Source organism: Brassica rapa, chromosome A03 (assembly GCF_000309985.2).
Source record: "Brassica rapa cultivar Chiifu-401-42 chromosome A03, CAAS_Brap_v3.01, whole genome shotgun sequence".
NCBI classification, from domain to species: domain Eukaryota; kingdom Viridiplantae; phylum Streptophyta; class Magnoliopsida; order Brassicales; family Brassicaceae; genus Brassica; species Brassica rapa.
Window position 1 is genome coordinate 15442981 of NC_024797.2, and position 205326 is coordinate 15648306.

At 36.8% G+C, this 205326-nt stretch overlaps 53 protein-coding genes, 1 long non-coding RNA gene and 4 pseudogenes across 95 annotated transcripts; 28 read left to right on the forward strand and 30 right to left on the reverse strand.

Moving 5' to 3' along the window:
• Nucleotides 1–1001: 1001 nt before the first annotated feature.
• LOC103858951 (NADPH-dependent diflavin oxidoreductase 1) lies at nt 1002–4704 on the forward strand. Of its 2 annotated transcripts, none has more exons than XM_009136410.3 (12): nt 1002–1288; nt 1514–1591; nt 1693–1797; nt 1939–2030; nt 2224–2408; nt 2623–2705; nt 2901–2975; nt 3084–3194; nt 3274–3405; nt 3510–3629; nt 3704–3917; nt 4002–4704. In XM_009136410.3, the coding sequence occupies exons 1-12, from the start codon at nt 1148–1150 to the stop codon at nt 4529–4531; spliced, it is 1866 nt and encodes a 621-aa protein (XP_009134658.1). In that variant the 5' UTR covers nt 1002–1147; the 3' UTR covers nt 4532–4704. The 2 variants fall into 2 exon arrangements, with proteins under 2 accessions (XP_009134658.1, XP_009134659.1); XM_009136411.3 differs by having other exon boundaries at nt 1004–1288; nt 2626–2705.
• Nucleotides 4705–8844: 4140 nt separating this feature from the next.
• LOC103858952 (probable galacturonosyltransferase 9) lies at nt 8845–16680 on the forward strand. Of its 3 annotated transcripts, none has more exons than XM_033286286.1 (4): nt 8845–9089; nt 9162–10346; nt 10434–10729; nt 16512–16680. In XM_033286286.1, the coding sequence occupies exons 1-3, from the start codon at nt 8931–8933 to the stop codon at nt 10707–10709; spliced, it is 1620 nt and encodes a 539-aa protein (XP_033142177.1). In that variant the 5' UTR covers nt 8845–8930; the 3' UTR covers nt 10710–10729; nt 16512–16680. The 3 variants fall into 3 exon arrangements, with proteins under 3 accessions (XP_033142177.1, XP_009134661.1, XP_009134660.1); XM_009136413.3 differs by lacking the exon at nt 16512–16680 and adding an exon at nt 11086–11282; XM_009136412.3 differs by lacking the exon at nt 16512–16680 and adding an exon at nt 11082–11260.
• On the reverse strand, nt 11930–15167 carry LOC117132396. Of its 2 annotated transcripts, XR_004455972.1 has the most exons (3): nt 14946–15167; nt 14131–14862; nt 11930–13909 (listed from the first exon to the last, which is right to left on the reverse strand). It is a non-coding gene; the product is annotated as an uncharacterized LOC117132396 (long non-coding RNA). The 2 variants fall into 2 exon arrangements; XR_004455971.1 differs by having other exon boundaries at nt 12113–14862.
• LOC103858953 (probable galacturonosyltransferase 9) lies at nt 14628–16708 on the forward strand. The gene is made up of 3 exons (XM_009136415.3): nt 14628–14871; nt 14944–16128; nt 16216–16708. The coding sequence occupies exons 1-3, from the start codon at nt 14713–14715 to the stop codon at nt 16489–16491; spliced, it is 1620 nt and encodes a 539-aa protein (XP_009134663.1). The 5' UTR covers nt 14628–14712; the 3' UTR covers nt 16492–16708.
• Nucleotides 16477–18354, reverse strand: LOC103858955 (UPF0496 protein At3g57100-like). The gene has a single exon (XM_009136417.3). The coding sequence runs from the start codon at nt 17928–17930 to the stop codon at nt 16899–16901; it is 1032 nt and encodes a 343-aa protein (XP_009134665.1). The 5' UTR covers nt 17931–18354; the 3' UTR covers nt 16477–16898.
• Nucleotides 18355–18796: 442 nt separating this feature from the next.
• LOC103858956 (zinc finger protein CONSTANS-LIKE 2) lies at nt 18797–20075 on the reverse strand. Its single transcript, XM_009136418.3, has 2 exons — nt 19397–20075; nt 18797–19300 (listed from the first exon to the last, which is right to left on the reverse strand). Exons 1-2 carry the CDS (start codon nt 19829–19831, stop codon nt 18956–18958), a joined length of 780 nt encoding a protein of 259 aa, XP_009134666.2. The 5' UTR covers nt 19832–20075; the 3' UTR covers nt 18797–18955.
• A 508-nt stretch (nt 20076–20583) lies between these two features.
• Nucleotides 20584–22528, forward strand: LOC103858957 (FHA domain-containing protein At4g14490). Of its 3 annotated transcripts, none has more exons than XM_033286288.1 (2): nt 20584–21784; nt 21848–22528. In XM_033286288.1, the coding sequence occupies exons 1-2, from the start codon at nt 20805–20807 to the stop codon at nt 22281–22283; spliced, it is 1416 nt and encodes a 471-aa protein (XP_033142179.1). In that variant the 5' UTR covers nt 20584–20804; the 3' UTR covers nt 22284–22528. The 3 variants fall into 3 exon arrangements, with proteins under 3 accessions (XP_033142179.1, XP_033142180.1, XP_009134668.1); XM_033286289.1 differs by having other exon boundaries at nt 20584–21758; nt 21822–22528; XM_009136420.3 differs by having other exon boundaries at nt 20584–22528.
• Nucleotides 22529–22645: 117 nt separating this feature from the next.
• LOC103858958 (ecotropic viral integration site 5 protein homolog) lies at nt 22646–25462 on the forward strand. 2 transcript variants are annotated; one of them, XM_009136422.3, is made up of 10 exons: nt 22646–22844; nt 22945–22992; nt 23151–23315; nt 23394–23589; nt 23665–23835; nt 23919–24035; nt 24303–24500; nt 24584–24643; nt 24729–24827; nt 25046–25462. In XM_009136422.3, exons 3-10 carry the CDS (start codon nt 23176–23178, stop codon nt 25112–25114), a joined length of 1050 nt encoding a protein of 349 aa, XP_009134670.1. In that variant the 5' UTR covers nt 22646–22844; nt 22945–22992; nt 23151–23175; the 3' UTR covers nt 25115–25462. The 2 variants fall into 2 exon arrangements, with proteins under 2 accessions (XP_009134670.1, XP_033142182.1); XM_033286291.1 differs by having other exon boundaries at nt 22804–22992; nt 23166–23315.
• Nucleotides 25463–25924: 462 nt separating this feature from the next.
• On the forward strand, nt 25925–28409 carry LOC103858959 (S-adenosylmethionine decarboxylase proenzyme 3). The gene is made up of 4 exons (XM_009136423.3): nt 25925–26176; nt 26274–26349; nt 26746–26900; nt 26984–28409. The coding sequence occupies exon 4, from the start codon at nt 27139–27141 to the stop codon at nt 28243–28245; it is 1107 nt and encodes a 368-aa protein (XP_009134671.1). The 5' UTR covers nt 25925–26176; nt 26274–26349; nt 26746–26900; nt 26984–27138; the 3' UTR covers nt 28246–28409.
• A 573-nt stretch (nt 28410–28982) lies between these two features.
• On the forward strand, nt 28983–29768 carry LOC103858961 (stress-induced protein KIN2). Its single transcript, XM_009136425.3, has 3 exons — nt 28983–29242; nt 29337–29405; nt 29518–29768. The coding sequence occupies exons 1-3, from the start codon at nt 29183–29185 to the stop codon at nt 29596–29598; spliced, it is 210 nt and encodes a 69-aa protein (XP_009134673.1). The 5' UTR covers nt 28983–29182; the 3' UTR covers nt 29599–29768.
• Nucleotides 29769–29974: 206 nt separating this feature from the next.
• LOC103858962 (pentatricopeptide repeat-containing protein At3g02490, mitochondrial) lies at nt 29975–32373 on the forward strand. The gene has a single exon (XM_009136426.3). The coding sequence runs from the start codon at nt 30207–30209 to the stop codon at nt 32163–32165; it is 1959 nt and encodes a 652-aa protein (XP_009134674.1). The 5' UTR covers nt 29975–30206; the 3' UTR covers nt 32166–32373.
• A 630-nt stretch (nt 32374–33003) lies between these two features.
• LOC103858964 lies at nt 33004–37871 on the reverse strand. Its single transcript, XM_033286309.1, has one exon. It carries the CDS (start codon nt 34864–34866, stop codon nt 34726–34728), a length of 141 nt encoding a protein of 46 aa, XP_033142200.1. The 5' UTR covers nt 34867–37871; the 3' UTR covers nt 33004–34725.
• A 1664-nt stretch (nt 37872–39535) lies between these two features.
• Nucleotides 39536–42572, forward strand: LOC103858965. Of its 2 annotated transcripts, none has more exons than XM_009136430.3 (5): nt 39536–39984; nt 40080–40127; nt 40233–40535; nt 40626–40762; nt 42254–42572. In XM_009136430.3, exons 1-5 carry the CDS (start codon nt 39804–39806, stop codon nt 42278–42280), a joined length of 696 nt encoding a protein of 231 aa, XP_009134678.1. In that variant the 5' UTR covers nt 39536–39803; the 3' UTR covers nt 42281–42572. The 2 variants fall into 2 exon arrangements, with proteins under 2 accessions (XP_009134678.1, XP_009134677.1); XM_009136429.3 differs by having other exon boundaries at nt 42283–42572.
• Nucleotides 42573–42652: 80 nt separating this feature from the next.
• LOC103858966 (14-3-3-like protein GF14 nu) lies at nt 42653–44536 on the reverse strand. 2 transcript variants are annotated; one of them, XM_033286307.1, is made up of 5 exons: nt 44374–44474; nt 43435–43928; nt 43223–43345; nt 43036–43152; nt 42653–42927 (listed from the first exon to the last, which is right to left on the reverse strand). In XM_033286307.1, the coding sequence occupies exons 2-5, from the start codon at nt 43909–43911 to the stop codon at nt 42859–42861; spliced, it is 786 nt and encodes a 261-aa protein (XP_033142198.1). In that variant the 5' UTR covers nt 43912–43928; nt 44374–44474; the 3' UTR covers nt 42653–42858. The 2 variants fall into 2 exon arrangements, with proteins under 2 accessions (XP_033142198.1, XP_009134679.1); XM_009136431.3 differs by having other exon boundaries at nt 42657–42927; nt 43435–43940; nt 44374–44536.
• A 313-nt stretch (nt 44537–44849) lies between these two features.
• LOC103858967 (ubiquitin receptor RAD23c) lies at nt 44850–47872 on the reverse strand. The gene is made up of 12 exons (XM_009136433.3): nt 47613–47872; nt 47096–47257; nt 46952–47005; nt 46827–46876; nt 46596–46721; nt 46324–46501; nt 46003–46149; nt 45840–45905; nt 45697–45744; nt 45488–45600; nt 45276–45354; nt 44850–45199 (listed from the first exon to the last, which is right to left on the reverse strand). Exons 1-12 carry the CDS (start codon nt 47676–47678, stop codon nt 45083–45085), a joined length of 1206 nt encoding a protein of 401 aa, XP_009134681.1. The 5' UTR covers nt 47679–47872; the 3' UTR covers nt 44850–45082.
• Nucleotides 47873–48116: 244 nt separating this feature from the next.
• Nucleotides 48117–49404, reverse strand: LOC103858968 (LOB domain-containing protein 41). The gene is made up of 2 exons (XM_009136434.3): nt 49014–49404; nt 48117–48924 (listed from the first exon to the last, which is right to left on the reverse strand). Exons 1-2 carry the CDS (start codon nt 49201–49203, stop codon nt 48335–48337), a joined length of 780 nt encoding a protein of 259 aa, XP_009134682.1. The 5' UTR covers nt 49204–49404; the 3' UTR covers nt 48117–48334.
• An 820-nt stretch (nt 49405–50224) lies between these two features.
• LOC103858969 lies at nt 50225–52294 on the reverse strand. 2 transcript variants are annotated; one of them, XM_009136436.3, is made up of 4 exons: nt 51803–52294; nt 51297–51458; nt 51109–51181; nt 50225–50789 (listed from the first exon to the last, which is right to left on the reverse strand). In XM_009136436.3, the coding sequence occupies exons 2-4, from the start codon at nt 51446–51448 to the stop codon at nt 50523–50525; spliced, it is 492 nt and encodes a 163-aa protein (XP_009134684.1). In that variant the 5' UTR covers nt 51449–51458; nt 51803–52294; the 3' UTR covers nt 50225–50522. The 2 variants fall into 2 exon arrangements, with proteins under 2 accessions (XP_009134684.1, XP_009134683.1); XM_009136435.3 differs by having other exon boundaries at nt 51297–51499.
• Nucleotides 52295–52546: 252 nt separating this feature from the next.
• Nucleotides 52547–53946, forward strand: LOC103858970 (40S ribosomal protein S7). Its single transcript, XM_009136437.3, has 5 exons — nt 52547–52692; nt 52933–53018; nt 53091–53164; nt 53242–53548; nt 53624–53946. Exons 2-5 carry the CDS (start codon nt 52944–52946, stop codon nt 53741–53743), a joined length of 576 nt encoding a protein of 191 aa, XP_009134685.2. The 5' UTR covers nt 52547–52692; nt 52933–52943; the 3' UTR covers nt 53744–53946.
• A 247-nt stretch (nt 53947–54193) lies between these two features.
• On the forward strand, nt 54194–56445 carry LOC103858971 (delta(7)-sterol-C5(6)-desaturase 1). Its single transcript, XM_009136438.3, has 3 exons — nt 54194–55371; nt 55467–55772; nt 55846–56445. The coding sequence occupies exons 1-3, from the start codon at nt 55143–55145 to the stop codon at nt 56157–56159; spliced, it is 849 nt and encodes a 282-aa protein (XP_009134686.1). The 5' UTR covers nt 54194–55142; the 3' UTR covers nt 56160–56445.
• A 212-nt stretch (nt 56446–56657) lies between these two features.
• Nucleotides 56658–57940, forward strand: LOC103858972 (annotated as a pseudogene).
• A 246-nt stretch (nt 57941–58186) lies between these two features.
• LOC103858974 (putative Delta(7)-sterol-C5(6)-desaturase 2) lies at nt 58187–60008 on the forward strand. The gene is made up of 3 exons (XM_009136439.3): nt 58187–58679; nt 59169–59474; nt 59551–60008. The coding sequence occupies exons 1-3, from the start codon at nt 58454–58456 to the stop codon at nt 59847–59849; spliced, it is 831 nt and encodes a 276-aa protein (XP_009134687.1). The 5' UTR covers nt 58187–58453; the 3' UTR covers nt 59850–60008.
• A 579-nt stretch (nt 60009–60587) lies between these two features.
• Nucleotides 60588–63686, forward strand: LOC103858975 (putative lipid phosphate phosphatase 3, chloroplastic). 14 transcript variants are annotated; one of them, XM_033286304.1, is made up of 8 exons: nt 60588–60819; nt 61751–61847; nt 61930–62154; nt 62244–62441; nt 62711–62801; nt 62888–63076; nt 63158–63217; nt 63298–63685. In XM_033286304.1, the coding sequence occupies exons 3-8, from the start codon at nt 61936–61938 to the stop codon at nt 63504–63506; spliced, it is 966 nt and encodes a 321-aa protein (XP_033142195.1). In that variant the 5' UTR covers nt 60588–60819; nt 61751–61847; nt 61930–61935; the 3' UTR covers nt 63507–63685. The 14 variants fall into 14 exon arrangements, with proteins under 14 accessions (XP_033142195.1, XP_033142192.1, XP_018513321.1 ...); XM_033286301.1 differs by having other exon boundaries at nt 61933–62154; XM_018657805.2 differs by having other exon boundaries at nt 61751–61839; nt 61933–62154.
• Nucleotides 63687–63878: 192 nt separating this feature from the next.
• On the forward strand, nt 63879–65941 carry LOC103858976 (stearoyl-[acyl-carrier-protein] 9-desaturase 5, chloroplastic). 2 transcript variants are annotated; one of them, XM_009136449.3, is made up of 4 exons: nt 63879–64125; nt 64392–64896; nt 64961–65401; nt 65502–65677. In XM_009136449.3, exons 1-4 carry the CDS (start codon nt 64004–64006, stop codon nt 65622–65624), a joined length of 1191 nt encoding a protein of 396 aa, XP_009134697.1. In that variant the 5' UTR covers nt 63879–64003; the 3' UTR covers nt 65625–65677. The 2 variants fall into 2 exon arrangements, with proteins under 2 accessions (XP_009134697.1, XP_018513314.1); XM_018657798.2 differs by having other exon boundaries at nt 63898–64125; nt 64386–64896; nt 65502–65941.
• A 234-nt stretch (nt 65942–66175) lies between these two features.
• LOC103858982 (pentatricopeptide repeat-containing protein At3g02650, mitochondrial) lies at nt 66176–68396 on the forward strand. Its single transcript, XM_009136460.3, has one exon. It carries the CDS (start codon nt 66568–66570, stop codon nt 68257–68259), a length of 1692 nt encoding a protein of 563 aa, XP_009134708.1. The 5' UTR covers nt 66176–66567; the 3' UTR covers nt 68260–68396.
• Nucleotides 68302–71258, reverse strand: LOC103858981 (tyrosine--tRNA ligase, chloroplastic/mitochondrial). 3 transcript variants are annotated; one of them, XM_009136457.3, is made up of 2 exons: nt 70270–71258; nt 68302–69955 (listed from the first exon to the last, which is right to left on the reverse strand). In XM_009136457.3, the coding sequence occupies exon 2, from the start codon at nt 69904–69906 to the stop codon at nt 68404–68406; it is 1503 nt and encodes a 500-aa protein (XP_009134705.2). In that variant the 5' UTR covers nt 69907–69955; nt 70270–71258; the 3' UTR covers nt 68302–68403. The 3 variants fall into 3 exon arrangements, with proteins under 3 accessions (XP_009134705.2, XP_009134706.2, XP_009134703.2); XM_009136458.3 differs by lacking the exon at nt 70270–71258 and adding an exon at nt 70171–70263; XM_009136455.3 differs by lacking the exon at nt 70270–71258 and adding an exon at nt 70083–70263.
• Nucleotides 71259–71503: 245 nt separating this feature from the next.
• On the reverse strand, nt 71504–74554 carry LOC103858980 (probable protein phosphatase 2C 33). The gene is made up of 6 exons (XM_009136454.3): nt 74207–74554; nt 73422–74110; nt 72771–73166; nt 72583–72700; nt 72279–72502; nt 71504–72197 (listed from the first exon to the last, which is right to left on the reverse strand). Exons 2-6 carry the CDS (start codon nt 73683–73685, stop codon nt 71739–71741), a joined length of 1461 nt encoding a protein of 486 aa, XP_009134702.1. The 5' UTR covers nt 73686–74110; nt 74207–74554; the 3' UTR covers nt 71504–71738.
• A 434-nt stretch (nt 74555–74988) lies between these two features.
• On the reverse strand, nt 74989–78130 carry LOC103858979 (histidine--tRNA ligase, cytoplasmic). Its single transcript, XM_009136453.3, has 4 exons — nt 76787–78130; nt 76526–76705; nt 75636–76439; nt 74989–75541 (listed from the first exon to the last, which is right to left on the reverse strand). The coding sequence occupies exons 1-4, from the start codon at nt 78071–78073 to the stop codon at nt 75236–75238; spliced, it is 2577 nt and encodes an 858-aa protein (XP_009134701.1). The 5' UTR covers nt 78074–78130; the 3' UTR covers nt 74989–75235.
• A 537-nt stretch (nt 78131–78667) lies between these two features.
• Nucleotides 78668–80509, reverse strand: LOC103858977 (putative 4-hydroxy-4-methyl-2-oxoglutarate aldolase 2). Of its 3 annotated transcripts, none has more exons than XM_009136452.3 (3): nt 80261–80509; nt 79903–80107; nt 78668–79096 (listed from the first exon to the last, which is right to left on the reverse strand). In XM_009136452.3, the coding sequence occupies exons 2-3, from the start codon at nt 80084–80086 to the stop codon at nt 78780–78782; spliced, it is 501 nt and encodes a 166-aa protein (XP_009134700.1). In that variant the 5' UTR covers nt 80087–80107; nt 80261–80509; the 3' UTR covers nt 78668–78779. The 3 variants fall into 3 exon arrangements, with proteins under 3 accessions (XP_009134700.1, XP_009134698.1, XP_009134699.1); XM_009136450.3 differs by having other exon boundaries at nt 79903–80119; nt 80261–80496; XM_009136451.3 differs by having other exon boundaries at nt 79903–80151; nt 80261–80484.
• Nucleotides 80510–80534: 25 nt separating this feature from the next.
• Nucleotides 80535–82826, reverse strand: LOC103858983 (isopentenyl-diphosphate Delta-isomerase II, chloroplastic). The gene is made up of 6 exons (XM_009136461.3): nt 82555–82826; nt 82052–82107; nt 81572–81663; nt 81238–81340; nt 81010–81147; nt 80535–80933 (listed from the first exon to the last, which is right to left on the reverse strand). Exons 1-6 carry the CDS (start codon nt 82758–82760, stop codon nt 80683–80685), a joined length of 846 nt encoding a protein of 281 aa, XP_009134709.1. The 5' UTR covers nt 82761–82826; the 3' UTR covers nt 80535–80682.
• An 894-nt stretch (nt 82827–83720) lies between these two features.
• LOC103858984 (tyrosine-protein phosphatase DSP3) lies at nt 83721–85137 on the reverse strand. Of its 2 annotated transcripts, XM_009136462.2 has the most exons (5): nt 84777–85117; nt 84573–84666; nt 84434–84491; nt 84304–84347; nt 83721–84197 (listed from the first exon to the last, which is right to left on the reverse strand). In XM_009136462.2, the coding sequence occupies exons 1-5, from the start codon at nt 84932–84934 to the stop codon at nt 83934–83936; spliced, it is 618 nt and encodes a 205-aa protein (XP_009134710.1). In that variant the 5' UTR covers nt 84935–85117; the 3' UTR covers nt 83721–83933. The 2 variants fall into 2 exon arrangements, with proteins under 2 accessions (XP_009134710.1, XP_033142199.1); XM_033286308.1 differs by having other exon boundaries at nt 84434–84666; nt 84777–85137.
• Nucleotides 85138–85884: 747 nt separating this feature from the next.
• On the reverse strand, nt 85885–88840 carry LOC103858985 (receptor-like kinase LIP2). Its single transcript, XM_009136463.3, has 5 exons — nt 88509–88840; nt 88257–88420; nt 87811–88000; nt 87323–87720; nt 85885–87242 (listed from the first exon to the last, which is right to left on the reverse strand). Exons 1-5 carry the CDS (start codon nt 88594–88596, stop codon nt 86376–86378), a joined length of 1707 nt encoding a protein of 568 aa, XP_009134711.1. The 5' UTR covers nt 88597–88840; the 3' UTR covers nt 85885–86375.
• A 1085-nt stretch (nt 88841–89925) lies between these two features.
• Nucleotides 89926–92087, forward strand: LOC103858986 (zinc finger CCCH domain-containing protein 33). 2 transcript variants are annotated; one of them, XM_009136464.3, is made up of 7 exons: nt 89926–90236; nt 90334–90491; nt 90605–90664; nt 90750–90869; nt 90954–91187; nt 91259–91540; nt 91626–92087. In XM_009136464.3, the coding sequence occupies exons 1-7, from the start codon at nt 90179–90181 to the stop codon at nt 91851–91853; spliced, it is 1140 nt and encodes a 379-aa protein (XP_009134712.2). In that variant the 5' UTR covers nt 89926–90178; the 3' UTR covers nt 91854–92087. The 2 variants fall into 2 exon arrangements, with proteins under 2 accessions (XP_009134712.2, XP_009134713.2); XM_009136465.3 differs by having other exon boundaries at nt 91265–91540.
• Nucleotides 92088–92368: 281 nt separating this feature from the next.
• On the forward strand, nt 92369–94563 carry LOC103858989 (U-box domain-containing protein 21). The gene has a single exon (XM_009136467.3). It carries the CDS (start codon nt 93339–93341, stop codon nt 94443–94445), a length of 1107 nt encoding a protein of 368 aa, XP_009134715.1. The 5' UTR covers nt 92369–93338; the 3' UTR covers nt 94446–94563.
• On the reverse strand, nt 94496–100011 carry LOC103858988 (potassium channel SKOR). The gene is made up of 11 exons (XM_009136466.2): nt 98447–100011; nt 97680–97904; nt 97537–97600; nt 97116–97455; nt 96480–96775; nt 96309–96389; nt 96131–96229; nt 95642–96052; nt 95202–95572; nt 94985–95106; nt 94496–94734 (listed from the first exon to the last, which is right to left on the reverse strand). The coding sequence occupies exons 1-11, from the start codon at nt 98686–98688 to the stop codon at nt 94496–94498; spliced, it is 2490 nt and encodes an 829-aa protein (XP_009134714.1). The 5' UTR covers nt 98689–100011.
• Nucleotides 100012–100245: 234 nt separating this feature from the next.
• On the reverse strand, nt 100246–102337 carry LOC103858990 (annotated as a pseudogene).
• On the reverse strand, nt 100250–105033 carry LOC103860117 (annotated as a pseudogene).
• LOC103858991 (protein EXORDIUM-like 6) lies at nt 100250–107905 on the reverse strand. The gene is made up of 12 exons (XM_033286298.1): nt 107018–107905; nt 102186–106900; nt 102049–102104; nt 101895–101945; nt 101578–101824; nt 101407–101491; nt 101248–101302; nt 100993–101060; nt 100814–100914; nt 100660–100716; nt 100454–100575; nt 100250–100349 (listed from the first exon to the last, which is right to left on the reverse strand). Exons 1-2 carry the CDS (start codon nt 107658–107660, stop codon nt 106449–106451), a joined length of 1095 nt encoding a protein of 364 aa, XP_033142189.1. The 5' UTR covers nt 107661–107905; the 3' UTR covers nt 100250–100349; nt 100454–100575; nt 100660–100716; nt 100814–100914; nt 100993–101060; nt 101248–101302; nt 101407–101491; nt 101578–101824; nt 101895–101945; nt 102049–102104; nt 102186–106448.
• A 2016-nt stretch (nt 107906–109921) lies between these two features.
• On the forward strand, nt 109922–112439 carry LOC103858992 (heat stress transcription factor A-1e). Of its 2 annotated transcripts, none has more exons than XM_009136470.2 (3): nt 109922–110428; nt 110999–112144; nt 112230–112439. In XM_009136470.2, the coding sequence occupies exons 1-2, from the start codon at nt 110174–110176 to the stop codon at nt 112103–112105; spliced, it is 1362 nt and encodes a 453-aa protein (XP_009134718.1). In that variant the 5' UTR covers nt 109922–110173; the 3' UTR covers nt 112106–112144; nt 112230–112439. The 2 variants fall into 2 exon arrangements, with proteins under 2 accessions (XP_009134718.1, XP_018513311.1); XM_018657795.2 differs by having other exon boundaries at nt 110207–110428; nt 110798–112144.
• Nucleotides 112440–116514: 4075 nt separating this feature from the next.
• LOC103858994 (D-xylose-proton symporter-like 1) lies at nt 116515–121631 on the reverse strand. Its single transcript, XM_009136471.3, has 14 exons — nt 120024–121631; nt 119527–119627; nt 119254–119332; nt 119044–119103; nt 118841–118907; nt 118625–118749; nt 118400–118501; nt 117921–118289; nt 117790–117837; nt 117625–117687; nt 117473–117553; nt 117281–117379; nt 117063–117200; nt 116515–116991 (listed from the first exon to the last, which is right to left on the reverse strand). The coding sequence occupies exons 1-14, from the start codon at nt 120066–120068 to the stop codon at nt 116860–116862; spliced, it is 1509 nt and encodes a 502-aa protein (XP_009134719.1). The 5' UTR covers nt 120069–121631; the 3' UTR covers nt 116515–116859.
• A 294-nt stretch (nt 121632–121925) lies between these two features.
• LOC103858995 (late embryogenesis abundant protein At5g17165) lies at nt 121926–124054 on the reverse strand. Its single transcript, XM_009136472.3, has 2 exons — nt 123833–124054; nt 121926–122324 (listed from the first exon to the last, which is right to left on the reverse strand). The coding sequence occupies exons 1-2, from the start codon at nt 123934–123936 to the stop codon at nt 122072–122074; spliced, it is 357 nt and encodes a 118-aa protein (XP_009134720.1). The 5' UTR covers nt 123937–124054; the 3' UTR covers nt 121926–122071.
• A 196-nt stretch (nt 124055–124250) lies between these two features.
• Nucleotides 124251–124879, forward strand: LOC103858996. Its single transcript, XM_009136474.3, has one exon. The coding sequence runs from the start codon at nt 124301–124303 to the stop codon at nt 124691–124693; it is 393 nt and encodes a 130-aa protein (XP_009134722.1). The 5' UTR covers nt 124251–124300; the 3' UTR covers nt 124694–124879.
• An 863-nt stretch (nt 124880–125742) lies between these two features.
• Nucleotides 125743–127937, forward strand: LOC103858997. Of its 2 annotated transcripts, none has more exons than XM_009136476.3 (3): nt 125743–125880; nt 125961–126173; nt 126395–127937. In XM_009136476.3, exons 2-3 carry the CDS (start codon nt 126016–126018, stop codon nt 126693–126695), a joined length of 459 nt encoding a protein of 152 aa, XP_009134724.1. In that variant the 5' UTR covers nt 125743–125880; nt 125961–126015; the 3' UTR covers nt 126696–127937. The 2 variants fall into 2 exon arrangements, with proteins under 2 accessions (XP_009134724.1, XP_009134725.1); XM_009136477.3 differs by having other exon boundaries at nt 125749–125880; nt 125981–126173.
• Nucleotides 127553–128193, reverse strand: LOC103858998. Its single transcript, XM_009136478.3, has one exon. The coding sequence runs from the start codon at nt 128128–128130 to the stop codon at nt 127753–127755; it is 378 nt and encodes a 125-aa protein (XP_009134726.1). The 5' UTR covers nt 128131–128193; the 3' UTR covers nt 127553–127752.
• A 1641-nt stretch (nt 128194–129834) lies between these two features.
• On the forward strand, nt 129835–130282 carry LOC103858999 (polcalcin Bra n 2). The gene has a single exon (XM_009136479.3). It carries the CDS (start codon nt 129883–129885, stop codon nt 130132–130134), a length of 252 nt encoding a protein of 83 aa, XP_009134727.1. The 5' UTR covers nt 129835–129882; the 3' UTR covers nt 130135–130282.
• Nucleotides 130283–130757: 475 nt separating this feature from the next.
• On the reverse strand, nt 130758–133118 carry LOC103859000 (cytochrome P450 89A9). The gene is made up of 2 exons (XM_009136480.3): nt 131814–133118; nt 130758–131208 (listed from the first exon to the last, which is right to left on the reverse strand). The coding sequence occupies exons 1-2, from the start codon at nt 132979–132981 to the stop codon at nt 130865–130867; spliced, it is 1512 nt and encodes a 503-aa protein (XP_009134728.1). The 5' UTR covers nt 132982–133118; the 3' UTR covers nt 130758–130864.
• A 1140-nt stretch (nt 133119–134258) lies between these two features.
• On the reverse strand, nt 134259–135917 carry LOC103859001 (peroxisome biogenesis protein 19-1). Its single transcript, XM_009136481.3, has 5 exons — nt 135688–135917; nt 135512–135551; nt 135049–135337; nt 134566–134882; nt 134259–134477 (listed from the first exon to the last, which is right to left on the reverse strand). Exons 1-5 carry the CDS (start codon nt 135728–135730, stop codon nt 134432–134434), a joined length of 735 nt encoding a protein of 244 aa, XP_009134729.1. The 5' UTR covers nt 135731–135917; the 3' UTR covers nt 134259–134431.
• A 711-nt stretch (nt 135918–136628) lies between these two features.
• Nucleotides 136629–138054, reverse strand: LOC103859002 (RING-H2 finger protein ATL51-like). Its single transcript, XM_009136482.3, has one exon. The coding sequence runs from the start codon at nt 137794–137796 to the stop codon at nt 136825–136827; it is 972 nt and encodes a 323-aa protein (XP_009134730.1). The 5' UTR covers nt 137797–138054; the 3' UTR covers nt 136629–136824.
• Nucleotides 138055–140717: 2663 nt separating this feature from the next.
• On the forward strand, nt 140718–141349 carry LOC117132596. The gene is made up of 2 exons (XM_033287323.1): nt 140718–141245; nt 141335–141349. The coding sequence occupies exons 1-2, from the start codon at nt 140718–140720 to the stop codon at nt 141347–141349; spliced, it is 543 nt and encodes a 180-aa protein (XP_033143214.1).
• Nucleotides 141350–144605: 3256 nt separating this feature from the next.
• On the reverse strand, nt 144606–148554 carry LOC103859004. Of its 4 annotated transcripts, none has more exons than XM_009136484.3 (20): nt 148446–148554; nt 147874–147955; nt 147697–147778; nt 147544–147621; nt 147417–147476; nt 147220–147324; nt 147040–147150; nt 146922–146963; nt 146723–146824; nt 146464–146600; nt 146251–146384; nt 146069–146175; nt 145950–145992; nt 145790–145881; nt 145665–145713; nt 145517–145587; nt 145322–145441; nt 145149–145234; nt 144983–145028; nt 144606–144864 (listed from the first exon to the last, which is right to left on the reverse strand). In XM_009136484.3, exons 1-20 carry the CDS (start codon nt 148537–148539, stop codon nt 144832–144834), a joined length of 1674 nt encoding a protein of 557 aa, XP_009134732.2. In that variant the 5' UTR covers nt 148540–148554; the 3' UTR covers nt 144606–144831. The 4 variants fall into 4 exon arrangements, with proteins under 4 accessions (XP_009134732.2, XP_033142186.1, XP_009134733.1 ...); XM_033286295.1 differs by lacking the exon at nt 148446–148554 and adding an exon at nt 148126–148345; XM_009136485.3 differs by lacking the exon at nt 148446–148554 and adding an exon at nt 148126–148345 and having other exon boundaries at nt 147544–147624.
• Nucleotides 148555–149128: 574 nt separating this feature from the next.
• Nucleotides 149129–153146, forward strand: LOC103859005 (protein SCAI). The gene is made up of 10 exons (XM_009136486.3): nt 149129–149430; nt 149713–150100; nt 150711–150905; nt 150998–151216; nt 151299–151365; nt 151442–151660; nt 151939–152030; nt 152129–152311; nt 152399–152535; nt 152739–153146. The coding sequence occupies exons 1-10, from the start codon at nt 149312–149314 to the stop codon at nt 152935–152937; spliced, it is 1818 nt and encodes a 605-aa protein (XP_009134734.1). The 5' UTR covers nt 149129–149311; the 3' UTR covers nt 152938–153146.
• A 262-nt stretch (nt 153147–153408) lies between these two features.
• On the reverse strand, nt 153409–154318 carry LOC103859006 (ribosomal protein S2, mitochondrial). The gene has a single exon (XM_009136488.3). It carries the CDS (start codon nt 154247–154249, stop codon nt 153587–153589), a length of 663 nt encoding a protein of 220 aa, XP_009134736.1. The 5' UTR covers nt 154250–154318; the 3' UTR covers nt 153409–153586.
• Nucleotides 154319–154565: 247 nt separating this feature from the next.
• Nucleotides 154566–159320, reverse strand: LOC103859007 (peroxidase 28). The gene is made up of 3 exons (XM_009136489.3): nt 157591–159320; nt 156666–157132; nt 154566–155904 (listed from the first exon to the last, which is right to left on the reverse strand). Exons 1-3 carry the CDS (start codon nt 157792–157794, stop codon nt 155604–155606), a joined length of 972 nt encoding a protein of 323 aa, XP_009134737.1. The 5' UTR covers nt 157795–159320; the 3' UTR covers nt 154566–155603.
• A 242-nt stretch (nt 159321–159562) lies between these two features.
• Nucleotides 159563–174627, forward strand: LOC103859008 (polyribonucleotide nucleotidyltransferase 1, chloroplastic). 2 transcript variants are annotated; one of them, XM_033286292.1, is made up of 24 exons: nt 159563–159922; nt 160080–160148; nt 160242–160348; nt 160434–160476; nt 160550–160633; nt 160758–160822; nt 160912–161068; nt 161168–161224; nt 161312–161425; nt 161507–161770; nt 161868–161942; nt 162022–162135; nt 162214–162306; nt 162483–162661; nt 162749–162932; nt 163015–163062; nt 163176–163248; nt 163314–163387; nt 163477–163584; nt 163690–163784; nt 163862–163979; nt 164057–164098; nt 164178–164446; nt 174441–174627. In XM_033286292.1, the coding sequence occupies exons 1-24, from the start codon at nt 159662–159664 to the stop codon at nt 174463–174465; spliced, it is 2718 nt and encodes a 905-aa protein (XP_033142183.1). In that variant the 5' UTR covers nt 159563–159661; the 3' UTR covers nt 174466–174627. The 2 variants fall into 2 exon arrangements, with proteins under 2 accessions (XP_033142183.1, XP_009134738.1); XM_009136490.3 differs by lacking the exon at nt 174441–174627 and having other exon boundaries at nt 159564–159922; nt 164178–164667.
• LOC103859009 lies at nt 171432–172665 on the forward strand. The gene is made up of 2 exons (XM_009136491.3): nt 171432–171717; nt 172079–172665. Exons 1-2 carry the CDS (start codon nt 171582–171584, stop codon nt 172441–172443), a joined length of 501 nt encoding a protein of 166 aa, XP_009134739.1. The 5' UTR covers nt 171432–171581; the 3' UTR covers nt 172444–172665.
• A 5575-nt stretch (nt 174628–180202) lies between the features above and the next one.
• On the forward strand, nt 180203–184818 carry LOC103860118 (annotated as a pseudogene).
• LOC103859010 (probable inactive leucine-rich repeat receptor-like protein kinase At3g03770) lies at nt 184349–188848 on the reverse strand. 5 transcript variants are annotated; one of them, XR_004455973.1, is made up of 9 exons: nt 188451–188847; nt 186735–188145; nt 186510–186643; nt 186192–186432; nt 185909–186114; nt 185673–185831; nt 185131–185443; nt 184960–185043; nt 184349–184909 (listed from the first exon to the last, which is right to left on the reverse strand). XR_004455973.1 is itself a non-coding variant. In XM_033286294.1 (8 exons), exons 2-8 carry the CDS (start codon nt 188086–188088, stop codon nt 185021–185023), a joined length of 2430 nt encoding a protein of 809 aa, XP_033142185.1. In that variant the 5' UTR covers nt 188089–188145; nt 188575–188848; the 3' UTR covers nt 184908–185020. The 5 variants fall into 5 exon arrangements, 4 of the variants coding, with proteins under 4 accessions (XP_033142185.1, XP_018513295.2, XP_009134740.2 ...); XM_033286294.1 differs by having other exon boundaries at nt 184908–185043; nt 188575–188848; XM_018657779.2 differs by having other exon boundaries at nt 184908–185043; nt 188523–188848.
• A 3606-nt stretch (nt 188849–192454) lies between these two features.
• Nucleotides 192455–197303, forward strand: LOC103859011 (5-methyltetrahydropteroyltriglutamate--homocysteine methyltransferase 2). Its single transcript, XM_009136493.3, has 11 exons — nt 192455–192679; nt 193127–193499; nt 193735–193822; nt 193912–194039; nt 194251–194642; nt 194715–194878; nt 194956–195036; nt 195421–195587; nt 195659–195764; nt 195845–196297; nt 196741–197303. Exons 2-11 carry the CDS (start codon nt 193150–193152, stop codon nt 197107–197109), a joined length of 2298 nt encoding a protein of 765 aa, XP_009134741.1. The 5' UTR covers nt 192455–192679; nt 193127–193149; the 3' UTR covers nt 197110–197303.
• A 340-nt stretch (nt 197304–197643) lies between these two features.
• On the reverse strand, nt 197644–201936 carry LOC103859012 (protein EMBRYO SAC DEVELOPMENT ARREST 30). Of its 2 annotated transcripts, none has more exons than XM_009136496.3 (10): nt 201404–201936; nt 201234–201318; nt 200872–200942; nt 200701–200763; nt 200364–200607; nt 200069–200181; nt 199716–199806; nt 199437–199565; nt 198573–199126; nt 197644–198499 (listed from the first exon to the last, which is right to left on the reverse strand). In XM_009136496.3, exons 2-10 carry the CDS (start codon nt 201258–201260, stop codon nt 198070–198072), a joined length of 1722 nt encoding a protein of 573 aa, XP_009134744.1. In that variant the 5' UTR covers nt 201261–201318; nt 201404–201936; the 3' UTR covers nt 197644–198069. The 2 variants fall into 2 exon arrangements, with proteins under 2 accessions (XP_009134744.1, XP_009134743.1); XM_009136495.3 differs by having other exon boundaries at nt 200701–200789.
• Nucleotides 201937–205326: the final 3390 nt, after the last annotated feature.

Consider the following 205326-nt stretch of genomic DNA (forward strand, 5'->3'; position numbering starts at 1 on the left):
ATGTTTCAGAAAAAAAAAAGGGGGGTGATAATGTCACAAGAAGATTCCACCACCCTGTCCTTTGTTCCAGTGCATCGACCAATCACTAGGTCAGTAACTTCATTGCCTCTTCTCGACTCTTCTTTTGCTTTGGAGATTTTAATTCTTGATTTACCTGAATGATCGGATATTTGGAACCAAGGAGTTCTTTGAGCTTGTGGAGGGTAAAATCCCTGTGAAATGTCAATCTGAAGACTCCTTTTTAGAGATTCAATGTTTCCCACCTCTTGGGAGATCAATTTACATATAGTTGTCAGACAACCCCACACAGTTAAAGTATAGAAGTGCATCTTTTGTTTGTGTCTCGATCATTTTAAAAGAGCAGTTCAAAATATTCTTCGCTGCTTTCACCAGCTGCAAGCCTATCAGCAAATTGATCAGCATGTAGCGCCTAGGCTTCGTAATAGATTGAGAACATGCACTCCTATCTCTGGGTTACTTTTGGCTAACACCTCTAACTGACTGAGAGGCTTTGTATTTTTTTCATTATTTACTTTCAAAAAATCAGGAAAATATTCACGAGGTGTTATTGGTTTATATATTTTTATCGATTTAGAAATTCATATAGTATTTATAAATCCAACTATAATATACAAATTTTTAAATTTTTTCGAATTAGTATTTATAAATCCGGAGGTTTTCCTTCGGATTTGGGCCTTTGTATTTTTCACAAAGAAATCCATGCAAATCCATTCAAATACATTATAAAATCAAATCTATTAGTAAATCCGTATGATTGAATAACACTTGATTTGAATTAGAATTTATGAATCATTAAACGAATAACACTTGATTTGAATTAAAATTTATAAATCATTCAACGAATAACACATGATTTCGATACATATTTTAAAATCATAAAACTAATAACACTAGATTTAGTTTGGATTTTCGAATCCATCAAAATACGCCAACCAATAACCCAAAAAAAACTCGCATTAGATATTTGATTCCAGATTAATACTAAAACCTTACAAAATTACAAAGCATTACCTATAACCCTAAAAGCAAGCTTTGTTCGTGTCTTCTCTTTTCATCGTCTCATCTCATCTCAGCTCCCTTTTGCAATCGTGTTCCGGTGATTGAAGAATATTCGCTTGCGGCGGCGATGGGAGAAAAGCAGAGAAAGCTGCTCGTGCTGTACGCTTCTCAGACCGGAAACGCTCTCGATGCGGCAGAGCGTATTGGCCGCGAAGCTGAACGCCGAGGCTGCCCTGCCTCTATCGCCTCCACCGACGAATTCGACCCTGTATGTGAGAGATGTTGTTGTGAATTGAATATAGCTTCTTACTCTGTTCTGAAGATTGTTTGCTTACTATGAAGAGGAAACCGTTACAATTCCTCTGTTTGATTGTAATCAGCTCTTAGATTTGAGTGGTTCTGTTGATTAAATTTCGAGTAAATATAGAAAAGTGTGTTCCTTTATAACTTAAAATTCTTATTTAAAGTTGCCTCTTTTTTTTATTTGCTGCAGAGTTGCTTACCTCATGAGGAGTCTGTTGTTTTTGTTGTATCCACTACAGGGCAAGGAGACTCTCCTGATTCTTTTAAGGTTCGTTGTCAAGTTTTCACTACCAATAATGCAGTTTTTAGTTTATTGTCTACCTTATTGTTTGTTCCTTGTATTGTCTTTTTTCTTTTAAATCACTGAAGGAGTTTTGGAGGTTTCTTCTTCAAAGAAACTTGGGAAACTCTTGGTTGCAACGACTTCGCTTTGCAGTGTTTGGGCTAGGTGATTCTGGTTACCAGAAGTATAATGTAAGTGCATCTGCCACTTTATATAAATCCGTTTCACATTCTTCTCAGCATACATTTTATTTCTGGTTCTGTTTTGTTGTATTATTTTTCCCCTGCCACAAATTTTCATGACACGACATTATTTTCCTCTGATGGCTTTAGTTTGTAGCAAAGAAGCTAGACAAAAGGTTACTAGATCTTGGGGCCACAACCATCGTTGAGAAAGGTCTGGGAGATGATCAACACCCATCAGGGTATGGAACTGTATATTATTTAGGAAAATAATTATATCTTCTCTTTTATTATTCTTGATAGCAAATGAACCATTTTTGATCAGTCGAAAATATAATCTCCACGTTCTTGATGTTGCTTGTTTAGTACTATAATGTCAACTGTCAAGTGATTGAATACTAAATTTTCACTTTTTGTGTTCTCTTTAATTTTCAGGTATGAAGCAACTCTTGATCCGTGGATGCTGTCTTTGTGGAGTATGTTATATAAGATCAATCCCAAATACTTTCCTAAAGGTCCAGATGTGATGATTCCTCATGATGAATTAACTGATCAGCCCAAATATAGGATTTTATATCATAAGCAGGAGACACTGGAGTCTGAATTGATGGCAGAGTCAGGTAGGTATACCAAAGTTTTACCCCCATCATGTTTTTAAGAAAATAGTGTGGATACTTTGCTCCATCATGTTAGCTTAGGACTATGTTATGCTACTTAACAGTGAACTTTCTGTCTAGTTAATAATGGTAATTGCTAGAAATGACTTTTAATGTTCTGGTTCAGTTGGCTCGTGAAAAGAAATTTCTCTTGCATAATATGCCTCTTATGTTTTAGCAGACATGATAGAAAGAGCCCGTGGAATGTCACCCGGAAAATTATCCAAGGACAAAACTAAACCAGACTGCTTTCTCAAGATGGTACTATGCACATCCATTATAATTTCTTTTGATTTATGTTATATATGCTATGCAACCTCGCTAGTTATGCTATTTCTATGCTGTGTTACCTTGAATCTGGTGGATTTGATGTTGCTTCTTGGTCAATATGTTTTCTTTAAATATCTTATTTTCTGGTAAGCCTGGATGATATGAATTATATTCCCAATCATGCAGACTAAAAATGAAGTCTTGACGAAAGCTGGAAGTACAAAGGATGTCCGCCACTTCGAGTTCCAATTTGTTTCTTCTGTAAGTAACTTTGCTATCACTTACTAAGTAGTTTCAATCCATTTCTCCTCTTTTATGAAGTGGTTGTTCAATTAATTTCTCCTCTTTATTTTTTTTAATTCATTTAAGAGTATCAAATATGAAGTGGGCGATGTTGTTGAGCTTCTTCCAAGCCAAGATTCTTCAGCAATAGATGCGTTTATAAAACGCTGTCATTTGGACCCGGAATCATTCATCACAGTAAGTAGCTCCACTCTGTTGACATAATGATCCCAGATTGTCTAACTGAAGTAAATTTTGAGAACTAATTTACTTTCAGGTTTGTCCGAGAGAGACAGAGAATAATGGTTCATGTGGAGAAGTAATTACACATGTCCCTATTAAGCTTAAGACTTTTGTTGAATTAACAATGGACGTTACATCTGCTTCACCTCGACGATACTTCTTCGAGGTAAGAGCCCTTGAATATCAAAAATTTTAATGTCATTTTCATTGAGTTTATGTGTCAAACAAATGTTTGCTGGAAGTCGTTACAATGTATCATCTCTGTGTCAGGTTATGAGCTTCTATACAACAGATGAACGTGAGAAGGAAAGACTGCAATACTTTGCCTCAGCCGAGGGACGTGATGACCTCTACAATTACAATCAGAAGGAAAGAAAAAGCGTCCTTGAGGTAACCAATTAGGGACGTCTTGAACATGCATCGACTCTTTAACCAAATAGATCTTATTGCTACTGCCTATGTAGGTGCTAGTGGATTTCCCTTCCGTGCAGATGCCTTTTGAGTGGCTGGTTCAGTTAGTACCATCGCTAAAACCAAGAGCTTTTTCGATATCTTCATCTCCTTTGGCCCATCCTGCTCAAGTACATTTGACCGTAAGCGTAGTATCATGGACCCGTTATAAGAGAACTCTAAAAGGTCTATGCTCCACTTGGCTTGCAAGCCTCACACCTGAACAAGGTTAGAACTTTGCTTCTTTTTTACCATTAAGTTCTTTGTATCTATGTTATTATCTCTTTACATTTTGTGTTCCGTCGTGTTTAGAGATAAACATACCGGTTTGGTTTGGCAAAGGCTCTCTTCCTGCTCCACCACAGTCGCTTCCACTCATCTTAGTGGGACCCGGAACCGGGTGTGCCCCTTTCCGTGGGTTCATAGCTGAGAGGGCCGTGCAAGCTGAGACTAGCCCCATCGCACCAGTCATGTTCTTCTTTGGTTGCAGAAACAAAGACACAGACTTTCTATACCGAGACTTCTGGGAGTCTCACGCAAGAGAAGGAGGCATGCTCTCTGAAGTGAAAGGCGGAGGGTTTTACACAGCATTCTCTAGAGACCAGCCAAAGAAGGTTTACGTGCAACACAAGATCCGAGAGATGAGGAAGAAAGTTTGGGATTTGCTATGTGATGGAGCCGCCCTTTACGTGGCGGGCTCGTCCACGAAAATGCCTTGTGATGTAATGTCGGCCTTGGAGGAGATTGTGATGGAGGAGACCGGAGGATCAAAGGAAATGGCTTCACGGTGGCTCAAGGCTTTGGAGAAAGCTGGGAGATACAATGTTGAAGCTTGGTCTTAAACCCAACTTCCTCCATATCATGTAATGTTTGATTACTAGCTACACGAATCATTGGGTTATTATTTATTTAAATTGGTTTAAATATTCACATTGAATGGTTCAAAATGAAGATGATTTGTTTGATTTTATACATTTAGAACTCTATGAATAATTTAATTTTAATTTTTTTTATATAGTGAGGGTTCTTACCTTTTTCATTTTAAAACTAGAGTTTGTTTGAATAAATCATTCACTTCACTGAATAATACAAGATTTCAGTATTTATATTAAAAACATTAATTAAATAACATTAGATTTTAAACACAATTGAAAATCAATGTAAAATGTCAATTACTCAAATTTTGTATTTATTGATTTATTGTATAAGAGCACACTTTAGTTATTTCTCAAATACTCGAATATTATGCGAGTATATTCATTCTTCAATTAATTATTGAGTGGCAAAATTAAAAATGAAATAATCAATTGTTACAAAATGGACAGAAACTAGGGGTGTCAAAATGGGTCAAATGGGTCAACCCAACCCATAATCCAAATGGGTTGACTGTTAATGGATCATGGGTCAACCCAACCCATTTAAAATGGGTTATATGGGTTAATGGTTGACCCATCAACCCATAATGAATCACTTTTAAGTTAAAATCACGTTTGCTATAACTCAATAAGTAAGCAGAGATCAAGTACTAAGAACTTCTTTTATCAGAACCAGTCACAAAATATACTACCGAGAATCTGAAAGCATCAACGAAATCATCTAAACAAGTACCATAAAACAACAAGAAAGCAGTTTCTGGAACATATTTTTCCATACACAAGGGAATATAAGTTTGGTTCTGCGCCATTAGACGTTCCTAGTTTGTACCTGAAAGAACAACACACAACACCATTAGACGTTCCTACTTTTCGAACATAACTAATACACACAACACGATTTTAGTTATGGATATGATTTGTAACTTAGTAATTTTCTTGGAAATGATAATAACTACAGGCTACATCAAGCTGCACCATAACTACAACACAATACACATAACTAAAACGAGTTATAGCTACATCAAGCTGCACCATAACTAACAGATCTGCAAGGAAGAAAAATAACATGGCCTTGCAGAGTTATACAACTAGACCAGATAAAAGCAAATCACAGACCAAACTGACACCAAATCACAGACCAAACTGACACTTAAAAGACTCTCAAAACACTTAAGAAACAGAGAAGCAAAGTTGTTATTATTATGTTGATGTGAGGGATGAGACCACTACCAGCTATAGTTCCATGGTCTTGGTTTGGAATTGTTAGTGCTTTACTTGGAGCCTCTCGGATAATGACTATCTCATCTTCATCTACAATTCATAAGAAACAGAATATTAATAGATATATGAACTTAATTGAGCAAAGATTATAAAGTTTATATAAGATTGTACCTTCACCATCAACTTTATAGCCATGAATCCAAGACCGAGTACACAATAAAGCTTGCACATTTTTAGGGATAAGGCGAGTTCTGTACTTGCTTATTACGTGAGCTCCAATGCTGAAAGAAGATTCAGAAGCCACAGTGGTAATAGGAATACTGAGAATGTCCATTGCCATGTATGCTAGTGCGCCAAAACAGTGTCTGTTCTCTTTCCAATATCGCAACACATTCAAATCAGGATGAGCTCTCATTTCTAGTTTTGGTTCCTCTAAATATATATCCAACGCTGACGTTCCTGGTTCCGCAGTCTCTGGAATATCATCTAACTCAAACAAATCCTATTCGCAGTAAACACAATAAAAAGTTTAGAATGAATATTAGAAAAAGTTTCAAATGAGTTAGATAGATAAACATCAAAAACTTACATCCAACACACCAAAGTTCTCGGTCTCTGTTCCTTGCTCATAAGCACGAGAATATGGTCTTGTAAAGCTCACAACAGGAGTCAAAGAGAGTTGTCTTCTATAATCATCAAAGATCTTCCTAAGCTGATCCTCAAGATGATCAACTTTTTCTTGGGAGGTGAATGGATCAAGCTCACCATAACAACGCTACAAATTTGAAGTAGAGTAACTTCTGCCAGACATTAGAGTCGTAATGCTATAAAAGGGCTTCAAGAGCTCAAAGATAATGCTAGCTCTTCTCCATTCTTCATTGGAAGGGCAATGCTTGTAGTGTTTATCACCTAATTTATACCTCTTTAAAGCACGTTGATACTTCAAAGCCTTCTTCAGCATTAGATAGGTCGAATTCCACCTATTCTTGACATCTATTGACAGCGCGACATCCTCAACACCATCTATACAGTCTGCAAGTGCAATCCTTCTAGATAATGAACCTTTAAAATACTTCGCTGTTTCTCTGATCTTACACAAAGCAGGACTAATAACTTCCAAACCAGCTTGTACAATCAGGTTCAAGATGTGTGCAGAACACCGGACATGAAAAAAATCTCCTTTGCACACCAAATTATCATCTAGATTAAGCCGATCCCTCAATACGTCTTGCATGTTGTCATTAGCCGTGGCATTATCCAGAGTCAAAGTGAACACCTTTCTCTCTATTCCCCACTCTATCAAACATTCGTGGACTTTACTAGCTAAGACTTCACCACTATGGGGAGGAAAAACTTCACAAAACGATAAGATCTTGCTATGTAGCACCCACTTTGCATCAACATAATGTGCCGTGACAGCTATGTATCCATCTCCAGCTAGTGAAGTCCAACAATCTGAGGTCAAGCATATCCTACTAGGAATTTTTTCCAACTCAGACTTCAAAATCTGTTTTTCTTTCTCCCAAGTTTTCATAACATCACTAGCAGCAGTGTTCCTAGAGTAACACTTGTAATCTGGATTTAAATAGCTAAAATAGTCCCTCACCTCTTCATATTCAACCGAAATGAAAGGAAGATTATGTCTAATAATGACTCGACTGTACTTCTCCCTAGCAACTCTCTCATCAAAATTCACTACCCTTCTTTCAGCCTCCAAAATTCCTAAGCATTTATGTCTATGACGCTTCAGATTTGAGGTTCCACTAGTTGATGTATACGCATAGCTCTTTGAGCATTTCAGACAATATGCTCTCTCTTCCTCATTCTCATCCTTTTCTACTTTAAAATATTGCCACATATTCGATGTTTTTCTTCTCTTAGCAGTATTAGAAGATGTACCTGTTGATTCGCGATATTCTTCTTCATTTGCCATATCCAAGATCACTGCCAACAGAACGTGCCTCCTGAAAAGAAAGACAAATCGTTTAAGTGACAATTAAACAAAAGAGAATCACTGATCAAGCAAACACCAAGCAAGAGAAAAAACTCTGCTTAGTTTTCTACATTCCCAAAATCAGACATACAGACGAAACCAAAATTGGATTGGGATGTGATGTAGTAATTGTGGAGGAGATAAAGAACCATTAACAAGGAAATCCAACAGAAACCCAAGTGAATCTATAGATCAAACCCAAGCAAAAGCGAACACATACAAGCTCGAGCGAGAGAGACGGCGTGAGAGAGACGGCAAGAGAGAGACGGCAAGAGAGAGAGACGGCGTGAGAGAGACGGCGTGAGAGAGACGGCAAGAGAGAGAGACGACGAGAGAGAGAGACGGCGGGAGATAGAGACAGCGAGATGAGAGACGGCGAGAGAGAGAGAGAGACGGCGAGAGAGAGAGACTGCGGGAGATAGAGACAGCGAGATGAGAGACGGCGAGAGAGAGAGAGACGGCGAGATGAGAGCTTCAAGCTCCTTTCATGGTGAGATGAGAGATCGCGAAAGAGAGAGATGGCGAGAGAGAGAGATACGTGAGTTTTTTTTTTTTTGGGTTTTCTTAATTAAAAATTAAATGGGTCAGAATTGACCCAATCCAATAAACCTATTTAACCTGTTAACCCATTAATTTGTTAACCCATTAACTTATTAACCCATTAACCTATTAATCCATTAACCCAGTGGATCAAAAATAAACAGTTCATTTGGGTTAATGGGTCAATTTATGTTGGGTCAATCTATGGGTCATGACCCATTTTGACACCCCTAACAGAAACTACCATTTTTATGTTTGTTTAATTTTGTGCAGTTAAGTGTTAGTTGATAATAATTTTACGCAAACAATACTTTAAGTATTAAAGCTGCTGGTTTCAAATACATTGGTAATAAAATGTTAATGTCTTAAAGTAAAAGGGTGTGACTGGGGTTTTAATAATATTGAGAGTTTATATCTACACTATAAATTAGTAATTGTTTATTAAACCAATGATTAATGACATTAACGTGTCTTCTTCACAAAAATGTCTTGAGATCTCTATCCATCACATCACTCTCCAGAGGCTAATTCACACTCTATCGTGGGAAAGCAAGAACCTCATCCCCATCTGAATTATTTTTTTTTAAACTGACTTGTAAAAGGTGAAGCTAAATGGCGGTGGCCTTCCGTGGAGGCCGGAACGGCGTCGGATCAGGACTCCGCAGTTTCTTCTCGTACAGGATCTTCATCTCCGCCTTGTTCTCTTTTCTCTTCCTCGCCACCTTCTCCGTCGTCCTCAACTCCTCTCGTCACCAACCTCACCTGGATCACGTAAGTTTTTCCCAATCCGAATCAAAATTTAGAAATGAATTTAGAATCTGAGCTTCGATTTTTGGTGTTTAGACATTGCCGAGGACGTTTCAATCGGATCCGTTGAAAACGAGGTTAGATCTGATCCACAAGCAAGCCACCGATCACCTCACGCTTGTGAACGCCTACGCTGCTTACGCTAGGAAGCTCAAGCTCGACGCGTCGAAGCAGCTGAAGCTCTTCGAAGATCTGGCGGTTAACTTCTCCGATCTGCAGGCCAAACCTGGATTGAAGCTCGAAAACGGGAACGCGATCGAGGAGGATGCGTTTCGGCAGATCGAGAAAGAGGTTAAAGATAAGGTGAAGACGGCGAGGATGATGATCGTTGAGTCTAAAGAGAGTTACGATACACAGCTCAAGATCCAGAAGCTCAAGGATACGATCTTCGCTGTTCAAGAACAGTTGACGAAAGCTAAGAAAAACGGCGCCGTTGCGAGCTTGATCTCGGCTAAGTCGGTTCCCAAGAGTCTTAACTGTTTGGCTATGAGGCTTGTTGGTGAGAGGATCTCTAACCCTGAGAAGTATAAGGATGCTCCGTTTGATTCGGCTGTTGAGGATCCGAGTCTTTATCACTACGCGGTTTTCTCTGATAATGTGATTGCTGTTTCCGTTGTGGTGAGGTCGGTTGTGGTGAACGCTGAGGAGCCGTGGAAGCATGTGTTTCATGTGGTGACTGATAGGATGAATCTCGCGGCTATGAAGGTTTGGTTTAAGATGCGTCCTTTGGACCGTGGTGCTCGTGTTGAGATTAAGTCGGTGGAGGAGTTTAAGTTCTTGAACTCTTCGTATGCGCCGGTCTTGAGGCAGTTAGAGTCTGCTAAGTTGCAGAAGTTTTACTTTGAGAACCAGGCGGAGAACGCGACTAACATCAAGTTCAAGAACCCGAAGTATCTCTCGGTGTTGAACCATCTGAGATTCTACTTACCGGAGATGTATCCGAAGCTGAATAAGATCTTGTTCTTGGACGATGATGTTGTGGTGCAGAAGGACGTGACTGGCTTGTGGAAGATTAATTTAGATGGGAAGGTGAATGGAGCTGTTGAGACGTGCTTTGGCTCTTTTCATCGATATGGTCAATACTTAAACTTCACTCATCCTCTGATTAAAGAGAGCTTTAACCCCAATGCTTGTGCTTGGGCCTTTGGGATGAATATATTTGATCTCAATGCTTGGAGGCGTGAGAAATGCACTGATCAATACCATTACTGGCAGAACTTGGTAAGTCCGTATCTTTTCTTTGTAACTTATGCATATCAAATAATCTCTTTATCTTGTGTTGATTGTGTGTTAATCTCTCTTGAGCAGAATGAAGACAGAAGTCTCTGGAAATTAGGCACTCTGCCTCCGGGACTGATGACATTCTATTCAAAGACGAAATCACTGGACAAGTCATGGCATGTGCTTGGGTTAGGCTACAACCCAGGAGTGAGCATGGACGAGATTAAAAAAGCAGCAGTGATACATTACAATGGAAACATGAAACCATGGCTCGACATTGCTATGAACCAATACAAGTCTCTCTGGACTAAATACGTCGACAACGAAATGGAGTTTGTGCAGATGTGCAATTTTGGTCTTTAAAGAAAGATATCGATGAAGAGGTAACCTCAGAATCGATATGTGTTCAGTCATTCAGGGCATTCTTTAGCTTATATACGTTTATCTTTTACTAGGGGTTGGGCGGGTAAGTTTACAATATAATTCTTTATATTAAAATATATTTTAATTTTATAAAACATTTAAAAATTATTTTAAGTATAATTTGTTTTCTAAGATCATATTGTAAATTTCATTTGTTAAACGTTAAACAATTGTTATAAATTTTTTTCTAATATCATACCTTATTTGTTATTTGAGTTTCTAAGAAAATGTAAATTGGTAGTGCATTAGGTTTGCATTTGGAATTGATATGTGTGATACTGATTTTAGTTTTTTTAAAATGTTGTGTGTCAGGAAGTGTGATTGCATGAGGTCATTTGGATGAGGAATTAAATGTGATGTGAGTGAGTTTGTATGCTTCTGAAACTGATTTATAGTATACAATACCAGTAAATTTGATTTGTATGAACAATTTGAATTGGAGAAGAAGTGTTCGGTTAATATATTTCAAAACTTTATGGGCTTTCAAGGATTTTTGTGTTGTTGGTCGTTTAAGTTTGGAATCCACACTCCATTGAGTAACTGTTTTTTTTTGCGCTTGGGAGCTCGTCATCGTCTTGCTTGGAGTATTTATTTTTGCAAAACAGTTGAGATTTATACTTATATCAAGTGATTCGTAATAAATTTATGGTTAAACATTTGGCCTCACAATGTCTATTTTAGTTATTTCAATCTCATAGGAATGAGTTTATTTGTTTTATACAACCAATTCTCATAGTTTAATGTGAGTGATATTCATCCTACATAAAAGTTGAATAGGAGTAGTGTGTACTTTGTTTAATCATTTATAATCAGTTGGTATATTTTCTCTTTTTCATAGTGGGATGATTGGTTTAAAGAACTTTAATGGCAAAAAAGGAACCTTAATGGCAATCTGAATTACGTTGGTTGAATGATGATCTAAGGCATAGCAAAGTCGGATTTAGAAAGGTGGTAAAATCAAGATTTAGCCATAGGTCAATGAAAATGTTAAACCGATGGAGGCATTAGTAGGAAAGCAATGGTTTGTCAGCTCGATCAGTTGGTCTAAATGTTAAATTAGTAACGCCAATTAAAACCAAAGATTCCAATAGGAAAACTTGAAAAAACTTGTGAAATGGAAGGTTTTGAACACGAATGGGTTCATTTAGTATATTGATATGTTTGTGATTTTAATGTTTTTATTTGTGTGTTCCTCAGTTAATTTATTCTCAAATGTTTTTATATGCTTATTTGATGATAAGTGATTTTTTTTATAACATGATTACGATTAATTTTGTGATAAGTTAACTATCACATTATGTGTCATGTTTTACAATTATATTTATTCATATTTTGGTTTCCTAATATTATAATTATTATTTTTATAGGTATTTTAACGGCTAATGACTAATTTTTTAGTTGTTGATTTATATTTTTAATAGTAATTAAAATTCTAAATTCTTGTTCTGCTTTATTTTACTTAACTTTGCTTTCAATTAATATTTATTTTATTAATTGTGTTTTTACAGTCTTAATATTGTTTTTTTTTTGGAATTACCATTTTCATTATAAATTAAAAGGTTTTGGTTCAGTATATTTATGTATTAGTATAGCTTTTTCCGTTTTTAGATTGAAGAGAAAAAAAAAATGAAAATATTTGAAGTTTAATAGAATTTCAAATTAAATGTTATATAAATTATATAAATATTTGATACACGTCATTTTATATTTATTATTTTAGTTTTTATTTAGATTTGTAACAATTTATGTAACTGGAATTTTTATCACAAATATACAATTTAATTGTCCCAGCATATCTTTACATTTTAATCAATATGTTTAATTAATGTTATTTCATATTCGTTTGATTGTAATTTCGATATTGGTCATCATGTTTGTTACGGTTAGTATAGCACATCAAAATTGTGAGAATCTGAGAACCTGTTTTTTCCCCAAGTTTCATCTCCCAATGAAATTTGTAAGCTTCCACTCTTTGGCTCAACAGCCCCATAGTATGGAATCGAAACCTGTTTGGGCACTTATACAACCAATTTGAGCATGGAAGAGTGTGATTCTTGTCGTGTCTAAAACTTGTGAGCAGAAGTTGGGTTACGGAACTAAAGACGATAAGTGATAATCGTAGGAATTTTCTTTATTGTTAGGATAATTTCAAGACAGAGGAGATGATTTCAGGGTGCCCAAATACAAAGTAAAGATAATCTTATTCAAGAGTTGTGTTATAAAGTCTTGTGTGCCTTCTTTGATGGGACCCTTTGGCACAGGAAACAGAGCTTCTCCAGCAGTGTTTCCGCTCAATACATTAGGTACTCCAGGTGATGTGTCCGTATCACTTCGTTCGTCCGCCGGTCGGTTATGCTTCTGGAGGTGTTCTCGGACCCATGGAGTCAGAGCCATTGCAGAAGATACACGTAGATACTCTATTTTTATGCACCTCCACAATTATCAGAACTGGATGATCAGTTGACGTCACTCCCACGCAACCTGCAGTTGAGAACGTGTAAGATTCTTGAGAAAGTGTGTAGGAGGGAAGTGATACAAACATCCTGTTGTTCAAGATTCTTACTCTTGGAAGAAGCTCTAGCCAGAGCCGCTTTCATTGTTAAAGTAGAAATGAGTGTCAGATGTTGTATTAAGGAATAGTCGACCTGCAAGCAGAACTAAGTAAGCTCCATAAGATGTTCTGAATCAGAACTTCTGATGCACAAAGTGAATGCACAGACTCTGTGATCTTGACGATCTGGGTAAGTTAGGTGTAGCGAATCACAACTGTTGAGTCTGGAAATCTGAAGTGATTGTTGATTCTGTAAGACTATGTAGCAAATTTTGAATAAGCTCGTTGTGGAGTTCATTCACAGAGTGCTCTCGCTCCTTAGTTGTGGCAGCTTTAGTTTTTGCTTCCTCGATATTCGTAGAAGTTTAAAAAAAAAATGAAAGAATACAAAAATAAATAGTTGATAAGCTGTATAGCAGTGATTTTCAAAATAGTGTGGGCATAAAAATGAAAATTTGGATATATTAGTCGACACATACTCTAGTGAAAGACATTACCTTGTTACAATATGCAATCTCCAACTGTTTAATGTTTCTGGCCTCTAAGCACACACCAGTTATCTCCATTCCAGTACACGGGGAAACAATGCCTCCTCACCAAGTTCAACATGTCAGAAACATAGATTGGATATAAGCACTCTAAAGGTTTAAACATGTTAACATTTTAAAACACTGCAGAGAACAATGGTACCTTATATAGACGACTCTAAACAGGTGCACCAGCTATCTCCTCTTGTAGAAGACGCAAAATCTTCTGAAAGAGTTTTAATTGATTGCTTATTCGAGTTACTTTTAAGGAATGGAAGTAAACCTGGTGATCGGCGGTGGGACTGTCTAGTGGAGATGATGCGAACGCCGATGTTGTCCTATCGAATCCGCTGCGCTGAACCAGTTCCTGTTGTTTTAAATCACATTAATCAGACCAAATATTATGCGAGTATATTCATTCTTCAATTAATTATTGAGTGGCAAAATTAAAAATGAAATAATCAATTGTTACAAAATGGACAGAAACTTTATGTTTGTTTAATTTTTTTAAAAATTTTGTGCAGTTAAGTGTTAGTTGATAATAATTTTACGCAAACAATACTTTTAAGTATTTAAGCTGCTGGTTTCAAATACTTTGGTAATAAAATGTTAATGTCCTAAAGTATAAGGGTGAGACTGGGGTTTTAATAATATTGAGAGTTTATATCTACACTATAAATTAGTAATTGTTTATTAAACCAATGATTAATGACATTAACGTGTCTTCTTCACAAAAATGTCTTGAGATCTCTATCCATCACATCACTCTCCAGAGGCTAATTCACACTCTATCGTGGGAAAGCAAGAACCTCATCCCCATCTGAATTATTTTTTTTTTAAACTGACTTGTAAAAGGTGAAGCTAAATGGCGGTGGCCTTCCGTGGAGGCCGGAACGGCGTCGGATCAGGACTCCGCAGTTTCTTCTCGTACAGGATCTTCATCTCCGCCTTGTTCTCTTTTCTCTTCCTCGCCACCTTCTCCGTCGTCCTCAACTCCTCTCGTCACCAACCTCACCTGGATCACGTAAGTTTTTCCCAATCCGAATCAAAATTTAGAAATGAATTTAGAATCTGAGCTTCGATTTTTGGTGTTTAGACATTGCCGAGGACGTTTCAATCGGATCCGTTGAAAACGAGGTTAGATCTGATCCACAAGCAAGCCACCGATCACCTCACGCTTGTGAACGCCTACGCTGCTTACGCTAGGAAGCTCAAGCTCGACGCGTCGAAGCAGCTGAAGCTCTTCGAAGATCTGGCGGTTAACTTCTCCGATCTGCAGGCCAAACCTGGATTGAAGCTCGAAAACGGGAACGCGATCGAGGAGGATGCGTTTCGGCAGATCGAGAAAGAGGTTAAAGATAAGGTGAAGACGGCGAGGATGATGATCGTTGAGTCTAAAGAGAGTTACGATACACAGCTCAAGATCCAGAAGCTCAAGGATACGATCTTCGCTGTTCAAGAACAGTTGACGAAAGCTAAGAAAAACGGCGCCGTTGCGAGCTTGATCTCGGCTAAGTCGGTTCCCAAGAGTCTTAACTGTTTGGCTATGAGGCTTGTTGGTGAGAGGATCTCTAACCCTGAGAAGTATAAGGATGCTCCGTTTGATTCGGCTGTTGAGGATCCGAGTCTTTATCACTACGCGGTTTTCTCTGATAATGTGATTGCTGTTTCCGTTGTGGTGAGGTCGGTTGTGGTGAACGCTGAGGAGCCGTGGAAGCATGTGTTTCATGTGGTGACTGATAGGATGAATCTCGCGGCTATGAAGGTTTGGTTTAAGATGCGTCCTTTGGACCGTGGTGCTCGTGTTGAGATTAAGTCGGTGGAGGAGTTTAAGTTCTTGAACTCTTCGTATGCGCCGGTCTTGAGGCAGTTAGAGTCTGCTAAGTTGCAGAAGTTTTACTTTGAGAACCAGGCGGAGAACGCGACTAACATCAAGTTCAAGAACCCGAAGTATCTCTCGGTGTTGAACCATCTGAGATTCTACTTACCGGAGATGTATCCGAAGCTGAATAAGATCTTGTTCTTGGACGATGATGTTGTGGTGCAGAAGGACGTGACTGGCTTGTGGAAGATTAATTTAGATGGGAAGGTGAATGGAGCTGTTGAGACGTGCTTTGGCTCTTTTCATCGATATGGTCAATACTTAAACTTCACTCATCCTCTGATTAAAGAGAGCTTTAACCCCAATGCTTGTGCTTGGGCCTTTGGGATGAATATATTTGATCTCAATGCTTGGAGGCGTGAGAAATGCACTGATCAATACCATTACTGGCAGAACTTGGTAAGTCCGTATCTTTTCTTTGTAACTTATGCATATCAAATAATCTCTTTATCTTGTGTTGATTGTGTGTTAATCTCTCTTGAGCAGAATGAAGACAGAAGTCTCTGGAAATTAGGCACTCTGCCTCCGGGACTGATGACATTCTATTCAAAGACGAAATCACTGGACAAGTCATGGCATGTGCTTGGGTTAGGCTACAACCCAGGAGTGAGCATGGACGAGATTAAAAAAGCAGCAGTGATACATTACAATGGAAACATGAAACCATGGCTCGACATTGCTATGAACCAATACAAGTCTCTCTGGACTAAATACGTCGACAACGAAATGGAGTTTGTGCAGATGTGCAATTTTGGTCTTTAAAGAAAGATATCGATGAAGAGGTAACCTCAAATCGATATGTGTTCAGTCATTCAGGGCATTCTTTAGCTTATATACGTTTATCTTTTATATTATATAGGGTTACAAAAGTGTTTTGCTTTGTTCTTTCTGTCATAGTTATGTTCTTTATTTATATTTTGTGTAACTCTTTCACATCAAAAGCTTTATCCATAACTACAATGTGTTAATGTTTGTTTCATGCAAAGTTATGACTTAGGATTGAAACATTAAAGAGAAATGGATTAGGAAGATAAAATAATTTTTATCATATGTTGATTTAGTTACATTTTATTACTAAAATCATGATGAGCTAACTACTTTACAAAACGCAATAAGGATTTTATCATATGTTTGTATATCTACAAAAAAGTTAGAATTCAACAAAGGTGTTATGACCGTTTCTGACCGCAAGACAGAAACTCAAAGATCCTGTCTCTAGTCAATGTACGTCCAAACTGCACAAACCCATCGCACCTTCCGGTCTCTCTGTCTAGGTCAACGAGCGTTGACTTCAACTTCTTCAGTTCCTCCTCCATCCCTCCCATAGCAAACGCCACCGACGACCGTTTATTAACGGCGATGTCCACCGTTTGTCTAATGGATCTCTCCACCGCCTCCAACCTACTCACAAGTCTGCTCATCTTCTCAACCTCCTTGAGAGCCACCATCGTTTCTCTCTCCATCGACGTCACTGCTGTCTTCTCCCGTTTCAGAGTTTCCGACGACTCTCTCCACCTCGAAGCAGCAAAGTTAGTCACTGCTTCAACCGGAACAGGTACAAAGATACCCGCCACGATTTTTCCCACGGCCACTAGAGCAATCATCGCCGCCGCAACAACCGCTCTTCCTCCACGTAAACGTCTCAGCTTCTTGTCGATGTCCTTCATCGTAGACTCTAGTTTAACAATCATCGTACCTAAGTCTCGATGACAGATCTCAAGCTTCTTGAGAAACTCCCCGGAGAAAACATCGTCACCGTGGTTGCTGAACTTACTGAGATCTTGGAATGTTTTTCTGAAGCTAGCTTCTATCAAATCGCCGTAACCGTTCTTCTCCTCGTGGAAATCACGCAACGTCTCGTCGATCAAGAAGCACTCGTCGCGTTCGGCTCTCTCCAAGCACTTACGCAGAGACTCGCAGAGCTCGGTGACTGATTTGCTAGTGGTGAAATAATCGCTGAGAAGACGAAGCATCTCGGGGTCTTTGCGGAAGTCGGTTTGATGGCACTCCATGAACATCTTCGAGACGTCGTCGTCCATGTTGTCCATACAGTCGCTTAGTTTGCTTAGGTTTTCTTCTGATTGAGATTTGATCATCATCGAAGAGGAGGAGGGTCGTGGTAGGAACGTCGTCATCGCAGGGTAAACCGTTGAGATTCCTTGACGGAGACGTTTACTCGAAAATATGGCGCGAAATTTCATCTTATTAGAACACACAAAGATCACTTAGAAATTTATAGAGATGAACAGAAGTAACAATAGCAATTCACAGAGATGATTACAGAAAGTATTATGAGATAAGCGCGTACTGTTAGGTTGTGTTATATAGATAAAAGTTAAGAGCTAAATTTCCTTTTTTTTAATTTTCGTAAAAGTTTCCATATTTCCTTTTTTTCGTAGGTATTTCCATTTTTAATTAAATATTTAATTTGTCATTTTTATAAACATTTATCGTGTTCATTGTTTTCTTTTTCGTTTCAGAATTTCCTTTTTTGCGTTAAGTACAGCTGTAAAATGATAAAACGGTAATTTTTCGTATTATTATTACATGATCTAGAATAAAATTATTACACGAATAAACTAAGGAAGGTTGGTGTAATAATTGTCTTTCTTATTATTGTTACAGATCGTAATTTCGGTTAAGTACAGCACTAGGTTTGTATTGCATGTATCGATTACGTATTGGCCAAGTTTGACTCTTTATCTCATCACTTGCCCTGTTTTGATATGACTTCTTTGTTCTGTCTTTCTTAGATCTGAGGTTTGTGAGATGTTTTCTTTTTCTTTTTTCAACTGAGAGAAGACCAAGAAGAAGAAGAAAAGAGGAAGACAATGGCTGTTGAGAAAGGCTTCCCAACCTCTGTTTACAACGTAACAACTACTAAAGTTGACGAGACCGTTGAAATCAATTTTTTTTTTTTTTATTCTTATTACAGCTCTACCCCATATCTCTTTCTTGTGGTAACAATCCAGTTAGGCACTGTTCCAGAGGATAACATTTCACATATGATAGGATTTTAATTTTGTAGAGAGGTGTTTCATGTTTGCTTAAAACCACTCAAGGTATATATGTGAACACGTCTGATTAACTCGTAATAATATTACAAAAGTCACAAAACCAAAGGATCCACACGTGAAACAGTGGTAATATAACTACTTGTAATAAAATCCAAACTAGAATTAATTTACAGCATGCAATCTAGTTCATCTACCTCTGCCGTAAGAGTTCAAAATGAAGGAACAATTCCATATCCGGCCATTAGAGATGTTGAAAAGAGTTGTTCTGCATCAGCTTCAGTTTCTGTCCTCTTTGCAAAACGTCCCTTGATCCGTGGTCTTATTTCTGCATATGCCTTTCTTGAAGCATACCTTATTGTCTTCTCGAACTTCCTCCTCTTCTTCTTCTCTCTGTATCTCTGGACCCTAGCCTCCCTGTCCGCTGGAGTTAGCTGCTGCACCATCTGAGTAGGTGGGCCAAATAGTTGGTCTATCGTCTCTTTATAGTATTGGACTGTTGTGTCACTCTCTGTTGACTCTGGCACAACAGTGATGTCCATTGATGAAACAGATACCTATAATGACAGAAAACAAAAGACATTTTCAATCCTCCATGGTAAAGAGGACTAAAGAGTTGATGAGTGGGAAGCACGCTATCTAAGAAGGCTTACAGTATGGTTTAGGTCCTTTAAGGAACCATTGTAGTTGTAGTGACCATAGTTGTGATGGCTTTGTTTTTGGTAACTTTTTGGTTCTTCAACTTGAAGTGGTACAACTCCATCTTCTCCCCCAAAGCTCCTCTGGTAGTGACTGTACTGATCTTCGAACTGGTTGTCTACGCTGCTGCTGTAGTCCACAAGGTCAAGATACTCAACACCAAACAAGAACCCATTGTTGTGATTATCACTGTCTTTCTCTGCATTCAGCATCAACCATGAAGCCACCTCTCTATCAGCCTCATCGTCTTCTTTACCCGCCACAAAGCCACTCTCGTTGGTCTCTTCTTTCAACATAATAAAGACTAAACACTCTGTTAGTGTAATCACAAAGGAGGGAAGGCTAATGAGACTGTTATATAGAATACTGGAAGTGAACACTTGGCGCATAGTTAGTGGTTGGTAAAAGTAGTTGGATCATCTTGTGGCTGTCCGAAGTTTGAAGTAAGGATATGTATTAATGATGAGAAAGTCTTGTCTTATATCATTGGCAAAGGAGAAGAAATCTACACCAAGTATATATATCTTCTCTTCCTTTGTATAGCTTTCCTTCTTCATGGGATTGGGACCACCCTCATGAGTTGACGTGGATGATCATGTTTACCAATTTGCTACCGTTTACTTATTTCATTACTCATAAGTGATTAGATTACACACTGTTACACCTCTTTTGGTTAAAAGGTAGAGTAAAGAATTTAGACATTATTTTTTTCAAAAAAAAAAAAACTTTGGCATTATCCCTTCTTGAAACTCTATAAATGTGAATACTGTGCTATAACATTTTTTAAAGATTACAATATTACGGACTTTTACTCTATCTGTTTAGAAATTTATATATGTTGAAAACACTATGTTATATTTTTATATATCTATATCAACTTCAGCTCACTTCCTGTTTGAATTTATTGGTAAATCATGCATAAACTATATATTATTTGCAAGTGAAGTTTCTTTGGTCAGTTATTTTGGTTAAATTTTCATTAATATATCTATACTATAAGTTTTAAAAATAAAATAAAAACGATTTATTATCAATTATACAATATTCATAGAATTTTTTTTACGTAAAATCTTCAATAATGTGTAAGTAGAACAATCAGACATAAATGTTTTAATAAAATCACTCAGTTTAATATAAATAGAACCATCATATATATAAACCTTCATAATAAGAAAATGAGAAAATGTAACTTGAACATTTGAAATGATTCATTACGAAGAGGAAAAGCCCATGGGCCTGCAAAGTTTATTGCATTTCAGGTTCAGCGTCGTTTCTTCGTTCGTTCGATTTTGCCAAATCCGAAACGATTCAAATTCCCTCCGACTCTGAACCTTCTCAGAGACGCTCTTACTCTCAAACACGATGACTCCGCCACTGCTGAAGCTCGCGCTCGTCAAGGGCCCAAGAGAAGGCGAATCTTTCGAATACAAGCCCGGATCCACTATCCGGATCGGCCGATTCGTTCGTGGCAACGAAATCGCTATCAAAGACGCCGGAATCTCCACCAAACACCTCCGAATCGTCTCCGATTCCGAGAACTGGATAATCCACGACCTCGGATCTTCCAACGGCACCACGCTCAACTCTGAATCTCTCGACGCAGACGCTCCCGCTACTCTCCGCCACGGAGACGAAATCAAGCTCGGTGAGTATACTTCCATCGTAGTGAGCTTCGAGACTGATGTTGAGGCGGCCGAGGAGGAGAAGGAGGAGGAGCCTAAGCTTCCTCCGAGGCCGAGAAGGAATACGAGACGACGCATTCCTGATCCAGAACCGGATCCGGTTCAGGAGAAACCAACGCAGCCTGAACCGGCGAAGAGAGGTAGGGCTACGAGAAGTAAAGTAGCGGTTACGAAGGAGGAAGAAGAAGCGGCTGTTGCGGTGGAGAAGAAGGGAAACTCTAGGGCTCGGGGAGGTAAGAAGAAGAACACTGAGGCGGTTTTGGATTCAATCAAATTGGAGATTGAGGATACACCGAAGGGAGTGGAGATCTCAGCGAAGAAGAGAGGGACAAGGAGCAGCAGGCAGGTTGGGGATGTAAAGAGTGAGGATACTGGTTTAGAGGAGATGAGAAGAACTACGAGAAGCAAGAGGAAAGAGATTGGTGGAGATGATTCTTTTCTGGATTTGGATATGGTCCTGAGCCAAGCCCGTGCTAACAAGAAGAAAGTGGAGAAGAAGAGCGTTGTAGGAGAGATGGAAGCTAGAGATGAGGATGTTGAAGATGATAAGGAAAATGAAAAGGATGTTGAAGCTCAGAAAGGTCGCAGTGAACCTAGTGATGAAGAAGATGATGCACCTAAGAGGGTAGAGCAGGTGGAGACTGAGTCAAGAAAGACCACATTAGGAGAAGATGATGCATGTAAGAGGGAGGAGCAGGTGGAGATTGAGTCAAGGAAGACCACATTAGGAGAAGAGGATGTTGTAGAAGATAAGGAAAATGAAAAGGAGGATGATACAAGTGATAAAGATGATGAGACGTCTAAGAAGGTCGAGATTGAGTTAGGGAAGAGCGCATTAGGAGAAGATGGAGAGGCAGAGAACTTACAAGATGCAGTTGAAGAGAGCGTTGAGGCTGGAGTTGAGACATCAGATGGAGAGTGTGATGAAGAAGAAGAAGAAAAGGCTGAGCAGGAATCAAGGAATGAAAAGAATGTAGAGAAGGTGGATCTAGAGAAGATGACACTAGGAGATTGGTTTGAATACATGAAGGTGTACATGCGGAAAAAAATAGTGGATGAGACAGAGGAGATGATAGAGGGAATGAGAGCTAAATCTCGGAGAGTTCACCAGTATATTGCAGAGCAGAAGCAAGCACAGGGCAAAGAAATGGATGTGTAGAGTTTAATTTAGACCATCCCCTGAGAGAGAACTATGACGCTAGTCCTTATGAAGTTAGGTAGCTAACATCTTTTTTTAATCGGCTAAACGTTTTTCTTCTGGTATGTAGTATGAAGCACAGGGAAAATAAAAGCCTGTATCTAATATATATAACTCGCTTTGGTGGTGCTAATCTGGATGATGATTTTGTTTGTGCTAGTACTAGTAACCGCAACTAATAATGTTGCACCTTCTTTGACAAGCTATGCCGTAACGCTATTCAACTTCAAAGCTAAGCTTTGCTTCTTGTTTACTAATGGCACACCTTTATTAGCTAACAATCGTGCTTGATTCTCTACTCGTTTTAGAAATGGGATGTTTACATTAGTTGTCACGAAGCTTTAGCAAGTTGGCGCCAGATCATCAAAAATAATATATCAATAATCAAATAAAATTAAATAAATAAAGAGGATTAATTTATGATTCTCAACGGCGTCGTTTCATGCTTGTTGCACTGTTCTTTTCTCTTCCTTTTGGCTCACAACATTTTCTCTCCGACCGGATGAAAACTTCAACGGATTGGTATGAGCTCCTGAACGTTGTAGTTTATCTTCGCTTTTCGTTATCTTCTTCGATTCCGTCTCGAATTTTGAATTGATGATTCTCCTTATTTCATCGGAAGCATCGAGGATTTGGAGATTACGAATTTTTTTGATCCGATCAAACGTTGGTGAGTGTTAATCGTGTTTCCTCTTTCACTGTAGTTTTTTGGTCTTCTTCTTCGTTTAGTAAGTTAGGAGCTGATATGTCCTTGGAATATTAATTTTAGTGAATGTCTTGGATTTGAGTTTTTTTGGAATGTTCTATAACCATAACAATCTTTGTTAGGAGCCTCTTCAGAAGATAAAGTAGAATGAGTAGAAAAAGAACAGAAAATGACACTGAGTCAGGATCAGGAACAGCCACTCCGGTGGATAGATTCGGGTTCCTCAAGCAAGAACATGCCAGCAAGGCTAGAACAACAACGACAGCATCATCCACTAACCACGACAGGTATATATATGTCCTGAGGATGAAATTGAGTTAAAGAGTTTCAGAGAGAGAATGATAGTGTTGTTGTTCGTTATATAGAGAGGAGAGAAAAGTGAGGAAATGGAGGAAGATGATTGGGGTTGGAGGCAGTGACTGGAAGCATTACGTTAGAAGGAAACCTAACGTTGTCAAGAGGCGTATACGCAAAGGCATCCCTGATTGCTTAAGAGGTCTTGTTTGGCAGTTGATCTCTGGAAGCCGCGACCTTTTGCTTATGAATCCTGGTGTTTATGAGGTGACTTTCTCTGTTTTATATATCGCTACATTGTTTGCTCTTATGAGGAAATCTTAACTAAATTTTACTATGCAGCAATTGGTGATTTATGAGACATCGGCATCAGAACTTGATATCATTCGAGACATATCACGTACTTTCCCGTCCCATGTTTTCTTTCAGAAGCGACATGGGCCTGGACAAAGATCGTTGTACAATGTTCTTAAGGCATACTCAGTTTATGACAGAGATGTTGGATATGTTCAGGTCTATCCTCCTCCTATATATATCACTTGTTACTTGTTTTCTTATAGTATGGTATTAAGATTCATGGTTTTGATAACTTGCAGGGGATGGGTTTTATAGCCGGTCTGTTGCTTCTTTATATGAGCGAAGAAGATGCCTTCTGGTTATTAGTTGCGTTGCTCAAAGGAGCTGTTCATGCTCCTATGGAAGGATTGTACCATGTAAGTCTTGTAGTGGTTTAGAGGGAAAAAACTTAAGAATGCCTGAATTAGAAGTTTGTGATTCTTTATGAAAATTATCATTTTTTATTATGAATGGACTATCCAATAATAAAGGATGTTGTACTGATCTTACTTCGTTCCTATCGTGATTTTGAAAATAGTTGATGTCTTAGTGCCAACATTTCATCTATTTTTTATTAACAGAAAAAAATTACATAGGTTATGGTATTCGATAGTCTAAGAGCCATTGCTTGTGGTGTAATGTAGGCAGGGCTTCCTCTTGTACAACAATACCTGTTTCAGTTAGAAAGCTTGGTAAAGGAGCTAATCCCAAAGCTGGGAGAACATTTTACTCAAGAGATGATCAATCCGAGTATGTATGCAAGTCAGTGGTTCATCACCGTCTTCTCTTATTCATTTCCGTTCCCTTTGGCTCTTCGGATATGGGATGTGTTTCTCTCTGAGGTAAATTTAAAAAATTCTCTTTCAGTGATTTGCTGTAATCAAAGTCTTATTCTTTTTATTTTCTTTGGTCATTGTTTCTTTAGGGAGTTAAAATAGTGTTCAAAGTGGGCTTAGCATTGTTGAAGTATTGCCAAGATGAGCTGGTGAGTGAAGTTTTCCTTATAAGCTGCAAGTTAACAGAGCCTCTCTTTTTTTTCTCTCTAATTGGATCTTATATTAACTTTGTAGGTAAAATTACCGTTTGAGAAACTCATACATGCTCTGAAAACATTCCCTGAAGATGCAATGAATCCGGATACCTTGCTTCCATTGGCCTACCCCATTAAGGTTCTCTCCCTCCTTCGAAGAATGAAAGCTTACTCTATTATCTCTGGTTTAAAGAACTCTAGAACTGTTGACAGACAGTGAATGAATCAGATTCGCAACCTGGACATGATTAACTTGATGAACAATTTATCTATATGTTGTTAATTATGTGTGTTAAATCTCAGAGCTTTCCTGAGTTGATTAACAACTGTGGTGTTAAATGATTTTCTCATCCTCAGGTATCAAGACGTTTGGAAGAACTGAAAGTGGAATATGAGAAGACTATTGCCAAACCTGTTCAACCATAAGAAAACCGGTTTGGCTAATAATCTGTTCACATATGCTTGGATTCAAAATTCTTTACTCCTCCCTTATCTATATCTTATTGGAATGTATTCTTTCTATCATCATATTGGTCAAGTTGGGTGGGGAATCTCTTTATCAGACACCCTCTGATTCTTCGTAGCAACTTCTGGGAAAGAAGGCAATATGTCCCACCTTTGTGTTAGGAGGTATAGTGACTTGTGCTTGTAAAATATTCTCATTATTAGTAATGTGAAAAAGGTAAATCATGCTGTTTAAAATCTTTTGTTAATAAACAGCATATGCTTTGTACAATTTTTTAAAAAAGAATTAATTCTTACTTTTTGATTAGAATAATTACTTGTTGATCGGACCAACTTTTACATTACAAATGAGGACATGGAGTGAGTCACGGGAGGGTCCTCCTTTATTGTCGTTTAGCGGAAAGGGCTTCGAGAATAGAAAATAGAATTTGATTCGCTGGGCCTACGTTACGTGACGGCTCACCTCGAGTTATCCGCTCAAACGGTGCACGTATCTCAACACGTGTCGTTAATTGATTGGTTGATATTTCTCTGGCTTTAGCGTAATCTAGTAATATTGTTATTCTAAGGCCGAAGATAATGTCAAAAATAGATGTTCAAAACAAATCTAGAATTAAATAATTTAGCTAGTGGCAGCTGGAAAAGATAATTAAATACTATAAAAGTTTATTTTATAAAGATTTGTTGCTTAATTTATCTGTGGTCAAGATTCAAGAACACCGTTTCCACATATTAAAAAGGGTTTATAGGTCATTTTTGGTAAAAAAACAGCAAATTGTTAAGAAAAAACAAAACAAAAATCAACGGTTCAGGAGAGAGCGTTACACATTTGTAACGCGGAAACCTTTAATATAAAGGGTAAAAGCGTAAAAGCAAGTATTTAGGGCTGGATGTTACTATATAAAAGAGTGTCTCTACGTTGCTTTTCTCTTCACGAACGCTTCTCATTGGCTCATCATTACCAAATTATAATCATCGTTGTTCTCAAAATTAGGGTTTTCTCTTCCGATTATCTTCTATCTGGTGAGCTTTCGTAGATCTCTTACTTGTCAATTCGTTTTTCGTAGATCGGATCGTTGTTATCTTAACGAAGAATCCTTCGTTTTGTTTTGACTTTCAGGTTTTGAAGGTTTCGTTTCGTATCTGGGAAGAAAGGATTCGTTAATTCGTGGTCTAGATCTAAAATTCATATATATGTAAGCATCTCTAACGTCTGACCTTCGATTTACACATATATGTTTTGTTTTTGTGTGAGAGATTCATTCTTGAGCTATTTGATATTCAATTATATGTTATGATCGATCGAATAACTTTGGTTTTGATTGTTATATACTTAACAATTCGGTTTAAGCTCCAGCTGTAATCTTATTGTTCTAGATCCAATGAAACAATTTAATCATGTGTCTCATCTGATTAACTGATGTGCTAGAATTGAGTTTTAAACGTTTATTTGAGATCTGTTGTTGAATTTTAAAACTTTGAACATTGGGACTTTGTTGAATTTAGTACCGTATGGTTTGAACATTGAATAATCTTCTCTTGGTTTCCTCTTTAGCTAACCGTATGGTTTGTTTGTTTCTTGTGAATTGCAGAAGGCGTGAATGAGATTATGATGGAATCGAAAGGTGGTAATAAAAAGTCGTCGTCTAGTAGTTCCTTATTTTACGAAGCTCCCCTCGGTTACAGCATTGAAGACGTTCGCCCCAACGGTGGAATCAAGAAATTCAAATCTTCTGTCTACTCCAACGTATGCTTCCAACCATATGAGTCATGTTTCCTTCGTGACAGTATCATGTTTCTTAACAATGTTTTTCTTCCTTTCTTTTGCAGTGCGCTAAGAGGCCATCCTGAGTTGTAGCGTGCACCGAGTCCTCCTGCTATAGTTATAGCTTTTTTTTATAATTTCCAGTTTATAATTTACTTTTTTCTTCTAAGCTCTGTTTCTGCTTGGTTCCCCACTCCCATCGTTCTCTCCTCCTACTACAATGGCCTTATCTGCAATCGGTTTCGAAGGCTACGAGAAGCGCCTCGAGGTCTCTTTCTTCGAGCCTAGCTTCTTCCAAGACTCCAAGGGCCTTGGTCTCCGTGCTCTGACCAGGTCCCAGCTTGACGAGATTCTCACTCCTGCTGCTTGCGAGATCGTTTCCTCTCTCTCCAACGATCACTTGGACTCTTACGTCCTCTCTGAGTCCAGCTTCTTTGTCTACCCTTACAAAGTCATCATCAAGACCTGTGGCACCACCAAGCTCCTCCTCTCCATCCCGCCGCTTCTTAAGCTGGCCGGTGAGCTTTCCCTGAGTGTTAAGTCTGTTAAATACACTCGCGGCTCCTTCCTCTGCCCTGGAGGCCAGCCTTTTCCTCACAGGAGCTTCTCTGAGGAAGTCTCTGTTCTTGATGGTCACTTTACTAAGCTGGGTTTGAGCAGCGTTGCCTACTTGATGGGTAATGATGATGAAAATAAGAAATGGCATGTCTATGCTGCCTCCTCTGCCCAGACCTCCAGCGACTGCAACAACAATGTCTACACGCTCGAGATGTGCATGACTGGTCTTGACAAGGAGAAAGCCTCTGTCTTCTACAAGAATGAAACTGGTGGGGAGAATGGATCGATGACCGACAACTCTGGAATCAGAAAGATCCTCCCTAAGTCCCAAATCTGCGACTTTGAGTTCGAGCCCTGTGGCTACTCTATGAACTCCGTTGAAGGAGATGCAATCTCCACTATCCATGTGACCCCTGAGGATGGGTTTAGCTACGCTAGCTTCGAAGCCGTGGGTTATGACTTCAGCACTCTCGACCTGAGCCAGCTTGTGACAAGGGTTCTGTCTTGCTTTGAGCCAAAGCAATTCTCTGTGGCCGTGCACTCGAGCGTTGGATCGAACGCGTACAAGCCGGAGATCAGTGTGGACTTGGAAGACTATGGGTGCAGAGAGAGGACATTTGAGTCTCTTGGGGAAGAGAGTGGGACGGTTATGTATCAGACGTTTGAGAAGCTTGGCAAGTACTGTGGATCGCCTAGATCTACCTTGAAGTGTGAGTGGAGCAGCAACAATAGCTGCAGCAGCGAGGACGAGAAGGACGAGGGAATCTAGCAGAACTATTTATGAGCTTTCTGTTTTTATGCATCTTTCTTTTGTTTCGTAATGAATAATGGGCTTGTGAAGTTGAGGTCTCCTTCACAAGCATGTGTGCTGTGTGTTTCGTACTGTTATGTTTGGATCTTTAATATATGAAAGACTATTATGATTTACGCTTTCTTACTTTACTCTCGTGTTTCCTAGTGTTGTCACGACTGAATGAAAAAAAAAACTAGAGGACCTTTAGTTTGAATCACACTGCAATGATTTTGATCTCGAGGACCATTAGAACATTGCTCATATCAATACAGTACAATCGTGTGTGTTCCTTATAAGACTTGCCCATGTTCCTATTCTTGATCGTTCAGAGTGTAACATTGAACAAGTGCCCACTGGCTCTTAGAGAAGCTGATAGAGATGAGAGATAGCGTTGATGAACCTGATGTTTATGAGTTTATCTCACGAATCTTGTTGTACATCTCAGGTTCCTCGAACGCCATCTTTAATCGCACTCCCATTTCAATAACTTATGAGTCATTGGCCACATAAATATTCTAAGCTTGCATGTAAAGTTTAACGATGTTATTTATCAAACTTTCAAATCATATTTTCTAGCAACAAAAGTATTATTCGTTCCTCGAATACAATAAGTGAAAAAACCATGTGTTTTGGGATGAGAGATCGAGAAAACCACGTACTAGTTTACTACTACTACGTAAGAAGCCTTTATGTCCTGGTCAAACGGTTAACTAACACGTGGATACACCACCTACCGACGGAGGCAGCGTTCTCGAACCCATCCTCGTGTCCTCAACACGTGGAGGCATACAAGCACGTCTCTTCTAATTATAAATAACAACCCGAAACTAACACTTTTGCATCATCAACATACAAACAACCAAACAATCAAAGTACCAAATTAAGTTTTAGCAAAAACGAGAGAGAGAAAGAAATGGCAGACAACAAGCAAAACATGAGCTACCAAGCCGGTCAAGCCACTGGCCAGACTAAGGTCTCTCTCTCTCTCTCTTTCTTTTAGATCTTGCACTAAACAAGTTTTGTTAAACTAAACAAATTTGGCAAAAATGTTGCTATGTGTTACACAGGAGAAGACAAGTGGTATGATGGACAAGGCCAAAGATGCTGCTGCTTCAGCTCAAGACTCCATGCAGCAGGTTCACTTTGATTTCTCAATCTCTCATATGTTATATATTCGCTTTTTTACAGAATAGTATTAAACATACACACATATATATACGGTCCTAACCATATAAATGCAATTCATAGGCTGGGCAACAGATGAAGCAAAAGGCACAAGGAGCTACTGATGCGGTGAAGGACAAAACCGGCATGAACAAGAACACCTGAACAACTTTCATTTTCCTTTCTAATCTAATTCCACTCTTGGAGTTGTTTAATAAATTTGGGAAGGGCGGTGATTCTCATTCCTGTGTTCTTCTGATGTTATAATTTCCCTTTTTATATGTTTATGTAATCTTCTCAAATAATCAATAAAATCTCAGTTTTCTAATGTGAAATCATTATAAGAACACACAGAGAGGAATCAAGAAATATACAACTCAAATAATAAGTTAAACAAGTGAAAAACATAATGTGAAATCATGGTTGAATCACAGTATATAACTCATAAAAATTCAAAGGCATTATATATACTATATAGTGGTAAGTGGAAAAGAGTGAGATACTGTAGTGATTATGTTGGCAATTATCAATCCAATTGATAAACTGAATTTAGAATCACATATTTAAAGCCCGAAAGATCTTTAGTAGAACCTTCGGACTCAACCAGAGGTTTCTAGTTTTAAAAGCGAAATTATAAAATAAAAGAAAAAATCTCTCTTAAACCCTAACATTTTGCACCAGCTTCACAATTGCTCTGCTCATCTCCTTCCGTTCGAAAGATCCGAACTTTCGATTCAGATCGAGCTAGTAAGCGAAACCCATTTGGTAGAAGGATGAGATATCAATGGCGATTGATTCTCTTACGGAGTTACCGTTCTTCATTTTGCTCCCGTTTCCAGGTAATCTCCAATTCGACCCGATCTCTCACTTCTCTCCTCCACGAACGTTCTACGTTTCAACCTCCGCAACAAAGTCAGTGTCTTTACTCTGTTAACCGAAGCTTCTCATCTAAACCCGTGATCGAAGAGAAACCTTCTCCTCAAGCCATTGTGATTGATGTTTTCACCAGATTGAACACTAAAGATGAAATTAACAAAGAGCTTGATTCCAACGGTATAGTGATAAGCCACGACTTAGCTTTAAAAGCTCTGAGATCGCTAGAATCAACCCCTGATGTCGCACAAAGGCTTTTCCTTTGGGTCTCAGAAGCTTCCCCCAAGAAACTCTCCTCCAAAAGCTACAACACGATGCTGCGTATCCTCGGCGTTAACGGACTCGTTGATGAGTTTTGGAGCTTGGTTGATGACATGAAGAAGAGAGGACACGGTGTGTCAGCTAACGTGAGAGACAAAGTGGGGGTTAAGTTTCAGGAAGATGGTTTGGAAAGTGATTTGAATAGGCTCAAGGAGCTTTTCGCTTCGGGCTCTATGGATAACTCTGTGGATAAGGTTTGCAATAGAGTTTGTAAGATTGTGATGAAGGATCAGTGGAACGCTGAGCTGGAGAAACAGCTGAGGGATTTGAAGCTTGAGTTTAAGAGTGATCTTGTGAAGATGGTAGTGGAGAAGCTTGATGTTGAGCCGAGGAAGGCGTTATTGTTCTTTAGGTGGATTGATGAGTGTGGCGGTTTTAAGCATGATGAGAAGACGTATAACGCTATGGCGAGGGTTTTGGGGAAAGAGAAGTTTCTCGATAGGTTTCGGAACGTTATTGAGGAGATTAGAAGTGGTGGTTACGAGATGGAGATGGAGACTTATGTCAGGGTTTCAGCGAGGTTCTGTCAGAGTAGAATGGTTAGAGAAGCTGTGGAGCTCTTCGAGTTTGCGATGGCGGGGAGGAACACGCCCACGGCGCACTGCTGTTGTTTACTTCTCAAGAAGATTGTCACTACTAAGAAACTGGATATGGATTTGTTTTCAAGAACTGTGAAGGCTTATACATGTAACGGCAACGTTATGACGGATCAGATGCTGCAGAGTGTCATCAAGTCTTTGAGAAGCGTTGATAGGTTTGAACAGAGCAATGAGGTGTTGAAGGCCATGAAAGAAGGCGGTTATATCCCTAGCGGTGATCTGCAGAGCGTGATTGCTTCGGGACTTAGTCGCAAGGGAAAGAAAGATGAAGCCAATGAGCTTGTGGACTTCATGGAAGCCTCTGGGGATCATCTGGATGACAAAGCAATGGCGTCTTTAGTCGAAGGGCATTGCGATGCCAACAATCTTGAGGAAGCTTCAGAGTGTTTCAAGAAGATGATTGGCAAAGAAGGAGTCTCTTACGCGGGTTACGCATTTGAGAAGCTGGTGCTTGCTTATTGCAATAGTTTTCAGGCAAGAGATGCGTACAAACTCTTCACCGAGCTGGTGAAACAGAACCAGTTGAAGCCTTGGCACAGTACTTACAAAATCATGGTGAGGAATCTACTGATGAAGAAGGTAGCGAGAGATGGTGGGTTTGAAGAAGCTTTGAGTCTTCTACCTATGATGAGAGATCACGGTTTCCCTCCTTTCGTGGACCCGTTCTTAGATTACTTAGCTAACAGTGGAACAGGAGCAGAAGCTTTTGCCTTTCTGAAGGCTTTGACTTCTAAGAAGTTTCCATCTAACTTAATGGTTATGCGTCTGTTTGAAGCTATGTTGAAGTCTGCAAGGCATAGTGAAGCTCAGGATCTGCTGTCTCTATGCCCCAGTTATATCCGTCGAAATGCTGATGTTCTGCAACTTTTCAGTTCCATGAAACCTGATCAATGTTCTTTAGAGAAACCTTTGCCTGCACCCGCTCAAATCGAAGCCTAGTCCATTAGTGATGTTTGGCATGGTGAATTAGAAAGCTTAAAGCATCTCCAAAAGCACCTGATTGATTTCAAATATAAAGTTTTGTGCACTTTAAAAGTAGTCTTAAAACCTTAAATTTTAAGGTTTATATTTAATATATTTTTATTTTTATTTTTTAGTCTTTATATTTGTGTAGCTTTAAAATAAAATTAATAACTTTCTTGTTTAATCATTTTTTAATACAAAATATTTAATTAACACTATAAAAAATATTATACAAAGATAACATTACATCAAGCAAATACAAAATACAAGAAACTGAAAATACAAAAAAAACAATAATAAACATATGAAAAATATACAAAATAAAATGTTACACAATTTTAAACATTACGTAAATAAATATGACAATAATATTAATATTCAAGTAAATTTGATGATGGACTTCCAGTATCACCAAAATATTTTTCATAAAACCCTGAAACAATTGAAGGTTGTTATTGTTCTCGAGTTTTTTTAATGATATGTTTTTTGTTCATATCAAATAAACTCACGGGTACTAGAATCAACAATAGAGTCTAAATTTGTTAACAACATTTTTTTTCTTCGTGTATTTATTTTAGTGTTAAATTTTTCTGCTTCATTTTAAATATGTAATTGAGTTTTATTGATCATATATTGGATCATTATGAAAGTAGCGAAGTAATTATAATCGAGGTAGTTATTTATATGGGGTCATTATGTAAGTATATATAAGTAAATAATTATATAATTTATTTAATCTAATGATTTAATTTGTATGTTTTTACTTTTTATTTATGTACAATGTTTTACTATAATATAATATTTTCTTTATTAGTTTTGTTGGATATTTTATAGATATTGTAAAAGATTTATGCTTTTAGTTAAGTTTTGTTAAAGTCTTATAATGTAAAATATAAAAGTTCGAAAGTTGAATATAAAATTTTATTTTTGGTGAGAAACACTCTTAGGCTGCAACTGGATTGTCAATTTTTGGAATGGAATGATGTGGAATGCCTTATTCCATTAATTCCAAAAAAAAATTCACCTTTTGACATGAATGGAATGAAATACTCATTCCATCAATTCCACAAAAAAAATAGATAAATACAAAGAGGAATGATTCCAAAACAATTTTGGTTATGAATGAATGGAATGAATTTCATTCCATTTTTTGGTGTATTCCATTCCTATCATTCTAATTTTTTTCATTCCATCAATTCCTTATTGTTTTACCAGTTACACTCTTAAATTTTATTTTTGAAGTTTTGTCAAACTTTAAATAGAGGTCTCTTTAGAAATGCTCTTAGACAGAGAATTGTACAACAATTAGATTTGGTGAACTTCAATGCATTAGAAGATCAGTCAAGGTACTCTTGGTTTTTTTTATTTTTGAGAAAGTCTTAGAAGCTTCATCTTTGGCTGTTAGAAAGCTAAACTCTTTGTGTTGTCACTTCTGTGACTCATGAGTTTGAGCAGAATTAGTCTTTGATATATTATTTTCATATATTGTTTAAGAGTATTATATTTGACCTACTTACTAAGTCAAATTCAAGTCAATTAGTTACCAAAAAAAGATGAGTAATAGCACGTCCAATATCCAATATCTAAAGTTTGCCAAGATTATAAACTTAGATATATATATATATATATATATATATATATATAATTCAAATAGTGGAGAAAACCACTCAAAAATATTTCATATAAAATAAATTTAGATATTTTAAGTGGATTTCTCTACTATTTTAGAAAACCAATTAATTAAGTATTGTTATTTTTTATCGGGACCCTTTGTTTTTCCCATATTAATCCTTAGTTTTGCTGCATTTTTACTTATGCTTTTATCACAGGATTAAAAGAAAATAACAATAAGAAACTCTAACGTATTAGATGGAACAAAACGAAAAAATAGTCAATGGAGTGATAATAACACAAGTGAGTGAAGAAATGTAAGGAAATGTAGAATGATTTCGAGGAAGCTACATACATATTTATACATGTGAATCCCAATCTCTTCTTCCAACTTGCGAATTGATTAATGAACTATACTTTGTGACACTGTTCCCAGCATATGAAGCATACTATATTACTACTATCTTATTCCCCATACCTCGAAAAAATCATATAGTATTATGAAATGCAATGGCCGCTCTTTTGTCAATATATTTCATGTATTGTGAGATACATGTAGCCATCTTCTTTATCCTTTGAAACGTATAAATTAAATACGCATCTACATTGTTTCTATATGAGTGAATTATGAAAAATTCATATAGCCCGTATTTTCAAGTTTCTATTTTACTATACGCACTTAGAATCAGAATAGCTAAATCTTTGTTTTATGTTTCAAAGATTCGATAAATGATGAACAATCAATATGTTGTAGTAACAAGTAACTTTTTCATTTACAAAATTTTGCATTAGGGCACAAACATTTATACGTGTGTTTACATGCTTTACCCTGATTTCTGAACACTCACACACACATATATACACGTACATGTATATATGTTTAAATTTGTACATGTTACATTGTATCGTAACGAATAAATGAATATCAATCACGTGAACAAAGGAGCATCATCACACATCTTCTAATGATGTAAATCCTCCCTTTCTGTTCTTTAAGATACTTCCCAAGTCTTCTACTTTGTGATTTCTTCTCCTTTCTCTTCAAATTCATGATGCTGCTTTCCATTTCCGCTTTGTTTTTTACCTTGAATAACCGGTTGATGAACGAATCTTCTAGAAGCTTTAAGTAGGGATAGAAAGACTGTGATTTTTGTTAAGAGAGACTTGAGCTTTAGAAGGTTAAGTGATTTGATGAGGAAGATACTCGTTCGAATGAGTTTTTATAGCTATAAGTTTTTGTCTGCATTGTACGTTTTAGTTTAAAACTTTAAAATAAACGAGTAGATATCCATAAGAAAATTATTCTTAATTTTTTATGGTTGAGTCACGTCACCAAACTTTACATAACAATGTGAAAATACACCAACCAAGATACATTGGTCGGCCATTTGGTTGCATACCTTATTCTTTTATGCACTACAATAATAAGTGACGATAAAATATATTTTTTTGATTAATAGTAGTATTTTTTTTCTTTTGAAACACCGATTAATAGTATGAAGTGTATTCTTATAATGCCGTAAGCTAAATATAGCTAATTACATAGCTCATGTAAGTGTTAATCTTTTGATTAGACTATCCATTTGGGGGCGTATATGGTACATCAAAGATAGTATACTTGTAACTGCTTTGTCATTTGTTTTGTTTATCATCATATTGACTGATTCAATGTGACTAGAGCCATTTTGCCTCAAATGAGATAAACAGATCCCACAAAAATGGGGATGCTTTGAGTCGTTTTTACTCGCAAAACAATATACAACCACTTTCATATATAACTTTAGTTTTTTTTTTTTTTGCTGAATCACAGATTATAATTTTAGTTAGTTTATCTATATACTAATATATTAGTTTGATATATACTGAGTTGTAATATACGTGTGTGAATATACATGTAATTAGTATGTATATTTTCAGTGTCTAGCTTCTTAGACTAACAACACATATATAATGGAAAACCAAACTTATGAGATATTGTATAGTTTCATATGGATATCATAGTGAGAAAGATGTATGAATGCACCAGTGGTATTGTTTTCCTCACCGTTCAACACGTATTATACATTGAAATACTTGTGTTTTGTAACGAGTGTGTCACGTTTATTGCTTTACAAAATTGGTTAAATTTCCCAAGCATATTTTAAAACTTATTTCCAATTAATTTTCTTTTTAGTAGTGTAGCTTAAGATAAACATCTCTACGAAACTTCCTAAGCTCAATTACTATTTTTTTCTACTGGAACAAGTTACTTGAAATTTGTGACCTGTTAGCTTAGACAAACGTTTAAATTAATCTCAAGGCCAAAACACAATCCCACATGTCTTTTCTCGTGTTCCACCACCAAATCAGCCGTAACTTGAACGGTTGAACCTGGCCTGCTTCATTCAGCTCCCACTGAACCCATTCACATAATTTCACTCAACCTCTCTTATTGTATTAATCAATACAGCTGTTTTTTAATTAACTTCACTTAATTACTGTTAATACCAGAACCATATTGTATTAGTGCCTTAATTCTTGGAAGTTGTTTTGTGTGTCCCCTCTTACATATTATAACTCGATATTCCGTATGCCATGTTCCAAAACAGAACATTTTGATCTTCCAAATGTTGTTACATATACATGCGTACTTCAGTACATGTCTTACCACAGCTCAGTCCGTACTATATGTTGCGACGGGACAAGCAATATATTTATAACCAAGATACCATTCATTGTATATTTTTCAAGTAAAATAAAGAAACTAACCACTAAAAGTTTAAATATTCGTCCATTACTGATATATCCCACGTAATTATTACATTTTCTTACCAAATATATAAAGCATGCGTTTACTGTAAACATAGATTCACGTTTGTTGTCAATGGTACTCTCATTTTGAAAGGAATGATATTCGTATAATAAGATAAGGTTGATTATTTTAAATAACAAGTTAAATAAGTGTTGAACTTGTGTTGTCTTGGTAGTTGTTTGCATCCAATTATTTATAATTTCAGAACAAGATAACAAAGCTAAAGATAAAATAAAAGAAGCATGTAGAGCATGCCGCACGTGAAATCCGCATGGCTAAGGGTTAATGTTTGGCATAACCTAGACAATCTTCGTTATTCTGTCTCCTAACTTAATATATTACTCCATTCATGACAAGTTTACCACATTAAAATATACGATTAATTAACAAATAACTTAAACACAATTAAGAATCACTAACCCGTATCTTGGTCTTGGATGATTCAAAAGATAGTGTCCGTAATTAAACACTTGTCCAATGCCACGCATCAAGAACCAGTTTCGACTTTGTATTATCTATTTTACTAATCATTTCAATTAAGGTTGATTAGTTTCGCACTCATGAAGCATCCAATATCTTGGAACTAGTAATCTAATAAAGATCACTCGCATACAAACAATAGTGTATCCAGTATATACATTAATTCCTGTGTTGACCCCTATATAATGTCTTTAGTTTATTTCTCTGTGTGTTTGATCAAATGTATTTTTAATTAAAGCCTCATTCCAATAATTGTAGTGTTAGATTGATTATGGGCGATATATGCCCTGCTAATTACTCTAAATGAAAAAATATAGTCCTTTCTAACTATTGTTTAATTCAAAATCTGTTGACTATAGTGATGGATAATACAGCTTATATGGGATTTGAATTTATGTATTAGATGTAAAAATTGAAAAAGAAAACATATTATATACGCTCTACGAGCTTGTGTTCCAGGGGGTGGTAGCTCCTCTAGTATCGTCTTCTTCGGTCTTGTTTCTTTGGCTCCCAATTTATATTCCTTTTCTTTTCGATTTATAAGTCGGTACTTCAAAGCCTCTCTGCCTCTTGATCTATCATCTGAAACTGCTGCATGGATGTCGGAGGTGATGGATTGATTGTAGGCGGTTATTTGTTCGAGTGATATCATAGATCCATGTTGGTATGCGGTGAACCGTTTGGCTTGGGTTTCGGACGAGATCTCGATGTGTTAGATCGATGGATGTTCTCCGAGGAAGGTTCTCAACGGTGAAGGTCGCACATTCTCGATCTGGTGGTGTGCGACGCCGTTGACGGCGGTTAGTTTGGGAAGACTAGAGTTTCCAGAAGTTGGGCTGTGAGATTTAGATTTTAGGCCCGTTTTTTTGTTTTTTTTAGTTGGGCTGGATGTTTGAGCTCTTATTGTAATGTTTTTGGATGGGCTTTGACCCTTAATATTAAAAATTCAGAGGGAAAAAAAAAAAAAAGCTCTACGAGCTTTTTAAATAGATTTATTGGACCTAAGTATTTCATAAGTTAACATGGGCTTACAAAACCTTTTTAACGATGTTCAACCCGGGCTTTGACAAACTTTGAGTGCTAATGAACTTTGAGTGCTAATGAACAATTACATGGATTCCATGTGAAGTCCATGTACTTCACATTATGAAAACTTGTCCAGTGCTAGTAATAATCGTTGTTTAGTTACAGTTACTTTAGCAAAAATAAATAAAAAAGGTTACAGTAATCAAACTAGCCCGATCAGTTTACATTTATATCACATTTCTATTTATTAATTAACACCATAAATAAGTGAATACACACTTATATCAACCTCACACATACAACCCTGAACAAGTGAATAGACTCTGCCATAACTTTCAACTCATTAATATAGCTCATAATCGTACATAGTCAAGAATATTCACAGATCCATGTATATATAATTAAATTACAACGGCAATAACATCCTCCATGCTTTTATGATATTTAAAATTTGGGATACAAGTCAGTATAGGCGTTTGTGCGATCAATCGGTCATCTACTAAACAAAATTTTAAAATGATATTTAAAGAGTTAGCTTAGCCGCAGAGCCAGATTTGAAAATTTTGGAACCCTATTTAAAACAAAAATATTTATTATTATTTAATATTAAGTTTGCAATTTTAATAAAAAATATAGTTTTCATGTAGTATAAAATTTATTCAAATCTCAATCTACTATTATAAAATTCTTCCAATAGTTATAATATTTTCTTATAAACTAATTTTTATCTACGTTTGTTGCATTTAATATTTTATGTTATTATATCAAAACTATATACATATATATATATATATATATATTTTAAATGGAAGCTTCATAAATTTGGATGCCAAATTGAAATGTTTGAAAACTTCTTTAGTGTAAGTCTAGACCTTCGTTTAAGCACTTAAATATTACCTCTCTAATTTGAAAGAATGATGTTTAAGGTTATTCATACATATTTTTTAAAAAAAAAAATATTTACCATTATATTTACTATTATTTAATTTCCAATAAGTTTAACCATTTGTATATGTATATTTTAGGTTTAAAGTAAAATACATTAGTTAACGTTAGAACATCAATTTTTTATATTAGAAAAAGCTTGGTAGATCATTTTTTTTGTATATAGAACCGTAGTTTCCTATAAAGCGTCTAATTATGTCTAGTGATTTATTAAATCATTGTTATATATTTATATTATATTTCTTTAGAAAGAATATAAGACTTTCGATCTTTCACACAAGTTAATTGTTAATGTTCTTATACGCAACTCATATGTTTCAGTCAGTTTTGATATGCAGAGAGAGAAGGATAGCCAGACATGTTAAATCAATCAATCTTTTCTTACTAATCAATTCCACTATTTTGAACTGTCACTATACAAATTAAGACAAGAAAAGGAAAAAATAACTAAAAAGATTAGAAAACTAAGAAGAAAAAGTGGAACATGCCAAGAGAATCTGTTTCCCATATATAGATTACCCCCAAAAACAATAGACAAAAAGAAAATAAACTATTCTATAAAATGTTTTCAATATATGTTAGGTGTCCAATTATAATTCAACATATAATATATTCCAAAACTTGATGAGAAATTATATTAAAGATTCATATTTTATGTGAAGATCTGTAATCCCTTTAAATTTCAAGGTACATATTACCTCCCATCATCCTCCTACGTGGCTGACCTTTGCTCTTTCATAATAAACATTGTTCTTTTTTCAATGGCTTTGCGTGGCAAAGAGCTTGAGTTTAACCTACAAGAATGGAGTCGAAAAGGTCGCTTTACTCGTGAAATCCCTAGTTCTAGAAGGTTTTCTGCTTCCTCACGAGAAGACCGCAAGTCTTCTAGAGCAACCTGCACCATCTCTAGTACTCTCTCTTCTCCTGGCTACTCTCTCACAGGCAAAATAAACAACTCATCTTTCTAAATCTTTCTAAATGTTCATGAAAATGTTCTCTTAGAGGAATGTTCTGAATTTTTGAAGTTTTTATAGCAGATCAGGAGATTGACCCATCAAATTATTCATTCACTAGTGCACTCAAGGGTAAGCCTTTTCATGGCGCTCAACTTAACGCGTTGTAAAGGAAAAGAACAGAGAACATGCATAGAGTGACCTTTTGTTTGTTCTGTTTTGTTCTTTTCCTTATAGCATTGCAAGCCAAAACAATGTACAAGAAGAATCAAGATTGGTTAAAACCAGAAGGTGTTGAGTTAAACTCGAAATGGAACGAAGCAGAGAAGTACATTTGCAATCCTTTGTCTGGTGAAGTTCCTATGGAGTGTTTGTCTTCTAAAACCCTAAACTCAAGATCCTTCAGAGACGTATCCAACAAGTCTACTCCACTCATGAATTTTCCATATAATCACAATCTCAACAATTCAAGAACGAGTAATCCTAACGTCAGAATCATTCAGGAGGATCATGTATCCACCGATCCTGTTCTTATTCAAGGTCACTTGTTATCATCTTTGTTAAATAATAATATCATAAAGGCGGTTTTGTGTTGTGGGTTTAAGATCAATTTGGGGTGTTTTGGAGCAGAAAAGAAAGTTGTGGGGTTGAAACGAGATGTGGGTGTGCAAAGTGCACCGGTAAGTGTTAGCCTGGTGAAGACGCCACCGACGAAAGCTGATGATTCGCAGCACGAGTTTGCACTTGAGTTGAAAGCTCAACAAGAGGTATGCATACAAACTTTTCTCTAATTCTTGATTTTACATTATGTTTCTTTCACAACTTGATGTTTACACATTCAGTATTAATTTTAAACGTATAATAAAATATGGAAAATGCATTTGATTGGAGCCATGTAAAAGGCACATAAGTAAATAATTGCATAAAATTTTTGAACTCGTTTGTGCAACAAATGAATTTAGATTCTTTCACACTGTAAGGAAAGACACCAATACATGTATGCAGTGTATACTTATTCTCAGAGTGTTATAAAAGATAATGATAAGATTGCAAGTTTTGAATGTTTCTATATATACAATATTCTTTCATGATATAGTAGTATTCATACAATATTGTATTCTTGTTACGATTTAGATTCTTTCATGATATATTTTGGAAATGAAGCACTTTATGTGAGAGTATCAATAATAGAAAAGTATCATCCAACTTTATTTCATTTGGACCCCTTTGTTATGATTAGTATATTCCATATTGAAAAGGCTAATGATGTATGTCATATGTTTGCATCTATAATAAAAGTCACAAGCGATGTATTGAGCATATTCTGGTTGAACCATTCATTCAATTTTTTTTCTTAATTATATAAACTTGGAATTTCTTGCCCATACATAGAAATAATAATTTTAAATATAACATTCTTTTATTTTTTTAAAAAAATTTACATTTGCATATTATTATTTTCTATTTTAACTTTATAGGTTTGGAAAAAACAAACCATATGATCTCATTTCTTTTGATTTGGTTTAACTATTTCAGTTTAATTTTACTTAAATTTCAATAGAGTTAAAACTACATTTTTAAAAGCAAAAAAAAAGTTACTTCTATTATTTTCATTTAATGATAATTTATTTTACATATATCTATTATCACATATTTTAAATAGTCTATATTTAAATAAATATTAATAATAAATATAGATTTGTTTTTATTTTTAGTTAAGATATATTAAACTTGTAAAAATCAATCTGTTAACTAACCTAATGAACCATAAATTTAAATAGATTTTTTATCATTTAACTATGAACAATAATTTTATTTGATTAGTGTTGCTTTAATTTTGTATTTGTTGATGTACACTTACAATTAATTTTGATAACATGTATATATTTAAGCAAAATATGATATAAGTTGATGTAAAAAAAATTATTGTAACTAAATTAAGTTTTTTTTTGTTAATATGATATACATAATAGTGATATATGAATTATTAATATTTAATATATTTTAATAGTCTTTCTAAAATAAATATTTGTATATAAAATTTACATTAATGGTGATATATGAGTTACTAGTCATTGTTATATTTGAAAAATCTTGCCCAAAACTATACTTTTTCATAAAATTTTAGTATGTCACAAATTTATTAAAGTTATGTCACATTTTTTCAAAAGTCATATCATTTTTTACTGTTGAGATGAATGTTGTGACGATACATTCACAAATTAAAGTTACCCACTTGATTACTTGCTTATGTTAAGGGGTGTTTCACTGCTCTGTGGTTGTAAAGGATGTGAAGGTAGATGAAGACAAGAAACATATGATGACAAAAGAAAATCAAGAGGAGAAGAAGACAACAGGAAGAAGGTTGTTTTCATGGATGAGAAAAAGGCAAAGGCAACCAACAAAATCCAAATGCTTCTTTCTCATTTGTCTTATCAAAGCTTTTTGAGCTTCAAAACCAATAATATTATAGTAAACAAATAAAATAAAAGGTTAATGGCGTGTAAACTAAACTTATTCGAACTCTGTTTTTATTGTCTGTGGTCTCTGCATAATTTTAAAGTTTTACTTGTTTCCCTTGGGGGTGTTTGATTTTGTTCCCAAGATTCCTTAAAGATGGGGGTTTCGCTTCCTAAATAAATAGTACTAACAAACAATAAAGTAAAATCAACGAAAGACTCAACAGCTTGAAAACCCCATAAAAAACAGAGTTTAGAGTTTCCAAAGAAGAAAACCAAATCATGGTCTTCTCTTTGCTTCTACAAACCTCAAATCATAATGTTTTATGAAACTAAAGCCAAATCCAATACCATACATACTTAGAAATGTCTTGCTCGCTTCCTTCCTCTGATCACTTCAACGTCTACGCTTGTTTCCCTTCTTCAGGCTCGTCTTTTGACGCCTCCTTGATCTCGTCACCACCCACCTCATCCTGTAAAATGAGCAATTAGTCAAAATTTCACCCAGTACATGTAAAGATGCTTTAGATTGTGTAGAATGTAGATAGGCGTTAAAGTAAAGGAGGGAGATAGAAGTGTACATTGAGGTCAGAAGTCCAGAGAGTCAGATTGTCGCGGAGAAGTTGCATTATCAGTGTACTGTCTTTGTATGATTCTTCTCCTAATGTGTCCAGCTCAGAGATTGCTTCATCAAAAGCCTGCGAAAACATCTGAGTGAATAACATCATTCAGGAAGTAAAAGATAAACCCACAAGGCAAAACACAAACCTGCTTGGCGAGACTGCAAGCGCGATCAGGTGAGTTGAGAATCTCATAGTAGAAGACAGAGAAGTTAAGAGCAAGCCCCAATCTAATCGGATGAGTTGGAGGTAAATCAGCAAGTGCAATATCCTACATCAGAAGAAGGAAAAAAACAACCATTAGCAATTCATCAAGATACCTCCTTTTAACTACTCTCAAGCAGCAAAACCAGAATGTACCTGAGCTGACTTGTAAGCCAAGAGAGTGCTCTCAGCAGCATCCTTCCTCTCAGCACCAGTCTTGAACTCAGCAAGGTACCTATGGTAATCTCCCTTCATCTTGAGGTAAAACACTTTAGACTCAGCCAAAGACGCAGCGGGAACAAGATGAGAATCCAAAAGGTTCAAAATCCCATCACAGATCTTCCCGAGCTCGGTTTCAATCTTCACTCTGTAGTCCTTGATAAGAGCAACGTGATCTTCGTTTCCCCTGCTTTCTTCCTTCTGTTCAATGGAAGAAATGATCCTCCACGAAGCTCTCCTTGCACCAATCACGTTCTTGTAAGCAACGGACAAGAGGTTCCTCTCTTCGACAGTAAGCTCCTCGGAGTCAACAGTCTTGGCGACTTTCTCCATGAACTCAACCATCTCCTCGTAACGTTCAGCTTGTTCGGCTAACTTGGCCAAGTACACATTCTCTTCCCGAGTAGACGACATCGTTTCGTATTACACTCTTGTTAGAGATCCTGCTTTCAAAAAATACGTTACATGAATTTTACTGTAACTATGCTAAAAATAATATATATTAGATATGAGAATGTGGTTTAGACATTAGACTTTGGTTTAGTTCGAACCGGTTTGTACCGGATAGATTAGAATTATTTATAATCACTATTTTCTAAATCCTCTCGAGCAAACATAATCTACTAAAAGCATATTCGTACAGATCTACCGTCAATACAAAGCAATCGAAGATGAAACGAACAGTAGAGGTCAACACAGACAAAATCTAGGGAGATAAACACGAAAATCGATGGGAATCATTCGTGAACATGGCCAGATCTCGAAATAAGAGCGAGCACAGACAAGAAAACCAACGACAGAGTAAACGAAACGATAACAACAAGGAGCAGCAGAGAAAGCTATGAGCGACGCAAGGTCAGATCTGGAGGAGCTTACCGAGGGGGGGGGGGTTTGGAATTAGGGTTTGTGGAATTGGAAGCACGAGACGCGAAATGAGGGTAGTGAGAAGAAATAAGGGGGAAAAAGGGCAGAAGATGGGCTTTTTTGAGTTTTTGGAGAAAAGGCCCAATCAGAGTACGACAAGTGTCTAACGCTGTTGACCCGTCGAAGACTTTAATTTCGTGATAAAATTGAATTTTATGGGCCCTGATTTCCCGTGATTTGTCGGTATCCTTGATTGATTTATTTTTATTTTTTTGAAAATATTTTTTTGCGTCATTTCCATTAGAGACCACAATCAAAACATTAATTATATATTGCAAGAGATTGACATTGATAAAACAACTTACGTATGAACGAGAGTACACGAGGGAAGTTTTAGGAGATCATTACAGTGAATCAACTTTGGGTTTTCATGTTTTGTTTTTACGTTTACTATTAATACATTCATATACAATACATATTGTCTCCAGTTCGACAAAATAAAAAAACAGGAACATGAGATTTTGCAACGACTAGATACGATCAACGACAATACAAAGAGCAGAATGAGAAACTCCATTTTAAACTGACAACTGAGAGTATCCATGACCACGGACGAGTAACGAAGTTCGAACTTGGCAATCCCCACAATTTTTTAAGTAAAACATATGAACCAATGAGAAGAGACAGAGAGAAGAACAAGGGTATTTTTATAATAAAAAGCTTATTCCTCAAACTCATGCATGTGATCCAGAAGATAGTTTGCAGCCAACTCTTCGTTCTTGTTGCACGCAAAGAACACTTCCAACACCAATGCTCTCTCAAATCCCATCGCTTCCAGCTGCAGTTTTTTTTTTGTTTTATAATGGAATCAGTAAAGAGAGTGAAGAAAGCGAGGGGAAAGAAACGAAACATACCCTTTCAATTGCATCCCGTTCCTCAGGTGTGACCTGAATCGCCTGTGGCTGTGGCATTCCTTCGCCGAAGAGGTTGGCGCTGAATAATACAGTGCACAAATTAACTAAGAAAAGAATCATTGTTTAAGTAGGTGAAAACCTCCCAGGGTTTCGTTTTTTATATGTATGTTACATATGAATCACAACCGTAAGAGAACAAGGATTATACATACCCTTCTGCCCCTCCTTCAACGGGTTCATTGATTAAACGTAAGAAATCAGCTTGATGTTCTTGAATCAACCGCATCAAGTTTGGGTTTTGCTTTCCCAGTTCCTGAAGCATAGGCTGCAGATAACACATGGACAACATTATTATTCATTTGTAAAGCTATCAAATGACTCAACAATTATTGCAGTTCTTCTGTGAATTGGATAGACATACCTGCAGAACTTGAGGGTTTGCTTGCACCATTGCACGCAGAGCTTGGAACTGATACACACCAGAATAAACAACAATAAACAAGTCGCACATTGATAGTCTTATATGCTCTTCTTGTAAGCAAGTAGAAAAAAAACAGCTTGTACCTGTTGGCTGTTGCGCAGGAAGTCAAGTGTTCCACCACCAGGGTTTGCTCCAACATTTGGCAACCCCTGCCAAAGATAAACGTAGATTTAGTACAACATACCCAATGATGATCAAAAGTTTTTAAAAGAAACAAAGTATGCTTTTGATCTCCAAATTTATTACCTGTGGGAAGAGATCTAACGGATTTGCATTAGGACCAGTAGCAGGTGCCGCTGCAGGTTGCTGAGCCTGTGCTGGAGGATTTGCTGGCTGCCCACCACTAGCTGGAGCACGAGCAACTGGTGGAACTTCAGCTTGCTCGGGGATCCCCTAATGCATAAACATAAGTGTTTAAAATATATAAATTATCATCTAGCTTTAGTGTCACTAAAAACAATAGCCTATAACAGTGACAAAGAAGAAGATTAAAAGCCTAGTGACTAAGATCATAGGACTCAGCATCTACAGCAAACTCAGAAAAAGAAAAAACAAAATAGGACTCACAGAGTAAAGATATTCCACAGCTCTTTCAGGGTTGTTAAATGCAGCACGGAGTGCACGGACAACAGTGTCCCGATCCCAGGCTCCTCCACCCATGTCCAGAATCTGCAGAATGGTACTCTCTAAATTACTTCCAGCGGCCAAGTTCGATGCTGCTTGTCCGTACACATCACCCTGAGACCTATATTAACCAAAAGAAACAAATATAAGAGTAGGCCAATACCTGAACTAAGCAGACATTCCAAGGACTACATATATATAGTAAATATACTAACCCTGCAGGAATTGATTCGGGTGGAGGAGTGCTTGCTGGTGGAGTAGTAGAAACAGATTCAGGTGCAGGTACAGGTGCAGCCACAGTTTCAGTGGCAGCTACAGGCGCTGGTGCAGTTGCAGCTGGTCTGCACAGATTTAGGAAGATTGGGGGGAGAAAATCGCAATTAGTATTAGAATAGACACATATTTTCAGATATATTTTAGAATATTTCCGAGTACAGAATACTCACATTGCTACAGAAGCTGGAGGCTGTGTTGATGAGGTAGGCATCGACTTAGCCTAAACCAATTGTAAAGTTTAGATCATCCAACAAACAAGTTGCATGAAGATGCTATAACAGCATAACCAACTAACCTGCACTGTAGGACCAGAAGATGCACTAGACGCTCCAGCCGAGGCAGTTTTACTCTGCACGTTTAGCCCCCAGAGAGCATAAGTAAAAATTAGGTAATAAAAGAGCTAAAATAGCACAACTTGTTTCCTAAGATCGAAGCTCACCTTGGCCATCATAATGACAATAAAACTGTTCTCAGCAACCTTGTTCTCCTCAATGGTGGTCTCATCTTTAAGCACTTTCCCTTGGTGAATAAGCATCAGTTTCGCAGCAGGATACACGTCTGCTCCCTGCACAGTCTCTATGTTCTTCTTCACATCAGCAACCTGATTGTAAAATAGTCAAAAACATGGACCTTGACCACAAAACTTTATTCAATTACATATGATAATCAAACATGCATCCAATACAACCAGATAAAATTAGAAACAGCAATTATAGTGACGATGCCTAACAAGTTCCAATTAAACAAGCTATAATCAGCTCAGCAAGTAACTATATAGTATACACCAAAACCGTCGAGCTTCATATACATGAAGGGATCCAAATTATATTAATTATCTCTAGCAGTCTCTAAATCAAAGAGTCAAATACTAAACCGGATCAAAAACGGCATCGGATTACGAAACTAAACCGTCTCAATTAAGGATTACGAAAACTATCTAACAGACTTTCTCATACCGAATCCTCAGGTTTTACTTCGATCTCGAAGTGAGTCCCCTTGAGAGTTTTCACAAATATCTTCATCTTCGGAAAAAAAAAATCCCTCCTCAGGCGAAACTGAGCTCAGATCGATCGCAGCTGGCAATCGCAATAACTTGGGGAGAAGGCGAGTAGGTAAAAGATGATGCACACGAAATGTAGCCCCTACCTTGGTGGTTCCCTCGATATCTCCACTACTGGATTGTGGCCCAAGAAGCACATGTCTTGGTACTTTCCACTCTGCCACGTCATACGTCATTAGGCCACTTAAAATATGCCACGTCATGTTGACAGCTTCCGGATTACAGCTGTTAATAGATAGGCCCAACAACTTCTAATGTTTAGAAGATAGGCCCATAGTGCTTTTACTGTTTAGAATATAGGCCTAAGCCCACAATATTTTCTAAATGGGTAGGCCGTTTTCGTCTTTTCTATTGTTTTTGCTATTGATAATGGTAAAAAAAATAAAATAAGACAGAACAGTAATAATCACTTTATCCAAATTTAAATTTATCTCTGTAAATAAGTTTGTACATGCACTATCTTTTATCACACCAGAGGAAGTACAAACTCAAAAAGGAAACATAGAGAGAAATACAAAAAAAGAGTTATCGGCCCAGTTTGATGCTGCAGCTTGGCCCAATGGTATCACAGCCGAGCCGAACGAAGCCGACGCGAGGCAAAACTACAAAGGAAAAAAGTTAGAGCTTAAGCTCAGTCTTACACGGGATGTCCTCCTGACACGTGGCGAACGCGCCGATCTTTCTCTTCTTAAGAGGCACCACGTTACACGCATGCGACACCGGCTCGAGCCCTAATGTTAGGTCAAGCTTGATCTCGCCGGAACTCTGCACAGCCGGCGGAGAGAACGTCATGACCTCCGAGATATTGCTCTCTCCTTCCTGAGCAGCCACGACTTCAGACTGGTGGCTCAACGACGACACGTGGCTAGCCTCTTTTTCCTCCGATTCCGACGGTTTAGCAACACCGGCGACACGTTTAGCGCGGCGAGGTTTCGGCCGTTTGAGATCGGTTGAGCCAGTAGCCGCCGCAGCTGCGGCGGCGGAGCTCTCATCCTTGGAAATATGTCGGATGTCGTACATTTTCAGCGGCGGGCCTTGGCCGTTGGTCGCCGCATCAGTGGCCATCTCTGTGATCGGTTCACCTTTCATCACCGCCTCCACGGCGGCTTGGCAAAGCTGCCAGTTTCCCGACCATAACAAACCAACCGAACCGTAGATCGGATTCACAATCCTCCCACAAGCTTCATGCAACAACGATCGGAAAATCCCTGCAAATTATCACGCAAAGTTCGTTAACCTTAAATGACCTTTCGTCTCTCCACTAAAGATGACTTTAATGGAAAAAAAAACAACTCACCAGGACGAAGGTGATCGGGACCGGCGTTGATGAGGTTCATGAGTCCAGCACGGCCATAGAACTTGGCGAGAAACACCGTTGCGTTTGCTTGCGCTTCAGGCGATTTGATCCAAGACAAGCACGGTCGTATACTACAATCATCACTACACCCTTTTCGAAGAACTCTGCATCCATTACAGCTCATCCGCATCTTGTTTTGTCTTCTAGACTCTGTTTCGTAAGATTTCTTGGGAGATTTTTGTAATAAGGACGGATTGAGATTCACTAATTATATAAGAAAGATGTTGATTGAGTTTGTTAGATAATAAGCCCCCGGGTTTTTGGAAGCTGAGAGATGAAACCAAGGTTAATAAGAAGAGAGAAGACAAATAAAAAGAAGCTGTTTTGCTAAACACGCCGCGGTTTTTTTTTTCCGGATTCAACGTTTTAATCCTTGTCTTTCTTCCCCAAATTTTGTTTCTTGTCCACTCTCAACCCCCACGCGTGTGCCGTACACGTGTTAGTACATTTAATTATGAATTTAAATCAATTATTCAAAATCTGGTATTTAGTTACTTTCATCCAAAATATTTAATATGCAGCGTGGATATTAGATCATGGAGTACTTTATTTGAGAGAGCATCTGACAAGTTTATAATGCTAAAAAAAAAAAAAAACATAATTTCACAAATTATTATAAACAATCTATCATCAATCAATTAGTATTATCCTTTTGAGTTCGTGCCTTTAACGCTCGCGCGTCAGAAAATTTGGTCGAATCGCCACGTTTGAGCCAGATAGGATTTGAGGAAGATGGGACCCACAATGAACTCCTGGTTTTCTGGAAATGAACCCGTTTTCGAATACTGCTTTATTATTGTCCGAAAACTAGCGCCTGGTTTCTGGTTTTCGGTTTTCCGGGTTTTGATATTTTCTTCTTTGTGACTGTGGGCGGATCTCTGTGTCGCCGACGGTTTTGTTCAGAAAAAAGAAAAGTAAATCTTATTTACCTTTGGCTTAATTAAGACTACCAAAATTCAGCTTTAATATGATTTCATTAGTTTGAAACTTTGCACATTTGAGATAGTTGAGAAGTGGATTCTGTAATGTGATTTTTTGAAAATTATTGACAGATCATTATGTATATAATAAATGAAAATAATCGTTTTGTCATCTGAAATTTGCATAAGAAAATAGTTTGAGATCTTGTAGTTATTGTGGTTAGGTCACCATTGCATACATACATATTACATCGTCATGTGTTACAGTTCATATACATGTCGAGCTTTACAAAATTACATTTTTACAAAGATTGAGAACCTCTCTGAAAGAAGAACAAACACTCCAAAGTGGTTTGATATGTTACAGTGAGAATAAGGATAACACATCTTAATTTACGGTATATATACACAATATTGATCTCAAAGCCTTAACTAAGGATGTTGACTGATCTTTTTAACTCTTCTTAATATTCAAAAAACATATAATCGAAAAAGGGATTATGGATTTTATGAATCTCTGCTCCTTCTTCTAAGCCATGGCAGGTATGCTTGAGTTTTGGCAGTCCCTGTTTAAGCAATCGAATCCCTTTACTCTAACAGAAGCAGGCTTAATCCCAAACTTCACTCGACCACAGCTTCCTCCTTTGACACGAGATGGAGATGGGAGGAATGGTGAGATAGGGTTGAGTTTGTTATCTCCAAATCGTGCATCTTGAGCTAAAGGGTTTGATACTCTGCTCGGGGGAGACCCGAGGAAAAATGGAGGTGATGAAGCTACACCAGATAATGTTTCTTCCTACAGAGAAAGAACAAGACAAGAGAATCAAAGTTTAGATACTGAATCCTTTCCGTATCTGACTAAAGATTCAATCTACATAGGCAAACCATTCTGTAGAGAAGAAGCAGAACAAAAACAATAATTCAAGCAGGTGAAATCTGATGAATCCATTATAAATATGGATTAAACAACTTGAAGCAACTATATAGTCTAGTGTTTTGATACAATACAAAGAAACACAAATCGACGAAGAATGGTGCAAAGTCTAATAGTTCAAACAAAGGAAGACAAGGGATTGTTTGATTTCAATACACCAAGTTCAAAGAAGGAGACAAACCTTTCTACGAATGATGATGTCCAAAAGATCAGCCCCAGCTTTACAATCACTTACATCAGCTGCTCTGGATTGACTGTTAAAATCCCAAACAAAGCATATAGTAAAATCAGCATTTAGTATTGCAAAAAACAAAAACAATATGATCTCTGTGGATAAAAAGACAAAAGGAAGAGGCTTTATGATGATACCTTGAATGTAATAATCTAAACGGATGAATAACGTTATTAGAGAGAATGACACGGCGAGGCTTAGGACAAACAAGAGAGATAGGATCAGAGGAGACAGGAACAACAAATCCTCTAGATTCGAAGGCGTTCTGCTGGAGGCTATAATGATTCATCTTCGAACCACTTTTGTCTCAAGCGAAACACAATGGAGATATCAGAACAATCTGAGGGACGGGTAATAATAAAAAAAAAAAAAGGATCATTTCGAAATACAGAGAGAGATTGGGTATAAAACAGAATGTTCAGAAACAGAATACGTTGACCAGAATAAACCAGTTTCATTGAGACGTATTGAGTGGACTATATAAACAGCAAACTTTCGTACGAACAAGATAAGGATTTTGAACGTTTTAAAATTTACAACAAACCCGTTTACGAGAAGAAACAAAAAACTAACTTTGATCTGTCATTTACGCTATTATTAAAGGAACTTGGAGAAGAAAAACGAAAGAGGGAAGTACTACTACCTTACGAACTTTTTGACGAAAACGCGGCGATAAGGGTGAGCGAAAAGTAGAGAAACAGAGTGGCTGTGAATAATAAGCACTTTATTATATTAAGACGACGATGAGATAAAGGTTTTGTGTCACGAAACTATGTCGTTTCCGCCAGAAAATTATTACAACTTCGTTTGTTCTCGCAGTCGTTATTCCGTAATTTATGACTCCGAATGGTAACTGCGGTTTGAGCGGTGCGGAACAAGTGGTTTAACTGCGGTGCATGTTTAACAGTTATAAAAACGTATAGATATATGATATATGTAGAAATTTTTGTTACTGTTTAACTGCGGTGCAGAGCGGGCCGGTTCGTAACATTCAAAGCCATATAAACTAAAATCATTGGCAAGTTGTTAATTGTGTAAAGAAACCATCAAACATTTTTTTTTAAATTTTATTTGTTGGGTTTAGAATGTTCAATTACGTCTATTTCGTAAGACTTGTGAGAATATATTGTAATTGTTTATTATGATATACTGTGGGTCTCTAGTTCTTAATGCTTTTCACGTTTTAAATGTTTACAGTCCCCTTTAAGTAATCTCCATTATCTTCTAAACAGGGTTATCGTCATCATCCCAACTCCAAAAGACTTTGACCAATTACTTTGGCCTATTGGGTTAAGCTCGAAATATGTCTATTTGGCCCATTAGCTATAGTAACCTATCAGCGGCCCAGTTAAGGTAATAGCATCAGCCCTGAGAAGATCCAGACCGTCCAAAATAGGGATCTCAAAAGAAACCCTTACTATTTAAACCTCTGCTTCACCAGATTCGCGTCGCCTCTCGAACACGAAGCTCTTTAAGCAGGAAGCCGTAAACCTCTTTTCACCACCTTCCAGTGTTCTTCGTCGTTGCTAACTGGTACGCTTCACTATACTATTCTGGAGGCTAATCGTCGTTTTTCTTAATCTAATTGCATACTCTGTTATTAGCTTTAGTGAGAGCTGTAATTCATGGGTTTTATTAGGGTCACAATTTAATTGATCTGCTTAATGATGTTAGCTTTTGTAACCAATTGAGAAATGTAGCTCATTCTTTTGCGTTGAAGCTATCAAAATGTTGATTGGGTTATTTGTTTCTGTGTTTATTAAATTGTTTTAGAATCTGCAAAGATGTTCTCTGCTCAGAACAAGATCCACAAGGACAAGGGTGTCGCACCAACTGACTTCGAACAGGAAGTTGCTCAGGTTCTCTCTTCTTTCTTAAACCTTGTGAATGTGTTTTTTATTGGTTTCCTTATTGATTTATTTTAACTGCAGGCTTTCTTTGACTTGGAGAACACCAACCAGGAGTTGAAAAGCGACTTGAAAGATCTCTACATAAACCAAGCTGTGTAAGTTTTCATTTATAGAGTCTGTAAAGATCTTAACTTCGTCTGAAATATCTCTTTTTTTTTTCTATTTTGTGCAGTCAGATGGATATCTCTGGAGGCCGCAAGGCAATTGTGATCTATGTCCCATTCAGACTGAGGAAAGCCTTCCGCAAGATCCATCCTCGTCTCGTCAGAGAGCTCGAGAAGAAGTTCAGTGGAAAAGACGTTGTCTTTGTTGCCACCAGAAGAATCATGCGCCCACCTAAGAAAGGCTCAGCTGTTCAGAGACCACGCAACAGGACTCTCACTTCCGTCCATGAAGCCATGCTTGAGGACGTTGCTTACCCTGCTGAGATTGTTGGAAAGCGTACCAGATACCGTGTTGATGGCACCAAGATCATGAAGGTAAAGAAAAATCTAACGTTTATTGATCTTTTCATAGCTTTAGCCTCTTAGCTAACATGTTTCAATTTTTGGCAGGTCTTCTTGGAGCCTAAGGAGAGGAACAACACTGAGTACAAGCTTGAGACAATGGTTGGTGTCTACAGGAAGCTTACAGGGAGAGATGTTGTTTTCGAGTACCCTACCATAGAAGGTTGAAGAGATGAATGTTTGATTCTTTTTTTTTGTCGGATAGAGAGCTTTTTTATTCTGTTTTTGAGTAAAAACTCTTTGCAAAAGATTTTCTTGTTTAAGTTGTTGCATCTCAGTCTTCCTCAAAACTTGTGTTTAAACAATAGCTTTCTTCTGTTTCTCCAAATGATTCACTGTTTAAAATATATATATCTCAAAAAAAATTCTCATTGAATATAATTTCTTGGCACAAGGTTGACATAGTTTGATTTAACCATACATTAACAGAGAAAGAGCGTGTGTGTTGTTCAGCTGAAAAGGATACAAAAATCTATTATTCACTCCTGCTCTGTACAGCTTTAACTCAGATGAAGGAAGACATTAAATAGATCTCAGTATCTACAGGCACAAAACATGACATCTCAGACATTAGGATGTCTGACTGAAGTATGCATGAGGCTTATACCTTGGTGCAAACGAGCCCCATGGATACTTAGAAATGATCTCTCCATTTGCTGGTAAGAATGACAAATGTTTAGAAGAGATCGCGTGCTTTGCCGACGGATTTAACAATGACTCGCTGCTCTCCAGGTCTCGAATGCTTTTGCACTAGACTAGTTTGGGCTTTATATTATTAGCCCATTTAAGTATCATGGGTCCTAGTCTTTTTGAGTGGTCCTGACAGCGCGTGACTTTTTTGTTCCACGTGCGGGGGGACTTCGTGTGTCTGGACTCCGTCGGGAATTAAATGAACTCCTACTTTTGTCTTTACACCAAATATCCTCGTACTTCTTTTGCATTTATAATCCCATGTCTTTTGATATTTTCCAGTTTTCACCCAAATATTATACTAATCACCAACTCATACCCATTTTTCTTTTTAAACCTTAAAACAAAGTGCATACACCCATCCACTACATCTTCAAAAATAAAATATACTAATTTTGGATTCAAAATTTTGACTCGGATTAGTTTTTTCTACAAAAAATGACTATATTTGAACACTAATTTGATATATAAGTTAAAATCTTGAATGATTCTAATACAAAAAAATTCGAGACCAGTTTTTGAAAATCCAATAACAGCCATTTCCTTTTCTCAAAACGTGTTTTAGACTTTTAGTACAAAATCTTGAATATTTCATATATTTCGTTAAACCAATATACCTAGTGTTGTGGGTTAATAGTCGCTCTATACAAAATACAAGGTCCAAATTGTAAATATAAGGAAGAACTACAGTTATTTCGATAAAAAACAGTGTGCCACTGCCAACGAAACAGTGTGCGCGAGATTTGGGATGACTTGTTCTCTGTGTGCGGGCATGCACGAGCACAGTTGACTCGATCTCGTTCAGGAAAAGGTTAAACTATAAAAAATCAATCCGGCGGTGGATCGCCAATTTCTCAGACGGCGAATTGATACTAAAATGGCGGTGGATAATGCGTCGTATCTGATGCAGTTTGTGGACGAAACCTCGTTTTACAATCGCATTGTTCTCAGTCACCTCTTGCCGTCGAGCCTGTGGGAGCATTTACCGCATTTCCTCCAGACATGGCTCAGGAACTACCTCGCCGGAAACTTGCTTTACTTCATCTCAGGCTTTCTCTGGTGCTTCTACATTTATTACCTCAAACTCAACGTTTATCTCCCTCAAGGTAACTTTACTTTTATTACCTAACTTAATTGTCTGATTGGTTCTTGTCTTTTTTTTTCAAATTTAAGTTGTTCTCTTTTTTTTTTTTGTCTTTAGATGCGATTCCGACAAGAAAGGCTATGCTTTTGCAAATCCACGTGGCAGTGAAGGCGATGCCTTGTTACACTCTGCTTCCAACCGTCTCTGAGTATATGATCGAAAGTGGTTGGACCAGATGTTACTCTAGTATAGGCGAACTCAGCTGGTTCCTCTACTTTGTTTCTATCGCGACCTATCTTGTTTTAGTTGAGTTTGGTATTTATTGGATGCACAGAGAGCTTCATGACATTAAGCTTCTTTATAAGCATCTCCATGCCACCCATCATATCTACAACAAGCAGAACACTCTTTCTCCCTTTGCCGGTAAGTATATTTTAATTTCTAGTCATGTAAAAGATTGGTTGCATTCAGCACGTTTTGTTTTTTTTTTGTTCAGGGCTTGCGTTTCACCCACTAGATGGGATACTTCAGGCTTTACCGCATGTGATAGCTCTGTTTATAGTGCCAATTCATTTCACAACCCATCTAGGTCTTTTGTTTATGGAAGCGATATGGACAGCGAACATCCATGACTGCATCCACGGTAACATTTGGCCTGTAATGGGTGCAGGGTACCATACCATACACCACACTACTTACAAGCACAACTATGGTCACTATACCATATGGATGGATTGGATGTTTGGCTCTCTTAAAGACCCTCTTTTAGAAGATGTTGACAACAAAGACATCTCCAAGAAAGCAGAGTGAGAATGCCCTTTTGTTTTGTCTTTCTCTTACAACCCTTTTTTTACTTTCTTCTTCATGTGTCTCAATCTTTCCAATTATTTTCTGTCGAACCATTTACTACACATGTGCTGTCTAAACGTTCTTCTTTCTTGATTAACTAGTCACCAGCATTATTGACCATCAGAGAAAAGACTATGCAATGTAGTCACTGAACTTCATACGTATTTAGAAAAAAGACCCTAGAGAACCAATTCTATATTTGCTGCAAGCCACTTTAAAATAACGTTAGTTGCAAATCCTTTCAACAGAAGTTCTGTTTATTACAGAACATTTAACCAAACAATGGCTTTTAACGCTGATAGTAATAAAAACATGAGGCTGAATATAAGTTGGGGGTGTTGTCTTGTAAATAGTCTAAATACCATGGCATATAGTATAAAACAAGTACACGTGTTTCAAAAAATAAAGATAAACAATTACACAAAGCGTTGAAGACTTGACATCTAGCGATTTAGACGCAGAATATTTATCTCTCTCATAAAACGCATTATCAGAGGTTGACTTTCCCACGGCGGATACATGGCGGCAGAGAATGGGTTTCTTACTCAGTTCGTCGACGAGACAACGTTTTACAACCGGATCGTCCTGAGTCACCTCTTGCCGGCGAATCTATGGGAGCCTTTACCACGTTTCCTTCAAACATGGCTCCGGAGCTACCTCACCGGAAACTTATTTTACTTCATCTCCGCCTTCCTCTGGTGCTTCTACATCTATTATCTTAAACGCAATGTTTACATCCCCGAAGGTGACTATTTTAGTTTCATGTAAATTGTAATGTATTTGGTTCGGTTTCGGTTCTGTATTTGGATAGTTCAGTTATTTTATAATGAGATTTTGGTTAATTTGGTTAGTTCGATTCGAAATTTGGTTAGTTTGGTTTGAAGTATTAATAATTTGTCTTAGTTCTGGTTTTGTTTTTAATGAATCTACAATTTACTTCAGATTCTATTCCTACAAGAAAGGCAATGATTCAGCAAATACATGTGGCAGTGAAGGGTATGCCTTGGTTGGACCAAATGTTACTCTACACTTGACCAATTCAACTGGTTCCTCTGTTTTGTTTACATCGTGCTCTACCTCGTTATAGTTGAGTTTGGGATGTATTGGGTTCACAAAGGCCTTCATGACATTAAATTTCTCTATAAGCATCTCCATGCCACCCACCACATGTACAACAAACAAAACACACTCTCTCCATTTGCTGGTAAGTCACACTCTCTAATTTCAAAACACACTCTTTTCCATCCATTTACTTAAAAACGTTTTTGATTTTTTTTCTCAGGGTTCGCGTCCCATCCATTGGACGGGATACTTCAGGCTGCACCACACGTGATAGCTCTGTTCATAGTGCCGGTTCATCTCATAACGCATATGAGTCTTTTGTTTTTGGGAGGGATGTGGACAACGTGCATCCATGATTGCATCCATGGTAATATCTGGCCTATAATGGGTGCAGGGTACCATACAATACACCATACTACATACAAGCATAACTGTGGTCAATATACCATTTGTATGGATTGGATGTTCGGCACCCTTGAGGTTCCTTCTGTAGCCGAAGATAACGGCTTATATCAGAAAGCTAAGTGTGATTACTGATTAATGTTCAAAGTTCACTTGTGGGTGTCAGTCTCGTTTTCTTTTTTGTAGAAAATAGTAAACTATATATACTTTATGGTGAGGTTGCTAAAGATATAATGTAAGATGCATAGTTTGTCTTTTTCAGTTAAGGTAAGAAATCTGAAAAAAAGATGATGCAGTGTAGTATAGCCCCTAAAGTCTAAATCAGGTAAACGTTCTTCTTTCTTGTTTAACAAGTCACCAGCATTATTGACAATCAGAGAAAAGATGATGCAGTGTAGCCCCTAAAGTTTATACATATTTAGAAGAAGACCCTAGAAAACCAATTCTATACTTGCTGCAAGCCACTTTTACTAACGTTAGTTGCAAATCCTTTCAACAGAAGTTCTGTTACAGAACTACCAGCAGAACTTCCAGCCAACATAATGGCTTTAATTCCAATAATAAAAACATGGGGCTGAATATAGGTTTGGGATGTTGTCTTGTAAATACTTCTTAATAAATGTTTGAAAGTAACGTATAAAGCAAGGAACATGAGCAGAGATAAACAATTCACAAAGCGTTAAAGGCCCTCCATCTAGCGATTTATACGCAGAGATTCTCTCTCTCTCTCTTTCACACACACCCACACATAATACGCATTATCAGAGTTTTAACTTTCCCACGGTGGATACATGGCGGTGGACAATGGGTTTCTTAGTCAGTTCGTCGAGGAGACTACGTTTTACAACCGTATCATCCTGAGTCACCTTTTGCCGGCGAGCCTGTGGGAGCCTTTACCACATTTTCTCCAAACATGGCTCAGGAACTACCTCGCCGGAAACTTACTTTACTTCATCTCCGGCTTCCTCTGGTGCTTCTACATCTATTACCTTAAGCTCAACGTTTACATCCCCAAAGGTAACTTTACTCTTAATTTTCTGTTTTTCTTGTTTTCATTTATGTGGTCAAATTTTGTAGTTCTTGATGATTTTTGAGCTAAAATGTAGTATATTATAATCACCTTGAAAATGAAAAAAAAAATCCCAACTGGACTGCACTTTTATGTAGTGAAAATTTTCATAAATGCTTAATTCTATTACATTCCTCAAATTATTCACCAGTTACTATGAAAAAATATAATTGATATTCAATTTCATTCTATAACATTCCATGCCATTTCAGAAAGAAAAAAACATTTCTTTGAGAAATCATTCCAAGTAGAAAATACTGAAATAGATGAAATACTAATTCCATTCCATTATATTCAATTAATAATTATTTAGTTCATCCTATCTTTTTTTTCTTTTTACTAGTTACCAGTTATTAGAGGGATCATAGTTTTTTATTTCCTTTAATTTGTCTCAGTATTGATTATTTATTTATTTAATAATCTACCATTTGCTTCAGATTCAATTCCTACAAGAAAGGCGATGATTCTGCAAATACATGTGGCAATGAAGGCTATGCCTTGGTACACACTTCTTCCAACTGTCTCCGAGTATATGATCGAGCGTGGTTGGACCAAATGTTACTCTACACTTGACCAATTCAACTGGTTCCTCTCTTTGGTGTACATCACACTCTATCTTCTTTTGGTTGAGTTTATGATTTATTGGGTTCATAAAGAGCTTCATGACATTAAATTTCTCTATAAGCATCTCCATGCCACTCATCATATGTACAACAAGCAAAACACACTCTCTCCATTTGCTGGCAAGTCACACTCTCAAGAACTCTCTTTCAAAACACTCTCTCTCTATTTGCTTAAAATGTTTTTGTTTTGTTTTAGGGCTCGCGTTCCATCCTTTGGACGGGATACTTCAGGCAGTACCGCACGTGATAGCTCTGTTCATAGTGCCAATTCATCTCATAACGCATCTGAGTCTTTTGTTTTTGGAAGGGATATGGACAGCGAGCATCCATGATTGCATTCATGGTAACATATGGCCTATAATGGGTGCTGGATATCATACCATACACCATACTACATACAAGCATAACTATGGTCATTATACCATTTGGATGGATTGGATGTTTGGCACCCTCAAGGTTCCTTTAGCCGAAGATGACAACGAGAAAGCAATGTGAGATTAATGTTTCAAAATTCACATTCTTTTCCCTTGCATGCATGTGTTGTTCTTCTCGTGAGTCTTAAAAGCTTTGTAATCACTTTGTTGGAATAAGAAACATGACTTGCACTATTTGCTGCGAAGTTTCTGACTTTTCTTTTAATTTTCAATTCTAAAATGTTGTGTATTTAGACTTATATGGTAGGTGAGGCTGCTAAAGATATAATCTTATGTAAGAGGCATAGTTTATCTTTTTTTCAGCCGTTAACAAATCTCCTTGAAAACTATCATATAGTACCATGTTTATATGAAGTTAAGACTACTTCATTCTATACATCTATCTATTAAATAAAAGTTAAATATCAGCTTCCTTAGGAAAACCAAGTATTGGTGTCAAATGGTTAAACGTGCATTGATAAACAAAAAAACTAAATTTAATCATGGTTTGGATCATTGGATGTGAGCTGATTTCGAATTTTGAACTTAGAGGGACAAATAAATTCAAACTTTGATCTAAAAGGAGAAACAAATATTTTACTTTTATTTGATGGGTATACAAAATGTAGTATTAATTCAGCGTGAACATTGTGTTATATCATAGTACTGAAAGAAATAAATTATTTAAATTTAAGTTAAGGTAAAAGATTTGAAGTTAAGGTAAAAAATCTGTAAGGTAGAAAATTAGAAAACAAATCAAATTTTTTTTTAATTTAAGCTCTAATTGCAACACAAATACAGTATAAAGCTTCTATCTGTATAAAAATGTGTTTCATCATGAGTTGCAACAAGACGCGTGCTGCTCTCTCTCAATCTCTCTGTTTCATCCGCCGTGAAAATAGAAATACACCCCTTTTCTTTTTTAACTAACCCACGTTTTCTTCCTTACCATCAAAAACAACTCATACGGCGAATCGACCAAACTGAGTTTTGTTTTAAAAACTCCTCCTTTTCTGCTTTTTCAGACACGAGATAATCGAACAGAGAGTCAGGTAATTTTCACTCTCTAATTCTGTTTTTTTTTTAAATCTATTTTTGTATAAAGTTCGCTCCTTTGACATGGGTTTTAGTATTTGTGTCGACATACAAAACATTTAAGATTGCACACTGCTCCCCACTTGTGTAGATTAGATTAGGTTGTCCCACAGAGTCACTATTACTTTGATTACTCTGATGTTGAATTGGGGTTTCATCTACTCATCACGATGGCTTTTACCTGTCTACTTCCCTCTTTCTTCAATCTTAATTCTTGTCCACCAGCTTTAGCCTTTTTTTTCTCTTTATTGCTACTCTTCAACTAACTTTTTTTTTGTTTGGGGACTTTTTTTAACTGCTACGTTAATACACGGAGTCTGTTCCTCGTTTTGGTGGTTTTTTCCAGGTTTGTCGGTTCTTCTTGCCAATGGTTTTGGACAAAAAAAAAAGGTATTAAATTGGTGGTTTTATAATTTTTTCTGTGTGTGTTTGGTGAATCTAATTGCCGAGTGTTAATTAAACCTTGTAATTTGCAAAGTAAGTGACTCTTGGTTCCGGATTTGGTGAGATCACAATCTACTTAATCATGCTTTTGTTCAGTGCAAGTTTTGGCCTGAAGTTATAAAGGATTCATCTCTCATCTTTTCTCTTGTGGTTGGTTCTGTGTATGGAGTTCTTTGTAGATATAGGTTTCTTATAAACTTTAGTTTCTAGCTTGAACATGGGAATGGTTATTGTATTAGAACAAAAACAATTAGTTATGGCAATGCCAGATTTAGCTTTTACCAAAAGAATGAGCTGTGAATTATAGAATTAGTAAGTCGTTAGAAACGTTGTCCGTGGACAGAATATAGTAAGTGGTTAGGAATGTTTCTTCATTATTTTATTGTGGTAGTTCTCTGTAAAAAACTTTTTGCCCGGACCAGTTTGTGATTATTGAGATTTTAGGCTGTAACAATCCGGGGGACCTGAGATTTCAAGAAACTGCTGATAATTGAGTCTCACCATCTGACATTCAACTCATAGTAACCTTATAGGTAAAGAGGTACCTACCCCTAACTGTATTTGTCTTTGGTTGTTCTTGAGTTCATGTTATTTGATTAATATCATATTTAAATGTCTCCAAGCAGGACATGATGAGAGAGGCGCACCAAAGCACTCACACCGTGAGGTCCCATGGAATGACACTCGCAAGAACTCACATGCATGACTGGATCATACTCGTACTACTTGTTATCCTCGAGTGCATCCTCCTCATAATCCACCCGTTCTACCGCTTTGTCGGTAAAGACATGATGACTGATCTAAGCTACCCTCTAAAGAGCAACACCGTACCAATCTGGTCTGTCCCGGTAAGCAAGCTTCCTCACTAACTCAAAGCTATTAACATTGACTCCATACATTTTTTTCACAACCATAACATATCATTCCTTTCCTTCAGGTCTATGCGATGCTGCTGCCACTGGCGATCTTCATCTTCATCTACTTCCGTAGAAGAGACGTATACGATCTTCACCACGCGGTGCTAGGTCTGTTGTACTCTGTTCTGGTGACGGCTGTGCTTACTGATTCGATAAAGAACGCAGTTGGTAGACCGCGTCCTGACTTCTTCTGGCGTTGTTTTCCTGATGGCAAAGCTGTAAGTATTACTCCTTCCGTTTCAATATAGATGATGTTTGCACAAATATATAGATAATTTAATTTTATCAAAAAACTGTGTAGCTAATTGTATTTTTTGTTATATCTATTTATAATTAAATAAACTATTTAATTATAATTTAGTGAAACTTTTGAATAAAAAATAGTTTTCGTAATATATGTGCATTAAGGTAAAACATCATGAGAGTACTACTACTGTGTGTTTTAGTTCATGTTCTGTCTCTTGAGTTTTGTTTTTTTGCTTCTCAGGTTTATGATGCTCTCGGAGATGTGATATGTCATGGTGATAAAAGTGTTATAAGGGAAGGGCACAAGAGCTTCCCAAGCGGACACACTTCATGTAATAAGACCAAACCTTTCTTGAGCATTATTAATACAGAACACTAGAAAGAAGCAAAAGAGAGTGAATAGTTTTGGCTATTGTAGGGTCTTTCGCGGGACTAGGGTTCTTGTCGCTGTACTTATCAGGGAAGATTCGAGCGTTTGATGGTAAAGGACACGTTGCGAAGCTGTGCATTGTCATACTCCCTTTGCTAGTTGCAGCTCTTGTTGGTATCTCCCGTGTGGATGATTATTGGCATCACTGGCAAGACGTCTTTGCTGGAGGCTTGCTAGGTTTGCTTGTTTTCACTCTCTACTCAAAAAGTTCAAAACTTGTTTCCCCTTAAAACATCACACCATTGTCTACAATGGCAGGTATTGTGGTTTCTACGTTCTGTTATCTTCAATTCTTCCCGCCACCATATCGCACTGAAGGTAAAAAGAGAATTATTGATTCCTTTTGAGAAGATAGTGTTGTGAATTGAACGATAAATATATGGTTTTTTTTGTTGTAGCTTGGGGACCATATGCTTACTTCCTTGTGTTGGAGGCAGCACGAGCTCAAGCTCAAGCAGCAGAGAATGAAATGGCGCAACGACCGCCTCAGGGAGATAACGGTGAAGAGGAAGACGGTGGGTTTATGGGACTACATTTGGTGGATAATCCGAGTATGAGAAGAGAAGAAGCAGATGTAGAAGCTGGTAGAGTGCCGTCTAGAGGCTGAGATTATACAGAATCACTGAAGCTGGTTTGGTTGAAGCTTAGGACACTTTTGTCTTGTTCTATACATTCTTTTGTTTGCTTTTGGTGTTTGGTTTACTGGTTATACCCCGGTTTTTGTTAAAGTTTACTGCTTTTAATTTGTTCAGTTCAGTTTAATCGAACCAAATGTTAAAGCCAAAACGCTTCTATATCCTCTATGTTCTAGATAAACGAAATTAATGAAGAAAACGCGATTAAAAGATCATGCGTTTTAGTGAATGGGCCTGTGAAATAAGCAACGAAAATGAATGGCATGGATGAAATAAGAGTATTAAATGGGTCAAATATCATTAGGCCCATGGGCCTGTTAATGTCCATAGTTCGATCATCACGCCCTCTTACTCTCGTTTAAACCTTTCACATTTGTCACAGTATCGTAGCTTCGCAGCAGCATAGAAATAATCGAAGAAACCTCCTTCATTCCATCTTCCATTGATTTGAGTTTCTTCCAGCAGAAAAATGGCTATGTCTATGGATCGGATCGTCGTTTCTCCTTCTTCTTACGTTTGCCGTCCCTCTCAAGCTCGGGGATCTAGATCTTCCGTAGTTTCCATGGCTTCCACGATTCGCTCCGCTTCTACGTGAGTTTTTTTTCTCCCTCGCTTCATTGCCTGATCTGGTGATTTAGATTTGAGTGTCGATCGATGATAAATCTCTAGATTCGGTTGATCATCATTGATTATTGAATGAAATGAAAATAAAACTTCTTGATCACTATATATGGTTTAGTAAAAGGAAGCTAAACCAACTAATAACCGAACCGTTAATCTAAACCGGAGTATACTATCAGCTAATAATGATTGTTTTGTAGTGTATTCATCTGAAACTCTATTTGGCTTAATTACAGAGAGGTTACTAATGGAAAGAAACTCTACATCCCTCCACGAGAGGTGCACGTCCAAGTGAAACACTCTATGCCACCACAGAAGCTGGAGATCTTCAAATCCCTAGAAGGATGGGCTGATGAGACCCTCTTGACTTACTTAAAGCCCGTTGAGAAGTCCTGGCAGCCGACAGACTTTCTCCCTGAAGCTGAGTCAGAAGGGTTCTACGACCAAGTCAAGGAGCTAAGAGAAAGGTGCAAGGAGCTTCCAGATGAGTATTTCGTTGTGCTTGTTGGTGATATGATCACTGAAGAAGCGCTTCCGACTTACCAGACCATGTTGAACACGTTGGACGGTGTTAGGGATGAGACGGGAGCGAGTCCTACTCCTTGGGCGGTGTGGACTCGGGCTTGGACTGCTGAAGAGAATAGGCATGGGGATTTGCTTAACAAGTATCTTTATTTGTCTGGGAGAGTTGACATGAGGCAGATTGAGAAGACTATTCAGTACCTTATTGGCTCTGGAATGGTAAGTTCTGAGGATAGAGTTATGTTTCAAGTTCTGAATTGATTGATTGTGTTATCTTTTGTAGGATCCGAAAACTGAGAACAACCCTTACTTGGGTTTCATCTACACTTCCTTCCAAGAGAGAGCCACCTTCATCTCCCATGGAAACACTGCCAGGCTGGCGAAAGATCGTGGAGACTTGAAACTTGCGCAGATATGCGGGACCATTGCTGCTGATGAGAAGCGCCACGAGACTGCTTACACCAAGATTGTGGAGAAGCTCTTTGAAATTGACGCTGATGGCACGATCTTGGGATTGGCTGATATGATGAAGAAAAAGATCTCGATGCCTGCGCATTTAATGTACGATGGCCAAGATGATAACCTGTTTGAGCACTTCTCGACCGTTGCTCAGAGGCTAGGTGTTTACACTGCAAAGGACTATGCTGATATTCTGGAGTTTCTTGTTGAACGGTGGAACGTTGAGACTTTGTCAGGCCTTTCTAGTGAAGGACACATGGCCCAGGTAAATTGCCACCGTTAATATTTTCTGGACTGCTTGGTTTGCTTTGTGTATTTTATCAGGACCTGAACTTGAACTCTGACTCTGTCAATGCCTTTGACAGGACTTTGTCTGCGGATTACCTGCAAGAATCCGCAGGATTGAAGAGAGAGCTCAAGGAAGAGCCAAAGAAGCAGCCAAAAACGTACCATTTAGCTGGATCTTTGGTCGAGAGATTAGGGCTTAAGCAGACAGTTCTCTTTCAAATTATCCCCAGATTAAGCCATAAATTTCGTCACCTATGAGGAACCAGTTTTAAGACCACGAAAGTTCATTTGAATATGTTTTGTTTTCCACGGAACATTGTAGATAAAGGTTTGTGGTTAGGTTATGTTTCTTGTTTGAATTAGTCAATGACCGTAAAAGCTGTTTTGAGTGTTTGTAGTGACAGTGTCTCGTTACCAAAGCACAAAACTTAAGAGTTTGCTCTTTATATTTGGTTCTCTTTTCGTTGTATCAGTACCGAAATAATGTTCTCTCTCATAAATAAAGAAAGGTTTGTAATCTCTTTTGCAGTTAATAGCTAAACCAAGCCTTGACAGTTTTATTACCACACCAAATATGAAACTTAAGAGAACGTTTTAATACATTTGAAACAGAGTAAAGTCTAGAATGATACCAGAACTGCAAACAAACAAAGCAATGTGCTTCTTCTTCTTATGTTACCGTCAGATTGTAAAAAGAAGAAAGACTTTGATTCAAAATTTTGTTTTTTTTTTGGGCTCAACTTTAACTTTCATTCACCATTTCGTGATAACGAAATTATAATCTTACAAAAATTTTATCATACTTACAATATCGGGATCTAGTATCACCCATGAACAATTAGAATGATCCTATATTATTTGAATCAATCCGATATTGCATTTTTCACAACTACGGGAACAAGATTCAAAATCTTTGTTTTGCTTTTAAAACATAAGATTTCTTTTTATAGAAATTTGGTTAATTTGAAGTTAGAAAGAAAAAACTATTTGTTTTGCAACACTAGTGCTCCACTTTTATATTCCTTCCAACTATATCCTCAAAATGTATAAAAATAGACATTGAGCGAGAGAGAGAGAAAAGGGTTTTTGGGGTTTAGAATCAGAAACTGCAGCTGAAGATAGTCGCTGTGAGAGAAAGAAGCAATGTGGAGATCCGTCTTATGTCGATCCCAAAATGCCTCTCGTTGTCTCGCCTTTACTCGAATCTCGACGAAGAAGACCCATGCTCCTTCGCTAACAACCCTTCCCAGATTCTCATCCTCCGAAAATGCTTCCCCCCGAAACCTCAGGCTCTTCTCCTCGACCCCTACTGAAGACAACCCATTTTCATCAGCCGCAGAGCTTACCCACGAAGAATCAACTGCTTCCGATTCTGGGTTTTCCAAAAGTCATGATTTTTATGTAAATGGTGCTGAGATCGCTACAATTGAAGCTTCTGAAGGTGGATCCGTTGCAGAAGCCGAGGAAGCTCAATCTGAGGAAGTGACTCAATTTGACGAGGAAAAGTTTGAATCTTTGCTATCTCTGTTACGAAGTGAAGAGGAGTCTTTGGAGTTTAGTCTGAAGACGCTCGACGTCGATCTAAACTCAGACCTTGTCGTCAAAGTGTTTGAGTCCTCTCCAGGAATCTCAGGTAAGAACTTGATTAAGTTTCTGAAGTGGGCAATTAAGAAAGGTGACATCACTGTCACCACATCGCTTGTGGAATCTCTCCTTGTTGCAATATCTGTCGAGGGACGTAGATTGAACGCTTATGCTTTGTGGGATTTGGTTAAAGAGATTGGTGAGAATGAGAGTGTATTGAATCTGGAGATAATGAATGAGTTGATAGCTTTGTTTGGTAAGCTCGGCAAGTCCAAAGCTGCTTTCGATGTGTTTAGTAAAACAGAAGAGTTTGGGTTTACTCCGAATGAGAAAACTTATTACGTGACGTTGGAGGCGCTTTGTAAGCGGTCGTTTATGGAGTGGGCAGGGGCTGTGTGCGAGAAGATGCTCAAGAGTGGTGTGTTACCCGAGGGAGGAGATCAGGTTGGTAACATCATCACTTGGTTTTGTAAGGAAGGGAAGGCTGAAGAGGCTTATTCGGTTTACGAATTAGCAAAAGGGAAAGAGAAGTTGCTGCCTTCTAGATCTGTTGCTACTCTGATAAGTGCGCTTTGCAAGAACGATGGGACTGTTGCGTTTGCTCAGGAGATGTTGAGTGATCTATCTGGAGAAGCTAGGCGACATGGGATCAAACCGTTCTCTGATGTGATCCATAGTTTATGCAGGATGAAGAATGTTAAAGACGCTAAACTTTTGCTATTGGATATGATCTCGAAAGGGCCTGCTCCTGGGAATGCGGTTTTCAATCTGATTGTCCACGCTTGTTCGAGAAGTGGAGATCTCGATGAAGCCAAAGAGGTTTTGAGGTTGATGGAGAGTAGAGGTTTGAAACCAGACGTATACACATACACCGTTATCATCAGCGGGTATGCTAAAGGAGGGATGATGAAAGAAGCTCAAGAGATGTTAACAGAAGCGAAAAAGAAACATAAGAAGCTTAGTACCGTGACGTATCACACACTCATCCGAGGGTACTGCAAGATTGAAGAGTATGATGAAGCTTTGAACCTTTTGAATGAAATGGAGAGTTTTGGAGTGAAGCCTAGTGCTGATGAGTATAGTAAGCTGATTCAATCGTTCTGCCTCAAAGCATTGGATTGGGAAAAGGCACAGATGTTGTTTGAGGAGATGAAGCAGAAGGGCTTGCACCTCAATGCCATTACTCAGGGGCTAATAACAGCAGTTAAAGAGATGCAATCTGAAGATGTTAATCTACTTGCTGCAGCATAGAACTCAATACCTTTATTTTGCATTTGTTCTATCAATCTGGAATAGCTTTTGAATGTTATTTTTGTTGGTTTGAAACCCCAAAGGTTTTGTATCCATAAACTGGTGAAAACGTAATCAATAATACATCATTTTTGTTAAAAAAAATTAGGAAATTCTGATGACTACTTTGTTCTTCTTGCCTGAAGAGAGAACAAGACCTTTCCCTTCAACAATGTCTCCCTCTTCAACTCTCTTATTCTCATCATCAACTCTCTCATTGTTCATATAAACTCCACCTTGCTTCAACATCCTCCTAGCTGCAGACTTGCTCTCAAACAACCCTGCAGAAACAGACACATCCACAATCGAAACACCAGCGACTCTATCAACAGGCAGTGAGCAAGTCGGTATATCCTCTGCAATTCTCTCAATCAAGTTCCAATCAAGCTTTGTCTCAGCTCCTGGTCTTAAAGCCTCTGTTGCTTTCATTGCTTCCTTCAAACCCTCTTCACCATGTACAAATCTGGTTACTTCTTCAGCGAGCTTCATCTGCACGGTGTTAGGGACATACCCAGGCTTCCTCATCTCATCTTCCAACGTCTTGATCTCATCCAAACTCAGAAAGGTTAGAGTCTTCAAGAAGCGTATCACATCAACGTCTGGAACTGAGAAGAAGTACTGATAGAACTTATAAGGCGATAACATTGAAGGAGATAGCCAGATGGCTCCATCTTCTGACTTTCCAAATTTTGTCCCATCGTTTTTCAGTAGGAGAGGGAACGTTAGCCCGTAAGCAGCTTCTTCGGTTTGGAGAATCTTACGGATCAAGTCAGTTCCAGCTGTGATGTTACCCCACTGATCACTACCACCTATCTGAACATTAACCCCTTCCTTGTCCAACAAGTGAACAAAGTCATACCCTTGCAGTAACTGATAACTGAACTCTGTGTAGCTCATACCTTGCTCTGATTCTAGCCTCTTCTTCACACTCTCCTTCGCCATCATTGGTCCAACTCTAGCAAACCGACCAACGTTTTTCAGAAAGTCTAGCATCGTCATATCTTTCCACCAGTCATAGTTATTGAAAATCACATAAGAGCTAGCATTGCCACCAAGAATCTTGACGAGGATGTTTTTAATCCCGGTTATGTTTTTCTCCAATGTAAGGGCGTCAAGCTCAGGTCTCTCTAGGCTTTTGCCAGACGGGTCACCAACGCGTCCAGTGGCACCACCGATCAAACCAACGGCTTGGTGTCCACATCTTTGAAACCAAGAAAGGACAATGATACCAAGGAGGTTACCCAAGTGTAAACTCTCAGCAGTTGGATCAAACCCGCAGTAGACTTTTAGAGGAGCTACGTTGGGATCAGAACAAGCAGACCTGAGATTCTCGCTTGTTATTGACTCCAGGAGTCCTCTTTCTTCGAGTATAGTAACTACATTTGGGCGTGAAGCAGCTGTCTCAAGAGAGGAAGTAGAACACTTAACAGAGGAGAAGAGAGGAGCTGTAGAAGTGGAGAAAAGCTGATGAACTTGGACCCTTTTGAAGAAAGTGGAGGGGGAGGATGATTCAAGCATAGAAACCACACGCAAGCGAGGTAACAAGGTTCTGGAACAAAAAGGGAAGATAGTCCTTGAAGCAAGGGTCACTCCTGTTGCATATGCCATAAGTTTACTATATTGCCGTGACCTTTCTTCAGTAGAGAAGCTGGTAGAACTAAATAGAAGAAAAAAAAAATCAGCTGAAATGTTAAACAAACCAATTCAATTAAAAGCCTAATTAAAGGAAAAAAACTGATTTCCAAATCCAAAATTCTCAGGCAGGCAGGCAATTTAACAAACACCTTATGTGCATTGACAATAAACCCAGGAACAGATAGTTCAATCTCCAAAAAAATTGTAAATTTTCAGAGGAATTATTGCATCTAAGACCTTAATGCATTTCAAGAACTTCAAGCAAAGACTAGAGAACACAACTAAAAATGGATAAAAGAATCAAACTTTGAGCGTGAAAGAAGTGAAAGAGCTTACTGGGAAAATGGACTTCGTTTTCGACCTTTTTGCTTTGCCACACAGACCAAAATGCTTCAGATTATTTGAGATTTACATGGCAAACCGGAAAAGTCTCCGGTTTAAACTTCAGACATAGAAAACCGGAAATTTAAAATCTTATTAAAATAACTGGTGAAGAAACCGTGCGTAAACTAAAATAAGGAAAAAATATATCTATAGATTTTCCAAGAACATTGAAATGTATAATATAAGTAAATATAAAGTAACCACAAACTGTATCAATAAAAAAATATTCAAAATGAAAAAAAGTGATAATTACATATATTATATATATTTTTACTGAAAATAATTATCGAATAATTTATTAGTGACAATATTTTTATAGTAAAAATAATTTCTTAACTAACAAAATTTTCACTCAGGACATTGTTTTTGATTTCATTGTCACTGTTATTTTCATGTATACTATATTAAATATCATAATTATCTTTAAAAATAGAATTATCATTTTATGTATTCAGAATAATTTACAATATATTCAACTAATTTGATTGGTAACTTATTTAGAATCTTTGAAACATCTTTGTTAACACCAACACTTATTAAATCAAATTAACAGTCATTAAATAAAATAAATGATAAATTATATGATTTACCTTTTTGAAATCATGATGACTTTTGCTGGATCAATAAATATTGTTTTAAAGTCGATGTGGTATTGAAATATAAATACTCAAGAATTGTATCATTCCTCAATCCAATTTTCAAAACTAAGATACAAAAATATCAAATAAAGATCTCATGTTTATATGTGTTTCTTCAAAGATATTTGAAAATCGTTTAACAATGAATCTCTACATTTTTAGTCTTTTTGTGATTGTTGTAATTTTTTGATTGTGAGTTATATAGATCAGTAAATGTTTCAATGGTTGATAACGAAACATTGAAGAGATTATCTAATGGTTGTAAAGGTTAACACCAAAAATTTCTATGGTTTATCATCAAATACTATATCACTAACAGCTGATTGCATTGGTTCACTAAAAATTATATTCACTAACTGTTGCAATAATTTCTTTAAACATTTTAACATTACAGATACAATTTTTAAGATGAAAAGACACATTCTTATGCATTTGTGATGCTACAAATCTCGTTCAACAATCACATTGCTCTTACAGAATTCTTCATGAAGCTTGGCAATTGAAGTTATGTGGTTTATTTATCTCAAGTACTTTAAGCTCTTGTTTAGCCAGCAAAATTAGCAGTTTATAATGCTAATGGAGCTGTAAAAGCTCTGAACTATTGTAGGGTTCTTCAAGTTTAATTAATGGAGAACATGTTTGCACAAAAAAAAAAAAATTCTTTTGTCAATTAATTTGATCGTTAGAGATCAATGTAGAAACGTGAGAAAAAAAAAAGACAATCTCTCCTGGATTTTATTTGATTATATCTCTTTCTTCACTTCAAACTCTTCTTCTTTCTTTTCACTTTCCAGGCACAAATCTTGGCAAGTTCAAAAGTGTATTAACTCTTGCAACACCTTCTAGTGCAGAATACTCTGTTCCATGCTCTGTATCCATATTATCCTCTTCTTCTTTTATCAGCCTTTCAGCTTCACTTTCATCAAGAGCAATCTCTTTACTCGTCCTGACACTACTCGAACGGCCTAGACCGCTTAGTCCTGATTCATCATCATTCTCAGACGGGGTTTCTAGCTCTTCATCTGCCAGTTTGGAGATGGAAGAAGCTGTAGTAGATATGGCGTTTGTGTTGTTCGAGTCTAGATACAAGCAAACCGCAGCACAGTCATCGACTTTGGAGGTCGGGTACTTATATCTCCAAGCTCTAACAGCAGACTCAACTACAGCTCTTGCCGCAGAGGAACGTGATGGTGCTGCAGCTACAATCCCCACTACCTCTTCGTTTGAGAGTACATCCCATATCTATAACACGTAACATAACATTACACATATGAACAACAACAAAAAATTGCACAGAGAGGATAAAATGTGACTCGAGATTACCCCATCTGAAGCCAACACTATAAACTCATCTTTTTGGGTTACTCTACGGAATGATACATCAGGGACGGAGATTAGACCGAAGTTTTTCAGACAAAAGTCACCGAAAGCACGTGCCATGGCAAGTCCAGGTGAGTCACAGTTTGGCAGCCAAACTCTACAAACTTCAGGTTCATCTTTGAGAGCAAACACACGTCCACGGCACTTTTTTATTCTCTCTTCCTCAGCTGCCAAAAACCAATCAAAGGGCAATTAAATAGAAGGATCCATCATGCATCCATGATAAGGACTTATTAATCATTCAAACCTGGGAGATTTGGCTTGAGATCCACAGTTAGTTGAACAGCAACAAGACCATTTTCACCGTCTCTTGTCCCCATCACAGCTCTAGAGTCCCCAACGTTTCCAACAACGAGATACTCACCCTACGATAGAGCATAGGATATATAATGAAGACCCCCTAAGCACTTTAAACACAACAAGCCGAGACAATACCTGTTTGATCAAAGTCACAGCCGTTGTCCCACTACAGAAACAGTCAACGCTGCCATTGAATATAAGTTCTCTGTCCACAACTTTATAAGCCTTGAGAAACGCCTCTTTTAGAGTTTGAAACAATTCAGAATGTGACTCTTCCATGTTCTCCTCCTCCATGTTAATAGATCGACTAGGTTCTTCCTCAGCAGATACAAAAGAAACCGCAGCAGCGTCTTCAGAGTTGTTAACGGTGGTGATGGGCTTTGGAGAAGCTTCAACTGGTACTTTAGGTTCCCAATAAGCACTTAATTTGAGAGGGAGACTATCTCTGACACTCTTTGCAACCATATGACCATATGGACCATGCCCATCAAACACTCCACAGAAGATTGTATCTTTCCTTGAACCAAAGTTCTGCACACAAAATATTTTGAATCAATCAGAATCATTTGCATAGACTCTAAGCACAACAGAGCCTACCTACCAGATTAATTGCAAACCAGCTTTAATAATTTGATGTAAGAATCAAGATTCTTTTAAGCAAAAAAAATAAAAATAAAAAAGAGAATCAAGATTCTAAATCATTTACTAGTTAGATCAAAGCAGTGGAGAAACAACAGAACAACACATAAGAACCAAAACAAAGACTTATTGTTGTTTCTAACTAACCTCCCAAACAACCATGGCATCTTGATTAGGCCCTTTCTTGCCTTGTTGAGTGAAGATACAAGCAACCTCACTTGATCCATTCAAGAATATCCGACCCGGAACCGTAGACGACGGATCATCATCATCTCTCATGCGATTAAAGGAGGAGTTCCTGGAACCAAGTCTCTTCTTAGAGTTTTTTCTTTTCTTCACACCAAAGCCAGGAGAGCAAGGAGAGCCCGGTGTAGTAGGACTCATGCTCTCTGCAGATAAACAGGACCCCATTCTCAGGGCCCTGATTATATTAATAAGGCACTCCAGACCAGCTATCGTTGTAAAGTCACACACACGGTCCTCCAGCGAGTAAAGATTGAAAGCTTTAGACCCCAATGATCACCACAAAGAGCGAATGAATACTACAAGAACAAACATATATACCTCCTACTTTAGTTCCAGCTACTTTTATGCAAGAATACTAATGATGAATATAGTTCTTCTTACAAATTAAAAAAAACTCCAAAAAGGAAGAGAGATCAACGTATATATATTTTTTTCCTATTGGCACCAAACACACACACTCACAAAAGGTTTGAATAGATGTTTGTTTATTTATAACATGAGAATGCATCAAACAGTGATTGAGAAAGAGACTACAAACACGAGAAACATCAAAACCCTTTCTCTATCTCTCACTCTGTTTTCTTCTTTGTCTGCAACCAATGAAAAGAAGAAAATGACTGAAAAAAATTAACACCTAAAAATAAGCGAAAAAAAATTAATGGAATTCGAGCTGAAAAGACATTCACCAGGAGAGGACAGATCAATCAAAACGTAGGAGGATCTCAGAATCAGATTGAACCGGGTAAAAGTTAAACCGAGAAACAGAAAAATAAGCAACTGAGAGAAAGAAACGCAACCAACAACTACAAACCCGTTCTTTCTTCTTCTTCTTCTTCTGCTCTCTCTCTACTTTCTTCGTAAAGAGAGAGAAGAGACAGAGAAACAACAATGGAGACAGAGACTTTTGTTTCTGATGATGAATTTTATTTTGTTTTCGGCTATTTTTTAAAAAATATAAATGGTTTTTATTAATATTGTTTTTTCAGGCTGGTACAAAATTAACATGGGGTTGGATGATACGTTTTCTTCTTACACAATAATAGTTTTCTGACATCCACCAAAATAAGATTTATCATAATAATTGTTGTGAAATTTAATAAAAATCCTTACAAAACGAGAAATAATGTTTGGTTTTATATTTAAAAGTTTATTATGTTTATTTGATTTGCTGTATAATAATTAATAATGTATGTTGTGAAAAAAAAATGTCATTTTAAGTATTTCTTTTTTTGATTAAATAGGGTTAATAGAGATGGTAATGTTTGTAGTTAACTTTATTGGAAAATCTGTTGGATTTAGATATTATAAAAATCAAAGTGACAGAACAGAATAGTACTTTCCGTGGAACCCATAAGTCAATACACACATGGTGATGAGTACAAAAAAACTGGATCCACATGTCGGTAACGAGGCATAGATTCCAACACGTATCAACTTCTTTCACATTCAGCAGATCTGCAGATCAACATTTTGAATGAAGACAAACATGTGTTTGTGTTCATTTTCTACTCTTATCAGTCTCAATCTCATCTCGAGTCCAATCTCAAATCAGATAATCGATCTCATTTTGGATCAAATCAAAGATTTTAAGTTTAAAAGGTTTCTTGATTTGGATCAAGAGTCTAGGTAGGGTCGATAATAGTCTATCATTTAAAAAAAAACTCAATACAAAACACGAGAGCCAGCGAGTGTGTCTAACTTTGATCTCTTCCAGCTCAGAGACGCTTCAACAATTCTGCAACGAAACTGTCTCTAGGAACATCCTTAACCTCCTCTTTACTTCCCTCCACCACCTTCTTCAACGTCACAACACCTCCGCTGAGCTCATTCTTGCCCACAACCACCATCCAAGGGATCCCTGAACTCTTTGCACGATCAAAATGCTTTGTTTGCCTCTTCGTCACTAGATACTCTGCATTGATGTCAGCTTCCCACAGCATACTAGCCAGCTCCGCAGCTTCTCCAAGCTTGTTATCCTCCATCACACTAACCAATACCTGAGTCTCCGTAGCTCGAACAGCCTCAATTCATACCAAAAACAAAAACAAAGTTCATTACTTTTGAATTTTAGGGTAAATAACAAAAAAGGCATAAGAGACTTGGGAAGCAAGTTACCTGTTTTTGCTGTTCTTCCATTATGTTAAACACTCGCTCAATCCCCAGGCTCATACCAACCGCAGGTACTTGCTTTGATCCAAACATTCCTATAAGGTTATCATACCTTCCACCAGCAGCAATTGATCCAACCTCAGCTCCTATACAAACGGCTTCAAAGATGACACCCGTGTAGTAATCAAGACCTCTCGCTAGACTTAGATCAAAGACTATCCTGTGACTGCACTTTGACCTCTCGAGAGCTTCAAACATGATACTCAGCTCATCAAGAGCTTCTTTTGACGAGCTGTTGGCTAAAAACTCGCTCCCTTCTTGTCTCAGTTTAGTTAATAGCTCCATGGGAGCTCCTTTCTCTTTGACGAATCCGCCAATTCTGTCTGCAATCTCTGGAGACAAACCCTTCTCCTCAACCATCTCCTTCTTCACTTGCTCGAATGTTTGCTTGTCTAACTTGTCGATACTCGAACAGATGGTTCTGAATTTCTCAGCTGGTACTCCGCAAATCTCCAGCATCCCATCAAGCAACTTTCTATGATTCAGTTTCACCACATAGTCTCCAATCTCCAGCTTATCAAGAAGCTCGGTAAGAATCTTGACAACTTCGAAATCAGGTCCCATTGGTTCAGACAAGCCAGCGATATCGAAATCACACTGATAGAACTCTCTGTACCTCCCTTTAGATGGATTGTCTCTTCTGTACACCTTTGCTATTTGGTATCTTTTGAATGATGCGATACCATTCATAGCCACATACCGTGCAAATGGAACTGTTAGATCATATCTTAAAGAGCATAACTCTCCACCCTGCAATCAAATAACCAAACACATGAGCATGCATTTTAATCATTATTATTATCCACAAAACAGATATTCAGAGATGGAGTTTAAACCTGATCAGCAATGTCGTAGATCAGCTTTGAGTCTTCTCCATACTTCCCCATAAGTGTCTCTCTCAGCTCAAAAACAGGAGTGTCAAGTGCGGTTGCGCCATGTTTCTTGAAAACGTTTTGTATGATTAAGAATGCTTTTTCTCTGACTATCATTTGCTCTTTAGCGAAATCTCTAGTACCCTATCACATAATCAAACAAATGAGAAATAATGTAAAGACTCAAAGGACTAATATATTGATGGTGAGATCTCAAAACTTTACCTTTGGAAGCTTGGGAAGTCTCCTGTTTTCATTACTTTCTACAATCTCTTTCACTTTAGCCAACAGATAATCAAAACAGTCACTCTCAGGATTATAAAGACTCAAGATTTGCTCCACCTGGTCACCACCATCACTCACCAATCTCTCTTTTATAAACTGGATAACCACGCTTGTCCCCTTCCCCAAAACAGCTTTCTTATCATTCTTCTTCTTCTTCTTATCGCTCTTCGCCTCCTCTTTGTCTGCTGCATCTCCGCTCTTGTCTCCACCACCAAGTACAAAAAAGGCAGCAGCTGCTTCCAAACCAACGATTCTCCACACAATCCCCAAACACTCATTCAACTTATGCGCAAATCTGCACTGATCCTCTTCAACAAGAGCCGACTTATAACCACTCTTCAGCTTCTCATACTCCACAAAGCTCTTCTCCAACACCACTTTCCTCACACTCTCATCCCCAATGGACTCAGCACACAGCTTACCTCGAAGAAACGAACACTCCCCCAAGCTCTTAACCGACATACACAAACCCAACAACGTTGTCCCCAAAGCCTCACCAACCGCAGAGTTCCCAGACCCAGTCTTGCCTCCTTTAACACCAGAGTTCAACTCAACGCGAGCATCCGAATGCACACCCCTCACAACCTCCCTAAACTTCCCGTGAATCCTCGGAATCTTCGAAACCTCCTCAACCTCAACCTTCCCCACCGCTTTAGACCCGTTAAGCAAAACCTTGAGATCACCAGCGACACTAATCGCGTCTTTATAACCAAACCCATCTCCAGAATCCAACGAACTAAACGAGGAGACATCACCTTTCGCCGCCTCGCAGCTCAAGGCGGCAACAGAGTCAACAATCTGCGACAAAGCCGTTGACTTGTGATCTATAACAGAACACACACCAACCAACGAGGAACAAGACTTCTCCAACACGACATTCTCACCTTCCGTCACTTCGATCTCATCCCAAAGCTCGAAAGTCTCGACCTTTGAGTTCAGAATCTCCAGTATCTTAACCGGGAGAGCGGACCGGACCGAACCGGAGTTTGACAAGAGAAGCTTGTTCAAGAGCACGGCCAAGGAAGCTCGAGTCTCTTCGGTGGTTAGTCCTTGAGGGATGCCAAAGGAGGTTCTTTTGATCAGTGGGAGGGGTTTGGTGGAGAATCTCTCGATCGCGGAAGAGTCGATACGTACGGTGGCGACGCCGGAAGCGATCTTGTAGACGGAGGAAGAGGAAAAGGAAGATCCTTTGCCTCCGAGAGTAATCGTCGTTCTCTCCGCCGCCATTGTGAGAGCAAAGCCACGAGAGATTGATTGAAACGCTGTTTAGGGTTTCGTAGAGTGAGAGAATATGACTATATTACTGTATCGGGTAAAAGTTGTATATTTTTTTACATTAACATAGGGTAAAAATTGTATATAGACAAAACTTATACTTTCTCAAATATGGATAGAAATTATCTACATTTTCTGACATATTTCTATAATCTCTATCAGAATAAGATATATGATTTTTTGGATTTGAAAAATTAATGTTAAGCAATTTACACACATATTGCCAAAAATTTAAAATATATATTCATTTATTCCTTTTTGTTAGGTTTATTTATTTTCTAACAAAGTTTATCATTCATATTTTTATATTTTAATTTATGTTTTAATTTTAAGCAAATATCATGTATACTAAAAAGAGTAAAATATCATTTTTGTATAAAAAAGAATAATATTTTTAATTTGAGTTTCACTTTATAATCCAACTTCAGCAATCTTTGCAGTTAGCTCTCAGTGTACACATTTTGCTCTCTAATAGATTTTAATTGGAGTTTTTATAACCTAAACGAAACGCAGTTTAAACTGAACGAGCGATTGGGAAGAGAGAAGAAAAAGAGAAACGTTTTTCTTTATTATTACCACAAAACGACAAAAAGATCAAATTTTTCAGACAAAGCTTCCTTCAACATTCAAACAAATCACAACTCTTCTGTCCTTGTTTCTAAACCGATAACTCGATATGAGAAACAAGGATGCCATCAGTATCTGCGTAAAGCCACTCGCCATCGCAGATCCTAGTGCCTGCTATGTTGAGAGGGACTCTTTGTTCACCAAGTCCTTTCTTACTAGCCTTTATAGGATGAGAAGCTAAAGCTCTCACTCCAATGTCGCAACCATTGATCTCATCAACGTCTCTGATGCAACCGTTCACTATGATCCCCGCCCACCCGTTGTTCTGAGCTTGTACTACCGGGTTTCCTCCAAGTATGGCACAGCGTAGACTTCCTCCACCATCCACCACAAGGACTCTTCCATTGCCTGTTTTTTAAGGTTTCAAAAAACATCAGTGAGCTTTTGCTGTGAAAGATACATGAGAACAGGTTGGTTTATTGTAAGCAAAGATTCTTTTTTTAGGAAGAGTCATCTCATTTCTATTCACTAGAAATTTAGAATGGTTAGAGAATCCGGTATACACCAGGATTGATACAATTACTAATATCCAAAAAAGGTAACAAGTTCAGATATAGATTTCTATGTTATGACTAGGATAAGCTTCTGTGTGTTTGAAATAGGATTATATGTTGTTTTAAAAAGAGTTCATGTATTTGTAAATGAATTCATATGTTTTGTACCTAAGGGAATTATATGCTCTGGTAATAGAATATGTTTGTATTCCTACCAAAAAAATAGAATATGTTTGTATTTATAAGTGAATTCTATGTTTCTACCATGTATCTATGATTATTAACATCTTGTTCCCTCAACATATCAAATGATTATCATCATCTGTGAAGAGTTCTTGATGTGAATAGTACAGGACAGATTGGTTTATCTTAAAGCAGTAGTGTTGCAGAGTTTCATTCTCTATAAACTAAGCAGTAGTATAGAGCTATCATTACTACTGAATCAGATAGATGATCTTAAACTTCATCAACCATAGTTTCAAGCAAATAAACATTTGAAGCTGCTTGTTAAATAACGAACCAGAGCTGAGTTATGTAAAACTCTAAACCATGTTCAATGATCCTATGAAAGTTCATGTCTCTTAAGGTCTCTCTAAGAATAAAGTTTTTGAGTCTTTTGAAATCTATATAGCAAGAAGAAAGAAGAATGAATATACATACCTTTCTCTTCAAGAAACTGACGGATCAAGCCATTGTCTTCAAACACTTTGACGGTAACTACAGGACCTGAGAATATTTGACGACGACCGTAAATCTGGAAACAGGGTTGCAGAGCTCTGAGCTGGCCACTACGGATCAGATCTTGATTCGCGTCACATACTTCTGCAGTGGTCACAAACGCCATCTCTCTCGTTCTCTCACCTTGCTTGATTCAGAACTATATGATCATCAATACAAGTAATCTTGGAACTGGTTATATATTAAACAAAATTCAAATCAAGATTAATCTGACACAAACAAAGCGATGAATCTAGACAGAACAAAAGGGAGATTAGATCGAGTCTCATCATTCTTTTACCTGAAATAGAATAAACTCGGATTAAGAAAATAAAACTCTGTCTGTCCGTGTCCTCGAGCCTCAGAGAGATGGAAGTGATGATTTTATAAAAGCAGAACCAAAGTCATAAACACATACAACAACAGTACCTGCTTTGGTCATTTCATTACAATAAAATAAACTATTGACTTTATGTAAAAAAAGATCGAAAAAATGGAATCTTTGCTTTTCCTTTCCTCTGTTTTCGACTCTGTTTCCTTTGCTATCTCACTTTCTCTTTATGCTTTTTACGCAATGTAAAATTCAAACTTTAGATTACTAAAAGATAATTCATAAAATCCAAATAAAAACGAAACTTGGAATATCTAAAAGTATCACATCTCTCAATTATTATCACCAAAAAAAATATCTAAAAAACAGAGAAAAAAAACTTAGGGAAGAGTTCAGAGTTTGTGGATGGTTTTCATGTCAACAGCTTCACTCAGAGTCCCTTTCTCAACATGATCCCACCACTTCATCAAGAAGTTATCCACCACCAATCTGAACCACGGAGACAACTTCAAACCTTCCTCCCCTGCATCTGCTTTCTTCACCAGCTCCTTCAGCTCTTCCCTGCTCACATACTTTATATCCGCTACTTCATCCGGGTTTGGTTGGACCTTAACATCCCTCACAATGAACAGCAAGTAGTCCACTGCAATAAACAAAAGAAACATCAATGTTCCCATCAAATGAAGGTCAGGACGAGTCTCAGGGGAATGGTATTTTACGTTCGTGCTCTCCCCATTTGCCATCAGAAGGAGCCTTGTAAAGCATACGTCCCAAGGGGGTGAACTCGTCGACTGGTACATCTTCAGCTACAATACCGAGCTCGTCAAGAAGCTTTCTCTGTGCAGCATTCCTCACTCCTGAATGAGAATTGACCAAACAATGAGATCAGTAGTCAAGTGAAGCTACCATTTGCTGCATACTAAATCGTTAGCCAAGAAGATACCAACCGAGTGTATTTTCCTCGATAAGCTCAGATTCACGGTAAAGAGGGTGGCTGCAACAAGTGTTTGTCCACACCAGAGGGAAAGTCACCTTTGCTTTCGACCTTTGCTGTTTAAAAGACATGAAGGAAGTTCAGTAGAATAACATATGAGCCCGCTTATTAAGACCCACCAACCACCCAAAATCACAAGAGCATCATAGCCACATCCAGTGCAACCAAATACCTTATAATAGAGCTTAGGATCTACCCTCCCATATATATTGAGCTTACTACTATCCACAAAGGTTATTTAAGATATGACACTAGTAACAAGTCTATGCATTTGTAAAGCAAAATACCTGGAGAAGCAACTCATAGTTGGAGTTGAATAAAAATACACTAAAGGCCCTGTGAAGCAAATTCTTAGCTTCAATATTCTCCATCAGATGACCTTCACATTATTTTATAAGGTATCATCAGTATCTCAAAATAGTGGCATAGACAGAGAGATAAGAAGCAAAACAGCCAAAGAAAAACAAAGCGAGTAGCCTTCTATTTTATATGTTCAACAAGACAAGACAGAACTTTTGTTATATCCAACAATACAAGCGAGGGCCATATAATGTGTCCATTCACTGAGGAGGCCTATGACATTTGATACACTAGAAATGTTACTAGCTACAGAAGAAAATAGTACGTTCGTTCGACAAATTCAGAGGCCTGTGGCACTTGATGCAACTAAGTTTAGTTTATAGGAGAAAAATTAAAAGAAGCACGTGAACTTCAACGAAAAAAACAATAGTAAGAGATAGGATGAGAATAGAACCAAGTTCGCTTACAATTATATTTGCTGTCATGCCCCACAACACGATCAGTTTCATCAACAAGAATGCATCTACAAAAAAAAAAAAGACAGACAATGAAGAACTGAATCGTTAAAATTAAGGTTGGAGAGATCAAAGTAGATGCGCATCAAGAGAACAAAGAAACACTTCTATCAAAGTAATGGGATCAACCATCATATCATCATTAGATTTTAGTATAAAAGGGGACAAAGATAAATAAGTTATTATCGGCCAAAACCATGAGACTGAACAGCATAGCATATAACCTGACCAGTAGTGTTCCACCCAACACACTGTCATGTCTTTCATACAAAGACAATGAGACATTATTATTAATAAATCGAAGTCAACAAATCTAAAAAAAAAAACTCAAATTCCCAGAACCAAAGTTCGACACTTTATTCTGTTTCTCAGCAACCTAACAATGGAGACTAACCGATTTAAAAACAAAAAAAGGTACAATTTTTGGCAAAACCCATTAGTCAGAGAAGACTTACTCGTCCTCAAACATGAGGCGTCTCTGAACAGCATCCATTCCAGCATCTTTAGCATCTGCCGTCATTGCGGTACCGGAGAAAGCTCGAAAAGTCGGCAACTTTCTCTGTGAAATGGGAACGGAAACGGATCGGAGCGATGAGAGAGGGAGATGTGAGAGAGATCTGAGGCGAATCAATGGGAAATTAAATAAAGAAGAAGCAGACATTGGTGTGCATGTGGTGGTTGATCACTGATGCGTTTCCCCTGTTTTTTACTTATGTCCACAGACCATTACCATATACCTCTCCGCATCCGATAAAACCCCCCCAGACAAAAGTGGATAAGATTTGTTTCCTCTTTTAAAAAGGGTTTATTTGCAAAATTTTGTTATTTTGAGGGTTTAATCTGCAATTTTTCCCATGAAGCTGACCCTTTGAATAGTAGGTTTGAATGTCATATGTTTCAGGATAGTGATGTGAATTCAATCTCTCTGTTTATAGGTTTTTGCTTAACATTAAAGTGTAGAAAACGTTTTGGTTTAAGTGGCTTTGTGTGTTAGGATTAAGGAGCTTGTTAAGTGTATGTGTGTGTTTATTCATGAAGGCAAGAGAGAATGTTGGGTGGTTTATTCTTGATCAAGCTTTGTTATATATTTGATTATCATCTCAGTTGTGGTAACATATACTACTTACTATTCATCTGTCCTAATTTGCTGACTCGATCACGTTGAGAGACTAATAATGGGTATCAAAATCAGCTATATAATAACTAATTTCTGTATACATTCACCTTTTTCTTCTTGTTTTTCTCTATTAACGTGTAAGATTAGGTGTAAAGACACCGTCAAAGATTAAAAGAGAATATGACTTTCTTTAGTTAAAGAATGCTAAAACAAATTGGTGGAATCTCTAATTTATCTTTAGTTAGAGAATACTTTTCTTAGTACATTGTGGTATATATAGTCAGAAACCTTGTCCTGCAGCGCACATGCTATTAATAAGGAAGATGACTCGATACTCCTTACCTCCTCTGTTTTCCTTCTTTCAATAACTACTTTTCAAAACCTAAACATCTTACCCTTTTGCATCTACTTTGCTTGAGAAGTTCGTTGAAGTTTCAACCTAAGCCACTAATGTTTTGTTTTTTAATTTGCAACCTATGTCCTAACATCTAGTGGTCGAAAATGTCACACAGTGTAGTAATCTTTTATTGTATTATAATAATAATGGTAATCGCTACAACAATGACAAGTTAAACATAAAAGATAAAAAGTAACTTAGGCATTAGTGGTCATGGAGCTAATTGACCTCTCATGCACTAATGAAGAGTAGCCTTTCTGTACAATTCTAATGCTTAAAAAAAACAAATCAAACCTGACTAACTTGGTTAGCTCTTATTTTCAAACTTTAGCAGCCTGCAGTTTCGGCGTCTGGACATTCTCTTCTTCATGGAGAAGCCTTTTCCTCTTGAAGCCATAGCCGTGATAACGATACATGATGCTCAATAGACACTGCCTCAAGCTCAGGGTATCAAACGCCTCAATGAAATTCAAATCCCTTTGTCTCCACTTCAAACCAGCGTTCTTCTGGTATTCCTCAAGCACAGATGATAAACACCAGCTCTGTACTTTCCTTAAGCATCCCACCAAACAACCTGTCCTATGCTGCATTCAATAATTGAGTTCACCAAAACCATTAGCGTCCTGTAAACAACTAATCTCATAAAAAAATGTCCAAAGAGGAAAAAGGGTTGATGTATACTATTATTACCTTTCCGGCTTTGCAGTGTATGAGAATAGGATGGTTTCTTACATCTACAGAGAAAAACAAAACATTTATTAAAGACATCATTAAACAGCAGCAGCTAAAAAAAGACAGTGCTGAGTGTTGGAATCCTTACCAACTAAGACTTTGAGAGCATCCAAAACTGTATCTTTTGGCATAAGAGTTGGAGGATCCTGCAATATCATAACCGATTCTGTTATTAAAAAAAAAAAATCAACAAGTGACTCAAAGATCAACAAGAAAAAAAAACGCACAGTTTTGCCTTCGATTCCAAATTGGAAAAGCTTAATGTTGTTAGCCTCAAGAAACTTGAGATTCTCCTCCGGGTATGGCTCAGGACAAAGATATCTGTTTTGGTGAATCAACAACGAAAAGGAACGATTTTTATCAGCTCAATTTGCGAATAAAAACAATTAAAAATGTATAATTGAATAAACCCACAAGAGAAAAACTCTTACATGATGGAACGAAGATTTAGAGTTGTGAGAAAACCGAAATTCTCCGGTTTAGGAAACCCGGACCGGTAAATCCCGTCTTCGACCATCGAGAAATTCGACGGCGCAGCTAAAACACCACCGTCGACGTGATCTTCCGCCGCTTCCATTATCAAACACATTGAGGATAAGAAGAAGCAGAGAGAGAAACAGAGAGCAAAGAATTGATTTTTGAGAGAAAGAAAGGCTTCTCCTTTTATAGGAGGAGCTTTGAAAAGCGGACTCTGATTAAATGGGGATTTAGGGTGGACCCTCACTGGTATCTCTAGGATCTTGCCACGTGTAGTATCTTGTTCTTTTTGTTGGATCCTCACCGCTGACTATTCTTTTAGAATCTTTTATTTTAAGTCAATTCTGTAATATTTTTCTATTCGAAGAGCAAGAAAATTCTCATACTCCCTCCGTTTCATAATAGATGAAGTTTTAGTACTTTGCACACATATTAAGAAATTATCTTTTCTAAACATAAAATCATTAAAATATAATTTTAAACTAATTTATTTAATTATAAACAAAAATAATAAAAACACAATTGGTTACACAGTTTTTGATAAAGTTAAAGTTACCTAGATATGTGAAAACATCATCTATTGTGAAACAAAAACAAGCACCTAAAACATCATCTATATTGAAACAGAGGGAGTATTAAAAAGTGGTCGAACTCGAATCAAATTCAGAACTAGTCGTCGAATCACACCGTGAAAAAATAAAAAATCTGAGTGGGTCTCATTTTGATTTTTCTTCTATAGACTGAAAGTGTTGAGTATTGACAATTTGACTAGGGAAAAAATCGTCATAGACATATCCTTAATCACAAATAGGATAAGGGATAATAAATGTTTATGTTCATATGAACTATATGTATCTATTCAGTATCTAATTTAGTATATCTAAACTGAGAATCTATTTCTTTCCTTTTTATTCTGGATAATCTAATCTGTATTGTCATGTTTAAGATTGATGATTCATTACTCACAAAGGATAGAGGATGATAAATATTTATGTTTATAACTTTATAAGAATTTTTTGTATCAGTTTAGTATATCAAAATTTGAGAATCTGCTAATTTCCTTTTTTTTTCTCTGGATAATCTAATCTTGCTTATAGTCATAGCTAAGATTGGTGATTCATAAGATTTATATTTAGGGTTTGGTTATCTGACACTTGTTTCTGTCTAAACTGCTGATTTACTATTTATATAAAAACAATATTTTTTTAAATGCTTGTCTGTATACATTTTTTCTTAAATAGATATATATTTTGGCTATTGTTTTGTTTTTTCAAGAACACTATAAAACATAAGAGAATTGTAAAAACATGAGTTTTTTCAATCAAATCATTTGAGTTATACATACCACATGTTGTTTGTTTGTTTGTTTATTAATCCAAACCATCTTCATCATATATAAAGAGATATGGTTATAAACTTGTTAAAAAACTTTAAAATGTATATTAAATTTTCAAATGAGAATCTTTCCCTTGAAAATTACTTTGATCGTTAGCTTCAAAGGATGAATAAAAATCCTAAAGAAAGTTTCAATCTTCAATAGCATCACTCTCAAACTATGATTCAGTATGGTGCAAAGAAGCTCCACTGTCATCTTCGAAAGAACCAACCTCAACCTCTGATTTTACACGATGCAAAGAGACTTCTTCATTGTCATCTCCTGAATCATCATCATCATCAAAGTAAACACTTTGGCTATCATCAGTTTTTGAGCTTTGCATGTGCTCAAGATGAGTATGATCTTCCTCTTTCTCCTCCTTCTCCTTAGGCAAATCATCATGATCTTTGTTGCTCTCATATCCCGAAGAGATGCTTCCTCCATCATTTGATTTTTGGCTGCTTTTACTGCTTAGCCTCCCCTCATTAATATCCACGTCTTCCCAACTATATCGATACTTTATCTTCAAGCTCTGCGCCTGGTTCTTCTCATCAACAGGCTTTGGTGGTTGACTCTCTTGGTCCTTTTCATGTTCATCATCTGAGTTAGAATCAGACCCATCATCAGATTCGGTCAAGCTATCTTCCTCCTCAAGTTTCTTCTTCTTCTTCTTATTCACCATCTCCTTTTCATTGTCCACAGATGATTCTTCATCTGATGATGTACTAGACTTGTCATCTTCAGTAGCCACCTCAGGAGTAGGAGACACAAGATTTGAATCATGCCGGCTCAAGGCTATAGACATGCTTTTGTCCTTGAAGGATAACATGGGAACTGCTGTGGGAATACCATCTTCTGTTGACATTGAAAGGAAGCTAAGTGCAACCATTACATCGCTTATCAAAGGACGAGCCGTTGGTTCCTCTTGCACACACATTGAAGCTATTGCAACTGCTTGGTTTAAGCCTCTCTCTGAAAATTTCTTCTTCAATATTGGATCTACCATATCAGGATATCTCTTTGGATCTCTAAATATCGGTTGTGCCTGCGATTAAAAGGAATAATAGTTCATAAAGACCACAAAAAATATAGGAAGCTTTGTCTTTATGGTTTGTTTATATTTACCCATGAAACTAAGTTTTGTTCATCATTAGGTTTAGTAGTATCAAGAGCTTTTCGGCCAGTGATGAGTTCAAGCAACACAACTCCAAAGCTATAGACATCTGATTTCGTGGTGAGAGTTCCTCCTCGAGTATACTCAGGCGCGGAGTAACCGTAAGTTCCCATTACACGAGAAGATAAAGCCATCATCTTATCACCCGTCCCTGGTCCTAGCTTATGAAGGCCAAAGTCACAAAGCTTGGGACACAAGTCATCGTCCAACAAAATGTTTGAAGCTTTTAAATCACGGTATATCACTGGTGGATCCACTTTATCGTGCAAGTATTCAAGTCCTTGCGCTGCGCCATATGCTATCTGCATCCTCATTGTCCAATCCATCGGTTGACGGTCTGGTTTTGGCTCTACAAAACCAAGCATCCCTAATCTCAGTTTTTTTTTTCTTTTAAAAAGTTAAAAACGTGTTGAAAAAGAAACTCTCTATACATATCTACCTTGAAGATTGTCTTCAAGGGTACCTCCAGAGATATAGTCATAGACCAAAAGCCTTTGATCTCCATCGGCGCAATACCCTACAAGCTTAACAAGATTGGGATGATCAAGTTGACCTAATGACAAGACCTCAGTTTGAAACTCTTTGTTCCCATGCAATCCATGCTTGTCTAGTTGCTTTACAGCCACCACCTACACATTCCCCGAAACAACACAAATTATTACTAATTATGGTTATTTATACTGGTTTTGGGAATAGGTAAATGAAATATAGGTCTAGGACTCCCAAAATTTAAAAGATCATTTACATAAATATAGACTTCCAATTTTTTTTTCTTTTTAAACTAGATTTCCTATAATCTTTAAAATTTTAAGACCGGCCGTGACAAAGATCATGGATGGTTGAATGAATTCAATGGTTCTCAATTATAACTTTTCAGTATCAAACCTGGCCAGTAGATTTAAGGGTTCCTTTGTAAACCCTACCGAATCCACCTTCTCCTAACAAGCATTCTTGCCGGAAATTCTTTGTCGCTGTTGCTAATTCCCGGAAACTGAATATCTTCAACGTGGTTTCTTCTGATTGCTCTGCTTCATCTGATTGTCTCCTCTCTTTAACCAAAAAAAAAAGTAACAAGTTTTATTACCTAACGTATCAACCACGTAACTCAGAAATAAGCCAACGTTAGGACATGCATACCATGCAGTTTGACTTCGTTGTTGTTAGCCTCGTCGGAACTTGAAGATTTTTTATTCCTAGGCGTAGAAAAACAAGGGAAGCAGTGCATGATGATCCAAATAAAAATAACTTAACGTTGTTTTGCTTAGGATTTAGCGATAGGTCGGGTCCTTCATGAAGGTTGAAGGACCGACGTAAAAGAGAAACAACACGAAAAAAATGAGAAAGAGAGGAGTAAGAAGAAGAAAAAGAGGGAGATAAATCAAAGCCACCTAAAATCGATGAAGAAGAATGACTTCTCCGAGAAGTAAGGAAAAAACAATTTTAGATTCTTTTAATTCTCAATCTGTCAAAATGTTAACTTCTCCCAAAAACATGGAGAACCATCATTTGATTTCTGTAAAATATAACTATATAGCTGTAAGAAAAATAGTTATGCTTCGATGTAAAGATATTTTTCTATCAAAATTAGAGAAAATGATAGATGATATCCAGCTAAAAATGGAATAATACTTTTCATAATTTAGAGAGATTATTCAGCTAAAAATGGAATAATATTTTTCATAATTTAGATAGACTAATTATCCAGCTAAAAATGATACTATAGAAAATCAGCCCTAAGTGATGGACTAGTATAAACTATTTGTGGACTCACATAAAATCAGTTCGTTCTACTTGTAAAACCAGCCCCCCCCTTTCTCTGATTTTGTAAGTGTCCTTCACGGACGTTGGATATGCTCAATGGCAACTGCGAATCTATGAATCTGGGAGGCTGGAAAATGATTGTCTCAACCAGTGGTAGTCAAAGATTACTGAAATAAGAGTTACATTGGGAGTTTCCTTATTTGGTGATGAATCATGTTTTGCTTTGTGAGCTCCAAGTACTAAAATTCAAGAATGTGATATATGATCATTTATCTGCTCATACTTTAGTGTTTTGCTTCCTTAATTAGCATGCTTTACTTAGGTTCTACTTCACTCAATGAGTATGTTGCATTTGCATTAAATCTTTGGTGCACTTGCAGAGACTACGAGTGGACGCCAATAGGATAAAATGCTCTCCAAATAGCCCAAGCAAAGATAGAGCCAAATCAAGTTTAGCTTAGCTATATTATTACTAGAGAGGTGAAAAGTTTGGATGTCGGTTGTATATATCTGAAAAATTTATTATTAAATTTCAGAAAAATATTTAATTTTTCAAAAAAATATTTAATTTTTCAAAAAAATATTTGTTTTTTCAAAAAAATATCTAATTTCATCTAAACGAATTAACCATATCGAAAAGGACAAAATAATTATACAAATTAAAAATTTTGACGCGTTTTCGACCGTCCAATTTCGGTGGAAAAGATAAAAAAAAATATAAAAAATTGACAAACACGAACACAGAACATGAGTAGGGTACGTAGTTCCGTCGTCGTACTTACATAAACAATTAATTAATTAAATTAATAAATCTCTGACTTTATTGTTTCTTTTTTGTGTGGAGGTGAGACAAGAACGCTTTTCTGCTTTTCGTCTCTCTGTTTACACGATTCTTCTTCTTCATCATCATCTATGTCCATTGTCGTTTAGTTCTCTCTACACTCTCCGATTTGGGTCTCGCTCATCGGCGAATCAGTTTAGAGTGATGACAGTATAGTAATGTCTTATGCTCATCGTCATCGTTGGAGACATTCTTCTTCACTTCTATGGATTTTAATGCCGGAGTTCCTATGTCCTCTCTTTCACCTTTGATGATCAATCAAGGTCCCTACACTTTCTTCCTTTTCTTTTCTTTAGCTTTTCTCGGAAAAGTTTTTTTTATTACGAATTAGGTTTAATCTTGAGTTCTGCTTCTGATCAGAGGCAATGTGGCAAATGAATTTGAGTTCAGACGAAACAATGGAACTAGGTTCTTACCCTGAACGACCAGGAGAGCCTGATTGTTCTTATTACATCAGAACTGGACTTTGTAGATTTGGCTCAACTTGTCGGTTTAACCACCCTCGTGATCGGGAACTGGTACTACACATTTTCATTGTGTTCTTGTGTGTGTTCAGTTTTGGAGTTTAGAGATGTGTTTGGTCGGATCCAATGTTGAAAGCTTTTGAGGGTTTTTTTGTTATCTCTTATAGGTTATAGCCACTGCAATGAGAGGTGAATACCCTGAAAGGATCGGTCAGCCTGAATGCGAGGTATATATTAGCATTTTCTCAAGCTCATGAGTTATCTTCTTTGTACAAACTAACTTACATTTGTATGTTTTGGGGTTTTGCTTAGTACTATTTGAAGACAGGAACATGCAAGTTTGGAGTAACATGTAAATTTCATCATCCTAGGAACAAAGCTGGGATTGCTGGAAGTGTCTCACTCAATATGTTAGGCTATCCTCTACGCTCCGTATGTTTTTTACATTTTTATTTATTTATTCCATCATCACACTTGCCATTGTTTCATCATGTCTTAGTGATTGAATAACTACAGAATGAGGTTGATTGTGCTTATTTTCTAAGAACCGGACACTGTAAATTTGGCGCCACTTGTAAATTCAACCATCCTCAGCCTCAACCAACAACCAACCTCATGGTTCCCACTTCAGGCCAACAACAGTCTTATCCTTGGTCAAGAGCTTCTTTCATTCCCACCCCTCGATGGCAAGATCCCTCTGGCTTCACACCATTAATGATGCCTCAAGGAGTTGTATGGAACCCTTACACCGTAAGTTGTGTCAAAGACAACACTCCTCATCTGATTCTTATGATTCGAACTGAACTTTTTCATTTTGTTAGGGTCAGCTTGGCTCAGTTTCTCCTTCAGGAACCGGAAATGATCACAACAACTACAGAGAATTGCAGCAAAACGAGTCAGGCTCATCTGTTCCGCAAGGAGGGATCTATGCATTACCAAGTGAAAGTGTCTTCCCGGAGAGACCAGGACAACCTGAATGCCAATTCTACATGAAGACAGGAGACTGCAAATTCGGCACAGTTTGCAAGTTTCATCACCCTAGAGATAGACAAACTCCTCCTCCTGATTGTCTCTTGAGTCCCATTGGCCTCCCGTTACGCCCTGTAAGCTGCTCAACAAGTGAAAGAAAACACATGTTGAATTAGATTAGAACTTGGTTCTAATTGTTTACTTGTTTTTTGGATATAGGGAGAACCGTTGTGTGTGTTCTATAGTCGCTATAGAATCTGCAAGTTTGGTCCAAGCTGTAAATTTCATCACCCAATGGGGGTATTCACATACGACAACACAGCTTCAGAGACTGATGAGGTTATGAAAACAACAACCGGACATTCCAGAAGACTCTCAGTGTCTGAAACAAGACAAGCAGCTACCATCTCTGGTCAAGATACTACCATTGATACAACTCATGAATAAACGTAACAAAAGAAGATAGCTTAAACAGACTTTGATTTTTCAAAGAGAAATCTGTAAATTCACGTTTTTTTACATTTTAATCTGAAGTATTTATAATTAATAATGTATAGAGGTGGTTATACAACTGATCTTGATCTGATCGCCATTGTTGTAGTATTCTTTTTGGCGAATCAGGTGAATAAGGTAACATTGTAATTAGTAATTACCGGTCTGGTTTAGAATTTCTTATTACCACTTTTTGGAGTAATAACCAATCAAGTGAATTAAGATCAGTTGTTTATAATCTGTACTTCCATGACCATTTTTCTTCATGGAAATCTCCTATTCCATGGAGTAGATCTGAGGAGTGCGGAGGTGCACATTATTTATTCACTTAATACTTGGATATAACGAAACGATATTTAAAAGAAAAGACAGAAAACAATTGGACGTGTAAATGAAGATGTAATTGTACTTTTCAGGACGTCGGCTGAATTTGATTAGTAGTGTATTTTGAAGTTTAATCATTCGTTTTATTTTGTGTGTGTTTCAGACTTTTTTTTGTCTGATCAAATAGAATAATACCAGCTTATATAGATACTACCTAACTTTGGTACGTATCACGTACACATATTGGAATATACAATGCTACGCGTATGTAAATTAATTAATTCAACGCAGAAACAATGACGCGGGGAAAAGTAAACAAACACCGACCAGGAGACCGAAATGCGACCCAGCCTGAGTCGCACACGCCTGCTCCAAAGTCTTCCGTTTACTCGGTCTTTAAACTGAAAATATATTTTATTCAACAATAACTAGTTCTTATTCGTAGAATGAATCTCACGTATCTTTTCGACTTGAGCCCGTCTACTTAACATACATAATACATATATACGTGGTCATATATATATAAGACTCATCAAATATGAAGAAGGTCAATGAACTAATATCTAATCATTGATGAAACTAGTATCTATATACTATTTCAAGTACCTCGAGATATATATATGGGTTATAACTGATCAGTTAGTACTATTAACAATTTGATATATTAAAAACACAAAGTATACAACTGTTTAAGGGAAAACACGCGTGATTTATAAGTTTGTATAATATTATATTGTTCTTGGTAGTTGGCATGATCTAATTACTAAGCTTTCTTGATTTAAAACATACTTAAATGACAACTGTTAAATAATAGTTGATTTATGTTTCAAAAAAAAAATAATTGATCTAGAATACTAATCCAAAGATTTCAACGGTCAACGTTGCCCATCACAGTTCACAAACATAAATCAAAGTTTTCCATTTCATACCTTTTCTCTCTTTCAACATTTTACAACCTTTGACCACCTCTATGTATATATATATATATATATAACGACCAAACCTCATGCATGTATGTAAACACGTAAAAGAAACATTCTTATTTATACAATCACATCTAACAGAAAAGTATTTCAATTTGTAAGAGCAAACCAAACAAAGAAAGAAGAGGAAGTTATGGTGTTACCATGGAGATCAAGAGGAGGAAAGAGACCGAATCAGCTGACCATCTCAGACGCTGAAACCAAGACCCCGGCGGCTCAATTCAGATCCTCAAGGATAGAGCTGGTTCAGTCACCGCGTGTGCCATTGACCCCACGTGCTGCATCATCGATATGCCGGAGACTAGAAAACGCGACGGCGCGTGAAGAACATGTCGAGTGTTTCAAGATTGTGAGTAAAATCAAGAACTTGGTAAGAGAAAGCGGAGAGACAAACAAGAAATGTTTGCTCCAAAACGGAGTCGTTTCGGCGTTGACTTCATGCTTCCAAAGATTCTCGTCCACGCGTGAGGAACAAGCGCGTCTGTTGGAGGAAGTCTTGTCTGTTCTAACTTACTGGTTGCCTCTGAGTCGAACAGAGGGTTTCACCAAGATGGGAACAACGGCTTCGCTTAACCGTCTCGTACGGTTCTTGAACGCTACAGACGCTAAAACGAGGCAAAACGCTGCCGTTTGCATCAGAGAGGTCATTGCAGTAGACAAGAAGTATGTCTATGCGTTAACAGACATCGAAGGAGCTTGCGAAGGATTGATAAAGATCATCGGAGACTCTGTCTCCACGAAAGCATCTCTCATGGCGATCTATAGAGCTGTTTCGTGTGACGACAAGATCGCTGCAAAGTTCGTGAAGCTAGGCTTGGTCGCACTGATCGCAGAAATGATTATGAACAACGCGGAGAAAAGCGTTTGCGAGAGATGTCTAGTCGTTCTAAACGTTATATGCGACAACGAGCAAGGAAGAGAAGACGTTCTTCGAAACGCTTTGATCGTTCCTCTCCTAGTGAAGAAGATTCTACGCGTTTCGGATCTCGCGACGCAATGCTCAGTCTCCATTCTTTGGAAGCTATGGAGAAAGAGCGGCGAAGATCATGTGTTGCTTGAAGCTCTTCAAGTTGGCGCGTTTGAGAAACTCTTGGTGGTTTTACAAGTCGGGTGCGAGGAGAAGACTAAAGAGAGAGCGAGCGAGCTGTTGCGGAATTTAAACCGATGTAGAAACGAGATCGAGAAGACTAACTGTCTCGATTCTTCGATGCGTTTGAAGAACGTGAAGAAATCATTTTAATATCACACAAACAATACACAACAACATGATTCTTTTTTATAATGTAATGACTATGTTTCAACAGTCAGATACAGTTTTTGTCCATCACTGATCAAATCTACATCAATAATTTTACCTTCATCTTCAGACAATACACTAGAAGCTTCAGAAACATTCAACTGTTCTGCTGCAGTTCTCACAAGCTCCTCTATGCTTCGAGGCACCCACAACACAATCCCATGTCTTCTTGTTTCTTTTGCATCGTTTGGATGTGAAGAATACACTGTACATTTCTTCTTATATACTCTATCTGCACATTATTCGAATAAACGGTCTTAAAACTCCAATAAAAAACAATATTCAAGAAATCGTTAGTCAATAGTTAGGCATTTTATAGATGATTAGTGTTTAGGCGGGGCCTAAACCAATTTTTTGTTTGAAAATTCGTTTCGTTCAGATCGAATTTGCCGACTAGGCAGGTGCCTAAAAACTAGACCGATTTTTAAAACACTGATAAAAACATTAGTACTTTAATATGTATACATGTATTCCAATCAAACCTTTGAGCTCTTTGGAGCTACTTGGAAGCGAAGACATCTGTGAACTCTTAGCGTCTTCTAGTAACTTTATCAACATCTTGTTACCACAACCTAGGGCTTCATCCAAAGGAGTATTCCCCCACCTAATTCAAATTCAAACAACGGTTAAAAAACCGCGAAAAAACAAACTGCTCTTTATATGGTAAAATGAAGAATCAAAATGTTCGCATATAAATACCTGTCTTTTTTAAGAACATTCGCACCTGCTTCTACCAACTGCATTGCCAATAGATACAATCCTTCAGAAGCAGCAACGTGGAGAGGTGTCCTGTGATCATAATCTTTAGAGTTTGGATCAATGCCGTTGTTGAGAAGCCGTTTCAAGAAATCGCTGTCTCGTTTCGCAACCACCGTGCAAAGGAAAGTCCCTGCGTTCTCTATACTCAACGTTGCACCTTCTTTCACAAGCAACGCCGCGACGCGATCATTCCCGTTCTTGATTGCTTCTAGTAACGGCGTGTTCCCTAGTTTATCTTTTATATTTACATCTACTGATTCTTGGATAAGATACAATGTAATGTCTTCATATCCTCTAGAGGCTGCAAGATGCTGTTAAGGAAAACAAAAAAACATATTAGATATGTTTCAAGAAACCAAGAAGGTTTTAAAAAAGCATACCAAAGGCGATCTTCCATCATAATCTGTTTTATTCGGGTCACCTCCAGCTCGAATCAAGCTCTTAAGCTGGTAAAGATCACCGTAGAAAGCAGCACTGTTCAACTTCAAAGCTAGCTCTCCCTCTTGTTTACTAATATGGAAGGTTATATCTGATTCCAGCTGCTTAATCCGGATATTTGATTCTTTCCCTTCAAGAAGATTGTTGAGAATCCTCCGTCCGTCGTGGAAATATATCTCGAGAATGTTCATGAAAGACTGTTTATCTAGCCTTAAAATCCGACACAGCTCGGAAACTCGGACTGTGTAAGGCTGAGGAATGTTGCAGAGGATTGATATCTCTCCAAAAGAGTTATCTGGTTGAAGAAGTGATACTATCTCTTCAGATCCATCCTTAGCTGTACCTATCTCCTCCTGATTTTGAATACTAACTCTGAGTTTCAGACATTCTTAAAAAAAAAATTTCGACGAAAAATGAGGAACTTTGTTTACCAATACACCGTGACAAACAAAGTAGAGTTGATCCACAACGCTTCCTTGTTCCATGATAACTTCTCCAGGGAGAAAGAACTCTTCATGAAGTCTTATAACCTGTAAGAAAAAGATGCATCCTGTTTAAGTTACCTGAGTGAAAAAGTTTCTATTTTACGGTCCAAATTAAAAGTCTTACAATCTGGTTAATGAACTCAGATGAGCAGCCACGGAAGAGAGGAACCTTCTCGATGTACGGCATGTATAAAGTTTGTGCAATCTGCAGTAAAAAGACATAAGTTTAGACATTTGTTTTTTCATTTAAAACATTTTATCATTTGCTAAAAAAAAAACATTTCATCATCATTACCTTGGCGCGGATAGAGACAGGTATGTCTTGAAGAACAGCTGCTTCGGTGTAGCTACTTTGGTACTGCAACCGTAAATGTCCAGTGATCTGACCACGGATGTTTCTACTGAGTTTGTTTCGGTTCATATACTTCATAATATCCGCCATCTTGTCCCTGAATCTCTCTGTTTTTGAACCTTTTACTATCAAAGCTGTCATGTTACCGATCAAGTAAGCCCCTAGAATCATGTCGAATGATATGTAGATCATCGCAAATATCATTTCCCTCATATTAACTGCGTGAATGTCTCCATAACCTGCATCAAGATAAACATGCTAATAGCTTTAAAATAATATTTTATATATATAGCTAAAAAAATAATTTAGAATTTTTTTTTTCAAATTTAACTCATGTTTTAGATTTTGTTGGTTTTTCTGATATAAACTCGAACCAAATCTGAACTGTTTATAGTTTGGTTCCTTTTCAGGTTTTATAAAAATAGAAAAACGATCCAAACTCGACAACCCAACCCAAATAACCCGAAATCCGAATAACCCGAACTGACCTAACCGCAAACCCGAATGCCCAGCTCTACATGCTGATATGAACCGAAGCTAGGTTTGTTTGTAACCAAAGCAAAAGCAATCAGAACTTACCAACAGTTGCCATAGTGACAATTGCAAAGTACATAGAAGTGGTGTACCGAGTCCAGAGATCGATCTCTCTAAACTTAGCGTAACTGTAGTCTCCCAGTTTCAAACTTCCAATCCAAGTGTACCCTTCTTGAGAAGCAGGTAGCGTGGTGGCCAAGTAATAGAAGATACAAGCCGCGGTGTGTGTGCAATAGAGCTCAACGAATATAAGCTTGACGATTCTTGTGAAAAGGTAATTGATTCTTATATCTTTCTCCATTTTGTGGAAAAATAGGATTACTCTACGAACTCGATATAATCTTATCAACAGTAGGTATCTCACTTCTTCTTTTTCACCTGCAGCCTATATTCGAATCCACAGTTTCAACATCTTTCATTTGATTTCTCGTGGTGTTAAAACAAATCAAAGAAGAAAAATGAGTACCTTGTAGATGATATCCCATGGCATGCAGGCAAGTAAATCAATAACAAAAGATGATTTTAAGTACCTGCAAAAAATGGTATACACCATGAAGAGTTTTATGAATCCATATCTTTTATAAAGACAGGGGATAGGGCTTTTAATACCGTAGAGCGATGGAGCTGCGTCTATAGACCATTCTGTAAGTTCTGCTATCTCTATAAGCCACGAAGAATGTTAGCACAATATCGACTAAGAAAGCGATTTGGCCCGCGATGTCGAGGATGAAGAGATTCTCTGGTAATCCTCTGAAGAATCCGAATTCTAGTGGAGTGAAGAAGGAAGAGTAAAGTGCCCATATCAGTATGAACGTGGTCCACGCCTTGTAGCACCTGCAAGTCCATGAGTCTAAGTGATCAATCTCTAGATTCCGACAGAATCTTTTGTTTGGCTGTACTCCTAATATGCTCCAGCAAAACATAGTCTTTAGGTTTTTAACGAATGATCATATGTGATCGTTGAGAAGCTGATTACGTGTCATAAAGTAGCGGGAAAAGCGGATGAGTAACCGAAAAAATGTTATAACAGAAAAAGAAGGTTAAACCACATTTATACCCCTAAGGTTTTTGTTTTCACGATAACTGACCCCAAACTTTGTTAATCTTACGATACTGTTTTATTTTCTTGTATATTTTTTTTCTCTGGACACTAAAGCAGCGAAAAATCTAGAAGTTACGTACATACTACTCCACAGAAATTAATCTATTGCAATACAATACAATTAATCAATTGAACTTATAAATCCATGTAAGTTAAGTAAGTGGGCTAAAAGTAGGTAAAGTAAAATGTAGAGACTAGTTTTGAAATAGTAAACATAATGAGGACTAAGAACAAAACGTTTTGAAACATTACGACAAGATTTTGAAGTTGTTACCGGTTATCGGGATGAATAACGGAGCCTCTGGAGATATCTCTGATTCCGTTAATGACCGTGAACTTTCCGCCGTTACCTCCGGCGAAATCTAAACCTAAGAAGTTCGTGAGAGGGTTGAATCTGTTTCCTCGCGTTTCTACAATCCCATCTCTGAAGTCATCGTCCACTTCATAATCCTCCAACTCCACGTCGGATTCTCCGTCGCTCCGGTACGAAACTACGTTGCCGCTACTGCCTCCCATTGCCTCTGAATCAATAAAGATGGGGTTTAACCAGATAACCGGAGATTTAAGAAGACAATCTCTCTGTTTTTCTTTTGTTGTTCTTTGGGGTCAGAACCTCTCTCTTTATCTCATTAATGGTGAATATTCAGTTTAACATCTAAGCGACGATATTTATAGAGGTTTCATTTCTGTTTTTTTAGTCGATAGTGCTGTTATTTTTTTACAGAAAATATTTTTCTTAAACGTAGATGGATTAATTACAAAACTTAATTATCTACATTATAACTTCAAGTTAAATCATATGGCTAGAATAATAGATGATTTAGTGTAAAGGAATAAGTGGAAATTATAATAAAATATACATGCGGAGATAAGGTGGAACAATGATATGTGTAGTATGACCTATGATTATATGAAGAGCACGTGAAAGTGAAACTAACAATACAGCCCACAAGTTATAGAATACACAAGTCATCAAATGTTACAACATGTCATAAAGTTTCGTCATGTTTGGCAAATTGCGTTTAGAAGTTAATATTCGCTCATTTCTTCGTAGAGGTTTTCTTTAAATGCAAAGTTAATTTATCTTTTCACACGTTTACGCATATATAAGAGACTAGAGCGTAGTAATATTTAAGAACTCATAAGGTTAAATACTTCTGATAATGTTGTATTTTTATTTTTTTTGACGTCCTGATAATGTTGTATATCAAGTAGTTTTTGTTTTAGTTATATCGATCGATCAATAATATTCGAAACAACGGAAATTTCACGAGAAGGATATAATTTTTTTTTGTTAGGAAAAACGCAAGTTGTGATGACGGAGCAATATCAGTCTTGTGATGGATATACTCAAACTTGCATGTATTGATTCCCGTTGTGCTAGAACACTTTTAACATTATAAAATTCACGTGAAAATTTAAGCCATATGATTAGTCAAATACTAGATAATGTTAAGGTGTTTAGGGAATGTGAGTGCTTTTAATTAGGTCAGAAGTAATTAACTAGTGTTTTTAGTTTATGGTTCTAATGGATAATTAGTTTATACCAATTGTGCAATGTGCATTAACCGACCTTTGCTTTATCTGTTTACTCTTTTTATTTGTGGACTCCATTTCAAGTTAAATAAATTAGATAACATAACATGGTTGTTGTTATTTCCTTGCTTTTCTTTGGTTATATTTGAATATATTTTCATGTCAATGGGTTCTAATGGAAGCTGAATGCAATTGATAAGTTATAAGCATATAAGGTTGGCACACACACTCAGTCCAAAAATTGTTAATTTACAGTTAGTGGTCTTCCTTTTTCATCACTTGACCCCTAATTAGTTTACATATATTTGACCCTTAATTGGTTTCTAGAAATGTCTTTGTTATTTATACACACACATACATATATATGTGTAATCAAAAGAGTTTTTTTTTAAGTATTTTCTTTGATAAGAGTTTAACAGGATTACATTTTCATATATATATATGGTTAAGGCATTTGTTTGTGTAGCCTTCATTTTGTTGTCCTTTTATATTGTTTAATCAAAAGAGTTTAAGAATATGTAGAACATGGAAACACTCAAAAAAGAGAGCTAATTGTTTTGTATATTAGCCTACTTATTACAAGTTGTTTTGTGTATAATCTTTTCAAAATAAGTGTGTGCCGTAATAAAGAGAAATATAACCTCAAAAGAAAAAAACAGTTGGCTATGACATTATACCAAAAAGAAATGCTTTGATTAGTCACACTAATCATATATGATTATTGAATGAGTTCATGAGGTGTGACCATAACAAAAGAAGAGATGACTTCACACATTTGTAAGCCGCAACGCCTCCACGAACAACTCCTTGAGAGAAGCGTTTGAAGCCGCAACTCTCTGTGATGTGATGTCCAAATCTTTACCGGATCTGATCATTACAGACACATTAAAAGCTTGGTCCATTGTAGCATTGAGTGTGTTTGACTTTTGTCTTAAAAAAATAAACTCTTACGGATCAAAAATAAGTCCACCAGCTTCTCTCACGATCACAACTCCTGCTGCAACGTCCCTGTGAATTGATATAACATACCATTTTAGATCAAGTCTTGTTTCTGCAAGAACCAAACTTTGTAATATCTAAGCAGAGTCTTTTTTTGTTATTTTACCATGGACCGCCAAATTCGATTTCATAGAAGATATCAGCCCTTCCACACGCCACACTGCAGAGATCCAGTGCGCAAGAGCCACAGATCCTGACGTTCCTAACCTGATGAATGAAACAGAAGAGAAGACAAGATCATGAGTTTTTTGGCAGAGGTTGAATCCAAATGAAGAATATATTCACCTTGGTTAACAAACTGTTGATCCTGTTGGTTGCATCGTCTAATGTAGCTTTATCTCGTTAACGCCCGCCTGTTTTCACACAAGTGATGAGAGGATGTACTTCATAAGAGTCTAGTATGTTTTTACCTCTGCTAGGAGCAAAGCGGTTACAAGTTCACTTTGAGTTGACACTATAAAAGAAAAGAAGATTATTCTCATCTTGACCAACAAAATCTCTAGACTGTAAGATGTGAGAGAAGTATATTAAAGTTCCAACCTTTGATTGGTTTTCCATTTAAGAAGGCTCCTTTCCCTTGGACACCGGTGAATAGCTGATGTGTCAAGGAATTTATAATGGTACCAAACAAAGAAGCTTGAAGTAGAGATTGATACAACGTAACCATGAGGATCAGGGTCTCTACCCAGAGTCTTATACCTCATCCATGATAGGATTGAAAACGACACCAACCACAGGGACTTTCTCAATAGTAAGGCCAATGGAAACACACACAAAAGGGAACCTGCATAAAAAAAGAGTTTCGTTTTGTTCTTAAAGAAAATGTCCAAAACGAAAACACAAAGTCATTCAAATGAGAATATAATATACCCGTGAACGAAATTTGTAGTTCCATCAACAGGATCAACAATCCAAGTTGGTTCATCTGTTAACTCACTCACACCATTCGCAGCTGTTGTTTCTTCTCCTATGAACTAAAATGCTAAATGATCAATGCAGTGCAATGCAAGGAAGAAACTACCAAAGATAAAAAGACCTTGTGGTTGGGAAAGAGCTGCTTGAGATGATTAAACACGAGCTCTTCACATTTTTTATCAGTCTCCGTCACCAGATCCACCTATATACCAAAAAAGCAAATTCAGTGTATCCATATGAACATGGCCACTTGTTTTTGTCTGAACAAGAACCTGGCCTTTGTGTTCAACATGTTTGGTCTCGTAAAATCCTTTACGAGTGACCTGAACAATGTAAAACCAAAAGGATCCAGATTTAATAATATGACCAGCCACTTGATCGATCAAACTCAATGGGAGAGAGAGAGAGAAAAAAAGAGAGATAAACTTCTCCAGCTTTCTGAGCGGCATCAACGGCGGCAGCCAAGAACTGATCTAGCGAAACTTCGCCAAACAACAACAACAAAAAGTGAGAAAGAGGCAAATCAAAGAGATGAAGTTCGCGGAGAATGGACGTGTCTATACCATTGTCTGCCATTTTCGATGATTGGAGGAGGTTGCGAGGAGTTGAAAAGAATAACGGTTTGTGTTTCTGTGTGATTCAGACAAGAAGCCAGAAGTCAACAACAGTTAGCGGTTTTTCCGGATCGGTTTTGTCTTTTCCGGGTCGAGCCGATTCGAGTAGCATTTGGGCCTACTATTATCCATAGGCCTAGCGAATTAATTATTGCTTACTCTTGAATCTTGATTACTTGAATCATTCAATGTTGATTAGTGACCAGATTTTTGAGAAAAAACAGAGAATCAATATGCTTAGATATACATCTTTCAAGAACTTTTGTCCATAATGTTGTACTAGTGAAGAAATTGTCGATAATAATATGCTCTGATAATAAATTAGACATTCACAAAACTTACAATCATATTATCTGATAATATTATGCTCTGATAATAAATTAGTTGTTTGTATTATACTTAACTAGGAGTATTCCGGCGCTACGCGCCGGGTTCGTATATTTATTAATTTAATAAGTTGAAAAAGGTTTGTTTGATTCATTTGATAGAAGTTAGTAGTAATAGTATAAAGATGATACATTTGATCCATTTGATAGAAGTTAGTGGTAGTCGTATATGAAGGATACATTCGATCCATTTTAATACGTGAGTATGAAGTTGTGAGAAAGAATAGATTTTAGAACTATGGAAAACAATTTGTTTCCAAAATTATTAGCAAAAGCCAAAAAGTACAGCTGCTAGAATCCAACTGCCAGTCCAGCTCTGAAGCTATGCAATGCGTGGTGAGGCCAGGCTGATTTGGAGCAGCATCACTAACTCCTATTAATCAAAGAGTTTAGTCTCATAATCAAAAGAAGGAGAAATATTTGAAGGTGTGCCTATTAATCAATTTAAGAATGTCAACCCAATGAGCTCCCCTCCTTTTTTACAGCCTCTTTGTCGTATATGTTTCCTCTTTCAATCGTGCATGGGATAATGAGAAGTTTGAGGTTAGAGATGCTGAGAGGACAAAACTGATTTCGTAAGTCAAAGGTGGGCGTTTGATTTTTGAAATTTTGTTGTTGAGTAAGTCAGCCGTGATTTCTCATAGAGTATATTTTTCTGTATTTATAAAATTTTAAAACTCCCATCTCATTTAACCATACATAGTATGTGTAGAGATGATGACAGCTCCGCATTATTAAGATCTCTCAGATAATGGAAGTGTGCTTGAGATTAGTTCCACGATCCATTTGTTTAAGCTGCAAACACATATCGAGAGTGCTAGAAACAGGGGAGCCTTATAATTTATTATGTAAGTTAGAAAGCAACATGAGTCGTACACTTAGGAGTAAAAATTCACTATATTAAATTTCGCCTAGGCTTCGCAAAGGTTCTTCAAAATCTCTTTGTAAACTATATTATCTTCTTTCGTTGGAACGTCTGTCTTCTCTAGCATCTTTAGAAAGAAATATAATGCGTACGCTGCTCCTAGTGCCGTTGTCTCTATGACCACTGGCCTCACCACCGGAGTTCCCATCAAATCAGCCTGCCCATGTTTCAAAAGGACAAATGAGAGTAATGTTACAAAATAAACAACACATCATCAAGATTCATACGTGAGAAGAAGAGGATAAGTCATTACCTGAATCTGCATAAGAAGGTTGTTGGCAGTGGCGCCACCATCAACTCTAAGCAAGAACTCCGCTTTCTCGTTATTTAGGGAGTCTAGCACATCTTTCACTTGGAAACACATGCTCTCCAGCACAGCCCTTGCAATGTGAGACTTGTATGTGAATCTCGTGATTCCAATGCAGACACCACGAGCGTCTTCTCTCCAAGCAAACAAACCGTTGAATGCTGGCACAAAGTACACTCCTCCGGTTGTTTCTACCATAGCCGCCAAATCTTCAATTTCACTGGCACTCTTAATAATCCCAAGGCTGTCTCTTAGCCACTGAACAGCAGCTCCAGCTATAGCAATGGAACCCTCAAGATCATAATTTGTTTGTGCTTGAGGCCCAAGCTAGTAAGACAGTGTGGTTAGAAGTCCATGACCTGACTTGATGGGAACTTCTCCTGTGTTGAGAAGAATGAAAGGGACAGTGTCGTAGGTACTCTTAGCCTCACCTTTTTTGCAAGCTTGTCCTAACATTGCAGTGTGCTGGTCGCCAAGACATCCAGCGATCTTGATACCAGGAATGGGCCAGTCTTTGCAGATTTTTCCAATGACCTCCGAGTTGTTTACAATCTTGGTAAGATTTCACCGGGAATGCCTAGAATCTTGAGAGTGTCTTCGTCACAGCTCAGGGTTTTGAGGTTCATGAGCATTGCACGAGAAGTGTTGGTGACTCAGTGACGTGTAGACCTCCATTCACACCGCCGGTCATGTTCCAGATCAGCCATGTGTCGATTGTGCCAAAGATGGCATATCCTTTCTTGATAGCGTCTTTAACAGCATGTACGTTCTCCATTAGCCAGAGAAGCTTCATGGCAGAGAAGTATGTGCTTATAGGCAATGCACAAGACTCAACAAAATGGGATCTTCCTCCTGATAGTTCCTTCTCTAGTCTCCTGTGAATATCATCCAAAAAAAAATTCATCAAAAATGAAGTCCCTAAGAACAGAGGATTTTTTTTATGACAAATGATTTAAGAAAACAAAGCAAGAAAGAGAGAGAGAGAGAGAGATTATGTATGTATGTACCTGCAGCTGGAACTGGTGCGAGCATCCATCCATACGATAGCTTTGTGGAGAGGAAGTCAAGTGGATTTGCTTCAAAAGATGGCGTCTCTCTTTGATCGGTAAACCCAATGGCCTTCAAGCCACGGTCCACGTTGTGTCCATCGGCTGTGGCTTTGTCAAGAGGGTGGGGCATAACTACCAAGTTACAGAGTTAGGATCGACGCTTAAAGTCTGTGAATTACATCGTGGAGGTGGCAGGTCAAAGAAGAAGACGACGACGAACGGACGAACCCTAATACCTAATACCGAATAAGTCTCTTAACGGGCTCAAGGTTTGGGCCAAACCTATCTATCGTACGAAAAGCCTAGTTCTCATACGCTTTAATTGGAGAACCGAAAACAGAAAAAATCCCAAAAGCTTTGGTATTGCGCCACGTGTCAAAAAAAGCCCCATGCTATGTGCTGATGTGGAGGGCTGAGGTGAGAGAAAACTCAGCTTTATTGTATAAGATAGTAGCCGATTTTTGGTTAATTAATTATGAAAGTCGCAAGGAACCTTTTTGTGATCAAACTCATTTACTTATTACATTAAAAGAAATTCAAACTCCATAGAGGAGGAATTGCAAGATAGAGGATAGACACCCAACGATTGGTGCTTATTTTGATAGAGGATAGAAATATAATAATACATTGAAACTTGATACATTCTATGGATGGTTTGAGTTTTAGTTTGAAAGTACCATCATATCTCTCCAAAAAACGGGAAACTTGTGAAGAGCACCCTTCACCAGGTCCGACCCTGATAGGAAGCGGCAGAAGCATAGGCTTCCAGCCTTCAAAAATATTAAAAACTTTCGGCCATATTTTGTTAAAATGTTCCTTTGGTCTAGTGGTATTTATAATGAGTTCAGTTCCCCAAGATCATGAGTTTGAACCAGGTCCGGATCATTATCGGCCATTTTTTTGAAATAAGCTTCTGGTCCTTTGCAAGTCACGGCCGCTACTGCCCTTCACAATGCAGGTAAACCTTCAAAGCTATTTCTTTACATCGATTCTTCTTCTCTGACTTGTTGTCTGATTCTCCATTTTGCTTGTTTTTGGTACAAAAAAAAATACAAATAAAATATAAGCTTGCGTAATAGAGTTAGGCAAGAAAAATCACCTAAATGGCACATACCTTTCCCATATCAATGTTTACTTCTTTGTAAAACAAGCAATGAAGAAGTTGAACAATGAGACTCTACATATACAAGGTCAGCAGAAAAGTTTAACGATTAATTAGTCATTTTATAACATCCACAAAATTATTTGTTCCTCTGTTTGCATGATCCTACTTATTAGTCAATAATAGGATTTAATATATAATGACCCATTAATTTAGTCATTATTGGCAATATCATACTGATCATGAATAGCTACAAATATTAGAGCCAGGATTGCAGTTTTCTTTTTCTCGCAGAATTTAATTTACACGAGGATCTCCCATTGTATATATATATATATATATACTATTGAATATTTCCAGTAACAGATATGTATCCTTTATAAAAATCAAGGTTGCTAAAAGGATAATGAACACTGATTAGCATTTGATAATAATAACAACGGTTACATCGGAGTATAGCAAGATTTTGTTTTAGGGTCCCAAATAGAAGGAATCAAGAACTTCAAGTGGTTGATCCCGTGTGAATTGAAGGCTCCACCAGTAAGCGGGTCAACCCGGATTCTTCCTGTAAAACCTGGAAAAGCTCCGGACCCGAAAACCCTAAAGCACTTGGTTGCAGGGTCCACGATATATATAGAAGAGGTGTGGTTCCCGTCGGTGCTGTAGGGTGGCTCGGATTTGAACAATGATTCGGTTATAGCTGGATTAGTGGCGACGTCGGCTAAACCGGTGGCTAGCTGAATAATCAATGCGTCGGCTCCTATTTCACCACTTGGTGGCTGATAGGTCATGCCATGTGGGCCTTTGTTGGCAATGTGGAAAGGCCAAGCGCACTCTCCAGGACATTGCACCTCCGGGTCGCTCACCATTACGTACGGTTGTTTCTTTTCTTGACCTAAATGGCGTTTACGTTATCACGTCAAATTGTTTTTTTTTTTTTTTTTGTTTAAAAATAATGATATTTTGGGGTCAAACAGTTTAATTCTCCAATATAATGGGGAGAAAATCAAACCTTTGATATTACTCTTGATGGTAAGGCCGTATTCTTGGCAAGTTCCGTTACAAAACCCTACGTGATGAGCCCTAACTTGTGACGAAAGTAATACCACGGGCACCACTTTCGACATGTTTCCGACGGCTGTCTCAACCAATTTCTCACCATTATCTATTGTCAAATCCTTTCCAAACATCATCTTCTCATCTACATAACTCCTGACAACCTTCACCTTAATCTTCGGAGCTACGGTTCTGCTGCTACTCTTCTGTCGGTAAATCTCCTTGACCTCGTACCTCTCTTGATAACCCTCCACCACTTTCCACCACGCTGATACCTTGGGATCAAGACCTTCCTTGGCGTCAAAGTTAAGCGATTCTATAAAATCACGAACCCTCTCTTTTTGGACGGGGGTGAATTGTCCGTACCAGAGTAAAGAGAGGTTTAAGGTTCCGTCTGGGATTTGAGAAGGTGACTCACGAGAAAAACAGAGAGGCGAGAAGAGGAGGAAGGTAATGACGAATAAGGAGGAGGAAGAAGAAGACGCCATTACCAACACGTTAAGAACTTTTTTTCTTTTCTTGTGCCCTTGGACGTGTTTTCTTAGGTTCTTTTCTTTTGAGAAGCAAATAAATTTATTATTTAAGCTATTTTTTGACATCAAAAGGTGGTTTCTTGTTCTTCTGGATCTAATCGTCAATGATGCAAAAAGAGCTATTTTCAACGAGGTTGACTATTTTAAGATGGGTGGTGAAACTTCCAACACTCTATTAACACGTAATGATGATGACTGATGACCATATCTAACCGAACCAAACAAAACGCTAATAGAGTTCACAAGACACAAGAATAGCAAAAATGAATGTCAAATGTTTTAAAACATTTTACCTTGTGAAATTACACCAAAAAAAATATTTAAAAACATCACAAAAGGAAGTAGTTGCATGCGTGATGCATGGCCAATCCTGAGATATATGGCGTACGTATGACGCAACTATTGAATAACAGCTGGATCCATACATGCATGTATGCATATATATGTTTTGGATAATTTGGGTCTGGATGATCTATATCAACGGTGAGATTTGAGAGTGGAAGGTAAGCTGGGCTTCAAAATCTTCACCTGAAATTGAGCTTTAGTCGTAGGCCCAACTTTGGTTTTGTCAGCTTGAGCTGACCCTCAGTGTTGGTCTTTACAAACGCGACACTAGTTAGTACCTGAAGAAATGCCATATCACTGAAGCCGACCCGTTTACCTATTCGGATCCGGTTAGATCTTGCCAGTCTGGATGTGCGTAGGTTTCGAGTTTCGAACCAAGGGGAAGAAAAAAGGTTCTTCTTTCTTTGCCTTCTCCTATGCTACTTGGGGCCTTCTTCTCGATTGAAGCGAAGCATCTTGGCTCACGTGCTTTTTGACACAGACAATCACATGCCTCTTCCCAAAGGAGAAATGTTATGTACAAATAAAAAAGAGTAATCTGATAAAGCATCTATTAAAAACAAACATTCGATAGTAGACAATTATACTGTTAGTTCATGTTAATTAGACCAATAATACTGTTAGTTCATGTTAATTAGACCAATAATACAATGTTATATGGTCTTTAGTATTTTTTTTTCTTTCTAAATTGTATTGAAAAATATTTAGGTATGACTGGTGACTATTTGAAGAATAATAGAAAAAAATAAAAAAAAGAATAAAGAAAAATAAAATAAAAACAATGAGTGGGAATGATTGTTCCTTTTCAAAAATAATGAGGAATAATTTTGCTTTGTTATTTTCTACTAAAAAAAAATGATAAAGAATACAAAGGAAAATTAATTCTTTATGAATGGTGTATTTTTGTGGGAACCAATGTTTTTTCTCATTTTCTTGGTCACCAGTTACACCCTTAGAGAACACTGCATTCCTATTCATTCTTTCTTTTTTCCACCATTCACAAGTAACTTTTGATATATAAAGAATACATACAATTCTTCTTCGTTCCTCTTTATTTAGAGAATAATAGAAGAAAAATATTCCTTATCAATATTGGCAAGGAACAAAATGGAAAAAAATGGCAAATCTCTATTAACGTGAGTTGAACTATACAAAAAAATTAACATTTTTCTTGATTTTTTTCACGTTTAGTTTGCTTCCACTATATATATGAGAATTATTATATTCACCTAACATAATACAATCAACTAAAGTTCTACAGCAAGAAGTACACACTTTTTTCTTACAATTTTTAAGAGAAAATTATAATACACGTGTATTAAGACTGAAAATAACATGAATATTTTATGTGTGCTTGTTAGATATCATGTCAAGTTCGAGAAACACTAGCGGATCACGGCTAGTTTAAAATGTTTTTAAAATATTTTTAAACAATAGTTTCTAAAATGCTTTTAAACAATAGTTTCTAAAATGTTTTTTATTTAAACTTTTTTTATCATTTTGAATATTTTATATTTAAAATGTTTATAAACACTAGCGGATCATTTTGAATATTTTTTATAGAAAATGTTTTTAAACAATAGTTTCTAAATTACTTTAATTAAAAATACTCATTCCTTTTAATTAATGGTTATCATTCATTGCAATATTTTGTTTCATTTTCTTTATGTATTCATTTCTTTTAATTTGTTCCTATTTATTCCTTTTATTCGTTTTTCATATTATTCTACTTGTTTCCGAAAGAGGTCACCAATTAGATTTTTAATGTTTTTTAGTATTGGCCTTCCACAGCGGCAAGCAGTAAGTAGCAGAGCAAAACGCAGAAGAAAGAAACGTTAAAAACAAAATATTAGCGGCCGGATCCAATAATTCAACGCGAGTGAAGAGTGCCACGTATGAAAAAAAGCTTAGGACCAGATACGTGATTATGTAAAAAAGACCAGGTACGGTAATGAATAAAAAAGGCCAAGTACGTTTTGTCAGTGGCCCTCGTGGTATTTCTTATCTGAAAGTAATTAATTTAATAAAAAATGCAAATCGGACGGTTCAAAGGATCATATCAACGGTAGAAAATGGGACACGTTATCGTTTCTGGATTAAGAAAACTTTGAGTATAAATATAAGAAGCAGAGGACAAGCTTTTTGTAGACTAAACTAAGTTGTAGAAGAAGAACCTCTCTCTCTCTGTCTTAGAAGAAATCTTTGAAGTTTGGATTTAAGCTTTTGGGATAGGTATGAGATCGATTTGTGAATCTGTACCGGCGGCGAACTCTTCTTCTGCGTCTACTACGGTGGTGAACTCTATTCCGCCGTTTCTGAGCAAGACCTACGATATGGTTGATGATCCATTGACCGACGAGGTTGTGTCTTGGAGTAGCGGGAACAACAGCTTCGTTGTCTGGAACGTGCCTGAGTTCGCTAAACAGTTTCTACCAAAGTACTTCAAGCACAACAACTTCTCCAGCTTTGTCAGGCAGCTCAACACTTATGTAAGTATGAATTATCCATCGATGTGATTGATGTTCCTAAAGAATTTTCAATTCTGGTAGAACACTAACTTTGCTGAAGTGTGGATCCATATTTTGCGTATATAGTTTGTCTTTTGTTTTGTAGATATCCTCTACTAGTATTTGTGTACATGTATATACTTCGTTGAGTGAAGATATATTATTATTTTCTTTTCTAAGTGTAATGGTCTCAACCCATTTTCCAAAATGATTTTTGCTTAGGTTAAAAAGAAACATGAGGAGAATACTATTTTTTTTTTTGAATTAATCAGGAAAATACTATCACATAGCTTTCTTTCCTATTCTTCTTTGCTTGTCTTACTTACCAAAAGGGTTCATCGAACTTTGCAGGCTTGTTTGGACATGTGCTCATATGTGTCTGAAGAGTTGGTTGCTTCAACAGTTCCATTTCTGCTCTAAGTCACAAATCAATAATTTCTATCAGTTCAGTTGTCCCACGTTAGCTTTTCCAATATTGAAGTTTTTAATGGTCTTTATGTTTATACTTCTATGTACAATCTGTTCCATTCTTCATGCATCAATTTTTTTCAGGGTTTCAGAAAAGTTGATCCAGAACGTTGGGAATTTGCAAACGATGGATTTGTAAGAGGCCAAAAACAATTGCTAAAGAGTATTATCCGGAGAAAACCTTCTCAGATGCAGCCTCAAAAGAAACCTCAAGTCCAGCACTCATCAGTTGGTGCTTGCGTTGAAGTGGGCAAGTTTGGACTCGAAGAAGAAGTTGAGAGACTCCAGAGGGATAAGAACGTCCTTATGCAAGAGCTTGTGAGGTTAAGGCAGCAACAACAAGGTACAGAACATCATCTGCAGAATGTGGGGCAGAAAGTTCATGTGATGGAGCAGAGGCAGCAGCAAATGATGTCGTTTCTAGCGAAGGCTGTCCAAAGTCCAGGGTTCTTGAACCAGTTTTCACAGCAGAGTAGTGAAGGGAACCAACACATCTCTGAGTCCAACAAGAAGAGGAGGCTACCTGTTGAGGATCAGAATGGGAGTCATGGGGTTAATGGTCTTAGCCGCCAGATTGTGAGGTATCAGTCATCAATGAACGAATCAGCTAACAGTGTGCTCCAACAGATACAAAGTATGAGTAGCTCACGTGGCTGTCATGAGCCCCTCTCCAACAATCATGGTAGCTTTCTTTTGGGTGATGTTCCTAACGTTTCAGACAATGGGAGATCCTCAAATGGAGCATCTGGAGTTGCATTCACTGATGTTTCATCCAATGGTGCAATGAAACCTCACGACCCTTATGCTCCAGCTGATCTGCTAGCTCCAAGGCAAGGAGCAGCAGCAGCTTCTGGGAGCTCAAGTTCGGATCTAGCTGGATGCGAGACGGACAATGGAGAGTGTTTGGATCCAATGATGGTTGTTTTGGATGAGTCAACGATATTAGGACGTGATGGCACCATAAATGAGTTGCTTCCTGGAGGTGAAGATTCATTGTGGGAACAGTTCTTTGGTGAGAGCACAGAAACTGGCAACATTGATGAGCTTGTCTCAGGGTCCATGGACAATGAGATGATAATGGAGCAGCTAGGATTACAATCCAACCTCAGGAATGTGTTGAGAAATAATCAACAAATGAACCATCTTACTGAACAGATGGGACTTCTCACATCAGATGCGCTCAGGAAATGAAAAAATCGCCGCAAGTTCCATAATCTTTACTCTCAAGAGGTGATCCATTTTTCTTTATTTGTGAGTTTTATATATCCACACACTTTCAAGAAACTTTGTGCTAAATCCCCACTTGTTCTCGCAGATGTAGAAGATGGGGGTTAAGTTTTGTGGAGTTGCAGCAACAGAAGTATAATGATCAGAAGGAGGTGGTGGTGTATCTATGTGTGATTAAACTCTCGTTCTTGTCAATGTGTGATTAAAAAAAATAAAAGAACTATGGCTTTGTGAACTTAGCATTTATGTGTGGGTATATCGAATTACTTCCGAGATAAATCATTGATCTTGTTCGATATAGTAGATACTACTTGACTGGAACGTGTCAAATCAAATGGAAAAATTCGTACTCGTTAAACCAACAACAACACAGAGAGGAAACAATAGGGAAAGTAAAATCTTTTTTTTTACTGACCATGAAGGGATTATAATTTTTCTTTAAGTTAACTCGAATAAAGTAATTATCATCGAATAAAGTAATTATCATTGACCACGAGCGAAAAATTTGAAAGCGGATAGTCTAGCACGAAGTACCAAGATTCAACCGTATTTCGTCGTTCAAATGGATATGAGTTTCCAATGTAGTTTACATAGTCAATATAAATCTGTTTTTAAGTTATATATTATAAAAAATTACATAATTTCTATTGTGCAAATAAAAGTATAAAATTTTAAAATAGAAATTTATATAACAGTCTTACTTTATAGGTTCATAACTCTAGTTCTTTTATCTCATCTGTTTTCCACCATTCTTCATTAACATAACGAAACTCGAGCCCGTAACGATTTAGATTATTCGCGTGTTTCCATACGTCCTGGCAAATTGTGCAGTCCGAACAACACACCATAAACCTGACAAGCTTTTTAGTGCCGGCATGTACAAGTTCGTCCTTCGGTCTCATTCCTAAGGCCATGTTTATCGGCCCAAAAATAAATAACAAATGGGCAATATTAAGGCGGACGTGCCTTAAGTAAGGTCGACCTATTCGCGTCCTTCCTTGGCACGTGTCGGCTGGATACGAAGCAGAGAAGCGGAGGAGGAGAAACACGGGTTTCCCTTTCATTTTCGATCTACAATTGTTTCTCTTCTCCCTCGACGGCGACGCTAGCGATAAAGGAGACCGACGGTTTTATCTCCTACTCGCGACGAGATTCTCAGCTCATTCTCCGCCGATTCCCCTCCGGTAACTCCTCTCGAATCTCCCACCTCAATCTTCTCCGATTCGAATCTACAAACCGAGGTTTAAGGACCAACTAAAAGTCCCACTAATAATCTGAAAATTTAACCAAAGTCCTAATTGTCCTAAACTACAAATATGATTAAAAAACTCTAGGGACTTGGTTTTTGGTCCTACTGATAAACATGGCCTAATATACCTGACTTACCAGTTCCGGTATTTTGCGTAAAAATACAATGTGAAAGATTAAATATCCTTAGGTTTGGAAGGCCAATGATGAGCGATATTGATGCATCTATACATGCATAATTGCATCGAAAGCTCAGTCGCTCGAGGCTCGGAAAATTGCATACAATTATATTGGCAAGGTCTTTGCTCAACATAGTAGTAAATTTCATGGTTGTAAGATTTCTACAGTTTTCTCCGATGGCTTGAAGCTCAACGCTGGATACTTCACGTACCGTCATTGCTATAGATGGGTGAATAATCAACGTTTGAAGATTCTGCCATTTACTAAAGGCCAGTGGCGGATCCATAACTATTATCAATCGGGGGCACTTTAATAACTTAACTCTTTTAAATAAAAAAAATTTCATAACAAAAAGTATCTTACAAATTTATTCTACGAGAATAAAAATTATCCTCAGAATTGTCAGATGTAGATACAAATTTTCTTTTAGGCTTGAAATATTTTTTCATTGAAATTTTGTCTCTGAAAAAAAAATTAGCAAAATACTATAATTTTTATGTTCTCACGATTTCCTATTACTTAAGTCACATAAATCAAAATTTTCATTGAGTTTTACCTTTTAGCTTCTCTGTTGAATACTCTTTTTGTTTGTCTGCGTTATATTTTTGTGATTAGAAAAAATCTAATCGGTAAAAACTAGAAGAAAGAAGACGACGAAAAGTCGAAAACGTTAGTGTCGTTTACTCGGTTAAAATTAAAAACTTCCATTATTAACTTTTTTTAGTTTTAGATTAGGCCTTGTAAAACTAAACTTATCTTTCTTTTTATAGAGCCAATTTCTAGCGTGCCCCAAATGTGAAATGCCAAATCTCCTATGGGCTCCTAGAGTCTCCTATGCCCCTATTTCATAATTCTTTTTTTGATCAAAATCTAAACTCCCAAATCAAATCCTTTCCGGTTATCAAAACTAAACCTTAACCCCCCTATGGATTAGTGAACCCGTGGGAAAATATTTAAATTCTATACCTTTCAAATTAAAAAAACAATATTTTAAAATCGTTTTTAATCATATTTTGATGATTTTTCGAAAATATGGAAAACAATGTTTTTGGATTTTTGAAATATTTTTATCAAATTGTATAAATCAAATAAAAAATATTAACGTTTCCATTTTAATTTTATGATTTTTCGTTTGACATATAAAATTAAAAAAACAAAAGGATCCTTTTGAGATTGTGTTATAAGATATAGAGACATGAGAGGAGATGATTCCTTTTTATAAGGGCTAGATTAGATTTAGGGACATATAATAAATGTGTTCAAGATTTCTTACTTCTCCTGCAAGTTTATATATGCATAACTATATATTATATCATATACAATTTTTTTTTTTTTAAGTAGTAGGGGGCACGTGCCCCCGTAGTCAACAACGTCCGTCCGCCCCTGCTAAAGGCTGACTGAATTGAATTTATATATAGAGATGTCCACATTGGTAATGCAAGTTTTTGGATGTTGGGCATCCTTATAAAAAGGAGAAGAAGATTTATATCAGATTTTTATACTATGTAAAGCTAGCTCAAAAGTGAAGTGAAATACAAGAACTAACATAGTTTTGCGTACCCATTAGAAATGATCGCAAGGTCCTCTTCTGCTACACTGCAATATACGTTGAAGAAAAAAGAATTCGGGACAGTACGGGCGAATTTGTTGATCTCAGTTATGATCTTCCTGAGCTGGTATCGACTATCACTAGCCTGAAGATTAGGGCTGAAAGGGTTATCCAAAATGATTGAATCAAGATCATTGAGTTTGATGGTGTTCCATATAGTTTTGTTGTGAGAGGCAAGGAACCATGTGATGCACACTCGTGATGCTTCTTGAAAATGTTTGAAAGTATGTATTTATCCATATTTTCCCATCTTGGAACATTTTCTGATCCATCTTGATTCTCCATTAAATTCAACGTAATGAGTGTATACAAAATTACAAACAATATTTGACTCGAGATTATTATAGTCACTTACTTTTATCAACAATTATAAAAATTTGAAGGCTGTTTGATTCGACCAAATGAGGTAGGATATTTATACGGTGTGGTACTTTCAATTTCATAAAATTTATAGCCATTTAAATCAAAACATCATTAATGCATGAGAGTTGTGATAGTATCTTGTGTAGATTTGCTACTTAAAATCTTTAGATTATATATTCTTGAAATTAGTTATATATTATATTGTTTTCTATTTTGAAAAGATTTAATATATGTTAATTTGTACAAAGGTATCTTCTAATAGATTTTGTTAGGATTAATTAAAAATCACTAACTTTTTATTGATTTTGGTTATTTTAATTTTATTTAGGGCATGACTGGGTTTTCCAATAGCTTCCGCAAATGCAGCTTTTGCGTTTGATAGTGTTTTGAAACAATCACTAAAATGCTATAAATCGGTTCAAACCACTCGAAACCCCTTAAATTCAAAAGTTGGTTCCACCTAGTGTTTGCGGTTACGGACGGTTACGGGAGGGTAAATCTTTTTCTTTTTTTACAAAAAGCTATATAAATATAAAATAAAATATTCAATTAAATTTTAAAATTGAAATAACAGTAATACTAAAATATATATATACATCTGTATATATATATTATTTTTAATTTAAACTATATAATTTTAAAACAAAAATATTCTGTATAATTTTTTAAAAATAATAATAGTATAGTTTATAAATATCAATTTTATATTTAATATAATAATATGATTTTTAATATTTTTATAATTATATAAAATATAAATATTGTTAATTTATTATTTAACCTCTGATGCGTTTGGTAGTTAGTCAGTCATAAGTATTCCTTAAATGCATCAATTTCTAACTAATGTACTAGTTGTACAAATCTCTTTGTAAAGCTTAAAATCACAATTACATGCATCCGCAAACGTCCGCAACTGCAAACGTCTATACTATAAATCGGTTCAAACCGCTCGGAACCCCTGAATGCAAAAACGTTGGAATTTAAATTTTTTTTTGTTATTGAACTATTATAACTTAAAAATAAATAAATGAAGACACGTTTAAGATGATTGGCACATGGTTCAAATCATTAGTGGTCCAACAATGTGTGAGGAATTTCTTACACTTTACAGTACATATTAAGACCCCATTCAAATATATAAAAAAGTTGTCCAACTAGCCAAGCTATTGCCACGAGCTACACTGTACCAAATCTTTTTTGACCAAAGAGTTAAATTCCATGGTAAATGGCGACGCCATCTGTGGTTTACTGCTTTTTCCATTCTGAGCCTCAAGCAAATAAAGCAGCAACGAAAATGGAGCTAAGATGAGAAACCTTTTTAGAGACATTTGGCTTCAATTTCTTCAAGAGTGAGACCCTTTGTCTCAGGCACAATGAAGTATATGAAAAAGAGAGATAGTACACATATCACTCCAAATACGCAGAACAGGATTCCAGCTCCTAACAGCTCCTGCAAAAAAACAATACCAGGTGAGCTACAACCTCTAAGACTTGAAAGTTTCTTGGTTCTAGAATCTTTACCTTCAGAGGTGAGAAAGCGAATGTCACAAGTGCGTTTGTACCAAAATTCACAAGCACTGCTATGCTGATTCCTCTGCCTCTTAATTTTAAGGGAAATATCTCTGACATCATCAACCAACTAATAGGGCCAAAGGATAACTGCAACATTGATGGTAAATCTTTTGAGATCACAACTTAACGTTGCCAAGAATAAAGTTTGATGAGAAAAAAGTCTGAACCTGATAGCAGCCCACATAGAGTAGCAATGCAGCCACAGCAACAGCTGGTACATTATTATAAAATATGTAGTATGACCCCATGAGGAACAATGAGAGCACCTGTTACACAATCAAATATACAAAATGGGCTAAGTTTCTGAAACATTTAGGTTTGTTGTCTCATAAATCAACTGAAGAAGTCAGAGGACAAACCATGCCACTAACACCACCAAGAAGTAAAGGCCTCCTTCCAAGTTTGTCGATCACTATAATAGCAACTCCAGTCATAGCCAACTGCAACAGTAAAGAACCACGTTAAGTCTTCAAAATAGAAATATACAACCTCGTCGGATGAAGACGAATACCTTCAACAGACCGAGCAGAATCGAGATCCGAGTTGCATCAGTTGCAGCAGAGAAGCCAGCAGTCTAACATGTAATATGTAGTGGTACAAGGAAACAAGCAGGATTATCTCACGAGTTTCCTCCAAGTGAAACAAAAGAAAAATTTAATATAGATGAAAAGAGAACCTGTAGTATAGATGGTGCATAATAAAGTACACTTGGCTGTCCAGTTATCTGCCATTTAAGAAAAAATAAAAAATATATATTAAGCTATTGTTCTTTCTCACAAGGACATTTGATGAGTTGACTACACTTACCTGCTGGAACAAGACTAAACCTCCTGCTATAGTGAGAGCTTTTAAGCATTTGCCTTGAAACAGTTCACAAATTGTAGCTTCTTTATCCTCACCCACAGAGGAAAGTTCAGCCAAGATCTCGTCTACTTGTTCAGCTGCTCTGTCAACTACTACAGACCCTCTAAGGCGGCGAAGAGACTTGATTGCTTCCTCTTGAAAGCTCTCCACATCTCCTTTTCCCTGGAGAGTGCGCAGTAAAAGCCACCTAGGAGATGCTGGTAGCCAACACATTCCAATTGCCATAATAACTGGTATAGGAATAACTGTTGCATACATGTAACGCCAACCAGAAATAACCGTAACCCAGAGGCTACCGATTCCATATCCTCCCTTCACAAAAAATGTATGTGTTAGTTTAGTTTGGTAAAAAAAAAAAAAAATTAAACAGAGAGGTGTGACTCTAAAATTGTCTGAAGTCCAAAGAGCTGTGGGGAACTTACAACCATCCCAAAGACGGTGGAGAATTCCTTTAGTGATATCATACGTCCACGTATCTGGCTAGGTGCAGTCTCAGCAATGTACATTGGAGCCGCATGCATTGTCTAAACATATAGAAACCTATCAGCTTACAAGTTAAGAAGAATGCTGCATGGATTAATACATGATACAAAAAAAATCTTAACCTGAATGGCTATATATATTTGAAAATCTATGATCAATCTTACCAGTCCAACTCCAATGCCATACACAACCCGTCCAATTATCAGGACAGGAAAGACAGGTGCCACTGCAGTAACAATTGCTCCAATAAGGTATAAGAATGCAGCAGTAATCAAACCTTTTCTTCTTCCTTGAAGGAAAAACAATCCAAAACAATTCAGTTTCTTTCAGATGGAGACGCTGCTATGTAAATAATATGAAGAAAAATTAAAGAAACCAACCTATAATGTCAGCAATACTAAATGCCACAATGGATCCAATCAAGGCACCATACAATGAGCCACTAGTCTGCACAAAAATTTGAAAATATTGTAAGCAAATGTATTTGTCTTTCCATAAGAAAGGTCATAGCTCCTATAGGGAAGAAACAATAACAAAAAAAAGAATGAGTGCAATAACCAAGAAAGTTTAAATATAGACTCACAATGATACCAACATCAACTGAAGACAAGTTGTACCATGAGATTCCACTTAGCGTAGGCGACTGGAGAGAAGGCCAAAACAAAAACAAAGTAAGTAAAAGATGTAGTTGTACATTGTACAATGACATTGCAGGTCCAGGTGTGAACTACGAAGCAGTGTCATGTAAGTATACACAGCTTACACAGTCTTAGACAAAAGGTTAAGCCATTACCTTAATAGAAATGGTAGCACAAGACGTTGCACCAATCTCATAGCCAAAAAGAAATGTTCCAAGAGCTGGGAAGAGAAACCTGTAATAAATGACTTGTTTAGTAAGCTTTAAGACAAAATCTATATCATGTGCAAACCCGACAGATTCCCCCACGTGCTTTTCCTTTACCAGGAAGATTGGTAATAAGCTGTTGATTTAGCAATCTTTGTGGGACCCACAGTTGGTATTAATGACAAGCAAACACACATGAAAATGACAGATAGAAAAACTCACGGGGGAATGGCTGCAAGAACAGAGTAGTTTTCTGGGGTGTGCTTCTGCTTTATCAGAGGTTCTTGTACTGAGCTAAGCCCAATTAAAGATAAATCACCAACCTACACAAAACACCAATCTCAGATACATAATATGGTAATTCCAAATCCAGAAGGCTAAGGTCTAATCTCATGCTTAATATTTCAAATTAAATTTTTTTAAAAAAATATTCAAATTAATTCTCCAATGCAGAAGAAAAAAATCCAAACCCTAACCCTATATTGCATTCATAAGCCTATAACTTGACTAAGAAGAATCAAAACAAACAATAACGGTCAAGAATTCGCATCTTCTTTCTTGGTTAGCATAAGATCTTGCCGTGATTGATAAATGATAAGTGAAAAAAATAAGAATCAAACAAACAAACAAACCTTAGTAGACATTTTTTTATCAGCGACCAAAGCTGAACAGAGAAAAGGGAAGAGAGAATATCAAAAGACGATGTTTAAAAGAGAAACCTGTTCGACATGAACGATCGATTGCTTCTCGGCATCAAACACCATTGCTGCGGCAGCTTGATTTGGATCCCGAGATACGTGAGTATAGTTTGTTCAAGGAGACAAAAGCTCTTAAAGATCTCGGTCTCTACGTTTTATACAATTGACTTGTCTGAATTTTGAGCTCAACGTGCGTTGAAATCGCTGAGGAAAGAGATATGGAGGAAGAGAGAAGGAAAAGACAATGTATGCCAGGGTGATCATAACTGTCAATTAACGAGCATTTCAAATTAGGAAAGATGATTGTTTCTGTTTTTACGTTTCTTTTGGTCAACCAAATTATTTTTTCCTATTAAACATGCTTTATCTACTAATAAAATAAATATTATTTGGGAATTCATATTAACTTTGTAATAAACTTGCTTTCTGTGCGGATAATACAAAAATAATATTGTTTTGTAAAGCCAAATGGGCAATCATATTAAAAAAAAAATTATTAAACTGTCTCCATGTGCTGATAATAGAAAAAGATATTGTCTTGTAAAGCCAGCAAAGTTATCAGTATATTTAATCTCTTGATGAAGAAAGATATATTTTTCATTGTTTTGAACAGAAAATCTATATTTGGGTTAAGTAGAGAAACCCCTTTTAGTCTTTGCAATGGACTTCTAGATCCTTGTCCATCAAGTTACTTGTCAAATCAAATAATACTTCAATATCTTTCACTAGATTTTGAAGGTCGTTTCATAAAATTAGATTTGATTAAACTACAGTACTTTCCAAAATCAAATTCAAGAATCCTGTACTCTCCTCTAGAAGTGGAGGGAGCTTAAATAAGCAAATATGGATGAAACACCACCACATTGTTCAGCTCTAGATCCAAAACAGCTTTTAATTTATTTAAAAGAGACAGAAACAGAACAACAGATCACGCAGAAAGATTCTCACAGAGCTCGCATTCTTACTTGGTCTTGGTGGGAAATGGAACCCATGGTTGGCACCGACTCCAGTAGAGAAGATGCCATTCTCCATGCTCTTGAGCTTGGAAAGGAAGTGAAACAAAAAACTAGTAGGCCTAGGGATAACTATCCTGTTACGTACAAACCAAGGAGAGAATGGTTATATCTAGGGTCCAAGAGATCTCTAATGTGACAGGAGAGGCCTAGTTGTCCAAGATGGTTGGACGCTAAAGACGTCTGTCTCTATTTTTACATAAAATTATTATGCAATCAAATGCCCATTCCAAGGCCAGGAACAAGCACTCAACGGGATAAAGACTTTGGGGGATCAAACTCACGAGCTCTCGTGGCCCAGCATACCAGTCAAACTAGTATTTAGCAGATTACTAGAGAAGATCCGCCATCAAAGCCAACCGTGAAAGCCTTTAACGAGAGCAGAAGAGATCAATAACAAGGGCTCTTTACTCAAAGCCAAAACAAGTTTTACAGGTACAAAACATAACCATTTCTTGTCTGCGGTTTTCGTTGATTGGGAATCATGTTTAGAGCATTCAAAAATTTAAGTGATGGGTCTTTTGAGCATCCATCAGCCTTTTATTGTGTGATGCTCAGACGAAAATTTGGCGTAGGGAAAACAAGTTACGTAGAGAGACTTTGGTTAGTTACCACTGGTTCGTTTTGTATATATATATATTTTCACTCTCTTGAGAAAGTTTTGCGTCTCTCTGATTTAGTTCCAACTTTAGATTTATTAGTTTTAACTTTTTTAACTTTTGAACTCTTAAGAGAGTTTGATGACAAAAAAAAACTCTTAAGAGAGTTCTTGCTTGCTCAATTTTTGCTGACTAATTAATTTTCATTCTTCAGAGAATTTATGATCTATCTTTTGGTCAAGCTGGGTAAACCGGTTTAAATTTTATTTATTCGTCTTTTCCTTAACCGGTTTGGTTTCAGCTCATGAATGATTACCGGAACCTAAGAAATCGAATTTGGTTCTGGTTTGGTTTAGTTTTCCAGGACAATACTTCACATGCAGTTTGTTTACTTCGAGATTTATTACAACATTACACATTAGAAAGTACAACAAACGGAAGGTGATAAGAGAGAGACTTAAACATGGTGAGACTTGTCCGAGTCCTCTAGACTTGTGGGACGAAACCAAGCAGTCTCCTCTAGCACAGCCGAGTCTTGCCGAGCAGCCTCCCCTGATGGACTGTGCTCAGTCGTGGAGGGGCCAAAGACTCCGGTTTGAGGATGAGGAGACCAATATTTCTCAGACTCTGGCTTTATGACATCATCCGGAACTGCACTTGCCTGCAATTCATCCTCCACGTTCTTGTCATACGCCGAGGAGTAACTCCTGCTACAATAAAAAGTTCAAATTTAAATTAATTATTTGAATAAACAAACGTAGAATATTTAAACGAACTTTGTTTCTATTGAAATTAGTCGCACTACTTGGATATATGTAAATACAATTTATTTTCCACAGCATTTTATTTTTCTGATGCAATAATATTCAGTACTATTTTCCTAGTGGGTGGGAGATTGGTTGCAAGGTAGGTGAGACATTGCCACCACAAAATACACACAACAAGCAAAAAAGAAATGGATTCTTATTATAAAGACGGGGCCATTTATAGATGTTGTTTTGGTCTTTGTATATCATTAAAGATAGAAAGTAATGTTAGAACATGACATGGTCAGGGATGGGTCAGCCATCGAAGTTTCTATCGACTAAATTTTCAAAGTTGTCGGTCCAATTCTTATCTTATCGTAATCTCACGATGTTAAAAAGTAACCAGCCACGTCACGTCTACTCATCTAAACAATGAATTTTCTGTAATGGACTGTCTCAAAAATATAACTAAGACTATGTTTGAATTAAAAAAAGGAAAATTGCGATAGAAATAAATAAATACAAAGAATCAAAAGATGGAAAATCATTAGGTTACAGTTCAGAGTTTTTCAACTTTTGTTTGAGTCAAGTGAAGGATTCTAAAAGTGTTGGTAAACTACAAAAGGTTATACAAGCCATGTGTCAGAATCTGAATCTGATATATGCTTTGGTATTATCCATTTAAGCCAAAAGGCATATGCCATATTTTTCATGCACTGTACACTTGTACATTGCTTGTGCTCTCTGTACGATTCTTTGTAGAAAAAAGGTAAAAGGATCTTTTTCATGCGCTGTACACTTGTACATTGCTTGTGCTTTCTGTACGATTCTTTGTAAAAAAAGGGTAAAAGGATCTTTTTTCTAGAGAGTTTGAAGGTTTTAGTACACTTGTACCAAAATCACATGATTCTTTTTCAGATCCATTTCGTGAAAATTAAGCAAGTATGGTACTATTTGGAAAGAGAAAAAAGTTAAAATATATGACACTGAAAATAATTGAAAAAAAAAATTTGTATTATATGATTGATCTGAATCCTTAGCTCTTGAAAAAACCCGTTATATGAACTTTCAAGATCTAGGAATACTGGAATAGTATCTTGAATTTAACGAAGCGGAAGAGTAAAATATTTGGACCAACAATGATACTAAACAAAGAGACTTAATCAAAACCAAACCTCTAATCTATAACTTGTTTTATTTTTGTTTGAACGAACCTTCACCAAACCTCTAATCTAATATGTCTGACGTTAAACCAAAAAAGAAAGAAATCTAAGGTGTTTATATTAGTTTTACCAAAATCAAAAAATTCTACTAATACACTGTTGGGAAACACAAATACTTCCACAGGAAAATGTAGTATTTTCTCATTTTATGTCACTAATGTTTATATATCTTTTAACTTAGGTTCAAAGAAACATCAAATAAAACTGTAGAATAAAAATATACAGAGTGTGTGTGTGTGTGTTTGATACCTTGAAGTGAAGGGAGCAGACGCGGTGGCGCGTGGGAAGATGCTGTCAACGAGGTGCTTCTTTAAGCCGGTGATCAACTGAAAACTCTTTGATCTGGTTGCCATATACAACTCAGTTTTGCCTCCGAAGATCTTAGATGAGAAGAGAAATTTTCTTGACTTGTTTATTTTTGTGTATGTGATAGTTAGTATGATGACTTAACACGGTTTATTCTGTACGTATATAATGCTCTGAAATAGATAGGATTAGGAGACAAAGCACAATCTGATCCGCGTGTCTCACCTACCAAACGTCGCCGTTTCGCTTTCTTCTGACGCCGTTACTTGACGGCGTTATTTGGGCTGCAATTAGCTTGGCCCATTAACTTCTTCATTTTGAACAACGTGCGACACGTGTTTCACGTTCCTTAACCTCTTGTCTGAAAATTCAAGAACAGATTCAAATCTACCTTTGATCGATCAGTGAGAAATGGCTCTCGAATGGGTTGTGTTAGGCTACGCCGCGGCGGCTGAAGCTATCATGGTTATCCTTCTGACGATGCCGGGGCTCGACGGACTCCGCAAAGGATTGGTCGCCGTCACGCGTAATCTCCTGAAACCGTTTCTATCGATAGTCCCTCTCTGCCTCTTCCTGTTGATGGACATCTACTGGAAGTACGAGACGATGCCTTCGTGCGACGGAGACTCCTGCACGCCGTCGGAGCACCTCCGTCACCAGAAATCGATGATGAAGTCCCAGCGAAACGCGCTTCTCATCGCGGCTGCGCTTGTGTTCTATTGGATACTCTACTCTGTTACTCATTTGGTGGTTAAGATCGAGCAGCTTAACCAGCGGATCGAGAGGCTCAAGAGCAAGGATTGATCTTTTTTTTTTGAATGAATCATTTATCTTATGTCACACTCTAGTCTCTTTTATGCTGATGCTGTCTAGGAATTAAAACACTTGGGATGCAATTTTGGTAAAATAAGGATATAACGTTCTTTTTGTTTAGTTTTGTTCAATGTGAGTTCATAAGTAAACAGTATGTGAATGATAGACGCTTGAATAGATTATAAATCTTAGATTGGCCATTACTGAACAGTCGACATTCTACACAAGATGATGGAATGGTGTAGAATAGACAAATCTTAATTGTTTTTGATAGATGTAGGTAGATTGTGTATTGTCTATTGTTTCTTGAACATCTCGTCCAAGAAAATAGAAAAAGATCTTAGTGAGAGTAACTCAACACATAACCATACTAGACCTGAGCAGGAATGAAATACTTTAAAGATTTCATCAAACAGTTTGGGAAGTTTATTGAATATATATATATATATATATATTTAAAAAAAAATCAGTTAACAGTTTCTCTGTTTGTGTTAATGGTTCTAAATTGAGACGATGATTTCTGTAACATTAGCATAATGTTATAGCATAAATTTCTTATAATTTTTTTTCGTCATCAAGAGGTAGACTTGATTAAAAGACTCTGCTAGCCAAAAAAAAATTATAAATCAATCCCTAAAAATGTAGTACTGCATATGTTCATTGACACTTTATTTTAAGTTTACTGCATTGTTAGTTGACTTCTTGATTCGATTTGCGTAGCTCAAAATTTCATTATGTTTTTATTTTTTGGTTTGTAATTTGTAAATTAATCATGTGCTACGGGGCCGGTCTACTCGAAATAAATGTTTATCTCAATCATGGCCCAAAAATCCTGAATCTGTTCAACGTAGTTCGACACGTATCTCTAGGTTCATCACATTCAGATTCTCAGTGACCTCGTTGTTCGTGTCATCTGCTTTCCCCACCACGTACCATGCATCCAGTCTCCATCCATTTCTCAACTCTTTCCATCTGTCACTATCGGCCACAACCATTCCACAAATATCATATCCCGACCTGAAAACTATTATATAACGACCGCAAGACCAGAACCCATGTTCATGGGCGTGATCATGTTACTTGAGAAACAGATTTCACAAGATAATGTTTTAAATTCGAACATTTCAGATAAAAATAAGCATTTATTAAACATTTCAGACCAAAAATCTACCAATAAGGTATGCTTACGTTTATCAATTAATTTTAATTACGGCCTGACTACATAATCATAATAATAATAAATTGTTTGTATAAAAAGCCACGGTTTCTGTTATCAAGTTTTTGATAAATTAGAAGCGGCTTTGAGGAAAAACATGCACTATCAAGCACAGATGGAGTCTCTTATGTTGGGTGAAGAACGCAGACGCGGAAATTGCGTTAGGGACGCAGATGCAGATGAAGGTTTTATATCTCCCTCTTCTTTTCCAAACTCTCCTGACGATTCGGCCCGTCGTGGTTCATTTTCTTTAAGGTAAGGAGAATCAAGTATTTTTTTGGTTACTCACCAATATGCAGAGGGCTTTTATTAGAAATTTAATTCTTTAGGAATATAATGCGAAAAGTTTTGTTTTCAGGGTGATTCAGTAGATACATAACCACCTGTTATATGAAAATAATATTTAATTTTGTTCCGAACGTTTGTATATTTTGAAAATTTATCCCATATTCTTATGTTTGGAATTTTAACAACAGGAGAGGACTGTCTAAACATTACAAAGGTAAATCACAATCATTCTCTTCGTTGTCGGAAGCGCTAACCGTAGAAGATCTCGCGAAACCTGAGAATCCTTTCAACGCAAAGCTAAAGCAGCGACGGGAGAACCTTCACTGTCGTCGATTCTCCGGACCTGGCGGCGCATCAGAGAGAAACTTAGGCGGCCAAGACGATTTCCTAGCCGGAAACGATAGGCCGCCGCGACTTTCTGGTAACAGGCCGCCTAGAGCCCAGACGCTCTCTGCCGCTCATATATCGTCTTTGGTTACTCGAAGCTAAACCGAAACGTTTTATAGATTATTCTCTCTAAAGGAACTAGGTTTCGTTTGGGACGATGTTTCTTGTAGCGTACGTCTTCTAAATTGTATGTGAATGTATAACTTATAAGTATTTTGACTTCGTAGTGTAATTTTTAGTTTATTTCAAATTAGCTGCCTACACTTCGCCGTATATACAAGAGATTTAGGGAACTTTATAAACACCAAAAGCTCTAGGACAATTTTGTACTACATAAGAAATATTTCCAAGAGTAAGAAATAACAAGAATGAGATGTATATGTATGTTATTGAATAGTATACTGTACACACAGCACTTTTTGAAGTCATATATAATCAATAAAAACAAATTAAAAGTAAGAATCAGAAGAAACTGGCAAGATATTTTTAATATTTCTGAGCCATTAGACTGACAAGATCAGTTAGTTTTTGTCTTCGTGATATTCTCAGCTCTTTGTATCCAAGAATCGTTGTCCTCTTCAATGAACAACGTTCTCTCTTCCACATTGTGAATAATAGGACGAGAGGTGTTACAACACACGGTGACTGATCATCTTGGAAGTAAGTGAATTTACATTCTTTGTTTTAGGTTTTACTATATAGGTTTTAGGCTATGATGGTTGATCTGCGAACGCAACAAAAAGTAGACTAAAAGGTATTCGGACCCATCATATTAGAGTAAATTTTCTCACTACTTTCCTGGAATGGAAATATTATCTAAGAAAAAAACAAATGATAGAAAAAAATGTTTACTCCAAATATAAAATGATTTACTCCAATTTACCACTCAGTTTTTACCACTTGTTTAAGTGGGAACCCATATTATTTAATAAAAAATGATATTTTCTTATTCTAAGAAGTATAGAGTATGGTACCGCCTTCGTCTTAGAATGTGTCCTTTTATAAGATGTTTAGGAAAAAGAACAGCAGTGTTTTATAATTAAAAATAATAATCCAAAACAAGAAATCACAGAAATAAACTCAAAAACAGAACTATAAGTCTAAATTTAACCTTTTATAGACCAAAAAGTCCAAAAAATTATCCTAAACAAAGTTTGCATCAGCTATTGGTGTAAGAGCAAAACTGCTTTACGGAACTAGTAAATAAAGAATCGCTGAACTGTTTAAAAACGGCTTGTGTACAGTCTTCATCGATCTCAACAATGGCCTTGCAACATTCTGGTCCTATAGTTATCTGACGGTTGAAGAATGACCCGAATATCTCAGCCATGCAGGCCTCTCCGTCTCCTAGGTCAGGGAAGCACCTCCTAGCTAGCTCGCTGTGATTATCTCTACCGATTATTCCACCAAATATAGAAGGGAGCGAAAATGGAATGGGAAGGGGAAACGGAAACGGAAATAAGGAGAATGATGTTACGGTTTGAGGTGAAAGAGAGGATGCGATGAGAAGAATGACTATGAGCGACACTGATTTCATGATGATGATGATGCAAATGTTGATATAATATAGGAAACAAAATGTAAATGAGATACTGGTTTTGATGCTTCGATCTTGGTGAAGCCTTGAGATAGTTTTTAGGGTTTTGTATTTATAAGAGAGAAAAAGAAATAGAAAATCTTAGATAGGAAGATCTTTTGGTTGCACTAAAATATGAAAGAGATCTTTCAGTTGCATTATTCTAGCGTTTATAAAAAACATGCAGCAACAAACTATATGAATTCACTCTATCGTTCACTTATCGCATGTCTTGAAATATCATGTAAAAAAGTTAGATTATTATTATTTATTATGAGTTTATGGCGATAGTCCATTATGATATCCTTAGAGAGTAAGAAAAAACACATATATATGTATATATCCAATCAGCATTGAAGTTTGAATTTGGCTATCAATTCAAAAGGTTTAAGGCCTTGAAGCAACAATCCCCGTGGATGGTGGAAACGTCGCGGCATTAGCGTCAGAAGTTTCTCAAAGGATCAAACCAAAAGTACATGTGTTCTCGAAAATCTTTGCATGAAGTTGGACCTAAAAATAGGTATATGAAATACTTTTGGGTCGCTTCACCAGATGTTTATGTTTTAGGGTCAAGTACCAAGACCAAAACGAGACTGGACTCAGAATCGACCGGGCCAGTCCATCTCCAAAAAAAATACTAATAGTAGTACCTTTATCAAATTTGAAGACTCATTCAAAACTGAAAACCCTCACCTTTTGCAATTTTATGATCTGGTCTTCACCAAATGCATAGGTGATGTAAATATATGACGCTGCGTCGTTGCATTATACTATATATATATGCACATGCATGTGTTTTATGATATTTTTCATTGTTAATTTTCCAAGTAGTAAAATTAAAAGGCGTTTTCTATTAGTCATCATATTGATCATGTTGAACCCCAAACCTCTGGTTAGAGTCCTCTCCATGTTCCTCGTCTTACAGTCTCTCACTTATCATGTCAACTCCGCTTCACCCCTTGAACACACCGAAACAACGGTTCAAGAATCATGCGTTAGCTCTTGTGCTCAGCCACCACCACCGAAGAAGGTTTACTGCAGAAGGTCGTCATCACCCCCGCCTCCGGCTAAATACATGTATATAACTGGTGTACCAGGGGAACTGTACCGGACCGAACCTGATGATCAATGGGGCTACTATTCTAGTGCAAACCAGAATATAAATACGATTAAGTCTCTCCTGGCTATTGTTATTTTGGGGTGGTTTGGTGTTATTATAAATGTGTGAGAAAAATGCTATTAAGGATGCATATTAAAGCGTGAACTAAATGAAATATATGTATGCAATTCATATATCATACTATTACAATGTATGTTCGAGTTATTGATTATATATACTATTGTCTAAAGCTTTGGCTGTTTGGATGTTAATAAAAAGGACTTTGGTTCTGACTTTTGTTAAATTAACATTAGACATGCAAATCCCACTACCAAATTAACAAGTCATATAAAATATGTTTATTAATATTATCCTTATTTTATAAAAACAAAGCCTATGTATAATATCAGAGAATGCTATTACTAATATAATTGATAGAAAAAGGTAATGACCGTTAATGGAAGACCGAGTCACATTCTAATTTTGGTAACATCAGTTTTCTCCTTAGATTGGCCTAGTTTAAAGCATTGCCTCAGCTTCTTCAGGTTCAAGTCTCTTTATATAAATCTTTACGATCATCTAATTCCTCCGATACCAAAAGAACACAAAAAACAATGGCTGACGCAACCGAAAGAGCTGAGCACGACCGTATTTTCAAAAAATTTGATGCTAACGGAGATGGAAAAATCTCTGCCTCCGAGCTTGGAGATGCTCTCAAGAACCTTGGCTCGGTCACTCACGACGACATTAAGCGTATGATGGCTGAGATTGATACCGATGGCGATGGATACATATCTTACCAAGAATTTTCTGATTTCGCAAGTGCTAACCGTGGTCTCATGAAAGATGTCGCCAAGATTTTTTAAGCGAAATATTAAAATTCAATTTGAGATTTAATCATGTTTAATTTGTTTTTGTAATGATAATCATTTGATTAAGTATGTTTTTATTATGTTTTCATTTCATGTAATGGATTGTAATGATATAACTGAAGAATGCCACCATTTTTTTAAATGGTAAAGGGATTTGGTTCTAGACAATAATGTAGTGATTTATTGAAATAAAAAAATAATTCCAAATAACGTTCCAGGTAAATTATAAAATATAGTAAAAAAATTTAGTGAGAATGAAAAGAAATAATACTACAATTAAATTAAGAGATTAAATTTATAAATACAATTTAGTGGGTTAATTCTCTTGTTTTTTTGAAAAGTATAGATGGTTCAGTTAGAATAAGATTTTGAGACGCGTTTAAACAATATATACACTCAACAAATTCGTCGTAGTTGGCTAATCTATACTCGGCTTTCACACGAGAGGCCCGTAATCTAGCTGGTTAGGATACTCGGGTGAACGCTTTCACCCGAGTGACCCGGGTTTGAGTCCTGGCCACAGAGCATTTTTTTATTTTTAATTTTACGTTTTCAATTTCACCCAAGAAAACATGATAAGTCAGTGAAGTCTTGTTTTTCACATGAATAGTGCTAAGTGTGATAATGTAGTTTTTAGTATCCTTAGATATTTCAAAATAAAATGTTTGACTATAATAATAACATATATATTTTACATACATATTGCCAACAAGTCAAAGCAACATCACTTTCTCCTTGGATACATATTTGCCTTGAAAGGGGTTTTCATGACCATTGTAATGAACTGTTGCTTCTCAGACAAATCAACCTCTTCACCTTCTACGCATTTCCACTCAAACTTCCAAACCAAATTGGCCACATAGTATTCAAGGTGTAGCAGCGAAAGGCCGTAACCAGGACACATCCTTCGTCCGGCTCCAAACGGCATCATCTTGATCTCACGAGTTCCGGTCATATCGAACCCGTGCGCTTCCCCGTTCTCTAGAAAACGTTCTGGCTTGAACGTTAAAGGATCCTCCCATATCTTCGGGTCACGGCCCATTTCTCCTACCATGAAGTTTATAGTACCTAAACTCAACACAAATCAGATAAAAATGATGTTACAAATAGCTTCAGGGACTGAGCACTAAACATGAAACAACAAGTGTATGTAGAGCCGGTCTGGTGAAACTTTGGCCTTGAACCCCAAAATGTTAAAGAGGAAATATAAATAGATATAATAAATAAACACAAAAATTATTAAATTCTTTTAATAGATTGTTTTTGGTCCCTATAATCTCAATACCATGTATGAGTGTAAGGTGAAACTAGTATGCATCCAGCGAAAATCGATCATATTTAAAACACTGGACCATGGCCATCTAACAACATATGCAAACGATTCTAAAAATAAATATTAAAAATCAAAAACTAAACATATAAATTATTGTCTAAGACTTTAAATTTATAGCTTATAATTTTTTTAAAAATCATTAATATATAAATTAAAAAAAACTTTTCAAACTACCTCATTAAATATTTTTGAACATGAACTAGAAATAATTTGAGCACTGGACACAGTAAGTTTGGGTCCTTGTGGTGCATGGTTTTTGAAACTTAATAATGATTAGATTTAAAAAAATTTACTACTATATTGCTAGTTCATAGCACTTGTATGTATAACGGTAAGCTACCTTGGCGCGGAACGAGGAAACCACCCAAAACGGTGTCGTTAGTAACCTTATGGTAGGACAAGTAATGACCAGGAGGGTGTCTTCTCAAACTCTCCAAGATCACAGCTTTGAGATAACTCAGCTTCCCCAAATCCTCTTCTCTGATCTCTTCTCCTTCTTCCAAAACACTCTTCATCTCCTCGTACACCTTCCTCTGTATCTCCGGATACTTCACCATGATCGCCAAGATCCACTGCATGGCCGTCGCGGTAGGATCCGTAGCCGCGTTAAGAAACTCCGAGCATAGACTCACTATCTCCGAGTCACTCAGCTTCCTCTTCTTCCCTTCGTCTTCCTCCGTCGGGATCTCGAGACTCAGCAGCGTGTCGACGTAGCAGAGAACATCTCCGGAGGTTTCTCTCCCCCTAGCGTTCACGAATTTGAGCAAGACGCTCTCCTGAGACTTCCGGAGTTCTAGATACTCTTTCCACTTTCGCCGGAGCAAGAACTTGGTGACGGTCGGGAAGATGTTGAGGACGCTGAACTTGGTGTAGCTTATGAGCATCTGGTACTGAGCCTCTTCGATCTCTTTTATCTCTTCTCTTCTAAGTTTCTCGCCGAAACACATCAGAGCCAGCAGACAGAACATCGCGTGTCGGAGATGATCCAACGCCTCCGAGACGAAGCCTTTCTCTCTCTGCTCCGTTTCAAAGAGATCGACGAGAATCTCTAAAGCCCATTTCCTTGACGGCCCATGGGCCTTAACGCGGGCCGGCTGGAGGATTTCGGCGGTGAGGTTCCGGCGGAGGGTTCTCCAGAGAGAGCCGTAGACGGAGGAGTGTATGTCGTGCTGGTTGCTCGTGATGACTCTCGTGGTGGGGAGAGCGAGGGGACGGTCGGAGAAAACGGCGCCGTTTTGGACGAGGGCTTCGTGGGCGAGGGACCTGTCGGTGACCCATATGGAAGGTTTTGAGCCTACGTGGAGGGTTATGATTGGTCCGTGACGGGAGGCTAAGTCGCGGAGGACGCCTTGGAAGTCTGAGAAGCTGTTTTTCTTGAGCCAGATGATGTTTCCGATCACCGGGAAACGAGGTGGGCCTGGTGGGAGTTTGTGGGGAGGGGAGAAGAAGATGAGTTTGATGAAGATGAGAGAGATGATGGTGAGGAAGATGATTGTGATGATCTCCATTGTTGCTTGCGTTCAAAGTGGGAGATAAAAGAAGGGAAAGGGAGTTACTACTTTTATAACTTAGAAGAATAAAATGTATGGAACTAAATATGCATAGAGAGATTAGATAAAAATGAGTTATTTCATGTGGCTGAGATTGTAAGCAAGTACTATGTTTCTTTTATGGGCCATCTTAATTTGAATTCATGTGTAATAATCACTATCAAACATGTATTTTGTAAAGACTTTTGTTAAATACTCCCTCCGTTTCTAAATGATCCATGTTTTAGAAAAATATTTTGTTTCTAAAAGATCCATATTTTACATTTTCAATGTATGTAATAATAGAAAATTGTAAATTTCAAAAACATTAATTGTGTTTACTGAATTTTAATTGGTTAAAAATCATAGGAAATAGCTAAACACAGAAAATCATACATTTATTATCAAAATTTTAAGTGTTTTCTTAATAAGTGTGAAAATTCTAAAACATAGATTATTTAGGAACAGAGGGAGTAATGTTTATCTTTGTTCAGGTTTTCTAGACCGTTGATTAAACTAACTGATCACATGACTTTTGAAGTAGATATTTCTCTAAACTGTACATGCAATAAATGTTGTCAATACTCCTGCACCGTCTTGTATCATTTGGTAGAGTGGGATCATTGGAAAATAAACATTAAAACAGGCAGATACGTACGTTTTCTTTAATTCTAACTAAAAGTTGTGTGTTGTGAAATGAGTGAAATATATATGTATCTTGTGATTGATTGTGTAACGTGTAATCTGATCTAGATTTCGTATTAGCGTTTTAGTTAAATGGAGGAGATATGTGGATAACAACAACAAAAGTAGTCGAATAGAAGTGGAAGGAACTTTGACAAGTGAGTCAGTGACTAAGTGAGGAATGGTAACGTGTACGCGTCTGCTTCTGTTTTCTTGTCCGTTGCAAAATGCGTGTAATGAATACAGAGCTGAATATTTTCGGTTACTTTGTAAGTTAGTAACTTTGTGTCTTCATGCAATTATTTGCCATGCATTTTTCCACACACGAGAAAAGGTTGTGGTCTTGCTCACATGGAAAGAATGCAACTATTTTTATCAGTACACCAGCTATTATGATGGTGATTACTAGTGGTAGAAACATATAAAAGGCGCGTGATATATATAATTCTTTGTTGGTACTCTGAAAGGAGCTTGAGTACTCACTGTGTTAGTGGCTAGCTCTTAATGAGAAGTTGGTTGCCATAGCAGATGATTGTTTGAGACTTGATCACACTTATAGCTTAAGACCTTTGTTCTATAAACCTCTGCCTTTTCTTCTTGGTATAACACGTTTAAAAATCTTGTATTGTTTTGATTTGAGACTGACATTTATTTGTGTGGGTGAAAATGCAATAGTACATAAATCATATCTTTGATCACACAGAGATTCTTGAAGCTTTTTGGTTCCTTGACACAAGTGATTCCATCACATTATACAGCAATTTGGTGAAGACTCAAGCATCTCTGGAGACCTGTGGATAATACACACATGAAACATTAGTTTTTTTCCTAAGTTTATAAGGAAAGCAACTGAGAAAAATGAGGAGAAAGGGGACTCACATTTGGCCTAGACTTGCGAAATCAAACCCTGGATCCATCTCCTGAACGATATCATTAGGTGGTTGTCCACACTCTTGCATCTTCTGCATGATCTCCATGATCTTGGATGAATTGTTCGGTTCATCCTCGTAAACCGCATTGAGCTCTTTGATCAGCTTGTACTGCTGCGAATAGCGGTTATAGTCTTCTTTGCTTATACTGCCTTCATTCTCCTCTAGCCATTTCGGATACCTTGCACCGATCTCCTTCATTGGTTCGTGGAGAATGTCTTTCGACAGTAGCTGTTGCATCATCGTTTCCACTATTGATTCCAAGTCCTATGCATAAATAAACAAGAGGAGAGAGAAGAGTCAAACAAAGCAGAAGCATTATCTTCATAAAGAAAAATATCTACCAAACAGTGAGAGCAGTTAACTCCTAACCTTGAAGAAGACACACAGGATAAATCCCTACTTGTAGCAATGAAGTAAAAGGAGGCTATACCTGAGATCCAGCGAGACTCTCGAATTGCTTGAGAAAATCCTCGACCATAGCATCATCATCACCAGAAGCTGGTTGCTGCTGCTGCTTGGAAGAGATAGATTCCACAGTTTCTCTAGTTTGTTCCCTAAGCTTATCAAGAGCTTCTGCGACATGATCCTGTTTCGAGACTTTCTGCTTTCCCTTGCTCTTGATTCTCATATCAGGCAATCCCATTCCGAGACCTTGGACTCCACTCGGCAATGGAGACGGCTCTTGTTTCTTTTTCTTCTCGTTCTCCTCTTCGCCTTCCCTATGGTTTCCACAACAGAACATCCCAAAAACAAATCAAACTAAGACAGAAAGTTTTGAGACTTTGGAGCTACAAACGTAGGAGAAAGACCAGAGCTATTCATAACCGAAGCTAAGACATAAAGTTTGAGACTTTTGAGCTAGAAACAGAGGGAGTAGAGATAAAAGGAGTAACCTTTGAGCTAAATTGAGATCTTTGAAATCATCCAATGCACCTGAGACACAAAACCACATAGTGAATCGATAAAACTATAAAGGCAGAACCTTTCAACAATCAGGAGAGATGGGCAGAGACATAATTGCATAGAATTCTAGGAAACGCATATTGGTCGATGAATCACGAGAACTTACTATCTAGAAGCTCGTCTAAGTCGTCGGTGTGATCGTTTGCCATTTGGTTACGGCGTTTGGTCTCTGTGTGTGTGAACAATTCGCAGATTGGGAAGGGAGGAATCTGAGAAGATTGACAGAAGAAGAAACCTTTTGGTTTTGCCTTGTTTAGGAGACGGTGTGATTGATATGACGCTTTCTTTTGGAGTTACGGTGAAGCTCAAGGTCTCTAGATCCAACGACTGTGATCACTTTTCCCATTTTATTATTTAAATGTCTCTATCCAACGGCTGCGATCACCTTTTCCATTTTTATTATTTTTATATACACACAGAGTCCAATTTAGACGGACATAAAAACCGAGAATCGAAAACCAAACCGGTACTGAACTAAAAAATTAAATCAAAATTCAAAAGTTTTATAACCGAACCAAGAACCGAATGAATATCTGAAATATAATATATACCTAAAAATATTAACTATATTAAGTATTAAAAATACCAAATATTGTAAATGTATTACTTATATACCGAACTACCCAAAAATTGAAATATCTGAATAGTTTTTATCTAAAGTATTTAAAATTATTTAAATTATCCTAAGGAACCAAATTACCGAAAAGTTTTTATCCAAAATATTAAAATTTATATAAATTACCTGAAAACTCTAAAATATTTTTTTAATCCCGAATTATCCAAAATTAACTGACAAACCTGGAATCAAACCTTAACTGAACTGAAACTAAAATTTTAGTAGATATTAATCGGTTCTTATAGTTATTTCTTAAACCGACTCAAAAACCGAAATGGATTCCAATCGAGTTTTATAGATAACTGAACGGGACGAAAGCTCAAAAAAAAAAACCAAAAAACAAAAGAACCAAACCGGAAGGCCGATGCCTGATCCAATTTGCTTACCGAGTTATGTTCTTCTTAAGCCCGTTAAACGTTTTGCAACACGTATGCCTCAAGTCACCAAAGTGGGCTACAAACTATAATAAAAGCCCATCCAGAGTTTTACATAAAAGGGTAAAATGGTTTTACCGGTATAAGATTACCAACCGTATAAATTGTCTAACTAACCAAACACAGTAAAAGCCAATTCGCATTTTGACTTTTTATAACTAATTTCAAATTTCCTAACTCTTAAATCATTTTTTCAACTGGGTAAACGGTAATTCTTTGCTTTGCCGTAACTCCGCGCCAGAAAATTCGAAACTACTCCAGCTGTTTGATTCGCCGCCGAATCTGACGACGGCGGCGGCGTCTTCTCTCCCTCCCCATCTTCTACACGCCGAGAGGTCCCTACACCCGCCGATCCTTCATCCTCTTCGATCTCCCGGAGTATATCCGCGATCAATACCACGTCGCCCGAGTTCCGATCTCCGTATCTAGATCCTTGCAGCTCCGGTGTCTTCGGCGTCGTTCCACCGTCCACGTCAGCAACAACCGATCTAGTTTCCAGATCTATGTTAACAACGACGGAATCAACCGAAACCGAATCAGACTCCGTTACGATCGGTTGATGATTAGATACCGAAACGGATTCATCAACGGCGTTAGCGACGGTTACGCTGATCTCCGCGCGGCATAGAGGACAGTTAGAGTGAGACTTCAACCAAGTATCAATACACGCGACGTGAAACGCGTGGCTGCACTTAGGAAGCATTCTCAACCTCTCCTCCTCCTGAAACTCGCTCAAGCACACAGAGCAATCCGAAGACTCCACGAATCCATCTCCCTTCCTGTATTTATAAACCGTAATCGATTCAATCAGAGTCTCATCGAGTCCATTTGAAGCTCCGTTGCTTCTCTGCCACGTGTCGGTGACGACGGCGGAGGAAGAGATGGTGGCTCCTGAGGCTGTGGAGGAGCGGCGGCAGTACTTGGAGGTGAGTGTGTAGTAGCTGACGAGGATGAAGGCGCTAGCGAGGATTCCGATGAGGGCGATGAGGAGAGGGGAGAAGTCGGAGGAGGAGGAGGAGGAGGAGTCTTCGTCGAGGAAGAAGGAAGGAGGAGGAGGGAAGATGATGTAACACCATTGAGGGCAGTAGACGCTGCATACTCCTTGTGAGCAGTCTTTGTATGAATCGTATTGATCCCATGGGTTAGGGTTTCCTGTAGAGCCCATTGATGGTGTTGCAGGAGAGAGAGAGAGATGGAGGAGGAAGAAGAAGAAGAAGAGCGGTGAATGTTTATGATAGCTTTATATGATGGTAATACTAAGTTACTAATTTAGTTAATTAAGTGAATATTCTTCTTATAAAATCAAGAAGAATAAACTAAAGGTGCACAATTTGCTTTATTTATTTGTTCTTTTATGCTTCTATTTTTATCTTTTAGTAAACAATTTAATAATGCATACCTTGTGAAATGGGTTAGTGGAATAAATGGAGTTAAGAGCAGCATTAAACCAGCACTCCATTTGGGGTGTTTAATTTTTTATTTTTTTTTCTAATTAAAAAAAATTAAAAATTCACCAATCGCGGACTGCCATTTGTCAGTGGAATCCACAAACAGTTGAAAAAACTCTCCAAAATCGCTGTTTATTTAGGCAGCAAAAGCTACCCAATTTTCAAAAATGGTGGGATCCACCTACTATTTTATTCTTATTTTTTTAAGTTCCCCTCCCTAAGCTCCCATGGTTAACTGTTTTAATCTCTTCAAAAAAAAAATGCAATAAATGACCGTACTTGTTATCTTAGGGTATTTCCATGTATACTCCATTTTTTTCTCTAAAATGGAATAAAAGTGAATATAGAGTAAGGAATGCTCCAACTCAACTCAATATCTCACTCCATAATGAAATTTACTCCATAAATGGAATAATCTATTTTTTGTTTGTTTGGAATAGAAAATGAAATAGGGTTGGAGCAATTTTATTTCATTTTTACTTTTATTCCATTTTAGAAGAAAAATGGAGTTTTACATTAAAAATACTCTTATGATTATAATACCTCTCTATATGTTAAAAGCAGTAAATGTTTGTTTTTATTTATTTTGAGTAAAGAAAACGTTAGAGTTTACCAAAGAAAACGTTAGAGTTTACCAAAAAAAAAAAAAAAAAAAAAAAAAAAAAAAAAAAACTTCGACTTTCTCTCTCCTCTCTGGCGATTGAAAGGCGATTAGGGTTTCCCATCCCCTGTTCGCGCCGACGGCTCCGGCACCACGCCACCGTTGAGAATTCTCCGCCTCCCCTCTTCTTATTTAAACTCTCGGCCTCTCCCCTCCGATGGGGAAGCGTAGGAAACCTGGCGCGGCGGGCTTTGCTGCGTCGTCAAAGCTAGGTCGGTTTGGCTCTCGGTCTGCAGGCTCGTCTGTGCCATCATCCAAGCAAAGCTCTCTGCCTCGTACCGCTGCTCCCATCGCTGCTGTTGTTGATGTTCAGGAAGTACAAATTTCACCTGTTGTTGAGACCAATCCTACGGTTCAGCCGGAATTGGATTCTCCAAACTTGACGGACACCTCCCCTAGATCCACTGTTGCAGGTCCATCCTCCAGTGCTAGTCCTCTGTCTGAGAACCCCCTTGAAGACCCGATTAAAGCCGCAAAGGTTGCAGCTCCACCTCTGATGTCGGCAAGGATCCAGGAATCTTCGACTTTGCAGGAGTTGGGAACCCCGACAACTCATGTTTCAGGAGCTCCCTTTGTCCTGATTCCAGACGAGAACATTGTTGCCGCTAAAGAGGAGTTCAAAGAATTCATTTTTGCGCGATTTCCCGGAGATATTCCGTCGATGGGGAGATTGATTGGCGTCGTAAATGCTATCTGGGCTCGTACTGGTCCTAGAATCTTTGTTCACAAGATTGGTGAAGGTACATTCCTCCTGAAAGTTGCAAATGAGAGAACTAGGGAACACCTACTAAGCCGTCAAGCTTGGATGATTAAGGGCTGCCCTATGTTCGTCGCAGCTTGGTCTCCGGAGTTTACACCGGAGCAGCCTCAACTTACCTCAGCTGTAATTCCGGTTGAGTTAAGAGGGGTACCATACCTGCTGTTCAATCGACAGAGTCTTAGTAGGATTGCAACTGCAGTGGGGAAGCCTGTCTCGTTAGCTCCTGAAACGGAGAGAAAAGAAAATTTTGAGGTGGCAAAAATATGGGTACAAGTAAACCTATTGGAGAGCCTTCCAGATAAGATTGTCTCAGGTTTCTCAAATGGTAGAGAAGTGCAGATCTCTGTTTCATACCCCTGGCTACCGGAAAAGTGTACTACATGTAGGAAGTTCGGTCATAACCATCAGATCTGCCCTAGCTCAGGACAAAAACAGTGGAGACCTACTGCTGCAGCTGCTCCTCGCAGGTCTGCGTCTCCATCAGGTCATTCTCAAAGCCGCGAATCTCAGGGCCGTAGAAGATCAAGACCTGGTAGATCTGTCAGGGAAAGAAGACGAGTGCAGAGTAGGGAAAGAGCAAGCTCTGCTGATGCAACAGTCGGAATCGCTTGTATGCAGGATACTAGTGCCGGCTTGGATCAAATTTGTCAATCGCCTGAACCCAGTCATGTGATGAATGACACGGAGGAGTTGTTACAGGTGCCAGTGGAAGTTATTGAAGGAAATGGGGAACTAGTGCCTCAGCTAGCAACAGTTCTTCCTGACTCCCAAGAACCAAAACCTAAACCGGAGGTGTCTTTAGACAGGAACTTGGGGTTCTCAACTGTCCATGTGTTTCATAAAAATGATGGTTCTGCCGCTTCTTTGGATGAGGCAGATGACCCAAATGACCCTTTCTTCTTGGTTCCTAACCGGAAGAGTAGCCGCAAGGCTACAAAATCCTAATCACTTTTTGAATCATGTTTTTTGCGTGGAATGTAAGAGGTCTGAATAGAGATACACGCCACACATCAGTCAAGGACTGGATTGGAAAAAATAAACCACTTTTTGGTGCGTACTTAGAAACGCGTATACAACACAGTAACTCTTCTCGGATTTTAGGAGCTCTTCCTCCAGGATGGAAGTTTTTTGCTAACTCAGATGGTCAATCTACGGCTAGGATCATTGTTGTTTGGCACCCTAGTGTCTTGGTGACGATATATCAGGCAACACCTCAAATGGTTACCTGCGGAGTGTTTATTTTGGCGCAAAACCTCTCCCTCACGGTCAGCTTCGTTTATGGATTTAATCAAGTGGAAGAAAGGCAGCAACTGTGGGATGAGTTGGCATCTATCAATACAACTACACCAGCATCGAGATTTCCGTGGGCTGTATTAGGTGATTTCAATCAGATACTGAGATCAGACCAAAACTCTCAACACCTAAATGGCGAAGTTGATACAGCTGGAATGGATGATTTTAACTTGGCTTTGCAGGAAGCTGAGTTGTTTGAGGCACAATCGAACGGCCTTACTTACTCTTGGTGGAATAATCAAGAGGCAAACCCAGTTTCTAAGAAGATTGATCACGCTTTGTTTAACCATCACTGGGCTCACTCCTTTCCAGACTCTTTCTGCGAATTCCTTGAGCCGGAACAATCAGATCACGCCCCGTGTTTGGTGAAAATGCCGTCTCAGACCAGACGTGCTCCTAAACCATTCAAGTTCTTCCACCATACCATAGACCATCCGGACTTCCTTGATACGGTAAAGGATGCGTGGAGCTTTGATACTATCCAAGGGTCCCTGCAGTTCAAGCTTGCTAGATCTTTAAAGCTCCTGAAACCGGCTCTTAGGAGATTAAACACTAGACACTACAGTGGCATTTCAATGCGAGTGAAAGAGCAGGCTTCTCAGGTTGCACTAGCTCAGCGGCAGCTACTATCATCGCCTGATATGGAAACTGCGAGATTGGAACACGAGGAAAGAGGCAAGCTGCAAGTGCTAGTCAAAGCAGAGGAAAAATTCTACCGCCAGAAGTCCAGGGTTCAGTGGCATCACCTTGGAGATAGAGACACCTCCTTCTACCATAAATCAGTAATTGAGAGAGCCAGCAAAAACCACATTCACTATCTCCGGGATGCTGACGATCGTATGATTAATACGGCTGATGGTATTAAGGATCACGCTGCTGAGTACTTTAAAGATATACTTGGAACCACAGAGTTACAGCAGTCACCTGCAACACTGGATCATCTCCGAGACTTGATGCCCTTTAGATGCTCTGATGCTCAAAAGCTCGAGCTAACAAAGGATGTTACCAGCGAGGAGATCACCAAGACAGTCTTTGCTATGCCTCTTAGTAAGAGTCCGGGACCGGATGGCTACTCTGCTGAGTTCCTCAGGTCATCTTGGTCGGTAATGGGAAGTGATTTTGTGGCTGCGGTTCAGGAATTTTTCAGGAATGGGAGGCTTCTTAAGGACCTAAACAACACTGCCATTGTCCTAATTCCCAAGACAGCTCAGGCTTGCAAGCTAGGTGAATTCAGACCCATTAGTTGCTGCAACATTGCTTACAAGATCATAGCAAAGATTATTGCTAATCGTTTGAAGCCACTCCTTCAAGACTGCATTAGTCCTAATCAGTCTGCGTTCCTCAAAGGCCGAAGTTTAGGAGAAAATGTCCTGTTATCATCTGAGCTGATCAGGAACTATGAAAAAGCTTCTTGTGCAAAGAGCTCGATGCTTAAAGTTGATCTTCGGAAAGCATTCGACACTATCTGTTGGGATTTCTTATTAAAATTATTGGAGGCACAAGACTTCCCGCCTGTGTTTAGGGATTGGGTCAAAGAATGTATCACTTCCCCGAGGTTCTCAATGTCAATCAATGGAGAGCTGGCTGGTTTCTTTAAAGGAGAAAAAGGTCTTAGACAAGGGGACTGCATCTCTCCTTACCTGTTTATTATGGTAATGGAAGCTTTGTCCAAAATCCTTGAAAAATCTGCTGTAGAGGGCCGGATTAAGATGCACCCGAAGTGTGAGGACCCCTTAGTTACCCATCTGTTGTTCGCTGACGATCTGCTGGTCTTTTCTGATGGGTCTGCTGATTCCCTGGCTGCAATATCCTCGGTTATGGCGGAGTTTAAAACAATCTCAGGTTTGGAGATGAACCCTGCAAAATCAGAAATCTTCTTTGGTGGGTACAATGACACTGATGCAGCTGCCTTAAGTAATGTTGCTGGGTTCAAGCAAGGCATCTTCCCAACACGTTACCTTGGACTCCCTCTGAAGCCTGGCAGGCTTAATCTCGGTACCTTGCAGCCGCTCCTAGACAAAATCACTAGTAAGATGCACTCATGGACAGTGAAGTATCTCTCCTTTGCTGGCAAGATCAGGCTTGTGGCTTCAGTAATATATGGAATGGTAAACTTCTGGAGCGCTGTTTTTGTCTTGCCAAAAGCGTTCTATGCAAAGGTTGATTCATTATGCGCAGCTTTCCTATGGAAGAATGACACGACTTCTGCACGAGGATCTCGAGTTGCGTGGTCGGATATTTGTACTCCAAAATCTGAGGGAGGCCTAGGTCTTAGGCATTTGGAAGAGTTCGAGACTGTATTTCGTCTCAAGCGGGTATGGGCATATTTTTCTGAACCGGGATCTCTTTGGACGAGATGGTTGAAAAACCACATCTTCCACCGTAATGGCTTCTGGCAGATGACAGAATCTGCTCGCGTTTCTGCCACTATTAAAAGTATGTTGCAGCTCAGGCCAATGTTATCTGATTTAATGAGATGTATCGTTGGAAATGGGGAAGTGGCAAGCTTCTGGTTCGACTACTGGACGCAGTTGGGTCCATTGTTCTGCGTCGCAGGTGAAACTGGTCCAAGGAACTTGCGGATCAGGCAGAGTGCGTTTGTAAGGGATGCAGCAAATAATGGCTCATGGATTTTACCTGCTGCTAGGTCTGAGGCGATGCAAGCTATTCAAATAGCCATTACAGCAATTGACCCTCCGACAATCGTAAAAGGTCCCGATAGGTTTCTGTGGCGCAAGTCTGCAGACTCATTTGGTCCATCTTTCTCCTCCAAGGTCACTTGGCAATTCCTGCGAATGCCTTCTCCTACTGTGTTCTGGCACAAGGTAATATGGTTCAAGGAAAATATTCCTAGAAATACTTTCATGGCTTGGATGGCTCTACTGCGTCGGCTTCCCACTAAGGATAGACTTCGCAGATGGGGTATGAATGTGGCAGGTGAGTGTGTGATGTGCTCCTCTGCGTTGGAAACACACCACCATTTGTTTTTTGAGTGCAGCTACTCCTCTTCTCTCTGGTTGGGGTTTGCCTCGCAGATCTTGCCGAATCCACCATTGGATCTCCACGCTGCAGCTGCTTGGATAGTCTCCTCTTCCAATCGCATTAGCCGTAAGGAAGTAACTCTTCTTAAGCTCATTTTCCAGTCGATCATCTACCTTATTTGGAAAGAGAGGAATGCTCGAATCTTCACTTCTGTGTCATCTAGCTCAAGACAAACCCATCTGGCTGTGGACAGGCTTCTCCGTGACCGGCTGTTATCATTTCCAGCTACTCCTTCAGACGGCCCTTCGCTCCTGCTTCTCTATTTCACCTCCTACCGGCCACCTTGAGGTGTTCTTCTATTGTTGGCTCTTGTGTTTTCTTTTTGAGTTGTGTTGTTGTTGTTTTCTTTCTGTGTAATAAGTTGTTTCAACATTGTGAAAAACTGAAAATGGTATAATATTAACATTTTACCAAAAAAAAAAAAGGGAGATAGGGTTAAAGTCTCATTCATGGCATATTAACAAATGGTTGGTGAAGTGTTGACGAAGGTGGAATACTTGAACATGGGCCACATGGACGAACAAAGTTATCCACGTATCTATTAGTTTTGTGGTCAGAAAAAAATACAGTACAGTCTACATCGTGTGTATACAAAAGTATCAACGTCGTATGTGTATTGTTGACGCAGGAGTTAACTAATCTCATCTTAGTAGTAGATTGTAAAGTTGCTATCCTGTCATTCTATGAATTACTTAACCGAGACCATAGTTCTATGAATTACTTTACCGAGACCATAGTAAGGTTGATCTAGTGATACATGACCTTGTAGGTTTAAGATAACTGTAAGTATTTATATGATATGAATGTCATCGTCTATTACAAATAGTACAAATATGGAATTTTACCTTCAGAAAAACAAATAGCTATGCGACAAAAATAACACAGAACAATACTAGTTTATACTAGCAATTATTACTCAATAATTAAAAATACAAATCACAAAATTGAAGGAATCGAGGATGGATCTGTTCTGTAGTGTCAGTAGCCACACTAACTCTAAACTCGTCCTTTTCTGCGTTCGTCCAGTGCCTGCCTCACGCGAATACAAGTTTCATTATACGCATTGTAGACTTGTAGTTAATTATATGGAATAACATACACCATTAGACAATATGATAAGCTGGTCTGAGTAATTCTCAAAACATACCTTGCTTTGAAGCATTCTCATCGTCAAGACGAGCGTATCACGCATGCTGATAACAAAAAACACACACAAACATTCAGAGTTTGTAAAATAAAATTTACGGTGAAATTAGAACTGCAAAGGTAAAAAGAAAGAGAGATGTTATATTATTATTATTATTATTATGTACCGAACGTTGAGAGTGCTTATAGGATGTGAGGATCCATCATAACTTATCAGAACAAACTGTGTTGATTCTCCACACGGTACCTTTATCTGAAAGAAATTCATTTTCATGAAAACACATTATACTAACTAAACAAATAGTTTTAAAAGTTTCAGTGTGAAGAGATGTTTTTTTACCAGGAGCTCCTTTGAGTATTTCTCTGAGATCACAATAGCTTCTCCGTTGTTCGTTTTGATCTGGTAACTAGATCTCTTCAAAATAACACTCGCAGGCTCCCAACTCTCTGTTGAATCCATCTTATACAAAACAAAACCTCAGTTATTAAATCCACAGCTGAGTTAAAAATCCAAGACAGTGGATTTCAAACTTACCAGGAGCTGCACATTGAAGCTAGCCTGACCTCTGGATATATACGTGTCGATTTCTGTTTGCATCTCTGCATCTGTTATAAAAGCAAAAACACATTTTCAGCAATCACTACAACAAAACTGTGTCTGCTTCTGTTGAATAATACATTACCACATCTTATCTTGTTTTGATCATTAGCAAACAGCCTCACTAATTCACCCTGCATACCAAAAAAATAAATAAAAAATAAAGACAATTGAACCAGAACACATACTAGTACCACTATTGTTGTTTACCTGACGGCCTTGATCATCCATTGGAATACACTCAACAGCAATCAGTTTGTGCACATCATCCGCGGTAACTATATACTCTGGATGTGTGGCTCCTGAATATTATAAACACATACTCAGTCTCTGAATAGCTGAGTAAGACTAATAAAATCAAAATCTTTACCCTCAATGTATTGTCTTGTACCATCTTCAAGATGCCTAACCCACTTTTTACAAGAAGAAACAAACATTAACTCCTGAAGCTTGTTTTAAAACACTCTTATCAACAAAAAGACTTTTTACCTGAAACATACAGAGAGTGGTTCCTCTCACTGGAAACCCGCAACCAAGAACTTTCTCTCCAGGTATTGCTTCTCCAATAATCTGAAACCCATCTATTCCAGGTCCCTCTGTCTCCAAAAGAAAAAGATCAGATTAAGATAATCTCTAACATATAGCTTCAGTCATATGTTTGTTTCAACAACCTTCATAAACATGAGAAGCGTATTCTTCATTCCTGTTAAAAGGATCAAACATGGAAGAGCTCTCAGCTTTCTCTTCTCTCTCTCTAATCATCTCCTTCCCCGCCACGCTACTCAGAGAATATCCAAAACTCTCCCTGCAAACAAAAAGAACCTTCATAAGCTGATGAAAAAGGTTTTTTTTTTTTAAGAAACTGAGAGATGATGATACCAAACCTTTTCGGCTGCTGTGTCTGATTATGAAACCTCAAGCTTTCAGTGTCTTGCGGAAGGTTCTGATAAGGGTTTCTAGTAACATTGTCCATTGGTGGCATTAGCTGTTCATTGACCCGGTAATCATTAGTACCATGATCCTGCATCAAAGGTAGTATATAAAACACACACAAAGTAAGAAGATATCACATGTTTTTATGAAAAAGTCCTAAGAGCAAATGATGATAAGTAATAATTTTAGCAGATTACTTGCTGAGACTACCGTGGATCCATAAGAAGCTTGACCTTTCGAACTCCTCGGATCATGGTTGTTGTTGTCTTTACTAGTAAACTCTGTTCCTGATGACATTTCCCTAATCCTATCCTGCTATTTTAAAAAATTCGTCATAACAAGTTCACAATAAACCCATCAAGAGATGTCTAATTAGTACAAAGGAGAGATGCAACAACAATACACTTACATTGCAAGTTTTAATCTTCCATTGCAGCTGATCATGCAAGTGCTACATAGAATAAAAACTACACATTAAGATTGTTTTAGTGTATGAATCTCAAGATAAGTGTAGTGAAAGAAGCTACCTTTATGCCGGTGGATATAGCGGTAGCATTTGCAACACGAGGCCAAACACCATACTCGGCTAATAAACCAAGTAATGACGTCATGAATATATACCTCTCGTCTTCTGTAACCTGAAGATTAAAAAGTGAGAGAAGTAATCACGGAAAAGGTAAAAAAGGCAATAATGAAGTTAGAGTTACCTTTAAATCATGTGCCAGCTTCAAGTTTTCTTCAAGATCACCTTTTCGACGAGCTAACTCATTCAAAGCGGATGTAACAGACTCGTTTTGCTTCTCATCAATAGCCTAAAGGTATAAAAAACATCTTTTAGTCAAACCCATAACCCAAAGATGAATACTTTCCATCAAAAAATAAAATAAAAAACAAAAAGACAAACCACTCGAAGATCAGCACATTTTCTCTCTAACCCACACTTCTCATTGAGCAGCTGCATATCCTGTAACCAAAGATGCAATTCACTTTCTGATTCAAAGATTCATGATGTTATTGTTATTATTAAATACCTTCAAACAAGCAGCAGCAATTTGTTCCTGGAGATTGTGAATCTCTTCTTCTTGTGATCTCACTCTCGAGTAAAGTGCCTGCTTTTTTTTAAAAAGCTCAATTTTAGTAAATTTAATAAGATTATAAAACTTGAGGTAAGAATCAATCAGTACCATTTCCTCAGGATCTTGAATTGACTTTGAATTATTCTCTTCTAGCTTCCTCGAAGCACTAGTTTCTTTCTCAATCTCATGCCTAGAGATACACAGATCGAGATTAATCACTAACTAAACATGGTTAATAGTCAAAAACGATTCTGGTTTTTTTTTTTAAGACAGAACAATACATACCTCTTGGTTGGATCAGAGCTTCGATCTTGTTTAAAGCTCGGATTCAAGGACATCGGATTTGGTGTTCTGTTTTTCTCTCTGTCTGAGAAGAACCCAACTATCATCAACAGCCAATTTTCATATCCACAGACATTTTCTAAAGAGCCCCTCAAACTAATCAATGCTTACACGATAACCCCATGAACTACGAAAAATGTTTAATATAACCTCGATGTAATTAACAACAACACGATTATATTAAAAACCGATTACCAAGTCTTTGAGCTAGAAAACACCGATAGGAACCAATCCGAGCTGAGATTCTTTTGGTTCCAATCTGGACAGGTCTAAAATAATATGAATGATACCTAAAGAAAGTTTTATACTACTAGAATACCAACTACTACTATATAAAAAGTAGCTTCAGCTCGATTTTTCCTGAAATGTAGATTATATTATGTCTTATAAAGTGGGAGCACATGACTTGAGAAATTTCTCATTCAATTCCAACGGAAGGTCTTTCAGTTGACTTATAATGTTCATCATAGAACGATACCAACTTTTTTTTTGGTAAAAGAACGATACCAACTCACCAAGAAGATCTTTGATTGATGTGGGAGACCATGAGTTTTGAAAGTCTGTTTGCTTCAATTCCGTGGAAAAGTCTATTACTTGACTTTGATTCATAATAATACCACCTAACCATTTCTGAAACCATGGAAACTACCACGAAAAATGATACTTTCAAACTAAATTTGTTTTTTTGGTCAATTAAAATATATAATAAATGTATTTTTTTAAATTGTATCTAAATTGGATTATAGTTAGTATAATACAACAAAGAAAATTAAGATTTATTATACATCTAAATTTTGAAATTTCCATATAAATTAATAGAGTTAATTATTTATTAGAGTATTTAAGAAAAAAAAACATTTTCAAAATTAGCTCACTTGACCATTTGTTGTGTTTCTCATCATTTTCTTTATGTCATTAATTGTTTCATTATTCTATAAAAAATTAGATTATATATAGAGATAAAAGTTTGATGTAGAGAAAATACCATTTTAAATTTTTTTTCTAATTTTTTTGAATATTCATTAACCATTCATAATAGATTAGCTTTTATTCCGACCCAAAAAAACTGGACTGAACCCTTCTAATGAAAATATCAACCGGATCAACCTTGCCTGGCCCGAACCGGCCAGCCCACCATAGGTTCAGTGGCCCAACTTATTTAAAAAAAAATACAAAATCGATTGCACATTTCATTGGTCAGACTAAGCTACTCTAAACCGCTCGGTACAAGATTTTAATCCAAAAAGCCGATTCGCCGATCTAGAAGACGACGACCACCAACAACTCGATCGCATAGGAGCAGCGAACAGTCCTCCTCCTCCTCCCCTCTCACTCTCCGAAGAGTCACCGCCTCGTCGTGACCTTCAAGCTTCTCAGAAAAATGTCGCAGCTAATCACCGGCAACAGCATCCCGCTGAGTGAAGTCTACTGGTCTCTCGTCAACAAAGCCGACAAAAAATTCTCCAAGATCAGAGACTTGCCTTTCTACGAACGCAGCAGGTATATACATACACCTTCTCCTTCGCATTAGATCGTTTCATATAGATTGTGTACATTTGAATTGTGGATTTGATCTAAGTTTGTTTACATATGAAATTGAGTATTTGAGAGTTGCTGGAGAATCGAATCGAATCGACACGTGTCTATGTGTTTCCTTCGCATTAGATCGTTTCATATAGATTGTTTACATTTGAATTGCGGATTGATCGAAGTTTGTTACATATGGAATTGTGAATTGAGAGTTACTCGAGAATCGAATCGACACGTGTCTATGTGTTATAGGTACGAAAACTATTTCTTCAAGGTGTTCAAAGTCTACACTCAGCTCTGGAAGTTTCAGCAAGAGAATCGCCAGAAGCTCGTGGAGGCTGGGCTCAAGAGGTGGGAGATCGGAGAGATCGCGTCTCGAATTGCGCAGCTTTACTATGGACATTACATGCGCACGAGCGATGCTGGCTACTTGGCCGAGTCCTATGTCTTCTATGAAGCGATTTTGACTAGGGAGTATTTCAAAGATGGGTTGTTTCAGGATCTGAATATCGCGAACAAGCAGCTGAGGTTTCTTGCGAGGTTTCTTATGGTGTGTTTGGTGTTAGGCCGTAGGGAGATGGTGCATCAGCTCGTTGAGCAGTTTAGACGGTTGATTGATGAATGCAAGAGGACGTTCCAGGTACCTGTTCCTGAGCTTTAGAATGTTGGTAGGTAATTGATTTAATGGACAATGATGACATATTCTGTAGTAGCAGTTTGTTGACTTATGTCAAGTAATCCTTAGTGTTTTGTATTGGCAATTCACACTGTTAGAATCACAAACAGAAGTTTCTTCTTTGCTAAAACTGCAATTTATAGTGGTTCGAATTCGAAAATAGGGTAGTGCAGCTGGATCTGAATTGAGGTGTAATCACAGCATGTACATGGAGTGATAAGATATCATGGTGTTCTAAGGCAATTATGTGGTTAGCTCTGTTTGATGTAATCGTCTATGCTACTTGATATATATTGACCTAAGATGCTAAACTGCAATTTATAGTGGTTGGAAAATAGGGTAGTGCAGCATGGATCTGAATTGAGGTGTAATCGTAGCATGTACATGGAGTGACAGGATATCATTAGAGATCTAAGGAAATATGTGGTAGCTCTGTTTGACATAATCGTCCTTTTTGTTATATAGAGTGTACTAAGATGCTTCTTGATTGTCAAAATTAGATGTCTTCTTTTCTCTTGCATCTCTGTTTTCCATGGTCTACTATACAGTTACAAACATCTTTTGATGTTTTCAGGAAAATGATTTTAAAGAATGGAAGGTGGTGGCGCAGGAGATAGTTAGGTTTCTGAAATCTGACACTGCTTTCATGAACATCAGGCCTCTAAGATACAGCCTTGTGCTGGATCCTAATCTGGATGCTAGTACACCTCGTGCAAGTAGGTCTTTAAGGCTGACAGATGCAATCTTGAGCAGTTATCACTACAATGAGGTAGTGTTTTTACTTTTTCATGTTTGTTATGAATGGATACTTAATTTTCTTACCCTCTAAAATTTGTAATCTTGCTGTATGGTTTCCGCCAGGTCAAGTATTCAGAGCTCACGCTTGATTCGTTCAGGATGCTTCAGTGCTTAGAGTGGGAACCGAGCGGTTCCTTATATCAATCAGCTGGTCCTAAAATGGGTCCGAATGCTCCCACCGGAGCTTCTCGTGTAAACTCTCAGAACGTGACTGATCCTACTTTGCCGCCTAACCCTCGCAAAGCTGTCCTTTATCGTCCATCCATAACAAATTTCTTGGCTGTAAGCTGAATTTACTTTTGTTCCCCACTAGTTAGATTTGCTGTTTTGCTGATTTTACTGAAACCTTGTTTTATCTTGGTAGCTTTTGGCAACCATTTGCGAGGAGCTTCCTTCTAATGGCGTAGTTCTAATATATCTCTCTGCTTCTGGTAATGTGTGTTTTAAGTTTCTTTTGTTAAGAATATTACGTTTTTTAGCTGCTAACGTATTTACGTCTTCATTCAGGAAAGATTGGACAGACTTCATTATCTCCTTTGGGTGGTAGAAGTGTAACTAGCGTTGAGGAGAATATTTTGAGAGACTTCGAGTCTCATACAATCAAACAAGACGGAGACCCATCAGTTCAAACAAAGCCATCTGGTGAAAGACCGGGTCAGTCTTTGAGGCAAATCAGTGAAGACGCAGTGGAGCATGGTTTGTCTTTTGGTAGTCACGGACTCACAGGTATGCACTCCAGAGTTCCTGAAGCTTACATATGATATTATCACATTAGGTGATATGCACGTAGGAGGTTGATTACATAAAGTGTCCTCTATAAATAGTGAGAGGGTATCAACTGTTAATATTCGAATATCTTGTGGAGGGCTGAAACCACTTGTAAGACAAAATTATTGGGAAAACAATCGAACTAGAGATTCTGAAAAGTGCAGAAATTTCTAGATCTCTGAACTCTTTTCATGGTAAGTCTCTGAAATTTATATGGTATCTTTCTTTCCCCCCAGGACCAAGCTGCATCTATCCTTCTGATTTAGTTCCATTCACAAGGAAACCTCTTTTCATAATTATTGACAGTGATAACAGCACAGCTTTTAAGGTAAGTACACTGGACTCCTCTTTCTTATTAAGATCAATATTTTGAACACTTTTCGTATAGAGAAGATACTAATGTTTATTTACTTCGAAATTTTGAAGAATATTTGTGGAGCAGAGAAAGGAGAACCAGCCGCATTGCTTCTATCTCCATCACATACTCCCCCACTTATATCTGCTGATTTCTCTCGTCAACCTAGTGGTAGCCTCTTCACCATTTTTCTCACCGCACCAGTCCAAGCATTTTGCTTGCTAATCGGGATTTCAGGCTCTGATATCGAAACGGTAGGTAGAGATAAATCTTCATACTCGCTTTATACTTCCTTTTCTTTTCTTCTTTTTGTCTGCATGCTGACTACTGTCATGTGTCAGGATGTTTTTACCAAGGCTGAGAGGGTTCTTTCCTCGTCTATGAATGAATGGGCTTCGACTTTGGCAGCATCAGATACCCTTCACCCCGTTTGGTCGCAGATACTAAAAGATCCCTTCTTGAGACGACTTCTCCTAAGGTAAATGTTTCTCTTCCAAGCTCCAAGACACTTCAGGATCTCCTAAAATACCAGTATGAATACAAAAACTACAAAACCTTTAATCTATTGTAGGTTCATTTTCGGACTTAGATTGTGTAGGAACTAGAAACCATATACATTATTGGTATAGTCTATTGAAAATTGTGCAACTCTCTAAACCTTTTAATCTTACTTAACTGCAGATTCATATTCTGCCGAGCTGTCTTGGCACTGTACACTCCAGTCTTCAATAACAAACAGAATCAACCAGAGTGCTTTCCGTCTCTCCCGGAATTCTTATTACCAGCCGCTCCTGCCATTCAAGCCGCTGTGCTTCAGATGGCCAATGTATTTGGTGGAGCAAGCAAGTTTACTTTACCTCAAGATATCACAATGCTCTAAAGCTTCCTCTGCGAAGAGTAGAAAAATTCTTGTGCAAATCGGTAATCTCGGTTTGGTTTCCCTTTCAGGGGTTAACTATTATTCATGATTTGAACTGGTTGTGGAGCCCAAGGACTGAACCTCTTTTCAGATTTATGGCTCAAGTACACGTTTGCCGTGTGAAACTAACAGTGATTGATACAAAACATATGATTGATTGGCTCTGATCTTTCTTCGTTTGAAAAAAACTGTTGCTTTTCAAGAAATATACACAGCTGAGAACAACAAGCTTAGGAACACTCCAAATTTTAAAGTTGAGACTTCAAATGATTCGAGACAGAGAAAATTCTTGTACAAATTGTTTATCTCCGTTTGGTTTCCCTTGCAAGGGTTAACTGGTTGGAGCCTAAAGGCCGAACCTCTTTCGAGATTTATGGCTCTAAGTCCATTGTTGTTGCTGTGTTAAACTAACAAAGTGTTTGATACAGATTATATGATTAATTGGCTCTGATGTAATCTACCTTTGTAAAAACTGTTGCTTAATAACCATCACATGAACAAAAATCATCCAAATGTAATAAAGAACACTCAGAATTTCAAAGTAGAGAAAACCACAATGCTGAAGAAACAATGATTCGAGACTTAAGAACGTGTGCTGTGAATATCCAAATCATGCAGCTAAATCCTTCATCACATCATCGTTGCTACTACCATCCTTGATCCCCATCTTCATCTGCTCAGCCACAAAGCACTTAGTGATCACATTACAAAACAAATAAACAAACTTAACCGAGTCACGTGCCGGCACAGGATACGTAATCTTCTCAAAGAACTCCAACGGCACGTTCGGATCAACAATCGCCACAACAGGAATCTGAAGCTTCGCGGCCTCGAGTATCACCGAGCTCTTCCTCTCGGTATCAAACACAACGACGCAATCAGGCATCGTCGTCGGCCCAAAGCAAAGCTTCTTGTGCCTCGACCGAAACTTCTTGGGACTGTAACTGTTCGTCAGAAACCCTCCCATCTTCCACAGATTCATCGAGCGGTTGTGGTTGTACGCGTCGCCCTGGATGCGGCGGGAAGTGAGCTCGACGATCTCGTCGAAGAGAGGGTTGGTGTTGACGAAGTAGATGTTCCCTCTCATGTGCGCGAGGTTGGCGACGAAGCTGGCGGCGCTGCGGAGGCAGATCAGGGTTTTGTCGGAGTCGATGATGGTCATCCCGTTGCGGGTCCCGTAGGCGTACTGTTTGAAATGGTGCTCGGCGGCGCGGCGGCCGAGATGGGAGCCGGTGTTGAGAAGCTTCTGGATCACTGCGGCGTGGAGCGTCATTGTTTGATCGGGAAAAGGGTTTGTAGGGTTTAAAGAGAAATTCGCAGATTGAAATCAGATGTGGTGGTGATGAGAAATGGATGAATCTGGCGTCCGTATACGGGCCGGGTCGGGTATGAACTTACATAATCTGGCCCATTTCGCTATTGTAAATGGTTCGTTGACCAACCAAATAAATTACTGGCTACTTGTAATTTAGACCACTGAGTTGCATGTATTTCTTACTATAAAACAAAAATAGTATACTCTAAAAACAAAAAGAAATGATCCAAAGTTTACCTCTGTTTTTACTTTTAAAAATATTTTTAAAATATCTTTTCTTTATTAATTTATTGCACAATTTATAATTTTTTAAATGTTAAAATGTAACTTTTAATTTATCTTGTAAAAAAATACCAATAAATTTATGACATTATTAAAAATAAATTATTATTTTAAAATTAATTTTTTATTACAGCACATAAATAAAAAACTATATACACTATATTTAAATGTAAAAAATTCTAATATAATATTATTTAGGTAGAAACTGAAAACATATAAAAGTGATACATCAATTTATAAAGAAAAATAACATCATTTTGGAAAAACATATAAAAGTGATACATCACTTTATAAACAAAAATAACATCATTTTGGAAAAATATAATAGCTTTGTAGATGATCTTAATGGTAGCAATTACTTCACTTCTGCGTTCGTTTCTCAGAGACACCGAGCTGGTAAGCTGGTTCTCACTTCCAATATTACATTGTATGCTCTCCTTTTCTAAGCGAGTTTTGTTTTCAACACATGATCCAAAAAGACTCTGCAGGTTCATCATCTTCTTCTCTAGTTGATAAATTCGGTGACAAATTAGTAACTTCTTTCCCAGGTTCATCATCTTCTTCTCTAGTTGATAAATTCGGTGACAAAAGTTCTGTTTCACGTAATTGTTTTGGTAGTGAGGACAAGGTTAATGTTAAAGGTTACTTTGTGTTCGTTTATGGATGGACTAGAGTGGGAAAGATAAATACAAGACAAGGCCTAGACTGTACATTGTAGCTGTAATAAAATAAAGTAGTAACTTCTTTCCCACGTTAGGTCAAAAAACAAGTTGCTTATCACTGCTGCCTGGCCGTCTTCATAAACCCCCATACGACTAAAACTTTTATAGACGAAATGCATTAAACAACAAAGCTGTAGTTGTTCTAGCTAGGGGAGAATATGTCTTGACTTAAATCAGTCATGTTATTGTTATCAGATCCCTTCACAAAATCTTATTTAGAAGATAGACATGTACATATAATTATTATGTAAACAAGTAATCACCATTCACAATTCAAGAATCAGACTTGGAAACGAGTTAATGAGGCATTAGTTGAAAGCTCTACAGTTCCTCCTGATCTCACCAGCGAACCCGGTCAGGACGTCAACGCTTCCCATTTTCACCATTGCGATTGCGAACTGGCGTTTGAATAGTTCGTTGTTGGCCGCATATTGAAACACAACACCGGAAGTGGATGGGTGTGTCGCGAGCAGATGATCAAGTAGTAAAACTCCTTTCCTCTCTCTGATCTGAGTGTAAAACAAGTTGTCAAATGAGAATGGGGCAAATGGTGTCGACTGGTCCAGAGCTGCAAATTGGCTGCCTCCAGCTGAACATGTGTTCCTTAGCCTATTATGAGAAATATCAAGTGAAATATATATTAGAGAGATTTTTTTTTACCAAAAATAAATCAAATAAGAAACTATAGCATGTAAATCAGTCTATTCATCATTTCAGTTATTGAAAGTAGGAACATGGATAGTCTTGTGAATATCCTGATCATCTTCCTCTTCTTAAAAAATTATAAACTAAAATAATGGATATGGGGGTCGGTGTCACTTAGAACATCTCTATCCAAAAAAATCCCAAAGAGTTTCTCAAAAAAAAAATCCTAAAGTTGATTAAATCATAAACTTCAAAATTTTAAAACAAATACAATCAATCCAAATAGACAAGTGGATTAAAGGTTCTCATGGTTTTCAAAAATTCCACCTCTTCTTAATGTTTCACTCCATTTTTCATTATTTTTATTTTTTAAAGTATAAAAACCATATGTTAGAAACTTTCAATAGACATGCTCTTGTGACTAAACCATATCATCCAACCGGATAAAATTATCATTAGGAGTTAGTAACTCTATATATATATTGCTGATGTTAAAAAGAAAACATACTTTTATAGACCTGTTTCAAAGTTTCAAACAAGTTTTTTTTTTTGGTTAAACATTTCAAACAAGTTTATAATCTCGAACCAGATTTTCTTTTCAAGATAATTATCTAAGTATTGAGACCAGATCAGGCGATAACACTACTACAAAATCTTCATTGGTTAATTTAATGATTTTCAATAGTGTTTGCATGTGTATATGCAAACAACAACAAGAAAATTACCTGCCAGCCAAACCGGGGTCCATAGTGGGATCAGGCTGTCCGGTTCCTTGAAAATTGGTGAGTCGATCCACAAAATTACCACAAGATCCTATTCCAACCGTGTGAGCACCCAAAAGAGCCACTGCATCAAAAACATCCATCCCTTTATTCCCAAAGAACGTTAGCATATCTGGGACTGGGAGGCCTGGTCCCGGGAGGATCCCTTCGGCGTCTTCAGAGTTCGAAACAAAGCCATCACGTCGTCCGGTTGGGACCACGTAGCTTGGTCCTCCACCAAAGAAGACCGAGTCACGTGTGGCGAGCGTGACTATATCTGAGCAAGAGACCTTGGAGGGACATTGAGCCTCCAGAGCCGTCTTGATCTCGTCGATCAGTTCGTACCCTCTCACGCTGCCGTTTGGCCCGGCGTTCTTTTCCGGTGATGGTTGAGTCGTCGTTGGGTCTATAAGGAGAGAAGCGTCGCAGCCCTAAGAGATCGATACCAACGACAAATTGTTTTTAAGAAAATAATATTCTACGTATATGATGAATATGTAAATTTATGCATTTTCAAGTTATGTAAATTAGAATAAATGATTTTCAAGCATTTCTTTTGTATTTTTACACTCAAGCTATTACATATTTTAATATCATAAGCTTTTGCTTATTTTCTATTTAATGAAGAGATTCTTAGGACAATATATTTGCTTGGGACCAAGCTTAGATTATGTTATTTAGTATATACTTTCAAACGAAATTTGAGTATGTGACTAGGTAAAACCACCATTTTCTTCAACTTGTAAAATAAATAAGTCGTTTGGATAATTTCTTACCTAGTTCTATTTGATTTTTTTTTTTTTTGGTCAGACCAACTTCTCTGTGGCTATATCTTTTTGATAAACAAAAAGATACCAAAATTGTAAAAGAACTTTGATGAGATTCATACCTGAACAAAACAGTCATGAAAATGCATCCTAGTCAAGGCAGCTGTGATTGAAGGGTCAAGACCAAACCGCTCGCGGACTAGGTTCTGTACTATAATTTCTGCATTAGGGCAGGATTGGCTGTAAAATCCGACTCTCAGTTGCGAAAAAGCGACTGGAAAGATGTATAAAATTAGGAGAAGAACAGAAAACTTGGCAATCTTCATCTTGTTTTAGTGGTAAGTACGTAATTTTGGGATGGCTTATTATGAGACATCTAAGATCAAGCATTACTATATATATACGCCAAACGAACAGTGAATAAAAAATAGGCCAGTCAAATGTATTTAAGTAAAGACAGATAAATCGATATATAAAATTATAAAATCCAAAAGGCGTAAGTACCAACTACTTTGAAACATTCCGGTGCCTTATTGAGTTATTGTTAATTATATACGTACGATATATATGCTGAAACCCGATAATCAATGTAGCTAGCTAGGTGATGTTAGAGTATTTATTTTACAATTCTAGTTTTATTTTAGCTACTTGAAAATTTATAGGTAGATATCTTTTTATTCAGTTACATGACTAGTATTTCGTATGGTGATTGGGTGATTGCAAGTGTTGGAAATAGCTAGCTTGTGTTTATACAGATCAGAAAAGATAGTTTTTGTATATTAGTAAACTGTATATGATGCTTAGTTTTATATATCTAAACCTATACTTCTTCTAAGAATTAGATCTTTTGAAGTTTTCTTGAGTTATTTGAGATTAGACTATAGTTTTAATTACACATACCGTGTTACTAATATGTTTGATTCAATATTTGTCAACGACACAAAACAGTAGGATTTAACGCGTGAGATATTAGCAAGTGTACTAAGAAGAAAATAAAAGAGACATCATCCGATTAAATGTAAATCAACATGGAGTTAAGTAAATACAATGCAAAGACTCGTTCTTAATTTCCTAAAAATATATAGTACTTATTCTACAATATGAAAAAAGTATGAAAGATTAGAAGGAAAAAAGTGACTTTGTAGAAAGCAACATTGGAGTTGACTGTTGAGGATGTTTTTATATGATACTTCATTAGATGATTTAGCTATAAGACCCACGCATATTTCGTAGAAGTTTTGTTTAAAGAAGTTGTCGTTGAAAACAAAAACAAATTAACCAGGGTGTAATTTTATCATGCCCATTTATTACAGCTATTAAAGTTGATAATGTAAATTGGTTCCGATTTCAAGAGTATTTTTCTATAATAATTTCATTTGGGTACGTGTATATATGAATTGCTCAAGTTGATTCTGTACTTACATTTTTGGCGATTGCTTGTATATATGGAAATGAAACGTCTGATCTATATTAAACTACAATAGTGTGACCATGCAAGAAAATAATAATGGTATGTAGACTTCTTAGGTTAGTATTATGATCCACTGTTAGCTCAGCAATAAAAACTAAAAATATTAAAATTTATATCCTCCATTGTAGAAAAATGCTATTCAATAAAATGGACTAGTCATAATTAAAATCATAAAACCAGTTTGACGGTATGATTCCACTGAGATAACAGGGAGCTTGAGGTTGGGAGGTAGAGACAAGATAGCTTCTTTTTTTTGGGCAACTTATTAGAGAGAAGATAGCTACAACTGACAGAAGTTTAATTTTTCTTTCTTCAAACAAGACTGTAGATTCTATTGATAGGAAAGTTAGATTCAACATCTTATTCATATGCCAAAATCTTTGGTTAAACAGTGAATGTATACTCGTTCTCCTTACTTCACGTAAAGTTGGATTTTATAAGTAGTGATCCGTTAGTGTGTTACGTGGCCACACACCTGCAACAATATGTGAAGAGTGTTTTGTTTCGTTGCTATTCCCTCTCGGACCGGTATCAAACCGGTCTAATTTCCGGTTTACCCACATATTAATGTAAAAAAATAATTCTGTACAATAACCGGTTTGGTTTAAACAAAGACTCGCTAGTCGCAACGCCTGAAAGCTAAACACAGTCACAGAGAGTCCCTCCCGCGTCTACCAAAGAACGGATAAAGTCTCTCTCTATCGTTCAGTGTGGAGAAGAAGATGCTGACGAGTCCCAGCAACGCGCTTCACAGCACTCCGCACTTCTGGCCTATTCGCCGGAGCAGGCTTCTTCTCCGTCCCCGGAACTTCCCTCGTTTCCACTCCGGCGGAGCAAACTTCTGCTCGCTCTCTCTCCTCTCCGCAAGAAGTGGGTCGAGTCCTAGATTCAGCGTCAGAGCTCTAGCTGGGCCAGATGCTTCCGAGGACGGTTTAGCTTTTCCTAACCACGTGTCCGTCAAAATCCCTTTCGGAAACAGAGAGGTAAAGTCTCTTCATTTTTTGATTCGGAGATGTTTGGTTGTGTAAAGTGAGATACTTTATAGTATTTGAGACTCTTATCTCTATAATTGAGAAGCAAAGGTAGCTCCTTTTGATGTATGTGTTGAACCCATTTTCTTTTTTTTTTTGTATTGTGTAGATTTTGGTAGAGACTGGTCTGATGGGAAGACAAGCAAGTTCTGCAGTTACTGTGACAGATGGAGAAACTGTAAGTCTGTTTCTTTCATTCAAATGCCAAAACTTTATACTCTTTTTTCACTATTAAGTCCATTTTATTATCTTCTTTTACCTGTCACTGTAGATTGTCTACACATCAGTTTGTCTAGCTGATGTCCCTAGTGAGCCTTCAGATTTTCTCCCCCTTTATGTTCATTATCAGGAGCGGTTCTCAGCTGTTGGCCGAACTAGGTAAGCATTTTTTTTAATTCAATTCTTTGTAGGAGTTTTTTTTTTTTACATCATAGCTTAAATGAAACTTCTTCTTGTGGTACAGTGGTGGATTTTTTAAGCGAGAAGGGAGAACCAAAGATCACGAGGTATTAAATGATGGTTGCTTACTTATACATCTTCATCCTTGTTAACATGTTTCTACTTTTTGGGTCTGTGCAGGTTCTGATTTGTAGGTTGATTGATAGACCTCTACGCCCCACTATGCCCAAAGGTTTCTACAACGAAACTCAGATATTATCCTGGGTATATGCTTCTTTGCTTTGTTTAGTTTTGTGATTTTCATGAACATGACTTGCATTTTTTTTATTACTACTTAACCATATAAGAAGATGAATGTATTCATTTAATTGTTTGTGGTTTGTTTCAGGTTTTGAGTTACGACGGGTTACACGCACCTGATGCTTTAGCTGTTACATCTGCTGGAATAGCTGTGTATGTAGGATCATCTCGCTTCCATTTTAACATGAACGAAGCTGTTTTTTTTTGTAAACGACATTGACATGGCTTTGTAATACCCACAGAGCTCTTTCAGAAGTACCAAACTCAAAGGCGGTTGCAGGAGTTAGAGTCGGTCTTATTGGGGGCGAGTTTATCGTCAACCCAACTGTTAAGGAGATGGAAGAGTCACAGCTAGATTTGTTTCTAGCTGGAACAGATTCTGCTATTTTAACGATAGAGGTCAGAGTTCATTCTATACCTGAGTTTGCAAGATTTGCAAATTTTCTCCTGTTTGTTTGTTTTTTTTTTTATCTTGACTCATCTCTTTGCTCATTGCAGGGATATAGTAATTTTCTTCCTGAGGAAATGCTGGTCAGAGCTGTTAAAGTTGGACAGGTACTTCATTTTCTTAGTGAGATTATTTTCAATTTTCTAAAATCTGGATTTGGTACTGAGTGTGAGACTTTTCTATTTTTTTACCAGGATGCAGTACAAGCTACATGCACTGCTATTGAAGCTTTAGCAAAGAAATATGGAAAGCCCAAGATGGTTGATGCTATCAGATTACCACCTCCTGAGCTTTACAACCATGTGAAAGTATGTTTCTGTTTTGTTTTGCAAGAATGTGATATTATCTTCTAAATTTAGTGATCAAATCAATTATTTTTCCGCACACAGGAACTTGCTGGTGAGGAATTGAGCAAAGCGCTACAGATTAAGAGCAAAATAGCAAGAAGGAAAGCAATAACTTCACTGGAAGAAAAGGTTTTGACGATACTGACTGAGAAGGGATATATCGTTGATGAGGCAGCATTTGGAACCACAGAAGCACAACCGGAGCTGTTGGAGGATGAAGATGAGGACGAGGAAGTTGTTCCTGAAGGTGAGGTGGACCAAGGTGATGTTCACATAAGGCCCATCCCTAGGAAACCTATTCCTTTGGTGAGTCACTTAACATTTCTCTACATGGTAGCTTGAAACTGAGCTTTTATCTTTTTTTTCTTTTATGCTAACAAACAATGTGATTGCCCTTGTGTAGCTATTTTCAGAAGTAGATGTGAAGCTGGTCTTCAAAGAAGTATCGTCAAAGCTCCTGAGGAGGCGAATTGTTGAGGTATATTTCATCTGATTCGGTGGTATCTCTTCTAATTACGCACATCTTTGATTCCATTTTACCTCTTTCTCATGGACAGGGAGGTAAAAGAAGTGATGGTCGAACTCCGGATGGGATCCGGCCAATTAACTCTAGATGTGGTCTGCTTCCAAGAGCACATGGCAGTTCTCTTTTCACACGTGGTGAAACGCAGGTAACAGAGAAATTTATGTGAAGGAAGTTGGTTATTCTATGCTTAAGGTAAGGTAACACTTTTGTATGATTCATTCAGGCACTGGCAGTTGTTACTCTTGGTGATAAACAGATGGCACAGAGAATTGACAACCTTGAGGGTTCTGATGAATACAAGAGGTTTTATCTTCAGGTCTCTTCCATATTCTGACCTTCTTTGTACTCTTGTTAGTGTTATTTACAGATTACTTTAAAGGTTTTCTACACAATCTGTAGCATTTAACATAAATATTCAATGCTTAGTCTTTTCTTTCATTTTCTTGTTGAGCTTAAAGAAAATTTCTAAGCAACTCATTTTTGATGTTTCAGTACACTTTTCCTCCATCGTCAGTTGGTGAAGTTGGACGAATTGGAGCACCGGGTAGAAGAGAAATAGGTCATGGGACACTGGCAGAACGAGCATTGGAGACTATATTACCTAGTGATGATGATTTTCCTTACACTATACGTGTTGAGAGTACAATACTTGAAAGCAATGGTTCTTCAAGGTCAGCTTTATTTTCTTTCCTTGCCTGTAGGATCTGAGCGTGCCAAGTTTGTATGAGTGATTGATTGATTTGTGCTTGCTATAACAGCATGGCATCTGTTTGTGGCGGTTGCTTGGCTTTGCAAGATGCTGGAGTTCCAGTCAAATGCTCTGTTGCTGGCATTGCAATGGGAATGGTTTGGGATACAGAAGAATTTGGCGGTGATGGGTCTCCCCTTATCCTTTCTGACATCACTGGAGCTGAAGACGCATCTGGTGATATGGACTTTAAGGTCAGAAAAAAATATAAAGGACTCTCTTTCAGTGTCCTTTGCATTGAACTTGAATGCTGACGTCTTTGATTTGTTTCACTAGGTTGCTGGGAATGAGGATGGTGTTACCGCGTTTCAGATGGACATTAAGGTTATTCTCCATTCCTCAACTTACACTACTGAAATGGTTTAAATGGCAATAGATGAATCTGTTAGTAACTTTCTTGTGTGTTTCCTTTTTCTTTTCTGTAATCATGAACTTAGGTAGGAGGAATCACTTTGGAGATAATGGAAAAGGCTCTGATACAGGCAAAAGCTGGGCGTCGCTATATTCTTGGTAAGAAATTCTAGAAAGTTTTGTCTTAAAGATGTAATAAACTAATTTTTCTTCTTTCCTTGCAGCTGAAATGGCAAAGTGCTCGCCGCCTCCTACGTTGAGTCTCTCAAAATACGCTCCGTTGATACTTATTATGAAGGTTTGGCTTAAACTCATTTCCTTAGAGTTACTAAGTCTAACACCTAATTAGCTTAATGCTAAAGATTGTTGGCTTTTCATGTGTTGTAGGTCCATCCAAGCAAAGTATACTCTCTTATTGGTTCTGGTGGGAAGAAAGTAAAGAGCATCATTGAAGAATCAGGAGTTGAAGCCATTGATATGCAAGATGATGGAACTGTAAGATTTACAGGATTTTGTTTTCCCATTCTTCTTAATCTTTTTTTTTTGTAAATTATGGGTGTTTCATCATCTTTTAACGTTTTGACATTTATCTTTGTTAAGGTCAAAATTATGGCAAACGATATAGCGAGTCTGGAGAGGGCGAAAGCGATAATCAGTGGATTGACAATGGTTCCAGCTGTTGGTGATATCTATAGGCATGTCTTTCTTTGTTTTTTTCACCTTGTTAGGAATCTACATTTGGAGTCTGACTTTTCTTTGTTTTTTTTATCAGGAATTGTGAAATCAAATCAATGGCTCCTTATGGTGCCTTTGTAGAGATTGCACCTGGGAGAGAAGGACTTTGCCATGTCAGTGAGCTAAGTGCTGAATGGCTTGCCAAACCAGAGGATGTGAGTCTAACCCATTGATCCCTTACCTTTTGTAGAAAGTTTATCTTTTATACTCTTCATTAATCTTGTCCTTTCAGGCCTATAATATAGGAGACCGCATTGATGTCAAACTAATAGAGGTCAGCCATGCGTCTCTGTAACTCATGGAGACATTATAATTGAATGACTTATTGAAACAGAGAAACATTGGTAATACAGGTGAATGAAAAAGGTCAGCTTCGGCTTAGTGTACGAGCTCTACTTCCGGAATCAGAGTCAGACAAAGACAGCCAGAAACAGCCACCAACAACTGGTGATTCTACCAAGAGTTCACCAAGGAAGTATGTAAATCCTTCGTTGAAGGACCGTGCAGCTACAGGAGCATCTGGGGATGAACTTGTCTGGAAGAAGAAAGATGTCAGTAGAGTATCCAGTGGTGATAAGCCAATGAAAAGCAGTAGCAACGAAGAAGATAGAGGCAGCTTAGTCAATGATGAAGCCACAATCAGCTAGTGAATGCAAACAGGATCACTATCTATATCTGTTTCTTGTGAAGAATCCTTACGAGAGGAAGAGAGTTATTCCAACGGAACCACATGTGAGACTTAAGGAATCTTGATTCTTGTTTTTGTTTCGGGAGTTGACAGGTGTGGATAAGCAGCATATAGCTTTTCTTAATTTTAATAATGAGATATATGTTGGCAAGCAAGGGGGTGTCAAAATGGGTCAAATGGGTCGTCAACTCAATTCATACTCCAAATAGGTTTATTGTTAATGAATTATGGGTCAACTCAACCCATTTAATAAATGGGTTAATGGTTGATCATCAACCCAACATCTTTATAATGAATTATTTTTAATTTAAGATCAAGTTGATCGAAATGACAAAACGTTTTTTGTGGTTTAGGCGAAAAAATGCATTTTTGCGAGAAAATGAATTTTTCCAATTTCGTCGGGAAAACTCGTTTAGTGGTTTTGGTGGAAAACACGTTTTTACGATTTAGGCACGAAAACATGTTTTCGTGGAAAAACAAGTTTTTGCAGTTTTGGCGGAAAAACACATTTTGTGGTTTTAGCGGAAAAATATGTTTTTGCGGATTTGATGGGAAAACACGTTTTTGGGTTTTGGCGGGAAAACGCGATTTTTCGGAAAAACGCGGTTTTGCAGGAAAACGAGTTTTACAGTATTGGTGGGAAAATGAGTTTTGTGGTTTTGGCGGGAAAACACATTTTTGCGGATTTTGCGGAAAAATGAGTTTTTCTTTTTGCAGTTTTGGCGGAAAAACGCTTTTTGTGGTTGTCGGGAAAACACTTTTTCTGGTTTTGGCGGGAAAACACTTTTGTGGTTTTGGCGGGAAAATGTGTTTTTGCGGGAATGAGTTTTCTTAATTTTGGCGGGAAAACGCGTTAAGTGGTTTTGGCGGAAAAACGCGTTTTTGCGGTTTTTGCGAGAACGCATTTTTGTGGGAAAACTCGTTTTGAGTTTTGGCGGGAAAACTCGTTATGTAGTTTTGGCGAGAAAACACGTTATTGGCGGAAAACGAGTTTTTGCAGTTTTGGCGGAAAAACGCATTTTCTGCAAAAACGCGTTTTGTGGTTTTGGCGGGAAAACGCGATTTTGTGGTTTTTGGGGGAAAAAGCGTTTTTGCGGTTTTGGTGGGAAACACAGTTTTGCGGGAAAACTGATTTTCATAGTTTTGCGGGAAAACTGATTTTTACAGTTTTGGCGGAAAATTACGTTTTTGCGATTTTGGCGGGAAAATGCATTTTTGCGGTTTTCGTGGGAAAACATATTTTTTTGCGGTTTTGGTGGGAAAACGCGTTTTTGCGGGAAAATTGGTTTTTCTGTTTTGGCGGAAAATTGCGTTTTGTGGTTTTGGCGGGAAAATGCGTTTTTGCGGTTTTGGCGGGAAACATGTTTTTGAGGAAAACGAGTTTTTGCAGTTTTGGCGGAAAAACGTATTTTCACGGTTTTAGCGGAAAACGTATTTTTGCGGTTTTGGCGGGAAACGTATTTTACCATCGAATAAATGATTGGACTTTAGAGAAACTCATGATTTCCCAATTCTATCAAACCTTAGAATTGGGTTTACTCGTGGTTTTTTAATTGAAAACAAAATGGGTCAGAGTTGACCTAACCCAATAAACCTATTAACTTGTTAACCCATTAACATGTTAACCCATTAATCTGTTAACTCATTAACCTATTGGATCAAAAATAAACAGTTCCTTTGGGTTAATGGATCAACCCATGGGTCATGACCTATTTTGACACCCCTATTGGCAAATCTCTGTGTAGTGGAGGATAATTGTGACAACCCGTCCTCTCACTAGGAATCCTGGTTCACAATTCTGTAGGGCATTGATTTTAACCCCTCAATATGAGAAGAAACGTTTCTACATCCACTGGTAAGTTATTAGTGCACTTGGTGTCTATCGAACCTAAGACTTTACCCTTTAACAATATTCTCACAGTATAAATCGTCACTGATTGACCTGCAGATCAACTGGTGACAACTTGTCCTATGGAAATGCAATGGTCAGGTTCTGGGTTCGAAGCCCACCAACAATCTAGTTATGCAGTTAGTGAGAATACATAAGGGAGGGGTTGGAGATGGTGCACTACAGTGCTGTGAGCCTGAGTTAGAATAATGATGTTCGATCAACAGAAAGTATCGATCGATTATTCTAGAGAAATATCGATAGATTGTTCTAAAGGAATATCGATCGATACACTATTCGCTCTGTCGATCGATTATTCTATAGGAATATCGATTGATGTGCTTTTAGTTAAGCTTTATGCTTGGATTGAATAATGCTCACTAAGGTTTCTAGCTTTTGCCTTATTCTAATAATCTGAGCTCAATAGGATGTATCAGGACGAGGATTCAAGAGTAGTTTGAACCATACAATTCCTAAATTCAGTGTTCTAGTTAGCAATTCTAGAACAAAGCATTAAGATTTTTCTATTGATTAATATCCCAACTAGCAATCCTATAGTTGTGGCTAATCCTTCTAACCTATTTCAACCCTAAACCTAACAATGAAATTATTCCTACACGACTAAATAATTCATAACACACGCAAAAGAATAAAACTGAATAGATACATAAATAGATAGATAAATATATAGATAGATAGATAATAATGGAGTTCCAATCACAAATCTCTTTGGATCTTCTCTCCAACTCTAAAAATCTCTAAAACCTTTTGCTGTGGAAACAAGTAAACAAGAAAGCTCTCTTTGCCTCTAACACTTTTGCAAAGTATATATATCTAGGTAAAAACTCATTAAGGGTAATCTTGTAATTTGTGGTGTCTTGGACTTTAAATCGGCTGGACCAAAACAGGTTTATGCGTACTTCGATGTCGATCGATGTCACAAGGTTTGCATCGATCGATATTGATCTCTCTGTGTCGACCTCTAGCCTTGGTCGATAGTCAGCTTGGGTAGTTTCTTCTTTTCTCTCCAAAAACATCACTGTACTCCAAAACACTTTTGAACTTATAAATATGCTAAATAGACTCTGAAAAATAATAATTAATAATTAAAGACTCATATATTACTGCTAAAAGTGGATAAAATCCATGGTATATCACTTCGCATGCCATGTAATAATCTAATCCAACAACTATGTGTTATTTTTTTTATATAGAAAAACAAAAAATCCAATTAGGTTAAATTTTTTTGATTCAGAAGACTTTTAAGTAAGTCTTATAATAGAAGACTTCCTAAACGACTTACTTGTAAGTTACTTAGAAGACTTCAATATTTTTAGCAGTGCGAGTTGAAACCAAACCGCTGGTCTATCAGATTCAACATATTAGAGACGCCAGCATCGTCTTCGTCGTCTGTCCATTCGTACTCTGGTGCAATGTTTGTCTCACCGTTCGCATCTAACATGACAGACTGAACTAATGCCTGCATTTCACCAAACATTATGACATTACATTTTGTTAGATGCAGTGAAATTCACAGCTACAAAATTGTTAATATGCTCTCGATATAGAAATGGATACCTTCTCTGCAGCATCTGTGTCGCGGGCGTGCCCAGGGCTTATGCCTTTTCTACCCAGTTTGTCACTCTCATTGGTATCATCGTCGTCAGAGCCAGAGGAACCTCCTTCGTGCACCACTTCGGTGAGCTCAGGTACACATTCGACGATGACAAGTTGGAGAGCAAGTACAAATCCCTTAAGAGCAATTGTGTTATGGGATAGGGAAACTTCCTTTCTCTCCTTTATGCTGGACATCAACATGTCGAATGAGACCCTCCCCACGGATACGCTAAGAATGCATCCAGATCTTTGATTTTCTCAGTGCATTCTTTCGAGATCCGCGGTGCATGTGTCGTCGGGAGTATAACGGCGGCCAGCAAGGAGAGGTATGCGTATTTCAACCTGACGTCTTTGTCAACAACCGTTTTCTTCTCCAGCATCCAGAGGACAGATGAGACGGGTACCTCTTTCAATGATCCAAATAGCTCACCCCATCATGGTTTCAACGAAGATTTGGTCTAGTTCTCTGTCTTGTTCAAACATTTATGTAGTAGGGTAGCAGAGTAAAACGACACCATGAACAGTTGCGTCTATTCGCGTCGTTGGTATGTTGCAAATATGGGGAAAATCCGTCGGTAGAGCTCCTAATTTCTCATTATATAACAATTGTTCCATTTTTTTGACCAAAATTACGTTTACTACTTTGAGCAGTATTACACCTAATTGTTTTTATTTTTATTTTTATTTTGTATTAATCAATCATCTCAACCTTTTTCTTTTAGAATTTTAACCTTTTATTTGATTAACATGTTATTTATATAATTATGTATACAATTACATTATTGATATATCTTTTTTTTTTTTTTGACAGCAAACATTTACAGACTCATGTAGACTCTGTAAACCAAGGTGGTAAAACTACATCCATGTGCACGACGAAAGATAGTTGTTGCCGAGCACTCCGTGCCAAGCTATCTGCCCTTTTGTTCTCCGTCCTAGGAACATGAACAATTTCTGAGTTGACAAAACTTTGTCGCAAAATCTTGATATCTTCCAGGTAGCTTTCAAATGCTGGTCATTCCTCTGGTTCCGAAACCATCTTCACCAGTTGAGAACAATCCGTTGCAAACGTAACCTGAAACTGCCTTAAATTTCGCATACATTCCATCGCCCAAATCAAAGCCTCCATCTCCGAATGAAGGGGTGAGAGGGATGCCCTTACATTTCGTGCTCCCAATAAGCCATCAAACCCTGGCAGCGTGCTATGCCATCCTTGTCCTGAAAAAAGATCCTTATCTTTCCAAGAACCATCCGTAAAACACCATCTTCCTATGGTCCCTATATCCGGCCGTACATGTACTTCCTGTACCAATCTACGATCTGCAATAACTTGTGCCTCAGCCCACAATGTTGATTCCACTTCTGCCAATCTCAGCATGTCTCTTGGGTCCATATCTAAATTACTGAACACTTTGTTGTTCCGACCCTTCCAAATATACCATAATATCCATGCAAACTGGTGATCCACCATTTGTGGATTAAGTCTCCAGAATAGATGATCCATATTAGCAAAAAAAGAGCCAATTGGAAAAATGTTTGGATTTGATGGGATCTTGGATAATGCCCACACTTGACGTGCCGGAGGACATTCAAAAAACACATGGTTTATTGATTCCTCCGGAGCTCCGCACCTGGCACAGCAGGTTTCTCCTTGCATCCCTCGTGCTTTTAATGTTTTTGTCACCGCTATACAACCAGATACCAGCTGCCAAAGAAAGTGTTTTAGCTTCAGAGGACACCTCACCTTCCAACAGTATGCCTTAAGGATATCCACATTAGGGCCATAAAAATCAGGTGGTTTCTCCTTATCAGGATAACTCCTTTCTACCTGATATCCTGATTGTACCGTATATTTTCCATTTTTTTGTGAAATGCCATCCATCCCTATCTGCCAATTGATTTCTGCCCAATGGTATACTCTCAATTATTTTTGCATCTTGTGGATCCACCAGGTTCCTAATTGCCTGTACATTCCATGTGCGTGATTCTTGATTAATGAAATAATCTACAGTGAGGTCCGGGTAACTATTATGAAGGTTTTTGTTGGCTGGTCTCGGGCGAGTGAATGGGAGCCAAGGGTCATTACATACTGAAATAGATGATCCTGTTCCTACCCTTTTAATTAGTCCTTTATAAACCAGAGATCTAGCAGAAGTAATGATATTATTGATATATCTTTTATAATGATATGTTAATTGTTTCTCAGAATATTGGTTAAGGAGTATAAAATGTTATTATTACATTATAGACACTATATTTAATAAAAAAAAATACAAAATAAAACACTTATAGTAGTTTCACTTAGTTTTACGAGTTAGATAAATTCATTTAGTTTGACGGATTTTAAATAGGTTATTAGATTTAAAAATATTTATTAAATATGATATTGGTTTTAGGATTTTTGGATCGATCCTGAGTCGGGTTTTTTGGATACAAATATTCTTAACTAATTATGTAAAGTCAGCACAAAGAAAATATAATTTGTTACAAACTAGAAAAATAAAATTTAAAAATAGTTTTTGACATGACACAAATATGTAGTTATGAAACTTGACATATTTAATATAGTTACCAACAGTTATATTAGATTAAATAAATATTAAATAATAAAATGATTACAAATAAAACACAAATATAAAAATTAATGTTTTCAATAAAAATTACTAAAAAATATATCCACCATTTAAAAGGGCGGGTCAAAATCTAGTTATATATTAAAATGTTAAAACAAACTTATTTTACAATGAAATTTTTTCTCTACAATAACATTTAGTATTAGAAAATATTTTTTTTAAACACATTTCAATTGATTGTAAAATTATGAGAGCAATTAAAGCATCACCAACAACCAGAGGTCCAGATACAACTAATGCATCACTATTAATATAATTGAAATAAACTATTAATCTATGAACACAAATAAAATTGGTTAGCTTCCGAAGAAACTCCACACTGAAGCGGTCGACACGATTCTTGTGCCTCCTTTCTCAGAAATAAACTTACACATACTTACATACACGTCACACATACATACGTATATAGTGATATCAGATGATGCGACTACACAATTTGTTATTAGTAGTCATTGTAATCGGAAATTTGCAAACCTTTTGATCAGACACTTATCCTCCTTCCTCCACAAGTTTTATGACACTTAAGTTTATAGATTAATCATATGACAAATTAAGAACTCTTCGAAAAACATTCATTCATAGTACTATGAACTATATATTAACGAACCTAACATAATTTGGCTCTTATAAACTAGTAAGATAATTAATGGCTTTTCCTTTACTAGTATGCTGAGTTGGTGCAAGTTTGACCCATTGAAATGAAAATTTATAATATCCTGGAAAATGAGTGATGTTAAGAACATTCGCGTAAAACTACCAAAACTTCAAGACCCATATGAGTGACGTACAACTAAGTCTCCGATGGCTTATTTCCAACACAAACCAAAAAACCCAAAAGTATTCTTCCACCTCTCCCTTCTATATAAATGCATACAAATGAATTACTCTTATCATCCACTCATCGGCAAATTAAGAAAAAGAGAACATTAAGATGGCGTCTTCTAAAGCATCTTACATGCTTGTCTCTCTCCTTCTCGTTCTTGTGCTTGCCGATATGGATAAAGCCCTGGGTGAACAAATTCAGCTCCGCAACAGCAAATTTATATCGTTACTTAAGCCGCCCGTAGGTGAACAAATTCTTCTTTTTTTCTTTAAACAAAATCATCACTATCTTATTTTATTAGTTTGATTTTTTTTTCATTTGAAAAAGGGAATTAGAAAAATCCGAACATTAAGATTTTTGATTACTTTAGTTCATAACTTACTAAATTATGTTAAAAAAGAAGAAGATAAATCAGAAAGTTGAATCTACTGTTCTTTTTTTGTCCCGACCAAAATTTACTGTTAAAATGAATAAAATAAAACAAGTTTAGTTGTACCACGATCCAATATGGCCTCAAGTTGGGATTATTCGAAATGATCAGTTTACCAAACCTTGGCACTGTAGTACATATGATTAACTAATGCGTTTGGGTGGTTTTGGTACAGAAAAAGCCCTTTCTAAGATTTTTGGGGCTAGAGAGAAGGAGCTGGCGAAATATTTTAAAAAAGTCCAGGACGCGGCGGGCGCTATACCTCCACCCCCTCCATCGCCGGCATGCAAACCTAAGGACGATGAATGTAAGGGAAAAGTGATCAAACTGAACAAACAGAACCTGAGCAAACAGATCAATGACTTGTTGAAGAAGTTATGCAAACCTAATGGCAACGTATGTAACAGAAAGAATAAACTACTGATCGAGGACTTATTGAAGAAGGCATGCAAACCTAATAATGAAGTCGTATGTAAGATAAATTTTATCAAACGTATCAATGACTTCTTGAAGAAGGCAAAATCCCCTCCATCGCCTTGAAGGTTTTCCAAAGCCAAAAACAAATGATTCCACAAATTTCTTGATGAAAAAATATTTTCACAAGTTGTCACCATAAATGTACTTCTGAAAATTTCTTGCAAAATAAAAGATATTATGCCACATGGAATGATGGTATGATATGATATGTTGTTATAAGTTTTAAGCTATTGTAAAACTGTGTTATTTTAATTTTCTTATAAATTATATAATCCCTATGCATCCTCTCTAATTTTATGTAGTAGCTTAGTGTGAGTAAAGCATATATTAACTGCGACGATTTTACTAAACACTTAGTATATGATGTATAACCAAATACGTTAGAATAAATAAAAAGGTAATTCAAGTCCTTAGACATAATAAAATCTAATATCTATCTAGTCCAATTCTATTTAGTATGAAGTTTTTTTAGAGTAATGATCTAAAAAACAAAATCCTTGAGGGTTTAAATCCAAAACGGACAATATCATACTAAGCGGACGTCTGGTTCTAATTGACCGTTTGGCCCACATCACGGACATCCGGTTTTGCTTTAGTAGAGCATTTTGGTCTCCAGCACATCTGGTTCAGGAGTGCATTCGGTCCATTGCAACATAATTGCTCGATGTAATACAAATGTAGCCATAGAAAGATATTGTGTTGAGTCACATGTATGATAATGTTGCAATTCACATTGAAGTATCGGGACCATATTGATTTAACTTATCATCTCCTACGTGACAAGTTTAAATGGGTCATTTAGTCAAGTCACATATATTCATATTTAACTTAGATCAACATCATATATGATTATTCAAGCGTTTCCACTAGAACCGCATTCAGACCTTGTTTGCCAGTCTTGAGTACGGTACGGGTACGACGGTTAGTATTTGATTTTAATCTCCTCCTCCATCAGAAAGTCCGAACTAACAGCTTCGTTTAAAGACATTGAGAGGCGTGACTAGACTTTGTTCATCTCTCTCTCTTACACAGTGTCCTTTGTTACGCATAGGCTAGTTTTGAGCATTTTATACACATGTTCGTTATGGTATCGCGTAGGTTCAGGTCGAAGCAAAAGATTAATTAATTTTAGCAAACAAAGTGTGTTTCTGTTTTATAACGTCTAAATTTGACAAAATAAAATGTTATATAATCAATCAAATTTGTATAATTCATTTTTTAATTAAAAAATTAAGAAATTGAACTCTTTACCTTTGAATTTAATAATTTATTAAAAATATGAGTGGAACGAATTATGATAATCTCCTGCAAAATGAGTATGCTATAAATTGATGCAAGTTTGACCCAATGAAATATGATAATATCCTGGAAATGAGGGATGTTAAAATAAAGCAAGAAACTTCGCCTAAACTACCAAAACTTCAAGACCCATGACGTACTGACGTAAGTCTTCGATGGCTTATTTCCACCACAAACCAAAAAGCCCAAAAGTATTTTTCCACCTCTCCCTTCTATATAAAGAATGCATACAAATGAATTACGCGTATCATCCACTCATCGGTAAATAAAGAAAAAAAGAACATTAAGATGGCATTTTCTGAAATATCCTACATGCTTGTTTCTCTCCTTCTTTTCGTTCTTGCATGTGCTTTCCGATATGGATAAAGCCCTGGGTGAACCAATCCAGCTTCGCAACCGCAGATTTTAGTTGGTCTTCTTTCTTTTTTGGTCTTTGTGAAAATCAGTTTTTTGTCTTTATACAAAATCTTCACCATCTCATTTTATTAGCTTGTGTTTTGCATTTGAGGAAAGAGAATAAAATCCCAACATTAAAATTTGATTACTTTAGTTCATATCTTACTAAATAATGTTTTTTAACTGTTCTTTTTTGTTCAGACAAAAATTTACTGTTAAGATGAAAAAGTAAAACAAGTTTAGTAGTACCAGGATCAAATATGGCGTCAAGTTGGGATTATTAGAAATGATCGAAAAATGACCAGTTTACCAAACCTTGACATTGTAGTACATATGATTAACTAATGCGATAGAGGCAGCGTAGACAATGGTGAAGCTACAATCAGCTAGTACATTCAAACAGGATCAGTGTTCATATCTGTTTCTTGTGAAGACTCCTTACGAAAGGATGGGAGTTTCTTCCAACGGAACCACCTGTGAGACTTGACAAATTTTGATTCTTGTTTTTGTTTTAGAACTGCAAGGTGTTAGACAAGTAGCATGTAGTTTCTTATGTTTTATGAGATATGTATGTTGGCAAGTCCCTGTTTGGAGGAGGATAACATTTTGAACAGAACATAGTTGGGAGATTCTTAGGCATTAAATCCTTTTTTTTGTCGTCTTATACTGATGATGAGTGTTTAGTTTATCCTAGTGTCTCCAATCATTACAAATATATAAAAGAAGTAATACATCAAACACTAGACCGGTTCCTAGGATAATTGTTTCTGGTTTGTTTCATCCACAAGACCACAACATCCGACCATGGGAACATGTAATCTACAAGATCTCAGCACCAATGTCTTCCCTACTTGAGCTTAGGTGAGCTGTTGACAACCGATGAAGAACGTAGACGTCAAAATATCTACGACAAACTCAGGTAACACAATCCTTCTCTTCAGCTCTTTTATGTCATACGTGAGCACCTCCCTTCAGGACAAGCTTGCTTAAGAATAAACATCGACGCCAAAAGAATTGGGAATGTTTGCTAAATTTATAAACCATTCTTGTGATGGTGGAAATCTCTCCACTGTCCAATTGAGAAGCTCGGGGGCTTTGCTTCCTCTGCTCTGTTTCTTTGCAGCAATGGATATGGTTGCAAATTATTGAGCAATTAGTCTTGATACATATCAAGGTAATTAATTAGTAGCCTTATAGAGTTGTTTAAATTAATGTTTGTATGAGATACATATACTTTAAAACTAGGTGTTTCGCCCGCACGTGCGGGCATAGAGATTTATAACTACTTATTAATACATGTATTACTAATTAAAAAATAATTTAAATTGTTATTTATGTTTTTATTGAAAATTCTTATGTATTAGAAATTTTTAAAATTCTTTTGTGCACTATATTCATTTTTAATAAATAAGATATAAATCTTAGAGATCACTTGATATTCTCTTTCAATTATATAAAAAATAATAATTTTACTTAATATTTAGTTATGTATTTTCTGTTTTTAAACTTTTAACCATTTTATTAAAATATATATTTTTGTATAACAACACAATATTGTTCTAAAAAAGGATAACAACAAAATATATATAGGAATTATCTTTTTATTTTAAATATATTTCTAAGTTATGGATAATTTTTATTTTTATTAATTGTAAACACTTATCTAATCAAATAAACACTAAATTCGTTTTTTATTTTATCTAATTTATTTAATTTATTTATTAAGGGTATAAATGATATTAACTGTGCTAACTTTTAACTTTTAAATTTTAATATAAATAAAAATTCGTTTTTAATTATATTTATAACTGAAAAATATGTTTCAAGATAACAACACAATGTAAAAAATTATCTTTTTGAAAAAAATATATATTATTATTGGCAATTCGTTTTTAATTATATTTATAACTGAAAAATATGTTTCAAGATAACAACACAATGTAAAAAATTATCTTTTTGAAAAAAATATATATTATTATTGGCAATTCGTTTTTAATTATATTTATAACTGAAAATTATGTTTTAAGATAACAACACAATGTAAAAATTATCTTTTTGAAAAAAAAATATTATTATTAAAAATTCGTTTTTAATTATATTTATAACTGAAAAATATGTTTTAAGATAACAACACAATGTAAAAATTATCTTTTTGAAAAAAAAATAATCTTATAAATAAAAATTCATTTTCGATTATATAGTTAATTATAGATAAATTCATTAAGGGTAGTATAGATATTAAACGCTCTAACTTTTAACGTGAGAACTCCGTTGCTAAAATTTACTTCGCAAATAATAGTATAGATTTCATAAAATTATATATATAAACTTTAGAAAGTTAGGAAATTATAAAAAAAAAGGGAAGAAGGTTGTGAAGGAAAGGAGCACGAGAGACATGAAGGTTGGTTAGTTTCCAAAGAACTCCACACGAAACGGTCAACACGATTCTTGTGCCTCTCCTCCTTCAGACATAAACATACACATCACACAGTACGTACGTACGTATCCAGACGAATACGATAATTAATCAGATGGTGCTACTACTCGTCGCAAAAGATTATTTTATAGTAGTATTAACGAACCTAACATATTTAGAACATGTACGTATCCATATTGATGTATGATTGGTTGTTCAAAATATAAGATATCGTGTACTTCATGTATTTTCAATGAAAATAGAAGTCTATTTCTATACTCTTTTCCTAGCAATTGAGTATACTTCTGGGTTAGAATTACATAATTTAATAGACGTTAGCAATCCCAATAATTACTTAACCCCAACCATGCATCTCATTTTATCTACTTCCAAAAGTTTTCCCTTTTTGGAAACGTTTATTAGTGCTCATCTTTTATGATCTATATATATAAAGTTTGTTTTTTTCTCTTCTTCTAACAAATGGTATATAGCTTTTGCGACACGTGTTATCTATGTATTTTTTATTAGTTTTTTTTTCTTTTAGATTATTGCAGTTTGGCCAAGTACTTTCTAGTATTGATATTAAGTACATGGTAAATTAGGGGGTTGTCCGTGTTTCGCGCATAATATTTTTTTTATTGTTCATAAATATGATTTTCTGATGATGTGATTATGTGGTCAGTATTTATTTGTGAAGAACATTATTTGATGTTTTATTACGTTATGTAGTAATTGGTAATAATATATTATGTATTCGTCTTTTTAATAATATGTTGTTGTATGTATAATACTACTTGTTAGTGGTGAAGTGAGTTTCTGATGTAAAACATATTGAATTTTAATAACTCTGTCTTTAGGCATTTGTTGAATCTAAAATTAACGGCGTCAAAATTGTATTTTAATTTTTCATATTATTGAACATTACTCTTTTTAGGTGTTTTTTGCACTATCTCCCGTCTTTTGACCTTGAGCCATGACCATTTATATATTTCGTTTATCTCTCTGGTGTGCAGTGCTTCTCACCATCATTGGGAAAAGACTCACTTCCGTGCTCTTGTTTTTCCTCACCTTCTTTTTTTTTGTGATATTATCTAGTATTTGTTATAGATCAAGCATATTAGTTCCATATTGTGCGGTTGTTACTTACGGCGTTGTATGTTATTTCTGTTAATATTGGTCATTTTTTTCCTTAGGTTTTGGCTAAGGTTAGAAACTACATCTTGTTGGGTTGGGTCAACGTTTAGTTGTCATTGATGTTGTTTTCCTCGTTGTTGGTTTGTCGTCAATTGCGTTTGCTCGTCTTGGTTTTCAAGATCGGGTTTTTCTTTATCTAACTTCTATGCTCTTTTTAATAGCTCGAGAATGGCTCCACAGTTTGTTGATTTCATTTTGTCTTTTTTTATCTCTTTGTTCTCTCATCTCGTAGCATCTTTCATCGCTGATCACGTCTCTTGTGGCTCTTCCTTTCGCCATATTTGTTACTTCAGGTCTGGATAGTGTTTTTTCTGTGTATGCTTTGTATGTTAGGAAGGTTGTTTATGGTCTCAAGCTTAAGTTTTGGTTTTTCGGTCGTTGGCTTTCATTCTCACCCACTCAGGTTGTTTATCTTCTTCTCATGCATCCCTTGGTGTTGGTGTGCGGGGTTAGTCTTTTGGAGCTTTGGTTTCTTCTATTCAGAGTTTTGTGGTTCTTCGCTTGCATGAACGCCTTGTATGTGTTAGTTTAGTTTGTGAAGGGCTTCTTATCTCTTAGCTGGTGGTTTTGTTTCTGATGCTTTAGACATGCGTCTTTTTGTTTCGTGGTGACTTTGTTCTTCTGATGATTATTCTTTCTCTGATCCGCATTTTTGGTTTTTGGCGCTGGTGCTTGATCGCGATCCTTTGTGTTCCGGGGATTACTTTGTTTCATATTTTATCTTTTTACCTTTTCTTGGCATCTGCTTGTTATAGCCAAGACATTCTATGGTAAGATGCGATATATTAGTCTTCTTTGTTGATCTTTTTTCAGTTTCAAACCTTTATTAAGTTAGTATTATTATGGAATTTTCCTTTTTTTTTTCTGGCTGTGAAGTTTTATGCTTAGATTATATATCACATTCTAATTTTTTCTTATTAGTTTGGTCATTTTATATTTTTAATAGTTAAATAAATATATAATTTGTAAATTAGATAATAGAAAATGGTAAAAAATAATAAAATAATAAAAAAAATTATATTATTTTTAGTTGTGAATAAATTAATATGTAAAATATATTTCTATTATTTTTTATTTACCTTGAATTTTAGTAAGCAATAAAATAGATTATCAAACTCCATACGATAATAGTTAGTGCGAAAATGGTTAGATAGTTCACGATTAGAAAATACTTGGCCAAAGTACAATAATCTAAAAAAAAGGACTAAAATGTAAACAATACATAGATGACATGTGTTGCAAAAGTTCTATACCACTTACGAGAAGAAGGGAAAAAACAAATTTTATATATATAGATGTGAGAATATAGTATCATAAGTATATAGTAAAAGATGGTTGACAAAAAAAAAAGTATATAGTAAAAGAATATTAGGAGGACTCACATTCTCTTTGCACGTGCACCTCACGATCTCACATCACACCCTCCCATTTATATACTCTCTTTCTTGCACCTAACCATTCCAACCAATGTCTCTCAACGTACATATATAATGGTACGAAATTTGCTTATACTGGTTTGCAATATATATAGAAACTACTCCAATAAACCCATGTTTCTAGCTTTCAAAAAAAATGTAAAAACCAGCTATCATATTCTAGTATTTCTACCACGGTTCTATTATTTAATAAAAACGCCAATCATAGTTCAAACTTATGTGATTTGTGTTACCATAACCGACTTGTATATTAATCATGGAGCACTATAACATGTTTTTATAACCACGAGTCATTATGAAGATGATACTTAGAAATCTTAAAAAATAATTTGGTCCATATAAACATATATTATACTTTTTATTAAACTAATTATCAAATTAATTAGTAGTGTACAAAAGAATATTTTTTATTTCCTTAAATAAAAGCTACAGAATTATCTAATATGATTAACATATATGTGACAATTAATGATTATGAATAATACTATTTGATAACAATTTTTGTATCATCTCTCTTTTTTTAATTTTATATTATTAAGAAAATTAAACAATTACAATAAGCATAAAATAAAAAATTTTAGATTTTTTCTTATAAGTTATATTTTAAATTTTTTAAAACGACTATAAATTACTAAAAATGGTAAAAATCTCACATTGAAAATTTTGTGATCAATGGTTTATTTTGTTTTTGTTCAAACAAGATACAAATGATCATATATCGTAGGGATGGGCGTTAGGATACCCGTTCGGATTCGTATCGGGTATTTAAGATTTTGGGTGTTTCAGTATTAAGTATAGAAACCGTTAGGATATTTTAACACTTCGGGTCGGGTTTGAGTATTATATGTTCGGGTTCAGATATTTTGGATCGGGGTCGGATATTTAAATTTTGACGAAAAATAAATAAATTATTCATTATTAAGTTTTTTTGTATTTAAAATATACTTTTACCTTAACTGGTTAAAATATTAAAAGATTAAACTATTAATAGGTTTGGAGATAGAAAATTTAAAACAAAGATACGCAAATTTAGTTGTTGTTTTAAAATTTTAGATGCAACTTTTGTTAAGGCAAGAAACAAGAGCTTGATATATATTTTAAGTGAGTAGCAAATGATTTTGTCCATAATTATATGTATATATTATTATCTAATTTTGAGCAATGTGCATTATTAATATAAATATTTTGAATAAAATGAGAGAAATAAACTAGAAATATAGGATTACGTATACTTATGTTTGGTTATCATCGATTATCCATTGGGGTTTGGATATTATCCGTTTGGGTTCGGATACTACCTATTTGGGTTCAAATAACCATTTTCTCCGAATTCAATAACCGTTCGGGTATTTTGCTACTTCGGTTCGTATTTTCAAATCGGATTTAGATACGGGTTTGGGTATAAGATAAAATGCCCAGCCTTAATAAATCATATGAATATGAAGTCTCATTAATTGAGATTCATATTATATATATATATTAATATCATTTGAAATAAATTATATACTATATTAAAATATGTTAATTTCAAAATTTACAGTGAAAAATTATTAAGATCTTAATATTTTAATTTTGAAATTTATATTTAAAAACTTCACATTAAAAATTTTGTGATTAAAATTTTGTGATTAACGGTTTAAATTTTTGTTACAACAAATATACAAATGTTGAAAAATCATATGAATAGGAAGTGTCAATAATAAATATTTATATTAAAATATACTATGTATCTATGTCAATATCACAAATGTTTAACTTATACCATATAAAGTAAATAAAATGATTATTTTGATTTATTTACCAAAAACGTGATTGTAAATTGACAAAGGTATTAGTTTTGATTTATGTGTTTACTCTAATGTATATACTTTTATGTATACAAATTGTTTTTTTTAATAGGTGCTTTATAATATCTTATTTGATCCTGATAATCCAGAAAAAAAACAATTCTTCAAATCAAAGTGCTTTTTAATATTGGAAGCGGTATATATATTATTTTATCAGATTAAATATTTTAGTCTCGATTTTTATTCTTAAAAAGCTTTTAATGAAATATTATGACAAGATTTCAATCACCTTTTTGAGTTTTTTCAAAAAATGAGAGATTTGATCATTCGTCTAATATGTGTTTCTCCTTAATACCCTATATAGCTATTATAATTGTAAGAATGAGAGATTTAAACTATTTATTATAAGTTTTTTGTTTTAAAATTTAATAAATCAAACATTTTTTTTAGTTTATACGTAGTTTACATATACTAGAATGGCAAAGTATTATATATATTTTTTATCTGTATACTCTTAAGTAACTAAACTTCAAAATCGTAGGGTGATAAAATAAGTATAATTTGTTTTTTTTTTGTTTTAGAATTAGATGATTTTTAGACCGAACTGGTGAATATATACTAGACACACATTTATATTTCGAGTGTGTATTTATATTTTATAACAACTTGATATATTAGATTTGAACACTAACATGTTAGTAGAGTTTGCCGGTGATTTTTTTCAAAATTTTGATTCTTAGATATGTATCTCGAGTGGAACTAATTTTACAAATGTCCATCTTTTTAAATTGACAATTATGTAATTCACCGAATTCATAAAGAAGTAAAAAAGAAAAGAAAACTAAATTCATGAAACAGAGACAAGAACCAAAACACAATTTTATAGAGGTAGAAAATGAAATCACTTATGGAGAGTAATAGTAACCAAATCGAGAACAGGAAACCTAATCTCCTTTTGTCATTATACAATCGATATTGCCTATTTGGTTTTGGTGATTTGTATCAACCACAAAACTTAATTTCCTTGTGTGCATGTGAAGTATTAAAAATAATTAAAATGACATGTAATACATTAACTCTTCAACAACGATGATACATTTTAAACACCAATATTTGTACTCGTCATTTTACAATCGATAATTATTGTAGTGTTGCAAAATGTTAAAACTATTTAATGAACAAATATTATTATAAAAATTTACGACGTGCATCGCGCGGATTATCATCTAGTGTTTATTATAAGCAATTAACTACTTCGTTGCATCAATCAATGTTTTACACGTTTTTCTCCCATTGATTATTTTTAATGTTATTCCCTCTGTTTCAAAATAACACATGTTTAAAAAAAATTACACTTTTTTAATAAAGCATATTAAAACTTAGTTGTAATGTTTATTTTTTTGTAATTTTATGTTTTCTATATTTTTAAAAACAATAATATCTAAGAAAATGTAATTAATGTTTTTAAACTTTACTCATTATTAGTTGACAAAAATTGCATTGGAAATATAAAAAAAATGTATATTTTTTTTGAAAAAAAAATATATCTTTTCGAAACAACTTTTTTCTATATAATATGCTTATTTTTTAAACGGACGGAGTATAAAATTAGCTGAGTAAATTCATATTTTTATAGCTGAGTAAATAAAGTATAACGGTGAAAACAATGTGAAGACCTAAAATCGTATAAGGTTTATAAAGCTGTAAGATGCAACCAGATTGAACTTTGGAAATGACATATCAAAACGTGTACGTGTAAAATATTTATCTACCGTTTGGTAGAAAATAATTCAAAATACAGAAAATAGTTAACCGACAATATGGCAATATGGTAATTATACTGTATTACTATTGTGTAAAAATTGATGGTTATCCAAAGAAGAAAAAAAGTTACTTATAGTAAATTTTGAAATAAGAAAAAGATTACCTCATTCATTCACCTAGCGACCTCCTTCATGAAACAAACGTGGCCTCCTCCGTTTTCTATTTTACTTATATACTCATATTCACACATGTACATATACATTTATAGGTATCATTTGTTCACAAGAAACTCTCATCAACCAAAACCTAATTAATTAATACTTGTTTAGTTATGGCTGATCAGCAACGAAGCCACAGCACTTCAGACTCTCGTCGCAAATCATCAGCAGCGGGGAAACGAACCTTACAACGTATTACGACGTCATCATTTTCTTCCGGCGGAGCCATGGCGGCGACTGCAACGACGGGGACAGGAACGGCCTCGCCTTGTGGGGCTTGCAAGTTCTTGAGAAGGAAGTGTGCTAGTGGATGCATTTTCGCTCCACATTTCGGGTCAGACCAAGGAGCGGCTAGGTTTGCGGCGGTCCATAAAGTGTTTGGAGCTAGCAACGTGTCGAAACTGTTGCATCATATTCCGGTGAACCGTCGTCACGACGCGGTGGTTACAATTTCATACGAGGCTCAAGCTAGCTAGGCTCTCTGATCCTGTGTATGGCTGCGTCTCAACTATCCTTGCTCTCCAACAACAGGTGAATTTATTCTTTAATTTATGTTTCTTTCACATATTAGTATATTACATAGATGGATTTTCTATGAGAAAAAGACTAGGATAGCACCAAATCAAGTTTTTGTTCCCAAAGTAGCACTCAAGGCTCAAAGTCACAAAAATAGGTTTCATTAAAGAGGTAAATATACACTTATACCCCTTGGGTTAATTAATCCAAACCTTAGGGTTTAGAGTTAAGGGGGTGGGGTTTTGGAATTAGGGTTTAAAATTTTATAAAAAATAAATACTAAAATAAAAAATAAAAAATTTTAAAAACAGTTTCAAAAAGTATTTTTAAATTATAAAAAGAAAATTTGAAAAAAAAAAAAAAATTCAAAAAAAAAAATTTCAAAAAAAAATTATAAAAATTTCGAATCTGAAAAATATAATCTGAAACTATAAAAAAAATTTCTTTTTTTCATTTTTGTTTTATTTATTTTTATTTATTTTTGTTTGTTTATTTAATTTTAAACCAAGAGTATTAGGGATATTTTACCCTTTAATGAATGTCATTTTTGTGACTTTCTCCTTCTAGTGCTATTTTTGTGACATAAACTTCAAAAAGTGCTATTATTGACAATTGCCCATTTTCTATAGTACTCATGCATATTAAAAATATAATAAATATTTGTTAATTAATTAATTTTTTTATTATACACTAACTATCAACAATGTTTACTCAAATCAAATGTTCCCATTATATATATTTTTTTTCAAATACAACTTATCAATACAATCACTAATTTGTTTAAAAAATCTAGAAATTGTATTTTTGTGGAACAAAAAAATTTACTATATACAGGTTTTAGACCTATAAATACATTAATTCTAAATTTTGTCAAATATTTCTCGAGTTCTTTTGTTAGCTAAAATTTCCTAAGTTATTTTACAAATGTAACAATAAATATAATTAGTTTTGTAACCATGAATATATTAGGTGGCCGCATTACAGGCGGAACAACTAGTAAACAGTAGAGTCGCAATGGCCAACGTAATGCAACAACAACAAAGTCACCACCAACAACAACAATAACAACTATTCGTTATGCAACAACCTGAATACTCCAATAATTCATCCGCCTCCACCACTCTTGCCGGAGCCGCCATGAACAGATTTACCGCGACAGCAGCAGCGGCCGTCGGATATGACGTCATGGCTCCGGCTAACTTAGAACATTCGTTGCAGCCTATGCCACGGCATCAAACAAGTAGACAAAGTCAGCATGAGGATGAGGATGAGGATGAGAGCGGTACTGATTTTTCGGTAGCTGTTGGTTCCACGGCGGTGTCTGCGGAGGTTATATTTCCGGCCGAGGGTTTTCACCGGATATGAATATATAACTAGGTTGTCTTTAATTCTCCTTTTTAATAATGTTGGAAAAAGAGAATGATAGTAAGCAATACTAACGGTATAGCCAAAAAAATGTAGAGTTGGTAGTTTATATTTTAATGAAATAACCAGTTTATTGTTCGAGTTGAAACTTATATAACTGATTTTACTATGCATTATAGATAGAAGTTAGGTTCCTCAACATAGGCTAGTGAAGAGCACACAACGGATCAAACCAAAACTCGTGTCTCCCTACCTCTCATGTTCTTCATATCCTGCAATTTCCAACCACACAAACACAATATGAATCTCCTATATTACAGTTGTTCATAAAAGGTGATGCAATACTGATTTAAAAGTACCTGAATCACGGGGAGATTCAAGTGTTGTTATGTGTAAACGAGAGGGAGGAGGAAGAGAGGAAGCTGCAGGAGAAGGCGAGCCGCGAATGCTCGGAGGATTGCTGTTTTGTAGCCAGCCTTCTTGGACTTGAGAAGCAAACTGAAGATTCCACAGGACATCTTCAATGGAAGGCCGTTCTAAATGGTCTTTGATGAGACACCTTACACATATCTCCATCATCGTCTTGAGTGATTGGTCTGAACAAGTTCTATGGACAGTTGGATCCACCATGCTCCTACGCGCTCCATCATCCCCTGAAATGCTTGCTTGTAACTACAAAATATAATGGGAAAAGAATACAGTTTATTTTTATTTTTTAGCCAACAATAACTATACTACTCTGAGCTAGTCACCGATTCGGAAATTCAAATCAGTGATACATAATCAATATAGTACTCATCAGAAAAAGAACTCCAAGCACCTTGTGCAAGTTTGTCCGCCAAATTTATAAAATAGATGATCATGATTTTCATTTCTAGCTACATATATTCAGTGGTGTTACCTGTTCTTTAAGAACATCGACTTGAGCCTTTGCTCTCAGTGGTCTTCCCACTATAAGTTCAAGTAAGATCACTCCAAAGTCATAGATATCGATCTTATCTTCTTCTTTAACACACCTTGGAGTGCCTTTGGGACAGGTTCGAGATACTACTTGCCCCACCTTCACAAGAAAAGCAAAACAGATTCAAGAAAAGGATTCAAGAAACAAACAAGATTTTAGACTATAACATCATTTACCTTTCCAAGACCTTCCACTAGCAATGGAAGGTTATAGCTACTGATTTTTGCAGCGAGGTTATTATCAAGCAAAACGTCTGTTATTCTTAGGTTGTTATCATAAACACCAGGTACAATACCAGTATGCAAGAACTGGATCCCTTTTGCTGCACCTATGGCTATGCTTATGCGTTGTTCCCAAGTAAGCAATCTTCCCATATGCCCATCTAAACATAGAAAAGAACAATAACATATTATGAAAAGATATGATGATTGTTTGGAACATCATTTTTCATTGTCATACCTGAGATCCAGCTCCTGAGTTCTCCATTTGGGACATATTCAAAGACAAAGAACATTCTGCTGACTGTTGAATCATCTAAATAGCACTCAAAACAATGCCCTAGCACGCTAACCAAATGACGGTGCCTCAGTTTAGCTATGAGCTCAATGTGATGCATCAGGTTTTGGGTGCTGCAACTTTTCTTCATTTTCAAACATCTTATTGCCACAAAGGATCCATCTTTTAACCTTCCTCTATAAATCTGAATAAAACAAGAAAAAAGATGAGAAATCACATTTTCAGAACTTAAAAAACAGAAGAAAGCTTGAAGTTTATTACCTGTCCTTGAGAACCTTCACCCATGAAAGCAGAGGATTCAAAGTTGTTTGTTGCATACTCAAGTTCTTCCAGAGAGAATGTCCTGTAAGAAGGAAGACCTAGTGCTCCTAGCTTCATTGTCTGAGAGATATACCCTATAAAAGTATTTGCCGTAAGCCACAAGTAACCAATAAAAGTCTTTTGAAATGTGTGGCAATATATGAGAGATGTTTGATCTAAACTTACTTGCATCTGAGAGTAGCTTTGATGTGTATCCAAATGAAGCATTCTCTTTGATCAATCTTGGTGAAGCTTTCGTTGCTGTTCTCTTAGCATTCATTCTCCTGAGAACCACAAACAATGCACCAACAAGGAGAATCATTCCAAGAATGCCTGTGGTTACCCCTAGGGCAATACTCAACTTGGAAACCCTGTTCCTCCTCTTTGGTAGGATTCCAACAGCAAGAGCTTCATTGCTACAATAAGAAACTGGACGCTGGTCTTCATTTGCAGTAGCTAAACAGTTACCTGCATAGACAACATCTCTGCTAGTTCCAGAACTAGGTTTAAGACAAGCAGGCAAGCTTCCTGTAAGAAGATTCGATGAGAGATCCACAAACATCAGCTCTGAGTTGCAAGAAATATTTGTCGAAAGCCGCCCGGTGAGTTTGTTGTGTGAAATGTTCAAGTAAGTTATGGCAGGGAGAGACATCAAGGAAGTGGGAAACGGACCAACGAATGTATTGAATGAAAGATCCAAATGTTGAAGCTGATACAAAGAACTCACTTCTTGAGATGATACTGCCGACCTAAACCTGTTCTTGCTGAGTATAAGAGTAACCAACTTGTGACTTAACCGAGGAAACAACGGTCCGAAAGAGTTTCCTTCAAGGTCAAGCACTTGAAGGTTTGTCAAACGGCTTAGATCAGGTAAATCTCCATTAAACCGGTTATTAGCTAGAGAAAGCACTCTAAGACCTGACAAGGTACGTAATGAAGAAGGTAATGAGCCGTTGAATGCGTTCTTTCTCAAGCTCAACACAGCTAAACTCGGTAAAGAACCAATCCAATCCGGTACACGACCAGAAAACATGTTCTCATCGAGTATGAGTGTCTGAAGGGTTGCAAGAGAGGAGAGTTCATGAGGAATGGGTCCAAAGAGGAAGTTAGAACTCACATTGAGAATCTCTAACGAGTACAAACGGTTGATTTTCTCAGGTAACCGACCCCATAATCCAAGGGACACTAAGGTGAGAACCTTAACATCAGGGAGCTTAACAAGAGTAGTGACAAATGAGTCTACTGAGAAACTCTTTGGTAACATGTGAGCTTTCCTGTCTCCTATAATGTGGAGCTGCGTTACACTATCTTCGTAGCACACAACGGTTAGAGAGGCATTTGGCTCCGAGTTGCAGAAGTCTGTGAAGTTGTTCCAGCTGTTTAAGACATTGGGATAGTGGAGAAGCTGTTGCAGCCTCAAAAGGGTTTGAGATTGAGATGATTGAAGCTGTGTTGATCTGTCTATGGAGGATAAAAGCAGAACTAGAAGCAGTAATGGCATGCCAAAAAAGTGTTTCTCCATAGCCACACACAAGACCATAAACACACAAACTACTTAGGAAAATATAATCACTTAGGAATCATGATCATCATACACCTGCAAAGAGAGGCACATTAAATTCATGAATCACATCAAAGTACTGAAAAACAGAGAAAAATAAAAATTGAAATCTGAACCAAGAAGTACTGGGTCCACTCTTTAAATCTGACTCTTTACTCTTTTGTCATTCATATATTTCATAACAATAGATAAGCTAAAAATATTGTTTCAAAAAAAAAAAAGATAAGCTAAAAATACACATTTTCTAAGTTTAAGGCCAAGTGAGGAGATCATTTGATACATAACGATAATATATTTACTTTTTTTTGCATGTGAATTCCTAAGAAACAGGAAGAACTCACCACTTGTGTTTTAGATTCTTAGACACCTTGCAGGAAGAAGAAATGCTGATAGTTTTGAGCTCAAGAGACTACCTTGAAATTTTATTTTCCTGGAAAAAAAGTTTCCTTTGAGATGAAGAAATGCCTCTGCAAACTTATGAAGCAACTGTGAAACGAATCTTGATATTTTTTTTTTTAGAAGAGAAAGTTCCCAAGAAAATCCCCTGAAGCAGAGGAAAATTCCTCAAGGAGCATTGAAAACATTTAAGATTCTTTCACGAGTGAGTGGTTGTGTTTTTGTAAGGATAAAAACAGAGTATACTATGAGAACAATATTAACCCAGCAAAATATTTTCGAAAGAATGAAAACCCTTTAGCAAAATATTTTCGAAAGAAAAAGAAGACAACAAAAAGTTGTGCAAAATAATGTAAAGAAAATATTATAGCAACCATACAATTCAGTAAACTGTCACTAGCTGACGACAGTGAGTCTGGTCCTCCTCTCTAGTCTCTATCACGAGAAGAAGACAACAAGAAGAATTTTAAAAGATTTAGTAAGTTTAAAAATAAAAAAATAATGAAATTCTTCACATGCATTACTAAATATCGAATCCCACCAGTTCTGCCCGACAATTTGTTCTGTTTACTTTATTTTTGGGGTAATCATTCACTGTCAAATATTATTTTCTCAGCATTAAATGTTGTTCATATTTTATCATCACTTCTTTAAAGAAAAAACAAGGACCAAAGATAGAACCCACCACTCGGGCCAAAGCTGTGGCAAAAAAAGGGATAAAAGGTAAAAATAAAGAGAATATTCTTTAGAGCTTTAGGAGGTGCCAATACGAAAAGTCTTTAAATGTTATATTCTAAAGTTTCATATGAATATTAATTTTACTGAAAAAATATTATATATCTAAGTATCTATTATGGGCTATGCTCAGCAAGAATAACTAAAAGCATCATTATTTTAAAAAAGCTCAACTAAAACTAATTTTGGATCATATATATTTTGATTTAATTTAAGATTTTTTTGAAAGTTTTTAAATTTTTGACATAAAATTTTTATTTTTTAGACACTCTCAAATTAAATGTAGTATAAATATGTGGTGAAATATTTTAGTTGAGAAATTTTTGACGCAGGTGTTTAAACAAGCTGATTAAAACTATGCAAAATAAACTATTTTCTTATGGATTTTGATCGTGTAAAATTTTGAAAAACCAAAAAAAACACGTAAATCGAGGTGAAGTGATTTAAATTAAACAAAAGTTGCATTACAATCACATGTGATTTTTTTCCGCAAGCAACCAAACCGAAGTAAATCAGATCGATCCAAACCTTAAATTAGCAAAGATGAAAATAACTTTTTAAGATAAAAATAAAAAAAAGTGAAGTTGTGGCACAGACTGTTATGTAATCTTTCGCACGATGGCATAGCCATCAGAAAGGTCACATCATACTTTTCTTTTAAAGTGACACATGTGAATTCCACACTTCTACCTTTACAAAAAAAAAAAGAAGAAAGTAAATCTATAACAAATTATAGATCACAAGTTGCTAACTGCGTCTGTCTTTAAGAGATTAGTACATCTAAAATGATTTGTAGAGAGAGAGAGATAGATTAGGTTAATTAAGTAAGATGTATGTTAGAGGTGAATGTAGTTTTCGCCTTGCAGTGTACTAAATTAGAGCATGATTAACCTTGTTTTCTTAGCCGGAATTTTTAATTCATGATTTAACTTTTTTTTTTACATTTTTCAGCTAAGAGATGACTTTTATATCTCTTAGTCAAAACTAAGAACCGTCTTTTAGCCGAAACTAAGAATCCAGACTAGGGTCTAGGGTTAATTGTGGTCTTAGGTTAGATGGTTCGTTCAGCTTTAGATTTAATATGGTTTATAGCTATGAGTCATAATTGTAAAGTGATTTATCTTCTAAGTTATCAACTACATCGATCTTTAATTATCTTTTCATTATTTGTTGTACAATCCAAAGTGTTTTATGTACGCCATATTAAAATTTTAACTCGAGAGAAGTTTTAATAATAAATAATAATATTCATATCACGTTTTGTGTGCAAACTGTTGCAAATAGCATGCATGTGTCATTATTGATCAATGATTCGTTACAAACTATGACAGATGTTTTGTCTATATTGTTCTTGTTTTATTGTATTAAGCTAGCTTGAATTATTACAGCAAAATGCCGAAATGAAATCTCTAGATGAGGAAGTTGTTTGTAACTTAATTTGTATCGGCTATAGAGCTTTCCCCTTTAAGAATAAATTCGTGATTTCTCTATAAGTTATTGATCTATATGAAGTTATGCATAAGTTACGAATACTAAATGATGTTATCTTTTTTTGTAAGACACTAAATGATGTTAGCTATACGTTCAAGATCTATATGAAGTTCTCTGTAAGGTATGGATGTAGTCGATTTGGTGTATTATTTTAACTAGTTCTTTGGGCTCAGCGCTCTGATAAGGTTTACCTAACCGTCGCCTTACCTGATGCAAAGGACGTTTCAGTCAAATGTGGGCCTCAGGGCCTATTTACTTTCTTTGCTTATGCTGCACAGGGAAAGCTATTCAAGTTCAGCTTGGAGCTATATGTTATGATTGATTTTACAGAATACGTTGTATTTGATCACATACATCTTCTCTAGAGAAGGCAAGAAACAACTAGCTAACCATCAACAACCGACCAGTTCTTTTACGAAAGCTGAAGAAAAGGCAAAAGAATGTGAGAAGTGAAGCTGAATGGTTTAGGCTGATCACGTTTGTTTTGTACCTGACTAAACCGAACACTTAAATCCTGCGGTTTACCTGATCTGGTTTGGGTTTGTTAGGGGGATCAGCATTAGTCTGATATTGTTTTCTAGATTTAGGGGAACACATAATTCTTATCGTCATTTGAGTTTTGCTACATCAGGCATTAGGGAGACAAAAAAACAAAAATATCATTAAATGCTCATGTGATTGTATTACAGAAATTTGCATGTGTGGGTAAATCTATATCCACCGACTGGAGACGGCATGGGGAGGGCATATGCATCTTGCATGACGACTACATGTAGTATGTTAAGTAAATCTAATACAATTCAATTTATCATCTTCCAATCACGAAGACATTTTAAATGTTCCAAGTGACAACCACTTAGTGGCTTAACTATCTAGTATCAAATACAAGACTCAACTCTCTCCGTATGTGGAAATCAGGTCCGACCCCTGGCATAAGCCATATAAGCGGCTGATTAAAGCCTTGTCACTGAATTAAAAAAAAAACTTTATTACAGATATGTTTTTTTCTTGACATCAATTACAGATATGCTTTGCCAATGAATTAACTATATAATATCAAATACAACACTCACTCTCTCCAGTATGTGCAAATTACTGGTGAAAATAGCTGTATTATCCTTCTTTTTCTTTTGTACATAAACTTTTTTATTATATTTTACATAGTAGTATAAAGTTCTGAAACCATATATTTTATGATCCATGTATATGAATTTGTAATCTCTTACATTCACCATTGATCTACCACTTATTTTTCAATAAAAATATAAATACTAATATCTGATTCAGCCTACTAGAGACGTGGATATCATAATCCTTCACCTACTTTGTTTACCAAACAAACCTCTCAAATTTATTTGTGTGTAGGAATAAAAAGCTCACCAACCCCACTGTGGGATCCCACCCACCAGTCCCGCTTCCTCATGTAGACACACCAACTCTCCTCCCCCACTCACGTTTTAACTCTGTATTTAACCCTCTTAATAATAAATTACTATATACTATATACATTATTTTACCCAAGTAAATGCATACAGCTTACAAATTGAGTTCCATGACGTCAAGACATTTGTTTTACTAAACAACCAGTCACTATAAATGTATACTTGTCAAAAGTTGTACAAACTTGACCATGCCCTTAACTAGAGCAAAGTTAAAACGTGCTGAAATGGATACATGGAAATACGTTCTTTTTATTTTTATCATATACTAATATGATTCCACATATTGATATTATTATACACTAATAAATAGGTTTGTCACGTAAATATTTATTTAAATTTAATTTAATAAAAACAGAGTAAAATAGTCAGCCACCACCACCAGGAAGAGTAAGTAAAAGGAATTGTTTATGGCTATAAATAAGGTAATAGAGGGACTCTCCATCGTCGCGTCTCTTGCCATCATCTCCTTCACTCATTCTTACCCTTCTTCCGCGTCTCTCCGTGAGGTACGCCTCCGAGTTTCCATGGCCTCCTCATGACTATTCCTGTCCTTTGCCTTCCCACTCTCTTATTAAGCTTTCTTTGCTTTTCATTTCTTCATTGAATTTTGAAGTTCGTTTCTTCGCCTTGTGTTTTTTAATACTTATATCACCTAATCCTGTGAGTGAGTTTCAATGAATCATAGATCTTGAGCTATTTCATGTTTTCAGATTCTTGAATTCTTACTGACATTTTTTGTCGTTATCATCATCTTTTAATGATTGCCTTGTGTTTCTCCACTTTATAATCTATACGGCTTATCGAATCATGTTATCTGTGATACGGACATTGTTTGTTTGATCTTATAAGCTCTCTCTTACACTCTGCTTTAAAGTTAACTCACTTGTCTCTTTTATCTCAATACATACGACAAAAGCTGCATAAATTATTACCTTTTTTCTGGTTGAATGTAGTTTAAAAAAGAAGAAAATATAAAATGGCATCACACATTGTTGGATACCCTCGTATGGGACCTAAGAGAGAGCTCAAGTTCGCGTTGGAATCTTTCTGGGATGGCAAGAGCACTGCCGATGATTTGAAGAAGGTTTCAGCTGATCTCAGGTCTGACATCTGGAAACAGATGTCTGCAGCTGGGATTAAGTACATCCCAAGCAACACTTTTGCTTACTATGACCAGGTGTTGGACACCACCGCTATGCTCGGTGCTGTCCCTCCTAGATACGGATGGAACAGTGGCGAGATTGGTTTTGATGTTTACTTCTCCATGGCTAGAGGTAACGCCTCTGTTCCAGCCATGGAAATGACCAAGTGGTTTGACACCAACTAGTGAGTTCGCTACTCCTTTCTCTTCTCAACTGCCATAACCGGATAAAACATTAGTCTTGGCCCCTGAATTTTAAACTAATATTATACACAGGTTGTATAATCCCAATTGTTGGAAACTTTTTAATTAAAATTAACATAAAAATGTTATAACCCTCTAAATTTTAGGTCCGCCCTATTAAATTTGTGTGTTGTGCTGTGTGGTTAACTTACCTTTTCTCTGTTTTGTTTGTTGCAGCCACTACATTGTCCCAGAGTTGGGCCCTGAAGTGAAGTTTTCTTATGCATCTCACAAGGCTGTGAATGAGTACAAGGAGGCCAAAGCTGTATGTGCCATTACTCCCTATTTGAATATAGGCTTCTTTTGTTCTGATATTGAGAGTACTAATATGATAATGTGGTGTTGTTTATGCAGCTTGGTGCTGAGACAGTCCCTGTACTTGTTGGTCCTGTCTCTTACTTGCTTCTTTCCAAGCTTGCAAAGGGTGTTGACAAGTCATTTGATCTTCTCTCCCTTCTCCCCAAAATCCTCCCAATCTACAAGTAAGTAATTACTCTACCTACTTCAACCGATATGCCCTTAGACACGGCCATACATAATATACAATTCAACTTAGAAAATGTGGACAATTAGCTAGACATGGGTAAATTTCCTCGTTATTTGTAACAGTTCTATCATTAGGCGGTTTACAAATTTTATCAAATGCTCTATTTGAGGCTATGAAATGTGATTCTGACATGCCTTTGTTCTCAGGGAAGTCATTGAGGAGCTTAAGGGAGCTGGTGCCACCTGGATTCAGTTTGATGAGCCTCTTTTTGTCATGGATCTTGAGGGTCACAAACTCCAGGCTTTTAGCGGTGCCTATGCTGAGCTGGAATCAACTCTCTCTGGTCTGAATGTTCTTGTGGAGACTTACTTCGCTGATGTCCCTGCTGAAGCATACAAGACCCTTACTTCCTTGAAGGGTGTGACTGCTTTTGGATTTGATTTGATTCGTGGAACCAAGACCATTGACTTGATCAAGTCTAGTTTCCCTGAGGGCAAGTATCTCTTTGCTGGTGTTGTTGATGGAAGGAACATTTGGGCCAATGACCTTGCTGCCTCTCTCATTACCTTGCAGTCACTTGAGGGAGTTGTTGGTAAAGGTATTGTCTCTACTTGTGACCCACTCAATCTTTCATTAACTCGTTGCTTATATTATTTGTGCATTGGTGCAGACAAGCTTGTGGTCTCAACCTCTTGCTCTCTTCTTCACACTGCTGTTGACCTTGTTAACGAGACTAAGCTCGATGCTGAAATCAAGTCTTGGCTAGCATTTGCTGCCCAAAAGGTCGTTGAAGTAGATGCATTGGCCAAGGCTTTGGCTGGTCAGACTAATCAGGTATTGCAAAAAAAAAACTTGTTTCTCTAGTGAACCCATAAACACTTACAACTCTCTAACACTTCACACCCTTCCAGAGCTTCTTCTCTGCCAACGCAGAGGCTTTGTCTTCAAGGAGGTCTTCCCCAAGAGTCACCAACCAGTCTGTCCAGAAGGCTGTAAGTTCTTGCTCAAAACTTTATCCACATGATCATGGGTCATGAGATTTTTGGAACTATAAACAATTTAGTAAACATGTTTATAAGTTTTTCTTAATAAATTCTAGGTCTATTTAAATGTAAAACTAGAGATTGATCCCCGAATTCGCGCGGGTATTGGTTTTTATATTTTTATAAATTGATATTTATTTTTCATAATTAGTGTTATATATTTTAGATGTGTCATAATATAATTAATTATATTCAAAAAACCTGAATCATATAACTAATTGTATCCAAAATTGAGGACTATAGGCCTATGTTTCACTTGGTTATGCTCAGGACCGTCCCTGCACATAATATATGTATTGGTATTGATGTTATGTGATTCTTGTAATCTATCAGGCTGCTGATTTGAAGGGATCAGACCATCGCCGTGCTACTGAAGTTACCGCAAGACTAGATGCTCAGCAGAAGAAGCTGAACCTTCCAATCCTCCCAACCACAACCATTGGTTCCTTCCCACAGACCGTTGAACTCAGGAGGGTTCGCCGTGAGTACAAGGCCAAGAAGTTAGTGTCTTAAACTAAACCTTTTAGCATTGTTCATTTAAGTAGTTTGCTAACTTGCTCTCTTGCACTAGAATCTCTGAAGAGGATTACGTCAAGGCCATCAAGGAAGAGATCAAGAAAGTTGTTGACATCCAAGAGGAACTTGACATCGATGTTCTTGTCCACGGAGAGCCTGAGGTGATGAGTCTATATACTTAATCAACTAATCATGACACGTTCTGTCTCTTATTTAAGAAATGTTTTTAACAACATTGTAGAGAAACGACATGGTTGAGTACTTTGGAGAGCAGTTGTCAGGTTTTGCATTCACAGCAAACGGATGGGTACAATCCTATGGATCTCGTTGTGTGAAGCCACCGATCATCTACGGTGACGTGAGCCGTCCCAAGCCAATGACTGTGTTCTGGTCTTCAACAGCTCAGAGCATGACTAAACGTCCCATGAAGGGTATGCTTACAGGACCAGTCACGATTCTTAACTGGTCTTTTGTCAGAAACGACCAGCCTAGGCACGAGACTTGTTACCAGATCGCTTTGGCTATCAAAGATGAAGTGGAAGACCTCGAGAAGGGAGGTATTGGAGTCATTCAGATCGATGAAGCTGCTCTTAGGGAAGGGTTGCCTCTTAGGAAAGCAGAACACTCTTTCTACTTGGACTGGGCTGTTCACTCTTTCAGGATCACTAATTGTGGTGTTCAAGACAGCACTCAGGTAAAACATTTATAAGCAATGTTTAAGAAATAGCTAGGCCATAACTGGATATTTTATAAAAGACTAGAGACTAGACGGATTATTAGGAACATTGACTAATATTGATATATATTTTATATTTATATTAAATATTTTAGTTTTTTTGTGTCTAATTATAAAACTATTTTGATAAATTATAAAATTAGATGTAAAAAATAATAGACAAATATACGGACTTGCACAAATATTATTGTTTGATAAACATATTTAGACTACTAATTTAGATTGATGTAGACCAATTTTAATTCATTTATAACTATTTAAATCGATTTGAAACGCATAAATCCGACTTTAAGAAAATTGTGTCTGCTATAACCGATTTTTAGAACATTGCTTGTAAGATCTCAAATAGTGTTGAATGTTTCTGTAACGAACTTCTAATGCGTTATGTTGTCTTTCCTTAGATCCACACTCACATGTGCTACTCACATTTCAATGACATCATCCACTCCATCATCGACATGGACGCTGATGTTATCACCATTGAGAACTCACGTTCAGATGAGAAGCTTCTCTCTGTGTTCCGTGAAGGAGTGAAGTACGGTGCAGGTATTGGTCCTGGTGTTTACGACATCCACTCACCGAGAATCCCATCAACAGATGAGATTGCAGACAGGGTCAACAAGATGCTTGCGGTTTTGGAGCAGAACATCTTGTGGGTTAACCCTGACTGTGGTCTGAAGACAAGGAAGTACACTGAGGTTAAGCCAGCACTTAAGAACATGGTTGATGCGGCTAAGCTTATCCGCTCCCAGCTCTCTACTGCCAAGTGAAGAGCTTGAAGAGATATTATGTTTTATTTATGGTTTGTGTTTGTTTGATTTTAATAACTTTTCTTTCAAGAAAATATAGTAGCCGAAATTAGGTTTTGATGAAATATGTATCTCGCTGTTTTCTTTTGCAATATTATATGTATGTATCTTTGTTTTCTCTGGCCACTTGAATGAGAATGGCGATTTTATATTCCTTACAAGAGTGATCTGACAAAGGCCAGAGAAGTTCAAGGAAATGGTTGTGTATTGCCATACTCATCCTTCTTATCATCATCATCATCATTACCGTTGTCTCTGTTATCAAGCCATGGACACAGAAACATGGTTCTTAGGGTTCTCTTCTCTCTGCCCTGCTTCTAGAGCTTCTGTATACACGAGTATATATTGCATATACATGTATCATCGCATCAAACGATATCCTTGCAATGTCACTATGAAAATGATATCTAACTATTATACAAAGGCCAAACTCCAATACCATTACAGTGAGCATCACAGTCAAAATGAAAATGGAGAGAATCAGGAGACAGAAAGTGAATATTAAAACTCTGATTGAAATTTACTTTTATCTTTCGTATCTGTAGTATGTCCAAACAAATCCAGTAAAAAGAGAAGAAAGAATCTGAATGAACCTTTATCAGATTTACAATGGTGAGAAGAAAAAAAAAGATACCTCCAGCTTCACATTTGCTACATAAGAAGACCTTAGAGAAGGATGAACCATAACGGTCGTCCTTTGCTGCATCAGTCATCCTTTGCTGCATAAGGGACGCTTTGGAGGCAATACAAATATCTTTGAGAAAGCTTCGACGTATAAAGAGTATGCAGCTAATTTGCAAGAAACTACTACCAAAAGAATGAAACAAAAAAAAAAAACTTATTCTCAGAAAAGAATAAAAAAGCCGGTAACTATAGAAAAACCAAATGACACCCGGCAGAATCTGCATCGTTGTCACAGTACTAGTCATTGGGATCCCATTCTTCATCCTGGTCAAAAGCTGAAGCCACTTTACTTTTTGCAAACTCTTCTTCAGTTTCTGACTGTTCAGTGAGAAGGTCATGTTCATAATCAGGCTGATCACTATCATCAGTTTTACTCTTTTCCACCCCAGCTGATTTTATCCATTTAGGGCATTCATCTTCACCTCCATAGAGAAATCTACCATCATCACTTCGTATTTGTCTAGAATCCTCGAGGGGTGATGTTCTGCATGAGCATTCAGGAAGTGGATGCGAAAGAAACAACCGGGGTTTCGACAGCGTAGACTGCCTTATAAGCCCACTCTCACCCAAACTTGAGTTAAGATGTTTTCTCACATGAACTGTCCAGTTCCGGTTGGGATGGTACATGTCCTCACGTGTAATGTTGAAAAATTCTTGAATAACTTTCCTGGATAAGAATATCAGCAAACAGCCATTGTTTAAAATGCATTCATTAACTGTAGAGTAATTAGCTTTCTTACCTGTCTAGTCTATATGTTCGTGACGATGGTCTTTCATAGAGCCTCTGGCCCATTACCAAACTTGAAAAATCAGGCAACCCACTACCATCGTTGTTGAAACCAGGGAAAAAGACATCAGCTTCGACAGACACAACAAAGTCAAGTGCGTCCCACAGTAACCTGTGTGCTAGATTCCTAAGATCCATGGGTGAAGGGGTTGGTTCTGTATCATTCTCTGTAAGCCAACCATACCACCCTTCTTTTTCGTGCTGGTAGATAGGTCTGTCTGGAGGAGGAGGGAGAGGTCTAGGCCGAGTACCTGCCTTGTTCCACTCTTCTTGGAGCTGCTTATCGCTTTTCCGAGGAGGCATTTCATACATGTTTTCTGGAAGAGGTGTCTCAGGACCAACCAATTCTGATAATTCCTCCGTGCTGCATAAAGAAGTTCGGTCCACTAAATTAGGGAACATGGCTCGCAGAGGGATCAAAACACGTTGGCCCCCAAACATTTCAGAACCAGCTAAGTATATAATGGCTTTCTGAGAGTATCCCAGTGCTTTCAGAAGGATTCCAACCTGCGAAATTCCAGTATAATAAACTCTTAGCATCACAAAAGCTAATGCAGTTCCATAAGAACAGGGGTAGGGAAACGATCCAATTGGTGCATTAGAATGCAGCATAAGGGATGTTCAGGCTTGAAAACAGTGTGTTACATCGGAATTACACCTAAACGTAGAAACTTATGGAGCTGTATCCATATCTATCTTCATTAGGGACTCCAAGAATTCAAACATATAGGGGCCACATGTTTCCAAGGCAGACTCAACTTTCACAAGACACCATATAAGCAATTTTAACATCATTTGAGAAAGCTTTGGTTTCTACCTCTTCTGGCATGAGAGGACATAAGCCTTTGTCCCTGCGCACACGCGAGTCTACAATAAGTTCTTCTGAAATAAACTTCTGCTTAATCATCTGAGCCCGCCGATACTGAATGAGTTCACTGTGAAGATCCTTTAAAGATTGAAACGAAGAGTAGAGTCAGAAACCGATTCCACCGTTTAAAACTATTCTCCATGTAACTTGAGAACAAAGGTTAGAGGGGGAAAGTGTATCTGGTTGTTCTATCAAAGAATACAGATGGAGAAGGTTGAAAAAATTTACCTGGAAAAGCTCAGCACAGCCATGATATGCCAGTTTATCCCTCACTAAGCCAGGATGATAAGCTAGGAAGGGTTGACCTGATTTACGTAACCTGACAAAGGTAAAATACGTAGCTCAATTATGTCAAGTACGCACGGTTATTAGGGGTTGATAAACAAACGGTGACATAAGAAACAAAATGGGCAACCCCGGACACTTATTACTGATACTTCCCAGCTATGTACTCCATGATTAAAGAAACAAAAGCGTAGCATGTAATGTTCTTTCTCTCCCTTAACAATCGAAAGCCATAACTATCTCTTGTTTTCGTCCCTTTCGCCAACTAAAATTTAATTTGCAAGTATCACAAGTACCTGTCAACCATCTTCTTGCCAAGCACCTGGATTTCTGAACGAAGCTGGAGGGCATGGAAGGCAACTCTACACCTTAGTCTTTGAAGTTCAAGCATTGAAGCAGGCAAATTTGACTGTAAACAAGGATACAACGCATTGTTTAACTAATAGAATATCTTCTTACATTTAAATGTAGAATAAACAAGTGATGGTAGTTTTCAAGCAAAAAGTTATCTAGCGAAAGATCTCTACAAATTTCGAAGCTACTGCATACAAGCTATATACTCTAAGGGAGAGAAAAAAAAACACCAATTACCTGCAAGCATCCCCCGTCGTAGATGATCAATCCAATAACATTAGCTTTCTTTAACTTTGGCAATACATCCTCGAGGTAATAATTTGGCGATGCAGAGTTTTTGGGCTTAAAAAGAGGAAACTCGTTCCTTTTTCTTGCGGCTTTCAAGCTCTCAGGGAGGGCCTTCGCAATGATAACATCATTTTTAAGAAAGGATATAAACTGCTCCTCATCATAAAGATAGGAGAAACTCTTGAACTTGTTGCTGCACAGCATGTAAAAAAACACTAGAGTAAAGGGACGAGTCTGATACTGAGGCAAAGAAAGATGCTTTAACAGAGCATAGAGTTAGGCGTACCTGATGCCTTTGGAGCGAAGACTCTCTTGAAGCTCTGGAATGATAAGAGTAGCATTTAGAAGCCTGGATATGGTGACAAGATCACATATCTAGAAAATTTACGAAAATGTTATGAACATAAATAACAAAAATAAAGATGAGCTTTAAACTATCAAGTCAAGTGATACATACAGAAGATCTGATCTTGTCAAATCCACCAAATATCTTTGCATAAATGAAGCCATTGTTTTTTGAACTGGGAGCTGCAAAAAGAAAGTGCCAAGAAAAAGTAAATCGATAGATTCCAAAGAAAAAATTTCACAAAAGACCCCAATCCAAGAGGCTTTTCATGATAAAACAAGTATCAAACACAAGAAAGAACATCCACAATGGCTCTCACTGGTTTGGTGAAAAAAATAGAAAATAAAACACTGCTGCAGATTAAACTCTCCAAGTTGATAAAAAAACACTGCTACATTTTAGAGACAGCAATGACCAATGCAGAACAGAACAGAAAACATGTGACAAACAAAGTAACGACACGGTAGTAGTACCAGGATAACTAGTTCTTGGATTGGCATAAGGCTGCAAGGTCTCTAGTGCTTTGACAGGCCTCCATAAATGCTTATTTCTAAAATCCTGTAAACACAGAGAAGACCAAACAAAAGTTCAAACGACACCCTTCAAACAGAAACCAAACTCAACTCGTTTTATTCTTTCTAACCTTTGCACCTAACAAAGAATCAAAATCTTGCCAGAGGGAATCTCTAGCATAAGAAGCCAACTGTACACCTGAAGACTTTGTAATCGAGAGATGAACAACGAGAGATCCCACTGATAATATGAGCACCAAGAGCGCTATCCATTTTATCCTCGATCTGAACACCATCATCTCCCACCAGCTCGAAAAAATCGAGCTCCTTTCCTCTAATCAAACAGCCCTAAATCCAATACGACGAATTCAAGGCGAGATCCAGGTTCAATCGGGGAAGATTGGTCGCTGCAACAGCGACGCAATGCACGAGAAAACGAAGAACCACGCTTAGGATCTGATCAGAGCGATGTGATTTCTCGAATCGAACTTTCCATGGGGAAGCAAAGCAAGCAAACAAACAACCTCGAGCGTGCGTGCAAGCAGGAAGAAGAAGTAGTTCGAATTAAATGAGAGTCAGATCGGGAGAGAGAGCTAGGAGACAACACACTGACACATTCCCAGAATTCGAAGCCACCGAAACTAAAGTAGTTTCCTGCCAGAGATGTTGCTTTGATAACAGACAAAGAGTCTGTACATGATGAACATTCCTACTAACCGGGCTCTGATTTCGGTTTACTATTCTCGGTTCAATCTACATACCAATTACCCAATCGTATCACTTAGACATTGTTCTCGGTTCAGGACTTACGATTTGAACCGATAATTAAACAACAAACAAAATTTTTTTGCCGGTTCAATTACTCTGGTGGGAAGGTTTGTAAGGAACCGATATATTTTCCCTAATAACCAAAATATACCGGGTGTTACTTTGTTAAATCCACACGATGTGGTGGTTTATGTAGAAACCCGGTTTGGGTATTTATTTTGATAATGATTCTCTGAGACTGTAGAAAAATATCTTTTGGATGATCAAATCCAAACTCTTTTTCAGCTCTACTGAGAAAAATCTGAAAGGAAGGCTGGCTCAAATAATATGAGACTAACACAATATATCTCTGCTTCTTCTGGATCTCACTGACGTACATCCCAAGAAACCCATTGGTGCTAAAGTTGCTTTACTGGTTCCTACTAAAGAGCCACCATGCAATCAGGATACAGGACTGCATGCAATATATGTACCTAAAATTGTTTTTCTAATGAATGTAAAATTTTATTCCATCAGAAGTTTTGTACATTTAGTGCTTCTTTTATGTGCTTAAATGCTTAAAATCAAAACAGAAAGTTAAGCTTGTGCTCCATGATCATGATTGCTCTTGTCGCGACCCAAACAAAGCGATTAACCCCTTCTCCAAATACTTGTGTCCCAACCCTTTTACTGATAACAGTTTAAGCCTGACTGTCCTATCCACAAATTTGATGAGACAGCTCGCATGTTGTGGCTGTTCACCATGTCTCTCCATATCGCATGAACCGTTGCTTAAAAGGTATAGCGAAGTAGGAAAGTCATTGTGGGTTTGAGTGCTAAAATTGTTAATTACACCAAACTGGCATTCACATCCAAGTTTCTACACTACAAGAAAACAGCGACATACTGAGGGAAAAAATCGTCGGTATGTCGTCGGAATAACGCTATTCCGACGACATACCGACGAAAAAAGTCTTCGGAAATAACTCCTCGGAATTTCATTTTTCCTCGGAAATTCCTCGGAAATTTCCGACGGAATTCCGAGGAAATGAATTTCCGAGGAAATTCCGAGGACCACAAGTTCGTCGGAATTTCCTCGGAATATTCCGAGGAAGATGTCGTCGGAATATTCCGAGGGATACACTTCCTCGGAATATTTCCAAAATTAAAAAAAAAAATATAAATTTATTTTTTTAAATTGAAATTCGAAAATATAAAATTAAAATTGAAATAGAAAACATATTTAAAATACAAAAAATAATAAAATAGTTTTTATAAATAAAAAAATGTTTTACAAATACAAAATTAGTTATAATAAATATAAATATTTTTATAAATATGAAATCATCTTTTTATAAATACAAAATAGTTTTTATAAATACAAAAAATAATAAAATAGTGTTTATAAATCAAAAAAATGTTTTATAAATACAAAATTAGTTTTAATAAAATATAAACATTTTTATAAATATGAAATCATCTTTTTATAAATACAAAATAGTTTTTATAAATACAAAAATAATAAAATAGTGTTTATAAATCAAAAAAATGTTTTATAAATACAAAATTAGTTTTAATAAATATAAATATTTTTATAAATATGAAATCATCTTTTTATAAATACAAAATAGTTTTTATAAATACAAAAAATAATAAAATAGTGTTTATAAATAAAAAAAATGTTTTATAAATACAAAATTAGTTTTAATAAATATAAAATAGTATAAAAATTAAAAAAATAGTTTAAATAAATCCCAAAACAGTTAATAATTACAAAAAATAGTTTTAAAAATATTTAAAATGTTAAATAATTACAAAAAATAGTTTTCATAATATTAAAAATGTTTAATAAATATAGAAATTTATATTTTATATATAAAATACAAAAAACGTTTTATAACCACAAAAAAATGATTTTAAATATTATATATATGATTTTTAATCTTAAAAAAAGTTTTATAGATTTTAAAAATGTTTAATAAATATATAAATGAATTTAAAATGCAAAAAATAGATTTTATATACAAAAAACGTTTTCAATATATATATATAATTACAAATTCGATTTTTATAACCACAAAATTAATAAAAACTAAAAAAAAAAATTCAAATCAAGTGAAATACATAATCAAACTCGATTTTACACAAATCTACCATTCACCCTAACAAAATCTATAAATCTCATTCCAAAATCATCAAATCTACTTAAAAACAATACAAATCTAACCTAAAAGAGTGGGATAGGGTTCATACATGAGGATTAGGGTGGAAATCGCGAGGGAGAAGAGAGAAAGCGCCGGAAATCGCAAGGGAGAAGAGAGGAGTCGACGAAATCGCAGGGGAAAGAGAGAGTGCGGCGGATAGAAATGGGGAAGAAGGTCGGGCTCGACCTAATAAAATGAGGGGTCCGACAGAAATTATCCGTCGGAATTTCCTCGGAAATATTTACTATATCCGTCGGAATTTCCTCGGAAATCATTAATTCAATTTTCGCGAAATATTTGGCGGCTTGGTTTACCCGGTTAAATGAAAAAATTCCGAGGAACCAGGTTTCCTCGGAATTTCCTCGGAAAATTCCGAGGAAATTCTGAGGAACCAGGGTTTGGGGTTTCAAAACATCGATTATTTTCGCCGTATTTCATTTCTTATACAATTATAATGCATACCATTGAGGATTCTTTGTATATATGATCATAAACCATGAAATAACAAAATTTCAAAAATAATTGTAAGTATTCCCTTTACCGTTTGTTAAAGTGTATAAGTGTTTCTCTTATGTTGTGTGGTTTTCGTTCATGCAATCGTAAAAGTGTTTGTTATTGGGTAAAACACCAAAGTTTGACTTCATAATCTGGTTAAGACACTTAATGAAGGTTATATACGTGTTACTCAATCCGTAAAACGTTGTTTTTGGTTTAAAACCCCAAGTTCCTCGGAATTTCCTCGGAATTTTCCGAGGGAATTCCGAGGAAAACTCTATCTTCGTCGGAATTTCCTCGGAAAATTCCGAGGAAATTCCGAGGAACCAGGGTTTGGGGTTTCAAAACATCGATTATTTTCGCCGTATTTCATTTCTTATACAATTATAATGCATACCATTGAGGATTCTTTGTATAGATGATCATAAACCATGAAATAACAAAATTTCAAAAATAATTGTAAGTATTCCCTTTACTGTTTGTTAAAGTGTATAAGTGTTTCTCTTATGTTGTGTGGTTTTCGTTCATGCAATCGTAAAAGTGTTTGTTATTGGGTAAAACACCAAAGTTTGACTTCATAATCTGGTTAAGACACTTAATGAAGGTTA

Bases quoted from the DNA above. Each gene is read 5' to 3' on its own strand.
- LOC103858958 (XM_009136422.3), top strand. From the start codon at position 23,176: ATGAGTAGAAAAAGAACAGAAAATGACACTGAGTCAGGATCAGGAACA. The intron at 24,036-24,302 runs GTAAGTCTTGTA...GGTGTAATGTAG, and splicing joins CTATGGAAGGATTGTACCAT to GCAGGGCTTCCTCTTGTACA. The intron at 24,644-24,728 runs GTGAGTGAAGTT...TTAACTTTGTAG, and splicing joins AGTATTGCCAAGATGAGCTG to GTAAAATTACCGTTTGAGAA.
- LOC103858977 (XM_009136452.3), bottom strand. From the start codon at position 80,086: ATGGCGTTTGTGACCACTGCAGAAGTATGTGACGCGAATCAAGATCTG. The intron at 79,097-79,902 runs GTATGTATATTC...CTTAAAAAACAG, and splicing joins TCAGTTTCTTGAAGAGAAAG to GCAATGGAAGAGTCCTTGTG.
- LOC103858996 (XM_009136474.3), top strand. From the start codon at position 124,301: ATGGCTCTCGAATGGGTTGTGTTAGGCTACGCCGCGGCGGCTGAAGCT.
- LOC103859010 (XM_033286294.1), bottom strand. From the start codon at position 188,088: ATGGTCTTGTGTGTGGCTATGGAGAAACACTTTTTTGGCATGCCATTA. The intron at 186,115-186,191 runs GTATGACAATGA...TTCTATGTTTAG, and splicing joins ACTCAGGAGCTGGATCTCAG to ATGGGCATATGGGAAGATTG. The intron at 185,444-185,672 runs GTAACACCACTG...TATATTTTGTAG, and splicing joins TCGATGTTCTTAAAGAACAG to TTACAAGCAAGCATTTCAGG.
- LOC103858983 (XM_009136461.3), bottom strand. From the start codon at position 82,760: ATGTCTGCTTCTTCTTTATTTAATTTCCCATTGATTCGCCTCAGATCT. The intron at 81,664-82,051 runs GTAAGCGAACTT...AATAATGTGAAG, and splicing joins GCATGACAGCAAATATAATT to GTCATCTGATGGAGAATATT. The intron at 81,148-81,237 runs GTTGGTATCTTC...ATTCTCATTCAG, and splicing joins TATCGAGGAAAATACACTCG to GAGTGAGGAATGCTGCACAG.
- LOC103858975 (XM_033286304.1), top strand. From the start codon at position 61,936: ATGATGAGAGAGGCGCACCAAAGCACTCACACCGTGAGGTCCCATGGA. The intron at 63,077-63,157 runs GTTTGCTTGTTT...CTACAATGGCAG, and splicing joins CTTTGCTGGAGGCTTGCTAG to GTATTGTGGTTTCTACGTTC. The intron at 63,218-63,297 runs GTAAAAAGAGAA...TTTTTGTTGTAG, and splicing joins GCCACCATATCGCACTGAAG to CTTGGGGACCATATGCTTAC.
- LOC103859006 (XM_009136488.3), bottom strand. From the start codon at position 154,249: ATGACGCTCCACGCCGCAGTGATCCAGAAGCTTCTCAACACCGGCTCC.
- LOC103858999 (XM_009136479.3), top strand. From the start codon at position 129,883: ATGGCTGACGCAACCGAAAGAGCTGAGCACGACCGTATTTTCAAAAAA.
- LOC103858953 (XM_009136415.3), top strand. From the start codon at position 14,713: ATGGCGGTGGCCTTCCGTGGAGGCCGGAACGGCGTCGGATCAGGACTC. The intron at 14,872-14,943 runs GTAAGTTTTTCC...TTTGGTGTTTAG, and splicing joins ACCAACCTCACCTGGATCAC to ACATTGCCGAGGACGTTTCA. The intron at 16,129-16,215 runs GTAAGTCCGTAT...TCTCTTGAGCAG, and splicing joins ACCATTACTGGCAGAACTTG to AATGAAGACAGAAGTCTCTG.
- LOC103858986 (XM_009136464.3), top strand. From the start codon at position 90,179: ATGGATTTTAATGCCGGAGTTCCTATGTCCTCTCTTTCACCTTTGATG. The intron at 90,492-90,604 runs GTACTACACATT...TATCTCTTATAG, and splicing joins ACCCTCGTGATCGGGAACTG to GTTATAGCCACTGCAATGAG. The intron at 90,665-90,749 runs GTATATATTAGC...GGTTTTGCTTAG, and splicing joins TCGGTCAGCCTGAATGCGAG to TACTATTTGAAGACAGGAAC.
- LOC103858961 (XM_009136425.3), top strand. From the start codon at position 29,183: ATGGCAGACAACAAGCAAAACATGAGCTACCAAGCCGGTCAAGCCACT. The intron at 29,243-29,336 runs GTCTCTCTCTCT...TGTGTTACACAG, and splicing joins AAGCCACTGGCCAGACTAAG to GAGAAGACAAGTGGTATGAT. The intron at 29,406-29,517 runs GTTCACTTTGAT...TGCAATTCATAG, and splicing joins CTCAAGACTCCATGCAGCAG to GCTGGGCAACAGATGAAGCA.
- LOC103859005 (XM_009136486.3), top strand. From the start codon at position 149,312: ATGTCGCAGCTAATCACCGGCAACAGCATCCCGCTGAGTGAAGTCTAC. The intron at 150,101-150,710 runs GTACCTGTTCCT...TGATGTTTTCAG, and splicing joins AATGCAAGAGGACGTTCCAG to GAAAATGATTTTAAAGAATG. The intron at 151,366-151,441 runs GTAATGTGTGTT...GTCTTCATTCAG, and splicing joins AATATATCTCTCTGCTTCTG to GAAAGATTGGACAGACTTCA.
- LOC103858974 (XM_009136439.3), top strand. From the start codon at position 58,454: ATGGCGGTGGACAATGGGTTTCTTAGTCAGTTCGTCGAGGAGACTACG. The intron at 58,680-59,168 runs GTAACTTTACTC...CATTTGCTTCAG, and splicing joins CAACGTTTACATCCCCAAAG to ATTCAATTCCTACAAGAAAG. The intron at 59,475-59,550 runs GCAAGTCACACT...GTTTTGTTTTAG, and splicing joins CACACTCTCTCCATTTGCTG to GGCTCGCGTTCCATCCTTTG.
- LOC103858982 (XM_009136460.3), top strand. From the start codon at position 66,568: ATGTGGAGATCCGTCTTATGTCGATCCCAAAATGCCTCTCGTTGTCTC.
- LOC103858957 (XM_009136420.3), top strand. From the start codon at position 20,805: ATGACTCCGCCACTGCTGAAGCTCGCGCTCGTCAAGGGCCCAAGAGAA.
- LOC103858971 (XM_009136438.3), top strand. From the start codon at position 55,143: ATGGCGGTGGATAATGCGTCGTATCTGATGCAGTTTGTGGACGAAACC. The intron at 55,372-55,466 runs GTAACTTTACTT...TTTTGTCTTTAG, and splicing joins CAACGTTTATCTCCCTCAAG to ATGCGATTCCGACAAGAAAG. The intron at 55,773-55,845 runs GTAAGTATATTT...TTTTTTGTTCAG, and splicing joins CACTCTTTCTCCCTTTGCCG to GGCTTGCGTTTCACCCACTA.
- LOC103858970 (XM_009136437.3), top strand. From the start codon at position 52,944: ATGTTCTCTGCTCAGAACAAGATCCACAAGGACAAGGGTGTCGCACCA. The intron at 53,165-53,241 runs GTAAGTTTTCAT...TATTTTGTGCAG, and splicing joins CTCTACATAAACCAAGCTGT to TCAGATGGATATCTCTGGAG. The intron at 53,549-53,623 runs GTAAAGAAAAAT...AATTTTTGGCAG, and splicing joins ATGGCACCAAGATCATGAAG to GTCTTCTTGGAGCCTAAGGA.
- LOC103858968 (XM_009136434.3), bottom strand. From the start codon at position 49,203: ATGCGGATGAGCTGTAATGGATGCAGAGTTCTTCGAAAAGGGTGTAGT. The intron at 48,925-49,013 runs GTGAGTTGTTTT...GATAATTTGCAG, and splicing joins TCCCGATCACCTTCGTCCTG to GGATTTTCCGATCGTTGTTG.
- LOC103858988 (XM_009136466.2), bottom strand. From the start codon at position 98,688: ATGGGAGGCAGTAGCGGCAACGTAGTTTCGTACCGGAGCGACGGAGAA. The intron at 97,905-98,446 runs GTAACAACTTCA...ATGGACTTGCAG, and splicing joins GTTATTCATCCCGATAACCG to GTGCTACAAGGCGTGGACCA. The intron at 97,601-97,679 runs GTATTAAAAGCC...CATTTTTTGCAG, and splicing joins CGCAGCTCCATCGCTCTACG to GTACTTAAAATCATCTTTTG.
- LOC117132596 (XM_033287323.1), top strand. From the start codon at position 140,718: ATGGTTACCTGCGGAGTGTTTATTTTGGCGCAAAACCTCTCCCTCACG.
- LOC103858991 (XM_033286298.1), bottom strand. From the start codon at position 107,660: ATGTCAAAAAATAGCTTAAATAATAAATTTATTTGCTTCTCAAAAGAA. The intron at 106,901-107,017 runs GTTTGATTTTCT...AACGCCATTTAG, and splicing joins CATCAAGAGTAATATCAAAG to GTCAAGAAAAGAAACAACCG.
- LOC103858967 (XM_009136433.3), bottom strand. From the start codon at position 47,678: ATGAAGATATTTGTGAAAACTCTCAAGGGGACTCACTTCGAGATCGAA. The intron at 46,722-46,826 runs GTGAGTATTCTG...AAATCTGTGCAG, and splicing joins CCTCCAGCTTCTGTAGCAAT to ACCAGCTGCAACTGCACCAG. The intron at 45,906-46,002 runs GTAATAAATTTG...TATCTTTGGCAG, and splicing joins CGTTAGATCTCTTCCCACAG to GGGTTGCCAAATGTTGGAGC.
- LOC103858992 (XM_009136470.2), top strand. From the start codon at position 110,174: ATGAGATCGATTTGTGAATCTGTACCGGCGGCGAACTCTTCTTCTGCG. The intron at 110,429-110,998 runs GTAAGTATGAAT...AATTTTTTTCAG, and splicing joins TCAGGCAGCTCAACACTTAT to GGTTTCAGAAAAGTTGATCC.
- LOC103859008 (XM_033286292.1), top strand. From the start codon at position 159,662: ATGCTGACGAGTCCCAGCAACGCGCTTCACAGCACTCCGCACTTCTGG. The intron at 163,785-163,861 runs GCATGTCTTTCT...TTTTTTTATCAG, and splicing joins GCTGTTGGTGATATCTATAG to GAATTGTGAAATCAAATCAA. The intron at 163,980-164,056 runs GTGAGTCTAACC...TTGTCCTTTCAG, and splicing joins GGCTTGCCAAACCAGAGGAT to GCCTATAATATAGGAGACCG.
- LOC103858995 (XM_009136472.3), bottom strand. From the start codon at position 123,936: ATGGCAACCAGATCAAAGAGTTTTCAGTTGATCACCGGCTTAAAGAAG. The intron at 122,325-123,832 runs GTATCAAACACA...TTTTTATTGTAG, and splicing joins TCTGCTCCCTTCACTTCAAG to CAGGAGTTACTCCTCGGCGT.
- LOC103858965 (XM_009136429.3), top strand. From the start codon at position 39,804: ATGGCTTTGCGTGGCAAAGAGCTTGAGTTTAACCTACAAGAATGGAGT. The intron at 39,985-40,079 runs GCAAAATAAACA...TTTTTATAGCAG, and splicing joins TCCTGGCTACTCTCTCACAG to ATCAGGAGATTGACCCATCA. The intron at 40,763-42,282 runs GTATGCATACAA...GTGGTTGTAAAG, and splicing joins AGTTGAAAGCTCAACAAGAG to GATGTGAAGGTAGATGAAGA.
- LOC103858976 (XM_018657798.2), top strand. From the start codon at position 64,004: ATGGCTATGTCTATGGATCGGATCGTCGTTTCTCCTTCTTCTTACGTT. The intron at 64,126-64,385 runs GTGAGTTTTTTT...TATTTGGCTTAA, and splicing joins ACGATTCGCTCCGCTTCTAC to TTACAGAGAGGTTACTAATG. The intron at 64,897-64,960 runs GTAAGTTCTGAG...TATCTTTTGTAG, and splicing joins ACCTTATTGGCTCTGGAATG to GATCCGAAAACTGAGAACAA.
- LOC103859002 (XM_009136482.3), bottom strand. From the start codon at position 137,796: ATGGGCTCTACAGGAAACCCTAACCCATGGGATCAATACGATTCATAC.
- LOC103858955 (XM_009136417.3), bottom strand. From the start codon at position 17,930: ATGAAATTTCGCGCCATATTTTCGAGTAAACGTCTCCGTCAAGGAATC.
- LOC103859001 (XM_009136481.3), bottom strand. From the start codon at position 135,730: ATGGCAAACGATCACACCGACGACTTAGACGAGCTTCTAGATA. The intron at 135,552-135,687 runs GTAAGTTCTCGT...TTTGTGTCTCAG, and splicing joins CTTAGACGAGCTTCTAGATA to GTGCATTGGATGATTTCAAA. The intron at 134,883-135,048 runs GTATAGCCTCCT...ATTTATGCATAG, and splicing joins AGAGTCTCGCTGGATCTCAG to GACTTGGAATCAATAGTGGA.
- LOC103858951 (XM_009136410.3), top strand. From the start codon at position 1,148: ATGGGAGAAAAGCAGAGAAAGCTGCTCGTGCTGTACGCTTCTCAGACC. The intron at 2,706-2,900 runs GTACTATGCACA...CCAATCATGCAG, and splicing joins CAGACTGCTTTCTCAAGATG to ACTAAAAATGAAGTCTTGAC. The intron at 3,195-3,273 runs GTAAGTAGCTCC...ATTTACTTTCAG, and splicing joins ACCCGGAATCATTCATCACA to GTTTGTCCGAGAGAGACAGA.
- LOC103859000 (XM_009136480.3), bottom strand. From the start codon at position 132,981: ATGGAGATCATCACAATCATCTTCCTCACCATCATCTCTCTCATCTTC. The intron at 131,209-131,813 runs GTAGCTTACCGT...TGTTGAGTTTAG, and splicing joins TTTCCTCGTTCCGCGCCAAG to GTACTATAAACTTCATGGTA.
- LOC103859007 (XM_009136489.3), bottom strand. From the start codon at position 157,794: ATGAAGATTGCCAAGTTTTCTGTTCTTCTCCTAATTTTATACATCTTT. The intron at 157,133-157,590 runs GTATGAATCTCA...TCGATCTCTTAG, and splicing joins TTCATGACTGTTTTGTTCAG to GGCTGCGACGCTTCTCTCCT. The intron at 155,905-156,665 runs GTAATTTTCTTG...TTCTCATAATAG, and splicing joins GACCCCGGTTTGGCTGGCAG to GCTAAGGAACACATGTTCAG.
- LOC103858985 (XM_009136463.3), bottom strand. From the start codon at position 88,596: ATGCACTGCTTCCCTTGTTTTTCTACGCCTAGGAATAAAAAATCTTCA. The intron at 88,001-88,256 runs GTTTGATACTGA...GGGAATGTGTAG, and splicing joins CCCTTAAATCTACTGGCCAG to GTGGTGGCTGTAAAGCAACT. The intron at 87,721-87,810 runs GTAGATATGTAT...TTGGTTTTGTAG, and splicing joins CCTTGAAGACAATCTTCAAG to AGCCAAAACCAGACCGTCAA.
- LOC103858966 (XM_033286307.1), bottom strand. From the start codon at position 43,911: ATGTCGTCTACTCGGGAAGAGAATGTGTACTTGGCCAAGTTAGCCGAA. The intron at 43,153-43,222 runs GTTTGTGTTTTG...ATGTTTTCGCAG, and splicing joins CTTGCAGTCTCGCCAAGCAG to GCTTTTGATGAAGCAATCTC. The intron at 42,928-43,035 runs GTACACTTCTAT...CTCATTTTACAG, and splicing joins TCTGGACTTCTGACCTCAAT to GATGAGGTGGGTGGTGACGA.
- LOC103858962 (XM_009136426.3), top strand. From the start codon at position 30,207: ATGAGATATCAATGGCGATTGATTCTCTTACGGAGTTACCGTTCTTCA.
- LOC103858984 (XM_033286308.1), bottom strand. From the start codon at position 84,934: ATGTGTTTGATAATGGAAGCGGCGGAAGATCACGTCGACGGTGGTGTT. The intron at 84,667-84,776 runs GTAAGAGTTTTT...TCACCAAAACAG, and splicing joins CTAAATCTTCGTTCCATCAT to ATATCTTTGTCCTGAGCCAT. The intron at 84,198-84,303 runs GTAATAATAGTA...TATTGAATGCAG, and splicing joins TACACTGCAAAGCCGGAAAG to CATAGGACAGGTTGTTTGGT.
- LOC103858989 (XM_009136467.3), top strand. From the start codon at position 93,339: ATGGTGTTACCATGGAGATCAAGAGGAGGAAAGAGACCGAATCAGCTG.
- LOC103858980 (XM_009136454.3), bottom strand. From the start codon at position 73,685: ATGGGGTCCTGTTTATCTGCAGAGAGCATGAGTCCTACTACACCGGGC. The intron at 73,167-73,421 runs GTTAGTTAGAAA...TTTTGTGTGCAG, and splicing joins ATGCCATGGTTGTTTGGGAG to AACTTTGGTTCAAGGAAAGA. The intron at 72,503-72,582 runs GTTTGAATGATT...GGTTTTTGGCAG, and splicing joins TCTCAAGCCAAATCTCCCAG to CTGAGGAAGAGAGAATAAAA.
- LOC103858979 (XM_009136453.3), bottom strand. From the start codon at position 78,073: ATGGCGGCGGAGAGAACGACGATTACTCTCGGAGGCAAAGGATCTTCC. The intron at 76,706-76,786 runs GTAAAGTTTTGA...ATTATGTGATAG, and splicing joins GACTTCCCAAGCTTCCAAAG to GGTACTAGAGATTTCGCTAA. The intron at 75,542-75,635 runs GTAACTTGCTTC...GTATGAATTGAG, and splicing joins TGGAAGAACAGCAAAAACAG to GCTGTTCGAGCTACGGAGAC.
- LOC103858952 (XM_033286286.1), top strand. From the start codon at position 8,931: ATGGCGGTGGCCTTCCGTGGAGGCCGGAACGGCGTCGGATCAGGACTC. The intron at 9,090-9,161 runs GTAAGTTTTTCC...TTTGGTGTTTAG, and splicing joins ACCAACCTCACCTGGATCAC to ACATTGCCGAGGACGTTTCA. The intron at 10,347-10,433 runs GTAAGTCCGTAT...TCTCTTGAGCAG, and splicing joins ACCATTACTGGCAGAACTTG to AATGAAGACAGAAGTCTCTG.
- LOC103858994 (XM_009136471.3), bottom strand. From the start codon at position 120,068: ATGGTGTTTGATGCCGAGAAGCAATCGATCGTTCATGTCGAACAG. The intron at 117,838-117,920 runs GTAAGTGTAGTC...CTTAAATGGCAG, and splicing joins GTTTAGTCTTGTTCCAGCAG to ATAACTGGACAGCCAAGTGT. The intron at 117,201-117,280 runs GTTCAGACTTTT...TCAATGTTGCAG, and splicing joins TCTATGTGGGCTGCTATCAG to TTATCCTTTGGCCCTATTAG.
- LOC103858959 (XM_009136423.3), top strand. From the start codon at position 27,139: ATGGCCTTATCTGCAATCGGTTTCGAAGGCTACGAGAAGCGCCTCGAG.
- LOC103858997 (XM_009136476.3), top strand. From the start codon at position 126,016: ATGCACTATCAAGCACAGATGGAGTCTCTTATGTTGGGTGAAGAACGC. The intron at 126,174-126,394 runs GTAAGGAGAATC...TTTTAACAACAG, and splicing joins CGTGGTTCATTTTCTTTAAG to GAGAGGACTGTCTAAACATT.
- LOC103859004 (XM_009136484.3), bottom strand. From the start codon at position 148,539: ATGAATCAAAGTCAAGTAATAGACTTTTCCACGGAATTGAAGCAAACA. The intron at 146,601-146,722 runs GTAGTCTCAGCA...CCTTTGATGCAG, and splicing joins AAGCTTCTTATGGATCCACG to GATCATGGTACTAATGATTA. The intron at 145,442-145,516 runs GTAAGTTTGAAA...GTTTTGTATAAG, and splicing joins GCTTCAATGTGCAGCTCCTG to ATGGATTCAACAGAGAGTTG.
- LOC103858956 (XM_009136418.3), bottom strand. From the start codon at position 19,831: ATGCGCCAAGTGTTCACTTCCAGTATTCTATATAACAGTCTCATTAGC. The intron at 19,301-19,396 runs GTAAGCCTTCTT...CTGTCATTATAG, and splicing joins TAAAGGACCTAAACCATACT to GTATCTGTTTCATCAATGGA.
- LOC103858969 (XM_009136436.3), bottom strand. From the start codon at position 51,448: ATGAATCATTATAGCCTCCAGCAGAACGCCTTCGAATCTAGAGGATTT. The intron at 51,182-51,296 runs GTATCATCATAA...GGATTTTAACAG, and splicing joins TTTAGATTATTACATTCAAG to TCAATCCAGAGCAGCTGATG. The intron at 50,790-51,108 runs GTTTGTCTCCTT...CTTTCTCTGTAG, and splicing joins ACATCATCATTCGTAGAAAG to GAAGAAACATTATCTGGTGT.
- LOC103859009 (XM_009136491.3), top strand. From the start codon at position 171,582: ATGGCGTCTTCTAAAGCATCTTACATGCTTGTCTCTCTCCTTCTCGTT. The intron at 171,718-172,078 runs GTGAACAAATTC...GTTTTGGTACAG, and splicing joins GTTACTTAAGCCGCCCGTAG to AAAAAGCCCTTTCTAAGATT.
- LOC103858998 (XM_009136478.3), bottom strand. From the start codon at position 128,130: ATGAAATCAGTGTCGCTCATAGTCATTCTTCTCATCGCATCCTCTCTT.
- LOC103858964 (XM_033286309.1), bottom strand. From the start codon at position 34,866: ATGGAAAGCAGCATCATGAATTTGAAGAGAAAGGAGAAGAAATCACAA.
- LOC103859011 (XM_009136493.3), top strand. From the start codon at position 193,150: ATGGCATCACACATTGTTGGATACCCTCGTATGGGACCTAAGAGAGAG. The intron at 193,500-193,734 runs GTGAGTTCGCTA...TGTTTGTTGCAG, and splicing joins AAGTGGTTTGACACCAACTA to CCACTACATTGTCCCAGAGT. The intron at 194,879-194,955 runs GTATTGCAAAAA...ACACCCTTCCAG, and splicing joins TGGCTGGTCAGACTAATCAG to AGCTTCTTCTCTGCCAACGC.
- LOC103859012 (XM_009136495.3), bottom strand. From the start codon at position 201,571: ATGATGGTGTTCAGATCGAGGATAAAATGGATAGCGCTCTTGGTGCTC. The intron at 201,319-201,403 runs GTTAGAAAGAAT...CTGTGTTTACAG, and splicing joins ATTCTTTGTTAGGTGCAAAG to GATTTTAGAAATAAGCATTT. The intron at 199,807-200,068 runs GTACTTGTGATA...TACCTTTGTCAG, and splicing joins GGCAAGAAGATGGTTGACAG to GTTACGTAAATCAGGTCAAC.